Raw genomic sequence first — 288,358 nt, 5'->3', positions numbered from 1 at the left:
CAAAGGTAAGACCTGTGGTACAAAATTAATCTAGAGTTACTTTTGCTAATAATTTACTAATATACTTTTAAAAAAATGATATTAATTTCTTAATAAAACCTTTGTGATTCCAAAGTGAATTGCTATAGTAATCTGAACAACTTAAATTTAACCTTGGTGATAAATGGTCCTGCTGATGCTTTATCACATATGTATGGCTATTGACTCCAATGGCTAATTAGTTGTTTGCAAACTTTTTAAATATACAGTACTCTATAAAAATTTAAAAACTCTATAAAAATAAAAAACACCCTTCATTTCTTCATACTTTGCAAGAAATGGAAAATATTTGCAAGTTTCTTGAAATGTGCAAGCACACCTGGAAATCCAATATATAGGAATATAAAACGAGTTTGTAAAATTTTAGCAAACCTAAAATATAGTGTTTGATATGATCACCTTTGTTCTTCAAACACAGCCCAGACTTGATCAAGCTTTCTTATATATTTTTAATTAATCTTTAGGAATAGTTCCTATGACTTCTGTTCACTATGCTCCTTTTCTGTGCCTAAGTAATCTCCCCCCTAAAGAGTAGTATTTAAGTGGACTGGCAGTTAAATCTAGCCAAGAAAGGTACAATGACTAGCATAACAACATAAAAAAAAAAAAATCACAAACAGGTCCTCCACAGCAGGACTATCCTGTGTCTTTACTCAAGTTGGCTTTTTTTTTCTTTTGTCAAGTTATCTGGTCGAAAGACCAGATAAAATTATGTGCTGTCTGGACAATATTTTTGATCGGCATATGTTTTCGCAATTAAAGAATTGCTAGTGCTCCTAGGCTATTGGTCAAATTTTAATAAGACTAAATATGTTTCCTGGATATGACTCCAAACCTCCTTGACTTCTGAGTGGATTTTAATTCTCATTACTTTTTGCAATACACCCAATATATCCCAGCTGGTTCATTTGTGCCCTCAGGTGCTTTCTAACCAGGGGCGTAATTTCCAGGGGGGTTATGACCCCTACAATAATCAGACCCAACCAATACACACCCCCCAATAAAATTATGAATTATCTTGCATAAATAGGCTGTTGATTTTCTTTACTCATTTCAGGTATTACCAGCAAAATAGTTGCATGTTTAATCATCTGGGGATTTACCCAGATTTATTTATTTATTTAGACAGAGATCTTGACCCACGGTAGTATCCACAGAAACCTCTTGATCTCAGCTAAAATCTCATATAAACTAAAATCTCATATAAACCATTTCTACAACCACTAAACAAAGCAAAGACACCAAACAGTTAAAAGAGCAGTTATGTGATTTTCTGGTTAAATGTGAACTAAAACATCTTTTCAGAGGTGTTAAATGCTATAACATTAGGCGAGGGGAAGGCGTTGAGAACGGCGTGGAAAACAAAGCCTTTTCTCTTCTCAATTCAACAGTGAAATTGTATCACCTCAGCGGTAAGTGTCCTTAACCTCTGACAAAAGGAACCCTTTTGTTTTCAGTAGTGGGCCGATCGTTTCCACGTTAAAAATTACTTCGTTCAGCGGCTTTCCCACCGCGAGCAGAACTCTGGTGCGAAAACTGTTTTTGTACACTTTAGTTTATTTTAAGTACTTAAATCCGAGTTGAGATTGTGCTGGCTTGGAGGAGTGAGATCTCTGTGAGAGAAGAGCAGCCATTTGACTCTGCAGTTTCTGCATCTGTTGCTTCAGCTCATTAATAGCCTTGGTGTCTGAATGGCCACCAGCATTTTGTGTATTACCATTATGCCAGCACAGCAGATAAGGCTCACCACAATGATGATTTCTCTCCATCTCGATTCTTTGTCTTCAAGCTCTTTTGTTTCAGTCTCCACCTGTGGAAAATATAATGACGAAGATGTGCATTCTCATCCCCCTGCTGCTTTTCCTTTCTCCTGCGTATGGGTATCTGCTAAGGTTTACACTTTACACTGGTGCTAAGATGACAACCTGGGAAAATGCACAAGCATTCTGCAGGGAGCACCACACTGACCTGGTCACAATTAGAAATGAGCAAGAGAATGGTATTTTCAGTAGCTATGGCTGGATTGGACTATATCGCGAGAGCGGATCAATTATATGGAAATGGACCAGAGGAGATGAACTGGCTAACTACACCAACTGGGACACTAATGGTAAGTTGCATCTGACTGCAACTTTAGAAGGAAAGTTTTGTTAAACGTGTCATGGTTCACATTATCCTGAAAATAATAATTTCATGTCAGACGTAGATTACATTTAAACACTGTAGCTAATAACAAGGCATCAACATTATGCTCTCAGTTGCAGGACAGTAAGGTTATAATTGCAGACCTTATTTGAAAACTGGTCTAGGTGTCATCTGGGCTCTTTTTCTCTTGCTTCTTGCAGAACCACAGCCAAACAGACACTGTGCATACAAGCATATTGAAAAATGGAGGACTGACAATTGTGACGCTAGGCATTCTTTCATGTGTTATGATGACCTGATTTTGGTGAAGGAGAATAAGACATGGGAGGAGGCATTAGAACACTGTGGGTCTCTAGATGGCGTGAACACAGAAGATCCAGCCTCTTCATACTGGAACTATCGCTATGACCTGGCAACCCTGATCACTCCATATGACTACACGTATGCAAGAAAGAGGGCCCAAGAGGCCACCACTGATGAGGTTGTGCAGTTGTCTACATTGTATTTGTGTTGGTGAAAGAATCATAATTGTGATTATATGTAAATATCTCCTCAATGTTGGCAGGTGTGGACAGGCTTGTGCAACCCAGCTGGTGAGTGGCTGTGGGTGAGTGGAGAACAGATGCAATATAAGAATATTCCAGGCTGCCTGACTAATGGCTTCTGTGGCGTCCTGGAGAAAAGAGGCACAACATCTTTCCAAATAAGAGACTGCCAGCTACGAAGGAACTTCTTCTGTTACAAAAGGTTTTAAACTCATTCAATTACCTCAAGTACAGTACTTTCATTTAAATTTGAGGAAACTGTACTTGTACCTTGATTTAACAGGAATTAAGATGATAATGAATGGACCTTTTTAATTTGTTTAATTATATTAAATACAAACAAGCTATTTTTCCAGAAAATAGACATTTCTAAGTGATCATACAAAAATTATATCATATCTTCCACTGAGCATGAATGGTAAATGGCCTGTATTTGTATAGCGCTTTACTTAGTCCCTAAGGACCCCAAAGCGCTTTACACTACATTCATTCACCCATTCACACACACATTCACACACTGGTGATGGCAAGCTACATGAAAATACTCTTTACTGTAATACATTTATCTCAGTACTATAGATGCTAGTTCTGACATGTAGAACAACAATGGCAATTAATTCATTGATAAATTATGTTAGTCTTTTGTTTAGTCAGTTAAATATAAATAATAGGTTTAAAATGTATTTTTATTAACTATGTTTTATGCAGTCAATTTTTCTTAACTAACACAAATGATAAATGGTTCTTATATAGCACTTCTCTGCCCTACTTGAGCACTCGAAGTGCTTTAAAGTACTCAAACCCAAAATACCAATAAGAAATTTGGACTGTTGTCTGAAGGCATACTTAGTAATACCACTAAAATATAATTTCCCTAATTTATATAACTGTTACAACCTTTTTTTATTTGCACTGTGTGTCTGTACTATATCATGAGTATGGCGATCGTGGCTCAAGAGGTGGGAGTTCGCCTTGTAATTGGAAGGTTGCCGGTTCGAGCCCCGGCTTAGACAGTCTCAGTCGTTGTGTCCTTGGGCAAGACACTTCACCCATTGCCTACTGGTGGTGGTCAGAGGGCCTGGTGGTGCCAGTGTCCGGCAGCCTCGCCTCTGTCAGTGCACCCCAGGGTGGCTGTGGCTACAATGTAGCTTGCCATCACCAGTGTGTGAATGGGTGGATGACTGGATGTGTAAAGCGCTATACAAATACAGGCCATTTACCATTTATGCAGCATGTGAAAAGAACTTTAGCTTTTAAACTAAGCGTGTTGAATTATCATAAGAGTTACTGAATTAATATATGTTTTTCTGGTTTGATGTTTAGCTACTTCACCTGTATTGTTGCCTCAAATTTGTGTTCCTTTTTATTCTTTAGAAAACTGTTAAGTTCGATAATGCAACATTTGATCTAAAAGTCTACTGCAATGTCCTAATTGTTATGTGATTGTATGATGCGATGTAATGCAAATAAATGCTAGACTACACTTCATTTAAAATCAATAAAAGTAAAAAAAACAAAACAAAACATGTTAAGTGGTTTTCCTTATCCGTATGTTCAAATACACAAGTCTTGATGCATGTTCAGCATGCATGGAAAGTTGATTCTGTTCATCTGGACACTTTGTCACGCATCCAAATGACTTGTTCAGTCAACTGACTGCAGATTTCCCCAACCTTATGAATAGTTTCAGTAGGTTGCTGGGACCCGACAAGGGTGTGTAGGGGGTGGAGCAACAACAGTAGCCGTAAAGCTGCCCCCAGCAATCTTCTATAATGGCTTGTTTATTAACAAAAGACCCAGACAGGGTTTTAATTCATTTGAAAGTCTGATGATTATCCTTGTCCACCCTAGCTGGAAAACCAGTTTTATTTGTTATCTATCATCCACCTGGGCCTTACTTAAAGTTTCTGTCTGACTTCCCAGACTTTTTATCTGATTTAGTGCTTAGCTCAGATAAAACCATTGTTGTGGGTGATTTTAACATCCATGTAGATGCTAAAAATGACAGCCTATGAAAAAGAAAGCCTAAAATCAGAAGCACTTGACTCCCTGGTATAGCTCTCAAACATGCACCTTAAAGCAGATAACTCATAAGCTGAAGAGGAAATGGCATCTCTGATCTTTTTGAGTTAACTTCAGTAATTACTTCTTTCAAACCTTCAAAATGTCTTTTAGATTCCATTCGTACAAGACTGCTCAAAGAAACAGCTTTAGTGAACGTTACAAATAATCTTCTTCTGGCCTCTGACAGTGGACTCTCTCTTTGCTTGTCCTGCTAGACCTCAGTGCAGTGTTCGATACTGTTGACCATAATATTTTATTACAGTAATTAGAGCATGCTGTAGGTATTACAGGTACTGCGCTGCAGTGTTTGAATCATATCTACCTAACATACTCCAATTTGTTCATGTAAATGGAGAGTCCTCTTCACAAACTGAGGTTAATTATGGCGTTCCACAGGGTACAGTGCTAGGACCAATTCTGTTTACATTATAGATGCTTCCCTTATGCAGTTTCATCATAAGGAATAGCATACATTTTCACTGCTATGCAGATGACACCCAATTTTATCCATCCATGATGCCAGATAACACACACCAATTACTTAAACTGCAAGAATTTCTTAATGACATAAAAACCTGGATGGCCTCTAATTTTCAGCTTCTAAGAATTTAAGGGCTGAGTACAATAACCTCAGTTTTATCTGAATTTCAGTGCGCCCCAGGGCGCGACCATTTGAATTTAGAAGTATGGTATCTTACAGATTCTTACTCTAGATGGCATTACCTTGGCCTCCAGTAACAGTGTGAGGAACCTTGGAGTCATTTTTGACCAAGACAGGTCAGTCAATGCACATATTAAACAAATATGTAAGACTGCTTTCTTCCATTTGCGCAACATCTCTAAAATTAGAAATATCCTGTCTCAGAGTGATGGTGACAAACTAGTTCATGCATTTGTTACTTCCAGGCTGGACTACTGTAATTCATTATTATCAGGAAGTCCTAAAAACTCCCTGAAAAGCCTTCAGTTAACCCAAAATGCTGCAACAGGAGTACTGACAGGAACTAGAAAGAGAGAGCAGATTTCTCCTGTTTTGGCTTCCCTTCATTGGCTTCCTGTTAAATCCAGAATTGAATTCAAAGTCCTGCTCCTCACATACAAGGTCTTAAATAATCAGGCCCCATCTTATCTTAATGACCTTGTAGTACCATATCACCCCATTAGAGCACTTCGCTCTCACACTGCAGGCTTACTTGTTGTTCCTAGAGTATTTAAAAGTAGAATGGGAGGGAGAGCCTTCAGTTTTCAGGCCCCTCTTCTGTGGAACGAGCTTCCAGTTTGGATTCGGGAGACAGACACTATCTCTACTTTTAAGGTTAGGCTTAAAACTTTCCTTTTTGCTAAAGTATATAGTTAGGGCTGGACCAGGTGACCCTGAATCCTCTCTTAGTTATGCTGTAATAGGCATAGGCTGCCGGGGAATTCCCATGATGCATTGAGTTTTTCCTTTCCAGTCACCTTTCTCACTCACTATGTGTTAACAGACCTCTCTGCATTGAATCATACCTGTTATTAATGTCTGTCTCTCTTCCACAGCATGTCTTTATCCTGTTTTCCTTCTCTCACCCCAACCGGTCACAGCAGATTCCCTCACTGACCACAGCAGGGGAATTTATGTCCTGATTCAGCCATGAATCCAGCTCACCTGATTCATCACTGAGCCCAAACGTCACTGGCATCTGATAGTGTGGCACTGCGTCTTTTCCCTTAATGTCACTGTTTTCAATCTGTCAATTAGAGTCCTTTAACATGAAATAGACCGCATCCACAACAAGTCAATACAGCTGTGAATATGGCCAATTATCAATCAGTTATCAATCAATTATAAAATAATAGCTTTAATTTCTGAATGCTTCAGTCAACCACTCACTCAGTGGATCTTCAATCCCAGAAAATTCCTTCTCCTTATTTAATAATGTCTGTCATCCTTCCATGCCCTGGTAACTGGCCCATGCGGAGCTGTATCATTTTGAAATATGCATACAACAAGCCGAACCACACCTTGGTCACACCAACCCTTTTCCACCCTGAGGATGTCCAACGCCATCCTAGTGACTTTAACGCCAACTGTTCTGACAGTCCTGTTTATTGCATTCCCTGGTCAGATTATCCAGTCTCTGCACATTGGAATAAACATAATCAACATGGTCAACATTATATTGAGTGTTTTTTCAAAATATTATAGATTCTCACCCTCAATCCCTATGAGGTTTGCTAAATTATGTTTATCTAGAACTCCACTCTGTCTCTAAATTTTGGAGAATTTTATGCTTGATGTCACATTTTAGGAATTTGACCATAAGTGACATTTATGGTGTTATCACCCCCATCGGGGCTTACCTTTCCCACTTCTGGTGATATTCCTCCCTCAAACATTTGCAATTACCCTCCTTTGGCAGCGAAAAACTGGTGGTGTGGTCAATTTGATGCTATAAAAAACAAAAGCTCAGGAGAGAACAGTTACCACCCATGTACTTCATGCAAAATTTGCATATATTTTGATTTCATGTTGATCCTCTGAGTGTAATGGTACATTTTAATTTTGAACTTATCAAAGTTAAATCAGTGTTTTTTCATTATTGTGCTTCTGTTCTTTTGCAGTACCACATCCTACCACATGTCCCTGTCCGTTGTATTCTTCTTTTAATTATTGACTATTTTAAGAGGAAAAAACTCAGTCACATGGACCACGGTTTATCATCACACAACTCTATTTTGGACCATACCCTTTGTTATTGTTTTGATTTAGGCAATTTTTCCTATAAAATATTTAATTGGCCTTTTTACAATGGCCTGCCATGCTGAATGATAAGATGTTCCAGTGATTAATCATGTCTTCTTCTTTCAGATATTCGTTGTTACAGTGGAATCTCTTGTCTGATTTTTAATGGTTCTCAGTACTTCATGTCTTGGTATCAGTTCATTCACAGCCATTTTATGACTGGGTTTGCGCCCTTTCTCTGCAGAGTGTTGCTTCTTCCTATTTGGTGAATCTGTTCACCATCACAAGAAGATTTCCATGTTCAGCGTTGTCTTTTGTCAGCTCCTCGTGTCTGTAGAATTCATTTTCATGTCCCCAAAAGGACCCTTCAGTGTAAACTTCCCTTTTTAAACACTGGTACAGCTGCTTTCGGGTTGTGTTTATTACAGGCGTTGCATTCCCTCACACAATTTTCCACCATCTCTTCCATGTGTGGGTGTCACTTACAGGCCTTCCATGTTCTTCTGAGTCTGTTTCTGCTCTCATGTGAAGGACCATGTGGTCATTTTAGTTGACCAAGTTTTGTTGGGGCAACTTGATCTCTCACCATGTACTTTCCAACGTCCACTGTTCTGTGTTGTTTGTTTCTCCATCCGCTCACTGATCTTGTAGGCTCCTGCATCTTTGTTTTAATGTAACCTCTTGTCAAATGATGGTAATGACTCCTCTGTTAGAGCATTCATTTGTTAGGTCTGCTGAGTCTGTATAGATGTTTACTCCTTCTTTCTCCTGAAAGTTGTATTGCCTTTGGTGAGAGCCAAAATTTCTGCCACCTGAGCTAAGGCAGATTGTGTGCTCTAATTCACCATAGCAAGTTTTCTCAAGATCTGGATGTACCAGTGGCTCAGTTTGTAGATCTGATGTCAATCTGATGTCCGTAACTGCTTCTTTTGCAGTCATGTTGTTGATGTTTCCTTAATGTCATTCTTTCAGCCATGTTGGTTACTCAAGTGCCATAGGTTATATGCGGCTGTATAAGCATGCTGATTTTGATTTTCTGCTGATTTTCTTCTCCATTTTCCATGTTGTCCAATCTTCTTCTTTCTCCCTCCTTTTTCTGAAAAAGTACGGCATGTACACTGTCATCTTTTTCAGAAACCTCCACACTGAGAGTGGCAGTCCCCTCCCCCTTAACAGTTTAAACAGTTGTGAGAAAAAGTGATTGAGTTTCTAGTGTTTTGCATATTTGCCACACTTACATGTTTCAGATCATCAAACAAATTTTAATATTAAATAAAAAATAACAGTGCAATGCAGTTTTTAAATAATGATTTTGTTGATTAAGGCTGAAACGTTACCCAAAACTAACTGGTCATGGTCCATCCATCCATTCGCTTCCGCTTATCCTTTTCAGGGTCGTGGGGGGTGCTGGAGCCTATCCCAGCTGGCATAGGGCGAGAGGCGGGGTACAACCTGGACAGGTCGCCAGTCTGTCGCAGGGACAAACAACCATTTGCCTCACATTCACTCGCGCATTCACACTTCAGGTTGAATGCGCGTCTGGTCATGGGCAATGTTTTCATGTGTCTGAGCGAACACACAAACTCCCTGAGCAGTCCCTTGGACCACTGTGAGCAACAGCAGGCGTGTGCACTGTGGTCACACCGGCATCAAATCCATCTAAGTTACATGGTTTATTAAAATAATCAAATTACAGCATTTACATTTATGTTAGACTACTTTTAATTAACTGCTTTAGCCCACTTACAATGGAAATTTAAAAAAATCTTGTTCATGACCTGTGTAGTATGTTAACACTATTGGAAGTAAAAATAACTTGAACTCCAATTTTGAAAACACAACTTTCTTTCTTTCTTTCTTTCTTTTTTAAATAAAGCTCTGACTTGTATTATGAGTATGAGTCTGTGGTCTGGGAGAGAGTCCTGTAACTCTCTGTCTGCAAAATACAGTATATAATGACCAATGTTGGGCAATTAATTATATAGTTACTTCTTCGAAAAAAGTAACTGAGTTATGCAAACAAAGTTTTTTGCAGCTGTTTACCTAAAAATGCAGCCAAGGTGTTTTTTTAAATAAACATTTCAAACTATTTACAGAACAATCAGCTGTTCTGCATCAAATTTGATGCCACACAAATTATTTGTGCCACTCCAAAAAATAATTTCTGTCCACTATGAGATAAAGGAGAACAACAGCCTGATACCTGCAGGCCTGACAACAGGAGATGTATCACTCCTGTAACACCTGTAACATTCAGCAGTCGCCTCATTGTTCTGACACACACAACAAAACTATTGACTACACTACACACTAACTACACAAGATTTGCACTAAACGTCGCAAATCTCTCACATCTCAAAACACCACCGTCACTCCTAAAACTTCCCCCTTCCTAAATAATAAATGCCATGTTGCCATATCACTTTTTGATTGGTCGACATGGTACATTTTTCCACCAATAGGAAAGGGTAGGGTTTTTGTTTTTGTTTTTGCTCACAGGCGGAGAGTGCTTTCAAGCGCTTTCCTTATAAAACGCAGTTTTTACCGTTTCTTCCCTCAGTAAATATAAACCACAATAGTATTCAGGAAGAAAACCAAACATTACATATAATCATAACTCTGGTTTTACGTGGCCTATCAACACAATTTAAAAACTGGTATAAAGTCCACACTTTTTCCATCAGTTGAACACCGTCTGTCCTGCTCACATCTCCAATGGTTGTACACGTTGTCATTAACGTGGCTTCACTCCACATCAGCCACACTGCTTTGCTAGCTAAAACACCGGTGTCGGCACATAAGGACGCTGTCATAGCCTGTCAACAACGTTGATTAGCTGCGTATATACGAATGTGAATCGCATTATTGGCTGGACTTTGGGATAAGGTGGCATCGTTCTAATCCCATACAGGAGCAGCCAGTCACTTACTGACTAACACTGCAAAACAGAATTGTTAAAGTATTAATTTTAATTTCAATTCAGGTTAGATTTTTTTTTTTTGTGCGCAACGCAGATTTTCTGTGCGCAGAGACCGTGCCAGCAGTGTGCAATTGCGCACGCACGCAGCTTAGAGGGAACATTGGTCATGGGTGAAAAATAATTGCCCCTTTTGTTAAATCATATTAACTGTGATTAACCACATTTTCAAGCTGAGTTCAGTGTCACTAAAAACACTCAGGCTTAAATGTTGGTAGGCCTGTTGAATCAAGAAATCACTTAAATAGAACCTGTCTAAGGTTACTCCAAGAGCAAATTGATGACTCATCCACAAGGTCACAAAAGAGCTCAGAGCAAAATTAAGCAACTGCAGGCTTCACGTGTCTCACTTAAGGTCAGTGTTCTTAATTGAACAACCAGAAAGAGACTGGTCTAAAATGGTATCCATGGGAGATTTTAGGGAGAAAACCACTGCTGACCCAAAAGAACACAAAGGGCTCCTCTCACATTTGCCAAGAAACATCTTAATGATCCCCAAGAATTTTGAGAAAATATTCTGTGGACCAGTAGCGGTTTTTGATACGGGCGACACGGGGGGTTGCCCGGGGCGGCATCGTGGGCAAAAAAATAAAAAATAAAAAATTGCTCGTACTCATGCTGCCCCGACATCAGCCAGCGCATATTGGGAATAGGCACCGATCAGTTTTCTATCGCCCATTTGCTGGGAGTAAGGGCGCCCTCCGTTTGCGAGGTGCGCCTGCTGCTTGCTACACAGGGAGGAGAGGGCGGGGCGGCGGGGGATTCTCTGGCTGGCTGGAGCGGCATCTAATAACCAACTCGCAAAATAAAACAAAATAAAAACAAACCAACAAACACGAAAACACCAGACATTGTGATACAGACTTATAATTTGCACCGATGTTTTTTCGAAATTCTATACGCGAAAAGTGAGCGCGAGAGCCCTCGGTGCGCCTGCTCGCAGCTGAAGTCAAAGTAAACTTTTGTAAACTCATCTCCGCTACATACAGTACAGTATATAGAGAGACAAGACGACGAGGCTCCAGTTACAGCAGTGCAAGTAAACAAACAATAAATATAAGAAGAGTAAGAAAATTAATATACACTTTAGGACTAGGGGTAAAGGGATCAATAACAATTTAAAATTTATAATTTACAGTTTGATGATTTAAAGTCTCACACACAACCCGTCGAAAGGGGAGGGGCCGGCTGCTTTCAAATAGAGCACATTTCATTCATCATGTTGTAAATCCAAGCCCATTATGTAGTCATGATTTGAATACTGGGTTGTGTGAAATCCCAGAAATAAACCCTAGACAAAGTGAATCTGTGAACTAAGGTGTAGGTCTATTAGGTTATGTTGTGGTGATCCTCGAGTTGGTGGATTTGTGTTCATACTGGAGTGCAAAATTAAAACCAATGGAAGATGGACAAGAAAAGTTCAAAGCCATCAGGTCCTCAGTTTAGAAAAAAGAGAAAAGTAGAGGAGGAGAAACGAGCAAAAGATACAGGTAAGCAGATGTGTCATTGGATAATGGCAGGTCATCCTGAAACAATCAGAATCAGAATACTTTATTAATCCCTAAGGAAATTATGTGGGTTACAGTTGCTCCAAGAAGAAATGGTAAAAATAGTAACAGTAACAGACTAAACTCCAAACAATACATTATGTTACAGATTTTAATATTAATTAGTCATTGTCAGTTGTTGATTTGTCCTGTTCTCATTGTATGACGAATTATGATGGCTGTTTGGTAGCCGTTTGCATACAATGCATACTCTCTCTCTCTTCATATGTGTGTGTGTGTGTGTGTTTCTCTGGTGAAATTCAGTATGGTTCCTACAACAGTTTTATGTTAATGTACAATCCTTAATATGTTTTATGTGTGTGTGTGTGTGTGGGGGGGGGGGGGGGGGGGGGCAGAGGGAGTGTTCGCCCAGGGCGCCAAACAGGCTAGGACCGCCACTGCTGTGGACTGATGAGACAACAGAATTTCAGAAAAGGAACATCATGCCAACAATAAAATATGGTGGTGACGGTGTGATGATCTGGGGCTGCTTTGCTGCCTCAGGACCAAGAAGACTCTCTGTGGTAAATACTTCTGAGCAGGACAATGATCCAAAACACATCAGCAAGTCTACCTCTGAATGGAGTAAGAAAAACAAAGCGAAAACCTAGTAGTGGCCTAGTCAAAGTCCTGACCTGAATCCCATTGGAATGCTGTAGCATGACCTTAAAAAGGCGATCCATGCTCGAACACCCTCCACTGTCTGACTGACAACAATTCTACAAAGTTGAGTGAGCCAAAATTCATTAATAAAGAAAGATTCAGTTGCTACAACTACAATCGCAAATGCTTGATTGTAGTTGTTGCAGCTAAAGGTGGTCCAGTGAGTTATTAGGTTTAAGGGGCAATCACATGCAAGTTTGGATTTTTCCCCCTTAATAATAAACACCTTCATTTCGAAGCTGCATTTTGTGTTGTTTTATCTTTGTCTAATGTCTAAATTTGTTTGATGATTTTTTTTTCCTTTTTTTCTGGTCAGCTGGTGTATTTTTGTTCTGGCATTTTCAGTCTGGTGACACTGGGTTTGCTGCTGTGTTTTGAATACAGTTTTTTCTTTCATAGAAGCCCGAGTATTTTCCCTCATGGTAGAGATGAGTAAATAGGCGACACACTCTGAGTGCAGTTTTATCTTTATCCACTTGGTAGAGCCCTAGAGCTACTGTGTATACACTTGTAGAAGCAGGAAGTTGTTTTCAGTTCTAAAAACATGACCTGCTCTGAACTAATCATAATAAAGCATTTAATCAGAAATTCTGACCAAATAGTAAAGACCAAAACCACAGCTTAAAGAAAGTGAAGGCATTCACACGGACAGAATCACACCTCCAGTTATAGATACTGGAAAGAACGGCCTACATAATCCAGCAAGAGTTAACCATTATAACAACAGCCTACATGATGAGGTATTACACTTTCTGGAATTAAACAATTGTGCTTGTGTAACTTTATACAGTGTGCATAAGGAACTAATGTTTCACAAAAATGTCCTACATAATTCTCCCGCTTTTCTTTTTGCTAATACCACAAAGATTCAAGTCCTCAACCAGGAGAATCAGCTGCAGTACGGAAACCGAAGGTACAGTCTGCAACTGTGTTGTTAGAAAAATGAGTGTGTGAGTGCATGACACATACTTTTCAAGTTATGGCTCATATAAGTAAGATTGAAAGGGGTTATTGTTTTTTCTTTAAAGTGATGTTAAACCATTTAAAGCATGTAACCCCTTAAGTGAAGCTCTTTTGTATTTTGTAGGGTTTGGAGCAGAATCCATGCACATGTGCAGTCAGGAGGAGAGCCTGGGCAGTCTGGCATGAAAAAATGAATCCCAGTAGAAAATGATAACATATTTGTTGCGGTTCGACAGGGAGGACTCAAGCGCAGGACTCCAGAATCAGCTGTGCACAATAATTTATTTACAGAATCCACCTTGTGTATTTACAGGAAGTGCAGGGCAGTGCTATATACAATTAAGTGAGGGACGGGGCTCTGGGGAAATCCAAGGGGGTAGTCACGCGTTCTCCAACTCTCCACACTCACGGCCACAGGTTCACTCTTCCACACTCGACACAAAGAATCACACGGGGAGGGAATCCAGGAGGTCTGTAGACGGGCAGACGAGGATTAGTTACACAGTTCACTTTTAAACACTTGACTTAGCTTTGCTGTAGATTTGACTTTCACTAACACGTGGCAGACAACGATCCAGCGAAGAACAGCAGTCACCTCCTGGCTTAAATGCTGACCGCCCTGATTAACTCGGGTGTTTCCTCTCACCGAGGGCGTGGGCCGAGGGCGTGAACCCACAATGAGTTCTGCCCCGGCGATAGAGAAGAGGAGAGAGAGAGAGTGGCAGTTGGAGAGAAAGACAGAAAAAACCTCAGATCAGCTGGACACTGATCCTCCTGGCCGTGACAATATTAGTTTTGGGGAGAGAATATGATTGCTGTGGTGTCATACATCACACTAAGAACAGTTACAGTTTAAATGGAAACTTTACTGGTTCTTATTTAACATTTACATTTGAACCATTTTAATGGAGATATGTGCAAATGAGCAACATTTCATCTTTTAACGACGCTTAAAAAAACAAATAAGCATGAATTCAAAGAAAGCCATCATTTTCACATGAATAAAAGTTGACCTGTTCCTGTCTGAAAAGGAGTAGGAGGAAGCAAATGCTCATCATATGTATCTGTTTTCATTGTACAAATATAAACATTTATCTACACACAGTCTGTTGTCATATTAAAATGTACATCCATATAAATGGATCTATATTATTTACCTACAGCTATCCAAAAGTGTTGCTTTTTATCATATGGAAAGTACAACCATATCAATATTCGACATCTGTCAATATGCTGCTTTATGAATTGCTTTATAAACATAATTTAAAAAATTGATTTATATTTGTACATCATTTCAGATTTTCCTCCATATTATTCCACAAGTCACTTTCTTTAAAATTCAGCTCTCCTGACAGCTCATAACCCGCTGTCTATTTGTGAACATTTTCTGGTAACAGATCAGTTTTTGCACTGTACATTATTTGACCAGTTTAAAATGTTATCAGATCCATAGGGAGTGTTTGTAATTTTAAAGCAAAACGTTGCTGACATTTCCAATAACTTTGTTACATTGTTAGATGGAAATTTGCAAAATTACTCTGTCATGTGATGCTTGTATGGCTGGCAGAAAGGACCCAAAAGTAGGACTCAAAAGACTGACTTACCTGAAGCCTTTATTAGCTTTATTAGCTGGCAAAAGCCTGATTACACAAAACATAAGGCAGAGCAAACAGACTTAGCCCATTATGTAGTCATGATTTGAATACTGGGTTGTGTGAAATCCCACAAATAAACCCTAGACAAAGTGAATCTGTGAACTAAGGTGTAGGTCTATTAGGTTATGTTGTGGTGATCCTCGAGTTGGTGGATTTGTGTTCATACTGGAGTGCAAAATTAAAACCAATGGAAGATGGACAAGAAAAGTTCAAAGCCATCAGGTCCTCAGTTTAGAAAAAAGAGAAAAGTAGAGGAGGAGAAACGAGCAAAAGATACAGGTAAGCAGATGTGTCATTGGATAATGGCAGGTCATCCTGAAACAATCAGAATCAGAATACTTTATTAATCCCTAAGGAAATTATGTGGGTTACAGTTGCTCCAAGAAGAAATGGTAAAAATAGTAACAGTAACAGACTAAACTCCAAACAATACATTATGTTACAGATTTTAATATTAATTAGTCATTGTCAGTTGTTGATTTGTCCTGTTCTCATTGTATGACGAATTATGATGGCTGTTTGGTAGCCGTTTGCATACAATGCATACTCTCTCTCTCTTCATATGTGTGTGTGTGTGTGTGTGTTTCTCTGGTGAAATTCAGTATGGTTCCTACAACAGTTTTATGTTAATGTACAATCCTTAATATGTTTTATGTGTGTGTGTGTGTGTGTGGGGGGGGGGGGGGGGGGGGGCAGAGGGAGTGTTCGCCCAGGGCGCCAAACAGGCTAGGACCGCCACTGCTGTGGACTGATGAGACAACAGAATTTCAGAAAAGGAACATCATGCCAACAATAAAATATGGTGGTGACAGTGTGATGATCTGGGGCTGCTTTGCTGCCTCAGGACCAAGAAGACTCTCTGTGGTAAATACTTCTGAGCAGGACAATGATCCAAAACACATCAGCAAGTCTACCTCTGAATGGAGTAAGAAAAACAAAGCGAAAACCTAGTAGTGGCCTAGTCAAAGTCCTGACCTGAATCCCATTGGAATGCTGTAGCATGACCTTAAAAAGGCGATCCATGCTCGAACACCCTCCACTGTCTGACTGACAACAATTCTACAAAGTTGAGTGAGCCAAAATTCATTAATAAAGAAAGATTCAGTTGCTACAACTACAATCGCAAATGCTTGATTGTAGTTGTTGCAGCTAAAGGTGGTCCAGTGAGTTATTAGGTTTAAGGGGCAATCACATGCAAGTTTGGATTTTTCCCCCTTAATAATAAACACCTTCATTTCGAAGCTGCATTTTGTGTTGTTTTATCTTTGTCTAATGTCTAAATTTGTTTGATGATTTTTTTTTCCTTTTTTTCTGGTCAGCTGGTGTATTTTTGTTCTGGCATTTTCAGTCTGGTGACACTGGGTTTGCTGCTGTGTTTTGAATACAGTTTTTTCTTTCATAGAAGCCCGAGTATTTTCCCTCATGGTAGAGATGAGTAAATAGGCGACACACTCTGAGTGCAGTTTTATCTTTATCCACTTGGTAGAGCCCTAGAGCTACTGTGTATACACTTGTAGAAGCAGGAAGTTGTTTTCAGTTCTAAAAACATGACCTGCTCTGAACTAATCATAATAAAGCATTTAATCAGAAATTCTGACCAAATAGTAAAGACCAAAACCACAGCTTAAAGAAAGTGAAGGCATTCACACGGACAGAATCACACCTCCAGTTATAGATACTGGAAAGAACGGCCTACATAATCCAGCAAGAGTTAACCATTATAACAACAGCCTACATGATGAGGTATTACACTTTCTGGAATTAAACAATTGTGCTTGTGTAACTTTATACAGTGTGCATAAGGAACTAATGTTTCACAAAAATGTCCTACATAATTCTCCCGCTTTTCTTTTTGCTAATACCACAAAGATTCAAGTCCTCAACCAGGAGAATCAGCTGCAGTACGGAAACCGAAGGTACAGTCTGCAACTGTGTTGTTAGAAAAATGAGTGTGTGAGTGCATGACACATACTTTTCAAGTTATGGCTCATATAAGTAAGATTGAAAGGGGTTATTGTTTTTTCTTTAAAGTGATGTTAAACCATTTAAAGCATGTAACCCCTTAAGTGAAGCTCTTTTGTATTTTGTAGGGTTTGGAGCAGAATCCATGCACATGTGCAGTCAGGAGGAGAGCCTGGGCAGTCTGGCATGAAAAAATGAATCCCAGTAGAAAATGATAACATATTTGTTGCGGTTCGACAGGGAGGACTCAAGCGCAGGACTCCAGAATCAGCTGTACACAATAATTTATTTACAGAATCCACCTTGTGTATTTACAGGAAGTGCAGGGCAGTGCTATATACAATTAAGTGAGGGACGGGGCTCTGGGGAAATCCAAGGGGGTAGTCACGCGTTCTCCAACTCTCCACACTCACGGCCACAGGTTCACTCTTCCACACTCGACACAAAGAATCACACGGGGAGGGAATCCAGGAGGTCTGTAGACGGGCAGACGAGGATTAGTTACACAGTTCACTTTTAAACACTTGACTTAGCTTTGCTGTAGATTTGACTTTCACTAACACGTGGCAGACAACGATCCAGCGAAGAACAGCAGTCACCTCCTGGCTTAAATGCTGACCGCCCTGATTAACTCGGGTGTTTCCTCTCACCGAGGGCGTGGGCCGAGGGCGTGAACCCACAATGAGTTCTGCCCCGGCGATAGAGAATAGGAGAGAGAGAGAGTGGCAGTTGGAGAGAAAGACAGAAAAAACCTCAGATCAGCTGGACACTGATCCTCCTGGCCGTGACAATATTAGTTTTGGGGAGAGAATATGATTGCTGTGGTGTCATACATCACACTAAGAACAGTTACAGTTTAAATGGAAACTTTACTGGTTCTTATTTAACATTTACATTTGAACCATTTTAATGGAGATATGTGCAAATGAGCAACATTTCATCTTTTAACGACGCTTAAAAAAACAAATAAGCATGAATTCAAAGAAAGCCATCATTTTCACATGAATAAAAGTTGACCTGTTCCTGTCTGAAAAGGAGTAGGAGGAAGCAAATGCTCATCATATGTATCTGTTTTCATTGTACAAATATAAACATTTATCTACACACAGTCTGTTGTCATATTAAAATGTACATCCATATAAATGGATCTATATTATTTACCTACAGCTATCCAAAAGTGTTGCTTTTTATCATATGGAAAGTACAACCATATCAATATTCGACATCTGTCAATATGCTGCTTTATGAATTGCTTTATAAACATAATTTAAAAAATTGATTTATATTTGTACATCATTTCAGATTTTCCTCCATATTATTCCACAAGTCACTTTCTTTAAAATTCAGCTCTCCTGACAGCTCATAACCCGCTGTCTATTTGTGAACATTTTCTGGTAACAGATCAGTTTTTGCACTGTACATTATTTGACCAGTTTAAAATGTTATCAGATCCATAGGGAGTGTTTGTAATTTTAAAGCAAAACGTTGCTGACATTTCCAATAACTTTGTTACATTGTTAGATGGAAATTTGCAAAATTACTCTGTCATGTGATGCTTGTATGGCTGGCAGAAAGGACCCAAAAGTAGGACTCAGAAGACTGACTTACCTGAAGCCTTTATTAGCTTTATTAGCTGGCAAAAGCCTGATTACACAAAACATAAGGCAGAGCAAACAGACTTAAGAAAACTAGCATGCGCACACTACATGGAGTGATGTATAACATGGACACAACAAGGAACTGAAGATCAGTTAAATACACACATGATGTATTTACCGAGATGGAACACAGGTGACTAAAGAGATAGGGGAAGCAAAACTAAACCTAATGCACACAAGGCAACACAATACTAAGGTAAAATAGGAAATAACACTAACACACACACAACGGACTAGGGAGACAAAGGGACAAAACACAGAGAAATATGGGAACAGGAAAGGAAAAAAATACCCAAACCCAGACTACAGATATATTAAATATACAAGATAGAGAATATAGACAGTCACAGGGACAGAACACAGAGACCAGACAGCCACAGGGATTCGACTGGGGAGAGGGGGACGATAAAAGGAATTACCAACACCCAAGGAACTGAGCCAGAAACATGGATTAGAGTGCTGGGAAATAGTACTACTTGAAAGATGAAACAATATAGAAATAGAACATAAATAACATAAAACCACTAAATAAAAAAAAGACTGGGTCATCGATCCAGGAACCATGACACATTCAATAAAGTCTGTTGTTGAAACCCTGTAAAACACCTATTGCTACATTTTGGAGATACCCAGCATGAAAAATTTACTTGAATATATTTTTATATTGTATGTTTTATATGACCTTTACCTTGGAATATGCTTTGTAATGCATATATATTTTGAAACATGTCTCAATTTTATTCTACTTATATAGCATTTTATTCTATTTTATACAGTATGTTCTTTTATTTTATATAGTATGTTATTCTATTTTATCTTATTCTATCCTATTGTTAATCTTAATTTTAGCTGCTTGTAACTTTGTACTGTTCACTTTCTGCTATGGTCCAACAAACTTCCCACATGTGGGATTAATAAAGGTTTATCTTATCTTATCTCTTATCTTAATCTTTGAAGTAGTAGAATAGGGGACTTTTTTTAAAAGATATTCCCACAATGGCTTTCCACACAGTTTCCTGTCAAGCATAATATCTCCAGTATGCTCATGGGAGGAGATGTTGGGGCACTGTCAGAAAGAGTAATCAAGTGTAAAGATTTGCCAAATCAAACATGCAGAGTGACCCCTTCTCACTATAAAGATGTGAAAGAGCTTTCTCATAAAAGCAATTCCCTCAGATGAATGCCAATGTCCAGTATTTTGGTCGTCTTGTAAAATACAGGTAGAGATAGTAGAGGGGACAGTTGGGTAGGTTTGAAATCTTAAAAAAAATCTAGATCATGTGAAGTTAGTTATTCTTTGATGTCATGATTCAGCCATGTGTTAGGCAAGATGAAGACCAACAGGACTCAAGAAACCAGGAATGAACTCAAGTCAAGTCAAGTGGCTTTATTCTACAGTACACAGTGAAGCGAGACAACGTTCCTCCAAGACCAGGGTGCTACATATAACATATGACAGACAATCAACAAAGGACTACATAAAGTGCAAATGAAAAAATTGCACCCCCCCCCCCCCCCCCCAAAAAAAAAAAACCCCAAACAAAACAAAAACAAAACAAAGACAGTGCAACACCAGACAGAACAGAGTGATACAGACACAAGACAGTGCAGACACAAAAAGTGCAATAGAAAAGTGCAACAATGGCAGTGGGTTGTGCAAAAGACTGGGCATTGTGCAAAAAGTAACTTGGGTGAAGAGTGTGTGTGAAGGGTATGTGGGGTCCTCCATAATGCTGGTGGCTTTGCAGATGCACCAGGTGCGGTAGGTGTCTGTGATGGAGGAAAGAGAGGCTCCAATGATCTTCTCAGCTGTTCTCACTATTAAAAAATAAATTCAAATCGATTTTAGCTTGAATGAAGCGATATCAATTATTAAGTCCTGAATCGATTTTTAAATACAAATGTATCTTAACAGAAATGCCAGAATCTCAGGTTAGAGCTCACAAAACTATTTCAACAACCACCAAACAGCTAAAACAGCAAATGAGAGCAGATGAACGGATTTGGCACAAAGATGTAAACACAAAGCTCGGATCGTTCACCTGACAGTGCAAATGCGGACATGCCGTCGGGTGCTGAAAGCCACCATCACACAGATTATGAAGCTGCAGTTTTCATTTCATTACGAAGATCAAAACTACGCTTCACATTTGATAAACATCGTCATCATTTCCCTCTTACTTTTGCCGTTTTTGCTTGCACCACGATAAAATCACTCTTCCTGCACAGCTCTCTCTCTCAGTGTACTTCAAGAACAGTTTCCCATCTCAAATCTCTTCTGTTTTCTTGCATTACAGTGGTCCCTCGTTTAAAGTCCAGTATTATAGAATGAAACCAAAGGCACCCGTGATTGCCTTTGACGGTGCAAAACGTTTCGTGGACATTGTTGTATATGTCGGGGAGAAAACTTACAAACATACAGTACAGCCCTTTAAAGTCACACTGCAAGTCATCAAAGATTTATGTAAATTTGACAAGCTGAACACATTCTGTACTGTACAGGAGACACTGTCATGGTTCTTGGTCATTGTGACCCAGCATTTTGAGTTCTTGTGTTTTGGTAATATTTTATATAATGGTTTTTGTCCTGAGTCCTTGGTTGTGCTCTTTTGATTATTGTGATTTCTAGCTTTTAGGTTTAGTTCTGTCCTTGTGTTTATTGTCTTGTTTCCCAGTCAGTCATGTCTCATGTAACTCTGGTCCCTGTACTCTGTGTTCCCTCCATTCTCTGTCAGTGTTGCGTCTCTGAGTTCTGTCGGTTTGTTTTCTGTTTTACTTTGAAGGTCTTGTCTCATGTTTTACTTCCTTGTCTTGTCTTGCCCAATTACTCCCAGCTGTGCTCTTCCTCTGTGTTTCATTCCCTCATTATCCCTCTGTGTATTTAAGCCTTGTGTTAGGGTTAGTTGGTGGTTTGTCTGTGTCTTCCCCTTTATTTCTGCTGTGTGTCTCTCCATGTTCCAGGTTCCACGTCTCAGGTTTTCATGTTCAGGTTTCTTGTCGCAGGTTTTTTGTTCCTTGTTTTATTATTTTGTAGCTGTTCTCAGTTTAGGTATTTGTTAGTGTAGTTCCTGCGATGCTTTGGTTTGTATTTTGCCTTTCATTATTAATAAACATTCTCACAGCAACGCTGTCGTCCATGCTTGCGTTTGGGATCAAATCCTCCTTCTCCTGATGATCTGCCTCCCAGATCGTGACAGACAATGGCACGAGATTGATTGACAATGATCTAGAGCCAATCAGGGCGCAGAACACAATGCGCTGTAAAAAACAAACAAAAAAACACAAAAAAAAAAGCATACAAAATTGCACAAAAAAAAAAAAATCTGCGAAACAGCAGGGCAGCAAATGGTGAACCTTGTTATAGTGAGGGACCACTGTATTCGCTTATGGACCAGTCTACCGTTGTGTACAGTGGTGTCGGTTGCTGTTTTTTTTTGTTTGTTTGTTTTTAAAATGACATCCGTCAAGACAGCCTAATTTCTGCTGTTCAATACCGAAGGAATGTAAACTTTTACAAATTATGCCAAATTGCAAAATGCTTGTAACTTTGCTCTACTTCACTTCAGCACCATCAGGTCATGTTCATGTGTTAATTCATGTTTTTCTTCTGTTTTTGATCTACTGCAGAATATTTTAAGGGGTTTATCAGCTATAAAAAGCCAGGCCAGGAAAATCTCCTTCATGTTTTTTTGTGTTTTATCCTTAATCCTGTGATGCTTACACCACTGATGAAATCTCACAAGTGTCAGCTTTGTTTTTATACAAAAGCTATAAAAGTATGGATATGTACTGATAAATGGCCAGAATTAAAATATTTCTGACTGTCTAAGTCAAAATTGAATCAAATCAAATCGGGATCTTGTGAATCGGAATCGAACTGATTATAGAAATCAGGTTGAAGATGTCAGTGAGGACATCTGTCAGCTGGTCTGTACATTTTCCAGATCTGGACCATCTGGACGAGCAGCTTTCCGTGGGTTAACTCTGCGAAGAGTTTTTCTCACATCAGCAGAGGTCAGACACAGACACGTGACCTCCACAGTAGCTGGAAACACGTACCCTGCATGGATACAGTGGAAACCTTGCAAGTGGATTGTAAAGGTTGGGACAGAGTCTTTCATATATAAATTTGCCATTAGTAATTTCATAATTCTAGGAATCATCTAGTTTGCTTACACCGCTCATGTTGCCACTCTGTTTGCGTTACAACAACGGGCATTTTTAAATTTTGTTTTTTTATCGTGCTCCATGGCTGAGAAACACACAGATATGTCTGTTTACTGGCCCTGGTTTAAGTAAGAGAGCTGGATTAAGGGCTTCTGTGGGCGACATGACAAAAAATACACATTTTGCATTTGAATATGATTTAATGTTGGCATCAGAGATCTCTGATGCCAACATCAGAGATGTTGTACCCTGCGCGCTGTGGGGTACTGCTTACTTCCATCTGAGTAAAAGGTTGAATGAATACTTCTACTTTTAGTCGAGTATTTTTAAACGGCGGTATCTAAACTTTAGTAAGGAATCTGTGTACTTTTGATGCCTCTGGTTGGCATTTAGTGGTCAGTTTCAAACGTATTTGCTTTTCGCTTGTTATTGAACAAATTCACTTCACTACTTTTCACTATCTGCAACATCAATGCACCTTGTTCCATTTACTGCATATTGCACTTTATTCATGTCTCTCATTCCACCTGCATCAACATTGTAAAGTTTGTCACAAAGAGATGCCCAGATTTTAGTTAGCCTTTGTTAAATTGTCTGTTATATGTCAATAGATACGTATGTCACAAATAAAAGTGTCTGGTAAATTATGTTTTTTTTTAAAAAGAATTTTCTCCTCAAATTTATTACATGCTAACTGTAATGTGTTATTTCTGCTAAAACCTGAACTCAAACGTGTATAGGGTGTTTAACTGTTTTTCTCTCTGTTGTAGATGCACATATCAATTTGGAATTCTGGCTCAAAGCCAGGATTACAGGAATGCACCACGTGTTGCAGAAGACTCTTTCACTGCCCTCTGTGCCCCACTTTCAGCCCTACCGTCAGGGCAAAGATTGAGGAGCATACAAATGGACACATTAAAAATGCTTTGCCTTTCAAAGGTATGTTGGTATTAAATATACTTCATAGTTAAAGTTACAAATATGCACTTCTTTTCAGCACTTCTGCAGTCTCTTTGTTGAACTGAAAGTTGCTGTTCACATTGTACAGTTCAGTGCATTCATCAGCAAGAAAAAAAGTGTGTTTTTATTAAATATATTTTTATTTCCTGTTCACCACATTTCTTGACAGCTCTTGTGATCCACACCATTTTGCTTTCATTATTGAGGATGGCTTGGATGTTTTTGTTAACATGTACAATCTGATGGTTAGATAAACTGATTGCATTCTGTACAACTACATTTAAATTATATGTGGGTTTCTTTTCTCTCTTACAGACAAAATGATATGCCGGTGCAGGCTGCCATGTAGTACGAAAGGACACATTTCACTTAATGGACAGATGAAGGCACTAGGTGTTTGTTTTTGGTTTTTTTATGTGTTGTTGTGTTTTGGGGTTTTTTTGTTGTTTGGTTTTTTTTCAGTGTACAGAATTCCAATTAAACTTAATTCAAAATGTTGTTCACTTGTTTCCATGTCCATATTTATAGTTAAAGATTACAGTGTAAATGTAACAGTATTGTTTATACTTGTAACTTCAAAATAAAAAGCTTACCGTTGATATTAACAGTAATGTATTACCTTGTAATCAATAAATTTTAAACATTTTACGCATTAACCCACTGGGCTCTGTGCTGGCCATTTGTGGCCACTTCACTTCTTTTTTTTTGACAATTTTTGCTGTGTTAATGCAAATGGAAGGAAACTTCCCAAACGTCTAATTTTTTTTTTCAGCTTTTATAATTTTCAACTTCAGCTTCTTAAATTCATCAAAAATATATACACTAAACATCCTATTGTTCCTCTTGGCTCTATTGTGGCCATTTTTGGCCAACTGAAACCAAGGGCGTAGATTTGGCATGGACGGAAGGGACATGTCCCCACCAATATCCAGCGATTATTGAATTGTCCCCACCAATAATTTGATCTCTTCGAGTAAAGAAAAACAAACCTGATAGAAAGAAAGAAACGATCTGTCAACGTCTCATTCACCTAGCGGTGCAGAAAGAGTTAAATTACGTTCTCTACTGGGGTCCTACCTCATGTGACAAATATGGCCAATGTGATTGGCTATGCCTTTCAGGGAGCTCTGTTTAGTTTTAGCAGCGGCAAGCCTGCGCTGCCAGGACCTGCAAGGAGGAGAGGAGGATGGCAGCAAAGAGGAAGAACCTCGATATACGAAAGTATTTTTCAAAGAAACCTGTAAGTCACTTAAAGTCAAGTTCACTCATAAAATGTGTCCGTCATAATAACGTTACAGGCTATGCTAGGCTTTGGCCCACATCACTCTAAAATTGTATGTAACCATGAATAACGTGTTTTGGAAACTAACTGCACAACAGGCAGCACTATTAGTTCTCTCAGTCTCAGAGTAGCATTTCTAATTTTGATTGAAACTGTCAGAGAAAACGGCAGCCTCGAGCAAGCCAGGATATTAGTTTACAGAGGCTGTTAAAGTTATATGTCTAACGTTAAAATGTTGGTGACACAATAATTTCATCCTAATGGCACTGACATATTCATAGGGTTAATTTTTGAGACAAAATATCATGAGGTAGTCATGATTTTGCAAATATTCCACCTTGTAGTGCAGTTTGCAGAAATTGTTTTTTAAATTACAAACATTACTGATGAGTCAAGATCTGCACAAATTGGCAGAAATACTGAAGCAGCTACACATTTTATTCTTATTGTCATGTATGTCCTTTTTGTCAGGTGACAGAAGAACCAACACAAAGCTCAGCGAGTTATGGTGATACAAGATCACAGGTGAAATTGGAATGATGACTTGGTGGTTCATTACTGTATTTGAAGCACATGCGTGACTGCATGTATTTGGAATGTCTCACTGTTATTTATCAGGTGACAGAGGCAGCTTTGCCATGTTGTAGCTCGGACAGAGGTGAAGAGGCGAGGTCACAGGTGACTGACTGATGATTTGGTGCTATAGATTAACTAGTATTTATTGTCATGACAGTTGTTAGGCTGCTGATGTAAATTGATTCATTAGTGTATATTTGACAAAGAATCTGAATTGACAAGTCTCACTTTTTATATGGTATGAATCCATGTGTTATTTTATCAGGTGGTAATATGTCCTAGTGCAGTCAGAGGGGAAGAGCCAGGGCCAAAGGTGAGGCACATCAAGCACATAATAATAATTTTAATCTGAGAATAAAACTCATGTACAGTGGCTATAAAAAAAAAAACTACACACCCGTGTTCAAATGCCAGGTTTTTGTCATGTAAAAAAATGACAGCAAGTCAAATAGTTCCAAAACTTCTTCCACCTTTATGTGACAATGCACCTGAAAAACAAACAGAAACCTTTAAAGGGGGGAAAAATAAAATAAAAAACTTAAAATAACCTGGTTGCACAAATATGCACACCCTTAAACTAATACTTTGTTGCGGCACCTTTGCCTTTTATCACACTAATCAGTCTTTTTGGGTAGCAACCTATCAGCGTGGCACATCTTGATGTGGCAATATTTGCCCACTCTTCTTTGCAAAAAAACCCTCAAAATCAGACAGATTGCGAGGACATCTCCTGTGCACAGCCCTCTTCAGATCACCCGACAGATGTCGGATGGGATTCAGGTCTGGACTCTGTCTGGTCTCTTCCAAAACCTCAGTCTTATTCCGGTGAAGCCATTCTGTTGTTGTTCTGGATGTGTGCTTTGGGTCATTTTTGTGCTGAAAGATCAAGTTCCTCTTTATCATCTGCTTTCTAACAGAAGGCCGAAGGTTTTGTGCCAACACCGATTGGTATTTGGAACTATTCATAATTCCCTCCACCCTGACTAAGGCCCCAGTTCCAGCTGAAAAAACAGCCCCAAAGCAGGATGCTGCCACCACCATGCTTCACTGTTGTCATTGTGTTCTTTAGGTGATGAGTAGTGTTGTTCTACAAAGTTCAACTTTGGTTCCATCAGACCATAACACATTTTCCCACATGCATTTGGGAGACTTAACCTCTTAAGCCCCAACGCTCCCTGATACGGGGGCAAAAGGCAGGAGATCAGTTAGGCTTGGGGCTTAAGAGGTTAAGATGAAGCTTCCGTCTTGCCACCTTACTCCATAGCCCAAACATATAAAGAAGACGGGAGATTGTTGTTACATGTACTACACAGCCAGTACTTGCCAGAACTTCCTGCAGCGCCTTCAGTGTTGCCTCTTGGCAGCCTCCTGACTAGTTTTCTTCTCGTCTTATCCTAAATTTTGGACGGATGCCCTGTTCTTGGTAATGTCACTGTTGTGCCATATCTTTTCCACTGGATGTTCCTCACTGCGTTCCATGGTATATTTAACTCCTTGGAAATTCTTTTATAGCCTTCATCAGACAAATATCTTTAAATAATGAGATCACCTCTGATGCTTTGGAAGCTCTCTGCGGACCATGGCTGTGCTGGAAGATGTGGCTCCATAAATGTCAGGAAAAACCAACTAGAATAGCTTAACTTTATGTGGTGCTGATCAGAAGCACTTTAATTGGTGACAGGTGTGTGCTGACTCCATCTTAACAAGAGTTTGAATGTAACTGGGTAAATCTGAACACAGCCACAACTCCAGTCCTAAAAGGGTGTGATCACTTATGCAACCATTTTATTTCAGTTGTTTGTTTTTTACTTCACCTCCCCGAACGATTTTTTTTTAAATTTGTTTTTCAAGTGTGTTGTACACATAATAGGCCACATTAAAGGTGGAGAAAGTTGTGAAATTATTTGACTTGCTGTCATTTTTTTAAATGACAAAAAACTGGCATTTGAACACGTGTGTGTTGATTTTTTATATCCACTGTAATCTATCTACAGGGTGGGCCATTTATATGGATACACTGTAATAACATGGGAATGGCTGGTGATATTAAAGTCCTGTTTTTGGCACATTAGTATATGTGAGGGGGCAAACTCCTCAAGATGAGTGGTGACCATGGTGGCCATTTAGAAGTCGGCCATCTTGGATACAACTTCTGTTTTTTCAATAGGAAGAGGGCCATGTGACACATCAAACTTATTGGTAATGTCACAAGAAAAACAATGGTGTGCTTGGTTTCAACGTAACTTTATTCTTTCATGAGTTATTTACAAGTAATCTGACCACTTATAAAATGTGTTCAATGTGCTGCCCATTGTGTTGGATTGTCAATGCAACCCTCTTCTCCCACTCTTCACACACTGATAGCAACACCGCAGGAGAAATGCCAGCACAGGCATCCACTATCCGTAGTTTCAGGTGCTGCACATCTCGTATCTTCACACCATAGACAATTGCCTTCAGATGACCCCAAAGATAAAAGTCTAAGGGGGTCAGATCGGGAGACCTTGGGGGCCATTCAACTGGCCCACGACGACCAATCCACTTTCCAGGAAACTGTTCATCTAGGAATGCTCGGACCTGGCACCCATAATGTGGTGGTGCACCATCTTGCTGGAAAAACTCAGGGAACGTGCCAGCTTCAGTGCATAAAGAGGGAAACACATCATCATGTAGCAGTTTCAAATATCCAGTGGCCTTGAGGTTTCCATTGATGAAGAATGGACCCACTATCGTTGTACCCCATATACCACACCAAAGCATCACTTTTGTTGTTCCAACAGTCTTGGAGGGATCCATCCAATGTGGGTTAGTGTCAGACCAATAGCGGTGGTTTTGTTTGTTAACTTCACCATTTACATAAAAGTTTGCCTCCTCACTGAACAAAATCTTCTGCGTGAACTGAGGGTCCTGTTCCAATTTTTGTTTTGCCCATTCTGCAAATTCTGTGCGCCGATCTGGGTCATCCTCGTTGAGATGCTGCAGTAGCTGGAGTTTGTAAGGGTGCCATTTGTGAGTAGCTAATATCCGCCGAAGGGATGTTCGACTAATGCCGCTCTCCAGTGACATGCGGCGAGTGCTACGCTGTGGGCTCTTGCTGAATGAAGCTAGGACAGCCACTGATGTTTCTTCATTAGTGACAGTTTTCTTGCGTCCACATTTTGGCAAATCCAACACTGAACCAGTTTCACGAAACTTAGCAAGCAGTTTGCTAACTGTAGCATGGGAGATGGGTGGTCTCGCAGGGTGTCTTGCATTGAAATCTGCTGCAATAACCCGGTTACTGCATTCACCAGATATCAACACAATTTCGATCCGCTCCTCACGTGTTAACCTCTTCGACATGTCAATGGCTGTGAACAAAGAGAAACTTGTAAATAACTCATGAAATAATAAAGTTACGTTGAAACCAAGCACACCATTGTTTTTCTTGTGACATTACCAATAAGTCTGATGTGTCACATGGCCCTCTTCCTATTGAAAAAACAAAAGTTGTATCGAAGATGGCCGACTTCTAAATGGCCACCATGGTCACGACCCATCTTGAGGAGTTTGCCCCCTCACATATACTAATGTGCCACAAACAGGACTTTGATATCACCAACCATTCCCATTTTATTACGGTGTATCCATATAAATGGCCCACCCTGTACAATAAGTGGTTCTCTGTTCTCATGAAGTTACATAAGCTATGTATTGTCATATGACCAGTGTTACAGTATACCTAATTGTATGATGTGGTCTATTTCTAAGGAAACCAGTACACCTGTAGCAAGCAACAGGGAGAGCAACAGGGAGAGCGACAGGGAGAGTGGTAGTGAAGGTCACAACAATGAAGAACAGAGTACAAGTGAAGATATTTTGGACAATAAGCCAAACCAGCCTAACCCTAAATGCATCCCAGTTCAAACATTGTCCAGTAGAGTCCTCCATTTTCAAGAGAGGTGGTACAAAGAGTATCCATTATAGCCATGCAGTGAAGGGAATTCTTTGCTTTTACTGTGTGAAAACATATACTGTTCAGAAAAGTATTATGTCAAAAAAGTTAATTACACAGGCTGCATGTCAGGCTAGTTCTGTAATACGTGATGCTTTAGAGTGGGTACATGATCTGGGGTCATTATGCAAACAGTCTGGAAGATTCAAAGCTATGTTTTCAGCAGTTGCAGCAGATTCAGAGGGACCATCAGTATCACTCAGACCACTCTGCCCAACCAGGTGGACTGTAAGGGGAACTGCTATCAAAGCAGTGCTGTCTCAGTATGACAGTATTTTGACTAGTTTAGAGGAGATGGCAGCAGCTGGATCTAGTACAAGTGCTAGGGCAAATGGATTGCATGAGAGGTTTGAAAAGGGCAGAACAGTGCTTGGACTTCTTATGGCATTGGAAGTTATTGAGGAGCTAGAATGTCTGAACAAGTCCCTGCAAAAACGGACTGCAACCATTGCAGGAATGAGATGCTCAATAGAGTGTGTCAGATCCACTCTACAGTTGAAAAGAAATGAAAAAAGATTCCATCAGATGTTTGACAAAGCAGTGAAAATGGTGGACTCCCTTGGTATTGAGCCCATTCAGATTCCTCACCAGAGACGGCCACCAAAACGATATGCTGGCGGGGCTAGCCAGCACACTCCCAAGTCACCTGAAGAGGATTACAGAGCAGAGTTGTGCTGGATAGTGTTGATGTTCAGTTTCAGGAGAGGTTCAACCAGCCAGATCTAGGTGTCTTGCAGAAACTGGAAGAAATTCTGCTCACTGGAGAGGTGGATGGCATTATTGATTGTTACCCAGAAATTAACAGGCAGAGTCTAAAGGTTCAGCTAGCCATGTTCAGATCCAAATATACCTTTACATCTAGTACAGAAGTGTCTACTATCATTAGGGGAATGCCGGTGGAGGTGAGGGGTCTGTTTGATCAAGTTGAAAGCCTTGTCAGGCTGCTTTTAGTCATCCCAGTATCCTCGGCTGAGGCTGAAAGAAGCTTCAGTGCCCTCAGAAGACTAAAAACATGGCTAAGGTCAACAATGACTCAAATGAGATTAAACAATGCTGCTGTATGTCATGTCCACCAGGAGAGACTGGACAGTATAGATGTACAACAAATATGCCAGCAGTTTATCTCAGTTAATGAGAGGAGAAGGCATGTGTTTGGCTCCTTCACATAGGGGACAATGAGTTGTTGTGTGGGGCATCAGTAGTCTTTGTCTGGGTTCGGTGGTTGAATTATCCGTCCCCACCAATGCCACAACCAAATCTACGCCCTTGATTGAAACCCATTATAATAACCTTTTTTAATTCCTTGTCATTGACAGTACTAAATCATATAATTTAGGTAAAACTGCTTTTATTCTAAACTCAACACATGTAAATTGTAGTTTTTAATGTTTTTTAAACAAATTACATCATTTACCCATTTTTGGCCAAACAAGCAATTTCATGTAATATTTTGATTGTTAGATGGCTTACCGCACTGCAATGGACCAAAAGAAGGACATAGGTTTAATCTTTAGGATTTAATAGTTTGTGCATGACATTGCAGCACAAATATGTGTTTGCAAAATCGAGTGGAATAAATTATGATGAATTAAATATTGCACAGGCTGCAGTGAATTTCTGTTGATGCACTATTGAGGTTTGAGTTTCCCAGTCAAACTTAGCTTTGAAGCACATGCTAAAAACACTTTTACTCTTGTACATTTCATAACAAGATACCATAGCCAAAATATTAACTCTAAAAAAAAAATAAATTCAAAGCTGCAGCACATACAGCAACAAACACTGTTAGTAAATGTGTCCTGGAGTTTATGCAGGTGCAGAAAGTGCTACTGCTGTAAGTAAGCCTAACGGCTTCCAGATCACTTATTTTTCTGGAAAGATGGCAAGAAGGGCATTACTGCTCATTTCTGCAATCTCCCGGATGTCTTGGAATACAATGCCTTTGTCCCATGAAAACCACTTCACAGTAGTAGGAGTCCTCTAAAACATACAAATGAAGAGTGATCCTGGAAGAAATGGGGCGCATACTAGTGACCTCAAAGATTGCAAGACAGCCTTGTCCCCGATGCTCAGATGAAAAAAAAAAAAAAGAAGGAAGTTTCATCAATTATATTGTGAAAACATTAGAACTTTATCACCTTTTTATGTGAAAGGTTACTGGTAATATATAACCTAGATGGCATTTAAAGAGTAAAAAACAAATTTAGATAATAAAATGTTGGTTTTGATGAAAAGGACTGGTGCTAATTTAAAGAGTCAAGTTGTAAAAGTTGAAACATGTTTTAATAAATAGAAATTTTATAGCATTTTGTGAACATACACAAAAGGTCGCCATCTTTGGCAACGAACAACCTGAGAGAGAGTTTTATATTTTTTGCTCTCCTTGAACAAAAATAACAGTGCTTAATAATCAATGTTGATGTTAATCAAATAGATGTCCCAGACTCTACTATTAATAATACAATAATTTCCAGTAGCACTGCTAATATATGAAATGGTGAGTTTTGAAGTTGTCTTCAAACAAGTGCATTGTACCAGAAAAAGGTGTTTGAAGGGTTAAAAATGTAAAAGGTAATGACTATTTTATATTTATGAAACAACCATTATGCAGAAAAAGTAGCTAAAAAAAACAAAAACAGAAAACATGGACACTTTTGGCCACGAGCAAGCTGAAGGGATAGTAATTTTTTTGAACAACGCCAGAGGATTAAAAAACACTTAGAACCACGTTTATTTCTCAGCAGCATCAATAGTAACAAAAACACAATTAAGTTTTCGCTGTCAAAGTTGATTTAACTAGAGTCACGTGTTTCCGATTACTGTGGCTGTTGTGGAAGTTTTTCCACTTAAATAAAGCCTGCAGACGAGCGGTGAGCGGTAGCTAACATTCTTTAATCCGGACACACAAAGACAACGGACAACCAAGCTTGTGGAGAGCCTGCATGACCACGGGGCAGGGTCAGCAGAGTCTCACTGAGCCTAGCATGGCTCTCAGTTTAAATACCTTCTTCAGGAACAAAAGGCAGTACACAGCTGTTTCACACCTTAAGGTTCACACTCCCTTGCTACCTCCCAGAGTCCTTGAAGAGACAAAAGACTCTTCCTGTGGAGTGGTCTGCTCCCCCCCAACTTCCCTCTTACAGTATGGGTGTCAGACATGGCATTATACAATAAAATAATGTGATTAGTACATAAGTGAAAGAAATTCCATTACAATCCCACCCTTTGATTCTTAAATCAAGAATCACATTAAAACCAGAATTTCTTTCCTGACATTCTGTATATCACATCAACAATATTTTACACTTAAAGGAGTTTCACACTGTGTATCCTCACTTCACCATTCTCCCACCACCCTTTGTTCATCTTTAATCCTCCCCACAATCTAAGCTCTCACATGCAAATGGCTACAACAATGATACAGAGGAAAGGTCTTCTCCAGAGTGTACTGCAGTACTTTGCATGGCAAAGTGAAACAGCATTGGGTGGTCATTCGGCCATGGCTCCTGGTGTCTGTGCCATTTACAGAGTCATAATTCCAACGCTGGTCTCCCTCTGCGCTGTCACTTTTGGAGCTTGGCACGCTCTCTTCATCCCTCGATTGCTGTTCCAACGCGGCTGTAGATTTAAGCCAGAGCACGTCGTACACCTTAGTTGTCTTCCTCAACGGCGAAACTCTTTCATTTTATTTTAAGATTTTGCTGTTCAAAATCTCCTCGCGACAATCCTTTGGAAGCCCAGTGGTGCAGCCCACTGTGGTTTGTCAGCTGTCCTGCAGATGGTCCCTGCTTCTCACTGGTCCTCTTGAAGCCTTCTCTCCCAGTCATGGACTGTATCTGCGTCAATCCTTCCATATCTCTCAAGTCACGGTCTCTGCAATTTAAAAATGAAAGCTTCCACGGAAAACCCTCTTTTGCCCTATGTCAGCTTAGCACAATTAGACATGCACAATGAAGTTGTGCATTGTCTCTTAAAAATTCCCAGGGATTCTCCCCTGGAGTAGTTTCACTCCAGGCCCTGTCTTAAGAAAAGGTAAAACATTAGCCAGCGGTGTGTCCTGCTGTAAATCATGTGATTGGATCATATGATTAGCCCTCTGCTGTGGAAAAATAGATGTTAACGCAGCGCATCTGTATGCACACTTTCTCACAGTGACCTCTGCACTGTAAACAATACAAGGTCATGAATAACACACCGCTGGTAAATTCACAAAGACACAGAAAGTGGCAATTAAAAGGTTAAGTCAGCACGGCCCAAAAGCCCATGCAACCTGTTGCTGGCATCTTTCTGCTCCTGTAAAAAGAAACATACATACATACATCCACCCTTTTGTCAGGTCAAGGTGGAGGTGCAATCTTGCATACTGGTGTCAAGTCAGTCAAAGCTTTTGTCAGTCCAGTCAGTCCCCATTTTTTATTTGCTGACAGTAGAAGCTCTCGTGACGCAATAAGTTTCTACTGCCAGCAATGACGTCATTTCAAAAAAAGAAAAAAGAATTTAGACTGGATTACCTCGCTGAATCCTTTTTGGCAGGGACTTGTTTTCTGATTGTCCCAAATAAGTGGCTTTCTCCTGAGCCCATTTTAATTTTTGGAGAAACTCACTTGCGATTGTTCAACATGTTGTGTAGCGCTTTCGATCCCGATCTTGCAGGCCTGCTTGAAAAAAGAAAATTGCCAAACAAAAATCTCAGTGCACTGTTAAAAATCAAAAAATATGAAGGCCTCTTTTTAGAAGTTGTCTAAGCATACTCTCTTAGAATTATAGATCAAAACAAAACTAATTGGTAGGTTAAAAGTGGTACCAAAAGAAAATGCAAAGAAAATGCATCAGCCAAGTAAATCCCCAAAACTTTCATCCACCAATCGCACACCTCACACAACAATATTCTATTAGATAATGAGTTTTGTTTTCCCCCATGTTACCAGATGTGTGTCATGATAAGACCTCCTCCACACATCAGAAACAAGAAACTCAATAATCTATTAGTCCCCACTCATCTGACCCCCCTGCAGCATTCTGTTCACCCCTGCAATGATTCAATCATCCTTCCCCAAAATAATACTAGTTCACTAGTCTATGTATCACTTCTTAACCCACTAAGTGAACCGGACAAGATGATGGTAACAGAAATGCATGCTTAAAATACTATATGGTCTTCATGAGCTTCATTGTGTGTGTGTTTGTGTTAGTAGGATTAATGCATTTTTCTGTTTGTGTAATTTTTGTGTACCTCTCCTCTTTGCAGTGCTCCAGACACTTTTCAATTCTCCACGCAAGGCAGTCGTTTTTTCTTCCCAGTTTCCTAAACCCAAATTTCATTCCCCACACTAAAACACCCATGTTCTCCCCTGCTCCTTCCACTGTGGTCTCATCTCATCTCTCCCCCTTGCAGCAGTCCAGTGAGAGTCAGTTGTCTTTCAGCTTTGTCCTGTGTTCTCCACTGTCTCATCTTGCCATTTTGCTCCAAAAGTGGCAAATGTCCAACTCAGACAGTCTTTTCAAAAGTCCATTCACACACAGTGAAGTTGCAGCTCGTTGGAAATGCACATCCATCCATCCAGTCATGATGATGCCATTTTTCTCCTTGCTGTCGCTGTCTTGCACAGCTGCTGCTGCTGCTGGACCTTTTCTTCACTGCTCAGGATACTGCTGTGAGCTCTTGAGATCCATCTCGTTGTTCTGGAACTGCATTTCTTGTCTTCAGGGAGAGATTCTTGGAGCTTGTGTTCTCAGGGTGACAAAGACATGGAAGTTAAGCTGTAAAACAATTCAGCCAAAACTTGGCTTGAGTGTTTCTAATGGTGTTGACCTATAATTTTTCCCGACTGCTGAACGTGGAAAATTGATCCAGGTCTGCTCTTCACCTGCAACTGACACACTGAGACATTTTGATCATTCTTCTCATTGCTTAAAACAACACGTCTCCCCCCTCTGGTTCTGAAAACTCCCCTTTCTTAAAAACCCAGAGAGATTGTAGTTGTTCTACACTGAAAATCACCCTCTTCCTATTTTTGCTTATTTTCATCAAGTCTGCGAAAAAAGAAATTTTTGTGTGTCCACCCTAGGGGAGCTGGTGGCCTACAGTACCACCTTCTCCCGCTAGTTAGAAACAACTTTTACACAAATTCCTACACTCCTCTCTTTTTTTTTTTTTTTCCTTGTTTTGTTCCCCATTTTCAACATTTTGAACCCCATTTTTCTGTTTTTTTTTTTTTTTTTTTTTTTACACACACACACAACAACTTTTCCCACACATCCATTCTCTGCAATCTTACACACCACACATTTACTCAGTTCTTAACATACAGTCACACATTGAGTTTTGTCCCTGGCCGCCCGGTGGAACGTCTGCCGCAGTCGCCTCTCGAGCCGCTAATCCGGCTCCGCTGACTGCCCCTGGAATCTAGATTCTCTATTACTGCACGAGGCGTCCCCCGTGAGGTTCCTTGCCTTCTACGGACCAAGGAACGAACACCGCCACCCCCAGTCTCCTTTGAAGAAGTTAGGATCTTTTAGAAGACGCTAGAGATGTTACTCCGTGATTCTACACGAAGACTCTCCGTGATTCTACACGAAGACTCCCTCGGAGCTCTTGCCCTGGAAGGTCGTAACACTTTCACCTTCTTGAGCTCTCCGAAGGCTGCAAAACACTCACCTCCTCGGCCATACACAAAACTCTCGTGACTTGTTACAAGTTAGCTATCACTCACCCATCTGCAGGAGTCCCCTCAAAGTCGGTGGTCTCGGTGGTTGCTGAAACACACGGCTCCGTGACTCCTCCATTTCCTTTGCTTCAACAGCTGGTAGGACAAAGGTACCTTTTCCCTCAGGGGTGATCAGCCCGTCCACGGAAGCGTTGTTCAGCAACCACACGGACCACCCTGCTCGCAGCGCCATTCTGTTGTGGAAGTTTTTCCACTTAAATAAAGCCTGCAGACGAGCGGTGAGCGGTAGCTAACAGTCTTTAATCCGGACACACAAAGACAACGGACAACCAAGCTTGTGGAGAGCCTGCATGACCACGGGGCAGGGTCAGCAGAGTCTCACTGAGCCTAGCATGGCTCTCAGTTTAAATACCTTCTTTAGGAACAAAAGGCAGTACACAGCTGTTTCACACCTTAAGGTTCACACTCCCTTGCTACCTCCCAGAGTCCTTGAAGAGACAAAAGACTCTTCCTGTGGAGTGGTCTGCTCCCCCCCAACTTCCCTCTTACAGTATGGGTGTCAGACATGGCATTATACAATAAAATAATGTGATTAGTACATAAGTGAAAGAAATTCCATTACAAGGCGCTCGCAATATGGCGCTTGTCACCGGTTCGTGATTGAGGTGAGACAAACGACCACAGGTCCAAGTGCGTCAAAACAATGATTTTATTAAACACACGTGTGGAGGAAATACACCGTCACAATCCTCAGCATAAAATCCCCACAAGAAAGCATACTCAGAATGTTTTATACGTCCGGGTATTATTACGCCCCTTCATGCGTCAAAGCAGATACATGACATGCATAAGTTACAGCAACCATAACCTTTGACACATTCAAAAACGCCAGGTGCTTCCTGTTGATCTTCTTACTCTCGCTTATCTCTGGAACATCAGAAACACATCCCACAACAAACTGTCACTTATGCAGGCACAAATGCAGTTACAAGCAAAATACATCTTAACTCTAACCTAGAAATGCATCTACATACTGTGTGTGTGTGTGTGTGTGTATATGTGTGTGTGCCGGCAAACTGTGTGTGTCTCGACCTCAGTACACTCTGTCTCACCTCTCACCTCACCAGATAAAGCTTATAACCTCTTACCAGACAGAAGGCCAACTCTACTATGTGTAATAACATAATTGAAACTATATGTGTAATATACTGAATAAATGTTTTAATCAAATGCCACTACTCAAAGCTTAATAAAAAGGATATAAACGAATAAATGAACGAATAACATGATATTAAAATGATATAATCCCCACACGCTCCACAGTGGCTGCAGCCAGACCCTTCTCGACACAGAACCTGGTTGTTGTGAGGGGGGATTAGTCTTCCTCAAAAACACGTCATTCTGAGCATAAAACCGTGCATAGAATTTGTTCAGCGCATCTGGTAGGGAGGCGTCACCCTCACAAACAGGTATCGTCTTTCTGTAGTTGGTGATGGCCTGGATGCCCTGCCACATGCGCCACATGTCACCACTGTCCTGGAAGTGGGTGTGGTTTCTTCTGCCATGCGTGCTTCGTTGCTCTGATGGCACGAGACAGTTTGGCCCTCGCTGTTCCCAGGGCCACCTTGTCACCTGCTGTGAAGGCGGAGTCTCGAGTCTTTAACAGCTCACGTACTTCTGCAGTCATCCAGTTTCTGCGTATTATGATAGTCTTGGAGACAGTGACATCATCAATACACTTGGTGATGTAGCTGGTCACAGATGATGTGTACTTCTCCAAGTTGGTGTGGTCACCATTTGTTGCAGCCTCCCTGAATATATCCCAGTCAGTGTCCTCAAAACAGCCCTGAAGAGCAGAGAGAGCTCCTGCAGGCCAGGTTCTCACCTGTCTCCTGGTTTGCAGCGTCTCTATGCTGGAATTAGCATAACACACGAGTGTGTTATGCTAATGGAGTGGAGTATCCAAGGTGGCCTGCAGTGGAGTATCCAAGGTGGCCTGCCCCCACCTTGGATACTCCACTGGATCTTGTGGATACTCCACAAGATCCAGTGGATCTTGTTTACACAAGATCCAACATGTGTTGATGGAATTTCAGAAGCAGTGACTTGAGATTTGCGTGGTTGAAATCTCCACCGATAAACAGTCCATATGCAGCTCGCTGATCGCCCTGTATAGCTCACAGAGCGCCTTTTTAGCGTTAGCACTAGTGATGGGATTTCCGGCTCTTTTAAGAGAACCGGCTCTTCAGGTTGTTTTGTTGCTTTAATTAATTTATTATTAACAATAATATAAAATTATGCACAAAAGGAATTACTAATGTAAAAAAAAAAAAGTGGTTTTATTTATATATGTTCAGAGTTTGTACGTGTTTTGGAGTTCGTACGTGTTTTGGAGTTTGTACGTGCTTCGGAGTTCGTACGTGTTTTGGAGTTCGTACGTGTTTTGGAGTTTGTACGTGCTTTGTCTCTAACGGCCACCGTAAATATACTTTTATTTATTCACTCCACATAAAATGTAATAAATAAATCATATAATACAAAAACCAACTATTCACATTTCAACTTTTAACTATTTAAATTTTCAGCTTTTTCCTTTTAAACAAATTTAAAGTGAAACAACACAAAACACTGCAAACCACAACACGGTTAAATATAAATTAAAATCTGAAAACAAAAAGAAGATGCATATTCTCTGTCATATGGGCCTGCATGAATAAATTTTCTGAATCCTTTATCATCCGCAACTGAAAATAGTTGTTGATTATTACTATACCTTTCTAATGTGATGTTGTTGTCCCTGGCTCTCTTTCTCTGTCTCTCCCTCCCGCTCTGTTCCTGTGCTACTGCGAGTGTAACTACCCCCCTCCCCCCTCTTCCTAGCGCAAAGCACAAGGCTTGCATGCGGAGTGAAGCGGAAAAAAGTGCGAGAGAGAGGATGAGAGAAAGAAAGAAAACCCACGGCTCCCAACAAGGAGCCGGCTCGCGTCGTTCACTTCAAAGATCCGGCTCTAAGAGACACATCACTAGTTAGCACTATGTGGGACATACACTGCTGTAATGAGCACAGCAGTGAATTTCTTTTAAAAATCATGAAGTTAAACAGAAGGTGAACTTTACAGAAATGCAAAAAAAGATCTGTCTTAGTCTTATATATATATATATATATATAAAAAAGAAATCCAGAAACTTGTGAACAGAGGAGAAAAAATATAATTTAGGAAGAGCTTAATAATTTTCACTTTTAGTGGCCCGTTTTTCACTGCAAAGCTTTTCTAAACGTGGTTGAAGGCTTGATACGCCACTCTCAAGTCATGTTCAATGTTCAACATAGATCTATTCTTTGTTTTTAGTGAGGCAACAGCAGAAAACCCATCTCACAGAGATAGGACGTGGCAAACAGAAAAAGAATGCCCACAGATCTGTCCTATGAGTGGATGCTGCCTCTCCACACCAGCCAGAATTCACTGTCTGAGCTGCAAACCTCAGCATTAATGGATGCATGGCTCTCTACCCCTGGCATACTGAGCACTGTAGTTTGTGAAGAATTTCTGAAAAAATGTTCTCAGAGAAGAGATGTGCTCTTTAAAACACAAGATCACTGTGCTAGTTCCTAACTCAGTGGATCCAGCAAAGTTTATCAGATTGTCAGAGGATCAACATTTTCTTCATCAAGTCGTCTGCTGTACATCTCAAGTTTTTGAGTGAATGCACTGATTCTGTCTGCTTGGATGTTTGTGTCTGCCTTGAAGCTGCCTTGAAAGCAGAGGTGGGTCGAGTATCCAAAAATTGTACTCAAGTAAGAGTAGCATTACTTTAAAATATTATTACTCAAGTAAAAGTGAAAAGTAGTCATCAAAAAAGTTACTCAAGTAAGAGTAAAAAAGTACTTGGCGAAAAGACTACTCAAGTAGCGAGTAACTGTTTGAAATGTCCGATTTGTTTTTTAAATAAATGTTATCAGACAATTTATATTAATTTTTACAATAGTAAAATTTGTAAAAATATATAAATATACAAATTTTACTATTTTCAAAAGGAATATATGTAAAAAGATCAAGAAAATAAGGCACAACAATTCTAATTTCCAGATTTCAGTTTTTCACAACATAAAGCTTTTTTCACCAATACCTACAGTAAATAATATAAATATATAAACAGTGCAAACAATTTCCAGTGACAAGATATGCTATAAACTTTATATTCATTTTTGCTCCAAATGGCACAGCAGCCTCAGAGAAAACATTAGAACGAGGCATCTTCAACATATGTACATACAAGGCAGCTCAGTTTACCATAAGTTGTATGGATGTGCATTTATTTCTGCATATTTAGCAAAAATGTGCTGTTTCTTCACTCAGTGAGGTGATGGTTAAGCTTCAGCAGCAGTTTGTTCTCAAGGTTCTTTCTGTGAAGCTGTAACTGTTTAGCAGTAAACAGGAGTCCAGAGAACAGATGGGTTTGGCTGTCGGACAGGCACTTTTTTGAACTGCAGGTCCTTGAAGGGTAATACAGTTTGAAGCTGGAGGATCTCTATATAAATATCCGATAGCAGCTAGGTCCGCTAACTTTCAGCAGCTGTTGAAAGGCTAAAGTTGTGGTATGTCACATCGTTCACATCGGACGCAGGATGTGCTGCTAATGCTAACTGCTAACTAAAAACAAAGGATCCAGAATTTGTTGTGCTGGCTGCTGAGCTCTGTGGGTTTTTGCAGCAGCTCTACCTGTACTAGATGCACCTGCTCCTTGTCGTTTCTATCTCTGACTTTATGTCCTCTACAAGAGTTTCGGGGTTTTTTTGCTAGTTCTTCAAATGTTCAATAAAAACATGTATGCTAATTCATAACGAAGAAAGCTTTGTAATGAAGACTGTCATTTCCAAAACACTGCCCGCCCCCCCGAAGTCCGCAGCGCTGTTGAAAAGGTTGTGGAAGTCCCTGTATTAAGCACATAGACCTGTGACACAAAAATCACCAAACTCGGACGACCACAGACTGTTTTCCTTCGTGGTGATGAAGGAAAACGCTGGGTTGGCATGTAAAAGGGCATTTATTCCCTTCAAAGACCTGCAGTTAAAAAAAGTGCCCCTCTGACAGCCAAACCCATCTGTTCTCTGATTGGATTATTACAATTGTGATTGACATGACATTGACCAATCAGATGAAAGGAAGAAAAATAGGGTCAAAATTCGTACTTGTAACTTGCAGGGGTTTTTTTTGGCTAAGTCCACACACAAATCTTTTTTACGCACACACAAATCTTTTTTACGCACACACAAATCTTTTTTACACATACAAATCTTTTTTACACATACAAATCTTTTTTACGCACACACAAATTCTTTTTACACATACAAATATTTTTTACACACACACAAATCTTTTTTTACACACACACACACAAATCTTTTTTACACACACACACACACACAAATCTTTTTTACACACACACACAAATTCTTTTTACACATACAAATCCTGATTTACAAGTACAAAACTGATTTACAAGTACAAAATATTTATGACCACATTTTGAGCCCATACGTGTGTCCGCTACTTTGAAACGCTTGGGCCGCTCTGCCCGCCACAGTTTCAAACTGGTCATGTGACTGCATGGCCACACCTCATTGGTAAAAAAGTTACCGGAAACTCCACTGGCGGCATGTTATCTAATGTGTTAAACTAATTTGTTTTTTTAAAGTAACGAGTCGAATTTTGCAAATGTAGCGGAGTAAAAGTACCGTTTCTTCTTCATAAATGTACTCAAGTAAAAGTAAAAAGTATCGTGCAAAAAAGGTACTTTAAAAGTACATTTTTTTCAAAAACTTACTCAAGTAAATATAACGGAGTAAATGTAACTCGTTACTACCCACCTCTGCTTGAAAGCGAAGATTTAAATCATTAAGCTTTTCAAATATATTGATGAGATAGGCCAGCTTCATCAGAAAGACTTCATCATTAAACTTGCTTGCAATTTCATGCATGCCTTCCTCCTGTAAAAAACATCCGAATTTCCACTTCCTGGGTCTCGAGCTCAAAGCACTTTACTGAAGCCACTTTACTGAAGCCGCCTTGCCTTACTGTGGATCAAAACAGCTACATTATTTCAATGGCTCCCTTTAGGGGTTACCACATTGATTCATTTACCTCAAGAAAGCACACAGGCCTATTACACCCACTTGCTACCACGACTAGTTTCCACCACACCCTATTGGCCACCAAGACCATCAGATACAGTTTTGCTGAATCTGAAAAAACCAAAGCTTGCTGCATTGTGTGCCACAGTGCAAAAATTCGGTTGCAGCCTCATTAAGTTCAGATAACAAAACTACAAAAGTTTAGGAATGAAAATAAAAATGTGCTATTTTCACAACATGAATAAAAGAAAATGCAAACGTTTCCTGTCTGCAGCAAGATTCTCCATGTTTCCAGGTTTGCAGCACTTTAGGTGTTGTGTTATAGCAAGACATTTGGGATCCAAGTTTTCAGAGTTATTGTAACATGGAGTACCAGAGCAAAGGCAGTAATTAAATGTAACTGGTATTGGATTTATTTTCATATTTATTCATTTTTTAATGTAAAAATTAAAGTTATTTTCACCATGAATAGTTGACCCTCATGGCCTTTCTCTCTAAATGTGAATAAAGGGCAACCCAAATAATCCAAAAGACTCCATTCAACTTTAAGCCCTCATTAATACTCTCTCGCACCAAGGGAATAAATGAAATGAACCCTCTACAATGGACACAAAAAAACAAAAAGTAACCACATTATCTTTGGTTCTGAACAGATTGTTACTGCTAATTTCTTAAAAAAACAAATTAGCTTATTTATTTTAAACACATCTCCTTCCACATTGAACGCTTCTTCTAGGCAAACACTCAATGTGTACATTAGCATTAGCATGTTTTCATACTGATGACAGACAGTCCTCTGCTGAAGAAACCTCTCCTGTCAATTTCCACAGTCCACACCCATCAGGTGCTTTCATGACATGATTTTCTACCATGGAAATATTTAAATACCTTTCACAGGTTCCTGATGTTTCCATGAACTATATAGATAACATTTTATATAGGATTAATGTATAATTTAAAAAAATATGTTTGCTTTAGGGGCAGCACGGTGGCATGGTGGTTAGCACTGTTGGCTCACAGCAACAAGGTCCTGAGTTCAATACCATTGCAGGCTAGAGCCTCTGTAAAACGGTGGCAAATAAAAGCTACGTATACACAGGGACATTAACATTCAGTTATCAAGCTTTTGGAAGCAGACCTGTCATAATTTGGAGTGTGAGGAATGCAAGACCTATCACAAATTCAAAAACAAAATAATGTGTTTATTTGCCTGGTAAAAGTTCTAACAAATCTAAAAGAATCAACCTTTCCTCCACTTCTTCTAGGCAAACACTCAATGTGTACATTAGCATTAGCATGTTTTCATACTGATGACAGACAGTCCTCGGCTGTGTCCCAATTCAGGGTCTGCACGCTTGAAGTACGCATTTCAAGTGCGAATACGTCACCGCCACGCGACGATGGCTGTCCCAATCCAAAGTGTACTTAAAATGCATACTCCAAATGCGCCGTCGATTTCCCCAAATATCAAGCGTGGTCCGGTGCACGCTTCGTGGTCCCATATATCCCACAATTCATAGCGCAGCGGTGGGTGTGGATAATTTTGCCGCAAAATACGGCAGAAGGGAGGGGCCGAAGAGTGAACTGTCAAAAGTAAGTACTGAATATCATGTCACTTATTTATGTGCGAATGTTTAATAATGAAGAACATTAAAACATTACTGTTGGCCACATGTCAGCAAAGTTATGTGACATTAGTGATGTTTGTACTTTCAGCGTTAACTTGGTTTTAAAGCCTTTACTTCTAAATATATATATAGTCGACCGTAATCTTACAGAGAATGTGATGATTTTATGGATAATTAAAGTCAGTTATATATCCACAAACACAACAAGCTGAAAGTCAGTGATGCTGCTCGGTTTGCAGTCCTGAATATCTCGGCACAAGCAGGATTCACTGCACTGTTAATGTTAGCTATGTTATATTGCTGCCTCTGTTCGGTGGTGTCGAGCCAAACGGACTTTAACGTGTGTTTGAACGAGCTGACGGTTCACTCGTTAAGCTGAAAGAAAGATGCTTTAATCACAGGAGTCACACATGTGTCCACTGTACCATCTGGGAACTCTTCTTGTTTAGCACTCGTAATAACACAAACACTAAATCCTCCTTTTCTTGTGCTGTTTTGTAGCAGTGTATACACCTGAGACTGTCACCTGTCTGTCTGTCCTGCACTGTCTCTCTTTTTCTTTCTCTCTGATTGTGGAATAAAAGTATGAACATGTATTTATAAGTTACACTTGTGTTTGAATCCTGCAGCTTATCACACATTTGATTTCCATGTGTGACAACTGCAAGTGTCCAGAGTGAGGACAGACTGAGGGACCCACTGCTGCACATCATCTGTGAGGCTTTGCACCCCTGATGATCCACCAGGACAAACTCAGCAGTGTGTGAGGAAGAGGCGGAGGAAGAGCCAGCAGCAGCTGACAGATGGAGAGAATAGACAGACTGTTCCCTGTTTGTGAAGGACTGCTAGGAAAGTTTAAAATAACTAATTATCTGTCCTGAATCAGTCTTATTAGGTAATGTTCAAATAATGTTATCATTCCAGTGTTTTCAGTGTGGGAGAAAGTACTCAGGGCCTTCAAGTTACACACTATGAAAGGCAGCAACAAGTTTAATATTCAGAAACCTAAAGTATGTATCAGCAGCAGAATGGACCTAAAATAAATGTTTGTTTCAGTTCTATGAAGCTTTGAGTATTTTGGATTAGTAGTACTGCTGTGTTTGTTGCATCATATTGCTGTAATTGTTTATATGCTTTATATATTCTGAGGTAAGTTGATCTATAGTGTTACATCATATTCTAAAAGGATGTTATGTGTTTGCTTACTTTCTGCCCAGTTTGACCCATTTAGCAGAAGTCAGCCTGTTTAAGGCTCTGATATCTATTCTGTATGACTTAAAGCAGTTATGACATGGTCTGATTTTCTCACCCAATAAAGGAATATTTCATATATCAGTCTACTCTTCATTTCCAAAAGTTGAATCTGTTCATCTGGACATAGCGTTTTGTGGGAGAAACGTTTCGTCACTCATCCGAGTGACTTCTTCAGTCTCAGCTGACTGCAGGTTTCCCCAAACCTTATAAACAGTACATTTGCATAATGACTGAAACCAGCCCACTGAAGGAAGAATGGGCTGGGAGGTCAGTTCCTTAATCATAATTATGCAAATTCCCTCCCAGCCCATTGTTCCTTCAGTGGGCTGGTTTCAGTCATTATGCAAATGTACTGTTTATAAGGTTTGGGGAAACCTGCAGTCAGCTGAGACTGAAGAAGTCACTCGGATGAGTGACGAAACGTTTCTCCCACAAAACGCTACGTCCAGATGAACAGATTCAACTTTTGGAGATTTACTTTCCTGGATGATTGAGAATGCATCTACTCTTCATTGTATCAGAAACAGTTTTCACAGCTCGTACATTTTCCTTTTTACACATATATGTAAGCATTGAGCCAAATGTAATAATGCCAACATATTAGACGAACAACATTTGTCTCTTATGTATAATACATCTATATATACACTGTCAAAGATACTTGTCTTTGAGTGAAGATTTAAGGTGATAGGAAATATAAATCAAATCAAATCAATAACTGCAACTTTAATCTTTGACCCAGAGTTCAAGCTCACTGCTGTAATATATCCTGTAATATATATATATATATATATATATATATATATATATATATATATATATATATATATATATATATATATATATATATATATATATATACATACATACATACATACACACCATAATAATCTGACAATACATATAATATTGGCCATATTATATTTACATTACCACAGTGAGATGATTTTAGTCTCATGAACAACATTAGCTGATTGTTATTTACTAACTAATCTTGAAATGACTGTTCAGTACAGAAATGAAGCCCAACTATCATGTTTTACAGTCCTGTGGTCTCAGCCTCAGATACTCAACTAATCAAAGTGATGTCATGACAAAAATGAAGGACCAACAGAACATTTTTTCTCCTTCATTTCTGTCACACACTGCTGTATAACACGTTTCTCGCGGTTAGTATCATGGTTGCTAGGCAACCTGAACAGCGCGACGAAGGCTAGACCGTCCCATTTCACAAGCCTCTCACTTCCGCACTTCCCGTACTTATAGTACGCACCGTCCATAGTACGCGTAGTGTGCGTACTTCAAGCGTGCATACCCTGAATTGGGACACAGCCATGATCTCATTAAACCTCTCCTGTCACTTTCCACAGTCCACACCCATCAGATGCTTTCATGATTAGACTTTCCACCATGGAAATATTATACAGGTTATATCTATCTATCTATCTATCTATCTATCTATCTATCTATCTATATATATATATATATATATATATATGTTCCTGATGTTTCCATGAACTATATAAATAACAATTTATATAGCATTAATGTACAATTAAAAAAAAAAAAGTTTACTTTAGGGGCAGCACGGGGGCATGGTAGTTAACACTGCTGGCTCACAGCAACAAGGTCCTGAGTTCAATTCCACCATCAGGTCAGGGTCTTTCTGTGTGAAGGTTGCATGTTCTCCCCGTGTTTGTGTGGGTTGTCCCCGAGTACTCCGGCTTCCTCCCACAGTCCAAAGACATGCAGTTAGTGGTGGTAGGTTAATTGAAAAATCTAAATTCACCATAGGTGTCAATCCGTGAGTGAATGTGAGTGCAAATGGTTGCCGCCAAATATCAGGATAAAACCATGCAATATAAATATCAACATACAAACATGCAATAGAAACAATAAAATCATGCAAATAAAAAATAGACTCATAAATAAACACTAAAAATCAGAATAAAAACAATATACAAGATAAATACAGATTTCCACTGTGTGACATATCATCAAGGGAATAAGAGAAAGGGTGGTTGACAATCTTGTCTATCATCAAGGAAATTAGGCAGAGGTAGGGGACAACATCTAAATATTGTCCGGGTAAGAAGTATATTAAAATAATGCAAATAATGCCGCAAACTTAAGATAGGAAGTTGACAACCTTAAATTTATCATCAGCGGAAGCAGGTACACGACAGCCTGCAAATACCATGAGTGGAAAGAAAAAAAAAAAAAAGGGGGGGGGGGTTGTATGCCAGTGTATAGAGATTGTGCTATATGACGACCGATGCATATAGTTTCATGCATCGGTCAAAACACTCGACTCCAGGTCAACACAGGTCGAGTTGCCCGAGATTCACAGAATTTACAGAAAATGCACTATTTTCTGATATCTCCAAAAAGTTGATTCTGTTCATCTGGATGTAGCGTTTTGTGGGAGAAACGTTTCGTCACTCATCCAAGTGACTTCTTCAGTCTCAGCTGACTGCAGGTTTCCCCAATCTTATAAACAGTACATTTGCATAATGACTGAAACCAGCCCACTGAAGGAAGAATGGGCTGGGAGGTCAGTTCCTTAATCTTAATTATGCAAATTCTCATGACCATTGATCAACAACCACTGACCAAAACCCACTGATCAAAGACCACTGATCAATGGCCATGAGTACCATTCACAGAGAGTTGGGGAATGGCTGCAATCACAGCATTGTAAGATGGTGAAAGATGTACCCTTAGGCCCCCTCCTCGATTCAGAGATGGTCTTTCCCTTTTCACATAAATGGCCTCCTTGACTCCGCGCTCAAACCAGCGTTCCTCCCTGTCCAAGATGTGTACATCCTCATCCTTGAAAGAGTGTCCACTGGCCTGTAGGTGTGAATAGACTGCAGAGTCCTGGCCTGACGAGGTAGCTCTTCTGTGTTGTGCCATCTGCTTCGCCAGAGGTTGTTTGGTTTCCCGGATGTATAAATCCTGGCAATCCTCCTGGCACTTAACAGCGTACACTATGTTACTCTGTTTGTGTCAGGGGACCCGATCCTTGGGGCGGACCAATTTTTGGCGCAGCGTTTTGGGGTTTAAAAGCCACAGAGACCCGGTGTTTAGAAAAAATGCGTCTCAACTGCTCCGATACTCCTGACACATATGGGATCACTACAGGTTTTCACTTGGGCAGCAGTTGTCCTTCTCTCCTGGATCTGCTGGAGCTTTCTTTAGGTGTCTTTCCAGCTTTGACAAAAGTCCAGCTGGGATAACCACATTTACTTAGGGCCTTCTTGATGTGCCGTTCTTCTGCCTCCCTGGCCGCTGTGTCAGTGGGGATGGTGTTCGCTCTGTGTTGTAGCGTCCTAATGACACCCAGTTTGTGCTCCAGTGGATGATGAGAGTCAAACCTTAAATACTGATCCGTATGTGTAGGTTTACGGTACACGTCAGCTTTTAGATGTCCCCCATTACTGATGGAAATCTCAGTCTAAGAAGGCTAACCTGCCCCTTTTCATATCCTCCCTGGTGAATTTGATGTGTCGGTCCACCGAGTTAATGTGATCCGTGAATTGTGGTACGTCCTGAGATTTGATTTTTACCCAGGTGTCATCCACATATCTGAACCAATGGCTTGGTGGTGTTCCAGGGTAGGATAGCAAAGCCCTCTTTTCCACTTCTTCCATGTACAAATTGGCCACAATGGGTGAAACTGGGGAGCCCATGGCACACCCATGTTTCTGCCTGTAGAACTGACCCTTGTATGTGAAGTAGGCGGAATGAAGACACAGTTCCAAAAGCAAACACACTTGGTCGATGCTGAGAGTGGTCCTGTTGCTGAGGTTGGTGTCATCCTGTAATCTCTTACGGACTACCTCCAACGCTTCCGTGACTGGGATGCAAGTGAAGAGAGATGTAACGTCGTACGAGACCATGGTTTCATCTGCCTCCATAATGACATCTCTCACCTTCTCAACAAAATCCAGGGTGTTCTGGATGTGGTGTTCAGAGCTGCCTACCAGGGGGTTGAGGATCGAAGCCAGAAACTTGGAGATGTTATAGGTGACCGAGTTGATCATACAGACAATCGGTCTTAAAGGTGCACCCTGTTTATGTATTTTTGGTAAACCATACAGGCTTGGTGTAGATTCCCCTGGGTACAGCCTGTGGTATGAGATCCGGTCAATAGCCTTGTCTTGTTCTAACTGCTTCAGACAGTCTATCACCCTCTTCCTGTAGCCACTTCCTGGGTCTCGTTTCAGGGGCTCATAAGTATTTTCATCACTGAGTAGTGACAAAATCTTCTCATGATAGTCTTTCTGGTTTAGCAATACTGTGCACCTACCCTTGTCTGCGGGAAGGATGATAATGTTGTTGTCATTACTAAGTGATGTGAGTGCCTTCCTCTCCTCCATGGTGATGTTGGATGCTGGGGGCTTTGCATTGCTGAGACAGGCCGAAACTTTCGTCCGTAGTTGCTCTGCTTCCACTTCTGCAATATTGTTGTTACGAATTGCTGTTTCTGTGGCTGTGATCAGCTCCACTAGCGGGATTTGTCTCAGTGTGACAGCAAAATTCAGCCCTTTAGCAAGGATGTTTTTCTCTGTTTGGGTGAGCTGTCTATCAGACAAATTCTTCACCCACTTGTCCACATCCTCGGTGTCGCATCCTTGTCTCTTCTGGTCACTGAGGACACTCTCCGTATTTTGCGGTGGTTTCCGACGTACAACAAGTAAGTCAAACTTCCTTTGTTGCCTGGTCTTACCGTGCGTTCACACCGAACGCGATAGAGGCGGCCAGAGCGTCAGGTGTACATGTAAAGTCAATGGAAAGAGCGCGATGACACGCGATTGCGCGTCCGGCGAACATGCGGAAGCAGATTTGCGTCGCCAAAACGCCAAAACGCCTGAAACGCGCGTCAGTGTAGCGCGTGGGGCGCGTTTGACTCGAAGAAAACCACGCGTGTCAGATTCTGTGTTGCATTTTGTGCACACGCGCGTATCGCGCCAACCGCTCGAGTTGGAAAATCTGAACTCCGGCGTCAAATCGCGCCGCGACAACCAATCAGGAGCCTGGTGACGTGGCTGTAACTAGGTCAAAGGGGCAGATCCAGCCAAAGCCCTTCATTCGTCATTCAGTATGGAGGAGCAGCTCATCAGTGCCGTGGCTAATCATCCAGAGCTATATGATGCTAGCTGCTACTTCTACCGAGACAGGAATAAAAAAGGACCTAGCTTGGAGGCACATAAGTGAGGAGATTGGGCAACCTGGTAAGTTCATTCATTCTTCTTTTTAATTTTCAGACTGACCCGATGAAGCCACGCAAAAGCTAGCAAGCCCGCCTACTGTCCCGTTATTTTCCCACTGATGTACAAATACCTTTCCGCTAACAAGATAATGTGTTTATTCAGAGGACATCTGCAGCACAACACATCTGGCACAACTTCCTCCCACATTTCCGGTTCACGCGCGTGAAAAGATGCAATTTTGCGGCGCGATGGATTTTTCTTGGACACGCATTGAGGTGCGAATGTGCACGCGTCAAATTAGGGGCGTTTGGGGCGTTTTCGCTCGCGCCTATCTCGTTCGGTGTGAACGCACGGTTAGACTTCTTGTGCTGTGCTAGACGAGCCTTCTCAGTAAAGTCAAACACCTTTTTAAGAGTATTCTCATCTAAAAGCATTGTCAGTCTCTGTCGGATCCGCTCCTCTTGAGATTTTAGCATGTCGATGGTAAAATTTGTTTGCCTCACCCGTTCATTAAGCAACTGATGCTGTGCCTTCTGGAGGATTTTTGTTGCCCGGAAGCCTTTAACTGAAGAGCTCATTTGAGACTTTTAGGAGTATCGGAGCAGTTGAGACGCATTTTTTCTAAACACCGGGTCTCTGTGGCTTTTAACACTAGAAGTCCCAGGCTTTTCTAACCCTCTGTCAGCCAAGTGGAAGCTAACTTGGCTAGTCTGTTAGCATCAATTCATATGTAAATTGGGTCGTTACCTGAGAATTGTGGAGGGGAGTGGGGGTGTGTGAATGATTGCGGATTTCTAACTGCAAACTGCCTCTTTGTTTGTGTGTGGGGAGGGGGAACTGCTAAAAGCTGTGAACTTCATTTTGTGTTCGTCTTGATGCATTCTCAATCATCCAGGAAAATAAATCTCCAAAAGATTTATTGATAAAAACAGTACAAAAAAACCAAAAAATATTTCTACAAAAACAACCATTTGTACACATATTTACAGATAATAATAAAAAGTGAGTGAGTACATTTCAATCACTCACAATCCTGGCACTGCCATGGTAGCTGTAGTCTGCATTTACCACATGTGTATCTGTAGCAGTGAACACATCGCACAGTGGCATGATTGTTCTTGCATTTGTGTTTGACCTGACACATGGCTCTTTTTCCAGGGCTAGGTGTGGAGGGTTGTGTCCGAAGCAACTGTTCTTTTCTTGCCTTCTTCCCAGCCATATGAGAGTTAGCCAACTCTTTTGCAAGCTGCACCAGGAAGTCCACCCGTCTTTCCTGCGTCCCGGTGCATGCTTGATACAGCACATGTGCATTCAGTGCTGCCATGTCAATCATGTTATAGGACCGTGTACTCCCGCACCATCTGGTCCATCACATCCACGCCACACTTTGTGGTGTTGTAAAGGGTGACAGTGTTTGGCTTCCTTTTGGTGGTGTTATCAGTCTGAACCACGCTGTGCATGCTGCTAAGAATATAGACTGTCTTCTTCCGTTTGGCTGCATACGCCGTCAGCGTGGCAGCAGAGGTTGAAAACACCTAAGAAATAAGATAAATTGTTATTTCCATAGCACTTTTACACACAATGAAACACATAAACATAGAACCACAAAAGACCTGCAGCCTACCTGAGTGGTGAATTCATTGCGATTTGTGTATCTAGCGGATTGAGGAATTTCCCGGCGAATCTTGCTGACTGTGCCGAGGATGGTGGTTTTCCGTCTAAGAAGTTTTTGCGCAAGTGAAAGTGATGTGAAGAAATTGTCCGTGGTAACATTTCTGCCCTTGTCTAGGAATGGTTCCATCAGCCTCATCACTACATTTTCAGACAGTCTCTCCCCACTGGGACGATTGGGGTCCTTGCCAAGATATGTGAGGACATTGCAAATGTACTTGGATTTTAGGTTGCAGGCCACCCAAAACTTGATCCCAAACTTTTCAGGTTTACTTGCAATATACTGCAGGAAACAGCACCGAGTCTTTGATCTTGATCAAAGATCTTGATCTTGCGGGGGGTTACTAGGGTTCCATCACTACGTGACTGCTGGTCAGCAAACCTGGGAAACCCACAGATCATTGGAACTATGCCGTGTAACCGCTTCCAAGACATCATGCAACACCTACGCTTTGATGACAGGTCCACCCGCAGTGATCGAGCAAAGACTGATAAGTTCGCTGCAGTTTCCAGTGTGTGGGGATCATTTGTCACCAACTGCATCACGTGCTACAACCCTGGTCTACATATCACCGTTGATGAACAGCTCTTCCCATCAAAGACTCGGTGCTGTTTCCTGCAGTATATTGCAAGTAAACCTGACAGGTCTGGGATCAAGTTTTGGGTGGCCTGCGACCTAAAATCCAAGTACATTTGCAATGTCCTCCTATATCTTGGCAAGGACCCCAATCGTCCCAGTGGGGAGAGACTGTCTGAAAATGTAGTGATGAGGCTGATGGAATCATTCCTAGACAAGGGCAGAAATGTTACCACGGACAATTTCTTCACATCGCTTTCACTTGCGCAAAAACTTCTTAGACGGAAAACCACCATCCTCGACACAGTCAACAAGATTCGCCGGGAAATTCCTCAATCCGCTAGATACACAAATCGCAATGAATTCACCACTCAGGTAGGCTGCAGGTCTTTTGTGGTTCTATGTTTATGTGTTTCATTGTGTGTAAAAGTGCTATGGAAATAACAATTTATCTTATTTCTTAGGTATTTTCAACCTCTGCTGCCACGCTGACGGCGTATGCAGCCAAACGGAAGAAGACAGTCTATATTCTTAGCAGCATGCACAGCGTGGTTCAGACTGATAACACCACCAAAAGGAAGCCAAACACTGTTGCCCTTTACAACACCACAAAGTGTGGCGTGGATGTGATGGACCAGATGGTGCGGGAGTACACGGTCCGCAGAGGAACACGGCGCTGGCCAGTTGCCGTGTTCTATAACATGATTGACATGGCAGCACTGAATGCACATGTGGTGTATCAAGCATGCAACGGGACGCAGGAAAGACGGGTGGACTTCCTGGTGGAGTTTGCAAGAGAGTTGGCTAACTCTCATATGGCTGGGAAGAAGGCAAGAAAAGAACAGTTGCTTCGGACACAACACTCCACACCTAGCCCTGGAAAAAGAGCCACGTGTCAGGTCAAACACAAATGCAAGAACAATCATGCCACTGTGCGATGTGTTCACTGCTACAGATACACATGTGGTAAATGCAGACTACAGCTACCATGGCAGTGCCAGGATTGTGAGTGATTGCTGAAAATGTTGAAATGTACTCACTCACTTTTTAATGTTATTTGTAAATATGTGTACAAATGGTTGTTTTTTTATTTTTGTTTTTTTGTACTGTTTTATCAATAAATCTCAGCAACAATGGAAATACACCCATGTGTGTTGATTTCTCCCTAAGGCAAACTGAAACACAAGTTTCCTTGTGGCTCAGGAAACTAACCACTCCAAGTGGTTCAGCATGGCCCCACCTTATTTACATAACAAAAGCAGCTGTTCACAGGTGATTAAGGATATTAGCTAAAAGCCTACCAGCCATTTGGCTCGACGGTGGGTTTTATAGGTAGAAAAGCCAAATGGCTCTTCTCTGGGACTTCTAGTGTTAAACCCCAAAACACGCTGCGCCAAAAATTGGTCCGCCCCAAGGATCGGGTCCCCTGACACAAACAGAGTAACATAGTGTACGCTGTTAAGTGCCAGGAGGATTACCAGGATTTATACATCCGGGAAACCAAACAACCTCTGGCGAAGCGGATGGCACAACACAGAAGAGCTACCTCGTCAGGCCAGGACTCTGCAGTCTATTCACACCTACAGGCCAGTGGACACTCTTTCAATGATAAGGATGTACACATCCTGGACAGGGAGGAACGCTGGTTTGAGCGCGGAGTCAAGGAGGCCATTTATGTGAAAAGGGAAAGACCATCTCTGAATCGAGGAGGGGGCCTAAGGGTACATCTGTCACCATCTTACAATGCTGTGATTGCAGCCATTCCCCAACTCTCTGTGAATGGTACTCATGGCCATTGATCAGTGGTCTTTGATCAGTGGGTTTTGGTCAGTGGTTGTTGATCAATGGTCATGAGAATTTGCATAATTAAGATTAAGGAACTGACCTCCCAGCCCATTCTTCCTTCAGTGGGCTGGTTTCAGTCATTATGCAAATGTACTGTTTATAAGATTGGGGAAACCTGCAGTCAGCTGAGACTGAAGAAGTCACTTGGATGAGTGACGAAACGTTTCTCCCACAAAACGCTACGTCCAGATGAACAGAATCAACTTTTTGGAGATTTACTTTCCTGGATGATTGAGAATGCATCAAGATGATATTTTGTGATATATTTCGTTATTGGGATGAGAAATGTCTTATATGGGATATGAGATTTTGGATACTTTAAAACAGAGATCATGGGCGTTCTTAGGTTACTTAGACAACAACTCTAGAGAGTTTTTGTGTGTGTAAACATGTGTGATATCAACTGAAGCATGGAATGTGATATTGTGTGGAGATTTAAAGTGGCTGGTAGTTGTTAATGGTGTCTCGGGGGAGGGGAGTGTTACAATGATAGTGAATGACCTGAGTAAAACTATGCAAACTGTGTGAAAGAGTCATTAGAGAGTGACATGAGAAAGGACTAACTGGCCTTAAACGGGGCAGATAGTGAATTGTCTAACTGGAGGGTAGTGATACTGCAGGTAAAGCAAATAAATATATAATAACCTATTTAATGATCATTCTTCCAGAAGCTCATTTGTGAGGTCTGTAAACCAAAAACCAATCTAATCTAGACTAAACATTTGTCTAAAATCTCTCTGGTTTAGCCAACTACAAAATGACAACTATGTTTATTTTGCAAAGCAAGTTTTGCTGTTTAGTATATGCACATTAGGGTTATTATACACTTGGCTTTTTGTTGTTGTTGTTTTTTTTTTTTGTTTTTTTTAAATAAGTGAAGTTCCAGAACTTGACCCTAATTTACTGACTCAATGCTTCAGTCGTTTCAGGTGGTGGATGGTAAAGTTACATACATAATTTGGACAAAGACAGTTTTAGTAGTTTTGCCTCTGTACATCACCACAGCAGATTTTAAATCAAACAATCCAAATTTGATTGAAATGCAGACTTTCAGCTCAATTCAAAAGGGTGAGAAATGTGCAAAAACACAAAAGATGCCATGACATCTGTCATGATCCGGCTGTGTGCAGGCAGGAATTGGACTCAAACAAACTCACTGGAAACAGGACTGAACTCAAAATGGCAGCTTTCATTGTTGAACAGAAAACTCTACAAAACCTAAACTGGGAAGAATCTAACCCCACGCACGCGCGCATATGCACAAGGGAAAGCACGACACTGACACAGAGAAACACAGGGCTTAAACACACTGGGAAATAATGAGGGGAATGAGACACAGAAGGGGAGCACAGCTGAGAGAAATCAGACATAACGAGACCCAAGGGAAGCGAAACTCAATACAGTCATGTAGGACACAGACCTTCAAAGTAAAACAGGAACTGTAACACAGACGCGGACTTGACTAGGGGAGACAGAGCAACTAAGAAACACAGAGACCAACATAAAGGAGGCACAGAGGGCAGCTACTAAATACTCAGATAGATGGGTTGTTGTTTTTTTGGGTTTTTTTTTAAAAATAAGTGAAGTTCCAGAACTGTTCCAGTACGCCAAAACGGCGTGCATTTATCGAGACTTTCAACGCCACGTAGGCCAATTATGAATCTTCGGATCCACATTATGTCAGCAGCTCCACCGTGAACTATGTTAAAAACAAACACCGCTCACACCTCACAGACAACAGCTTACAGTCCTGCGTAAAGATGAAAGTGACTTCGCTGTGCGCAGAGGTTCAGTAGCAGAAGTCCCATTGTAAACATATCACGGCAGACACAATGATGTTTTCATGAGCATGCTTTTCGGCATCTCTTTACTGACCACTTTTCACACACGGTTGCTGTACGCATACAGCCGGCTGTAGCTTTTCAGCTCACAGCATGACAACACAACAGCAAAGAGAGCACAGACTTTAAGGTGGCGAGGCGTGATTGCGGGTGCCGCTCTGCAGCGGCACTGCAGACCATGCCCCGCCACACACATTTACCAGGTAAAATAAATATAAGTAAATAAATAAATATTTATGCAGAATTTTGCAAATATTTATTTTTCATTTTTTTAGTAGCATAGTGCTTTTTTCCAATTATTTTTTTAAATTTAGGTCAAGGCTCCGCTACGCTCCAAAAGCCCAAAGGCGATATAAGGGTGGCGGTACACAACAGTTTTTCTTTGCTACATTTAAGTTCAGCTTTTAAATTCATTTGAGAGACCTTCAACTGGGTGTCTTTCATTTTTGTTATATTTCTTTAAGAGTTCAAAATGTGTTCATTGTATAAATAAAATGTAATTTTCTCTGTAGCACTTCATGGATTTCATAAGCAACACACTTTAGTTGTTCACACAAAGGATAAAGGTAAAAAACAATATATACAGTTGACAGGGGATTTCTTTAAATCACCCCGCAGTTCTTCAGCTAAGACCCCTGAGTTAGAAAACACAAACACTGCAGCTTCTTTCACTCGCGAGGGCAGTCATGGACGCACGACCTGCGTCTCATCACTGTCTGCGTGCTTTATTTATACAAGCTTGTGTCTGTGTGTGTATGTTGTACAAAGATAACTGAGTTATTCTAAGAACTCAGAGCTGAGGTTCCCCTTTTGTAAACCTGCATGTTCTAGAACAGAGGAAGCTGTTAGTTGGTAAATAAGTTTATCATCACAAAAGTTATTAGGTGAAAAGTCACGTAGACATTTGCTTAGTGATCCTAAAAGAGCACATTTCATGAAACTGATAACACTATATAAAAACAATTTTCCTTTGACAACAGTGTTCTCTTCATTTTAGATGTCAAAAAGTATTTGCGGCTCCCAGTGTTTTCTTTTGCGTTGAAACCGGGTCCAAATGGCTCTTTGGGTGTTAAAGGCTGCTGACCCTTGTACTAGACTATAGAATAAACTGGGGTAACAAAGAGAACTTAGAACATACATCATAATACAAAAACCCTGAGACACAAGAAACTCAAAACACTGGGTCAGGAGAACCAGGATCCTGACAATACCTTCCACATTGGGTGGAAGATATCCTTAGGGTTGTTATGTGTATTTTTAGATATTTGTATGCACAGAAAGTGCTGACTTATAATAATAATTCAGAAACCAAAAGCTCAGTCTTTGTGATGCCCTGCTCTGACACTGGGAGGACAGAAGGAAATGACTGGGTTTGCTCACTGAGGGAACATAACAGTTTTCCCCCCTTTCTCATTTCCTCCCTGTGGTCATTCTGAGCTGGAGCTGCTGAGCTGGCTTGATGTTTCTGCTCCAACCTGTGGTGTAGTTCCAGGCAGCTCATTCCTTCCTGCACCTGTCCCTAATGATGCAATTGAGGAACCCATATTTGAGTGGCCAACTAGTGACACAGTCCTATTCCGGATCATCCTCTCTGCTATGACAGCTGGTTTGCTCAAATCTCACCTGTGCACTGTGGACACTGCCGGTGTGTGGCAAGATGTGAGAAAACCATCTGTAAATGCTCAAGTGCCACCTGTTCAGATGGGGAATAGACCATAAGGTTGTCCATGTAACATAATAAGCTTGTAAAGTTCTCATCACCAAACATGGACATCAGCATTCACATAAAAGTGGCAGTACTATTTGTCAGGCCTTGGGGCATCTTGTTAAACTCATGAAGGCGAAATGGGGAAGAGAATGCTGTGTCGTGGAGTCTGACATTGTAAAATACGAATGTGAGGTCCATTGTAGAGAAGAATATATTTCCAGTGCAACAAGAGCATCTGACTGATGAGGTAGTGGATGTGCATCTTTAACTGTTTAAGTGACTTAAGTCCTGTGCATATGTAAAGTCATTGCATATGACTTTTTTGATTATGGTAACAAGAAAACTTGAATTTAAAAAAAAAAATAGTTAAACTTGTTTGTCCGGCACATCCCACAGATACTCGATTGGATTGCAATCTGGGAAAGGCTAAGTGAAGCATAGAGGCACAGAGAGCTGCTGGTAGTTTTCTGCTGAGTTCCACGTTCTACTGTGTCGGCCCCTGGGCAGAGCTGTTATCTCCTTACCTGTCCAACTCACCTAAAGCTAATCCGGTGCAATCTACAGAGGGAATTTATGACCAGTGCCGCCATCTCTTTACACCAGGGGTGGGCAACTCCAGGCCTCGAGGGCCAGTGTCCCTGCAGGTTTTAGATATGTCCTTGAACCAACACAGCTGATTTAAATGGCTAAATTAGCTCCTCAACATGTCCTGTTCTCCAGAGGCCTGGTAACGAACTAATCATGTGATTCAGGTGTGTTGACCCAAAGTGAGATCTAAAACCTGCAGGACACCGGCCCTCGGGGCCTGGAATTGCCCACCCCTGCTTTACACCCAGTTTGTCAACTTACCCACATTGGTAACAGGCTCACACTCTCCATGTTCTATGATCAAGTTTATGTAATTACCTCGTTCTCTTTGTGTTACAGCTCTCTTGTCACTCCACTGCTCTACTCCTCAGCTGCGCTCACCATTTGGAGGGGTTCAATACTCACTGGAGGTTTGCTACTCAGCTCCATGACACCAAGACCTTCACCTACCCCCTGTAACTATCATAGACTCCACCAGCAAAGTAACCCAAACTCCTCTCTTAACCTTTGTTCACTCCTGAATACGTTTCATATCCCCGCTTATGCCCTGTTTGCCCTCGCTATGTTAGATCGCTAAGCCATGAGTCCCTTGTTGAGTTTACTCCTTTGTTCATGCTTTAAGAATAACGTTTATGTGAAAATGACTCTGCTGTCTCCGCATTTGGTTTTGCACTTGAGTCTGTAGTCACATACAGGCCTCTGGGCCCCATTGACCATGACATATCCTCCTGCAAGAAAACTTCGCTTGTGTCAGGGTTCTAGTTTAAACAAGTTCTCCTGTTAATTTAAAGCAGATGAATTCCCTTTTCTATGTGCATGTGCTGTGTTTTTAACCATGAAGTCACAGGAACAAATTTGTTGAGGTATCTAGGTATCCCACCTTTTTTCTTTTTGTTTCTGTCAGTGAAGCAACAAAGTATTTGAACTTCTAGATGTTATGAAATAGGCACTCAAGCTTTTCACTATTTTCATTGGTTCTGAATGGTTCCGCCATTTTTTTTCTTTATTATGATTATTTTTGTTCTCATCGTGTCATTCTGTTACCTATAGCAATAGTAAATCCCAATATCTGTTGCATAAATAAAATATAGTAATTAAAAATACTCCAATACTCTCTGACTCTGCCATTGTAGGCAGAGTCAGAGAGCCATCATTTATCTGTCAGTGTATGTAAAGTTTATTTTTGAATTCAGAAGTTCATTACAAAATGAGAGCAAATATTATACTTAATTTGGTATACCTGTTTAACTGTTTTTACGGCAACTATGGTAAATGAATAGGGTCTTATACGATGCTATTTACTCTGCCTGAGCACTCAAAGTTGTAAAACAGCTAAAATTTCAGCTGAGCATCAGAATGGGGAAGATAGGTGATTTTAAAAGTGGTCCCAGTGGGCTACTCAGAGTATTTCAGAAACTGCTGATCTACTGGTATTTTTCCACTTAACGGTTTTGCACATACGCGTTGTTCTGTTGGCTCCCCTATGGTTTCACCTTCAAACAAGTCTTTCTGGCTCTATAGGATGTGAATCTTCTTGTTTGTATGTAGGTACCTTTGCTCTGTCTTTAAACATGCAGCCACAATAATGAAAGACTTTGTTGTTTGCCTCGAATATTCGGGATCAATCAACACATTTTCTTGTGAGTGCTAATATTGTCAACAGGCAAGAGACAAGCAAAAAGTCACATTTCTTGAGAAAAAGTACAACTTTTTCATGTGAAAAGGTGAAGAAGAAGCTGTGAGCCAGGAGGGAGGGGGTGAGTCCTGAGCAATGACTGTAGAAAACATGGACGATGCGACAGCTCCCCAAAAATGAAGCCAAAACGTCTCTTTCGCCCCCTGGTGTGGTGTCTGGCTGCAGTATAGGCCATAAACCCCGCCTCCTCCATGTTAGCGGATGGGACTGGGGTCAAACTAAAATTAATTAATTGTCCTCAGATAAATTTTTTCCAAAGATTCTTTCTTTTGTTATCAATAGTTCTCATCATGCTGATTGATGTCCAAGGGGTCTCCTTTCCCATAAGTTTGATTCTAATTCCTACCGCGGTGATGTGAAATTGGGGTGTAACGTCATCATAGCAGCTTTGACTGACAGCTGCAGTCACGGAGAAACTTGCGTATCTCTGTTCGGGAATAACAGATCGAGCGTAGGCTCTGAGAGGAGGGCCAGCGTTTACGCTACGAAAACACAACCGACTGTTTTAACCTGACAGCCTGAGGTGTTCTCCAGTAAACTGGACTACCCGACAGAAGGACCCGAGGGCCCGCTGCACTTTTTCGGTAAGTTAAACGTGTTTGTAAGCTAATCCGTAACTACCGTCCTTTGCTAGGTCCTGAGACCTAGCTAGCTAAAATGAGCACTCGGCTGTCAGGGTTTGTTTAGCTAATCTGTGCAGGTGAATGAATTTACCCTGACTAAAGAAATCAAGAGAAACGCCCCGGGCTGCTCGGTCACTAATTACTGTTACTGTACTTTTATTACAAGTGTTATACTGTAAAAGCAACAGGCTGCACCCTGCTTCAGCTCCTGTGCAGAGCTGATTATTAAATATGTGCAAACAACAGCATGTTTTCAGTCTCTTGCCACATCTGTGAAGACAGTAACATTTTTTTTAAAAGCTTGTACTTCAGTAACTCATCATTAATCAGTAACTGGATTAAAGTACTGTACTGTACTGTAATACTGAAAAAAAATGTAAGAGAACTTCAGATCCTGGGTGTGTGAGGACAGAGAAGGATCAGCTTTATTTCAATTTTGAGGGATAAAATTTACATTTGAGTTTGTGATGATTCTGTTCTCTTTGTGATTACAGGAGCTGCCCTCAGATTCAGACCTCAGCACCACCCAGTGACAGCAGACAGATCATCCAACATGTTAACTACAAAATGAACTGATGAAAACAGTACAAAGGTTAAAGTACCACACGTGCTGTAGTGAAAGCTGCAGCTGTTTTATTGATAAAGTTAAAGACAAAAAATCAAAAGGATTAATCACCCATGTAACTGTGTCACTATATATCAGCATTAATAGGACCTCAGTTTGGTGTTTCACAAAGCTGCTGATCTCAGACCTGCACAGCTTCCGTTTTAAACACTTGATGTACTCAGCTGCATGAAGAGCATATGAGATTTTCTCTAACACAATTAAATAAAACCTGATGAACACTTGTATGTTGAACTGCAAACTTGTGACCTGGAATTCTTTCAGTTTTTTGCAGATAGTGTGTTATTTACCATGAAGTAATTTAGAGTTATTCATACCAGAGTAACCAGAGAGGATCATATATTTTTAAATATATAACTTTCTACAGGACTGAATATAATACCTTTATGTAAAACTCCGGAGCCTCTGGGGAGTATCCGAGTATTTATAACATTACACAAACCAAAGGTCTCCATCACAGTGTTCATGAAATGCTGGGTTTATCCATCTTCTGAGCTGGGCCTACGGAGGAGTGCTGAAGATTTCCCAGTGAGGGAGCTTCTCTCAGTGGGTCAACAGAACTTCTGGCACAGGACAGCTGTGATGAAAGAAAAATTTCTCCAAACCTCTGGACCCAGGAAACCCAGCTTGGTCCTGAGGGTCTCCCTCACTAGTTTCTCTCCAGGGTGAATGTAGCTGTTGATATAATAGGGACTCTATTTTTAAATGAAAAGAACAAATTAGACTACACTACTGAAACGTTCTGCTGATGTTTTTAAAGTCTCCATGTTACCAGGCTGTAGAGGGCTCTGAAGATTTAAATAGTTTTAGATCCATTACACTCACAGTCTTATGTTAAAATCTCAAAGGACAGCATTATATTTTTGATATTAACAGTAACTCTGGGCCTCTGTGGCGTGTGCAGCTGATCTCATCACTGTCTAAAAATGGATAAAAAAAAACTAAGAAGTGCTGAATCCTTCAATAATACAGACTATTAGAGTAACAGGTGTGTAGCATCGCTAACTAGCTAGCAACAAATCTCCAACACAGTGCGTATGCTAGCGGCTAATCTAGCAAACGAATTAACAACAGAGTGATTTTACAACTATAAGATGATAAGCTGTGTGTCTTTTTTTATAACAGTCACATGGTTGTATTTACCTTAATTAAACGAGTCGTCAGTCGTGGTAAACCAGCAAAAAACGCGAGCAGCCGGGCTACGTAAAAAGTGTAGGGGGGCGTGTTTGCGGTCACGTCCAGCGGGTGTGTGGGTGGGAGCGTTACACAGTCGCTCCACTTCAAGTCACTACTGCGCAGACTCTGGCTCCAAAAATGCAAGATGGCAGCCTCCACAAGCGGGATATTTTGGCTTCATTTTTGCACAATGGGAGGAGGCGGAGTCGCGTCGTCCATGTTTTCTACAGTCATTGGTCCTGAGTGATTCGCTTACGCTACAATTCAGCACAGGACGGGAGGACGTGAGTAACTCAAATGTGCTGTTAGCATGTTAGCAGAGCGATGCTACTGTGAACTGAGGAGCTATTGTCTTGATGGGAGTGTTCTACTCAGGGATTTTTCTTCCAGTTCAGAGCAGAAATGTTTTTGTTAAGAAACTGGCTGTTGTTTTTTTCCACACAATTTTAATTATAAGCTATATATATTTCTACTAATGAAATTAGTTTGCTAACAGCAACAGGGATGAGTCAGTGAGTCAGTTGGGCTTGTGAAGCATGATTCACGAGTCAGTAAAGAGATTCTCGCGTATTGAACAATTCGTTCATGATTCGCGCATCACTACTATCTACTGCCACTAATACTAATACCTATGCTAGAATGTACTTTAAGTAAAAAAAAAAAAAAAAATCTGAAGCCTGGGCCCCAAAGGGGTTTCTGAGCTTCCTGCTCGAAAATGAAATTCCCAAAATGAATTGAATATTTCTCTGCGTATACAATTTTGGTATCAAAATAAAACTAACACTTGTCAAATTTCGTCAGAGGTGTAAATATTGCAGCAGATATTACTGTGTCAAAGTTACTGAGACTGGAACACAGAAAAAGTAAGTAGATTTTACCCTCACCCTAATTTTTTAAATTTGTTTTTTTAGCATAAAACCCTTTTAAAAATATGCTTCAGTTCACATTTCATTCCAGAAATTCAGTAACCAACATATAAACATCATGTGTGCAAAGATTTATGTTTCTAAAGTGAAACAGTGAGAAATTACAGCACTGTCAGTACATGAATATGCAGACGTTGTACAAAAATGTCCAATTTTGGCACACACTGGACACCATGTCAGTTGAACTTTGTAGGTATTAAAGAGCAGAAATGATTTAATTTTATTAACAGGCCTAAAAATGCTTGTTTTTTTAATTATATATATTTTTGAAGAATTAACCACACATTTACATGGCAATGGGCCTTTTCTGCCATGGGCATGGAGCGTTTAATTGGCCTCTGACTCTTTAAATTTACTGCATGTGGCATCTGTCTAGTCACGTGTCTGTAGGTGGGTCTAAAATGGAGGTTGTTGATGGAAAATGGCTCTGATGCGGCTAATTAGGTGTGGTACCTGCTGATAATCATGAGGATACTGGCTACAGAGGAAATCGTGACGGTAAGCCAATTTCTGTCTTAGTGCATCTGCGCCGCTATGCGTTTTTGTGGTCTTCTTTTGCGGCTCATTCAGTGAATTTTGGTCAGAGCATGGTGAAACTTGGTGTTTGGAATCGGTGATAGCTCTAGAAGATAACCAGCCTTTCTTTAGTCAGTTACATGTAGTCTGAAGAATTTCTGGTTCGGTTTTGTCTGTTTAGCGGACTTTTGCGCATTTACGTAACTGCTCTTTTAATCATGGCTTGTTTTAGTTGTGTTTGGTGGTTGTAGAATTGGTTTATATGAGATTTTAGCTGAGATTCAGAGGTTTCTGTGGATACCACACATGTCAGGACTTATATTTCTGACCCCGTGTTATAACTGATTAAATGTGATCTCCTCCCTTTTGACCCCAGTACCAGGGGCGTGGGGCTCATCAGGTTAATAATGAATTTCCTTAAGAAATGTGGAGAAAAGACTGACTAAAATTTAAATTGTCCACAGTATATATGGAAGTCTGGAGAGTAATGAATGGTTTACAAAACATAAAACTTTGTATTAGTGTAAATGGTCAGTCTTAATGGTCAGATATAGCAGTCTTATCCCTGTTTCCAGAGTGTATCTATAACAACTGATATAACCATGTTACAGCTAGTCTCAGTTTATGAATATCACATTTTCCCTAGTCCTGTGGTTATATGGCACAGAAGTAAATTGTTTCATATTCGTCATATTTAAGTACCCAAACAAATCTAATTACGGTGCTCTTTAAATTTCAGCCTCCTAGGCCACTCAGTCTAGCACTTATTACGTTACTAAATTACAGTTCTTCATCTTATAAATGTTTTATTCTTGATGACTTTGTTACGTCTCAGAAATTGGGCTCACTTAGACTTGGCTCAAATCAGGGGGACTCCTTCTTCTTACTTGTGGAATCAAATTACAAATTCTGGAATTCTCCACACGTTAACCCTTTTCTTTCTTTCTTTCTTTCTTTCTTTTTTTTTGGGGGGGGGGGTTGACTTTAACTTGGCCCAGAGGTATTTCAAACAGTTGCCAGGTTGAGAGACTATCTCGGAAATGACTCTGATTCATATTAGGGAGTGTACAGATACAATTGTAAATACAAAACAAAAATGAATGCAAATTAACAAAAATCCCCAAGCAAAATAAAATTGCAAAAATGAATGTATTTATTGCGCCAACAGTTCTTCACACAGCAGTATTAAAACAACAAAAATAATTTCACGAGCCCAACAAGAGTCTATAAACACTAAGAAATCTTTAAGGTTTTTGTATACCTATTTATAGATACCTACGGATACTCAAAAGAGCTGGTGGAGAGATGATAAAGAGGACGGGGTCAGAAAAGACACTGTAAACAACATTTATCATAGTTAAGGTAAATGAAGCCCTTATCATATGTTAGTCTGTGATTGGTTGAGAATGGTTAATGGAGGATGCTGACAGTCACTATTGCTGCATTGTAACCCTCCTTACCATTGCTTTGGTCCCTAGCAGGATACCAAAGTCCCACATATTTTGTATGTAAGATGCTGATTTTGTATGAAAATGAGCACAAACACTTGCCATTTACTCTTTAAACAGTACTGAAATTATGAAGAGTTCTTTGAAAGTGAACATTGTCCATTTCTGATTTTGGGTTTCATTTTTTATGTTCAGAGAGTAAATGGATTATGACTATGTGCTAGCAACGAAAGCATTGAGAAGAATTTTTTTTTTTTTTTTGCACTACCCTCTCTGCAACTGATTTCACCTGGCAACAGCCAGCAACTAACCAAACAGTCAGAGAATACACATTTTTCGATAGTGACCGAAGGTTGCCTTATGGGCTCTATGACCTCTCTGACCGACCACTGCATCATATGGCCATCACTTTTGCTGTTTTTTTTTATTTTGTTTTACAACTATTTTGCTTACTCTGTAAAATTTAAGTAAAAATCTTGATTTGAATATAAGTATGGACTTATTTTGGAAGAGAAAATCCTAATGTCTTATCATACAGCAAGTAAAGTACTGGAAAACAAAGTATCTTTGGATATCAGTACCAATTTAGAGGTAATGACAAAGGTACCAGTGATTATTCAAATGTCACAGGCACCGGCCCCACAAGGCTGCCCGCTGGAATTGAAATGATGGGACAAGGCGTGAGTTCTCAAAATGGGCTCATTGAGTGCAGCACGGATAAGATCTTGGAGAAGCTTACGGCTGCCGTGAATACTCAGAATAAGACCTCTGAGCGCAAACTGGATTACATCTTGGAGAGGCTCACTCAGAATAACACCTCTGAGCGCAAATTGGATCACATCTTGGAGAAGCTCACTGCGGTCGTGAGTTCTCAGAATCTGTTCTTTGAGCACAAGAATGACAACATCACGGAGCGTAAGGTTGATAACATCATGGAGAAGCTCATGGCTCTCCAACGGGAGATTGAGAGACCAGTGTCGGACTGTTAGAACAGCTTTGAAATTCTCATGAGTTGTTCGCACTAAAGTTAAAATCACCATCACTTCATGCGGCTACCACTTCGGCGCCAGCTGTGGTCTCAAGGCTGGAGCTGAACAACAACACCCTGATAATGGACTGTGTTTAGACTGTTCTTCCCATTCTATGCAAGGCCACCTGGGTTGGCTGGAAGACTGTTTACTTAGCCTGGCAGGGCGAAGGACACTGTTTCAGCTGAACTCTGGACACATACACACACACGCACACAGACATATATATACACATGCAGATATACACTCATCCCCCCTCCCCCTCCAAACGCCTTCGACGATTATTCCCCTCCGATGCTGACGGTGCATCAAGGAGACCAGCGCTTATGCTGCAGGCCCAGATGTACTGTCTACACTGGCTGTCTCTCACTCTTTACCCATCCCTGTTGCTTGTCATGTGTTTCTTTGGTGTATTAAGAGTTTTTTTCATGTGCTATGTGCAGAGGTGTTTTTTTTTCTGTTCTCAAACTGATCTCCCTGTTGGAGCTCAGTCTGGGGGGAGTTATTTTTTTTCTCCTTATCTTTCCTCATGTTGTGCATTTTCCATGTTATACCCCTCTGACCTGTCTTCCCCATGTGATGTTTGTGTAATGTATGTATGGTCAAAGGGTAAGGTGGCGCTGGCACGGCTGGCAGCCTTAACCCAATTTCCCTCGGGATGAATAAATTATGATCAATCAATCAATCAATCAATCAATCAAAAAACTAAAACAAGAGAGATACATTAAAGATAAAAGAAAAGAAAACAGAACAACAAAACACAATAAAAGTTCAATATACTAGATTAACTAACCCGATCAACAATAGCATAAGAAATCAAACTTTCTATAGAATAATAAAGCAAGAGAAAGCAAAAAAATAGCTATATTCACTGAGAATCCTAAACTCTGTCATTCCTGGGGCAATGACAAAACAATAAAAATGAAAGAAGAAAATGCTCAGATTAAGTGCAATATGTAATGACAACAAGTGGCCCTTATGTTTGTTTATGGTCTTCTATCCATATCTAATACACTTAAGGTGGTTTTTGAAAAAGTGAAGCTGCAGTTTGAATTCTCCATCATTTCTTCCAGGGCTTCTGAATTTGTTGTAGGTAGGATTACTGTTTTCGGCTGTTTTAGGTTGATGGTCAATTATCACATCACCACATGAGGCAACCATCAAAGAGCCCAGGCCATCCATGAAGAACTCTAGAGTCAGAAACAGACATTTGCCTTTAAAAAAAACCCAAAAAAAACATTGCTACCATTTTCAATCTAAACTCTTTCGAGATGTGGACTTACCTGAATGCGCTACTCGCTGGAGCTTAGGGTCAAATCTCACCCTCTGCATGGCATCTGTACGAGCCAGGAAGAAGTTGACCACTCCACTGGCCAAATGGCATTGTGGGTAACTAGGAAGGGGGTGGAATTTGCCACCGGACTTCCTGTATAGGCAGCCACCTTCGTTTTCATCTCCTTCCTCATATAGGATAGAAAAGTGAAACTTGTTCCCTTGTACTGACCCACCAACCTAATTAGAGAAAAACCAAACAACTCATTATAAAATCAACCCTAAACAGATGTAATCAAGGTTCAAAACTAGTGATTAAGAAAAATAATCTTGAATTACTTTTGAAAACAAAAGACCAGCTTAGTTTGTTACATACTCAGCTCTCTGTCCTACGCGTATTTTCTACTCAGATTAAGTGCACAGCATTCCTCTTTTCCTCTTCCTTTTTAACTCACTGCAGTGTAAGGTATCACCTGTGACTGCTCTCCGGTCTGTTGTGGTGAAGAGAGAGCTAAGTGTAAAGTTAAAGCGAAGCTCTCAATTTACCGGTCGATCTACGCCCCTACCCTCACCTATGGTCACGAGCTGTGGGTAATGACTGAAAGAACAAGACTGCGGATACAAGCGGCGGAAATGGGCTTCCTCTAAAGGGTGGCTGGCCTCTCCCTTAGAGATAGGGTGCGAAGTTCGGCCATTCGGGAGGAGCTCAGAGTAGAGCTGCTGCTCGGGCATCCTTGTCAGATGGTTCGGGCATCTGACAAGGATGCCTCCTGGGCGCCTCCTGGGAGAGGTGTTCTGGGCACGTTCCACTGGGAGGAAGCCCTGGGGCAGACCCAGGACACGCTGGAGAGATTATATCTCTCGGCTGGCCTGGGAACGCCTGGGGGTTCCCCTGGATAAGCTGGAGGAGGTGGCTGGGGAGAGGAAGGTCTGGGCTTCTCTGCTTGGGCTGCTGCCCCTGCAATCCGGCCCCGGATAAGTGGAAGAAAATGGATGGATGGATGGATGGATGGATGGACAGTTAGAATTGTTAGTTTTTGCCACCTGAATACAAAAACCTGGGAGAACAACAAAGGCTACATATTCTAAAAGTACTGTGTTAGTGTCATCACCCTACTACTGCAGCTGTTACAGTTTTATTTAAAGCAGTTAAAAAAACTGAACAATCCAACACAAGCTTTTTTATTCTTACCACATCTAGTTCAGGGACTGCCTCCATCACCTCCACAAGTTTCTCTATCTTCGTCTTCTCTGAAAACAAAAAGTCGTCATCCACCCACAAGAAGTACTTGGTTGTTACCTGGGACACAGCCAGATTTCTGCCTGCAAACCAGCCCTGAGAAAAGAAACATCTCAAATTCATTTCGGAATGGTACTTGGTTTGAGTGAAATTGTACTTGATAAATCGTCCAAGAAATGAAACGACAGTTGCATGTCTTATATTCTATAAATGCCATTTTAGTCCAAAATATTGCTAAATACTCATAAATCTGAAAATGATTGCATGTGCATACCTGTGCTGGAGGCATGATGTAATGCTGGATGTTTTCTCCAGTAACACTCTCTGGTTCTAAGCTGTCATCTGCAATAATGACTTTTATGTTACTATAGAATTTCCGGATGCTGTCCAACAACACCCTCAGTTGTTTGTAGCGCAGGAAGGTCTTTGTGACAATGGTGACTTGAGAACTGATATCTAACAGACAGAAGCATGCAGATAATATTTTTTTAAAAAGATGGATTGTTAATAATGGCACAGAGTAGCATTAGATTTCCGCATCATTCAAACAAAGTAAAATGTGCATTCCTTCTAATTGCCAGCGGTGGGTGCATTCTCTGGTTTACAAAAAAAAAATCCTAATGTATTGAAGTCTCAGAACATCACCCTTATGCTCACTTGATTTATGTAGTGAAGTAGATTTTGGGGTAGGATTTTACGTGATGTCCGCAAATGCAGCACTAACATCCACGCCTTCCCAGCTGATAATTAGGGACCTTATAAGAAACAGCTGTGCTTCCCTACCACGTGGAGGCATTTGGCAGTCTTTTCCCATCCAAGGTGGCTGAGAGCGTTAGGCAGCTAAGCACTGCAGATCTCCTCAGGAAAGCTACTCATTTTAGTATTGCCCTTTAGAGAGTGGTAAGTGCGTTTGCTATAATGTGGCATATAGTAGGGTGGACCTTGACGACTGTTTCCCTCTTTTGTTACTGGATTGTGCCATACTGCTGCTGTCTTGTTCTGTCTTGCTGTGGCCTGTTATCTTACAAACGTTTATGGACTGGCCTCGACTGACTCCCGGTTTTATGGTCTTTTACTCAAAATTGTTTGATATAGTTTAATCTTGCTTTTATAAAGTACTGTAACTTAGGGTGTATTTATCTTTTACTAATTTGTTTAACGTTTTATGCTTTGTTTTATTGCTTTAGTGGAGGTGCGGCTGCTTGTTGAGGGGCTAGGCATGTGAGGTGGAATCCCCTCCCCGATGCATGAGAGTGTATACACCGGGCATAGGTAGATTGCACCATTTAGATTTCAGTGTGCGTGGCAGTTAGGTTTGCAGTGGAACTACACGGGTGAGTAATTGGTGGCACTCCTCTGTACGGTTGCCTCCTCAAGTGGCCGGTCTCCACCATTTTGTTTAGTTATTTTAGCGAGCTGTTATTGTTCTAGGGTAGCAACGTGGCAGCGAGCCTGGTCATTTTAATCATTGTTTGTTAATAAAGTGTTTTAATTAACAGTCTTGCAGGCTCAGCCCTGCTACCTTAAGAACTTTCCTGATTTTACAGTTCTATGCTTTTAGGAGTTTTCTTAGTACATTTTGATTTGTAAAACTGATCTGCCTCACCTCTGCTGTTAATAACGAACTTGTGGGTCTTGGTAGCTAGTGTAACATCTACATTGGCTATAAAAATCTTTCCTAGAGGGGTACCTCTCCCCCCAGGTGGCGTTGTCAACATCCCTTAGTCACCTTCCCTGGTTAGCCCTCATTCGCGCCACCACATTTATACCCTCTGTAAACATTTCCCTTAAAGTTGATCATTTTGTTTTAGTCTTCTACAATAAACATCAGATTCTTTTCATTAATTATGATACATTCCTATGTCATAGCAACATTGTAACTGAAAGACTTTCTCAAACTCGATGTTGAAATTTTTTTTTATATTTTTGATTCCTTATGTTATGTTGGAAACATGTTAAGCTCTTCTGTTTTTATTATTAGTTACGAGTTTTATTCTAGCTTTTGTGCCATCTGTGTCTCCTTAGTTATGTATCATGTTTCCCTGTCCAGTCTGTCATGTGTCTCATGTCTGTGTTGTGTCCATGTCAAGCTTGTGTCATGTCTACGTCTCTCAATCCTGTATCCCGTTTTATTTTGAAGAGTTTAGTGCTTCCATTTAAATGTTTTTTATTTCCCCTGTGCCATCATGTTTATTTGTATCAGCTGTGTCTCCCCAGGTGTTTCCTCTTCCCTCATTACCCTTCTGTGTATTTATGTCCTGTCTTCCCTTGTTCTTTGTTGGGTTGTCTGTTTGTCTCCACACCAAGTCAGCTCTAGTCACAGAGTTTTCTTTCTCCTGTTCAGCTTAATGTTCATGTTCTAGTTCTCTAATGCCATAGTTTCTCATGTTCCTGTTCAGGCCATGTTCAAGTCACAGTTCTCATGTTTTAGCTTTACCCAGTTTTGGTTTCAGGTTAGCTTTTCTGTAGTTTGCCTTGCTTTATTTTTGTTTTGACATCAGCCCAAATAAACGTCTCGCCTTTAGTTATACCTAGGTTTTCTTCCATGTTTGCATTTTTTGGTCCATTTAATAAAACACTGGCGTACCCCGACCAGCATGGATTAAGCAGTTGAGTGAGGAGATGGGGAGTTTGTGCAGAATTGACGGTGTGCATCGAGCTTGCGGCCACGGACACTATAATTCAAAGGGAGCCGTGTCTCCTGCAGATTCCTCAACTGGCAGAAGCGTTGGACTGCCTGGTTCCATTGAAAGGGGGGCTCCGTGCCCTTGCGCTGGCCCAGGCTGTCATGGGCCAGCTCCGGGTCCGCTCACTGAGCCTCTTCCCCTGCCCAGAGTCCTCTGCATCCACCTCTCCGCCACGGACAAGTCACTCACCCTCACTGCCTCAGATGGATCTCCCATCGCCAGCTTCATGAGGTCAGATGATGAGTCTGCTGCCACTTCACCTTCACTTCCTGTGGCGTCAGCTTCCCTTGCGCCCGCTGACGCACCGCAAGCGCTCCTTGCTGCGGTGGGAATCCCAGACTTCCCCGGAGTGGCCAAGCAGTTAACCTCTGCTCGGAGGATGTAAAGACTGATACACCTGGGAGCTCTGCCGGGCCGTCTCAGCATCCTGTCTAGGCTGAGAGCTCAGGTGAACTCATCCAGCCTGCCATGGATGCTGCATTACAGTCTCTGCCTGAACTGACTGCACTGTGCCCCAGCCGCAGAATCCTGACTCAGCTGTGTGCCCGGCGCAGCTTCAACCTGCTTCGCCTCAGCCAGTGGTCTCCGCACCTGCTGGTCCTCCGTCTGTTCCCGGCCACTTCACTCAGGTTCATGCCGCCATCGACGACCGACCCCCCCCCCCCCCCCCCCACCACCACCAAGCCGCCCCGGAGTTGTTGCTCAGGCCAACACCTGTGCCGCCACCGCTTTCCACGCGGTCAGCCTCCAGACCAGATCTGTTACTTGCTGCCTTTCTTTAATACCTCGTTTTTCTCCCATGTCTGCATTTTTGGTCTGTTTAATAAATACACCAGCATACCCTGCCATAACAGTAATCTGTGATGTAACTTGTCATGCACCTCCCTCAAAATTTAAGTACATATCGCAGTTCTTCATTGATGTCAAAGCATGGTTTATGATTATTTGATTGGTCAAATAGCTATATTCTTGTGAATTTCCTACATCTTTTGGGTGATACTTCTTAACTAATCAGTTACTAGTTGATAAAGCACAGTGTTTCAGGTGAAAACGACTAGGAATGAAGACTTAAGAGGGTGTGTTTTGTTGTGGGTGTGTGGTGTTTGTGGTTTTTTTTTTTTTTTTTTTTTTTTAAAATCACCCAGAAGGTGAAGATAATGAGAAAATGACAGTGATTGAAGAAAACAATAATTCTGCCTCAACATAACTAATGTTCTTAACTGTATGCAATGAATATAATAAAGCATTTTGCAGCAATATTTAAATGAATATGAACTTGGCTTTTAACCCCTGATGAAGAGTTCACTTCTACCTGTTCCCATGTCATACAGGACTGGTACATGAGGCTGCTGGATGGTAATGGGAAACACAGCTTCATAGTCTTCAAACTGGAAGGTGACTAAACAAAAAAAAAAAAAAAAAAAAAAAAAAAAAAAAAAAAAAAAATTGCTTAGGTTCAGAAGAAGGGGGACTCACTTATTCTTTCAGTTATTTTAAACATACAGGACTCATACATTAATGATCATGTGTAAAATGCACATATTTTGCAAATTCAATTGTCATTTAAAAATGAGTGTTTATAGCTCTTCACATTTCTGACACATACCAAGGTCTCCAGTGTTTATGTGGTAGATGGTGCTGGTATAGGACACTTTGGCCAGCAGGTCATTGAGGACCAACGGGCTGCTAGACTCAATAATCAGTTTCGTCCCTCCAGAACCTGTAAATTAAAACCAGACAACTTTACATCAGCCTTAAAATGACCTTTAATGGGTTATGGCTAAGTGCCAATAGATGTGACAAATTTACTTTATGTATATTCACAGTAATATAATACTGCTGGTCATTTCTCAGAAAGGGCTTTTAATATAACAGGAGTAGTCTTTAATTCAGAGTAATTTATTCTGGCTAATTAGGAAAGTGGCTTTCCTAATTAAATTATTCGCCCATCCATTCTCTTGCGCTTATCCTTATTGGGAGGTCGGGGTGGGTCACCAGTCCGTCGCAGGCCTGACACATACAGACAACCATTGGCACTCACATTCACAGGCAGTTAAGAATCACCAATTAACCTAACCTCATTAACTGCATGTGTTTGGATTCTGGGAGGAAGCCAGAGTACACAAGAGAACCAGTGCAAACACAGAGAGAACATGCAAACTCCACACAGAAATACAGTGGATGGTGGAGATGAATTCAGGACCTTCTTGCTGTGAGGCAACAGTGTTAACTACCACGCTAGCCCAGCCAAAATACATTAGTTACTGATAATTGACAATGAGAATATGAAGTCCTGAACTTTACCAAATAAGATTCATGTAAAACCACCAATACTACGTTGATTGAGGAGACACGATGTCTAAAATTGTATGGAGCTATGGAGGCAAGTCCAAGGGAAAACCATCATAGTATAAAAAGATGTAATAAAAAAGGGTAGGGTTGCAGGGTAGTGCTTTTAAAAAAGTGTCAAGATACCTTGTAAGAAAAAGAACACGTGTATGTCTTTGTCTTCTAAATTTTATCAAATTACTCTTTTATGAATTCAGTCTTTTGAGATTACAATTTTTATTTTACACATGTTACGGAAATTTTTTTTATAAAAATCTAAAAAAAAAAAGTAATACTGGCTAGTTTAATGTGTTACTGACAGGAATAATGGAGAGCCAGCAACCTTCAGTCCACGAGGGCTGGTGTCCCTGCAGGTTTTAGATGTGTCCTCGAACCAACACAGCTGATTTAAATGGCTAAATTAGCTCCTCAACATGTCCTGAAGTTCTCCAGAGGCCTGGTAACGAACTAATCATGTGATTCAGGTGTGTTGACCCAAGGTGAGATCTAAAACCTGCAGGGACACCGGCCCTGTGTCTTCTACAGTGGGAATTGAAGCTGGCCCCTGCCCGCAGCATACCCTCACCAGGTCTGTCCAGAATTTTCTGCCACAACTGATCACCAGGTGGTGATCAACTAGTGCAGGGGTGGGCAATCTCAGTCCACGAGGGCCGGTGTCCCTGCAGGTTTTAGTTCTCACTTTGGGTCAACACACCTGAATCACATGATTAGTTCATTACCAGGCCTCTGGAGAACTTCAGGACATGTTGAGGAGCTAATTTAGCCATTTAAATCAGCTGTGTTGGTTCGAGGACACATCTAAAACCTGCAGGGACACCGGCCCTCGTGGACTGAGATTGCCCACCCCTGAACTAGTGGCACATCTTATCTCTACACATGAGTGTCCAAGACTTACGGCTGCAGATCTGATAATACGATTACAAAACTGATCATCAACCTTCTACATAGTGTTCTGGTGCCACATACACTTATGAATACCCTCAATCGTGGTGTTATGATGTAGTTAACACTGAAGTCCAGTAACAGAACACCATTCAGATATAACAGCCTATTCGTCCCTATGACACCTCTCCAGGTCACGCTATCATTGCCCATGTGGAGTCATGGAGTAGAACAATGGAATCCCCAGATGGCGCACTTCCCAGCACTCCACCCAATGACCCCAAGAAGGCTGAGCACTCTGAAGTGTCATTTGGCACACAGACAAATGATAGTCAGGACCTTTTCCCCAACCCAAAGGCATAGAGAAGCAACTTCTCATTCATTGGAGAAAATCTCAATGTCTGGAAAGAAAACTTGGTGGAGGGTGGGGGATTCAAGTATACTCCCACCGTGGTGGTGGATGGACCCATGTAGCTTCTTTGGTCTGAGGCCTGCTAGCCTCCATGGGAAAAGCCCTGGGCATTGGGTGTGGCTAGAGAAATTGAACTCAGAACCTTGAGTCTTACAGTCCAGGCCACTAAACTAAAAACACTGAACAAGAGGGGCGCTGCCGCAACAGCTGTGACCTGTACATACTGGGCCTGCAAGGCTACTCAGTCCTCTCATTTTTAATCAGAGTAGCTGGGGTACTGGGGTATTTAGAAATTAGAGGCAATTAGAACTGGGGGAGTCCCCTCACCTACTAGCTCCATCCAAGCTCTGCACTGCGGTAATACTCATATGATCAAACTTCCTGTATTCGGGTGCTGGTCCCACAGATCAACAAGTGCAATCCCCTCAGTTCTGACGACCTTCCCTCTCTTTGTTACCATTTAAATAAAGTTCTCCAGTTTGAATGATATTCCAATGTAATTGCTGTAGATGCTGTACTGGTATGGATCATTGTATCAATGTCTTGATCAGTGTATCAATGTCTTGTTCACTCCTGGCATATAGTTTACCTTACACCAAGCTTTTACTAGTCTTCCACTGTTCAAATTTTCATCCAAAATAATTATATAAATATTAACATTTTCTGTACAGTGTTGATGCTTCTATTGGGGACACAGGAACAAAAAACAACGAAACAAAGAGAAAAAAGCAAGGTAATAATATTCAATAATTAAAAATAACAACAGAAAAAAACCCAAACCAATGTTAATTTGGTACCACTGTATATATAAATTTACCTTTGACTTGGAAACTCACCTTGAACAGTGGCCTCTGCAGTTGGAGTTTCTGTGGTTAGGACACCATTTGACACAGTTAAGAGAACCTAGAATAGAAACACATGAATAAACTAAAAAGCACTCTGAGTAATTTTAGCAATACCAATATTGCTACCACCTCCACAAAACTGCACCACCACTCAAACTGTCTTTTTAAACCAGAAGAAAGCTTTAAAGTGAGACGGCATTAGACATTAGTCCCGACTTTTAGAGAACCTGATGCAAATACATATTTTTCAGTGTTCCTATAGTTTTATAGCATTCAGTGCATATCAGGTGCACTACACAGCCCAAAGGGTGTGTGGTCTGTCTTGTTAGATTGCAAAATAGTGGGAGATGCAAGTACACACAGCTTCTTCAACTGAGGACAGTTTGAATTATATTGTGAAAGCCACTGTCCTGCAAGCATAGGAATTAGTGCTTGAATCTTAAAGGTAAAAATTTAGGAATATGAAATAAACCTGCCACCCCAACTCATGTAGAGATTGCAAGAGGGTGCTTTTTGACAAATGTCAAAGGCTAGTAAAGTTAAAACCTATCATGATCATGTGAGCTTGTGCTGTTTGAGAAATTTCAAAAACAACTACCAAAAAGGGCTGTAATTGATAATTTGCAGCTGGATATTGTAGTGGCAAGACTACACACCTTTGGAGTGGGAGTCGCAAGTTTGATTCCCACCCAGTATTCAGTAAGGGTCCTGGCTAGACCCCCCATGCTAAAAACCAAGCCCTGGAATTGCGTGGCTACGTCTGCAGCCTGTCCGCAGCTTGGACACAAAACATTTCACTGCATGCTGTACTCTGTATGATTGTGTATGTGGTGAATAAAGCTTGTTTGTTTGAAACACAATTAACAGCTGTGTGCAGGCTTGGAGACTTAGTGGACCTTAGTGACTCTTATGAATGATGCAGATCCAACAAGATCACACCCAGACTTTACCTTTCTCAAAAAGAGCTTGAGCCTTCAGCCACAACACTCTGTACATAGAGAACCTCATGGAAGAAAAATTATAAAAGCTTGTCGTCCTTTTGGTCCCATGTGAAAAATCTTGGTCATTGCTGTTAAAATGTACTGCTAGACTCCTAGTTCTGATTTTATACATAAAAAACTGTACTAAATGATAGCTCCATGCCCATTCCTTTTCCAGGTTCCAAATTTAGCATATGACCATATCATCTCTGGTCACTTGGGAATCAGAAAAATGTACAATAACGTCCTTCATTATTTCTTCTGGTCTAGTCTCAAGGCCAATGAACTAACAACTATAACAACTATCTGTTGCTCATGTCATACATATCGTATCACAAATCAGGTGATTCCTGCTGTTTTTTTGAAAACTATGCCAGGGTTAGGGGGTTAGGTCAGCTGAAAAAAGGGTGGAATGCCCACTCTGGGTCAGGGAAGAGTTCCTGCCCCAAGTGGAGGAATTTAAATATCTTGGGGTCTTGTTCACGAATTAGGGGAGCAGGAGATCGACAGACTGATTGGTGCTGCGGATGCAGTGATGTAGACACTGTACTGGTCTGTCGTGGTGAAGAGAGAGCTAATTATGCCTGCCATTGGAGGGCCGGCGCCATTGCTAGAAGGTTCACCTTTAGCCCTGGTCGGGTTCCTACCAGACCTTTTGTAGTTTCTCACCCTTCTCTGTACTTATGCTTGCTATGCATTTTCCAAAAAATGCCTCTCTGTGCAAAATGGGTTGAAAAAAAACCCAGCAACTGTGGGATGCTGTTTGTCTGTGATTTGGACAGGTGGAACAAATTGTGGCAGGATCAGCCTGATATTATTTGTATTCCACTGTAACTTTACTTTATAAAGAGCTAAAACCTCCAAAGTTTCAGGAGTAGTTAGTCATTATAAGAAGTTTTTGTGAACTAAAAATCAAGAAGGTCGGGTACAATTTGGCTTGGAAGGAAGTTGGTTTGGAAACATATTTGGCGATGCTTCATCTTCTGCTTTGCGTTTGTGTGGGAGCCCCATCAAAAACCTGTCCATTATGTTAGCAGTGTCCAAGCGTTCTTTTTTTTTTTTTAACATTCATACCGTGCCTCCCCTGCAATGGCTCTGCCCCCACACACACTTTGGGAACCTCTGCACTAGCCAATACCAGTGTTACCTGGTGAAATATAGCGTCTACTAAAATAAACTGACTAAAACTGAATAGCGATGTGTTATGAAGGCCCATACTGACTATGTAGATTGTATACCAAGCCTTGTTTGCCACACATGAATGAAATAATACATTTTTTGACAGTTAGTATATAGTATATAATTCACAGACAAGTATATAATTCTCTTGGCATAAGAATGAGAAAATGTGAACTTAAATTCAGAATAAGATACTGGCTCTCAAAATCAAAGCATTTTCAATAGCAAGCTCTATAAAATCCCAAGGTTACCCAAGATGGCTGCTGTACATTGATTAAAAAATCATGTCAAAGAAGAAAGAAGTATAATTGCTTGTAATATTTACAAAAGTCCCCAGATTTTTACATCAAAATTAGTGACAGTCTCAGAGGTGATCAGACACAATTAATTATGTTTAACTTTTCAGTACAATTTAATTGTTTTGAACATCATTGCCTTTTATAAAATAAAATAAACATACATATCTTTGAACTTTACAAACATTCAGCAGCCATCTTTTATAAACCAGCCAACCTCCACCATTCAGTCAGGGAGATCTGGGTGAGATCTGCCTGTTTCTAATCTGTGATATCAGACCAACCTTATAGCTCTTTCCTTCTTCAGCATGCAGAGCTAAACCTGAAATAAAAACTACCTTCAGTGTCACTTAGTCCTTCTACTCAAATACACATATTCACGTCATCTTTTCACTTTACACAAGTGTTGCAAGGTGAGTTCTTGAGGAAACCTCAGCTATCTTTCACTCAGTTTTTTATATGTTTTAAAATATTAAGCTTTTTGTGCAATTTTTTGTCCCATTGACATGATTGGGACCACACTACAAGTGTGGTCGCCGGTTTAGCTCGCTGGGGTGAGCCGTGTTTTAGCTCACTGAGATAAGCAGGCGTTCTGAGAGCGGGAGGCGTGAATTCGAATCTTTCTCATGGCAACATTTTTTTCAGCAGACAGTTCAGCTTCTTCTGCACACCGGTTTGGCTTGCTGGCATGAGCGCTGGTGTAGCTCACTGAGATGAGCAGGCACCCTGACAGCGGGGGTTTGACTATCTGTGGCCTTTCAGCTTTTTCACCTATTTTCAGCGGATAGTTCTGCTTCTTCAGCAGTTTTTCAAAGACAGTTTCCACTACATGGCATTCACCGGGCATTTTTGCAGGAAATGCAGCTTTTTTTAGTTGTGTTTTAAATGACTTAAGTTTACCTAATCCTATTGACTCTGAATCACCAAATAACTACTTCTTTGCAGATGTATTTGTTCAGTGCTGTTTTTGATCTGACTACTGACAGCATACTTTTATAAAAACTACTATGATCACTTTCATGTTAACCCTATGTTCATAAACAACTGTGAACCATGGCCTTGTTGCCTTCCTATTCTATTTGTATTTATATTTTTATAGGAACATAAAAACTAAAACATTGGTGACTGAAGCATATATTGAGCTTAACATACCTGGTATTGCAGTTGCAGTCAAGGGTCGTACTATAACGCCCTGGATAGGATACTGCAGAGGAGAGTTAGGCAAAGCAAAAAGTAGCTTGGATAGTATTGAATTAGTCCTGTTGAGGAGATGGATTTGGAAAAAATTACACAAAAGAATTTTGACTGCTCAGTATGACACCCACACACACACACACACACACACACACACACATATTTTTTATTATTTTATTACTGAACTGTAAGTGTAACAGTTCACGGAAGGTTCCCACCCATACATCCATCTTCTACCTGGCTTTGTATTGCTGGAACTCTTTAGCTCGTCGCAGCATTAATTCCTCATACTGGTCTTTTGGGATGTGGTCTTTGAGAACTGTAGAGCCATCAGGACAGGTGCATGGATCAGGTAAGCGACGTTGTGTGGGCAAAGATGACTTATAATTTAGAGATCCTGAAGAGTGCCTGTAATATGGAAGTCCTGAAGAGTCACAATTCAACATCAACATTTAAATGAACTACTACAGTCAAGTATAAAAGATGTGATCCTTATGGCAGCCTCAGCATGGCCATCCTATTCATCATTGGATTCCTCCTCATCAGTCATTTCTTGGTCTAGATTGCATGGATTATATTCCGTGCCACCTTCAGATGCAGACAATTTCTCCTCTAATGCATCCCCGCCATCAGTTTCCTGGCCTCTCTCCTCCTCACCAGTGTAGTGATCAAATAAGTAGTAAAGAGCCTCACTTAGGTTATATATCACCTTGTCATGGTGCTGACACCCACTGACCTCTGAGCAAGGCCTCAAAAAAGCATTGTACACCAAATCTACGAGAAAAGTTCAATGATACAATGATACTGCCAACAGAGGAGTTGTTCTCATGGAAGTGAGGCTCTATTGTGCAAACGTTTCCAGTGTAGTTGCTAGGGAACCCAGTGTGTGTGTGTGTGTGTGTGTGTGTGTGTGTGTGTGTGTGTGTGTTTATGGCCATCTGACAAAAGAGGATGTACCTGAACTCAGTTATTTACACTAATTGTTGTCTCCACCATTAATTTCTAGTGATTGTTCATTATTGACCGGAAACGGTAAATGTACAGTGTTTAATAAAATGAATTAGTGATCATTCATAAATCTCCCAGAATATTTCTGAACATATATACAGTGCCCTCTATAATAATTGTGACAAAGACACTATCAAATAATCAATACATAATTGACGTGCAGACTTTCAGCTTCTTTTCAAAGGGTCTTACAAATATTGTGCACGGGTCACTTTCAGCACAACACTGTTTTAGCTACATCACTTTATCCTTCTCACTCAGTTGGTTCAGTCTATCTGCCATGAAAAGAAAAATGTATAACATACAAATTTGAAGAGGAGGGTTTGTCCACACACACACACACCACGATACAGGAATAATTTATATGGGCTCAAAATGTGGTCATAAATATTTTGTACTTGTAAATCAGTTTTGTATGTGTAAAAAGAATTTGTGTGTGCGTAAAAAAGATTTGTATGTGTAAAAAAGATTTGTGTGTGTGTAAAAAAGATTTGTGTGTGCGTAAAAAAGATTTGTATGTGTAAAAAAGATTTGTGTGTGCGTAAAAAAGATTTGTGTGTGTGTAAAAAAGATTTGTATGTGTAAAAAAGATTTGTGTGTGCGTAAAAAAGATTTGTATGTGTGTAAAAAAGATTTGTGTGTGGACTTAGCCAAAAAACCCCTGCAAGTTACAAGTACGGATTTTGACCCTGTTTTTCTTCCTTTCATCTGATTGGTCAATGTCATGTCAATCACAAATGTAACAATCCAATCAGAGGACAGATGGGTTTGCCTGTCGGAGGGGCACTTTTTTGAACTGCAGGTCCTTGAAGGGTAATACAGTTTGAAGCTAGAGGATCTCTATATAAATATCTGATAGCAGCTAGGTCCGCTAACTTTCAGTAGCTGTTGAAAGGATAAAGTTGTGGTATGTCAGTGGTTAGAAATACCATTATTACTTTAGGATTAGATTAACACAAAGTCAGGGCTGACCCGGGACCATTGCTGTGAGTCACAGTGCGCAGCATAAAAGTCCTTTCACATCGGACACAGGATGTGCTGCTAATGCTAACTAAAAGCAAAGGATCCAGAATTTGTTGCGCTGGCTGCTGGGCTCTGTGGGTTTTTGCAGCAGCTCTACCTGTACTAGATGCACCTGCTCCTTGTCGTTTCTATCTCTGACTTTATGTCCTCTACAAGAGTTTCGGGTTTTTTTGCTAGTTCTTCAAATGTTCAATAAAAACATGTATGCTAATTCATAAGGAAGAAAGCTTTGTAATGGAGACTGTCATTTCCAAAACACTGCCCCCCCCCCCCCCCCCCGGTCCGCAGCGCTATTGAAAAGGCTGTGGAAGTCCCTGTATTAAGCACGTAGACCTGTGACACAAACATCACCAAACTCAGACGACCACAGACTGTTTTCCTTCGTGGTGATGAAGGAAAACGCTGGGTTGGCATGTAAAAGGGCATTTATTCCCTTCAAAGACCTGCAGTTCAAAAAAAGTGCCCCTCCGACAGCCAAACCCATCTGTTCTCTGATTGGATTGTTACATTTGTGATTGACATGACATTGACCAATCAAATGAAAGGAAGAAAAATAGGGTCAAAATCCGTACTTGTAACTTGCAGGGTTTTTTTGGCTAAGTCCACACACAAATCTTTTTTTACACACACACAAATCTTTTTTACACATACAAATCTTTTTTACGCACATACAAATCTTTTTTACGCACACACAAATCTTTTTTACACATACAAATCTTTTTTACACACACACAAATCTTTTTTACACATACAAATCTTTTTTACACACACACAAATCTTTTTTACACATACAAATCTTTTTTACGCACACACAAATCTTTTTTACACATACACAAATCTTTTTTTACACATACAAATCTTTTTTACACATACAAATCTTTTTTACGCACACACAAATTCTTTTTACACATACAAAACTGATTTACAAGTACAAAATATTTATGACCACATTTTGAGCCCATAAATTTACCTTTGTTTTGATGTTGGAAGATTGTTGTTGGCTAGCTCACTTGCCCATTTACACGAATTCCCAAAATAGAATGCAAACATGATGAACAGCACACCAACAACAGCAATTGCAAAAAGCTTTGAGTTTGTATAGCTGTACATCTGTTGATACATCTGTTGATACACAGAAACACACATTACAGTAGGTTAATTAGCAAAGGCAAAATCTTTAACATCTAAATAGTTAAACTTCACAAATGGACATATCAGTCATATAAAATATGTTATGTCTTGACTCACATCGTAGATATGACTGAACATGTATAAAATGAACGTGAAAAATTACTTTCTTTTTAAAAAATGTTTCCTTTGCCTCTGTAAAAAAATTCATCCTCCATCTCTCAGTTGAAGCTCTCGGTGTAATTGCCAAAAAGTAATTTCCAGTATTTGCCAAAAATATTTAAGCTGTTGTAAATGACTTGACATTTAGATGTCCTTTATTTATTTGGCTGAACAGTCTCATTTACATTAGAAATTTCTGAATTTTTTGAAGAGTGACCTAGCCAAGAGGGCAGCAGAAATTGAAATAAGAATAATATAGCAGTAGCATAACGATTAGGGGTGGGTTTTGATTATCGATTTATCGATTAAAATCGATTCTAGCTTGGATAACGTGATATCGATTCATTAAAATCCTGAATCGATTTTTTAATATAAATTTATTTTGCCTGAAAAGCCAGAATCTCAGGTTAAACCTCACAAAATTTCAACAACCACCAAACAGCTAAAACAGTAAATGAGAGCAGGTACACGGATTCTGCACAAAGACGTAAACACAAAGCGCGGACCCGCCGACGGATCAGAATCAGTGAGATGTCGCCTTTCTCACCCGACGGCACGGACACGGTCGGGGCTGAAAGCCGACAGCTCACTGATTCTGATCCGCGCTTTGTGTTTACGTAATTTTTGCGCTAGATTCTGAGCTGCAGGTTTTATCTCTCTCCAACCAAAATTCACTGAAACAGCAGCAAATGAAGCAGCAAACTTTGCTTCACATATTTGATAAACATCGTCATGAATTCCCTCTTATTTTTCCTGTTTTGCTTCCACCACGATAAAGTCACACTTCATGCACAGCTCTCTCTCTCTCTCTTTCTCTCTCTCTGCGTACTTCAAGAACAGTTTCCCGTCTAAAAATCTGTTTTCTTCATTATTCGCTTGCTTGTTACGCACAAGTCTACCGAGTTTACAGCGCTGTCGGCCGCTGTTTTTTTCCTTTTACTTACTTCCGAAAAGAAAGCCTCATTTCTGCTGTTCAATAGGCTACTGAACAAATTTAAACTTTTTAAAATTATGCAAAATTGCAAAACGCTTAGCTGTGTCTCTAATAAAACCTCTGTAACTTTGCTTTGCTTCACTTCAGCAGCATCAGGTAATGTTCATATGTTGATTAATGGTTTTCTTTCGTTTTTGATCTACTGCAGAATATTTTTATAAAATCCCAGGCCAGGAAAATTACCTTCATGTTTTTCTGTGTTTTATCCTCAGCTTCTTTGACACAAAGGCATCTGCTGTGATGCTCACACCTTTGATAAAGTCTCGCAAGTGTCAGCTTTCTTTTTATAGAAATAAAAATATGGAAATGTACTGATGCATGATCTGAATTATAATATTTCTGACTGAGGCAAAATTTCCCCGAATCGAATCGTGGATCGAATCGATTCTAGAAATCAGTGACGATACCCAGCCCTAATAACGATAGTGGCCAGAAAAGACTGAATTGAATAAAATTTAGATACAATATCATGGAATCATAAGGATACTTGCAACAGAAGTTATTTCTTTATTTTATATATAAGCCCTTTGTAAAGCCTATTGACTACAATCTGTTTACCAATATAAGCAGAGATATTACACATGAAAAAAAAAACCAAAACAGAAACACTGGAAATCACATTTTGACAGTTTATCGCCTGTATCTTCAATACTTTAAGTCCTTTTGGCTGCAAAGGGGCTCATTGGATTGGAAAAGATTAGTCCATTAGTCCAGGCAGTATATCAGAATTAGCGCCATCTGCCTGTGTTCAGACAACCTGCAATTTTAAGGCACATGCACTGGATTCATCTTTGCTTTGCCTGCTTGAAAATAAATTAATTTGAACTAAAATAATTTTGTTTTTATCATTGCAAACTAGGTCTGCACAAGTAGGATCAAAATGATAATCACAATTATTTTGGAAAAATATTGAGATCAGAATACTTTGACATGATTTTCCATTGATTTTAGTGACATGAAGTTTTTTTATTATTATTATTTAACTATGATGTAAACATAATACTGCTTTCACATCTTTATATTGGTACAAACATTGCTTAAAACAGATTAATTGTTAAACAATATACCAAAATTTAACACAAAATTCAATCAACAGGCCACTGCTTGCACTCTGCAGTCCTTATTATCAAAACCAAGTTTATCACAAAACCATAGTGATAAACCTGATCAGCTTGGAGGGGGAGCAAATTTACAAAGACAATACATTCCTAACATCATTCCTAAATTAATCCTAATAAATTACAAGTCTTTGCAGATTAATAAAGAAGTTTATTCACTTGGTGTACTTAAGTCTAAGTGACTTAGACTTTACTCTGCAGCAATGCCATTCTCCCTTTTAAGCCCGAGCACAAGTGCAGCCATAAAAGCAAATTCATAAGATCTTAAAGACAAGGCTATCATCTATCATCGCTTCCTGAGAACTACTTACAATAGTTTGCTTCCCTACAAACAGCAAACAGTAGTGCTTAAAAACTTTTTTTTAAAGCATTTGTTAGCATGAGTATTCACGTCAGTGTATAACACATGTCATCAATCTATCATTTATTTTGCATGAGTCACCTTGACACAGGTGTCTCACTGTAGTTTAGGTATGTGGATGGATGAACTGGTTCTTATATAGCCCTTTTCTACTCTTCTGAGCACTCAGAGCGCTTTACACATTCACCCATTCACACAAGTACATTTTTAGTGCTTTCTAACTAGCATTCACACACACATTCACACTCCGATGGATGCATCGGAAAGCAATCTTGCCCAAGGATTAGAAGTCAGCTAGACACACACGCCTATAAACCAGTTTTGAGTAGGAGATTACAGTGTAACCACATACCTCCATGCTTCAGTGACTGAAAAAACATTGTATTTGCTAAAGAGGTGTGTCTTTTCTTGTTTATAATTTCTGTATGCACTCATAAGAAAACATGGAGACCCACAGGCTTTAACCCTCTAACATCTTTTTAAAAATACTCTCCCAAGTCTCCACAGATGAGGGAAACAATAATGATCAACATAATTTACATCAACAAAACAAAAACTATTTGCAGTTTTACTTTTGTTTTTTGTTTTTTAAACTTTTTTAGAACTTTTTTCTGTGCTCTGAAGAAAATGCGTGCCTTGACCCAAAACATTTAAGGCACACCATGATATTAAGGTAAAAAAAAAAGACTTTCATTATTGTGGCTGCATATTTAAAAGCAGAGTACAGCTACCAGGAGAAAGACAATTCATATGAAATAAAGATCCAGAAATTTAGTTTTAAGGTGAAACCTCAGGGGAGAGCCACTCTCTCTTGCTTGCCTGAGTGATACAACTTTTTATGTGTAGAGTTGGTCAATCACCATCTTCTGAAGCTTGTTTTGACCATGTTTACGTCCCTAAATGCCTGAACAGATAGGTTAAATAGCTGTAAACAGGTGTACCTAATAAAGTATATAAATATAAATGTATGGGCTCCTTTCCCTTTTTGTGGTAAAGGACAATTTACATAATGAAACGAACTAATGAATACCACAGCGCCAGAATCAGAGAGTATCGGAAAAATTAAAATTAACATAACTTATTTATTTAATTACAAAGATATTGGGTTTTTATTCTTATGGTATGACAAAAGTATAGAAATTGCTGATTTCCTACCTCTTCTTCCTGCTGTTTATGGAGCCACAATAACTAAAAAAAATGATTAGCGAGTGAGGAAAAACTGTTCTTTGAAATCTTGAACAACTTGTAATGTAATCGTTATAAAAGTTGAAATCTATGAAAGGTGCAGTGTTTTTCTTTTGAGTTAACTGGTGTCACAGAGGACAATAAAGCATTAAGATAAAGACAGGAGGCGGAACCACTGAGCAAGGTTGAAAACAGCAGAAAAAAAGCTCAACCAACTGGTACATGCACAGATCTCCACCCTTCACTGACAGAAATAAAAACCAAACAACAAAACCAAACAGAAAAAAGAGAAGTAAAAATATGTGCGAGTAACACGCTTGCATTTATTCATAGGTTTCTCAAAGAGAGAGTGCAAGAAGGAAACTTGTCCATAGACAATTTACTGTCCATAGATTTTACACTACTTTTATTTTGTTTTTTACAAAACTGTAAAAGTAATGGGTCAAATCTGGTCTGGAAATCAAACATTGAAAAAGCTGCTGTGGCTGCTTGCGGGTGACATTTCTCTATATAGAACGAGTGCCAGTAAACTTTACTGTGCTCTACTCATTGTATAAAATTAGAAAAGTTAAATTATAATAAAAAATAAAAGATTTAGAAAACTTTTTTGCCACCAATCTATCATAAAAGTATTGTCAATTATATTATTATTATTGTTGTTGTTGTTGTTGTTGTTGTTGTTGTTCTTATATGCAACAAATCATAACCCAAATATTGAATCTTTAATTCTTTGTAAATCTTATTTCCTGAAGATAAATTTGTGCACTTAATCAAAAGCCTAAAAATAAAGAAAAAGACCTGGACCCAAACTTTTTCTGGCCAACTTTATCTCCATTACATTTATAAGAATATTTGCTGAATTTAAAACCATCTACAGTTATTGAATTGTCATGGTGCCACTGTGCTCGCTGTGCCGACCTATTGTTTTCTGTCTCCGCCTCTTAACGTCTCTACCTCTCTTTTTCTGTATCCTGGTGTGTGTGTGTGTGTGTGACAGACTGTGTGTGTGTTGGTTTTATGCAGTGGTGAGATTCAGCTCAGGTTTCTGCACACCTGCTGGTAATTACACACCTCCTTTGTTTGATGGGCATTTTGGAGCCGCAAGTGGAGTGGAGTGAAACCTGCTGCCTCACCTCTGTGATTGTGCAATTTGCCTTTGAATGAAAAAAATGTACCTGTGTGGCTCTCCTGAAAAAACCTGCAGTGTGATTCAAATGTACCGAACTATGAGTCCTGTGTTTGAGTTCAGTCTGACCTGGCTTCCGTGACACAAATATGAATACAGCTTTGATTACCTACAAGGAAACCTACGACCAGGAGCAGTCCTGGGCTGTTTGGTGCCCTGGGCGAACACTCCCTCTGGCACTCCCTCTCCCCCTTGTAAAAACTGTTGATGGAATCATACTGAATTTAACCAGATAAACATACACACACACACACACGCGCGCGTGCGCGCGCCTGTGGCCATCTCCCTTTACAACTCCTCCATCTAACACACTGTAACCACTGCAATAGGTAGACCCTTTTTACACACGCTCTTTCCCACTCTGTAATATTCTTGTCAATTTTCTTGATATGTATTTATAATCACCTCTGTTAATCCTCTGTTAAAAAGGTGCTTGTCTGAATGGCTGAATAGGTAAGTAAAGGCGCTTTGAGAGCTCAGTTGGAGTAGAAAAGTGCTATATAAGAACTATTTACCTTTCCCTAAGTGTGAATATCTCTGTGTCTATCTCTCTTTGTTAGACTGTGATAGTCTGGGATAGGCTCCAGTCCCACCTGCAACTGGATAAGTGGGAAAAAATGGATGGCTACATAGAGTGACAAAGAAAAAAACATTTTGACAACAAATAGGTTTTCATAAGCTGTTGTCAATAAACATTTCTGAATACCAACTATAAGACTGCAAAGCACCAATTGCAAGACAATCAACAGTATGTATGTGGAATGATGGTGGTAGCAAAAAGGTGTAAAAACTAAAGTGTTACACTATATAATGTTACACTCATTGCTAATTGTTAACAAAGGACAAAATACAGAGAAATGATACTTAACCCAACCTAGAAAACTGTAAAACTTCTAATTACCACAAGTGTGGGTTTCTAGATGAGTCAGGTTGCACTGTGTGTCCACAGATGTCTTTATGCTAAAAAAAAAACCCAAAACAAAACAAATAGAAAAAACATACTAACACATGGTTTTCATCTGTGAAAGGGTCTATTTTAGCCCAAAACTTTACAAAACTAACCTAAATCTTATTGAATAGCTGAATAGTGCCAGAAAACTTGAGATCACAACAGCTGGTCAGCAGCCTCCCACAGGGTAGATTTTCAATTTTATCAGTGAAAGAATGACAATAATTGTGTCAATAATAATAATCATAGAATCTAGTAATCATAAGTGTAGCAGCAATCTTTGGCCCTTCTTTGCGGCCTCTGCAGGACCTAACAAGGCAAATGTGAAAAAAAGTGAAAAATTATTTTTATTTACTCCGCAAAAAAACGGAAACTCGAAAAAAATGTCTCCAGTTGGAGCTCTCTATAAATTTTCATGACACTATATCTAAAACTATAAACAGCAACAGCCAGAAAACCTGTTTTCTTGGCTAACTTTTCATCACCACATGGCAGGCCAATACATGCCTACTAATGACACCTACCAACACTTTACAATAACATAATAGATTAACAAAGCAGGCCAAATTACTGGAGCACTGTATAATGCATTACAACATAAAATAATCAAGATTTTAACTAGAAACAAACCACAAATACCACAAATACATGACTATCATGTTTGTTGGGCGACCTTTTGTGTCTTCTCTGGGACATCTGAAGTCATGAAAAAACCAGCAGAGCAGGTTTTTCAAGGTGCTATGTGGCACTAGCTACCCAACACTCGACAGAACATGATATTCATACTGCATTAAACTGATAAGACTGGAACTTTATTAATGGGAGAGTGGGGCTTTAAGAAGGAGAAATGGTAAGAATTCAACCATTTCTCTACTTTCATCATTATTGATTTATTTATTTTTCACATGGGGCTATTCTATTATCTGTAGGTCCAGTATAAAACCTCAGTAACTGATTAATTCACACCTACCTACCTGATAACAATGAAAAAGATAATAGTACAAAAGAACTATAATTTCCTGGTACTTAAATTATGAATTGCAGTACAGACTATTACAAAACTAATTTTGTATGTATGTACGTATGTATGTCTTTTCAGACACATATGATAGAAAAATATCAAAGTTGTTGCTATTTTTTTATATCCTTGTAAGAGACAATAATGTTGTCAATAATGCTTAAGTCAGCTGGAAAGCTGACTTAAGCATTATTGACAACATAAGGTACCTAAAGTTAATGAGTTGGTGGAAAGAGGCGTCATCATTCACGACACCTTCACGCCCATTCTCCTGTTGGTTAGCCCTGCTGAAAAGGTTACCATCTCGAATGCGCCTCCTTTTATTAAAAATGAAACTTTAGCCAAGGAGCTGTCACGGTATGGCCAACTAGTTTCGCCCATAAAGATGGTCTCTTTGGGGTGCAAATCTGTGCTCCTCAAACATGTTGTGTGTCACAGAAGGCAGGTTTTTATGATCGTCAAAGACACCGCTGGCGAGCTCAACCTGTCTTTCAGTTTCAAAATAGAGGGTTTCAACTACATGGTGTTTGCTTCGTCTGAGAGTGTGTGTGTGTGTGTGTGTGTGTATGTATATATATATATATATATATATATATATATATATATATATATATATATATATATATACACACACGTATGTGTATGTATATATATATACGGATACCGACTACGGAATGGAGCAGTTGTCAGCCACCTCCTGTACATGGATGACATCAAGCTGTATGCCAAGAGTGAACGAGACATCAATTCACTGATTCACACCACCAGGATATACAGCAATGACATCGGAATGTCGTTCGGACTGGAGAAGTGTAGGCGGATGGTAACAAAGAGAGGGAAGGTAGTCAGAACTGAGGGGATCGAACTACCAGAAGGCAACATTGCAGACATAGAGGACAGTTACAAGTACCTGGGGATCCTGCAGGCGAATGGGAACCATGAAGAGGCAGCTAGGAAAGCTGCAACCACCAAGTACCTGCAGAGGGTCAGGCAAGTCCTGAGGAGTCAGCTGAACGGTAAGAACAAGATCCGGGCCATCAACACCTACGCCCTGCCCGTGATCAGGTACCCTGCTGGGGTAATAGGCTGGCCAAAGGAGGAGATAGAAGCCACTGACATAAAGACAAGAAAGCTCCTGACCATGCATGGAGGGTTTCACCCCAAGTCCAGCATCCTGAGGCTGTACGCTAAGCGGAAGGAAGGAGGCCGGGGACTGGTGAGTGTCGGCACCACAGTCCAGGATGAGACAAGGAACATCCACGAATACATCACGAAGATGGCCCCAACTGACAGCGTGCCCAGTGAATACCTCAGGCAGCAGAAACCCAAGAAAGAGGAGGAAGGTGAGGAACCATCATGGAAGGACAGGCCCCTGCACGGTATGTACCACCGGCAGATAGAGGAGGTGGCTGATATCCAGAAATCCTACCAGTGGCTGGACAAAGCTGGACTGAAAGACAGCACAGAGGCACTAATCATGGCAGCACAGGAACAAGCACTGAGCACAAGATCCATAGAGACTGGGGTCTATCACACCAGGCAAGACCCCAGGTGCAGGCTGTGTAAAGATGCCCCAGAGACAATCCAGCACATAACAGCAGGGTGCAAGACGCTAGCAGGCAAGGCATACATGGAACGCCATAACCAAGTGGCCGGCATAGTGTACAGGAACATCTGTGCCGAGTATAACCTGGAAGTCCCGAGGTCAAAATGGGAGATGCCCCCAAGGGTGATGGAGAATGACCGAGCTAAGATCCTGTGGGACTTCCAGATACAGACGGACAAAATGGTGGTGGCTAACCAACCGGACATAGTGGTGGTAGACAAACAGAAGAAGACGGCCGTAGTGATCGATGTAGCGGTTCCGAATGACAGCAACATCAGAAAGAAGGAACACGAGAAGCTGGAGAAATACCAAGGGCTCAGAGAAGACTTTGAGAAGATGTGGAGGGTGAAGGTGACGGTGGTCCCAGTGGTAATCGGAGCACTAGGTGCAGTGACTCCCAAGCTAGGCGAGTGGCTCCAGCAGATCCCGGGAACAACATCGGAGATCTCTGTCCAGAAGAGCGCAGTCCTGGGAACAGCTAAGATACTGCGCAGGACCCTCAAGCTCCCAGGCCTCTGGTAGAGGACCCGAGCTTGAAGGATTAACCGCCCACAGGGGCGAGTGGGGAATTTATTTATTTATTTTTTTTACACACACTTACACCTCACATTTTCAACAGGACGACTTCTGTACTATTCAGTCTGCTGTTTGCTTTGCCTAACTCTCCTCTGCAGTATCCTATTCAGGGTTATGTAGTATACTCTCATACCAGGTATGCCAAACTTAGTATCAAGCAATTTGTCATTGCAACATGAAACCTTTATTTTCATTTAGAAGAGATGCCATAGTGATAGAGAGGAAGCTGAACAACATTTTTCTGATTTGCTGTTTTCTTTGCAAAATGTATCTGGTAAAAAGTAGTAAGTTGTGGTAAATGTGTGATATAAAAATGTATGTATGTTTATTTCATTTTCAGGTTTAGGGCTGCATGCAGGAGTAAGAGGACCCTACAAGGTTGGTGTGATGTTGCAGATCAGAACTTTTGAAAAGCTACAGTGATCCTGACTGGCTCTGATTGTTAGACTTCAGGTACACATCTAACTGTCCATGCAAATACATGCCTTAATGTGTGCTTGAAATGATTTATAGTTGTTAATAACTTTGATCTGTGGCACCGCTAAGACGAGATGTTTCATGATGCTGCATGCTGGAGAGATTACGTCTCTCAGCTGGCTTTTGGATGTGTCTCTCTTCCCTTGGTAGAACTCGTGAGATTAGCTTATTTTGTGTTTTTGTGTGTGCATTGAAACAACACATTCATTATGTTAGCCTGACATAACCTCAAAGATTTTCCTTTGTTGAACAACCAATTTCATGTATTTAGGATCTATATCATACATATTTTATACTACTGTATACTAATATTAATGCAGATAATTGTCGGTGAGGATACTCAAATGTTTTTTCTCAATTATTTCTAATTTAGGTGTTATTAAGTGGGTCTAAAGGCATCCTGACAATAGATATTTCACATCAAGAGGCAGTGGTCAAAGATGAGATTATATATATATATATATATATATATATATATATATATATATATATATATATATATATACATATATATATATATATGTATATATATATATAAAAAACAAAAAAAAAAAACACCCATCTCGCCCCTGCGGGCGGTTTATCCTTCAAGCTCGGGTCCTCTACCAGAGGCCGGGGAGCGTGAGGGTCCTGCGCAGTATCTTAGCTGTTCCCAGGACTGCGCTCTTCTGGACAGAGATCTCCGATGTTGTTCCCGGGATCTGCTGGAGCCACTCGCCTAGCTTGGGAGTCACCGCACCTAGTGCTCCGATTACCACTGGGACCTTCACCCTCCACATCCTCTCGAGCTCTTCTCTGAGCCCTTGGTATTTCTCCAGCTTCTCGTGTTCCTTCTTTCTGATGTTGCTGTCATTCGGAACCGCTACATCAATCACTACGGCTGTCTTCTTCTGTTTGTCCACCACCACTAGTGCTGGGCGATATGGAAAAAATATTTATCACGATATGAATTATTTTATATCACGATAACGATATATATCACGATATACCACCTGACCTGTGGTCATCTGGAAAGTATGCAGTCTGTAAACAGCGAGTGGAGAGGGTGCAGTCTTTGTTTTGAGTTACTGTAAAGTATGTCGCAAATCCGGGTGCATGTAAAGCAGCACCATGTTGCAAAACCACAAGACAGTTTCTTTGCGAAAAATATCATTTTTTTATACTTTATTTTCTCTTGCATAAAGTTCAGAGTATGTATAGTGAGAAGACAACACTAATATATTTGCACAGGCTATTTAACCCTTTAAGACCTACCATAGAACCAAGTCCGCCAGAGCTTATCTTTACATTTATTTATTTTGAGTGTCTTCATAGTTTTATTTTTGAGATACACAAATTTTTATATATAAATGAAAATAAATAAATGCAAATTTGCAAAAAAACAGCATGTGCATCAAAATAAACTATTTCCAACAGTGTAATTTGACTTCTAAGCATCCCAGAAACGATACAGAAGAGCATAAAGTCAAACATGACTTTTAAAAACACCAACAGACTTTGAAGCTTAAAAAACTACATTTTCCGCGAAAGTGACGTCACTTCCGGTTTCGGACAGGTAATGGTGGACATGCGATAGTTGCGCTGACTTATATTCCAACTAGGAAGTGTTATGAACAGCTGATCGGATCGGCAAAGCGTGTTTCTGGAATATTATGTTTTTGTTGCTGCAAGTCTGGAATATTATGTTTTTGTTGCTGGAAGTGCTTTTTATGCAATTTTTGCAAAGCTATATGTGGAAGAAAACCGTGACTTAGGACAAGCTAATGGAATAAGATGTAAGTACAACCCCTACGGTTTCATATGCAAAAAAAAAAAAACATTATTGCGCTACCTTACGTGGTTACAGTTCTACAGGGATTTAAAAATAGTTAGGGAAAACGGAGTGTGCCTGCTCTGACCGGTTGTAAAGGGTTAATGATATATTTTATGTAATAATTTGTAAAATTCGGGTTAGAAACGATAGAAACGATAGAAGACAAATGGCACGATAGACACTTTTCTATCGTCCACACGATATATATCGTCATATCGCCCAGCACTAACCACCACTATGTCCGGTTGGTTAGCCACCACCATTTTGTCCGTCTGTATCTGGAAGTCCCACAGGATCTTAGCCTGTGGGACTCCACCACCCTTGGGGGCGTCTCCCATTTTGACCTCGGGACTTCCAGGTTATACTCGGCACAGATGTTTCTGTATACTAAGCCGGCCACTTGGTTATGGTGCTCCATGTATGCCCTGCCTGCTAGCATCTTGCACCCTGCTGTTATGTGCTGGATTGTCTCTGGGGCATCTTTACACAGCCTGCACCTGGGGTCTTGCCTGGTGTGATAGACCCCAGTCTCTATGGATCTTGTGCTCAGTGCTTGTACCTGTGCTGCCATGATTAGTGCCTCCGTGCTGTCTTTCAGTCCAGCTTTGTCCAGCCACTGGTAGGATTTCTGGATATCAGCCACCTCCTCTATCTGCCGGTGGTACATACCGTGCAGGGGCCTGTCCTTCCATGATGGTTCCTCGCCTTCCTCCTCTTTCTTGGGTTTCTGCTGCCTGAGGTATTCACTGAGCACGCTGTCAGTTGGGGCCATCTTCGTGATGTATTCGTGGATGTTTCTTGTCTCATCCTGGATTGTGGTGCTGACACCAGTCCCCGGCCTCCTTCCTTCCGCTTAGCGTACAGCCTCAGGGTGCTGGACTTGGGGTGAAACCCTCCATGCATGGTCAGGAGCTTTCTTGTCTTTATGTCAATGGCTTCTATCTCCCCCTTTGGCCAGCCTATTACCCCAGCAGGGTACCTGATCACGGGCAGGGCATAGGTGTTGATGGCCCGGATCTTGTTCTTACCGTTCAGCTGACTCCTCAGGACTTGCCTGACCCTCTGCAGGTACTTGGTGGTTGCAGCTTTCCTAGCGGCCTCTTCATGGTTCCCATTCGCCTGCGGGATCCCCAGGTACTTGTAACTGTCCTCTATGTCTGCAATGTTGCCTTCTGGTAGTTCAATCCCCTCAGTTCTGACTACCTTCCCTCTCTTTGTTACCATCCGACTACACTTCTCCAGTCCGAACGACATTCCGATGTCATTGCTGTATAGCCTGGTAGTGTGGATCGTTCACTCTTGGCATACAGCTTGATGTCATCCATGTACAGGAGGTGGCTGACAACCGCTCCGTTTCGTAGTCGGTATCCGTAGCCAGTCTTCTTAATGATCTCACTGAGGGGGTTCAGGCCTATGCAGAACAGCAGTGGGGACAGTGCATCTCCTTGGTAGATCCCGCACTTGATGGTGACTTGTGCTATGGGCTTGGAGTTGGCCTCTAGTGTTGTACGCCACATCCCCATTGAGTTCCTGATGAAGGCTCTTAGGGTCCTGTTGATCTTGTACAATTCTAGGCATTCCAGTATCCAGCTGTGGGGCATTGAGTCATAGGCCTTCTTGTAATCAATCCAGGCAGTGCACAGGTTGGTCAGTCTGGTCTTGCAGTCTCGGCTGACTGTTCTGTCTACCAGTAGCTGGTGTTTTGCGCCTCTGGTATTCTTGCCAATCCCTTTCTGTGCCCCGCTCATGTATTGACCCATGTGCCTGTTCATCTTAGCCGATATGATGCCTGACAGGAGCTTCCATGTAGTACTGAGGCAGGTTATTGGTCGGTAGTTGGATGGGACCGGTCCCTTCTTGGGGTCCTTGGGGATCAGGACCGTCCGACCTTCGGTTAACCATTCCGGGTGTCTCTCGTTAACTAGCAGCTGGTTCATTTGTGCTGCCAGACGCTCGTGGAGTGCAGTCAGCTTCTTCAGCCAGTAGGCGTGAACCATGTCGGGCCCTGGTGCTGTCCAACTCTTCATACTGGAGACCCTTTCTTGGATGTATGCCACTGTGATGGTTACTGGACCCTGTTCAGGGAGGTCGCTATGGTCTGCCCACTAGCCACTGAGCATTGCCGTTATGGGTTGCGTCCTTCTCCCATATGCTCTTCCAGTATTGCTCCGTCTCCAGCCTTGGTGGTGCTGTTCTCTTATTGTTCCCTTGCCACTGAGAGTACACCTTTGCTGGTTCTGTGGAGAACAGCTGGTTTATTCTCCTGCCTTCTATCTCTCTGGTGTACCTCCTCAAGCGGCTGGCCAAGGCTGTGAGTCTTTGCTTGGCAGTTTCCAAGGCCTCAGGTATGGACAGCTTGCTGTATTTCTTATGCACCTTCTTTGTCGCGCCTTTCTGCAACTCCATTAGTTGGCTAACCTCCCTCCGTGCTACTTTGATCTTGCCCTCTAGCCTCCTTCTCCATGGATGGTACTGCCCCTTGTGGCTGTTCAACTTGTAGCCAAGCATCTCACTGATCACTGCTGCCATATTGTAGATCAGTTTGTTAGTGTCGGTAATCGTGGTTGTAGGTATCATCCGTAGTGCTGCATTAACATCATCTAGCAGACCTTCTGAGCGTACTTCACGTAATCTTGGTAACCGGCTACGGGGGATCCAGGTTTCAAGCTTGGCCATGATCCTATCTTTCAGGTCAGTTCCTCTCGCACTCAACGATCCTTCTCCTATCGCACTTGGGGTTATGTACCCAATCTCGGGTGGGGGTGATGATATCTCCCCCCTGACCTGGCGTCCTGACTCCTCCTTGCCGTAGCATTTATGTTGTACCTCGTCAATCTCTAGCTGTGAGAGCAGTCCCTTCTTTCGAATGGTGGAACACTGAGCTACTAGTTGTTTTGCTGTCATTGTGGATGTTGGGTATCGAAGAATCACTTTAGGACATGTTTTGGACTCAGTCTTCACTTTTGACATTTGCATAGAAAAAAGGTTTGCATTTAGTGAACAGAAATTTTTTTTTTAATGTTTTTCTTTATGTTTTTTCTTTTTACTCAGTCATTCAAGTCTGTTTTAGGTCGCAAAATATCTTATTATGACTCTGCTATAACAGAATTTTCTTGTCTCTGATTTTGTGTTGTAATGTTGAGCTCTGCGGTATTATTAAAGTATTCTTATTTAACTCATGGCCTTCAATTCCCATCTTGAAAAGAAGTAACTGTGGAAGACCACAGGTTTGGTTGGCCGCATGAGAATATTCTGTACTCTTAAAGAGATACAGTCGAAGATGATGGATCTTTTTATTTCGTTTTCTTTCCAAACTCCTTAGACCTTTTCATCCTTGTAAGATTTATTTAAATTTTCTGTGCTCTTTGTGACTCACTTACTCTCTTTTATTAACACCACACCGAGGCAAGATTGTGTTCTTAACTTTAAACCTGCTGAGGTAATTCCTTTAGTTAAAAAAAGTAAATCTTGATACCAATATTTCATATTTGGAAATTGCCACTTATAAGCAAATTGTTAGAAAATTTGGCAATAAATGGCATGTTAGGTCAGATCCTTATGATGCAAAATTTCTGATCTTTTTCTAGTCCGTCCGTTTTTCAAAAGCAGCGCTTCACTGAGACTGCACTTGTGACATTCTAAATTTATCTGATCTTTTCATGGCCAGTCACAAGTCTCAGTTGCAAGACTCAAGAAGTCATTTGGATGAGTGACAAAAGATTTCTCCCATTTCACCGCATTTGAAAGGTGCTCTGTTAGTTAAAATGTGAATATAGAGGCCATTTTAGTACAGTGGCACAAACTGATCGAAAACAAACATGATCTGGAGCTGGTATGTTATCTGGTCTATGTTGTTAAATGTTAAATGTTGTTTGAATGTTCTGAAATTCTATGATTGTAATAAAAAGGTTTTGGGAAGAACAGACTGATAATTGAGTCTAACAGCCTGATTGTCCTGAACCAATTGTTGTCTAAAGTGTCCTATACAAACACTCTCCACCATATAAACACTGGAGACCTTGGTGTGTTTGAAGTTTTTTATCGCTCTCATTTACTGGAAATGAATTGACAATTTTCTTTTTTTGAATATAACATAAAGTATGCTTTATGTCTTTGTATTACATTTTTGTACTTAGCCACCTTCCAGTTTGAAAATCATGAAGCTGGGTTTCCCATTGCCATCAAACACCCGCTTATACCAGTCCTGTATGACATGGGAACAGGTAGGAGTGCTCTTTCCATTAGTGTTTAAAAGTTCATTCAAAATCAGATATTTATGGTCACAAAATGATGTGGTGATGTGATTTGAATGTGAATTTGTGATTTTAAAAGTCTTTCATTTTAACTATACAATTCAATAAAAGAAGGTTTTGGTTCTTTTTGGTTGCTTGATATGGCTCAAAGCATAAGACTTCTTTTTCATTAAAATTTTGCATGGCATACTGAAGCCAATAACACAAAAAGTCTGTCTCAGAGTTCTGTAAGGCTTTAAGTTTTGGGGAATTGTTAAACATTAGTACAGTCAGTTCTGTCACTCGTAAGGTTTTACAACCCAAAAATATATGAAGTTATTACAAGGACTGAAAATTATGTAGGTATAAACTGATATATCAATCTATCTGATATATAGTAGATATAACCTTAGATGAACCATAACAGATGAAATGTCCCACAGTATAATGCCCCATTATACTGTATCATATATGTTATATGTGTAATTTTTAGCAAAAGCCAAAATGCAAAATGCTCTCTTGGTCTCTCAGATCCAGAACATACTAAGTTTTCATAATTCCTGGGGCTCATACTTCCCACAGTTTTCCCTAAGTAGGCCCAGCACACCACATAGATTCCTGCCAAGAAGCACCTTAAAGGGAGAAAATCCCATGCAGGTCTGGGCCCCTCAAACAAACATGACTACTCATTACTGCGAATTGCACTCATTGTCCTGAACAAACTTAGGAATTTTGGAATTTAAGGTACTATTCAGATGTTGTGGATGATACATGTTTCAATGAATAAACTTGATCCCCAGTCATTTGTCTCAGCTTTGTTCATGTCTTGCACACTGAGAATGTCCCTTGGTCAGTCAGGATCTCTATCTGCATTCCAACTTGGGAAATGACCTGAAATAGTGCCAGTGCTACATGTTTGACAGAAATACTGTGAAGGGGCATAGTCCATCTGAACCAAACTAAAACAGTATCCCTATATATACTGATGTGTTAAAATGGATCCTTGATCCATGGCATAGGGCTCATAGGCACTTTTAGAATGTAGCACTGGCCAGTCAGCTCGTATTCAGGACAAGATGTGCATCATCACCTACTGACCAATGAAATCTCCAGAAAATCAAATCAGATCTGGAAGGTTCATCAAATCTATTTTCTGATAGCAGGAGAGTCTTAATATTTTCAATAGCATCTTTGTATTTCCATCAATAAGATAACAGTTTATAAGGAAGAAACAGAGTCTGTGCAATTAATGCACTTAAAAGTATTTATTTGGTATGAATACCTTTATTAAATAGCTAGTCAGCAGGCTCATCTTAAATGATTTAAATAACTCATGCTACCCTAAAGCATATGTTCCATTGAGTTTTCATGAGATTATTCTGTGTTTACTTTGGTGTTATAGTCATCAGCTGTCAAGTCACCATCACAACAAAGACCTTTCTATGCTATGAACAACTGAAGGTGCTTTTGGACAGCATCCGGAAATTCTATAGCAGTATAAAAGTAATAATTGCAGATGACAGCCTCAAACCAGAGCCTATTAGGGGAGAAAATATTCAACACTACATTATGCCTCCTGCACAGGTATACACAGACAGACAAACACGCACAAGTTCTGTTTTGTTTTCAAAACAGAACTTGTGCGTGTTGATGGCGTGTCAACCAAGTTGATGGCAATCTGAGCCTTTATTGGACGTGATCTTAATGTAATGGTGGATAATTTGTAACCAGATATTTTTTTTCTTATTAGGTTGGTGGGACAGTAAAAAAGAAAAGAAACTGAAGGTGGCTGCCTACACAGGAAATCTGATGGGAAATTCCATTCACTTCCGGGTTACCCACAATGCTCTTTGGCCAGTGGAGTAGGTAATTTCTTTCTGGGTCCTACAGATGCAGTACAGAGGGTTGGATTTTACCCTAAACTCCTGCGATTAGCTCACTCAGGTAGGTCCAGACTTCAATAGTTTGAAGTACAATTAAAATTCTTTCAATTAAAATTAAACTCTTTCAGTGCTGTTTAGAAAGTGTTACAGCATGTTTTAACAAGTAAATGTCTTTTTCTGGGACATTTTCTGGGGGATTTGTTCGTTGCCACATGTGATCATGTGTCTGTTGGCCATCAACCCAGAGCCAGAAATGATCACTACACACAGTTCAGATACCCTGGAAAAGATGACAGTGAATTCAAACTGCAACTTCATTTCTTCAAAAACCATCTTAAGTGCATCAAATATAGATAGAACACTACAAGAGAACATCATATTCCATTAAATCTTTTACAAAATTGCCTTTGTCCTTTAACACCTTCCTCTTCTTGTTTTGGGCAGTTCCATCTTCAGCATTCTTTGTCCAATATATCCGCTATCCTTACATCAAAATCTATACTCTAACTATATACTCTATACTCTATAGCCCAAGGTCTGACATTAAATTGTAAAACAAGTCAAAATTTTTCCAAGACAATTTTTATTATATTAAATTCCTTCAGCGCTTTATTATGAGGTGGTTAATCTCAAATGTTCTTCATGATTGTGAAAAATCTAGTGCTGTCAGCGTTAATCTCATTAAAATGACGTTAACGCCAGACTGCATTAACGCGTCAAATCTCCGTTAGTGAGCCCAATGCACAGGGTGATCTGCGTTAACTCGCTAACAGAGATTTGCCGTGTTAATGCGATTATGCCGTTAACATCATTTTAACAAGATTAACGCTGACAGAACTAGTGAAATCATGATTAAGTAATAAATGCTACCATGTGATGCAGCATCAACAAGATCTGAGAGAGTAGCTGACAAGTAAAGAAATACAGCAATTTGGAAAGAGAGTTTCATTTGCACTCACCAAAATGGCTATAGTGTCATGAGTTTAAGAGCTGTTTAAGACAGAAAATGTTTTAATTAATTTTCAAACAAATGAGCTGCTTCTCTTTGCATAAAATATCTATAGTATACTTATTCGAACTCAACTTTTACTTTAAATCAAAATCAAAAACTGAGTTGTTGCAACAATTATTTGCCATGTCTGTTGATTTGAAGACAATAAACCAAAACAGATGTTATATCATATAGGTTGAATGTAGTGTTTAATGAGGCAGAAAAGCAACAGTTACATGTATAGAAAACTATTCAACTGTATTGTTAAATGTACTCAAAGATGATAAAAATTTAAGTATACCCTTTGTTTCAGTGTCCTTCAATATTGTTTTTCTTATATCAGTAGGATTGTATTGTCATAAACAAATAATTGGTCCTATTATATTATCATAATATAAATAACAGGAATAATAGATATCAAATTGAATTACACAATAGCTGAATCAACATTACAAATATGTCTATCAAATATGTCAACCAAGGGCCATCACAGTCACTGGAATGACATTTAATTAAACACTTGCAGGATGTTCTGGACAGATGGCTTAAAAAGCAGTTTGTCTCTAACCTGAGAAATAGTGCCACATCCCTATCCAAATGTCAAAACAGAATCTCTACAAAAATGCAATGAAGATGCTGTTAATGTTTGCAATTGACCAGCAAGGACTCACTTTAAGTTACTGGGGGGTGGAAGTGGCTGATATTGAGCAATCCCACCAATGGCCAGACAAAACTGGACTGAAAGACAGGAGAGAGGCACTAATCATGGCAGCACAGGCTCAAGCTCTGAGCACAAGATCCATAGAGGCTACGGTTTGTCACACCAGGCAAGATCCCAGGTGGAGGCTGTGTAAAGATCCCCCTGAGACAATCCAGAACATAACAGTGGGATGAAAGATAGTATTAGTGTCTGGCATGATATACAGAAACATCTCTGCTTAGTATGGCCTGGAAGTCCTAAGGTCAAATTGGGATATTCCCGTGAATGGTTGAGATTGACCAAGTTAAGATCTTGAGGGACTTCCAGATACAGATGGACAAGCTGGTGATGTCAACCAGACATAGTAGTGGTATACAAGCAGAGGAAGATGGCCATAGTGATATAATTTGATGTACCAAGTGACAGAAAAATCAGGAAGAAGGAGAAGCTTCAGAAATACCAAGGCCTAAAAGAGGAGCTAGAGAAGATGCTGCAGGTCAAGGCAACAGTGGACCCCATGGCTCAATTGTTTTTACACTGATTACATCAAAAATTCTAATTGATATCAACCTATATCTATATGTTAATGTTGTTAAGAAAGTTTTGCTTAAGTTGATGAAACATTCTTAAGCAAGTCAATTAGACTATATATTTTCTGTTCAACTAAAAATTTTAATCAAGTAATGGTAACTTAGACATTTATATTAACTCTAACAAACATCAACTGTAAAAAGTGTTTGGCAATTTGAATTTAAGAACGTTTCAATGTCAACCAACTGTATGACAGAGTTCACATAGCCTGAGAGAAGTTTTTTATATATATATATATATATATACAGTTTACTATTATTATCCGCCCAGAATGACCAGTTGGATACCTCCATACTTCTGAAAAAAGGTTCAAGTGTAAGCTGAACTTGCATGCTATGCACTCTGCACTGCCAAGAGGTCAACTGCTGCCCTCTCTGATTAGCACTTGAATGTGCAGTCTGCTAAATTTCTATTTGCTGAGAGGAGCCGAAGTGGAATGTCAGTGATATCTGGATCATCAGACTGTGCAACCTGAAGAAAAGAACAGAGAGCAGTTAACCATTACTCCTGTTTGGAACAATAGCATGTGGCAATATTGACTTCATATGGTGTTGGTGTTGGCCAGAGGGGCCGATGGCGCGATATGGCAGTCTAGCTTCTGTCAGTCTGCCCCAGGGCAGCTGTGGCTACAACTGTGGTTTGTCTGCACCAGTGTGTGAATGTGAGAGTGAATGAATACTGGAATTGTAAAGCGCTTTGGGTGCCTAGAAAAGCGCTAAATAAATGCAATCCATCATCATCATCATCATCATCATATGTTCCACAGTTTCCATTTCCAAACAAATTTTAATCCTCCAAAACAGTGATCAAAACATATTTCTTTTAGTGTTAGCATCAAATGTCCATTAATACTGTAAGCCGTGAGACTTACTTTGTCATTTAGTTCTGACAATGGATGCACAGAAAGGCGTGCTGATGAAATGAAATGCTCACTGTAGCAGTGCTCAAAGTTCCAAAGTTCACAAGCAGTATATATTTTTTTTTATTTGTTCATTTCAGGTACAACAAAAATACATATATTGAACATAAAGTGCACAAAACAAAAAACAAAATTTGCCTGAAAAGGAGTGGGACGAAGAAAACTTATTAAATCCCACCCCTATACTCACTCATCAACAAAAAAACAATAAACTTCCCGCAGCTACGCCCATCGTTGCAGACCAAACAAACCCATTAACAGCCCCAGGCACATGCAAGCATCTCAACGGCAGCTCGCAAACAGCAAATAGAACCTTCATAACTGAATACAGAATATATTAATTATAAATTGCGTTACCACAGGTAACAGGCAATTACATAGTAACAACCACACATACATATACATACATACATATATATCTACACACACATGTACATATATGTACATACATACGCACACACTTTTTTTTCTTTTTTTTTGGAATCCATACCAGCAATGGTAAGAGAACAGACATTACAGAACACACTAAAACCATCATTGAGTATACTGTGACCAAACCAGTTGTTTGTAGAGGAATTTAAATCTATGAATATTTTTGCATTGTTTCAGTTGTAAACTCAGACTGTTCCAGATTTTCACACCACATACAGACACACAAAAAACCTTTACGGGTTGTTCGAGTTCTGGGTAATTTGAATTCTCCGAAGCCTCTCACATTATAAACCCCTTCTCGAATTTCAAATATAGTTTGTAAATTTGCAGGTAGAAGTTTATTAAAAGCTTTGTATAAGATTATGGATGTATTGTAATTAACCAGATCCTGGAATTTGAGTAACTTTGCCTGAAGAAAGAGTTTGTGAGTATGATCTAGATAACCAGCCCTGTGAATAATACGCAGTGCTCGTTTCTGTACTGTGACTAATGGATTAGTTGTATTTTTATATGTGTTTCCCCACACTTCCACACAATATGTAAAATATGGAAGAACCAGGGTACAGTACAGAGTACGAAGTGCATCTTTATCAAGGTATGGTTTCACTTTGTTCAAAACTGCGAGGCTTCTTGAAATTTTGGTTTTTATGTGTCTGACGTGGGGTTTCCATGAAATTTTGTTATCAATTACGACTCCCAAAAATTTGTTTTCACTCACATTATCAATTGGTACACCTTCAATGATAATTGGTAATTCTATATTATATTTTAAATTACCAAAAAACATTGCTTTAGTTTTATTTATATTTAATGATAATTTATTTATATCCATCCATTTTTTTTATTAATTTTAGCTCCCTGTTTACGGTCATTACAAGATCAGTATAGTCATTGCTACTGAAAAATATGTTGGTGTCATCTGCGAACAGTATGAGTTTAAGTACTTGAGAAACATCAAAAATATCATTTATGTATACATTGAAAAGTTTTGGTCCCAACACTGACCCTTGGGGAACACCACATGTAATACCAAGTTTCTCTGAATAGTAATGCCCTATGCTAACATATTGTTCCCGACCCGTTAGGTAACTTTTTAACCAGTTACCAGCTTTCCCTCGAATACCATATCTTTCCAATTTATCTAATAAAACTGAGTGATTGTGTCGAAGGCCTTTTTAAGATCAACAAAAATACCAACTGCATATTTATTTTTATCCAGTGCATTAGTAATTTCTTCTACTGCCTCAATTATCGCCATTGAAGTGGTTCTTTGCGTTCTGAAACCATACTGACCAACATTTATTATTTGATTTTTTTCAAGGAATTGTTCTAATCTTGAATTAAAAAGTTTTTCTAAAATTTTTGAGAATTGAGGCAGTAGAGAAATAGGCCTATAATTAGTAAAACTGTGTTTATCATTACTTTTGTATAGTGGTATTACTTTCGCAATTTTCATTTTTTTTGGAAAACAACCGGACTGAAATGATAAATTACAGACTTATGTTAAGGGACTAGCAATATTCAGAATAACCTGTTTAACTACAGACATATTTATGTCATGATAATCCATTGAAGAATTACTTTTACATTTTAATGTGATATTTATTACTTCTTGCTCATTAGTAGCTGAGAGGAACAGTGAAAAGGGATTTGATTTTATATTACTGATATTTTCATTTTTTTGACACGGGATGTCCGCTGCTAGTTCAGGGCCAACATTTATAAAAAATTTATTGAACCCTTCAACAATGTTACTCATGTTGTGATTTTCACCATTTGCATCAATGAAATATTCAGGATATGACGTTCCAGAAGATCCTTGTTTAATTAAGTTATTTAACACATCCCAAGTTCCTTTTATATCGTTTTTATTTTCATATAATCTTCTTCTATAATAAAGTTGTTTACTCGTTCTTATAATATCAGTCAATTTATTTCTATATGCTTTATATCTTTGTTCCACTTCTTTTGTTTTTACTTTGATGAACTGTTTATACAAATTGTTTTTCTTTTTGCAAGCACTGATAATTCCTTTTGTGAGCCAAGGACTTTTTATCTTTTTTTTCTTTGTCTTGTGTTCGTTTACAGGACAATGTTTATTGTACAACATAGTGAAAATATCTAGGAAATTGTCATAAGCCTTGTCCACATCTGACTCTTCATACACCGAGCTCCAATCTTGTTGTGCTAAATCGAAATTGAAGGCATGAATTGCTTCTTCATTTATTGTTCGCTTTGCTATCGTAATCTTGGTATCTATTTTTTTTAAATCACAGTCACACAAAGTAAAAACTGGTAAGTGGTCAGTTATGTCACAGACAAGCAGGCCACTATTAATTTGGAAATCCATGACATTAGTAAAAATGTTGTCAATAATAGTGGCGCTATGTGATGTTATTCTGCTTGGCTTTATTATTGTTGGATATAGTGATAAGCTGTACATCGTGTCAGTAAAGTCGTCAATGGCTTTTAACCTTGTTGGGTTTAGCAAATCAATATTAAAATCACCACAGATGAAAAGTAATTTTTGGTTCACCGAAGCAAACATTTTTTCTATCCATTCATTAAAAGTGTCAATACTTGAACTGGGTGTCCGATATATGCAACTTATTATAACATTTCTCTTTTTTTCATTCATGATCTCAATAGTCAAACATTCCAAAATTCCATCAATAGCCATAGACATAGTTGTTACAACATTATATTTTATAGAATTATGAACATATATAGCAACCCCACCGCCCGCCTTATTTAATCTATTCATGTATTTTAAATCATATCCATTCAAACAGAAATCTATTCCTTTATCGACATTAAACCAAGTTTCAGTGATGGCTACCCAGATAGCAAGGAAACACTGAAACAATGTTGAGTCAATATCAGGCGATGTCATTGAACCAACGTTGAGATCTGACGTTGACCCAACGTCACTCTTGCACCCATTTTTAATGTTGAAACAACGTCAGGTTTTGATGTTGAATCAATGTTGAAACCTGACATTGATTCGATGTTATATTTTCTAACACTGTTGACATTGAAACAATGTCAGATTCTGATATTGAAACACTGTTGAGCTATGGTGTTGATTTTCCACCTCTTTCGCACAGTTGCTTTTTATTGAAAAAAAAAACAAAAAAACAAAAAAGGTCAATAGACATGTATCATTTGCAAAATACTTTATTAAAAGACAAAGTTTCCTATTTACATTTCTATGTTTCACGTCACTTTTTATTATTTACTCCGGGATGGGGATGGATGATGGGCGTCCTGCGTGCCACCCGTACGATCTGGAGCATATCTGAGCCATTTCTGGACTGCTTGAGCAAAGACCAACTCAGACATAGAGTTCGCCCCTACCTGCTGCACCAGGCCATCTAGGACAAAAATAGACACACACACAAAAAAACAAAGACAAAAAAAGGGAATTAGAGCACATGAATAAGCTCTTGTTAATTGTCTTCAGCAGGGAGAAAGTATGTAAACTCCTAGGCTAATAAACATGAAAGTCACCAGGCGGAAATCAGCAAACTGCCACATTTGATTCCCAAAGAGCTATAAGCTGAAAATGTGATATGTCTTAGCATGGTGTGCCGTGTATCCTTTAAAAAAAGAAAAAGAAAACATGGGGTCCTCGGGCTGTACAAAGTGTACAACCCGAGGACAAAACAAGCCGAAGACCAAAGACTCCATCTCCAGATTAACCGGACATGAAAGTCTTGTTATTAAGAAAGACAAAGTAATATAGCAAAAAACAGACATAGGAAATGTGAAACGCACCCAGCACATCAATTGATCCCTTTATTGTTCACTTTAGGCTCATAAAACTACAATAAATGTTAAAACTTACCAAATATGCATCTGCACAGTGCTGTCTCTTTAAATGCCCTTTTTTGCTTTGTCTGGTCCTTGGTATTTTTTCCCCTGCCCAGTTGAGTACAGAGGCCAGCTCCTTTGTAATGGCATAAACCATTACACGGCGGACTCGCACCTCCAGTGTGGTCCAGCAGCACCAATCAACGCAAAGCGTCTCACCTATAGACACATTTTAAGAGATGGAATTAGTGTGTCTCATGTCTTAAATGTGTATGCAAGTCCTTGTGTGTTTACTTCATGTAATTGATGATAGAAACATGTCATTTGGTTTTCCCTAAAGCCTGGTTTTCAAGTCATACAAAGAATAAACCAAAGTATTGGCAGTACAATGTATTTCTATTCCCTTTTGTTGGATATTCATTTGTTAGTTCTTGTAACTGCTAAAAGTGTTTACTAGTTTTTGCCTGTCACATATATTTGTTATACCATGTAAACTGTGAAATTCCAAGATTTTCAAACTTGCCTTGCAATAGTGGCCTCACAGAGTCTCTGGAATCTACAGAAAAAAAAATCACAACAAGATGACATTCAGGAGTATAAACTGGTGTTTTGAAGATAAGAGTACAATGACATTGTGATGCAGCTTTAAAGCTTTTTTAAAAGCATACCATCTATAGGGAAGACATCAGACTCTGCATGCTGGCGAGATCGCAAAGCTGTGTCGGTTTGTGCCGGAGTGGCGAAAGGTGCCGGAAGCTGGGTGGGGCATTATGATGGTTGCTATCAGTGGGCTGGGGGGCAGACTGCGGAGTGATGAGGGCTGTTTAGAAAAAGATAATTTTTTAAGTATTTAAGAATACAGACAACTTGTCAAAAAGTCTCCTTGTGTCAGACACAGATATGTACACAGACACTAGACAGTATTTTATTACCTGGTATTTTCACTCGAGGGGCCTGGGGAAACCGTTTTTTTGTGGGCTGCTCATCCTCTGAGTCCGTATATGTGTACAGGGGATTTGGTCTAAAGAAAATAAATTAAAAACGGTCTTAAGTAATTGTAAATATGCTTTTGGCATATTGTTTCCTAAAGTTAGTTTGATTTCTAACAACACACACAGGAAACAGAGACGTGCAAGAAGGTACAGTATACAATGAATTTTTGAAGTGCACAAGTGTACACGGCTTTGCATTTTTAAAAAGTTTACAAACTTCCACTTTTTGGACTATATTATGTGGCGATATTGCAGTATGCAAGCACCACATGTATAAAAGACAAGATCATAAATTCTTAACAATCAAAGATATGTTTGTGAATAAAAAGGTTTTACTTGTGCTTTCTTTTAAGACTGGTCTGGGTTTCTTCTTCGGACTGAAGGTCAGACGTATCACAGCGTTCACGTGGATATCTCTGAAGACTGCGTTCTGCGTCGTGAAATGTGCCTGGAAATACAAACACAATGTACGGCCAGACATACATTACGTGTGGACAAAAGGTGCAAACGCATAGAAAAATCAGCGGTTTCAAAAATACCCTGGTACGTGTGGACGTAGCCTTATTCATTATTCAAGGCACAAACGGAAAGTCATGTACGCGTGCAACTTAAAGTTAGGTGAGCGTGCAACGTACAGTCACGTGGGCATGCTGCGTGAGCTTTCAAACTGAGTCTAAAGTTTTCGTGTGCGAATTGAAGCGAGTGCTCTCCAATCATCAAAAGTAACAAAGTCATTGAACACGTTTATAGAGTTAACTTTACGTTTATCAATCATATATCACAGATTTAGAATTTTTTGTAGTACTAAGCAACTACAGAGCGAAAGTCTGGGTGACCCAGACTTTCGCTCTGTAGTTCTTGCCGTCGCATCAAGCGCCGAGGCGACGGCAAGAACAAAGGAAACCTCGAAGCGTTAAAGCTAGCTTTGTAAGGGAATATAACGAAGAAATTATGAAACGAAAATGTTTTCTTTGTTGATATACTTTGTTCGCAGTGCAATTTATTTGTTGCCGGATTGTAAGAAGTATAGACACAATTTCGGGCTCCCACATTTTGTGGGAGCAACTTAAATAACTGTAAAAAACTTGTTAATGTACAACATTAACGAGTTTTTTACTGTTATTCAAATGCAAACATGGAAATAACGAGTAGGAAAAAAAAATCATTCATTCTTACCTTATACTAATCGTGGTGCGGGCCAGTGCAGTGCATGAACTGATGCCTTCTGCGGTCAATTCCGCTGAGAGTAAATCAAATGTCCCGCTCTACTGTACAAGACAATGAATACCTGGAGGGATGTACCAATGTGAGAGGGGTGCTGTGGAATAGTCCAAGTGATCGCTGCTTTAATTTCCCGGTCAACTATACATAAATTGCACGTAGACACGATTTTTTAAAGCTGGTGAACTAGACCAAGTCATTGATAACAAATGAACATTAAATCTACTTTCTCTGGTACTTTATACCCGATCAGTTGCAATGCAATTTAATGCTCAACTACAAATCGATGGTTTTTGATGGTGACCAGAGCCGATCGATCGTCAACTATAAATAGACGTTTTCTCGACATTGTTGTTGTCACCTGGTGGACTATAAATAGATCAAATATCAATGACAAAAAAACAACGGTGAATCAACATCGTTACAACGTCTCTATAGTAAGACCGTCGGTTTACCACAGTATTTCAATGTTGTTACAACATTGGCATTTCAACCCCGACCATATACGACGGTTCGGATGAAAAATCAACATAGATTCAATGTCGTCTTGCTATCTGGGTATAACACTAAAGGGGCGAGAAAATTGTTGGAAGTAGTCCTTAATGAAATCAAAATTAGAGTACATACTTCTACTGTTAAAGTGAATTAATGAGAGCTTCCCGTCTAGGTTGATTTTTTTTTCATATTGTTCCTGTGTGAAATAATTACAATTTTTAACAAAAGAAGAGAGAAAATTACTTTCAGAATCTATTTCTGGGTCTATTATATTGTGCTCCTTATATTCACAATCTAGATCAATTACTTTCTGTTGGAGAATTGATATCATCGTGTCCATGTCATTTCCTGGTGTAATTAGAGATGTTGGTGTATTTATCATTTTGATTGTCATTAGAGTTATATATTACCTCGATACATTGGTGTCAGTTGTACTTGTCCAGGTCCTCCATGTTCCTCACTATCAGTACTTTTGCCTCTTCTGGTGTCCCGTTTAGCTTAATGAAAATCTTGCAGTTTGTTACCCATGTATGTTGTATTTTACCGTTCTTCTTCAGTTGCCTTGCCTTCCTCGCAATGTCTGCGTTTTTTCGTGTCAGATGCTCATTAATGAAAACGTCCGTGCCTTTCAGTTTGCGTCCTTGTTTCAGCAGTGCGACCTTATTCTTCCGATTGACGAATCTCATAATGACGGCCGGCAGTCTGTCGCTCCTCCTGGGCAGTGGGTGACATGCTTCTATGTGCTCCAGGTCCATCTCTATCCCCTTGCTTTGGAGGAAGGACGCCACCTGTTGCTCCACCGAGCGGGTCTCCTCGTCGCTGGGCTCCCCGACGTTCCCGGCCACCGCGCGCGCGTATGAGCGCGGCTTGATTTTAATACCGCTGATGACCACGTCGTTCTTACGGGTGTACTGCTCCAGCTCATCCACCCGCTCGAGATCCATGATCCGTCTGTCCTTCTCGGCATTTTGGAGGCGTAGCTGTTTTACCTCCTCCAGAAGCCCCAGAAGCAGCTCCTGCTGCGCCCTGACTGCGGCCACGTCTCCGCACAGCGCTCCGAGGGAGGTTTTAATGTCCTCAACCTCCTCTGGTGTTGGGCCTTTCTTGGGTGGCATACTTCACCTTGCGTCACTGCGATCATATGCTCAATCTTGCTGAATTTTGGTAGTCCTCCTGCCTGTCCTCCAGAAACAAACATTGCATTCATATAGTCTGTACCATTTATCAAAAACTTAGAGGTACTGTGTATGTTTTGGCTTCTTGTTTTGGACTCTATGAAGTCTTTTGTCACTTGAGGCAGATGAACAACTTTGACAGAGGTAACAGTTGAGGCTTCTTTGTTGGGTCTGGAAAAATACAGTGGCTTGCAAAAGTATTCGGCCCCCTTCAACTTTCCCACATTTTGTCACATTACAGCCACAAACATGAATCAATTTTACTGGAATTCCACGTGAAAGACCAATACAAAGTGGTGTACACGTGAGAGGTGGAACGAAAATCATTCATGATTCCAAACATTTTTTACAAATAAATAACTGCAAAAGTGGGGTGTGCGTAATTATTCAGCCCCCTTTGGTCTGAGTGCAGTCAGTTGCCCATAGACATTGCCTGATGAGTGCTAATGACTAAATATGCTGTGTCCGAATTCAGGGGAAGGATGCTCATAAGGACACTACCTACCTACGTCACAAGGTAGTGTCCTTAGACGGACGGGTAGTCAGGAAGTGAGCGGCTGTGGACAGCCCCTTTTTTTCTCCATAGAAACTTTATTGAACAAACAACATAACAGATGGGCTGTGGACAGCCTCCTAGCCTTCAACTCCGCCCTTACTTGCGTGTTTTTCCGGTCGCTTGCGCCACAGCGCGAAAACTTTAAAATGGACCCAGAAATGTTGCTCCATTGTTTGGACAATTTTAATTCTTGAGGAGCTAGAAAAATCTTATCGTCGTCGCCCGCACGTTTTGTACCTTAGGCTCATCAGAGACAATCATATCCAGGTAAAATAATTTCCTTTAATCTACATGCATTTAGGAATTACTTAGCTAATTACATGGATAATTGAATTATTGCCAGCGTTGTGCCAAAAAGTGTTCGCCTGCCAAAACTGATTTCCAAAGTTTCCGTGTGTAATATGTGTAATATCTTTATGTATGTTGGTAAATAGACTTTGGTGAACATGGTTTTCTAAGGGGTTTTATATATACAATTATTACCTGTTGTTCAAGTATCTTTATAACTCTGGTTATAATGTAGGTACAATTGATATATTTGTTGCACTGTCTGCTGTCCTCTTGGCCAGATTACACTTAAAAAATAAATTTCTAATGTCAACAAGATTGTTTTTGAACTGGATAAATAAAGGATATATAAAAGTCACTGCCAAAAACTGATTGCAGCTTCTACCTTGTTACAGGAATGTTGCTGGTGGCTCAAAGTGACTTGATATCATTAATGAGGGATACATTTGACATATGTTTCACGTATTATAGACCAACAAGTTATTTATAGCAGGTTAAATACGAGCAATCAGTTTAGGGCAAAAATCAGAAATCAGTTTTGGCAGACGATCATTTTTTGGCACAACATCGGTCATTCTTACACATGTACTGTATCATATAAAATATATCAACTAAATATCTTTGAAACGTATAGAATCTAATCTTTTGTTTGTTTTTTTACATAGCACTTTATCAAACCGTTGTCTGCTACAGAGATACAAGTATTATACTAATAATATAGCATCCACCATCTCCTGCTTGCATATTTCTGAAAACATCTTAGTGGTGTGGCAGCCACGAGTGAGCCAGCCCTGCAAACCCTGTGGATGGACAATGCAGTGGACAGTGGGAGGAAGCATCCTAAAGCTCTCTTTGCAGACCACCCTGTGTGATTCTCCACTCGCACACCAGAAAAGACAAACCGCATGTCTCAGTTGCAGCACCCCATCCATGTCTGATCTTGCTCGGGCAGATTCAGCAACACTGCCAGAGACTTCCTGTAATCTATTACAGTTGTTCAAGAAACGGTCCAGGAACAGGTCACTCAGGTTAATCCTGTGTGAACAACTGAAAATATTGTTTTTCCATCTTTACATACTGTGTATTTGAAATATTCTTGTTTAATTGTTATTGTTATTTACTTTATTGCTATCAAATAAATATCCATGTAATACTGTTCAAAGTCAGCGTTATGTTCATACATGTTACAAATGCCTGTAAATCAAATTGAGTTCAGTGACAATTAGTGTTTGTTTGAATCAATTTATTAATAACATAAAACCTTTAAACTAATGCAACACATATAACAATGTAACAAATATATTCAAATAAATACATTTCTCAATACATAACTCATTTGGGAACTAATCTTTCTAGAAGTGAAAACAGTCTCTCCATCCTCTCCCTGCTCTCCTGTCCTCAGCCTCTCTTTGCTGCCTCATGTCCTCTCTGATGAGGTCTAGCAGCTCATCATCCCTGTCTCTTTTCCTCTTTTTCCCTGTCGTAGGTGGCTGAGCCGCTTCGTCATCGCTGTCGTTTTGGTCACCCACTGCTGTGCTTGGCCCTGGAGTGTCCTCAGGGAGAGAGGACATTAGGACAGGAGGCTTAATGGAAGGCATCTGTCCTATCACCTCATCCATGAGGGCAAACCAGGGCCAAGTAGCAGCAGTGGGATTCCCACTGACTCCCTCTCCTGAGCCTGGATACTTGGAAATACAGGAAATCAAAAATGACAGCAGGCAAATAAAAACACAACAACTCTTAGTAATTGCACATTTATTAACTTGTGTCCTTAAGAATTATATTCTTGATAACACACATACGTACTTTGTATTTTTTAAAGTTATCCCATGTCTTCTGGCCTGCAAGCGGGTGACTTTCCCCTGCAGGCCCATCTTCTCCAGAACTGTCCTGATCACACACAACAAATAAGAGAAGAAAGGACACCATGGCAACTATGTTAATCCCTAAACCCAAAGGTTTTCACAGCAGAACACCAGAGGAGTACCGTCTGGACATCACAGGTTCTGTACAGCAGCGGTCTGTGAGTCGTTTGGTACCGGGCCACGAGAGTTGAGGCTCTGGTGTGAAATTTATGGTTTTCAGGGTTTTTATCGTTAACTCGGTTTCCCTAGGTCTTTCCGTTGTTGTAGTTGTGCGTCTTATTTTGAAAGAAAAATATTTACACGTTACCATAGCGACCAGAGAGCATTAAGCAGCAGAGAGGAGGATGTTACTCTCAATGTTGGCACATTTTCAGGAGGACGCTGCTAATAAAGTTACACAATTACACAGTACATTCACGTTTATTATTATATTTACAAAATACCACAGTTTTTGTCTTGGTCGGATCATTTTATGTGGTTGTATTTATCCGCGATACCTTAAAGGCCGGTCCGTGTCTGACATAAACCGATCTGTGGCGCAAAAATGGTTGGGGACCACTGCTGTACAGCATGAGGGTTAATAGGACTGTACTCATATGAATATGATGTGTAAATTGATTTATTCTTGTACATCCACGCCGTAGCGGCCCAATTCTTCACCCCAGTGAAGAGGTGATCGTTTTCTCCTTGTTTTAATAAATTAAGCCGTTTGGTCTTTGTTCCCCACAACATATCACCAATTCGAAAAAATCAAAATTAGCTGTATGTAAGCGGCAATACATGAAAAACCACGGGACAAGCTGGTTTACGGTTATTTAAATAAAAAAAAACAACATGTCTATGCAGATGCCCAAAGCTTAAACAACACAACCGCTATAACAATTTAACTTTTGTACAACCAGATATTCATATACTTACATTTGAAAGTGTTTTCCTCTCCCGCTTCGACTACCATTGTTATCAGAAACAAATCTCCTCTATGACCCGCAATGAATCCTGGGATATAGTAGGACATGAAGGATACATCGGACCCATCCTTAAAATTCGGGGCAAAGTAGGACGCATTTGTTGCCACATTTTGAGTGCTCTTTGAATTTGGACAGCCTTCGTCGCGTCGCTGTGACGTCATTGCATCCAAATATGGCATTTTAAGCATCCTTCCCCTGAATTAGGACACAGCTATAGAGTGCACCTGTGTGTAATCTAATGTCAGTACAAATACAGCTGCTCTGTGACGGCCTCAGAGGTTGTCTAAGAGAATATTGGGAGCAACAACACCATGAAGTCCAAAGAACACACCAGACAGGTCAGGGATAAAGTTATTGAGAAATTTAAAGCAGGCTTAGGCTACAAAAAGATTTCCCAAGCCTTGAACATCCCACGGAGCACTGTTCAAGCGATCATTCAGAAATGGAAGGAGTATGGCACAACTGTAAACCTACCAAGACAAGGCCGTCCACCTAAACTCACAGGCCGAACAAGGAGAGCGCTGATCAGAAATGCAGCCAAGAGGCCCATGGTGACTCTGGACGAGCTGCAGAGATCTACAGCTCAGGTGGGGGAATCTGTCCATAGGACAACTATTAGTCGTGCACTGCACAAAGTTGGCCTTTATGGAAGAGTGGCAAGAAGAAAGCCATTGTTAACAGAAAACCATAAGAAGTCCCGTTTGCAGTTTGCCACAAGCCATGTGGGGGACACAGCAAACATGTGGAAGAAGGTGCCCTGGTCAGATGAGACCAAAATGGAACTTTTTGGCCAAAATGCAAAACGCTATGTGTGGCGGAAAACTAACACTGCACATCACTCTGAACACAGCATCCCCACTGTCAAATATGGTGGTGGCAGCATCATGCTCTGGGGGTGCTTCTCTTCAGCAGGGACAGGGAAGCTGGTCAGAGTTGATGGGAAGATGGATGGAGCCAAATACAGGGCAATCTTGGAAGAAAACCTCTTGGAGTCTGCAAAAGACTTGAGACTGGGGTGGAGGTTCACCTTCCAGCAGGACAACCACCCTAAACATAAAGCCAGGGCAACAATGGAATGGTTTAAAACAAAACATATCCATGTGTTAGAATGGCCCAGTCAAAGTCCAGATCTAAATCCAATCGAGAATCTGTGGCAAGATCTGAAAACTGCTTTTCACAAACGCTGTCCATCTAATCTGACTGAGCTGGAGCTGTTTTGCAAAGAAGAATGGGCAAGGATTTCAGTCTCTAGATGTGCAAAGCTGGTAGAGACATACCCTAAAAGACTGGCAGCTGTAATTGCAGCAAAAGGTGGTTCTACAAAGTATTGACTCAGGGGGCTGAATAATTACGCACACCCCACTTTTCAGTTATTTATTTGTAAAAAATGTTTGGAATCATGTATGATTTTCGTTCCACTTCTCACGTGTACACCACTTTGTATTGGTCTTTCACGTGGAATTCCAATAAAATTGATTCATGTTTGTGGTTGTAATGTGACAAAATGTGGAAAAGTTCAAGGGGGCCGAATACTTTTGCAAGCCACTGTAATGGTGCACTGAGATGATATGCAGTCATGTACTCTTGCTTAGTAGCAAGGATTTTTAAGACATTCTTCAAATTCTGCAATTCTTTTGAGAAAACGATGTCTCCTCTTGAACCTCACAGTCCACAGATGAGGCTCAAAACACCTGGTCAGTTCTGGTAGTGTTCAAGGTGATGATGCTATGGTCACAGCTTAGAGTGTGGAAACACTGGTTTAAGACGTTGCCTGTGATTACTTACTTAAATCTGCATTTCACTAGCTAGGACCATATCCTCAGTTACAATGAGCGATGAAGGATAGGGAACTAAGAACTGGTGTTCCAGTTTAGGGAAGGCCTCAGGCCGGGCAGATCCCCATGTACTAACGAGAAGTAAACAAAAAGAAAAGGAGAAGAGACGGGGGGGGGGGGGGGCAGCAGGTATTGCACCTGAGGCCAGAAGGGGCATGAATGAGGTGTGATCCCACTCCTGAAATTCAGATGATATTTCCACTTACAAAATAGATTCCTTTGTGAAAGAGGGAGACAACACTATTTCTTTGAGTTCCATCAATAATGCAGATACTTCATCTCCCTCAGGGACTTTATTTTCTGCCATAAATGGTAATAACCACACTACCAACTACTACAGGTGATCAAAATGTTATTAAACCCTGGCCAATTCATTCCCAAAATTAGGGGATGCGACAGGCGCAAGCTAACTGCATCCTTTATTCTATGCTGTGGCAGGGCGTTCGCCTACCCTTCAGCGGCACCACCAACCACACCCCACCACAAACCCACATTGCCCGACTAATGTCGGGGAGCCATCCGGCCGACAACTATTCCCCCACCGGGAGAGGGAATCAGCCCGGACCGTCAGCGCCCCCGGTCCAGTGCTGGCTGGAGCAGCCCCTCGCGTGGCTCCTCACCCCCGGCAGCTGTGGATTGTGCACCTCCTCCACCCCCAGCAGGCTTGGACCCTCATGCACCTCTTCCACCTCCATCAGCCATGGACACTTGTGCACCTCCTCCACCTCTGGCTGGAGCAGCTCGCTGCATGGCTGCTCCACCACTCCCTGTTGAGCAGGTCTTGGACCTGGTAGTTGCTCCACGGAGGGACCTGCCAGGCACTAGCCACTCCCACTGGAGGAGTCGGGACGGATGTGATGGCAGGCTGTGTCACACCCATGGGGGCCAGCCCGGGTGCCTGAGCAGTCTGGACGCTGCCACTCTTACGCTGCCGGGGAAAGCTGGTGGGGGTGGCGGTGGTGTCGGCGAGAACCTGATTTGAATGGCCAGGCCCTCAATCACCTACAAGTAGCGCTCGGTCCAGTCCTGCAGCTCTTCCCGCCAGAGCGTCTTCTCGGGCTGACCCATGCCGCCTCATCAACAATATGACAGGACCCAGTTCAGTCTTAACTCAGCGAGGTGTGATTGTGGATGCCCTGCAGGTGCTTTCGCCTACCCTGCAATGGCACCACCAACCACTCCCCACCACATATGCATTTTGCCCTTAAATTTGATAACCAGCAGCACTATGGGATATTTGTGGATGTCCCCATGCACACATTTAACTCCAACTACTCTGCATCCAACAATACCGTGGGGCAAAAAGGGTTTGTGGACCAGAGGCGTGTCCACCAAAGCCTGGCGTATACCCCCTTGACATCTTAATAGAATGCTGTATGTGTCTCCTGGACCAGGGAAGGGGGCCGGAGCCCTGGTGTAGCAGAACACCTGTCTCACCTCCATCAGTGGCCGCCCACACTTCCACAGGAGTGCTGGAAGCTTGGGCGGCTGGGACACCTGACTGTGCCGTATTCCAAGACTCAGGTACAGTGCTAGTTGCTTCTTGGCCCCGAGGAGGCAGAGAGGAGATAAACGGGATAGTTGGCCGCCAGGGTAGCATCTGTTCCTGTCGGGGTGGCCCCAGGAGGCCTCCTCCTCGACGCTGGCACGGGCGGTGGTCTGCTGGCCGGCTGGCTCCGGCTCCCTGCTCCGTCTACCTGGGCTGCCAAGTGATCGTCTACAAGAATAACCACGTCTTCAAGGCTCGCTCATCTATGGCAGCGGAGCCAGCTCGCCATTTCCCTGGCAGGCACTCAAAAAATTGTTCCAGGCTACTTCCTAGCTACCTCATATTGCAGCTGCCGGACCCATGTGAGCAGCTGATCCTCCCCTGCCATCCATCTAGCCTGAAAACGCCGGGGTGAACCTTCCGGGGAAAAGCCCAGAAGATCCAGCACTGCGCACCAGATGTCCTCAAAGCTGTCCCGTGAAGCAAGTGGCAGGCTCAGAGCTGCTGTCCACTCTACCAGGAGCAGTGACAGCAACTGTGGTTCCTATTTCGCAACAGGCCACTGGTATTCCTCTGCTATGGCCTGCTGCGGAAGGGCGGAAAGTTTCCAAAAATATCTGTGGGTCGTCGCCCTTCCCCATCCAGTGCATCGACACCGCCAGTGGAGGAGGGGGCAGCAACGCTCCAATCAGTCTCTCCAACACATGCGTCTGCTGCTCAGCTTGGCCCTGCTGCCTGTCCATCCGTTCTTTGTGCAGCACCGCCTGTTCATTGCGCATGGCTGCTATCTCTGCCAGCATTTGGGCCAACAGCTGGAGCAGCTGTGCCAGCTGTGCAGTCCTGGCAGAGGACAGGCAGGGCCAGCAGGTGCTGAAACCTCTAGCCGAGGAGCGGCCGGGCCAGCAGGTGCGGAAACCTCAGGCTGAGGAGCGGCCGGGCCAGGAGGTGCGGAAACCTCTGGCTGAGGACCGGCCGGGCCAGCGGGTGCAGAGCTGCTGTTTTCTCTGGAGCTTCTCCGCCCAAAGGGAAAGCACTGCCTCCTGCCGCTCGAAAAGGTCAAAACCTGTTCGAAAAGGAGTCCGCTGGGTCACAAACGTGTCTTCGTGGCACGGGTCGTGTCATTCTGTCGTGTGTGGATGTGAGGAAGAGATGACCCAAACGCAGGACTCGTTGATGAGTGACAAACTGAAGGCCGTGTTTATTATTGAGAGCGGATGAACAGAACATGAAACGGAGGACTGACTGAACTGAAATGGCTGGCTGAACTGAAATGACTGAACTGGCTGGCTGGACTGGACACACGTACGGAGTAGACAACATCAGTGACACGACTGAAGGAAACTGAGGGCTTAAATATGTGACGGAGGGAAGGTGATTTTTTTGCACAGTGCTATTAAAGGAGGGAAACCTTCCTACAAAACGGACAGAGCAGTGGAGCAGCCAAGGGAATGCACACGAATTAAAAAACTGTATGACTAAAATATAATTTATTATATTTAACAGTTAAAAATGTAGAATGAATTAAAACAACCCTGGCCAGGGGAGAACACACCATAAAAATCAATAAAACACAAGATTAAAAGTCCAGTGGCGATTGCCACGGTATAAAAGTCTCTAAAAATTAAAAATCCAGGGAAGCAGTGCAGAAAGGAAACCCGGCGGCGTCCTCGCCTTCCTCTCCGTGTTCTCCGCTCCGGTGCGCTAAAGAAAGAAAGGCAGCGACAGTCACTACTCTTTTAGCGGCTATCGTTCATTAAGGGGGGATAAGTCAGAAGACTTACCCCGGGTGGGCAGAGCTCTTAACTCTGCCCGCCGCTTCTTTGTAACCCGCCAATCGGCACCGGCCCGCCTCGCCGCGGGAGGTAGAGCACTGTCTCGCCGCCTCTAGTTCCCCGCAGACGCGTGATCTGGCCTCCTGTTACTGCAGCAGCCGGACCGCTCGCTCCGCGTCCCTGCTCGCTCCGCGTCCCTGCTCGCTCCCGCTGTGTCTTCTTGCCTCTCTCGACGCCAACCTCCACCAGCTTTTTTTGTGTCACTGAGCACTCTCTGTAAATTACCACTCGCTCCTTTCCTCTCAGGTGTGTCCAATTAGTAAAACGGGAAAAGGGCGGAGTCTCTCCAGGACAGATTGACAGGTGTAACCAAAAACATGCAGTATAAATAAAACATCCACAAAATATAACCAAAACATGCAATATCAAAAATAAATAAACACACTTCACATCAGAACACAGCAAAGCAAAACAACATCCGTCCTTCCCTGGATGACAAATACACGGGCAGATGAAGATGATAATGAGAGACCGGTGAGTCTTTACTGAGCTTAATCTGAGTAAAGACACACGGAGGTAACTGAAACACAATACACAGGCAATGAGAATGAGTGAGAAATAAACAGTGGACATGAACTGAAAACGCTGGGTCAACGACCCAGGAACTCTGACAACAACGAGGCATGAAAGGATTTGAATCATGGGAATTTAACATTCAAACTGGCTCATAGTAGGGCTGTTCGATATAATGATATATATATCGGATGACGATATAAAAGCATCTATCGTTTCTTTTTACGCTATCGTTTGTTTCGTGGTGTCGCAAAATAAACTGTTTACGGCAATATTTTTTCATCGTTTTGACGGTCACTGTAGTGGCTATATTAATTTCTTAAAGTTCTCTCTTTCTCTTATATTTTATATAACCACACTACGGACGGACAAGCGCCTGTTTTTATGCGTTGTGGTTAGCAACAACGACGGTAACAGCATCGCGTGTCCGCTTGTTTATGTTCCACATAAACCTTTCACAATAAAGCTCAAGATCCTGTTGAGACTTTTCAGAATAAACTGAATCACGTGAAAGAGCAGATTATTTACGGATGAGACGTAAAAAAGAGCCGCCAGGTGTTAAAAAATAATCCTTAGACTAAAACGTTAGAACAGGCTTTTCCCCGCAGCACGCTGTGTAATAAATACTCACAAAGAAAACGGCGGCCGTTACAAGTTATGTCTAAAAATGTATCGTTTCATGCATCGGTTAAAACACTCGACTCCAGCTACATGACGCGCAGCTGGAAACACCTCCCGCAAGACGAGCTGCCCGAGATTCACAGAATTTACAGAAAATGTTACATTTTTGTGATTTATATCGTTATCGGGATATGAGATTTTGGTCATATCGCACAGCCCTAGCTCATAGGCACTGTTTGAAAATGCACTGCTCAAAAAAACATTTTAAAACACATCAGATCTCAATGGTGAAACAAGCCATGCTGGATTTCTATACAGATATTGACTATGTAATATGTTAGAAGTAAAGGGATTATTTCATGGAAATGTCAAGAGCTGAATTTGAAGATACCCCAAAATGTCAGGGCATGGAAAGTTGGAGTGTCTCCTTGAGTCTCCTCCATGGCCTTGAGACTTTTCTGGGAGAAGGCAAACATCTGGCAATGCCACATATTGATATCCCATTCAGGAGGAGTTGTTCAACCTCTGTAGGGTCCAGGTATCACCTCATGCTACCAGCGGCCAAACGCAAAACTAGTGAAAAAACAGTCAGAAAGATGAGGAGGGAAACCGCAAAAGGTTGATTCTGTTCATCTGATGAGGAGGGAAAATGTCAGTGGCCTCCACCTGTAAAATTCCTGTTTTGGGAATTGTCTCATTATTGCCCCTCTAGTGCACCTGTTGTTAATTTCACTAGCACCAAAGCAGCTGAAACTGTTTAACAACACGCTCTTCTGCTTCAGTGACCACATCAATAACTTTAAATCACTTGATGCTATACTTACTGCTTATGTTAATGAGGGCGAGGCAGTAAATCAGGTGTTGAATGGAGAAAGAACTACAAGTCCTGCTTATTGTGGTTTGCTAACTTTGTAAACCCATATTTTAAGACTATTACACACTATTATTATTATTTTTATTTCCAAAATAAAGATGAATCGCAGAAATGAATCACAACCAAAAAGTATAGAAAGAGTTTCACTTTAAATTTTGCATGTCTGTTCTGCAGCTGTTGTTGAAATTGTTTTTAGATTTTTAAAGCAGACATAGATAATAACATGTATGCATCAATAGAGCAAAATATTGTTAACATGAGGTGGTGGAAACTAAAAAATAAAAAGTTGAACATATTCTTTGAACATCACTCAAACATAAAAATACCTACTTTTTTTTTCTTTTTTCTTTTTTTGCCTGTCCCGTTTGGCTCTTTTGCCATCAGAATTATTGTCTAAAGGCAAAGAAAGATGCCCAACGGATTTACTTTACCAAATGGACCATCCCAGCCTTGCCGTAATGGTCTATTTGATTCACCTTTTATTGTTTATTTTATTTTATTTTCACTTGCTAAATACGGGACAGACTTGACTGGGGAAAAGAAAGGGGAGAAAGAAAGAGGGAAAGAAAAACAGCGGGGAAGAGGGACGGGGATAAAGGGCAAAAAACAAAAACCAACAAAATAAGCAGACAAAAAAAAATACATATATCAATCACCTGGATCACCTGTTGAGAAAGAAAAAAGAGAAAACAAGCAGAAGAAAAAAAAAGAGCAACATAATAAACAACATCACAATGATATATGGGAATATAACAGTAAATACTAAATATTAAACATTATTGTGCAGCAGGTAAGATCGACAGCGCACAGTGTGCTTTGAGGTAGGAGCCAAAAAGGGTGTAGTTTGTGTGTGTGAGCACCCGTGTGTACACCTGTGAGCATGAGCGCGCTTGTTTTTAAAAGGTTCCTTCATGTAATGATCTGCTAGAGGGTGTGGGGGGCCACTGCCCCGTCCTCCAGGGCATGAAGCAGGTATGGAGGAGATCAAGACTCCAGACATCCAGAGGCCCTCAGAACACAAGAGACCAAGGAAGACCAACAGAGGGGCAGCCGCACCACTATCCCAGAAAGAGCTGAGGAGAGCCCCAGATGAGGGGTCACTCAGCAGCCGCGGAGCAGAAGCCAGGGGGAGTTGCAGTGACGTGCCCGTGAGCAGGGGCGGATCTAGAGAAATTATCTTAGGGTGGCATAAGGGTGGCAAAGAAATCAGATGGGGTGGCAAAATCAAAGCCTGTTTTTCCCCCAAATATGCAGGTGGTTACATATGGTTAAAGTGATTCAAATGCAGTAAGTATACACGTTTTTCATATAAATATAGTCTATAACTTAATTATTGTGTTTAGCCCACATAATTACAGACTTTAGTTACATAAAACATAATGAGTTTCGATGTTATGTACTGTATAGCCTTTATAATAAATAAATATGTAGCCCAATAAGTATAAAATCCAGAAAGCTACACAACATGGGGCGGTTCATTTACAAACACAAGTCTAACTTAAGTTTCACTATTTTTTGTTAGAAAACAATCACATTGTTACATGCTTAAATTACACAAAATGTCAGAAATCTGCACTGTCATGAACAAAAATTTAAACCTAAGTTTTCATGATTTGTTGGATTAACCCACTGAGGTCTGAAACACAACTGCCCATTTTTGACTCCTTTTGAGTTTACGTTTGTATTTCACCCTCAAATTGTTTCATTTTATTTTTCGCCCCTTGCTTTGTTTGGTGTCATTCTTTTCAGCTCAACTGAATTTAGTTGTTTTTTTCACTGACATACTGCATTAGTATTACTGATCTGAAATCACACAAAGAACTTAAAATCCTAGCAGTATTTTTCACTGTAAAAAAAAACCACAGATATGTTGAGTACATTTTTATAACTTGAAATGCAAATATAAATTGTACATTTTGTAAACATATACAATTATTTATCTAAAAATGCAGCCAATATACCTGCCGTTTTTTTCATTTTGTACAACCATTTAAAAATATTACTAAAACTAAAATGACAGAACAATCAGGTGTCGCAATAAGATGCCCCACAAATGATGTGTGCCAGTTAAAAAAAAAAAGTTTGTCCACCAAAAGACAGATGAGAGCAGCACAGGGATAAACCTGCAGGCCTGACAACAGGAGGTGTATCACTCCGCTGGTTTTCTACTTAGTGACAGTGTTTACACTGCAATGTGCCTTTGTGACCCTCACTGACACACAAAACAAAACGACTACACAACAGAATAACTACACAAGACAACACACTAACTATACACTCCACACTAAACGTCACAATCTAAAAACTCTCTCTCTCTCTCTCTCACTCACTCGCTCTGTCTCGCTGCCGTTACCGTCACTCCCAAAACTTTTCCCTCTTCCTAAACAACCAAATCCCACGTGTTGACTTTTTTTTAAATTGGTCGACATGGTACATTTTTCCACCGATAGGAAAGAGGTGGCTTTTTTCCCTTCTTTACTGTTTTTGCGCTGTCCTTAGAAAACGCTTAAAACACACACACACAAAAACGTGATGACAGTATTTAGAAAAAAGCGGGGCTTATATATTTTATCATAACTCTGGATTTACTGGCCTGTAATTAAAATTTAAAAACTTTGAAGTCCGAACTTTCAATGTTGGCTGAAATAGAGACTCAACGTGGCTGCAGCTTGTTGCTATGCCAGCTTAAATCAGTCATGTGATTTGGACCCTCCGTGGACCACAGAGGGTTAATAACACTCACCTTCCTTCCATTTCCAGAGTGTAACATCCAACCACCTGTGTAAAATCCGAAATTCCCATGGTGTTGTTCAAAATGTGCTCTGGCACAATCATAAGCATCGCTTGCTACTGAAAACAAGAAAAAAGCCGGCCCTGCTATGGGCTGAACCATTTGTTAATGGTGGAGGGGGGGGAACACTATGCAATATATTCAGTTTTAGCATTTATATTCACTGTTGACTGTAACTATGCTCAAACTGTTAATGCTATCTTATTTTAATAAACAACACTGCCATATGCAAAACTGGGGTGGCACTTGGGGTGGCAAGGGATCATTTTAGGGTGGCACTTGCCACCCCATGCCACCCTTCTAGATCCGCCCCTGCCCGTGAGCTCCGCCGGCAGCCAGCTGTGCCAGAGTGACCGAGCCCCAGGCCGAGAGGCCGAGGGCACCCCACCCCCGAAGTGGCCCGAGCGAGCCCCAGGCTCCAGGCCCCGACAAGCAGCCACCAAGGAGTGAGTCGGTGTGTACCTGGACGCCCACCCCCGGACACAAAGAACCACCAACGCACCGATGTCTGAGGGTGTCTGCCACTGGCAGGGGAAGTGGTGGGGGGAGATAGATCTCCATACCTTGGAGGGCCTGAGATGTCCCTAGAGAGGTGGCGTCTGATATCCAACCTGACATATAGACACAGACATACAGGCACACACAGATACAAACACCCATTCCCACCCTCATGCTCTCATATGCAATTACCTTGTTATAATTCTAGACAAAGGGGAGTAGCAATTTTAATGCATAAAAATATTAATTTCACAGTACTCGATATAGTTATAGATCCAGAGGGCAGATTCTTAATCGTTAAACTATCTATACTTCATAAAAAGCTATGTATTGTAAGTGTATATGGTCCAAATGTTGATGATCCCTCATTCTTTCACGGTTTTTTCAGTGCACTCTCTGAACACTTAGATGGCACACTTGTTCTTGGAGGCGACCTCAACCTTGGACGAAGAAGAAATGGATAGGCTCAATACAGCAGGAACTCAGCGTAATTGGCAGTCCACAAATATAATCAAACAGTATATGAGCGACTTTGGCCTTTGCAATGCATGGCGCTCCCTTCACCCCAACAGTAAGGAATATACTTTTTTCTCACATGTTCATCACTCCTACTCTCGTCTGGATTATTTTTTGGTCAGCAGCTCACTGCTGAGTGACATTTCAGACACTGAGATTCACCCTAAAAATACCCACTTTTCATAATTTTTTGTCTGTAAGGAGTGACGGTTTGCAGTACATGATCCGTAAAGGTTGTAGGAAGTAAATTTCCAGAACATTTAGTTCAGTGAACTCCCATTACAAAGGATCCAGTCATTCAAAATGAGACTGCATTTGAATGCTGCTGCTTTGTATACTGAAGGAATTGTAGAACAATTTAAATGACTTGTAGGATAGCATGCCAATGCTATCAATCTATTTCACTAAGGACATTGGTGGCAGGTTTTGAATCAACTTCTGAATCACCACTGGTGTCTTTTTAGACTTGATGTAGACGGATCATAACCAGAGTGAATTTCAAAGCTTCCCTGCCAACGTCTGCCAAGGTGAGTGGTGTTGTTTGCTTTATAAACAGATCTAATGAGTCAAATAGAGCAAGGCACTTGTTAGAGTGAATTGTTAAATGTTTGTCATTTCTATGCTTGCCAACTCTGATGAAAGGGATTCCACTGTCCTTCCCCCCAGATTCTCGAGGTTCTGGTTGGGGGGGGCTGTAATGTTTTATTGCAGATACATCCTATCTGGAAGATCTGCTTCTTTTGATGTAAGCTTCCTGCGTTTACGACCCTTTGGTCAGCAGGAGGTCTCTCTCTCTCTCACACACACACACACACACACACACACACACACACACACACACACACACACACACACATTCTTACTGACATACAGAAGTTCACACATATACGTAAAATGCCTTAGAAACTGTGTGGGATTTGGGGGTCATTTTCGTGCTGGACACAGATGAGGCCTCCCTTGCGCAAGTAATCGATCGAACGCTGTTGCCTTGTTTTTCTTTCATGATGAATAAGTCTCTAGAACTAGCGGGGTTTGTGGGAACAGACCCAACATTTATTTGGTCCTTCGGAGCCGGAACCTAATACATACCATTCACCGAGGAGAGGGAGAGGACGCCACCGCAGTCTGCTAGCAGCCATCGTCTGGGACAATTGATGAAAGCCCTGGTACTTTGCTTTGTTCCAGGCCGGACAGTTTGCGCCTGAACTCCCCACGGGATGAATGGCGATTGACGGGAACCAGAGACTCTTCCCATGAACGAAAACAACACGAACAGTGAGTAGAAAAGGCCTTATGCGTCACTGAGACTGCGTGGGCAGACGCGGGTTGCGCGGGTTACACGCGAACCTAAAACAATAGAGAGCGGCTACGTGCCCGTGCGTTAAAGCAGGTACGTGAGTGCGCAAGCTGTGCGTGTAGACGCAAGCTGCCTGGTTTCTCCGCCAGTGTTTTTGTTTTGTTTTTAATCTTTTTGATTTATTTAAGGAGGTTTAAAGAGGTTTCTCCACCGAATAGAAGGAGGGTAAGGACGGTTTCTCCACCGAAAGGAGGATAGAGCTCTATAAAGATAAAAAAGGTTCTCCGCAGTTAAGGGCGTTGAGTGTATGGTTTCTCCACCAATGGTAAGGAGGAAAGAGCTCGCCGCGGTAAGGGGGATTATAGGCCTAAAAAGAGTGTGAATGAGCGTATATGTGTGTGAGTGCCAGTAAGTGAACGCAGCAGCACAGAAGGAAAGCGGTGTTAACGGATTTTGGTGACCTGTTGTGTACACGTAGCCTGGGTTTTGGTGTAAGTCGCGTTGCCTGCTGCAAACTTAAAAGAAGTCTGCCTTGAAAGAGGATGAAATACACTGCAAAGTTTTTATTGGGCAGCACGTGGTGTGTGGTTTGTTGAAGAATGAAGTGAAATTGTGCTCTAAAGCAGAAGCGAGTGTGAGCGTGTCTGACGTCACAGTGTGTGTGAAAAGGTATCCAGCTGGGGCAGACATGATTCTGCAGGTCACCTGCCCAGTGGACAAAAAGAGATAAAATAGTTGTGTTGGTGAATGATAGCATGAAGAGCGTTTGGTGTTTCTCAGCCTGAAACAGCTGTAATGCTACTTGCCGTTTTGGAGAAAAAGACAGTTTAAAAAAAAAATTAAAAAAAAAGAGAGAGAGAGATGTGTGTGTTGTTTTAAGCAGTGATGAGAATAATGAAAATGTGATGAGAGGAACACAAAAACATACAGAAAATGCATTAACCATACTAACCCTACATGCATATACACAATAAATGATACTCATGAAGACCAGACAGCATCTTAAGCATGAGATTCTGTTTGTCATCTTGTCCAAGTCACTAGTAAGATGAAAGTGATACATAGACTAGTGGACTGAATATTATAGGAGGACAGATGATTGCATTATAGAGGAAAACAGAATGCTGATGAGGGGTCTTGAATGAGTGAGCTGAGTGAGCTGATTGTGAGTTTCTGGTGTGTGAAGAAGTTTTAACATGGCACACATTTGGTTACGTGAGAAGAAACTTATTATGTGATGAGACAACAGGGTTATGCTGTATGTTGTGTGTGGCTGATTGGATGAATGTTTGAGATTGATCTAGCTGTTGATTTGTCTTTTGTTACTAAGTTGAGCCTGCCAAATGGGTTGTTACGATTTATCCCCCTGGCATGAAAAACACGTGTCATGACTTAACAAGGCCTTTCTTTCCTTTGCTTTCCTTTATTTTCTTTCTTTTCTTTTTATTTTGTTACTTTCATGGTGCACTGAAAGTTTCGTTTGATGATCTCTGTTTGAGCAGATATGCACGATTAGAACAGAAGCGCTATACGACTCGTCGTCGAGAAAACTGTTGCAAAAGTGAGTTTCTCCAAAAATTAAAAATGGGCTTGGGAGAAAGCCACTTATTTGGGACAATCAGAAACAAGTCCCTGCCAAAAAGGATTCAGAGAGGTAATCCGATTTAAAGTTTTTTCTTTTTCCTTTTGAAATGACGCTATTTTGCTGTGGTTGGAAATGAAAATGCGACGATAGTTTCCACTATCAGCAAAGAAAGAATGGATGACTGTGTGAATGATTGAGAATTTTAAAATAAGTGGGGAACTAACTGACTGACAAAAGCTGACAAGACTGACTGACTTAACACCATTGTGTGAAGTTAACCCCCACCTGACAAATGTGTGGATGTATCTCTGTGTGTCTCTATTGCAGGAGCAGAAGGAGACCACAGGAGGAAACTTGGGTCACATGACTATGTGAACTCTGCAAATTTAACCTTTTAGTTTAAAATTTTCTGTGTCTGTGAAATCACCATGGGTGTGTTATTAACTACTTTGTGTTGCTCACAGAGATTACTGTGAGAAAGAGTGTATACGAATGCGCAGCGCTAACATTTACCTTTCTTTTTACAGCAGATGGTTAATCATGTCATTCGATCATGTGATTTATAGCAGGACACATCTTAATGATGTTTTTCTATCACAGGATTACTGAGATTTTGTGTGAAGAAAACTGTGGTTACAGGCTGTGTGTTGATGATGAAATTACACTGTGTTGTGGAGAAAATATGAATGTTACAAGGGAGGAGTGAATACAGTGTGACACTGTTTGAAACCAGTGTTGCTTCTTTTTACAGCAGAGTGTAAACTTTATGGCCTTTTCACAGCACCTCTGGAATCTGAATGGCCAACACCTGACCACCAGGATGAACCGTGTGCTAATGTTTGTTTTTCTTTAAGAGTGCTTGTAAAGGATTCAGCACAGACAGACAAGTGACGATTGAACAGATGTGCAGTGGTTACAGAATAGTTGAATATGGGGCTCATTAGCTGGCCACTATTGAGCTCACAGTGATAAAATGAGTGGAGTGACATTGCTTAAGGAAAGTCACCGATTAAATTGTGGAATAAATTGGGATGATTCATGATTTGGGACAAATTATGATAATAATAGTGATTTAATGATTGGAGAAAACCTACCTACCTCAAAGCACACTCCTACCTCAAAGCACACTGTGCGCTGTCGATCTCACGTGCTGCACAATAATGTTTAATATTTAGTATTTACTGTCATATTCTCATATATCATTGTGATCTTGTTTATTACTCTCGTTTTCTTCTGCTTGCTTTCTTTTTTCTTTCTCAACAGGTGATCCAGGTGATCGATATATGTATTTTTTGTCTGCTTATTCTGTTGGTTTTTGTTTTTTGCCCTTTTTCCCCGTCCCTCTTCTCAGGTTTTTTTCTTTCCCTCTTTCTTTCTCCACATTCTCTCCTCCAGTCAAGTCTGTCCCGTATTCAGCAAGTGAAAATAAAATAAACAATAAAAAGTTGAATCAAATGGACCATTACGGCAAGGCTGGGATGGTCCATTTGGCAAAGTAAATCCGTTGGGCATCTTTCTTCGCCTTTAGACAATAATTCTGATGGCAAAAGAACCAAACGGGACAGGTTAAAAAAAAAAAAAAAAAAAAAAAAAAAAAAAATGATTGGAGAAAACCTGCGCATGATATTTGTCTTTTATGCTGAATACTTTATTACTCTTATGATCTATAGTTGGTTGAAAATGTGAAGTTTGATTTAAAGACTTTGTCTTCCAGGATACAGGCTCCAGGTGGAGCTGAGAGTTAGACAAGCTAAACATTTATTTGCTGACTGATGTTTTTACACAGGGTCACAGGTTGGAGTATGGCGGCTCCAAGGGACAAACCCTGGAGATTGTTTTAGGGAGACTGCGCAACATTTTTGTACATGTCTCATTGGGGAGTTGACACATGGCGGAAGCCATGTGGCGAGAAGAGTGTCATTTTAATTTGCAGATGTCGTGAGATGCCATGACGAGAAGGAGTGACTGAGGAGATCGTCCATAAGATGGAAGCTGAGGCCAGGAGAGAGTCTTCAGGAGGATCGGAGATCACCTTCAGCACAGAGAGCTGTGCTACTGGGCTTCCAGGAGATCGTCATGAGGAGACTCTGCACAGCAAAATCTTAAATGAGATAAAAGAGTTTTGACGTTGAGGAAGACAACTAAGGTGTATGACGTGCTCTGCCTTTAAAATCTTCAGCAACGTTGAACCATGAGAACTTACGTCCCTCTGCAGCCCCTAATCATCTCAATGTGTTCAGCTGGTGCTAATTGGCCACACCTAGTCAGGTGTGGATAAAACCATACGTAGAAAAGGAGTGTAAGCCAAGGGATGACTTAATAGATGTGCCACTTGGTGAGGGAAAGGTTTGGTTTGTTGATGGTTTGAGTTTTACAACGGCAGAGGGACAGACTAAACCAGGTTTTACTGTAGTAGATAGTGAGAAAGTTATCTGTGCAGGACAACTATGCATGTTTCATATTTGCTTGAGCATCAGGGATGCTAGCTTTAACGGAAGCGTGTAAAGCTGCAGAGAAACAAGATGTGACAATATACACTGATAGCCAATATGCATTTGCTACATTACATTTCTTTGTAGTGCAGTGGGTGAGACGAGGTGTAACAACCGTAAATATTACGCTAAACAAAATTATAAAGTAAAAACTGAAATTACCCATTATCTTACACTTATCCTTATCCAAAATAATTCAAATTATTAACAAATATACACTCTGTGCAATTTGAGTAAAGTAATCTGAGTAAAGTAAGAGATGATTAAACCTTTATCTTATACAGTAACTATATACAGAGTATTGTACAGTTATTAAATTAAATAAAAATAACTACAAATAAGAGGCAAACCAATGTTTGCCTCTGGGCAGTGTTATTACCCAGTAGAATTGCCGTTTGTAAATGTGTAGCACACGTGAGGGAAAGATCCGGTTGCATTAGAGGATGCTTTTGCAGATAAGATCGCGAAAGAGGCAACTTTAGGAGAACATGGTGCTAACATTTTAGCAATGCAACACCAACAGACGTTGGCTATTATGCGGGATGCACTGGTAGACATGCAGGCCAATCATCTACTGCAGGGAAACAGTTGTGATTTACAGAAGGAGCGAGCTTGCAGGATGGTGTTTGTTATCTGTGTGATAAACCAATACTGCCTTAGACTTTATATAGGACTGCTGCTATTTTGCGCCATGGGCTTTGCCATGTCGCAACAGGAGGGAGATAATGAGTAATTTATACTTTAAGATTAAATACCCTTAAAAAAAAAACTTTTGCAGGTCATGTATGATATGTTGCAAGCACAATTCTCGGGGTAATTTGAGACCTAAAAGAGGGAAATTCCCCAGACCCAGTCACCCATTTCAAGTTATTCACAAGGACTTTATAGAACTGTCCAACTGTAATAACTATAAGTACTGTTTAGTGATAGTGTGTTCTTTTTCAAAGTGGGTAGAAATCGTCCCAACTAGGAAAGCAGATGCCATTTCGGTTGCCAAAGCAATATGTAAGAATATCATTTGGAACATGGGATTCCCGAGACCATTTATAGTGATAATGGTCCACACTTTGTAAATGAAGTGATTAGGTTAATGGCACAACATCTAGGGATAACACTAAAACATCATGGTTTATATTACCCACAAAGTGCAGGGTTGGTAGAGAGAACTAATGGAACAGTAAAGTTAAGACTTAGGAAGACAATGGAAGAGACACGCAGGATATGGTTAGACTGTATAGAATTAGTTAAGATGTATATGAATGTACATGAGGATTACTCCAACAGAGAATGGTCTGACTCTTTGAGATTATATATGTTAGAGCATTTAGAGTTCTAGTCTTCTGTAGTGATGATAGAAGAGCAGAAGAGAGAGCATATTAGCAGATTAGATGCTTAAAATGTTTAAAAGTAAAGAAGTCTTGAGAACAAATGATCTGCCAGATGATTCTGTTCTCCGCAGGAGCAGAGTCTGAAGTCTGGAGATTGGATGTTGATAAGGCCATGGAGAGGAAGTGCTGGTCCAGTCCACGGTGGGAAGGTCCATATCGGATGCTGCTGACGACGACCACAGCAGTGAAGATTGCTGGAAGGAACACTTGGATACATCAAGCGCACTGCAAGAAGGTGACACACATCCAGGCCAGCTCGGGGTAAGTGGCAGGAAGACCGGGTACAAAGGGGGGGGAAAGCCTCCAGGGCCCCTCGTCTCAATCCGGTGAAGAAACCAACTGAGCCACAGGTACTCATCAGAATGGCTGGGAATGTGCTGTGCGCCTTCTTGTGCCTGTGGACCCAGAGTGGGATGACAGGAGCGCACTGGGACAGAGCAAATCACACCCAGTACCTGCATGGGTTTTCAACAACTACTGGTGGCAGTTTAAGAACACAGCCGCTCACATAAAGAACGAGACCAATTGTTATGCTTGTGATGCCACTGTCTACACATTCTTCTGGACTGTGGCCATATAGCATCACTGAGAGCGAGACAGTTTGTTTGGTTGCCTTGGCAACACATCCAGGAGTAAACGTACTTGGAACACTGCCAACTTTTCAACTTCTGAACCTGAATGGACGGTTGATTCACCAGTAGCTGGGAAGGTGAACTGCTCTGGTACAACAGACCTGCTAGTCTGACTCAAAGTGTCTGACTTGCTGCAGGACATTGAACAGCTAAATGAACTGGAAACAGGCCAGTTGCCTACGTGTATGAAGGGCAATGGATTAGTCCAAGTTGGAGATTTACCATGAAATCTGTGCAACGTCACCTATTCTTTGTGTCCTCTGCAAGAAGGATGCAAACAGAGAAGCCTTTTGTCTACATTTACATCATGAACACTTCTCTAAGCTGGTTGAGGCTTTGAGCCAAGAAGATCAAAACACCTTGATCCAATTTCCTTTACAAAGCTTTTCCTGTGGTGACAACAGGACAGGAGAAGTTGTAAAAGCGGATAATTCACCAGTTGACTCTAACCCCCACAGGATGCCTACAGTGAGAAGATTTGGGGGGTTGATAGGAGTCATAAAGAAGGGTGTTGACCAGGCTACAGCTTTGAAGTTAGCTGAGAGCCACATGGACAAACAATAAAGTCAACTGATGTGTTTGAATGTCTATGTCTGTATACAGTTGTATTGTAGTGACATATGATTTTTGAGTATGTTGATTCTTCTTGTTTGACTGTTACATTCAGTTGTTTACTTGCAGAAATACATAATGAATCGTACGACAGGAGTAGATGCACCACAATGTCTGGTCCTTGGTGGCATCTTCTTTTGAAAATATTAATTCCTGTTTTTGGACTGTTGACATTTGATTTGCTTATGTATAGGGTGCATTTTACCGTGTATAAGATCAATGCTAACTATAATGATTTCCTAATACATTTGTTAATTATCTACTTTTAGAACAATATGAATTGACTGAAATGAATGACATGACAGAAGTCTGTGTATAAATGACGCCTGCACTGAAATTGTCAAGCAAGAGGTGCATGGCTAAGAATATACTACATAGGAATAGTTTGGAGCATAAAAATCACAAAACAGGAGGGAATGTTAGAGTGAATTGTTAAATGTTTGTCATTTCTATGCTTGCCAACTCTGATGAAAGGGATTCCACTGTCCTTCCCCCCAGATTCTCGAGGTTCTGGTTGGGGGGGGGCTGTAATGTTTTATTGCAGATACATCCTATCTGGAAGATCTGCTTCTTTTGATGTAAGCTTTCTGCGTTTACGACCCTTTGGTCAGCATGAGGTCCCTCTCACACACACACACACATACACACACATACCCACCCACACACACACACACACACACACACACACACACACACATTCTTACTTACATACAGAAGTTCACACATATACGTACAATGCCTTAGAAACTGTGTGGGCGTTACTCTTTGTGTGAACTGTCTCTCAATAAAAGGCAGCGAGAGGAGGCCGGATTTGGGGGTCATTTTCGTGCTGGGCACAGATGAGGCCTCCCTTGCACAAGTAATCGATCGAACGCTGTTGCCTTGTTTTTCTTTCATGATGAATAAGTCTCTAGAACTAGCGGGGTTTGTGGGAACAGACCCAACAGCACTGCATGAATGGCAGAGGTGAAATAGCCATCTTCACCATGTGGGATCACAATGGTAACATATAGTGAAAGTCTGACACTATATTTTTGACTCCTTAGATGTTACAAGATCAGACTTACTAGTAATTATGCAAATGTTTTTTGCACTTTGACCTGAAATCCGTTTGAGACATTAGTGCTGACAGAGGGTCAGATTTACAGTATGCAGCAGTATTTTCCACCACAGTGTTGACTATACTAGAGTTTCATGATGGCCCAAACCAGCTGCAACTTCAGCAAAGAGGTTTTTTGTTAGACACATAATAGTTTTATTTACCTTTAAAATATTTCTGAAATCTATCCCAGTCTTTGTTTCTCTATTGTGCTTCTCTTATTTCTTCCAGAACCAGATCAATATGGAAACTGTGTGTACACAAACAGAGGAAAATGGGGTAACAAGGACAATCATTCTTGTCTATGTTATGACAAAAAATTTTTTGCACATATATTTGTTTTGGTGAGAGACTTATATCTGTATTTATGTTATTTGTATCTGTATTTTGTATCTCTTTGCTTACTGTTGACAGGTGTAGACAGGCCTGTGTAACCTGGCTGGTGAGTGGCTGTGGGTGGGTGGAGAACAGATGGAGTATGAGGATCTCCCAAACTGCCCAACTAATGACTTCTGTGGCATCCTCGAGAAGAACTGTACTGCACCCTTCGGCATAAGAGACTGCCAGCAGAAAAGGAACTTTCTCTGTTACAAATGGCCTTAAACACATTTAATTAAGTGATGTACTCAAGTAAAAAATTGATATATCTGTACTTGACTTCCCATCTTAAGACACTTGCATACAGTAATCCAAAGCAGACTCCACAGACAAGCAGGATTAAACAAAAATGAACCTTTTTTGGGGTTTTGAGTGAGTCCAAAATGACAAATTCCAAAAAAAATGGGAACATGGCACACACTGCACACTACAAAAGTTTGTTTAAATAATCTTACTTTCATTCATGACGTATGTTGCAAAGACAACATTTAATATAGTCAGTACGCTGAAAAAGTAAGAAAGAGTAATGGAAATGTGTTCATTCTGTTAGAATATACACTTTAATAAATGAATGTAATCCTGAAGAATCTCACTTAAACAATAAGTCATATATGATGTTTTGTTATATGTGTAACTTTTGTAAGCACAGATCTTTTAGAACACTTAGCACCAGGTTGTGGAATGCTTTGCCTCATTACATTGCCTTGATTGCATTTATTCTTTTAAATAGCAGCTTAAGACTCATTTATTTAGACTGCCTTTTAACTAGATTTGTGCTGTATGTTAGATTCTGTTTTATGTATAGAGATTGAAAATGTGACGTCACTCCGGGGTAAAACCGCAAAGGATTCTGGGAACTCGTGGCAAGCGGTACTAGCGCACGCAGGCTTTCACATGAAAACAGTCACACAACGATAAAAAGAAACACAAAAAATGGCAAGAAGCTGTTGTATTATTAACTGCACAAGCCAGGCGAGCGACAGCCACGTGAAGCCGACGGGTAAAGCGATTGGTTTTTTATCGGATTCCGGCATGGAAGAGAAATTGTCCAAGCCATGTCTCCGAAGTCAAGAAGAGGCGACAGATGGCCTGGATTGCCGCTATCCGAAGACCTAATATAACGTTCGAAAACACTCCAGCTCACATGTTAGTCTGCTCCAAGCATTTCCACAAAGGTCAGTGTTTTGTAGTAGTTAATACGTCATTTTTCATAACATAATAGTTGATATAGGTTACAAGCAAGTCTTATATGGCGCTGAACAGAAATCATCGCGCTATGCTCCTTTGTTTATTGTGGCTGTGTGTAATGTTTGCTGTGTTTTATAGGCAAACCAGCCTATAAAAAAAAAGCCTATTTATGAAGACGATTTGTGAGACTGGTAAACTTACCTTTGTTCGTACGATGGTCTTTCGTTCTACACGGTGCATTTCAAGGTCCTGTACCCATCCGTCGGTAAACTGTACCTGGGCTTGTTGCAGTGACCTGAAGTTACTAAAAACTTCATGAGTGTATGCACTCACTCCAAGAACCGTATAATTATAAATATGAGCGTGGTGAAAGTTGGGCAGCACGCTAACGTCTTTTGTCCACTCTGTGTGCTCGTAAGGGTCTAACCCTTTCACTCCTTTGATTTTTTCCTCGTATCTTTTCTTTGACTTTTCATCAAGTCTGTCTTTGTACGGACCGGCATTGTTCTCCTTCGTTTTGTACATTCCTTTTTGGGGGGGCAAAGAAAAAGCAAGAAGGTATTGGAACCGGAGAATGAAAGTTTTGCGGTGCTGCAAATGCTTGCGTTTGATGCATTGCTTGGATTGTTTTGCCACGAGTACCCGGCATGCAATGCGCGAAAGTCACGTGGTCTGTCAATCTCTATATCTGTTTTATATTATTTTTGAAGCACTTTGTGATTCCTCTCCTGTGTAGAGTGCTATATACAGTCAGGTCCATAAATATTGGGACATCGACACAATTCTAACATTTTTGGCTCTATACACAACCACAATGGATTCCAAATGAAACGAACAAGATGTGCTTTAACTGCAGACTGTCAGCTTTTATTTGAGGGTATTTACATCCAAATCAGGTGAACAGTATAGGAATTATGACAGTTTGTATATGTGCCTCCCACTTCTTAAGGGACCAAAAGTAATGGGACAATTGGCTTCTCAGCTGTTCCATGGCCAGGTGTGTGTTATTCCCTCATTACCCCAATTACAATGAACAAATAAAAGGTCCAGAGTTCATTTCAAGTGTGCTGTTTGCTTTTTGAACCTGTTGCTGTCAACTGCCAGGATGAGATCCAAAGAGCTGTCACTACCAGTGAAGCAAGCCATCATTAGGCTGAAAAAAACAAAACAAACCCATCAGAGAGAGAGCAAAAACATCAGGCGTGGCCAAAACAACTGTTTAGAACATTCCCAAAAAGAAGGAATGCACTGGTGAGCTCAGCAACACCAAAAAACTAGGAAGACCACGGGACACAACTGTGGTGGATGACCAAAGAATCCTTTCCCTGGTGAAGAAAACACCCTTCACAACAGTTGGCCAGATCAAGAACACTCTCTAGGAGGCAGGTGTATGTGCGTCAGAGTCAACAATCAAGTGAAGACTCCACCAGTGTGAATACAGAGGGTTCACCACAAGATGTAAACCTTTGGTGAGCCCCAAAAACAGGCAGGCCAGATTAGAGTTTGCCAAACGACATCTGAAAAAGCCGTCGCAGTTCTGGAACAACATCCTATGGACAGATGAGACCAACATCAACTTGTACCAGAGTGATGGGAAGAGAAGAGTATGGAGAAGGAAAGGAACTGCTCATGATCCTAAGTATACCACCTCATCAGTGAAGCATTGTGGTGGAAGTGTCATGGCGTGGGCATGTATGGCTGCCAGTGGAACTGGTTCTCTTGTATTTATTGATGATGTGACTGCTGACAAAAGCAGCACAATGAATTCTGAAGTGTTTCGTGCAATATTATCTGCTCATATTCAGACAAATGCTTCAAAACTCATTGGACGGCGCTTCACAGTGCGGGTGGACAACGACCCAAAGCATACTGCAAAAGCAACCAAAGAGTTTTTGAAGGGAAAGAAGTGGACTGTTTTGCAATGGCCAAGTCAATCACCTGACCTGAATCCGATTGAGCATGTATTTCACTTGCTGAAGACAAAACTGAAGGGAAAATGCCCCAAGAACAAGCAGGAACTGAAGACTGTTGCAGTAGAGGCCTGGCAGAGCATCACCAGGGATGAAACCCGGCGTCTGGTGATGTCTGTGTTCCAGACTTCAGGCTGTGATTGACTGTAAAGGATTTGCAACCAAGTATTAAAAAATAAATGTTTGATTTATGGTTCTTATTCTGTCCCATTACTTTTGGTCCCTCAAGAAGTGGGAGGCACATTTGCAAACTGTTGTAATTCCTACACCGTTCACCTGATTTGGATGTAAATACCCTCAAATAAAAGCTGACACTCTGCAGTTAAAGCATGTCTTGTTCGTTTCATTTGGAATCCATTGTGGTGGTGTATAGAGCCAAAAATGTTAGAATTGTGTCGATGTCCCAATATTTATGGACCTGACTGTAAATCAATAAAGTAAAGTAGTTTTGTGATATGTCAAGTAAATGCTGGACTATAAATAATTTAAAATTGCTTAAAGTCAGTGAAGATGTTAAATAAAGCTGAATGTGCAGCTAAGCAATTATTTATATCTTTATATGCAGTGGTAAGGGAACTTTCACTGCTTTAAGGCTTTGCAATGCATAGGTCATCTTGTATGCCTTCTGAAAAATCATTTTTCACAGAACTAAACAACAGGAGAATGATCCTGTTGTTTAGTCAGAAAATCAACAGAATGACTGAAAAAAAAACATCTCCTTAAAAAATAATCAACTTTCATCATGCACATCATTTGGGTTGTCAATGACCTGACTGGTGCAGACCCATACCAATCGTGGCCAAATTCGAACACTTTAAACAGAAAGAGCTGAAGAGCTGCGGCAGGGAGCTGAGAGGAAGGGACTTCAGTGGCAATGATCAGTTTCTCATAGAGATCCTGGAGCTGCGCAAGGCAGCGACCAGAACACTAGGCCATGGCTCTACTGAATCAGGTCATCTATCCATATTAATGCCTTTTTCTGATGTTCTCCTTTCACTCTCTTTTTCTCCTGATTTAACAGAATTGTCTGCATAGGACAAAAAATACCAGTTTAATCAGCACTGCATGTTTTTTTTGTTCTTGTCACTCTGGAATGCTTCTCTGCTGGCTGCACTTTTCTATTTCACGTTTCACTTTTCTACATAATTTACTACATAAACATACAGTACAGATGCATACACAGCCATACAAGACAGACACACACACACGCACAGCTTTAGTGAACACTCAACACTCCACCAGTTAGTTTAAACACGAGCACACTGAGGTTTGTCACATGGAATGAAAGTGGAGTTGGTTCCAGGGACAAGAGGCTTAAAATTACTAATAAGTTAAATGTCTTACAGGCAGACATTATCTTTCTAATCTGTGCACACACTGATTTCTCCAGAGTTCACTCAAAAATTCTCAGCCTGCCACAACTCAAAACAAACAGGGGTAATGTAGCCATGTTAACTGACAGAAAAACGAACTGCACTGTTAGCAACACTATTATAGGTCCAGAAGGCAGATTTATAATACTTTATCTATGTATTCAAAATATGGATCTGTGTATCACTAGTATATATGGACCAAATGTTGATGACCCCTCCTTTTTCATGCATTCAGATCACTCTGACACCACACTCATAATAGGAACAGACTTTAATGTTGTATTTAATCCAGGAATTGACAGGCTCAGTACAGCAGTGAGACAAAGGAACTGACAACCTACAGACATTCTTAAACAATACATGAGTGATTTTGGTATTTGTAATGTTTGTCATTCACATCACCACACTCTCAGGGATTAAGCTTTCTTTTCACCAGTACACAACTCACACTGTCACTCAGACTACTACTAGTTAGTTAGCAGCTCCATTATGACACAGAAATTATTATTTCTTGTTTCAAAATAGATCAAATCAAGCTCGCAAGATAGACCATGGTAGGACAAGCACTCTGTGGAAAAATAAAAAACTCTAATCTGCCTTTCATAAGCTCCAGTATGAAACATCATAACTGCTTTAAAGCTTTAACGTAAATACCTCTCTCACTGCTGGGTGGGTCAGAAAAAAATGTCTGTCAGAAAAAGAAAATACAAAATTTCTCATTATAGCACAAAAGCGTATAAAAACAAAAATCTAGAAAATGGTATTCAGTTTTTTTAGGATGCCCTCTGGACCCAGTGGAGGTGGTGAGTGACAGGAGAATGGAACGGTGGCTAAACTGTCATCCCTGTTGGACAACATCTCCCACGCCATGCATGAGACTTTGCAGTGGCTGGCTGCGGCACACACGAAGTGGGACACAGAGATGTCGCAGGTCTTTCCTTCCAACTGCTGTCAGACTCTACAACATGATCTCTGCAGATGACCACACATGCACACAGACACAAACACACACACATCGCATACACTAGTGTAACTTTTGCCCTGTCTCTCTGCAATTTTTCCTACTATAACAAAGCATTTTATTCTATTTTGTATAGTACTTTATTCTACTGTATATAGTATGTTATTCTATTTTGTATAGTATGTTATTCTATTTTATCTTATCCTATTCAATTGTGTTTTTCTTAATTTTTACTGCTCTTATATATACTGCTCACTCACATCTCAGAAAGTGCTGTCAAGAAGCTCCATCCTTTTCCTCTACCGCCATCTTGTGGCCATAGTTGGCTACTGTCACTGAAAGCTGCGCGTATTTGCTCATGTGCGTTGTGGTCGTTCACAGTCAAGTGACTGTATGAGGCAACCTTCCGATTGCTCAGTTTTCACTGATCTGCACTTCATATGGATATTGACATTTAACCATGCCATATAGTGCTCAAGCCTTTAAAATTAGCAGATTGTTTTTCTTATTAATATTTTATAATTAAATGAATAAAAAAAACATAGATAATATACTTCTGATCTGTTTTTTCATAGATATGTGGTCCTCAAACGAGAGCCACTGCAAACATATGATTTATTGAATATGATGCTAAAGATTAAACAATATGTAAAATATTTCAAATGAGCTGAATTTTTAACATCGGCAGTAGTAATATTAGTCTATTTAAGACTGATGATTATTCTGCAGAGGCATCATTTTTAATATTGACATTTCATAGAAAATTTTACAGGTTTTTATAATGGTTTATGGTGAAAAACTCCTCCACCACATGTCATTCCCAAGGTGAAACCCATTGTTTTCTATAACACTTAGGCTTCTGTTCCTCTATATTATGCATAACTGCACATGCGGAGTGAGAGAGAGAAAAAGTGATCACAAATCTGATTCCTCTTTAGCCATTGTTTGAGATTAATTCTAAACGTGTTGAAGGTATTACAGCTGGAATACTATGCCAGATTTTACTATCTTTAACTGATAACACATGTTTACTGAATGTTGTATGTCTAAAAGGTATTGCACATCTCCTCTAGTACAGGGTATATTTATAGATATTATTACATATTCATATCTCTGCTAGTACCTTAAAGTTAGTGTGCAATGGTTAGCATTTATTATAGTAAAGTCGTTACTATTTAAATGATGTTGGGACAGAAATATGACCTGTGAAATACTGTAAATAATCAGTTACTTAGTCTAACAATAAACATTTGCTAAGCAGAAATTCTAAACAGGGATCAGATGCTGAATGTTACAGGAACTGGCTTCTCTGTTGTGGTCACTGAATACTGCTGTATTTTCTTTTATTGGAGTTGGCAACAGTTGGACATCCTGATGGTGAACAGTCAGAAAACACACATTAAGTAATTGGCTTGTATTACGGTCAAAGAAAGACCGAAATTTTCATCCTTTAAAAATTAAAGGTCTTATAATTTATATAACAGATAGTCTCTCTAAGAGTATCTCATTTGAAAGTGGAGCCAAGATTATCCACTGATCCAATTCACATTATCTGAATATTTTCTTTGAAGTTGGATTCAAATCAGTTTCTTTCATCTTTTCTCTCCATGTTAACAAAATCATAGAACATAAAATCAGTCTTTATGCTGATGATATTTTACTTTTTCTGAGACATTCACAAACCACTCTGAGTGAAATTAAAGGGTGAGGGTGAAGGAGGCGATGTTATGACTCAATGATGATTATGACAACATGTCAGTCTACTGGAAGTGCAAAATGCTGCAGACCCCTGGTCCCACCAAAACATTCAGCTTAAGAGGAAACTCTATACAGTACATTTTCCCAGAAATAAATGTGGTTCAAAATATACATAATATGCTTGAATAACATGTATTTTGTCATGAATATATTTTGTAACGGTGTAATACATACCGTTTCTTCAAGACCAGTTTACAATGTACAGTTTAAACTCAATAAACTTAAAATCCAAGTACATACAGTTGCCATACTGACAGTACTGAAAAGAAGTTCAAAACCCTTTGGTAAACGTTATTATGATAACTATCTAAATCAGCGGTCCCCAACCCCCGGGCCTCGGACCGGTACTGGTCCGTGAGTCGTTTGGTACCGGGCCGCGAGAGTTGAGGCTCAGGTGTGAAATGTATGGTTTTCAGGGTTTTTATCGGTTTTCAGCGTTATTTTGTTATCGTTTTTATCGTTAACTCGGTTTTCCTGGGTCTTTTCACGTGTGTTATGAATAAATCTTCTTTTTTTCGGTACTGGTACTAGTTTTATTTTGTTGTATTTATCAGCGACACCTTAAAGGCCGGTCCGTGAAAATATTGTTGGGCATAAACAGGTCCGTGGCGCAAAAAAGGTTGGGGACCGCTGATCTAAATTACATGTGACTTCACTGTGTTGGAAGAGATATAGTATAAATGCCAGTTCATCTCACAAGAGCTATTGAATGTATTAATTTAAGTAATATTTTTTTATAAAGAATCTTTTAATTTGGCAGGAGCTGCAGGAAGGTGTTTTTTATGAGAGAGAAGACAATTGTATGCTCCAATTGCACTTTTTACAAATTTATTATCAAAATGGTTAGCGTAGAAATACGTTTTTCATGGCGCCATGCAGTGGCGGTCCTAGCCTGTTTGGCGTCCTGGGCGAACACTCCCTCTGGCAGGTTGAGGGTCACAGATGCCAACAGACTAAATTAACTGATCCACAAGGCCAGTAATGTTGTCGGGATGGAGCTGGACTCTGTTAGGGTTGTGCCTGAGAGGCAGATTTTGTCCAAGATAAAGACAATGTTGGATAATACCTCCCACTCACTCCATGACATGACATGCTGGCTAGTCACTAGTGATGGGATTTCCGGCTCTTTTTAGAGAACCGGCTCTTTCGGCTCGGCTCACTAAAAAGAGCCGGTTCTTTCGGCTCCCAACCGGCTCTTCAGGTTGTTTTGTTGCTTTAATTAATTTATTATTAACAATAATATAAAATTATGCACAAAAGGAATAACTAATGTAAAAAAAAAGTGGTTTTATTTATATATTTTTATATATAAATATATGCGGTGGCCCCTAGAGACAAAGCACGTACAAACTCCAAAACACATTTCTAGCGTTAACTGAACTCCCAAAACAGAGCTACCTAGATCACTTAAATTACACAATTGAAAGCATATGTGTATGGTTTGTGTATTTATACACAAGCACTCATATATATTCAAATAATTAAAAAAAAAAGTTCATTTACCTGTTACTACCACACACCAAATCTGGTCGTTGGTACTTGCTGGCTTGTGTAGCCACTAGGTAACAAAAGCGCAACACTGCGCCTAGCATTCTGGAGCACTTCTGTTGTGTTTTGTACGTGTTTTGGAGTTTTTATGTGCTTCTGAGTTTTTACGTGCTTTGTCTCTAGGGGCCACCGTAAATATACTTTTATTTATTCACTCCACATAAAATGTAATAAATAAATCATAATACAAAAACCAACTATTCACAGTTCAACTTTTAACTATTTAAATTTTCAGCTTTTTCCTTTTAAACATATTTAAAGTGTAACAACACAAAACACTGCAAACCACAACACAATTAAATATAAATTAAAATATGAAAACAAAAAGAACATGCACATTCTCTGTCATATGGGCCTGCATGAATAAACTTTCTGAATCCTTTATCATCCGCAACTGAAAATAGTTGTGGATGATTACTATGCCTTTCTAATGTGACGTTGTTGTCCCTGGGTCTCTTTCTCTGTCTCTCCCTCCTGCTCTGTTCCTGTGCTACTGCGTGTGTAACTACCGCCCCTCCCCCCTCTGCCCTGCGCAAAGCACAAGGCTCGCGTGCGGAGTGAAGCGGAAAAAAGTGCGAGAGAGAGGGTGAGAGAAAGAAAAAAACAACCCACGGCTCGTGATAAGGAGCCGGCTCGCGTCGTTCACGTCAAAGATCCGGCTCTAAGAGCCATTTCGTTCGCGACCGACACATCACTAATTCAAAAGGGCTGTTGGGGGGGATAAATACATTTTACAGTGTTTATTTATCGGATAAAATACGTTAAATGTCACCGTTATTATTGGCCGGCCCGGAAACAGCGGGGGTGTCCAAATTCAGAGGCTGCTTCCACCTGAGGACCCGGCCTTCGCGGTCTAAAGAAAGCCATGTAGGGTTGGCAAGATGGCGTCGTAGCGTGAACACTCGTCTTGCTGAGTTCCGGTGAGGTTCCCTGATTATCCGTCTAAAATACGTGTTCACCTGGTGAAACGTTACAAATGTGCGTGGAAGTAACTCTATAATGAGTCTGGACGACTATTTTTCTAAAATGCCTAACGCCAGGTCTAAGAAAAAGACAGCTCCGACTGTGCAAGCTAGCGACATTGTGGATCCTACTGCGGCTGAGCCTGAAGAATCTAACGCCAGCGACACAGAAGTCACCGCTGACGCCGAGGAAACTGGGAGTGACATCAACCCGAACATCCTCGCGGCTTTGAGTAAGATAACCGACAGCATTACAACTTTGTTGGATGTTAAAGTTGATACCGTACTGGCCGCGATCCGCGAACAGACATCTCGGATCCAGGCCCTGGCAACGCGGGTCGGTGATGCCGAGACACGGATCTCAGGCGTGGAAGACACGGCAGATGTACTGCAGGCAAAAGTGGCACAACTCGAAAAACAAGTAACTGACATGGCAGACCATATGGATGATTTAGAGAACCGCAGCCGCAGATGTAACCTTCGCTTGGTCGGGCTACCCGAGGGCACGGAGGGAAATGATGTTGTCGCTTTCATGGAGACATGGCTCCCCTCCTATCTCAATCTTACAACTAAAAATGGGAAGATCAAGCTAGACCGCGCTCACCGCTCTCTAGCACCGAAGCCGGGCACCAGCCAGCGCGCCAGACCCATCATCATGAAGCTTCACAACTTTGCTGATAAACAACGAGTGATGGCCGCAGCTCGGCGCCTGGCTACACAGCCGAACCAGCCAACAGACCGGATCAAAGTTTCCTTCTTTAATGATTATTCGGCGGCGGTAGCCAAGAAACGCAAGGCTTTTGACGAGGTGAAGAGCTGCCTGAGGAAGAAGAATGTGGATTATGCGCTTCTATACCCCGCCATACTGAGGCTGTCTGCCAACGGCAAGGAGAAGAGATTTCATACACCGGAGGCAGCTGCGTCTTACGCGGAATTGCTGCCCTGAACCCCCGTAACCACCGGAGTGTTCCTTTTATTCACATTGTGCCTTATGAACCAGTGTGAGTATCTGCCGAATCTAGGCGTATGTGACTCTCTTTTCGTTCCCGCTGCTTATTAGCAACCAGGTGAAATGTCCCACCTCATCGGGCACCGGACAGACTGTGTTTTCGTCTATGAGTAGGCGTGAGTTAACCGCGTGCAATGCCTTTCGGCTTCTCCGACAGGCAGGAGGAGATTGGTTTTTTCCTACACGTTTATTAGGGCTGTTGCCAAATTATTGTTCTTTGAATGTTCCATCACGCAGCTCTTTCTTGCTCTTTTTTCATTTTATTGTTTTATTTTTCATTTTACTGTTTCATTTTCAACCAGGGTGTGGTGAATCTTTTGGCTCAATATGCTTTGTATGATACATGAATAAGATTAACAATGAATAGGTTGCGAATATGTACCTGGAATGTACGAGGGGTTCACAGCCCTATTAAGAGGAGAAAAATATTTATTTGTCTAAAAAAGGACGGTATAGATGTTGCTATGTTACAAGAGACACATCTTGATAACAATGAGCACTTAAAGTTACAACAAGGATCATATGGACAAGTATTTTTCTCATCCTTCACTACAAGAAGCAGGGGAGTGGCAGTGTTGATTAGGAAAAATGTACCTTTTATAGTAACTGACTGTGTTAAAGATCTGAAGGGCCGCTACGTGATAGTCAAGGGAATTTTGCAAGGTCAAAATATTTTAATATTGAATGTTTATTTTCCACCTGCCCACCCAACTACCTTTCTTACCAAAATGTTTCTGGATTTAACCCCATTTCTTCCTAACTCTACCATTATTGTTGGTGGTGATTTTAATTTAATATTAAATCCGCTTTTGGACAAATTTCCACATAGCATTGCATCCCCCTCTCCTCAGGCCAAAATGCTTCAGGCTTTATGCGACGAGTTTGGGCTTGTCGATGCTTGGAGATGTACTCACCCCTCCGATAAGCAATACACATTTTTCTCGGCTCCGCATAAGTCCCAAACTAGAATTGATTACTTTTTTCTGCCGAAAACTGACCTGTGTTCAGTCGTATCATGCAACGTAACCAGTATAATCATCTCAGATCACGCTAGAGTAATTATGGATCTTAATCTTAGAGCTGCGCCTCATAGGTCCCGTCACTGGAGGCTTAATACCATTATTCTTAAGGATGAAGAATTTACCTCTACCTTTTCTACCGAACTTAAAGCATTCTTGAATATCAATACTCCGTCAGCTAGTAATGCCTCTGTTTTATGGGAAACATGCAAAGCTTATGCGAGAGGGCTAATTATTTCGTATTCTGCAACAAAGAAGCGACAACGGATGGAGAAACAAAAATCTTTAGAGAGTGAATTGATGGATAAAGAAAAAACATACATTGCCTCACCGTCACCACCATTGTGGCAAGAAATAACTGCGCTCAGATCAGCGCTGAATTGCCTTCTTACCAGAGATGCAGAGAAGAAAATTAAATACACTAGGCAGAGGTTTTACGAGCATGGAGATAAGGCAGGTAAATGTCTGGCGTACTATGTTAAGAAGCGTGCAGAATCTAATACCATCGCAGCGGTATCTGATGAAGGAGGCCACAAGGTATATGAAAACAAACTGATAAATAACTGTGTTAAGAAGTTTTACAAAACCCTGTACTCTTCCCAACAAGTTCCAGAGGGGGAGCAGCTAATGCACAATTTCTTTACCCAATTCGACTTACCAAATCTGTCAGAAGAACAGAAGACTGCCCTTAACAGCCCCATAACTAAGACTGAAGTGATCAAGGCTATTAAAACATTACAAAATGGAAAGTCACCAGGGCCTGACGGCTTCTGTTGTGAATTTTATAAACAGTTTCAAAATATTCTTGTAGAACCTCTTCTTGATATGTTCAACCACTCCTTCATTACAGGTGAATTCCCGCAGACACTGAAGGAGGCCAATATTTCCTTAATTCTAAAGAAAGGGAAGTGTCCTGATTTGTGTGGGTCCTACAGACCTATAGCCCTCTTAAATGTGGATAGGAAACTACTTTCTAAAATCTTGGCCTCTCGCCTAGAAAACTTCTTACCTGTACTGATAAGGGAGGACCAGACAGGCTTTATAAAGGGTCGAAATTCAGCCACCAATGTTAGACGCTTACTGAACGCTATTGTAGCTTTTAAGCAAAAATCTATTAACGGCCTGGTGCTTTCTCTCGATGCAGAGAAAGCATTCGACCGAATTGAGTGGTCTTATTTATTATATACACTGGGCAAATTCGGCTTAGGGGAGAATTTTATAAAATGGGTCAAAGTTATCTACAATGGTCCACAGGCAGCAGTCCTGACTAATGGACTTAGGTCTGATTACTTCAACACTCATAGGGGAGTGATGCAGGGCTGCCCCTTGTCGCCCCTTCTATTCGCTCTGGCCATAGAGCCACTTGCCGAGGCCATAAGGGTGACACCCACAATACGTAGTTTAGAGATTGGACAGCTGTGTCATAAAATAACCTTATACGCGGATGACGTTTTAATTCTTTTGACTAACCCTGAAACATCCGTACCTAGTCTCATTGAGGTGATTGACAGATTTAGCTGTTTCTCTGGCTATAAAATCAATCTGGCTAAATCAGAGGCCATGCCTCTTGGTACTCTTTCTACAATGCCAACTACTGTTCCTTCCTTTCCTTTTAAATGGTCTCCCAATGGATTTGTGTACTTGGGAATCTTTATTACCCCATCTTTCGATCAACTGTACAAAGCCAACTTCACACCCTTATTTGGCAAACTCAAACAAGACCTAGAGCGATGGGCGTCACTCCCTGTCTCCTGGCTAGGACGCATTGCCCTGATCAAAATGAATGTGCTGCCTAGGCTATTGTATCCTATCCAAATGATCCCCGTCTTGTTCTCTAAAAGGGTATTGAAGGACATAAACGGTTGGCTCACCTCTTTCATCTGGAATAAGCGTAGACCTAGGCTCAAGATGGCAGTATTACACCTGCCAAGCTCCATGGGCGGCTTGGACTTACCTAATATTAAAATGTATCAGCTTTCTGCCCATTTAAGATTTGTGAACGACTGGGTTAAGGGTAAAACTTCAATCTGGTCGGATATTGAGATGGCTCTGTCACAATGCAAACTAAGTGATTTATTATTTTGTAATGATTTTAAAGAAATTAAAGTCCTCTGCACAAATCCTGTAACAATCAACACCCTAAAAGCATGGCGACTTGTCCGCCGTCTTGAGGGAAGATCAAAAATAACATCAACCTTTACCCCAATAATAAATAACCCTGCTTTCCCTCCGGGTTCCTCGGACCCCGGCTTTCAACAATGGTCTGATAAGAATATTAAGTCTCTTGGTGATCTTTTCTCAGGTGATAAACTCATGTCATTTGAACAACTTACCAACAGTTACAAATTGCCAAAACAAGATTTCTTTTACTTTTTGCAAATAAGACATTATATCACTCACAGTACAACCCTTATTGAGCACCCTGAAATATCTGATGTTGAGAAAATTTTGTTTAAGCAACAGCTGAAAGTGTCTCTGAGTTCATTTTACCATGTACTTAATGGTTTGACTACCACTGATGCGCAGGGGGTCAGAGGTGTGTGGGAGAAGGAGCTGTCGACAACCATAGACGAAGAAAAGTGGGATACCATTTGGTCTCTTGCAAAAAGGATTTCAATTTGTACTCGGACAAGAGCAATACAATTTAAGATCTTACACAGATTACATATATCCCCTCACCGCAGACACCTCTTCAACCGCTCTCTTTCCCCTATGTGTCTCAAGTGTAAAATTGATGTGGGGACTTTAACTCACTGCTTTTGGTTTTGTCACAAGCTTCAAAGATACTGGGTTGAAATTACAGGTGAAATGGGGAGAATCTTCCACGCTGATATAGAGATGGACCCTATATCCCTGATTCTAGGTTTTCCAAGTGGCCACCTAAAAGCAGCAGCCAACAAAAGATTGTATAACATTCTAACATTTGCGGCCAGGAAAAATATCCTCTTGCAATGGGTCAGTGATAAGACTCCCACTGTCTGTGGCTGGCGCAAAATAATTTTCGAACTGATTCCTCTGGAATACCTCACCAACGTTATACACCACAGTGTTGGTCAGTTCTACAGAGTGTGGCACCCTTTTTTGGACTATATCGGACCAGACCTTTCCGCCATCTTATTAAAAGGACTGTTGCGCACGTGATCACCACCCGGGCGCTGTAAGAATAACCTACCACCTCTTGTATTATGTTGTATTATGCCATATTTAAGAGCTGTTGTGTACGTTCTGTGTTTGTACTGTTTTGTTGTTTTGTGTCTGGTGTCGCAGACACTGCCTTGTTAAAGGAAAAAAAGGAAAAACTGCAATAAAAACAATGACGAAAAAAAAAAAAAAAGAAAGCCAGGTAGTACGTCACGAGCTCCCTCGGTGGAGTGAAACTCTGCCGTCTGCTCCTTGCTATCTAAAATATAACCGGGCGCTGGCGTAAACTCTCGACCGTCTCACACTTTGTTTAATTAGTTTTCTGTTTGACGTTTATTCAGCTGTGTGAAAACCCCGGAGGAACCCTCCCGAGGGATTAATAAAGTTAAATTTAATTTAATCTAATCTTTTTTTTTTTTCTTTTTTTTTTTTTCCTTGTCTGTCCCATTTGGTTCTTTAGCCGTCAGAATTGTTGTCTGAAGACCAACAAGGATGCCAAATGGATTTATTTTGCCAAATGGATCATCGTGGCATTGCCGTATTGCACCATTTGATCAACTTTTGTTGTTATTATTTATTTTATTTTCAGTAGTTACAGATGAGACAGACATGATTGGGGGATAGGAAAGGGAGAAAGAAAGAGAGGAAGGAAAAGAAAAACAGAAGGGAAGAGGGACAGTGAGAAAGGGCACTTACAAAGACAAAGAGAAAAAAAAATCTGGATCACCTGTTGAGAGAAAAAGAATAGAAAACAAGCAAAAAAAAAAACAAAGCAACATACTAAACACAACACCATCATGTTAATCTAGCTAAGTGTAAACAGCAATAAATACTAAATATTGAATGTTGTTGTGCAGCACAGACAGCGCACAATGTGCTTTGAAGTAGCAGCTAAGAAAGGTGTAGTTTATGTCTACGAACAGTGAACACCCATGTGCACACCCGTGTGGATCAGCGCGCTTGTATACAGAAGGTTTCCCCATGTAACGGTCTGCTAGAGGGTGTGGAGGGCCATAGCCCCGTCCCCCAGGGCATGAAGCAGGCATGGAGGAGATCCAGGCTCCAGACATCCAGGGACCCCAGAGTGCGAGAGCCCAAGGAGTACCACCGGAGGGGCATTCGTGCCACCCTCCTGGGAAGGGCTGAGGAGATCCCCAGACGAGGGGTCACCCAGTAGCCACGGAGCAGAAGCCAGAGGGGGCTGCACTGGCGCGCCCGCCGGCTCTGCCGGCAGCCAGCTGTGCCAGAGTGAACCGAGCTGCAGGCCCCGAGGCCGGAGGTTCGAGGGCCCCCTTTGCCCCGGAAGAGGCCTGACCGAGCGACAGGCACCAGGCCCCGCCAAGTAGCCACCGGGAGTGAGCTGGTGTATACCTGAGCACCCAGCCCCGGACACCAAGAACCACCAATGCACCGACTCCTGAGTGCATCAGTTACCGGCAGGGAGTGTGGTGAGGGGAGATAGGCCTCCACACTTTGGAGGGCCTGGGTGTTCCCAGGGAGGTGGAGTCTAAGACCTGACCTGACATATAAACACAGACAAACAGGCACACACAGACACAAACATGCATTCCCACCCTCATGCACACATATACAAACACTCAGCACTCATCCAACGTAGGAATAGACATATATGCACATGTATACACAATCGCACTCCCCAAACATACTCTATACCCCGGGTCCAGGTACCCTCGCCCCCAGAGGGGGAAACGGCACCCAGACCCAAGAGATGTGACCCTTTCCCCCCGGGGTGGAGGCAAGCAGACCGCCCCAGGCCTCGCAGAAGCAGGGAGGCCAATCTGTCAGCCAACACCTCCTCCCAGCCCCCCGCCCCGATGGCTGGCAGAGAACGGGGGTGTGTGAAGACCCCATACCTCCCTCCTCCCGCTCATGTGTAGTGTTGCTGCGTGTTGTTCTAAAGTGCATTTAAAACAGGGGAGGGCATGGTGTTGCTGCCGGAGAGCAGCAGGTGTTAGCACGGCCCCTCCCGAGAACCCTCAATGTCTACATGGATTTAAAATTGAGAGGTGGGCACCGGCGCCAGAGGTAGGGTTGAATACTCAGACCATTCACTGGACGCCGTTGGCGTGGTCACCCTCAAGGCCCTATATATATGTGTGTGTTATGACAGTGTGAATAATGTGGATGTCTAAGTTGTGGAATAAAATTGAGGCACAGGTGGCCAGAAGGGGACAGAGGGGGGGGATGTCTCCCCTGCACCCTGGTGACACACCCACACCCCAAGGCCCTACCTGTGTGGGTGGGTGTGGTGGAGCGGGAAGAGGGAGGCAGCCGGGGATGGGGAGGAAAAGAAAGGAGGGGCAAGATGCTCCTCCCTAGGGCCAGCTCCCCCGCTGACCCCAGTAGGCACCCCCGTCCTCTGGCACCCACCAAGGCAAGGGAGTCCAGGCCCATCCAGACCAGGGCCTACGGCAGCAGCACCGCCAAGCCCCACAGGACCCAGGGAAGCCCACCCTACCCCACCGCAGAGGAAACTGTACCCACCCTAACATTCAATCATCTCCCAGACTACACAAGACAACAGACACCCAGGTTAGGTTTGTTCTCCACCTCTCCTATGTCTCTCCCCCACCTGCAGAGTGGACTTCTGCAAGGATGGAACAACCTCCCCGCCAGTTAAAGAGCCCCCCAGTTAGGCCGATGCACCAGAGGCCCCCTGCGCCAGGGCTGAGCCCCCGTGCACCCACCCGCCCACAACCTCGGCGACACACCGACTAGGACCGAAGCCCCAAGGCCCAGCCAGAGCCCCATCACGGAGACGAAGCACCCCCGAACCCCAAGCCCCCCCGCCTGCCCCGGATCCACTCAGGGGCAGCCAGGCCACCAGGCCAGTAACCTACGTCCGCCAGCACAGACCATCCCCCAACCCCCGCTGCACGCAGCCACGAGGAGAACACCCTCTAAGAGCGACCAGAGCCACTGACGAGGTTATGACCACAGCCCCCCGGGTTGAGCCCTCCCGGGATAACGTCTCTAGGGGTCCTCCAGGCGCCCTAAGCCCGTCCCAACCTCCACATCAACCACAATAGCTAAGACGGGACCAAACCACGACCCCCCACCCCCTCTAGGTGACGGAGCCGATCAAAGGAGCCCAGAGGGATTGATCTAATGTGGTGGCAGAGGCTGTATCAAGACTAATGTGATCTATTAGATGGTTTCTATATTGGCTAGAATTAAGATTATTTTTATTTTTCCAGTTCATGAGGATCGTTTTCTTGGCGATGCATAGGGCAGTAAAAACCATGTGGACTGTATTAGTTTCTGTAGTGACATCATCCAATTTTCCCAACAAGCACACTAAAGGGGAAACTGGAATTTTACATTTCAGACACTTTGATAAGTCTTCACATATCTCATGCCAAAACTTCTGAACTGGTGAACAGAACCAAAGAGCGTGGATGTAATTGTCTGGTGTATTGCCTTGACAGTGTGAGCAGTTGTTGGAAGATGTAAAGCCCATCTTGAACATCCGATGACCAGTATAGTGCACTCTATGTAGTATTTTGTATTGTATTAATTGCAGACTGGGATTTTTAATCAATTTAAAGGTTTTTAAGCACACCTGAGACCAGAAGTTTTGGTCTAAGCTTACTGATAAATCTGCTTCCCACTTTGCAATAGGAAGGGATACTGATTCATCTATTTTAGAAAGTGTTCTGTATATTTTAGATAATAATTTGGGGGATTTAAGAGTAAGAAAATGTACCACACTTGGTGGTGTTTGTAATTCAGCTTGACTGGGGTAAAATTTCTTTTTTACTATGGATTTAATTTGTTGATATTCTAAAAACCTTTTCTTGTTGATCCCATATTGTGCAACTAGTCTGTCAAATGAAATAAATTCTGTTCCCTCTAATATATGTTCTAAGTATTTAATTCCTTTACAACTCCATTCTGGAAAATTAATCATATTATTGTTTTGTAATATGTCAGGGTTATTCCAGATAGGTGTACGTTTGCATGGGATTAATGAAGACTCTGTTATTTTTAGAAACTCCCACCATGCTGTCAGAGAAGAGCTGATGTTAACACTTTTGAAGCATTCATATCTTTTGATGTTTGAGCTGATAAATGGTAGGTCTGAAATCTCTAGATCATTGCATAGTGCCTGTTCAACATCTAGCCAGGGCTCATCTAAGAGGGTATGTTTTAACCATTCTGAAATGAACTGAAGCCTGTTGGCTAAAAAGTATTGTTGAAAATTAGGCAGATCTAATCCTCCTTTATCCTTAGTTCTTTGTAGCGTTTTTAAGCTGATACGCGGGGGTTTATCTTTCCAAAGGAATTTAGAAATATATGAATCCAGAGATCTGAACCAATCTTGTGATGGTTTGTTAGCGATCATTAAAAATAAGTAATTTATTTTTGGCAAGATCATCATTTTTATAGTGGCGACCCTTCCCATGAGTGATATGGGTAAAGATTTCCATCTAGTCAGATCACCTTCTACTTTCTTAAGAAGTGGGATGTGGTTTAATTTAGTTAAGTCTGAAAGCTTAGGAGAAACATTAATACCCAAATATTTAATGTTTCCAGATTGTAGTGGGGCAGAAGAAGAGTTATGGAAGGAGCAGTTAATGGGAAGAACTGTAGATTTTGACCAGTTAATTGAATAATCTGAAACTCTTGAAAACCAGTTTATTAGAGTAATTACCTCAGAAAGGTTGGTTTGTGAGTTTTGCAGAAAAAGCAACACATCATCTGCATAGAGACTGATTTTATGTTCTACGTTCTTACATTTTATGCCCTTAATTGTTGTGGCCTGTCTAAATGCTGCCGCTAGTGGTTCGATAAAAATTGCAAAAAGTGAAGGGGAGAGTGGGCATCCCTGCCTGGTGCCCCTCAGGAGACAGAAGCTGGAGGATGTCTGGTCATTTGTCCTGATACAAGCTGTTGGAGAATTGTATAATATTCTTATCCAGTTTATGAAAGAGGTTCCAAAACCAAATTTGTGTAAAGTTGCAAATAGAAATTTCCAGTTTACTCTGTCAAATGCTTTTTCTGCATCTAGAGATAATATTATGGTTTCAATGTTTTTACTGCATGAGTAGTCTATTAAATTAAGTAATCTACGAGTGTTTGTTGATGAGTGTCTACCTTTTATGAAACCAGTTTGGTCAGGATGAATTAAAAGGGGGGTTATTTTCTCTAGTCTCTTTGAGAGAGCTTTGCAGATTATTTTGAGGTCTACATTTATAAGAGATATTGGACGATAGCTTGAGGGAAATAAAGGGTCCTTGCCTGGTTTTAGTAGGAGACTAATGTTGGCAGAATTCATATTTGATGGAAGCCTGCCATTTTCCTTGATTTCCTGCAACATTCCGCGGAATACTGGTGCCAAAATTGTCCAGAATTCTTTGTAGAATTCTGCAGGAAAGCCGTCGGGACCTGGAGCCTTATTATTGGGCATACTTGTCAGGGCTTCCTGGAGTTCACCTGGCGTCAGTGGCGAATCCAGTGCTATTGCTTGACTGTCTAGTAATTTCGGAAGATTTACGTTGTCAAGAAACTGATCAATTTCACTATTAGATGGGTTTACTCCAAACCTCCCTCCACCCGCTCATATGTAGTGTTGATGCATGTGTGTTCTAAGGTGCATTTAAAACCCAGGAGGGCATGGAGCTACCTGCCAGAGAGCAGCAGGTAAGCGCATAGCCCCTCCTGATAGCCCTCAATGTCTACATGTATTTAGAATTGAGAGGTGGGCAACGACGCCAGGGGTGAGGTTGTACACCCTGATGGTCTTTTGGATTCCGTGTAGCGTGCCCACTCCCAAGATCCTATATGTATGTGTTATGAGAGTGTGAGTAATGTGAATGTCTAAGTTGTGAGATAAAATTGAGGCACAGGCAGCCAGAAGGGGACAGAGAGGGGGATGCCTCCTCTGCACCCTGGTGACACACCTTTACCCCAAGGCCCTGCATGTGTGGGTGATTGTGGTGGAGCGGGAGGTTGATGTTCCGATTATTAAATCCAGAGATCTACAACACTCCTCTGTGTTTGATGGTGTACTTTTGCATTGTATCCATAGCTCGCAGCACTTTTTTCAGATGTTTATTATTTTGCTTAATCTCTTAAAATCCAGTGTCACTGTTGAGCCATCGTGTCAGTCCTCTCAGTCCAAAATGAAATCTTAAGTTTTGGAGAAATTGACTGTGTAGCGTGAGGCTAAAACAAAACTCAAGCGCTCAAGCAAAGGGAGTGATCCCTGTAAGCTGTTCTACCAAAGTAGATGTGTGAGATGTGTGAGTGTTTCTTCAATTTTCAGATAAGATTTAGCACCTCTGCCAAAGATAGCTGCAGACAGCTGTGGGCACACTGGGGTTGTTATTAGTAATTTCCTCCAGTTAGTCAGGTAGTACAGTCAAAGGCGTAGATTTGGTTTTGATTCAACCACCGAACCCTGCCCGGTTGTTCCTTTTTTTCCTTTTTGTCTTTGCTTCTTGATAAAAAAAAAAAAAGAGAGAGAAATATATTTGCCTACATATGCTATTCTACATGCTTTTAAACCATTTAAAATTACAATTCATAGTTTTATATGTGAATTATATAACATTAAATTACTATTAAACAAATGACTGACTAAGTATTTTAGACTTTAGTTGACTTCAGCCATATTCCATATAAATCAGGTATCTTACAAATATTAAAAAAAAGCTTCAAATACAGTCATGACAATAAAAGAATATGACTTTAAGGACTTAACAACATTACTTCAGTTACAGTACACCAACATCTCTTATACATCAGCACTAAGGGAACACTGAATGACCTGGTGGTTTTTGTCCATAAAACTACTCACCTAAGATTACCACAAAGTAAAAGATCTCTCAGCAAAATTATGCAACAGTTTAGGCACACTATTGCCCCGATCAGATCAGTGAGCTGGGATTTTTTTATTCTAAACATGAACTACTGTTACAGCAACAGACATGGACTACTGGTGCCCCACACAACAACTCAATGTCCACTATGTGAAGCAGCCAAACACATGCCTCCTCTCGTTAACTGAGATAAATTGCTGGCATATTTGTTTTACATCTATACCGTCCAGTCTCTCCTGGTGGACATGGCATACAGCAGCATTGTCTAATCTCATTTGAGTCATTGTTAACCTTAGCCATCTTTTTAGTCTTCTGAGAGCACTGAAGCTTCTTTCAGCCTCAGCCGGAGATACTGGGATGACTAAAAGGAGCCTGACAATTGTCATGATAATAAATACTAGTTAATCTATAGCACCAAATCATCAGTCAGTCACCTGTGACCTTGCCTCTTCACCTCTGTCCAAGCTACAACATGGCAGAGGCAGCTCTGTCACCTGATAAATAACAGTGAGACATTCCACATACATGCAGTCACACATGTGCTTCAAATACAGTAATGAACCACCAAGTCATCAACCAATTCCACCTGTGATCTTGTATCACCATTGCTCTCTGTGCTTTGTGTTGGTTCTTCTGTCACCTGACAAATAGGACATACATGATAATAAGAATAAAACGGGGAGCTGCTTCAGTGTTTCTGTCAATTTGTGCAGATCTTGACTCATCATGATGAGTCAGTAATGTTTGTAGGGTGAGTGCATTTTTAAAACAATTTGTGCAAACTGCACTACAAGGTGGAATATTTGCAAAATCATGACTACCTCATGATATATTGTCTCAAAAATTAACCCTATGAATATGTCAGTACCACTGGGATGAAATTATTGTGTCACCAACATTTTAACGTTAGACATATAATTTTAACGGCCTCTGTAAACTAATATCCTGGCTTGCTCGAGGCTGCCGTTTTCTCTGACAGTTTCAATCAAAATTAGAAATGCTACTCTGGGAGACTGAGATAACTAATAGTGCTGCCTGTTGTGCAGATAGTTTCCAAAACACGTTATTCATGGTTACATACAATTTTAGACTGATGTGTGCCAAAGCCTAGCATAGCCTGTAACGTTATTATGACGGACACATTTTATGAGTGAACTTGACTTTAACTGACTTACAGGTTTCTTTGAAAAATACTTTTTTGCTGCCATCCTCCTCTCCTCCTCGCAGTGCAGGGTTGCCACTGCTAAAACTAAACAGAGCTCCCTGAAAGGCACAGCCAATCACATTGGCCATATTTGTCACATGAGGTAGGACTCCAGTAGAGAACGTAATTTAACTCTTTGTGCACCGCTGGGTGAAAGAGACGTTGACAGATCGTTTTTTCTTTCTGTCAGTTTTGTTTTTCTTTACTCGAAGAGATCAAATTATTGGTGGGGACAATTCAATAATCGCTGGATATCGGTGGGGACATGTCCCTTCCGTCCATGCCAAATCTACACCCTTGAGTACAGTTAAAGTCAAAGGTTTTAACAGTGGCACCACTTGCAACACTAAACTTTTATTTATTTGCAAACAAACGTTTTGAAACTTGTGACATTCTGTGAAAAACAAAGTAACGTAGTGCATGAAGAACAAATTTTGTGACACATAAGTGCTGATGTCTAAACACAATTCATTACATCTCCACTCATTTTTATAAAAGAAGTGACTGTCTTTCATATTCCCTGACACTGACCTAATTATATTATATTTCATGCTCAGCTACAAATTTTACTTCACTGGCACACACACATCACACATCCTACCATTTGTCTGTGATTTTTGTTGCTCAAATAGCTGTTTAGTGAAATAATATATATATTTTTTTAATGTAATTGAGCAGTTGTCCTGTCTGTTCCCTGGTTGTTTGAGAAATGCTCAATGCATTTTTTTCACTCTAAACCAGACAGACCATTTTAGGAATTGCCAGTCATGCTGCTATCCAGAGGAACAATGAAATAAAATATCCCTCTACACTGACGATATAATATTATATATAACAAAACCCAATTCTACAACATCATACCTAAAAAGAGTGTGTGAATTCAAATGGTCTAAAGAGGGTATTAAATACTTTGGAACTTTCATTTCCATACCCTCGGACCACTTGTTTGACAAAAATTATAATAAAATTATTCAGCGTATCAGCAGTGATTTAGAGCAGTGGTCTATTGTCCCCCTGTCTCTGTTAGGTCGAGTTGAATATATCCGTATGACTGTTCTGCCCAGGCTACTCTATTTATTTCAGATGATACCAGTTGAAATCCCAAAGACAATGTTTGATAAGCTGAATGAAAGAATTTCTAACTTCATGTGGGCTAAACAGCAGCCTAGAATTAGACTCAAAACCCTGCAGCTGCCCAAAATAAAGGGGGGCATTAATGTACCTCATTTTAAATATTACTACTGGGCTGCACAAATAAAACCTTTGCTGACATGGTTGCAAAATGATAGACATACTCTGGCTCAAAATAGAAAAAAGTAAATGTCCCAAAACACTGGAAACACTACCTTTCGTTGAAAAACCCGTAAAAGAAATGGCAACCTGGACAAAAACACATTAAAAAGTTTGAATAAAATTCAGTCAGCACTGGGACTACCAAAGTATCTTTCTTTACTATCAAGCACAGGATCTATGAAAACCTTTTCCTCTAATAACTCAGATACTGGGTTTAAAACGTGGGCACATAATGTACTGAAATATGTACAACAACTATTGGAACAATGGAACTTTAAGACATTTGAACATCTGAAGAATGAATTTAATCTCCTCAGGACAGATTTTTATAGATCTCTACAACTAAGGTCCTTCTTGACGGCACTCAAAAGCTGGGGAAACATTGCCAACCCCACACCTAATGAAGAATTTCTAAAAAGTAAACAAATCAGAAACAGAGACAAGAAGACTATTAGTAAAATCTATAACGCAGGCTCATCAATGATTAAGCATAATTCCCTGAGGATGAGGGAAAGATGGGAGGCAGAAATAAATGAAAGAAATACCTGATGACACCTGGTGGGAAATATGTACTGAAGCACAGCAAACCACTAGTTCAAACACATGGAGAGTTTAAATGGAACAATATCACCAGATTCTACAGAACACCAGAAATAACTGCTAAGATGGGTCCAACACATCTGAGTTCATGCTGGAGGAACTGTGGGACACACTCTGCCAACCATACTCATATATTGTGGCTCTGCCCTAAACTCTGTGTATTCTGGAGGCAGATATTTGATGCTCTCAAAGACGTTTTCCAAGGTAAATATTCCCTTAAGTCCTACAGTAGCAGTGTTGGGAAGGATTGCAGAACATATTGACTGCAAAGCCACAACTTACCTTCTAAAATATATTACTCACTGTAGCCCTAAAATGCATAACTACCAGATGGTTAAAACCACATATAATATATGGATCCAGAGAGTGTATGATATCTGCCTGATGGAACAAATTACATACTCAGACTACAGAAACCTGTCTTTGAGAAACGGTGGGGACCCATGTTACCTTTACTATCACAATGAAGAACACCACCTAATTTTAAGAGCTCTCTCTCTACACACACATACACACACACTTATCTATGGACAGCACAGGAATAAGGAGACCAAAAGACTGCCTCACATAAGGCCAAAGAGTGCTCATGTATACTTTTCCTTTATATGTATATATGGTTGCTTTCTGTAACATGCTGCTGCTGGACATTCATGGCTGCTTTGTGTAGTTTTAATGTGAGTATATGTTTGTACATACAGGTACAGTTGAATAGAGGAAGTGTAGGATGTGTCACTGCTGATTAAAAATAAATAAAAATTGAGTTAAAAAAAATTCATACCTGTTTGGACAGCAGGAGGTGTAGTTTCCCTGAATTTGTTTTCCTGAATTTCTCTGTATTTTTTTCTCACTAAGAATTCAGGAGGCAGCATCAAATATGAAGTAAATTCACAGCTTGTTTTTTTTAATTGTATAAATTATCCTTTTATATATTACATATTCAGAGTAACAGTTATTATAGTTTAGGAAATTAGTTATTATACACTGTATGACATGATTATGATTAATAAAACATCATCTATATCCTAAAACAGAGGGTACACTGCAAGGTGCAAACCACTTATAAGCCTCAAGAATAGAAAGGCTAGATTGGACTTTGCTAAAAAAAAAAAAAAAAAGAAAATAATTCAAAAGAAAACATCTAAAAAATCAGCACGGTTCTGGAAAAACAGTCTTTGAACACATGAAACCAATATCAACCTCTACCAGAATGATGGCAAGAAAAAAGTATGGAGAGGGTTTGGAACAGCTCATGATGCAAAGCGTACCACATCATCTGGAAACACGGTGGACACAGTGTGATGGCTCGGGTGTGCGTGGCTGCCAGTGGCACTGGGACTGGAGTTTATTGATGATGTGATACAGGACAGAAGCAGCCACATGAATTCTGATGGAATATTTATGGACCTAACTGTATATTTCTTAAGCTCTATCAAGTTTGCAGTTTTAAAATTAAGCATTAAAGAAGATGCTTATTGATTGCTACTAATGGTTTGTGGTGAAGGGTATTTAAGTGGACTGTGAATTTTAGTTTTAGTCTCTGTCTGAAGGGCAGAATTATGATCCTATTTTTGCCTACTTTTGGGTGTAAAGTACATCTTTACACTTAAATATTCCTCTTTGACTCATTGACTGATCTCATTTTGTTTCTAGTCTGTGGATCAGAAAAGGCATATGTGAACACACTTATTAAACTTCATGGTCAAATATGGTTATGCTTATAATTTATTTCTTCAAACACTTTAAAACTTCAATCAGAAAAAGAATTTGTTGACATCACTGAGATCATTTTGAGATTCTGTGTCATGACACTTAACACTCTACAGGCATCGATAATAAAAAATATACAGGTCGTTTCCGGTCACCAAGTTTATCATTTAATGACTTAACAAAGAAAAAAATGTAATTAAGTGGAATTATGTGAGAGCAGATATGTCAAGAAAAGCAAATTTTAAACACTGAGAAAAAAACTCACATAGATGAATTAAAAAGGCATTTATGCTGAGATAAATCTTTAAAAAAAATGGAAATATAAATATTTAACATCAGATTTCTCACAGAAACACAGAATTTATACCAATAACCTTAAAACATAAAAGGCAACTTGTCCACCCAAGTTGTGAATGCAATAACATGAGAACGAAGGGACGTAGGAGTTTCAAACTGATACCACAGGTGTATCTATGATTGGTTTAAAATCAGTAACCTTGACCTTGAGGTCAAATTTTCTGAAAATCTTGTAAATCAATAACTTGAGAACATGGCGACAAAGGATATAGAAATTCATTACATAGGTACATCTGCTGGGGGGCTGAGGGTTACTACTTTTTTCATTTTAAATTTTCTGTTTAATTACAACAATGCAGACTGAGTCATCTACGACTGTTAATGATTATCTGACAAAAAGGAATCTCATACACATGTCTATTCAGTAAAAGAAATTAATTGTGTTAAAAGCAAACAGATCAAAGGGATCAGTAATGGCAATTATTTGTCATTGTCTTACTTGTCTTAGCCCAGTTAGGTAAACATTAACAATATATTTAACTTTGTTAGAAAATGGAAAATGATTCTTTGAGGCTGTTTTCTGCCTGCTCTGTGTGATGCCATTCCAAGCTGCAGGAATATCAGCAGGTTTTGCATTATATACGTTTTGGCAAAGACCCTGTTCTACCTTGCCATCACATATTTCCAGTAGTCTGATGCCTCAAGATCACATCTGGAGGGATTCTCCAGTCCGGAGAATCCCTCCTTAACTTTTATAAGGGTGAGATTCATGGTTTGTATCACTGCAGTGAAAACTGATGTTACTGATCACGAGAGAGGAGCATATGTTAGTGACAGGTTTTTGTGTTGTGTCCCACCTGTATCTACCCAGACCCTGTGGTCTATATCATGAGCACCTACACATTAAACAACTTTAGCATTATAATGGCTTCAAGCTCACACTGAGGCCTGTGGGGCACTATCAGCCACTGAGACAACAGACACATTTAAGTGTTTTAACATATTAAATACTTTAAAGCTACCTGTTCATTTAATGGAGGTGAACGATACATCATAATTTTACATAATTACATCACAGATGAGAGACTAAATAAATAGATTTTAGGTAGATGCTTGTGCATTCTTAAAGTCTGATATGTTGAACTGAACTGAGTGTGTCATCTGTTCAAAGCCTCCCAGTCAGTGCTGTTCTCCATGCCTGTCTTACTGTACATGGTGTTATTAGCACAAACACTTTAAAGGTGAACATTTAGGACTTACTGCAAATGTTACTATGTCAAAGTTACTGTGACTCAAACAGAGAACATTTTGATTTTTTTATATCCCTCAACTAATTTATTTAAAAGTATTTTATAGCATATAACACCTTTGAAAATATGCTTCGGTTCACATTTAACTCCAGAAAATCAAAATATGGATATTACCTGACCAAAGATTTGTGGTGACGTCACTGCTCTTTTAACTGTTTGGTGTCTTTGCTTTGTTTGCTGGTTGTAGAAATGGTTTATATGAGCTTTGAGCTGAGATTCAGAGGTTTCTGTGGACACCGCTCATGTCGGCACTTATATTTCTGACCTTTTCTTATAACCGATTAAACATGATCTCCTCCCCTTTGCCCCCATGTTTGGTGGTGTAGGTGCAAATGATCAGTCATGACATTCTCATATTAAATAAGATACTGCAAATAATTATTTCTGCATTTGTGAGATTGAAGTGAATTGAAAATGTGTATGCAATGACCCTGTTTTAAATATTTGACCTAAAAATTGTTGGAGTGAATGAGCCTCAACATGATGACCTAACTAGTGATACCCTGACACACACACACACACACACACACACACACACACACACACACACACACACACACACACACAAAAGCATGTTATGCCGGTTTCAGCTGAAACAATGTTTCAAACCAATTTCCGGGTTTTTAGTTCACCATTTATGAGGTTTCAAGAAGAAAATAAAAGACAGATCTGAATGTTTGAAAATGTTTTGGAAAAATTCTGTAAAGATGAGATGAAAAATACTCAAAGGATAAATTTAATTGGTTTATTATTTAGATAAGTTGAAAGAAAAGTTAAACAAGCAAGTAAATAATGAAACAAGGTAAAATGAAGTAATAATGAAAAAAGTTAAACAAGTAAATGAAGAAAAAAGGTAAAATGAAGTAATAATGAGGAAAAAAGTTAAACAAGTAAATGAAGAAAAAAGGCGGAGGAGAGAAAACCCCAACAATCCCCTCTGAGCAAGCCCTTGGCGACAGTGGAGAGGAAAAACTGCCTTTAAACGGGCAGAAACCTCCGGCAGAACCAGGCTCAGGAGGGGACAGTCAACTGCCGGGACTGGTTGGGGGGCTGAACAGAGGTGGAGCAAGACGAGGCTACATCAGGTGAGGAAGCAGTAGCGTCTCTCCTCCGGAACAAGTGGAACCATTTTGTCTTTTTTTTCATGCACTTTTCCACAAGCGCTTTTTTTTCCAGGATGAGATTTCTCAGCTCATCGATTGTTTCTGTGTTTTGCTTTTCAAGTTTCTGGCATCTTTGTTCCACCTCTTCTAATGTTGCTTGTTGTTCTTCAAGCTTGTCTTTGAGTTGTTTGGATGTTGCCTCTTGTATCAGCTTGTCCTTGTGCATGTCTGCATTTCTCTGTTCGACTTCTTTGTGCTTTTCTTCTAACTGCTCGTTTCTTTTGTGGATTTCTTGGAGTGTGAGCTGCAGGTCTTCGTGTATTTTGTCTTGTTGTTGTTTTTGTGCCTGCATTTGAGTGTTTTCACGCTTCAAGTTATTGAATTCCACCAAAATCCCCTTAACGAGCTCGGAGTTGTTTCTCGCATTTTGCTCGATCCTTTTCCGCATCTGTGAGCAGCGTTTCTCCAGTTTCTCCTTTTCTTCTTCCACTTTAGCTGCTTTGTCCTCCAGCTGATTACAAAACTCTTGAAGTTTTAGATTTTTAGACTCAAAGTCCTGGACAATACGTTTTCCTTCTTTCAGTCTTTCTTGTTGTTGCTCTTTCTGTTGAAGAAGGTCTTTATTTTGGCGCAGCGTTTCATCCAGGCTTTCTTTCAGCATTCGGTATTTTACCTGCATGCTCTTCAGTTCGTGCTGCATGTCTCTTTGTTTTTTGTCATGCTCTTCCTTCTGTTGGAGGATTTCTTTCTTTTCTTCCACAGCTTCATGGAGCTGTCTTTGGAGCAGCTGATTCATTTGGTCCATGTATTGGAGGTCCCATTCTATCTTATCAGTCATCGTTTTCTTGTCTTGGAGCTGGTTGGTCATTTCTTTTAGTTCCGCGCTCTTTTGCTTATTTTCTTTAATGAGGTGCACAATCTGCTCTCGGGCCTGAGCAAACTTTATTCCCCAGCCCTCATTAATAATTTTTATGTCCGGCTGGCGCTGTTGTCTGTCTTCCAGCTCTTTATTTTGGGCTTCCATTCGTCTACACTTGTCCTCCAGTTGAAGTTTCTCTTCTTCAATTTGTTGCATTTTTTTCTGGAGAAGGTAGTTTTCCTTCCTACTCTCCTCTAATGCCCTTTGGAAGGATGAGACGCCATTTGGGGAAATCGGCCGGCCACGCCAGGAAGGAGAGGCGGCGTAATCTTTTTGAATTGCTTGTTTGTTTCTTGGAAACATGTTGGAGTTTCTATACGATGACCTTTAAGAGCTTTCCAAATGTTTCTGTGGTGAACGTTTTGTAGGCTGCAAACACAGATGCTGCTGAAACGAACTAAAACTTGCTGTGTCTCACCCCTATTTAAGGAAAAATATCAAAGGACTTAAGATTCTTAAGATCTCCCTATGACATCATCACTCCCTAAGCCAATCAGATTGTCACAAGACATTTTGGAATGGGGTATTTTTTTTTAAACTGTTTTCAAACTTAACTTAAAATTTCAGTGTTTCCTAGTTGTGGACTATCGGTTAGTCCAGCCGATTAAGAAATTAATTGTCACAAACATCCCTAATATTATATAACAGACAACAGAAAACAAGACAAGTTTTTTTTTCTACACAATAGAGCTATAATAAAAGTTTTTTTTTAATTATCCTACTTTTTATAAAAGGGAATATTTATTAATGAATATGTATTTAATTAAAAAACTCTCATCATCTAAAGGGTTTAACAAAAAGGGGGAGCTTCCTGCTCGAAAATGAAATGCCCCCATTTTTCTGGGCGTGGGTGTTTAACTAATTAAAAAGAACAAACAAACAAACAAACATCTGTCTCCTATTTTTTTTGTGTCACACAGTAAAGAAGCATCAATATCTGATGAGAAGACATTAATTTGTTGGTGTTTGTGGTGTTTGGTGCAGTTTTCCTGTTTTCTGGGTTGTTGTTTATTTCAAGTGGAGATGAATATCTCTAACAAGTTGATTTGTTCACATTTGCACGTCTTAATTTTTAAGAGGAATGTGTTTTTTGAGTTTGTACACTATATGCATGTAAGGCAACCGTTTCCTTTTTCACTATTTTTGTGTGGTGCATTTTTCTATTTTAACAAAAGGGGAACAAAAGACATTTAAGTCGACCTGAGATGATTTGTTTAAATGTTTACATGGTCTTACTGAGGTGATGCAAAGTGAAACATGCTTTCTTTTTTTGGTAATGTGCTGGAAAAGCTTGAAAATGGACCTTGAATGTGCTTAAAAAGTGCTTGAATTTGACCCTGAAAAAGGTGTATGAACCCTGCATATATTGCAGTATTTACAGCTTATAGTAGAAATTTCATGCCAACAGCTAATCTTTTTTTTTTCTTTTTTCTTTTTTTTTACTGGGAAATGAAATGCTGCCAATTCACAAAGCTGGTTTTCAGCTGCACTTCCTGTTGTAGACTTGTGATGTACACAGGCTCTGTTCCAGCACTCAGCATGTTCTTCCTTATTTTCTCCACCAGGGGGAGTTCCTAAACTATGACATCCTGATAGGAGTGAACCAGGGAGAGGGGCTGAAGTTTGTGGACGACAGTGAGGACAACGACGGCATCTCAGCTGCGGCCTTCGACTACACCATCTCCAACTTTGTTGACAACCTCTACGGATACCCAGAGGGTGAGGACGCCACCTCTGTACACTGCCACTTTTCAGTTATTCCATTTTACAGCCTCCTCTCACTTAACTGCGTTTTGCAGCATCATCAGGTTTTGTCTTTTTAGGAGCCGCGTTTGTTGATTTGTTAGTTTTTTCTTTTTGCTGTATTCATTAAAACAAACGGATAATCCTCAAAATGACAAATGTGGGCAATTATCAAAGCATACATTACAGTTCTGATAGCTTGAGTTCACGTGAATCTAACCTGAATTGAAATTAAAATTAATACTTTAACAATTCTGTTTTGCAGTGTTAGTCAGTAAGTGACTGGCTGCTCCCGTATAGGATTAGAACGATGCCACCGTATCCCATATTCCAGCCAATAATGCGATTCACATTCGTATATACGCAGCCAATCAACGTCGTTGACAGGCTATGACAGCGTCCTTATGTGCCGACACCGTAGTTTTAGCAAGCAAAGCGGCGTGGCTGATGTGGAGTGAAGTCACGTTAATGACAACGTGTACAACCATTGGAGATGTGAGCAGGACAGACGGAACAAATGACGGAAAAAGTGTGGACTTTATACCAGTTTTTAAATTGTGTTGATAGGCCACATAAAACCAGAGTTGTGATAAAAATATGCAATGTTTGGTTTTCTTCCTGAATACTACCGTTGTTTATATTTACTGCGGGAAGAAACGGTAAAAACGGCGTTTTATTTAAAAAAAAAAGGCTCGAAAGCACTCTCCGCCTGTGAGCAAAAACAAACCCCCACCCCCCTCTCTCTTTCCTATTGGTCGAAAAATGTACCATGTCGACCAATCAAAAAATGATATGGCAACGCGGCATCTAATTGTTAAGAAACGGGGGGAACTTTTAGGAGTGACGGTGGTGTTTTGAGATGTGAGAGATTTGAGACGTTTAGCGCAAATCTTGTGTAGTTAGTGTGTAGTGTAGCCAATAGTTTTGTTGTGTGTGTCAGAACAATGAGGCAACTGCTGAATGTTACAGGTGTTACAGGAGTGATACATCTCCTGCAGGCCTGCAGGTATCAGGCTGTTGTTCTCCTTTATCTCATAGTGGACAGAAATTATTTTTTGGAGTGGCACAAATAATTTGTGTGGCATCAAATTTGATGCAGAACAGCTGATTGTTCTGTAAATAGTTTGAAATGTTTATTGAAAAAAAACGCATTGACTGCATTTAAAAAAAATAGCTACAAAAAACTTTGTTGTTTGCCAAACTGAGTTACTTTTTTGAGGAGTAACTATATAATTAAATTGCCCAGCATTGGTAATTATATACTATATTTTGCAGACAGAGAGTTACAGGACTCTCTCCCAGACCACAGACTCATAATACAAGTCAGAGCTTTATAAAAAAAAAAAAGAAAGTTGTGTTTTCGAAATTGGAGTTCAAGTTATTTTTACTTCCAATAGTGTTAACATACTACACAGGCCAATGGCTAGATTTTTTTTTTTACATTTTCATTGTAAGTGGGCTAAAGCAGTTTAAAAGTAGTCTAACATAAATGTAAATGCTGTAATTTGATTATTTTAATAAACTATGTAACTTGGATGGATTAGATGCTGGCGTGACCACAGTGCACACGTCTGATGTCGCTCACAGTGGTCCAAGGGACCGCTTAGGGAGTTTGTGTGTTTGCTCAGACACATGAAAAATTAGAGGGAACGTTGATCCTGAGGGAGACCATTAAGTTCATGTACACAGACTGGGCTCACAGGGACAACGGCGACATGCGGCGGAAGACTCTGTTGGCCCTGTTTACGGACCACCAGTGGGTGGCACCAGCTGTGGCCACTGCCAAACTCCATGCCGAGTTTCAGTCCCCAGTTTACTTTTACACGTTCTACCACCACTGCCAGACCGAGACGCGGCCCGAGTGGGCCGACGCCGCGCACGGGGACGAGATACCTTACGTGTTCGACGTACCGATGATCGGTGCCACGGACCTGTTCCCGTGCAACTTCTCCAAGAACGATGTGATGCTGAGCGCTGTGGTCATGACTTACTGGACTAACTTCGCAAAGACTGGGTAGGCCTCATGTCATAGTAGTGTAAACTGTACCTGTTACTGTATGTTCTCTGACAGAACTACAGGCTTATTGTCACAAAACACGGAGTGTTCAGGTAGCAGGACCCCAAAGCAGACTCAGAACACCGCAGCTCAGAACTATGTACAAGTTTTATTTAACTGAGGAATCTTTTCACAAAGCTAGGAAACGAAAAACTAAGGCTCATGCCACGGGGGGGAACGAGGAGCGTGGAGCCCAGGAGCACTGTAATCGGGACTGTGGGGAGACTGCAACAGAAAGGGGAGACACAGTTAACAGCACGCAGGTTGCCAAAAAAAAATGGAAAGCTAGACTCCATAAGTTGCCGAGGCTTACAGGTAGAGCAGGACCGTGGAGCTTGGAGGGGAGAGATGCCCGGGAGGGGAATCCTTAGGGAGGGAGGCGGTCAGGCAGGAGGACAGGCAGGCCACAGGCTTCCACGCCGAATGCTGGTAACACTGGAAGGAGACTTACGGACTGGCGAGGAGAAGCCGTCAGAGCTGGCTAAAGTAGTCCTCCGGTGATTGCCGTAGATGAGACGCAGGTGGTTTGGAGGCGGCCCAGCCCGAGGGTGTGGCCACCACAGCCTCCCACGGCTCCCAGGATGCCAAACCACGGGCCGTGACACTTATCAAGCAAAGGTGTTGATTTAGCTGTAGACTTTAATGTGTTTCCAAAGTGTTTCCGTTTTGTTACAGTTCAGGTAAATTTATCTAAGTCTGTTAACACGTAACAGGACTTAAATGGCTCAGGGCTCAGTCTCTGTAACACTTTAACCAAATTAAACATAATCTCAGATTTTACATTTTTTGAAGAAGTTGAAAGAAACTAAACATCATTCAATCTGTAATCTGAGCTAAAGAGAGAGCGAGAACAATCAAATTACAGGAGAAAGAAACAAAAGTTAATGAAATGTAGCAGCGACATATAAACACAGTTGGATGATGAAGTCAGTGCATCATGGGAAGTTTCCCACTGCACACTGAGCCTATATCAGCAGGACTGTGGGTTGATTTAGGGTCGTGCGCTCCAGCTATGTCAAAAATGATCAACACAGATGTAACATGAAGAGCCTTTCAAGAACAGAGAAATTGTGGTGTGGTGATCGTGATCCCTTCAGGTCCCCTGACTGATCACTGCTAGAGAGGTACAAAGAAAAAACTGAAATATTAGCGCCTATATTAAGAATGAAATGTTTCTTGCGATGAGCTGTAAACAATTACAAAATGAATTACATTAAATTAAATTAATTAAAAAATTAAATTCTTTGATTTATTGAATTGTTTATTGTGGTAGAAATCCTACACTAAAGTGTTTCTACTGTTGTCATGTGCTTTGCTTTAACACTCTAACAGGCGATGCTACCATAGAACTGTTGCAGTAAAGTATGATAGTGGTGCAATAATAGCAGCTGCTTATTATGGGCTGAATTTGCCGGCTGATTTAGCTTAATGTCATCTTTTTTGTTTTAGTGTGAATCTGTAATTAAAATGCTTATAGCCTTCTAGTCCTCTTGAATACTTGAATCTGGGTTGCTAGTTTAATTCCCATGTGGCTTTGAAGAACTGAACATACTGGTTCACCAAAAGCATCCAGATCCCAGAGCAGCCGGTTGGTCTTAGATAGTTTAAAGGTTGCACAGAGAATGGGCCCCCTGTCTGTATTCAGTGTATTGATGCCACATGTTACTTATAATGGAGACTGAATATAACTTTGAACTGAAACGTTTAACCTTTATGCTCCACCAGGGACCCCAACCTGCCCGTCCCTCAGGACACCAAGTTCATTCATACCAAGCCCAGCCGCTTCGAGGAGGTCATATGGACCAAGTTCAACTCGAAGGACAAGCAGTACCTTCACATCGGTTTGAAACCTCGTGTCAGAGACAACTACAGAGCTAACAAAGTGGCCTTTTGGCTGGAATTAGTCCCTCATCTTCACAGCCTGCACGACGTGCTCTTTCCCACCACTACGCGCTCCCCTGCAGGCCGTGACCCCGGCACCATGAGGCCCAGAAACAACGTTCCTCGAACCACTCGTCATCCTTACCCTACCTTCCCGTCGCTCCTCTTCCTCAACGTCCTGGCCTTCGCCGCCCTTTACTACAAGCGTGACAAGCGGCACGAGATGCGCCGGCACCGGCTGTCCCCTCAGCGGGGCGGCCCCGCCAACGACCTGGCTCACAGCCAGGAGGAGGAGATCATGTCCCTGCAGATGAAGCACTCGGAGCACGACGCTCACCACGACATGGAGCCCCTGCGGCCCCACGACATCCTGCGGCCCGCCTGCCCTCCCGACTACACCTGGCGCTGCGCCGCGCCCCGCCCCCGACGACGTGCCGCTGATGACGTCAAACACCATCACCATGATCCCCAGCACCATCACCAGCATGCAGCCTCTTCACGCCTTCAACACATTCCCCTCCACCGGCCACAACAACACCCTGCCCCACCCCCACTCCACCACCAGGGTATAGTAGGGACAGGCCCGACACAGCGCCACCTAGGGACCAGGAACACTGGCTCTGCTACCGCTCTGGAAGGGAGGCCTCTAGACGTGGGCCTTCGTTCTGTCCTCTTATTCTCTTCTTTCTCCAAAAGCAACTACACCTGCTGCGTCATGTGCTGTAAAACTTGGCAGCTCCCTCCACTGGTGGCATGTGGAGGTGCAACTGAAGTGTACAGCAGCAGATGAGCAGTTTGGGGTGGGGGTGGGGTGGGTGACTCAGATCTTTCAAAGATACTGTTTTCAAAGACGGTCTGCTGTTTCCAGGCTCAAGACCTCCAACATTTGTCAAAGGGACGAATGCTCTCTCGCTCCTCGCTGTTTTCTCTTTTTTACGTTGGCGTCATCTCTTTTTCCATCTCCTGTGTGTTATGTGCACATTATGCTTCTCTCTTCTACATCCGTGTTTTATTACTGCTCTCTTCCTCTCATGTGACACGCCTCCCTCCTGCTCTTCTCTAAAAATTCCCGATCTGCTGAGCAGTTTGGAGGGGGGAGGCGTACACTAAACATATAACTATGAAAACACTGATATCTTTCATTCTACCAGCATTTTTAGGTGCCAGGTAAGTACTGCTGTGTTTCAATTCTCATCGAGGGAGAAGAAAATCGAAAGAAAAATAGAGTATCGCTATTTACCGTCAACTAACAGAGTTCTGTCATGTTCTCATGACAAAGTGCCAAACTGGCCCTCAGTCGTGATTTTCTTTCTTTCATCTTCTCTTTTTTTGTTGTTTTGTTTGAAGCATTTGTTTCATTGTTGTTTTTTATTGTGTGGAAAGAATTTTTCTGAAAATATAGATATAGAGAAATGATATTATATATAGTTCTATATAAAATGTGTACAAAGGAGAAAGTATATAAAAGGGTTTTCTCAGTGGGGGATCTATGCATGAATTATTTTTAAAGACGCGGGGAAAAGGACACTGTACCTGTCGATGCACGTTTCCCAAAATCTAAACGAGTCATATCGCTCCATGTTTGCTACTTTTGGTTTTTGGTTTTCTCCCACAGAGTAAGAGCATCGCAGGAGCTCCTGAAGTCAAACGACGCCTCCCAGCACTCATTTATTAAAACGGAGTCGATGCCAAAAGACTTAAATGTTAGAATCAAAGCAACAGCTGTGAACTCAGTCATGGTGTCATGTGCAGCCCTTCATCTCACTGTCACTACTTTTTCTTTTTAGGGTACGTGAGGTAAAGCGTCCGTCGATCTAGCTTGATTGTACAAAATTATTTTTCTACGTTCTTAACAAAACAGAGCAGAGACTGATGCTGCTCCTGTCTGACCCCTTATTTCTAGCACATGTGTATTCTGACTGACGTGTGTGTGTGTGTGTGTGTGTGTGTGTGTGTGTGTGTGTGTGTGTGTGTGTGTGTGTGTGTGTGTAAGAGTGGCTGTCACTGTGTGAGTGTGATATCACATCTGCATCACTCAAGCGTAGGCGGGCCTGCGTCAGACAACAATAAACAAAAAAGCAGAAAAAGGCCAACAGTAAAAACTCAGACTCCAGCATGAGCTCCTTCCTGCTGCTTAACCAAACACCTTCCTCCATATCATCACCGCTCCCTCCCTCCTCCTCTCTCCATCCTCCACCACCTTTGTTATTTAACACCAACACCCCCTCCACCCCCAAACTGATAATCAGGAAATCTCCCAAACACCTGACTTCACTGTGTCGACACCGTTCCTCACTATTTCTGACCTCAGTTCAGCTCTGCTACTATCCTCACATTAAGGGTTCATTCACCTGCCTGCAGATGATCTGTGAGCTCGTCGGTTGTAAATTAAACTCTAAGCACACTGAAGGTAACCGGGAGGCGTTCAGGGCCTGCAGTGCAGAGCTGCAACATCAAAAAAAGGGATGGGGGCTCAGATCTCCTGAACAGGGTAGAAACAACACGGTGGGTTTGTGCTGTTTGTGATTCCTGCTCCGTCACTCTGGTGGAGACGACTGCAGCTCAGCAGCGCTCCCTGCTGATCCTCTGATGAAGATGTCAACAGTATGTAAACTGAGCTGATGTGCTGCTGTTTGAGCCCACATGGTAGCGTACGTCCAGTATGGGAGAACTTAGTCACCGGTGCTGTCTTTGCTTGTGCTCTAGCTTTGGCCTGTTTGATTGTTTGTTTTTTTATTTTATTACTGCCTAAAAGGGGAGGTGGGGGAAACACATGCCTGACGTCTCCTGTCAGAGGTTTTGTAAGCTCACTGGAAGGGAAACGTGCACAATGTAAATCATAAAACAACTGACTGGGGCTGTGCTGCAGGTGGATCAGTGCTGTGGACAGTAGCTGTGGAAAAGAGACTGGACAAAGACTCTCAGCCTTAAATACAGGACAGAGGATGATCCCATCATCTTTCAGCTAACAGTGTCGAGCAGAAGGACGGCCAACTGACGCGTCCATACGAACCCTTTTGTACTCACTCCTGTGTATAAGGAGGCGGCGACGGGTTGTGTAGTTAACCTCAGCACCACACAGCTACAGCAGAGGAGAGAACACAAACGAGTCCTTTCATTCGGCTCTGTTCTTTCTCCTTGTCTGTTTTATAAGCTAACACTAGAGGGCGCCATTGTGGCACATTCAGCGCTCACTCTGAGGTCACTGGACAGAGAAGAAAATACCAACCTGGGAGTCGGGATGGAGACGAAACATCTGGAAGAAGATCAGAACTGTACATTTTTAAGTGTAAGAAAAAAATATTTGTAAATATTAAGTTTCTTGTTTATTTTATGTTTTGTTTTTTGTTTTTTTGGAGTGAATGAATGATATGCTTATTTTGTGATGACAAAGGACAACAGGTGCAGTTTGTAATGAGAAGAAAAAAATGGCCGTTAGCTTGAGGTTTCAAATGAGTTCATCCTTACCACCGATCAGTTTTGTCTTTGTTTTTTCTACATTTATTGTATTTTTGTCATAACGTTGATCGTTATCATGTGACCATCCTGTAGCAGGAAGGTCGCTGTAGCAGAAGTCATCTCCACTGAAGCCCCCTCACAGCAGAGGGCCAGTCATGCTGTTTATTAGGATTTGCTAGTGAGAAAAACATTTTCATCAAGTTTTAAATCGTTTCGTTGCTCTTTTCTCTGCTATTATTATAAAATCGTCGTCCTCTTTTCAAGCCTTAGCTCGCTTTTATTTTGAAATATGAGTCTTGTGATCAGAGATGAATCTGTGCTGCATGATGTGCGTAACATCAGAGCGATAAAAGCCAGCTTTGCCTTTCAGTGATTCGCAGTAAGGACATAAATGACCTAAACTGAGACTGAAAAAAAGTGCAGTCAGTTAAATGTTAGCTCACCTAACATGTAGCAGTGTTTACATGTAGCCATGTTTGACAGACTCCAGGCTTTGATACCATAAGATGCCTCATATCCTCACAGACTCATGAGATCACACAGGTGGTCTGACCTGCTCGTGTCACACTGTGCTGTCTGTCTGTCCGTTGTTTTTCTCGTGCAGTGATGTTATGTAGCAGAAAAACAGTTGGATGCTCGAAAAGTGCAGAGCGATGTGTGACGTGTGGAGAACATCAAAGTCTGTGTGTGTTCAACAGCTGTTAGAGCCACACTTTGTCCTTTCTGTGGTTTAACTGCTGGATTTATTTTACTTCAACACTCAAAAACTGTCAGCAAGGCAAAACTTCATGATTGGATGATCCCGTGTCACGTCCACAGTGTCAAACGTGCACAGAGACAGTGACACCCACAGAGAAACCCTCAGCTTGGTGTCCATTGCAAATCTGCACCTGTTGTCTTGTTTCTACTTTCTTTGTTGAACTCAGAAACTCGAGACTTGAGATGAAGAAAAATGTTAAATAATGGAATAAAAAAAAGATGATTATTAAAAAAAAGTAAAGTAAAATTATATAAATAAATGAGGTGATGATATTTCTGTTTACTTTAGAAGTTATTATACACTGTATGCTGTGATTCTGATCTGGGAAACATTAAAGACATTCATAGCCAGACTGCTGACTTTGTCTCTTCATTCAGTCGCCTAACAGAAGTGCAGTGAGAAAGGATTTACCCCATCCTGATGTCTTAGCTATTTGCATATTTGCCACACTTATGTTTCAGATCATCAAACAAATTTTTATGATAGATAAAGTTGACCAGAGTTAGTATAAAATAAAGCTTTTACATGTATTGCTGGGAGGTCGGCAGCTCCCTCCACTGCTTGGCCCTCTGTGTGAAAAACAACTGGGATCCAGCTTCCCCGTGACCCTGAATTATAGAAGCGGAAGAAAATAAATAGATGGAAGGATGGATGATTGTATTTTGGGCACAAACCTTGAAGTGTGAAAAGGGTTGGCCCTCCATGGGGCCCTAAGGAAATTTTGATTTTTGGGGCCCTCTATTAGTGCCAAGAACACTGATTAATGATCACCTACTATAAATGTATTTCATTTTCTAATCTTGATGTTGTTGTAATCCACAGTGAAAAATGTCATAAAAGCAGATAACAGATTTGCAAATTTCATGAAAACTGTTTTCATTAATATTTAAAATAATAATAATATTAAGCAGAATACCTCCCCCTGCTGGCCGCACAGAGAAACAATAGATAAAACCTGAGAGCTGCACAGTTACAGCAGTGTGTTTTACATCATTCTGTTGTCAGCCTGTTTTACACATCGGTGGTTTCTTATTGAAAGTAAAAAGATCTGAAATGGTAGTAAATTCAGCTACTATTGTGGGCTGGGGATGATTTACACTTAACATTTTAAGTGGTATAATAATAACTGGGTACTGAATGTCATAGGCCCACTAAAAGTAACAAAATAAGCTAACATCAAATACATTTACTGTAAACACATCAGAAGTTTATTTATGTGGCAAAGAATTAGATCTACACAAAATGTTGCAGGGAAACAGAGAAGGAGCTCATATAGGTTTGAGTTTCATTCACATCTATTGTGCAGGTACAAATAACAGAGTGGAAAACTTTATATTTTTTGTTTGTAAACATTAATTTATGAAGATTATTTAACATGAGTGTAGCACAATGTAAAGGTGAAAGCAGTATTCTGACACGACAGTGCAATCAAAACACATTTTGCCACTACAATCTGTGAATAATTGTGACAACTGTCATTTTAATATTGGACAAAATAGTTGTGCAGCCCTAACCTGAAATATGCTGTTTGTTCTGAATGAAAAAAGTTAGTCATGGGTAAACATTTTAATCACATTTATAGATGCAATATGTTATGTCAGTTAAGACTAAATGTTACCACAAGTTCCCATCATCAGAGCACATTTAAAGTGTGGAGAAGTGTCCTCACAAGTGCACTCGAGGTAAAAGAGCACTGACCCTGTGAAATAAACAAGCTCTCCTCCTTTTGGGAGGTGACTCAACGCTATGGAACAGCTGGGTCTGTACATTTTTGGACACTGATACTTTTTAAAAAAAATAATCTTCCCTTTGTGCAGAGCACATGAAATTTACTGCAAATCCATTAAACCAATCATTATTATAAAATATGAAAGAAGGAAGAAATGAGATGCTTTTTATTTTTATCTAATTTGCTACTAAACCATACAGTAAAACTATACCTGGGGACAAACGCAATCTTTTGCGGTTAGTGTGATAGCTTTAATTCCTATTGCCCTGCTTGATTTTGCAAAATAGAAACACTTTCATAGATTATTTTCTAAGAAGCTATTGAGTGGCACATTGCCCCATCTGCAAAATGCCTCCATGTGTAATGTAGTATAACAACCATGAGGTTTTTTTTTGTTTGTTTGTATTTTGTTTTTTTTGGCCTGTCCCGTTTGGCTCTTTTGCCATCAGAATTATTGTCTAAAGGCGAAGAAAGAGGCCCAACGGATTTACTTTACCAAATGGACCATCCCAGCCTTGCCGTAATGGTCTATTTGATTCACCTTTTATTGTTTATTTTATTTTATTTTCACTTGTTAAATACGGGACAGACTTCACTGGGGAAAAGAAAAGGGAGAAAGAAAGAGGGGAAAAAAACAGCGGGGAAGAGGGATGGGGATAAAGTGCAAAAAACTAAAACCAACAAAATAAGCAGACAAAAAATACATATATCAATCACCTGGATCACCTGTTGAGAGACAAAAAAGAGAAAACAAGCAGAAGAAAAAAAAAAGCAACATAATAAACAACATCACAATGATATATGGGAATATAACAGTAAATACTAAATATTAAACATTATTGTGCAGCACGCAAGATCGACAGCGCACAGTGTGCTTTGAGGTAGGAGCCAAAAAGGGTGTAGTTTGTGTGTGTGATCACCCGTGTGTACACCTGTGAGCATGAGCACGCTTGTATTTAAAAGGTTCCTTCATGTAATGATCTGCTAGAGGGTGTGGGGAGCCACAGCCCCGTCCTCCAGGGCATGAAGCAGGTATGGAGGAGATCAAGACTCCAGACATCCAGAGGTCCTCAGAACACAAGAGACCAAGGAAGACCAACAGAGGGGCAGCCGCGCCACTATCCCAGAAAGAGCTGAGGGCACCCCACCCTCGAAGTGGCCTGAGCGAGCCCCAGGCTCCAGGCCCCGACAAGCAGCCACCAAGGAGTGAGCCGGTGTGTACCTGGACGCCCATCCCCGGACACAAAGAACCACCAACGCACCCATGTCTGAGGGCGTCTGCCACTGGCAGGGGAAGTGGTGGGGGGAGATAGGCCTCCATACCTTGGAGGGCCTGAGATGTCCCTAGAGAGGTTGCGTCTGATACCCAACCTGACATATAGACACAGACATACAGGCACACACAGATACAAACATCCATTCCCACTAAAAGATGGCTACGACTGTCCTAGAGCACTGGCACCACGGCAAGTAATCGCGGGAGGTGACGAAGAGCCATATGCAATCAAGACAGACCTGGGCTGGAGCATTGTTGACAGTTCACAAAAAATGGCAACATCAGCAGAAGTGACAGGCCTGTGCCATCGCTTATCTGTTAAGGAACTTCCACCCTTGACACCAGCCACCATCATCAGAGTACTTGAGTCAGACTTCAAAGACACAGCTCCTGGAGAAAAGAGCATATCACAAGATGACATACAGTTCATGCAACTGCTAAATGAGAAAATACACCAGAATGCTGATGGGCACCTAGAGATGCCACTTCGCTTTAAGGCACGCCCTCAGCTGCCAGAAAATAAGCGTCTGGCTCTGGTACGACTTAAGCACCTGAAAGGGAAGTTTGAAAAAAATCCCAAATTTAAGGACGATTATGTAAGGTTCATGGACAATGTCTTCAAGGAAGGTGATGCTGAAAGAGCTGAAGATGATCCCAGAGAAGGAAATATGTGGTATATTCCACATCAAGGCGTCTATCACCCGAGAAAACTGGAAAAAATCAGGGTTGTGTTTGACTGCTCTGCAAAGTACAGTGGCACAGCTCTGAATGATCACCTCTTGACTGGACCCGATCTCATTAACAGTTTGACTGGAGTACTCTGCCGATTTCGCCAACACCCAATTGCAATCATCTGTGATGTGGAGAAGATGTTTCACAGATTTCATGTAAACAGAGAAGACAGAAATTACTTGCGATTCCTGTGGTGGGAAAATGGTGAAACAAACACAGAGCCAAAAGAATATCGCATGAAAGTCCATCTTTTCAGGGCCGCATCCTCACCAGGCTGTGCAAGTTATGCAATGAAGTATCTTGCGAGCCAAAATGAAAGGGAACATCCCACAGCAGCCAACTTCATCAGATGTAGTTTCTATGTTGATGATGGGCTAATCAGTGTAAAAACTGTGAATGCAGCCATTGAACTAGTGAGAGATGTGCGGAAGGTGTGTGCAAAGGCAAGACTACGGCTCCAAAAGTTCATATCCAACAACAGAGAAGTCCTGGAGTCAATTCCAGATAGTGAACGAGCTAGTGGAGCCTAGGATGTGGACATCAGTCATCATGAACTCCCAGTTCAGACTGTGTTGGGAGTAAGGTGGAGTGTAAGCAGTGACACCTTCTCCTTTAAAGTTGCCCTGGAGGAGAAACCAGTAACACGACGGGGAATTCTGTCCATTATAGCCTCTGTATTTGACCCATTAGGCTTCTTGGCTCCTTTCCTTCTAATAGGAAAGAAAATTCTACAGGAAATGTGTCTAAAGAGCATTGGATGGGATGAGCCACTGCCTGGTGAATTGAAGCCACAATGGGAGAGTTGGGTCACTGATCTGAAGAACCTGCAGAGACTCCAAATCCCAAGATGCTTTGTACCTGAAAGCCTTGGGAAAGTCCAGAGAATAGAACTCCACCACTTTTCAGATGCGAGCAATCGCGGGTATGGTCAGTGCTCATATGTTCGGGTGATGAGTGAAGACAGAGTGCATTGCTCCTTAGTCATGGGCAAAGCAAGAGTTGCACCCACGAGAGTTGTAACCATACCAAGGCTGGAATTAACAGCAGCAGTGGTGTCCGCAGCAGTCAGCAGAATGCTAAAAGAGGAACTGGAGCTCAAAATTGACCAAGAGTATTTCTGGACTGATTCACAGGTGGTTTTGGGCTACATTAATAACGAAGCCCGCAGATTTCACGTTTTTGCTGCTAATAGAGTGCAAAGAATCAGAGAAGCAACTGATCCAGCACAGTGGCACTATGTTGACACCAATCAAAATCCAGCGGATCACGCTTCCAGAGGCCTCACAGTAGCGGAACTGATCAGTTCAAATTGGCTCATTGGACCTCATTTCCTGTGGGAAAGAGAGTTTGTCACATCAGACTCAACTCCAGACCTTCTGGTAGGTGATCCAGAGGTCAAAACGACACAAATACTACAAACAAAGGTAGTAGAGGACAGGAACTTCTTGGAGAGACTCAAAAGGTTCTCAAAATGGCATACAGCAGTAATGTAGTTGCTAGGATCCAGCAACTAGCCAAAAGAGCCAATGCAACAAAGGGTATAAATGTGGAAGACAGGAGAAAAGCAAGTCATGTGCTTATAAAATTAGCACAAGAAGATGCTTTCAAGGAGGAAATACAAACACTCAGCCATGGTAAATTACCACAGAGCCATCCTTTGTTCCAACTTGACCCAATATTGCAAGACTGTGTTCTCAGGGTAGGAGGGCGGTTAAGGAAGGCTTCCTTACCGCTTGACTTGAGGCATCCAATAATCCTACCCAAACATGGCATAATTACACACCTGATTTTAGATCAGTGCCATGAGAAAACCCAGCATCAAGGCAGAGGACAGACACTTAATGAGCTGAGAGCAAATGGCTTCTGGGTTGTTGGTGGGAGCAAAGTGGTGGCTAATCACATTAAGCAATGTGTTACATGCAGGAGAGCTCGCAGGCCAACAGAAACACAAAGGATGGCTGATTTACTGGCCGCTCGTGTTGACCCCTCACCACCATTTTCCTATTGCGGGATGGATTGCTTTGGACCTTTCCATACTAAGCAAAACCGCAAGGACTATAAGAGGTACGGTCTTATATTCTCTTGTTTGTCCTCTAGATCAATCCACATAGAAATGTTGGAAGATCTCACGACAGATGCCTTCATAAATGCTTTACGGTGTTTTATAGCTATTCGTGGAGCCATCAGACAAATCAGATCTGATCAAGGAACAAACTTTGTTGGGGCAAAAAATGAACTGACAGAGGCCTTAAAGGAAGTAGATAAGGACAGACTGTCTGCTTACCTGGCCAGGAAACAGTGTGACTTTGTTATGAATGTGCCTGACGCCAGTCACATGGGAGGTGTTTGGGAACGGCAGATAAGGACAGTCAGGGGTGTCTTAACCCTCATGCTCCCCTTCGGGGCAACCCCAGACCCCGGGGGTCCCAGAGTACCCCACCCTCAGTAGAGACCGGTGAATGAAAATGTTAACCCTCGTGCTCCCCTTCGGGGCAGCCCCAGACCCCGGGGGTCCCAGAGTACCCCACCCTCAGTAGAGACCGGTGTATGAAAATGTAAAAAAAAAAACAGAACGATCATTTGGGGTCGAACAGTGCCCCAGAGCGATTCTAATGGGTTCGTCAGGGGATTGGGAAAGAAAACGTAGCACTTGGGGACCACGCACAGAAGATGCTGCGGCACCATGGGGGTCATTGATACCCCAGTACATGAAAATGAAGCATAATCACAATAATAATAATAATAATAATAATGAGAAGAAGAAGAAGAAGAAGAATACAACACACAGACGCTTCTGAGTTTTATTTTATTTTATTTGAAATTACACTCACGATACAACTGAGGCAATCTGGAAGGCAAAATAAAAGTCAACAACGGGGTTGAATCAGCCTTTCAAGACAAACGAATCTCAGTAGATATGTCAAGAACAGGTTTACATGAAAAAAAAAGAAGGTTTACATTAAAAAAATATCAACAAACTGTCCGTGTTTCAGGCGCTCGGTGCTGTACAGCGCCTCCTGTGGACGAACGTCATAGAGCCTGCCCGAAACTAGGAGAAAAATTGAAATGGGAGTGGCAGCCACAGAGGGAAATGACGACCTATCCAGGCATACCATTTTAGGGACATGCGCAATGGGGGGGGTGCGTTTTTAAAACGCCCCCCCCCTCCCCCCCGCAGCTTTATTTTTTATTACAATATCAACAAACTGTCCGTGTTTCAGGCGCTCGGTGCTGTACAGCGCCTCCGGTGGCTGTGAATACATGATAAAAATATCACCGTAGGATGCGTGCATTGAAAGAATCAGCCTTTCGTTACAAACGAATCTCAGTAATCTCCTTTGTAACACTCTGTGACCAGTCGCAGCTGGCCGATTTTCACCACATCCTCTCCCACCAGTTTGTCGTAGGCCTCGGTGATGGCGTCGAAGATTTTCCTCGCCGATTTCAGCTCATGCAACAGCGTCTCCGCCACGGTGCCGACCTTGACGTCGTCCGCTTCAATGTTGCGGGCGATCAGGAGACGTTGAATGGAAGGAATGAAACGAGGCGTGAGGAGTCTTTTCCTGATGCTGTAATAATGTTCGGCGTAAAAGTCATCCTCCAAGACTCGCAGACACTCGTGTTGTCTCTGGCTGGGGTGATTGATCTTGCACCCGTTGCACGCGTCGGTGCGGTACTCGTTGATCACTATGTCGAGTAGGTGATACACCGCAGTTTTCACGGTATCGACGAGTAAAGAAGACGCCCAACCGTCAAGCTCGGCGTCTTGCCGCTCGCCCGCCGCTGCATCACACTCCGCGTCGGACAGTATCTCCCCCTCTTCCGAGGAACTGTCAGCTGAGCTGTCCGAGGAACGGTCCTCCTCGTCGCGACGCAGGGGTGCAGAGTCCATCTCTTTCTTTTTATCTCCCTCGGTATTGAGCGAGGAAGACGGTTTTGACAAAAAAAAAGTTTCCGAACGAACGAGACAATCGCCTTCTTTTGAAAATATTAGAAAGGGGGGCTTATTTTTTTGTCGTTGTTTATAGCCACTTCATAGAACAGCTACAGCATAGGCAAACATTCAGCGAGTAAGTAAGTAAGTAAGTAAGTAAGTAAGTACATAGACTGCATTAGAACTAGAAATCCGAGAAAACAAGTGAAATGAAACTCAGCCTTCGTAGTGTAACAAGGAGAAACGGGGTGGGTTTAGCCAAGCGAACATTGCCAGTGTACAATTTTACTGAGAATATCCAAGGGCTCCACCGAGCCCCATGAGAACATAAGATGTAAAGTACGCTCCTGCGCCAAATAATCCCAGGGAAGCGAGGCCGAAGAATTTACACCGCTCCTTCAATTCGATCCTCTCCTCTTCTTCCCTTTTTCTTTGCTCTTCCTCCTTTCTCCTCTTCAGCCTTTCTCTTTCGAGTTTCTTCTGGGCCGCCTTATACATCTCGTTGGTGTAGTGGTTTCCTCCATTGAAATCCACCATCATTTCATCTATTTCATCCAGAAGACAGCCCCGGAGTGTCGATCGCAGCGATTGTTCTTATGTCTTCGCCCTCTGCCTCTTTTCTGAGACAGCCGTCGGTGACAGACTCGGGCGAAACGTCCTCTTTGAAAGCGTACGCATCCCCCAGGATGGTGTTTCCGGACGCACTCTTTCTCGAGCCTGTTTTACCGACCAGAAGGAGTCTCAGTTCTTCACGGGTCGCAGAGCCTGCGGGGTTGGGGAAACGATGGTTACATTTGAATCATTCTAGAAAAAAACAAAACAAAACATGAAACACTACGTTACACTAGGCTATTCTTTTGTTATCTTTGTATCGATGTTGACAGCAAGCAGTTTGTCTACATAAAGCGAGTACCACAAGCAGCACACAACCCTGGGATTGCACTTTACCTTTGTATCGATGATGACAGCGAGCAGTTTGCCCACGTAACGCGAGTAGCACAAGCAGCACACGTCCCTGAATCCGGCCTTTGGTCGCCAACATTTTCAGTAAGCTAAGAAAAGGAGAAAGGAAAAAGAGGTGAAATTAAGGCACATTCAGGGAAAGTCTTTCAGATCAGAAAGACTTTCCCTTAGACTTTCCCGTAGCAACAACCTCCTTCTCCTCCTCACTGCCTCGTGTGTGTGTGTGTGTGTGTGTGTGTGTGTGTGTGTGTGTGTGTGTGTGTGTGTGTGTGTGTGTGTGTAGGAGGTTCTGGGTTCCTCAAAGACGGTGGTGTTCGCGAAACCCACCCTCCCCAAAGCTAAGGGCTCGCCAGCTAGGCCCGTGAGAGCGAGGGTCCGAGGTCCAAACGGAAGGCTGTGTTCGCGTAACCCGCCCTCCGTAGACCTAAGCGTACGCTACCGAGGCACTTGAGAACGATGTAGAGGGAGCAAGGATGAGGAGGAGGCAAGGAGTGTCTGAAGTCCAAACGGAGGGCGGTGTTCGCGTAGTAGGCAGGCCACAGAGCTGCTCTTTCACTAGCGAGGCGCTTGAGAAAGATGTAGAGGGAGCAAGGATGAGGAGGAGGCAAGGAGTGTCTGAAGTCCAAACGGAGGGCGGTGTTCGCGTAGTAGGCAGGCCACAGAGCTGTTCTTTCACTAGCGAGGCGCTTGAGAAAGATGTGGAGGGAGTAAGGAGTACGAGGAGCAACGGAGAGCCCGAGGTCCAACTGGAGGGCAGTGTTCGCGTAATAGGAAGGCCAAACAGCTTCTCTTTCACTAGCGAGGCGCTTGAGAACGATGTAGAGGGAGCAAGGAGGACGAGGAGCAACGGAGAGCCCGAGGTCCAACTGGAGGGCGGTGTTCGCGTAATAGGAAGGCCAAACAGCTTCTCTTTCACTAGCGAGGCGCTTGAGAACGAAGGAGAAGGAGCAAGGAGGACGAGGAGCAACGTAGAGCCCGAGGTCCTCACTCAGGCCCATTTACGCGTAACCCAAGGCCCATCCGGCAAAGCGCTCACCTGCGAGGAGCAGGAGAATGGAGCAGAAGGAGGTCGCAGGACTAGGAGGCAAAGAGAGTCCGAGGTCCTCACTTAGGCCGGTTTACGCGAACACTGCCGAGAAGGAGACGACGATGATGATGATGATGATGATGATGATGATGATGATGATGATGATGATGATGATGATGATGACGATCTAAAGTTGAGAGTTGTTTCCTCCGGCGGTTCGGGGTCCCTCCGGACCCCAGTGTTTGCCATCGTAACTTACGAATGGTGGTTCGGGGTCCCTCCAGACCCCAGTGTTTGCCATTGTAACTCACGAATGTGTATTGGGGTTGTGAAATACCCCATCGTGGGTACGCTTTGACCCCATAGTAATCGTGGAGTAGAGAACATCCCTGCTCCTCTCGAAGGCCGGTTTACGCGTAACCCGAGGCCCATCACGGTAAGCGCTCGCCTGTGAGGAGCAGGAGAACGGAACAGAAGGAGGTCGCAGGACTAGGAGGCAAAGAGAGTCCGAGGTCCTCACTTAGGCCGGTTTACGCGAACACTGCTGAGAAGGAGACCATGATGATGATGATGATGATGATGATGATGTGAAGTTGAGAGTTGTTTCCTCCGGCGGTTCGGGGTCCCTCCGGACCCCAGTGTTTGCCATCGTAACTTACGAATGGCGGTTCGGGGTCTCTCCAGACCCCAGTGTTTGCCATTGTAACTCACGAATGTGTATTGGGGTTGCGAAATACCCCATCGTGGGTACGCTTTGACCCCATAGTAATCGTGGAGTAGAGAATATCCCTGCTCCTCTCGAAGGCCGGTTTACGCGTAACCCGAGGCCCATCCGGCTAAACGCTCCCCTGTGAGGAGCAGGAGAACGGAACAGAAGGAGGAAGGAGGACTTGGAGGCAGGGAGAGTCCGAGGTCCTCACTTAGGCCCGTTTACGCGAAGACTGCCGAGAAGGAGACGACGATGATGATGATGATGATGATGATGATGTGAAGTTGAGAGTTGTTTCCTCCGGCGGTTCGGGGTCCCTCCGGACCCCAGTGTTTGCCATCGTAACTTACGAATGGCGGTTCGGGGTCCCTCCAGACCCCAGTGTTTGCCATCGTAACTTACGAATGTGTATTGGGGTTGCGAAATACCCCATCGTGGGTACGCTTTGACCCCATAGTAATCGTGGAGTAGAGAACATCCCTGCTCCTCTCGAAGGCCGGTTTACGCGTAACCCGAGGCCCATCCGGCTAAACGCTCCCCTGTGAGGAGCAGGAGAACGGAGCAGCAGGAGGCAGGAGGATAAGGCGGTTTACGCGAACACTGCCCTCTGCAGAGCTAAGCGTCCGACAGCGAGGCGCAGGAGAACCGAGGAGAAGGAGAAAGGAGGATGCTGAGGCACGGAGAGTCCGAGGTCCTCGCTTAGGTCGGTTTACGCGAACACAACCGAGAAGGAGAAGAAGATGATGATGATGATGATGATGATGATGATGTGAAGTTGAGAGTTGTTTCCTCCGGCGGTTCGGGGTCCCTCCAGACCCCAGTGTTTGCCATCGTAACTTACGAATGTACATTGGGGTTGCGAAATACCCCATCGTGATTACTAAGGGGTCACACAGTACCCACGGAACACAGAGCGCCCGAGGTCCCCACTTAGGCCGGTTTACACGTAACTCGGGCCCCATCCGGCAAAGCGCTCACCTGCGAGGCGCAAGACAACGGACCAGAAGGAGGAAAGAGGACAGGGAGTCAGAGAGAGTCCGAGGTCCCCACTTAGGCAGGTTTACGCGTAACCCGGGGCCCATCCGGCTAAGTGCTCGCCTTCGAGGAGCAGGAGAACAGAGCAGCAGGAGGTAGGAGGATAAGGATGCAGGGGGGAGTCCGAGGTCCTCATGGAAGCCGGTTTACGCGAACACTGCCCTCTGCAAAGCTAAGCGTCCGACAGCGAGGCGCAGGAGAACCGAGGAGAAGGAGAAAGGAGGATGCTGAGGCAGGCAGAGTCCGAGGTCCTCGCTTAGGTCGGTTTACGCGAACACAACCGAGAAGGAGAAGAAGAAGATGATGATGATGATGATGATGATGATGATGATGATGATGATGATGATGACGATGATGTGAAGTTGAGAGTTGTTGGTCCCTCCAGACCCCAGTGTTTGCCATCGTAACTTACGAATGTGCGTTGGGGTGGCGAAACACCCCCCATTGTGGCTACTAAGGGGTCGGCAAATACCCCCGAGGTGATGAGACAGGGGTAACGAAATACCCCGTTGCGAGTAACGCGGGGTAGCGAAATACCCCACCACAACATCGGTAAAGGTAGCGAAATACGAGTTACTAAGCGTGTCGGGGTTGCGGACAAATTGCCAGCCAGAAAGACAGAAAGAGTGCACACCACTGACAAGGACATGTCCCGCACCAGGCCGTGGGTGGCGAGGAGGGATCGAGGCGTAGCAGAATCAACGGCATCAACATCTGCGTCAGCGTCGCAAACCTCTTGGGGAAACCGCGGCTCCTTCAGCGGAAGAAACTTAGGCACATCGTGCACTGCTGCTGCTGCTGCTGCTCCTGCTACTCTATTACGACCTGCTACATTTCATTATCAAGGCCTAGCCAGCAAAGACGCAGAAGACAACACGGTCGGCGGTGGTCACATAATAGACAGGTCCGAACACGAAACCTTCTCCAGAAAGACAGAAGAAGAAGAAGAAGAAGAAGAAGAAGAAGAAGAAGAAGAAGAAGAAGTCAGTGTCCATCTAACTGACGAGTTTGAACATGACAAGAAAATTGCCTTTGTTTGGGCCGAGGCGCAAGCATCCGGCTTTGAAATCTCATCGCAACATTACCAGGGTGACGACTCGGAAGATAACTCGGAAGATGACTCGGAAAAAGAGTCGCAAGATGACAACGAGCACTCTGAGGCCGAGCTTCGCGACAAGGATGCTATGGGGGGCACTGAGGATGGCGGTGATGATGGTCGCGATGATAATTACAGTGAAGACGACGACGTAGATTACGACGAAGCTGTAGGCGATTGCCACAAAGGTGGCGGCGATGACGATTATCACGAAGATGGTAGCGACGAAGACGACACCGACGACTACGATGGAGAAGAAGAAGAAGAAGAAGAAGAAGAAGAAGAAGAAGGAGAAGAAGAAGAAGAAGAAGAGGACGAGCAATCGTCGCAGTCGATTTATCCCAAACCCCGCGACCTAGAGCAGCGAGGAGGCCCCACCGAAGAGGCTCTAGCCGCGGTCCGAGATGAGGCGTCCTCGTTCATGGCGTACTCTCCGCCCGAGATAGAGGACGCCGTGGTCGCGATGACCAACCTGGAAGCGTCCAGGCGCCGCACCGCCATCGACGGTTGGAAGCCCATGGGCCGCGCCGAGTTCCGAGCCTACGTGGGGCTGCTGATACTCGCCGGCGTGTACAGGTCGCGAGGCGAGGCCTGCGAGAGCCTGTGGGACGCAGAGAGCGGCAGGTCTGTGTTCAGAGCCACGATGCCGCTCAAGACCTTCCGGGCTTACTCGAGCGCCCTGCGGTTCGACGACCGAGAGACCAGAGAGGCCAGGCGTCGCAACGACCGCGGTCAATACGACAAGCTGGCCCCGGTCAGAGCGGTGTGGGATGAGTGGTGCGGGCGCTTGCCTCTCATGTACCGACCGGGACCCGAGGTCACCGTGGATGAGAGACTGGTGCCGTTTAGAGGTTTGTGTGATGATGATGATGATGATGATGATGATGATGATGATGATGGGACGTATGGGATGGATAGTCGGTTTTCCTCACTGTATTTTTTTTTGTACTTTTTGTATTTTTTTTGGGGGGGGGGGCTTTTATTTGGTTTTTCTCCCTGTGTGCTTGTGAAACTGAGATACGTTCTGAACTCTTTCACTCGCTTGGTGCATGTGTGTCCGACTGTCTCTCTGTGGTGATTGTGATGATATTGGCATGTATGGGACGGATATTAGGCTTTCCTCAATTCCTCAATGTATATTTTTTGTGTACTTTTGTTTGGATTTCTGCCTGCGTGTTTGTGAAACTGGGACAGCTTCTGAACTCTCTCTTGGTTTCTTGTCGTATCACCCACAGGAAGGTGTCCGTTCAGGCAGTACATGCCCAGCAAACCGGCCAGGTACGGGATCAAGATATGGGTCGCGTGCGACGCCCAGTCCAGCTACGCATGGAAAATGCAGGTGTACGCCGGCAAGCCCGACAAGCTCGGTCCTCCCGAAAAGAACCTGGCCGCCCGAGTGGTCATGGACCTCACCGAGGGACTGGCGCCTGGACGCAACGTCACCTGCGACAACTTCTTCACGTCGCGCGAGCTCGCGACGAGGCTTTTTCGCGAAAGAGGCCACACATTGCTGGGCACCCTCCGAGCCAACAGGCCTGAGATCCCCAGAGAGCTGCGCTGCGTCAAGGGCAGGGCCGTCGGCTCCACCCAGGCCGCGGTGCTCCGCGGCGGCCCGGACGGCTGGTCACCCAACGCGGTCGTCCTGTCCTATGTGGCGAAAAAGAACAAGAACGTGCTACTCCTCACCACCTCTCCGCGCTACGTCGGGCCCTCCGGGTCGCCGCTGGAGCCGAGCAGCAACCCCGACGGCTTGGGCGGCTCTGCGAAACCCTCAATGGTGCTGCATTACAATCGCACCAAGGGAGGCGTCGACAACCTAGACAAGGTTGTGGGGACCTACAGCTGCAGGAGAAAGACTTCTAGGTGGCCCGTGGCCCTTTTCCACAACATGGTGGACGTGGCGGCCTACAACGCGTTCGTCCTCTGGAGGGAGATCCACCCGGACTGGATGTCGGGCAAACTCAACAAACGAAGGCTGTTCCTTGAGCGTCTGGGCAAAGCGCTCGTTCTCCCGACGCTCGAGGCCAGGGGACGACGAGGAACGCGAGGAGGAAGGCGAGAAGGAGAAGGAGAAGGAGAAGGAGAAGCCGTCTCCACTCCTGATTCCCGCCGCGACGAACCGCGGGAAACCCCGGTCAAGAGGCAGAGGTGCCGCGTCTGTCCCAGGAGCAAGGACGTCAAGACCAAGATCGTTTGCTTCGCCTGCCACGTGCATGTGTGCTCGAGGTGCGCGCTCACGTACTGCCCCAACTGCGCCGCGGCCCGCTGTCCGGTTTCGCGACGAGACCCCTCCGACGACGACGAGCGCCGGGGCCCACCTGTGTCTGCTTGACCCCTCTTCCTTTCTCTCTCTCCCTCTCCACCTCCGAAGATGGTCGAGAAAAGCTACCTATTGACACACCAACTACTCGTAGGCCGAGCGCGTCTGCGTCGACGACTCGGGACATTCACAAGCTCCTTCTCCAAAGCTCACGTCACTGGGAATGGACACGTACGGTCGTGACAGCAGCAACGACGGCGAGAACGGCGACGAGGGGATCCCGGTCTCTGAATCGGACCGAATCGGACCGATTGGAGAGCGCGAACCGGGGGAGGAGCGATCGTCGCAGAAACCGAACGAGCGTCCCCGTGTGCTTCAGGGATCACCCGCCAGTCGCTACTGGGACAACACAAAAGAAACGCACCGGTTCAAGCCGTGGCTCCGTTCGACGGGACGTGCGCGTGTTCCGTTTGCAGAGTCGAGAAAACCCGGCGCGCTTCAAACGCCACCCCAGAAACAGCGAGAGACGTCTTCCGACACTATGCGTGGATTTTCGATCCGCCGCAACCGCGCGGCCGCCGTCGCAATCGATGGAGGGTTACAGCCGTTTAGGTGTCTTTGTCTGATGCTGCGACGGGACCCGCTTTAACCGGGGGTCCGCCTGACCCCCACCTCCCCCACCCCAAGCTGCCTCCGCAGCCCTTTGTTCCGTTTCGTGACGAGACCTGGGTCCGCGCTGCCGGGGTCCGCGTGACCCCCTCACACGCACACACCTCTCTCCCTCAACCCCCCCCTCACCGAGCCTCCGCGCAAGGTCCAGCTGCACCACGAGCTGGGGGTCCGCGTGACCCCACTCCCCGAGCGTTTTCTTTTTTTTTTCTTTTGGTCCAGGCCCAGGGCTGCACAAGGGTTAACCCTTGTGCGCCCTGGACCAAAAAAAAAAAAAAAAAGGGAGGGGGGGGGGGTCACACAGACCCCGGCAGCGCAGAACCAGGTCTCGTCGCGAAACAGGGCCCCGGCTCGGGGTGGGGGCGGATGGGGGTCAGGTGGACCCCCTGCTATAGCGGGTCTCGTCACAGCGTCGGACAAAGGCACCTAATCGGCTGTAAACCTCCATCGATCGGGTAAGTTACGATGGCAAACCTTGGGGTCTGGAGGGACCCCCAAGCGCCAAGGCAACAACTCTCAACTTCACATCATCATCTTCATCATCATCATCATCGTCTCCTTCTCGAGAGTGTTCACGGAAACCGGCCTCAGTGAGGACCTCGGACTCTCCCTGCCTGCTAGTCCTCCTACCTCCTTCCTCTTGGTTCTCCTGCTCCTCGCAGGGTAGGGCTTAGCCTTACGGGCCCCGGGTTACGCGTAAACCGGCCTAAGTGAGGACCTCGGGCGCCTCCTGCATCCCAGTCCTCCTCCCTCCTGCTCCTCGGTTCTCCTGCTCCTCGCAGGGTAGGGCTTAGCCTTACGGGCCCCGGGTTACGCGTAAACCGGCCTAAGTGAGGACCTCGGACCTTCCATGCCTGCTGGTCCTCCTTCCTCCTTCTGCTCCATTCTCCTGCTCCTCGAAGGCGAGCACCTTGCCGGATGGGCCCCGGTTTACGCATAAACCGGCCTAAGTGAGGACTGGGGTAGCTCTCTACTCCGTGGGTACTCTGTGACCACTTAGTAATGGCGATGGGGTATTTCGCAACCCCAATGCACGTTCGTAAGTTACGATGGGAAACACTGGGGTCTGGAAGGACCCCCAAGCGCCACGGCAACAACTCTCAACTTCATATCATCATCTTCATCATCATCATCATCATCATCGTCTCCTTCTCGGCAGTGTTCGCGTAAACCAGCCTAAGTGGGGACCTCGGACTCTCCCTGCCTGCTAGTCCTCCTACCTCCTTCTGCTCCGTTCTGCTGCTCCTCGAAGGCAAGCACCTTGTCGGATGGGCCCCGGGTTATGCGTAAACCGGCCTAAGTGAGGACCTCGGACTCTCCCTGCCTCCAAGTCCTCCTTCCTCCTTCTGTTCCGTTCTCCTGCTCCTCACAGGGGAGCGTTTAGCCGGATTGGCCTCGGGTTACGCGTAAACCGGCCTTCGAGAGGAGCAGGGATGTTCTCTACTCCACGATTACTATGGGGTCAAAGCGTACCCACGATGGGGTATTTCGCCACCCCAATACACATTTGTGAGTTACGATGGCAAACACTGGGGTCTGGAGAGACCCCGAACCGCCATTCGTGAGTTACGATGGCAAACACTGGGGTCCGGAGGGACCCCGAACCGCCGGAGGAAACAACTCTCAACTTTAGATCATCATCATCATCATCATCATCATCGTCGTCGTCTCCTTCTCGGCAGTGTTCGCGTAAATGGCCCTAAGTGAGGACCTCGGACTCTCCCTGCCTCCAAGTCCTCCTTCCTCCTTCTGCTCCGTTCTCCTGCTCCTCACAGGGGAGCGTTTAGCCGGATGGGCCTCGGGTTACGCGTAAAACGGCCTTCGACAGGAGCAGGGATGTTCTCTACTTCACGATTACTATGGGGTCAAAGCGTACCCACGATGGGGTATTTCGCAACCCCAATACACATTCGTAAGTTACGATGGCAAACACTGGGGTCTGGAGGGACCCCGAACCGCCATTCGAAAGTTACGATGGCAAACACTGGGGTCCGGAGGGACCCCGAACCGCCGGAGCAAACAACTCTCAACTTCAGATCATCATCATCATCATCATCATCATCATCATCAATGTCTCCTTCTCGGCAGTGTTCGCGTAAACCGGCCTAAGTGAGGACCTCAGACTCTCCCTGCCTCTCCATCCTGCGACCTCCTTCTGCTCCGATCTCCTGCTCCTCGCAGGTGAGCGCTTTGCCGGATGGGCCTTGGGTTACGCGTAAATGGGCCTAAGTGAGGACCTCGGGCTCTCCGTTGCTCCTCGTCTTCCTTGCTCCTTCTCCATCATTCTCCTGCGCCTCGCTAGTGAAAGAGCAGCTGTTTGGCCTGCCTATTACGCGAACACCGCCCTCCAGTTGGACCTCGGGCTCTCCGTGCATCCTCGTCCTCCTTGCTCCCTCTACATCCTTGTCACGCTCCTCGTTAGAGTACGCTTAGCTTTGCAGAGGGCAGTGTTCGCGTAAACCAGCCTAAGCGAGGACCTCGGACGCCTCCTGCATCCCAGTCCTCCTACCTCCTGCTCCTCGGTTCTCCCTCTCCTCGCGGGCCCCGGGTTACGCGTAAACCGGTCTAAGTGAGGACCTCGGACTCTCCCTGCCTGCTGGTCCTCCTTCCTCCTTCTGCTCCGTTCTCCTGCTCCTCGAAGGCAAGCACCTTGCCGGATGGGCCTCGGGTTACGCGTAAACCGGCCTAAGTAAGGACCGGTAGTGCTCTCTACTCCGTGGGTACACTGTGACCCCTTAGTAATGGCGATGGGGTATTTCGCAACCCCAATGCACATTCGTAAGTTACGATGACAAACACTGGGGTCTGGAAGGACCCCGAACCGCCGGAGAAAAACAACTCTCAACTTTAGATCATCATCATCATCATCATCATCATCATCGTCGTCTCCTTCTCGGCAGTGTTCGAGTAAACCGGCCTAAGTGAGGACCTCGGACTCTCTTTGCCTCCTAGTCCTGCGACCTCCTTCTGCTCCGTTCTCCTGCTCCTCGCAGGTGAGCGCTTTGCCGGATGGGCCTTGGGTTACGTGTAAATGGGCCTGAGTGAGGACCTCGGGCTCTCCGTTGCTCCTCGTCTGCCTTGCTCCTTCTCCATCGTTCTCCTGCGCCTCGCTAGTGAAAGAGCAGCTGTTTGGTCTGCCTATTACGCGAACACCGCCCTCCGTTTGGACCTCGGGCTCTCCGTGCCTCCTCGTCCTCCTTGCTCCCTCTACATCCTTGTCCCGCTCCTCGCTAGAGTACGCTTAGGTTTGCAGAGGGTGGGTTTCGTGAACACCCTCTTCGGTGAAGACCTTGGGATCTCCGTTGCTCCCCGTCTTCCTTGCCCCTTCTACATTACTCTCAAGTGCCTCGCTAGTGAAAGAGCAGCTGTTTGGCCTGCCTATTACGCGAACACCATCCTCCGTTTGGACTTCAGACACTCCTTGCCTCCTCCTCATCCTTGCTCCCTCTACATCATTCAGATGCTCCTCGCTAGCGTACGCTTAGGTCTCCGGAGGGCCGGTTTCGCGAACACCCCCCTTCGGTGAGGACCTCCGGCTTTCCATGCCTCCGTGTCCTCCTTGCTTTCTCTCCATCATTCTCAAGTGCCTCGCTAGTGAAAGCGCAGCTGTTTGGCCTGCCCATTACGCGAACACCGCCCTCTGTTTATGCTCCTCGCTAGCATACGCTTATGTCTGCGGAGGGCCGGTTTCGCGAACACCCCCTTCGGTGAGGACCTCTGGATCTCCGTTGCTCCTCGTCCTCCTCGCTCCCTCTACATCGTTCTCAAGCGCCTCGCTAGTAAAAGAGAAGCTGTTTGGCCTGCCCATTACGCGAACACCGCCCTCCGTTTATGCTCCTCGCAAGCGTACGCTTATGTCTGCGGAGGGCCGGTTTCTTGAACACCGCCATCGGTGAGGACCTCTGGATCTCCTTTGCTCCTCGTCCTCCCTGCTCCCTCTCCTTTGTTCTCATGCGCCTCGCTAGTGAAAGAGAAGCTGTTTGGCCTGCCTATTACGCGAACACTGCCCTCCAGTTGGACCTCGGGCTCTCCATGCCTCCTCGTCCTCCTCGCTCCCTCTACATCGTTCCCCTGCGCCTCGCTAGTGAAAGAGCAGCTGTTTGGCCTGCCTATTACGCAAACACCGCCCTCCATTTGGACCTCGGGCTCTCCGTGCCTCCGTGTCCTCCTTGCTTTCTTTCCATCATTCTCAAGTGCCTCGCTAGTAAAAGTGCAGCTGTTTGGCCTGCCCATTACGCGAACACCGCCCTCCGTTTATGCTCCTCGCTAGCGTACGCTTATGTCTGCGGAGGGCCGGTTTCGCGAACACCCCCTTCGGTGAGGACCTCGGGATCTCCGTTGCTCCTCGTCCTCCTTGCTCCTTCTCCTTCGTTCTCATGCGCCTCGCTAGTGAAAGAGAAGCTGTTTGGCCTTCCTATTACGCGAACACTGCCCTCCAGTTGGACCTCGGGCTCTCCGTTGCTCCTCGTCCTCCTTGCTCCCTCTACATCGTTCTCAAGTGCCTCGCTAGTGAAAGCGAAGCTGTTTTGCCTGCCTATTACGTGAACACCGCCCTCCAGTTGGACCTCGGGCTCTCCGTGTCTCCTCCTCCTCCTTGCTCCCTCTCATTGTTCTCAAGTGCCTCGCTAGTGAAAGAGCAGCCGTTTGGCCTACCCATTACGTGAACATGGCCCTCCATTTATGCTCCTCGCGAGCGTACGCTTAGGCCTGCGGATGGCCGGTTTCGCGAACACCGCCCTCTAGTTGGACCTCAGGCTCTCCGTTTCTCCTCGTACTCCTTACTCCCTCTACATCTTTCTCAAGCCCCTCGCTAGTGAAAGAGCAGCTCTGTGGCCTGCCTACTACGCGAACACCGCCCTCCGTTTGGACTTCAGACACTCCTTGCCTCCTCCTCATCCTTGCTCCCTCTACATCGTTCTCAAGTGCCTCGGTAGCGTACGCTTAGGTCTGCGGAGGGCGGGTTACGCAAACACCACCATTTTTGAGGAACCCAGTACCTCCTACACACACACACACACACACACAGACACACACACACACACACGAGGCAGTGAGGAGGAGAAGGAGGTTGTTGCTACGCCTGCGTCGCGAAACCAGGGCTCATTGTGTGCGCGCCCGGAGTAGCTACGGGGAAACACGTGGGACAACCGACCAGTTTGGGGTCATGGTTTCGCGAAAGACTTTCCCTGAATGTGCCTTAATTTCACCTCTTTTTCCTTTCTCCTTTTCTTAGCTTACTGAAAATGTTGGCGACCAAAGGCCGGATTCAGGGACGTGTGCTGCTTGTGCTACTCGCGTTACGTGGGCAAACTGCTCGCTGTCATCATCGATACAAAGGTAAAGTGCAATCCCAGGGTTGTGTGCTGCTTGTGGTACTCGCTTTATGTAGACAAACTGCTTGCTGTCAACATCGATACAAAGATAACAAAAGAATAGCCTAGTGTAACGTAGTGTTTCATGTTTTGTTTTGTTTTTTTCTAGAATGATTCAAATGTAACCATCGTTTCCCCAACCCCGCAGGCTCTGCGACCCGTGAAGAACTGAGACTCCTTCTGGTCGGTAAAACAGGCTCGAGAAAGAGTGCGTCCGGAAACACCATCCTGGGGGATGCGTACGCTTTCAAAGAGGACGTTTCGCCCGAGTCTCTCACCGACAGCTGTCTCAGAAAAGAGGCAGAGGGCGACAAACTGGTGGGAGAGGATGTGGTGAAAATCAGCCAGCTGCGGCTGGTCACAGAGTGTTACAGGAAGGAGATTACTGAGATTCGTTTGTAACAAAAGGCTGATTCTTTCAATGCACGCATCCTACGGTGAGATTTATATCATGTATTCACAGCCACCAGAGGCGCTGTACAGCACCGAGTGCCTGAAACACAGACAGTTTGTTGATATTTTTTTAATGTAAACCTTCTTTTTTTTTCATGTAAACCTGTTCTTGACATATCTACTGAGATTCGTTTGTCTTGAAAGGCTGATTCAACCCCGTTGTTGACTTTTATTTTGCCTTCCAGATTGCCTCAGTTGTATCGTGAATGTAATTTCAAATAAAATAAAATAAAACTCAGAAGCATCTGTGTGTTGTATTCTTCTTCTTCTTCTTCTTCTTCTCATTATTATTATTATTATTATTATCATTATTATTATTATTATTGTGATTATGCTTCATTTTCATGTACTGGGGTATCAATGACCCCCATGGTGCCACAGCAGCTTCTGTGCGTGGTCCCCAAGTGCTACGTTTTCTTTCCCGATCCCCTGACGAACCCATTAGAATCGCTCTGGGGCACTCTTCGACCCCAAATGATCATTCTGGTTTTTTTTAACATTTTCATTCGCCGGTCTCCACTGAGGTTGGGGTACTCTGGGACCCCCGGGGTCTGGGGCTGCCCCGAAGGGAAGCATGAGGGTTAACATTTTCATTCACCGGTCTCTACTGAGGGTGGGGTACTCTGAGACCCCCGGGGTCTGGGGCTGCCCCGAAGGGGAGCATGAGGGTTAAGTCATGACTCAGAAGGTTAGGGTTTGTTTTTGGTTTTTCCCCCCCTTTTTTCTCCCTGTTGTCATGCAGCTTCTGCTTCAACCTGTGGTGGAGTTCCAGGCAGCTCATTCCTTCCTGCACCTGTTCTTAATGAAGGAACCCATATTTTAGGGGCTCACTGGTGCCACAGTCCTCTGCCAGATAATCATCTCTGCTATGTCAACAGTTATTCCTATCTTGTTTTTGTTTGACCTTAGTATATTAGTGATGGCTTTCTATGTCATACATTTCTCTAACTTTAATGGAATGCAATAAATGGAATCTGCAATAAATTACAGGTAGTAATAAAATAAACTACTAACTCTTTTACGCTGCGTCCACACCTACACGGGTTTTTTTAAAAACGCAGCTGTTTCTATGCGTTTGGACCTTTCGTCCACATGTCAACGGCGTTTCGAATCACCGAAAACGGAGATTTTTTAAAACTCCTTTTTTGCGTTTACGTGTGGACGAGGAATACAGAGTTTGTCACGCAACGTAAAAGGTATGTGCCTTTTTTCACGTCACGCTGTGCGCCACGTTATTGTTTACATGAGATGAATTGCAGAATGGCAGATATTCAGATTAACAGTGACAGTATTTTGTCTCTATCTTCAGGTTTTACACGCTTACATACACACACGCAGTTACTGTCCCTCTATTTAGAAAGGCAGAGGCGTCACGGTGTAATTATTTTACGTGTAGTTGTTTTTTTTCCTGTGTAGTAATATTCAAAATTGCTATCAATACATTTTTCAAAAAAATGCCTCTCTGTGGAAATTGGTTTAAAAACATAAAAAACTGTGGGATACAGTTTGTCCGGGATTTGAACCGGGGGAACAAATTGTGGCAGGATCAGCCTGATATTATTTGTATCCCACTGTAACTTTACTGTATAAAGAGCTAACATCTCCAAAATGTCAGGAGTAGTTAGTCATTACAAGAAGTGTTTGTGAACTAAAAATCAAGAATGTGGGATACTGTTTGTCCGTGATTTGGAGAGCCCAGCGCGTGCTCCCAACGAAGGGAAAACCAATTATGCAGGGGAGACCTACCTCGGCACTTGTGCAGGTGAAGCCAAAGGGAAGATATGCTTCACCATATTTTCTAGTCTTTGGCTTAGAATGAAGTTGGTTTGGAAACATATTCAGCTATGCTTCATCTCATGCTTTGCGTTTGTGTGGGAGCCCCGTCAAAAACCTGTCCATTATGCTAGCAGTGTCCAAGCGTTGTTTTTGGGTTTTTTTCCTTTTCATACCGCGCCCCCCCTGCAATGGCTCTGCGCCCCCCCCCCCCCCCTCCTAGGGGGCGGTCCCCACACTTTGGGAAGGTCTGCATTATATGGAAATGCCACTTCACCCTTCTGCCAGCAAAACTACCGTTACCATGACAACCACCTCTGGTCCTCCGTCAGACCTGCATAGAGGGCTTCTCCAAGCCCAGAAATTTACAACCATGTTTACCTTCTGGTGATTTCACTAGTGAGGCAACCCTCCCCCTCAAATTCCTTGGAAACAGGGCCTCTCTCTGTAATGTCTAATAATATCAGAGTAGCAGTCCACCTCCAAAACTTCTCAACATTACACTGTGTGCAGTAAAAGACAAAACAGAAATATGTAATGCTGGATGAGAAATTAGCCTTAGAGATAAAAATAAATCCCTACAATTCCCTCCTTTTACACCTTTTAAGGTGTAAATTCATAATCCAACTGAAAGCCTCATGCCCCTCCTTGGGATCCTTCACAGGAGTGATACTCGATCAGGATGGTCTTTCTCTCTTAAACATGTTTTAGGGGTCCCAATAAACTGTGAATACTCTGTCACTTTTCTAATAAAAATTACTGGACCTATACAGGCCATCAGCCTAGCTCGTCAGAAGAGTGCAACATGAGGTCAACTGAAATGTTTGATGACACAATTGCTACATAGTGAAAGACAACAATTTTTTTTAATTTTTTTTGTGTATTTGTGACATTCATTAGTACCCTCACTAAGGCAGATCACAGTGTAAACACTGTCTCCAGGTGGAGAACAGGAGTGATACACCTCCTGATAAATATTTGTATATGACTCTATTGTTTACAACATTTTTGCTTAAGTTTTCAAAATTGACAATTTATATTTGAATTTCAAGTTATGAAAATAATTTACTAAACACGTCTGTAGTTTTTACAGTTAAAACCAAAATATAACTACTACAAGGATTTTGGTTTTTTGTGTTATTTCAGATCAGTTGTCTTAATAGAGTATGTCAATGAAAAAAATAACTGTAAATTCAGACACGTGAGGTTGAGCTGAAAAGAATGATACCAAGCAAGGCAAGGAAAAAAATAAAACAATTTGAAGGTGAAATACACATGTAAAATATTTTGGACCTCAGAGGGTTATTATGTTTATGGGGTAATCACTTTTTTTTCCACACAGGGCCATGCTGGTTTGGATTTTTTCCCCCTTAATGATAAACGCCTTCATTTAGAAACTACAAGAATTAGGTGACACAGCCTGAGTGCAGTTTTATCTTTATCCACTTGGTAGAGCCCCAGAGCACCCGTGTACACTAGTAAAAGCAGGAAGTTGTTTTCAGGTCTAAAAACACAGCCTTCTCTGAGCTCATCACAATAAAGCATTTAACCAGAAATTGTCCTCCAGAATGGGTAAAGACTAATATCACAGCTTAAAGTGAGGGCATTCACATGGATAGAATCACACCCCCAATTATAGATACTGAAAAGGACTGCCCACATAGGAGCCCAGGAGTTCAACATTATAACAATAGCCTACATAAAGTTTTAAACTTTTTGGAATTAAACTATTGTGCTTGTTGTGCACATTGTTTTACTGTGTTGTTAGAGTAAAGGTGTACTTTTCCAGATATGGCTCGGATGAGTCAAACCTATAACAGGAAGCTAGTACAAACCCACCACAAGATAGATGGCTCATCACAGTTTTTTTTCTTAAAATTAGGTTAAAGTACTTCAAGCATCAGCACCCATTTGCTTTTCCTAAGACAATTGTGCCTTGTGTAGGGTTTCGTGCAGAATCCATGCACATACACAGTCAGGGTGCTCTGAAAAAGTACTGGAGGTTGTAAACTAGTGATGTGCGGATCGATCCTGAAATATCGATTCCTCCGATACCAGTCATTTATGTTCTAGAATCGATTCTCACATTAAAATATTGATATTTTAGTAATTTAGAGTAAATTTGTAGTTTATCATTAACAGGAACACAGTGGGAAAGAAACTATAACATTCGGATTGTCTACATTCAAAGGAACTACTTCCTCTTCCGCCTTTCATAGTCATGTGCGAAATACGGCTGTATAAATGTCTCGCAGCCCCTTGGCGTGCGCACTCACAGCAATGGCTGAGCGTAATTGTGCGGACGTATTTTACCTCCACAAACAGCTGAGACGTGGTTTGCGATACATGTGGCAAAAAAGTGAGGTGTTGTGGCCATACTTGCCAACCTTGAGACCTCAGAATTAGGGAGACATTCAAAATAGTGATGGGATTTTCGGCTCTTTTTAGAGAACCGGCTCTTTCGGCTCGGCTCACTAAAAAGAGCCGGCTCTTTCGGCTCCCAACCGGCTCTTCAGGTTGTTTTGTTGCTTTAATTAATTTATTATTAACAATAATATAAAATTATGCACAAAAGGAATAACTAATGTAAAAAAAAGTGGTTTTATTTATATATTTTTATATATAAATATATGCGGTGGCCCCTAGAGACAAAGCACATACAAACTCCAAAACACATTTCTAGCGTTAACTGAACTCCCAAAACAGAGCTACCTAGATCACTTAAATTACACAATTGAAAGCATATGTGTATTGTTTGTGTATTTATACACAAGCACTCATATATATTCAAATAATTAAAAGAAAATGTTCATTTACCTGTTACTACCACACACCAAATCCGGTCGTTGGTACTTGCTGGCTTGTGTAGCCACTAGGTAACAAAAGCTCAACACTGGGCCTAGCATCCTGGAGCACTTCTGTTGTGTTTTGTACGTGTTTTGGAGTTTTTATGTGCTTCTGAGTTTTTACGTGCTTCTGACTTTTTACGTGTTTTGGAGTTTGTACGTGCTTCGGAGTTTGTACGTGCTTCGGGGTTTGTACGTGCTTTGTCTCCAGGGGCCACCGTAAATATACTTTTATTTATTCACTCCACATAAAATGTAATAAATAAATCATATAATACAAAAACCAACTATTCACAGTTCAACTTTTAACTATTTAAATTTTCAGCTTTTTCCTTTTAAACATATTTAAAGTGTAACAACACAAAACACTGCAAACCACAACACAATTAAATATAAATTAAAATATGAAAACAAAAAGAAGATGCACATTCTCTGTCATATGGGCCTGCATGAATAAACTTTCTGAATCCTTTATCATCCGCAACTGAAAATAGTTGTGGATGATTACTATACTTTTCTAATGTGACGTTGTTGTCCCTGGCTCTCTTTCTCTGTCTCTCCCTCCCACTCTGTTCCTGTGCTACTGCGTGTGTAACTACCGCCCCTCCCCCCTCTGCCCTGCGCAAAGCACAAGGCTCGCGTGCGGAGTGAAGCGGGGAAAAAATGTGCGAGAGAGAGGGTGAGAGAAAGAAAAAAACAACCCACGGAGCCGGCTCGCGTCGTTCACGTCACAGATCCGGCTCTAAGAGCCATTTCGTTCGCGACCGACACATCACTAATTCAAAAGGGCTGTTGGGGGGGGATAAATACATTTTACAGTGTTTATTTATCGGATAAATGTCACCGTTATTATTGGCCGGCCCGGAAACAGCGGGGGTGTCCAAATTCAGAGGCTGCTTCCACCTGAGGACCCGGCCTTCGCGGTCTAAAGAAAGCCAGGTAGTACGTCACGAGCTCCCTCGGTGGAGTGAAACTCTGCCGTCTGCTCCTTGCTATCTAAAATATAACCGGGCGCTGGCGTAAACTCTCGACCGTCTCACACTTTGTTTAATTAGTTTTCTGTTTGACGTTTGTTCAGCTGTGTGAAAACCCCGGAGGAACCCTCCCGAGGGACTAATAAAGTTAAATTTAATTTAATCTAATCTAATAACTTTAATCTCAGCCAAACCGATTTACCCACGAACAAATAAAACACTGAAAAAGCCAAACAATAACATTTTTAAGTTATCAAAGTGACTTATATATCATGTTTAACCCGAGTAGTGAAAGACGGCGGGGGTTTGAAAACGATGTGTCGATCGGCTCAGATATTTGAAGTTTACACAGCTACATTCTCACCTGAAAATATGTTAAAAGTTTTTTGCGACCCAGAAAGAGAAATAAGAGTAATATTAAAACTAAGTCGCTGCCGCCATTGTTGGAAACTGGAATTGGCTGGGCCGCGCTATGAATTCTGTGATATGGTTTTTCAATTTTGTTGTCCGGGTGGAAAATCGGGAGAAATTCGGGAGAATGGTGGCTCCGGGAGATTTTCGGGAGGGGCACTGAAATTCGGGATTCTCCCGGAAAAATCGGGAGGGTTGGCATGTATGGTTGTGGCAACATCACTAACCTTGTCAAACACCTCAGAGTAAATCATATCACAGAATATGACGAGCGTATGTTGAGACGAACTGAAGAGGAGGAGAGGAGAGGGACAGGTGCTGCTAGGGCGAGACAGACATCTCTCACGGAGTCCTTTAGTGCTGCAGGCAGGCAAGGTGTTCAAATAGCGCACAACTTCAGTTTTTTTATTTCTATGTGATGAACTCTGCATTATTAAGTGATAAGAACAAGTAATCTGATGTCCTGTAATCATTATGACGCTATAATTTGAGATACAACAAATAAAATAAGTTTTTGTACAAAGTATCGGTATCGGATCAGTATCGTCGATACCACCCTGAATATTACTTGGTATCGGATTGGAAAGGAAATCAGTGGTATCGCACATCACTATTGTAAACTCTAATGTGCTCTCACTGTTTTCAGTGACATCCCCAACCGAAAGAGATTAACCTATAATTTAACCTATAACAGTTACAATTTGACTTTATGAAGTTAACGTTAGAATAGAATTCCAGCCTACAATCACCTACAACAGAGTGATGCTAAAGGATCTAACAGCCTTATTAAAAAACAAACAAACAAAAAAACCCCAGTTGATCCTGTTCAAGTCACCATAGACAACGTTGACACCTTTAAAAAAAACTGATAGCATTATAGAATATGGAACTGTATAATACCATACAATAAAATGTTATTTATATAGCACATTTAAAAACCAGAGGTGTGCCAAAGTGCTTCACAGAATCAATTAAGTGTAATTACAGATACAAATACAAATATACTGACAGGTGGGAGATATAACTATCCAATATACACCAGGCACAGTAGGCGGACGATAGGCACACAGTAGGCACAAGCCAAAGGCTGAAGGTTAAATCATTATAAGTTATAATCAGAGCATAACGATAAAATACAGTACCATTACACATGCGGGCTCTAGGAAGCCGGAAAGGCTAGGCTAAATAAACAGCATAAAGAACACTTCACAGAAAAACACTTCACTGTGGAGGCACCACATGTGCTGTAAAAGTGGGCAGTATATCCTCTTTTAAATGCAATTGATCTCAGGCTTGGTTTGCTCAGCTGTGGTTAATAACTGTGCCAAAGAGAAGCATATACATATAGAGGCCTGATTTTCAACCGAAATGCAAACTGCACAGTTTCAGTGGGGTATGTAAATTACAGGGGAGTCTGGGCAGCCTGGTATTACATGACGATAACATGACAGCTTTGGGGAGAGAACACGATTGCTGTGTTGTCATATATAACACTAAGGTGTAACATTTACATTTAACCTTTATCTTCATGCCGATATTTCATGCAAATGAGCAACATTTCATCTTTTAAATACAATGCTACAAGCCTGGTAATCTCAGGGTATGAGTCAAATCTTTATTTTGCACGCACACACGCGCGTACACACACACACACACACACACACACACACACAAACAACTGGGTAACTGCCAGTACAGGAACCTTGTGGTGTGGGTTTAAGGTGAAGGCTAGACTGGGGAAAAGAGCCAGGGTGCTCAGAATTACTGTAACAGAAGAACCAGGAGTCAAGGGGTGTTCCAGACACTGATCCAGGGTGAAACAGACAAATTGTGAACAGTCCGGGTGAGCAGTGAGTCCAGAATGGAGATCTGAGCTGTTCCAGTGAGTTGGGCAGGGAGGCAGGCAGGAGCATGAGCAGTGAAGCTGCCGAGCAGACCATCAACTGAACAGAGATCTGGTTATTGGAAGTTACAAGATGGCATCCAATGAACTGGAAGAAAACAGCACTCACCCGGACCATTACAATTTGTATGCACAGAAAAATTTTTGAAGGACAAAAAGCTACAACCGAATAAATTGTGTATAAATGTATTGGATGTACACATTTGTAAAATAGCTGTACATGTAGTCATATTGCTTCAAATTTGTTTGTGGATTGGAGCATGCATTTGTGAGTACTCAAAAGTTACACACAAATGTACTGTACACATTTGTAAAGATTATTTTACGCTTATGGATCATATGGTATGCATTCATAGCCATTTTGGGGGTAAATATCTCTCCATAATAATGTAGCATGGGGGACATGCAGGCTCAGCAAACACATGAATGTGGGTACATGTAGCCACTGCACAGTGGAGTCTGGGTGGGGAGCCAACTGTTGATTCCAGTGTTGGCGTGAAATGTGGGATACATCTGAGCACCGCAGTGTGTGGCCCAGGCAAGTACGCTGTGGGCAGATCAGTTTTGGTAGTAGACATCTCCAGAAGAGAAAATCACATCCTGTGTAAGGAGCCAGCTCAGACTTATAATAATAATTCACAAACCAAAAGCTCAGTCTTGATGACCTGCTCTGACATTGGAAGGAAAGAAGGTGATGCGTGGGTTTGCTAACTTTCTGGGACAGACTTAAGTCATGACTCAGAAGGTTAGGGTTTGTTTTTGGTTTTTCCCCCCCTTTTTCCTCCCTGTTGTCATTCTGAGCTGCAGCTTCTGCTTCAACCTGTGGTGGAGTTCCAGGCAGCTCATTCCTTCCTGCACCTGATCTTAATGAAGGAACCCATATTTTAGGGGCTCACTGGTGCCACAGTCCTCTGCCAGATAATCATCTCTGCTATGTCAACAGTTATTCCTATCTTGTTTTTGTTTAACCTTAGTATATTATTGCCATTTACCCGGATTTTCTGCTTTCCACACAGGAACTTGTCTGAATTCACTGTTGGAAATTGGTTTGCGTAAACGTCATGTCACCTGTGCACTGTGGATGCTGCTGGCACCATTCCCTTTAGCCTGCCAGAATCTGTGGACCGACCACGGCTGGACCTGTAAACCTTGCAAATTCTCTCTCATTTTTTGACAAATAAACCAGGTTTATGGTCAAGTAGAGGTGGCGCGTTTGCGGTCTGCTCCAGTCCGGGGATTGCCTGTCTGTCTGCAGCGAGCTCTGTTTTCAGAGTGAGGCAGTTTGTAGAGAATGTAGTACAACAGTTTGTGGAAAAACTCTTGCTTGTGCCTTTAGTGAAATTCATTTAGACAAAAGTCTTTCAGACAAAGGTGATGCAGTTTCTAGACGTGGTTTTCACATTTTTATTGATGTACCAGACGGATATTCTTTTTACGAAACATTTAGTGGTACATGTGGTAGACATGCAGTGAGTCATTCTGAAAAACAGGATACGTTGTGGTTGCAGTGTCGCAAGCACTGCAAATGGTTTAAATGTGTTACATGCAGATGAAACAGAAAATGTCAGTAAAATGTGTTTTACACTTTGAATTCATTTTTTCCTCATGGGTGAAAACATTAAAGAAATCATATGTTACATTCATATGTGAATCAAGGAACTTGCTATTTATGTAATACTGTGAGGATTATTAATGTTGGATAACAAAAAAAGTGTTTTATGAAGTTAATTTTATTTTCATGCAATACAGTGTGATTTTTTTATGAGATATCCAGAATCTTTAACGCATTTGTTAATATATATTATAAGCACATAAGTTTATTAGCTGATAAAATCAAATATAGCAGTGTTAAGCTGCTCAAGGTTTCCACCCCCACCAGACTGTTTTTCGTTAACTACTTTAAAGAAGGACACTCCCTCACTCACTGTACACAAGCACCCAGCCCCTGAACTCTTAAGAGGTTTTTTCAAATCTCAGGCTGTTTGATTTTGTGGCTCCAGTAAAACTTTAGAAGGAAGAAATGGTAAGACATGGATCATTTCTATACTGTAGCCAGTGGTTAAATATCATTAGTTTTGTTCATTCTGTTACCATTAACACAAGAATAAAATTTCAATGACATATGACATAAATTTACATAAATAAATGTAAATGTTAATTCAGTTAATTATGATATTAATTATAATGTTCATTTATTTTCATCTCTTAGATGACTACTCCTGATTTCTGTCCAAAGAAAAGTATATAAACAAGAGTTTTGATGTAGATATTATCCACGTGAAACTTAACACTAAAAGAAAAAGGAAAGAATTTGTGCAGACAAGGGCAGACGATTATATATTATATTTGATTTAATTAATATTTTCTTCAGTGCATCTTTAGACTTTGCATCTTTAGTACTAAAATAAATAGAAATAATCCTGCCACCTGACAACTGTTGGGGGCAGGAGCATTAGAACTGCCATCTTTGCCCTTGGGTCCTTTGCTAGCAAACTGTCTACAACGTGAGTTTGTGTGTGTGTATGTCTGCAGATGTCATTGAGTAGCACAAGGCTCCGGCTGGTGGCTGTTACTCTGATCATCCTGATGGCTTTCTATGTCATACATTTCTCTAACTTTAATGGAAATCTGTTCAAGTTTTCCAGCGCAACAAAACTAAGGTAATAACAATTGTGTGTATGTGTGTGTAGAAACCCCTCCTCTTGTATATTTGGCAGTGTTTGAAAGTGTTTTCATTAAATTGTTTTTATCTTTCTGTTTCAAGTTTCAAGTCCTTAACACACACCACACGAACATGTGGAGTGTTTTGAATGACCACTTTGTGTTTTTTTGTTGCTGACCAAAAAAACTGCATTTTATTTGAGGAAAGTTGGTATACTGCTATCCAGATGAAGCAACAGTCTTGTTACCCTTAATGCATCATGAAAATACTTTTTAGACTAGTCTCCCAAATTCCCATAAGAATTGAACACTACTCGATTTAAATGTGATATAGAAGAGAATTTTGACCCTTTAGGAGTTCTGTATTTCCTTTGTTCTTCAGGTCAGTTTCTCCTAGGAACTTTTCACTGGCTCATCAATGTACCTGCCCTAAAGGCTCAGAACTTCTTAAAGATTATATACCCGAGGATCAATACGAAGAGTTTGTTAAACGGCGAGCTAAGGAGCTCCAACAGTACAAAACCAGGTAGGGGGTGGATGAATGAATGCTGTGTGATTTAACAGTAATGCAATGGCATTTGTAACTGAACATAATCAATTGGTATCTTTGTAAACTATAATTAATGTAGACGCATTTGGCATTATTTGATATTATAATCATGAGCTCCAATAAGATAAGGTAAGATGCTTTCTTATTCAAAAAGTAAGAAAGGGTTGGGTAACCTCTTTTTACTGGTCAGCCTTGGCTATATCAAGTCCAACAGCAAGCACTGTGCTGTCCTCTACTTACCGTCATGTTGTACATACATTAACTGTCCGGACAAATGAATGTGGAAACCATAAATTAATATACTGTTTATCGCCCCCGACCCACTTTGGGTTTTTATAACCAAATCTTACCAAAATGGCTTGATTAATTTATTAGGCAATTTACTATGTTCCTATTGAGATGCTCTGTTCTATAACTCTCTTTATATTTTGGTTTTGCAAATCCCCTAATTGTTTCAGATCTATTCAAATGCTCTGTTGCTGCTCTGTCCTTGTTGTACTGAATAAATGTGAAAAGAAGTGCTGTCAGGGTTAATGTGCATTTAGAGACATGTTAGGTGCTCGTGTAACTGGTTTCTGCTTCACCCCGCTGCAACAGGTTGGTCCAAACAGACTCCTTGAGTCTGCATTGTGTTTTTAAGAACACAAGGAGTCTCTGATTGATTGTCTCCACTTTATTTCCTGAATGGAAACAACAGTGTTGTATCAGTGGGCGACCGTGGCTCAGGGGGTTGGGAAGCTCATCTTACCGGTTCGATCCCCTGCTCTGTCTGTCTTGGTCGTTGTGTCCTTGGGCAAGACACTTCATCTACCGCCTACTGGTGTTGGCCAGAGGGGCCGATGGCGCAATATGGCAGCCTCGCTTCTGTCAGTCTGTCCCAGGGCAGCTGTGGCTACAACTGTAGCTTGCCTCCACCAGTGAGTGAATGAATAGTGGAATTGTAAAGCGCTTTGAGGGTCTTGAAAAGCGCTATATAAATGCAATCAATTATTATTTTTATTATTATTATTATTAGTGCAAAGGGCTCGCCACACACCACTCCGCACAGCACAACACGGCAGAACATCCCATTAGCATACAGTTTTACACAATAATAAACAAATGAAAAGTACATAAAACTATTTCCCCATTACACTGACATTTGTGGCAAGTGGAATAATACCACATAAACAATGTTACACCCAGAAGGGTAATATGTTGATGATTTGTCACCTAGCATAAAATATTACGCTTTGGGAGTGAGAACGTGTTGCACTTCAACACCAGAGTTGCTTCGCTTGGTGCAGTCAGCAGAATATCATCCAGTGCGTGGGGCTGCACGTGTTAGCGGGGTTAGCTCGTTAACGCGTTGACAGTAAATGCGGTTATGGCCTTAACGTCATTTTAACGAGATTAACGCTGACAGCACTAGTAAAAAGGTGATACCTGTTTGTATATCTACCCACATTTCATCTCTTCATCAGGATGGCGTCTGAACTATCCAGATTGCTGTTTGCTTCGCCTAACTCTCCTCTGCAGTATCCTATTCAAGGTTATATCGTACAGCCTTTGACCTCTACTCTCATACCAGGTATGCCAAGCCTAATATATGCAACAGACAACAGTTTACCAGTGGTCAGTATTGTTGTATATGTGCTGTATATTCCTTTCTACTTTATTAGAAAAATGGTAAATGAATGTTGATCTGAGACTAAATTTGGTGGTATTTCTCAGATTATTAAGTAAACTTTAATACCTCTGAATTAGAGTCATTAGTGAGTCAAATTAACATGCAATTTCAGGAATTTTCCATGTATAATTACATTTAAAACATAATTAAAAGATAATTAACCAAGAATGATAATGACCAGCAAACTTATACTTCAGCAAATGAGATGGCAAAATTAAATCTGTATTACAGCCAACATATTCACAGACAAGAAGTTGCATGGGGGTTTTAAGGAATTCATGTTGATCATTTATGCTTCAAAAACGTGTCATGGAGTCTTCCCATAAAAGGACAATGTAAAAGTAATGTAATTTTAATTTCAGGTTTAGGGCTGCATGCAGAAAACAGAAGCAGCTACAAGGTTGGTGTGATATCCCAGATCAGATCGGCGGACAATTCTCCCTCACATCTAATATGAATTGTACAGGTTGGCTGGTTCATACAAGATGCTTCCTGAACATATACATTTCAAACATTAAACATTAAGGGCCCTGATTCCCTGATTTTGTGATCAATGTGTGGGGCTGACTTTAATTCAGCTTTAGGATAAACGAAAGAAAAAAACAAACATTACTTATGGTCTGATGTACAGTATAATATAGCATCTTTCTTTCCATCTTCAATAGGTATTCCGATGTTACACTGACATAGCATAATCATTTCATACACAGTTTATTTTTTTTGTAGACGACTGTATAGCATATTCTGGGGTAGGCATGGATATTCTGAGTGCTTTTTAAATTTATTCAGGCCTTTCTTTTGTAGGTATCTTTAAGTGTGTCTAAAGGCATCCTGACCACAAATATTACACCTGAACAGACGATCATCAAAGGTGAGATTCCAATTTATATACAAACTGATAGCAAATAAACAGAAAGAAAATGTTAATAGATCCTATATAACCACTGGATCCTATAAATAGTAGATAAGTGACTATATTGTAGGGGGCATTTTTGTTGGATTGGTTTTTGGCCCACACGCCAGATTAGCAGCAAGGGTCAGAACTTTCCAGCCATGTGGAGAAGGAAAACAATCTCTTACAAATATGAAATATAAAACATTTACAGCAGTCTTGTCATGGGCTGGGTCTGGGACCCAGCATTTTCTGTTCATTTTGCATTATTGACATGTACTGTAGAAGACATGCTAAGTTCTTGTTGTTTCTATCAGTAGTTAGGATTGAGTTGCTTTGTATTTTGAAATTCTTTTGTTAAGTCATCTAGTTATCTTAAAGTTTCTTAGTTGCTCAGTCTTTAGTCCTTGTTTATCTAGATCCTGTTGTGTCATCACCCCTTATGTACCAGTCTCCCTTGTTATCAAGTCAGTATTGTCTGCCTCCTGTCTTATTTTGAAAGAACCTGGTTTTCTTTGTTCATTGTATTTAGTTTCACTTCCCCTGTCCCATTATTAGGTTCATGTGTGTCAGGTGTTTCCCTATGTTATTCCACTTCCCCTGATCCTCCCCTTGTGTGTTTTTAGTCTGTGTTTTCCATTGTCTTGTCTTTGTCAGAACGTCTGTGTCACCACGTCTAGTCATAGCACTCATAGTAGTCACAGTCATCATAGAAATCATAGTTATCATAGTCATCGTGATTAGTCACAGTTATCTTGTTTCGTTTTCCCAGTTCAGTTTAGTAGCAGTTTAGTTTGTCGCCCAGTTTGCCTCGCATTAATTTGTATTCATGTTTATCAGCTAAAATAAAACGGCTCACTTTTGGTTTAACTCTCCGCTCCATCTCCTTCTGTGTCTGAACCTGGGTCCTCGTTCTCACTCTTGCACAATCAGCAGGGGTGGATCTAGAGAAATTTTCTTAGGGTGGTATGAGGGTGGCAGAGAAATCAAAGCCTTATATGCAGATGGTTACATATGGTTATAATGATTCAAATGCATTAAGTATAAACACTTTTCATATAAATGTAATCTATAACTTAATTATTTTCTGTAGCCCACATAATTAAACACGTTAGTTTCACATAAAATTCACATAAAACGTGAATTTTGTTGTTATGTACTGTATAGCCTGTATAATAAATAAATACGTAGCCCAATACGTATAAAATCCAGAAAGCTGCACAACATGGGGCGGTTCATTTACAAACACATATCTATCTTAAGTTTCACAGTTTTTTTGTTAGAAAAAAATCAAATTTTTGCATGCTTAATTTACACAAAATGTCAGAAATCTGCACTGTCATGAACAAAAATTTAAACCAAAGTTTTCATGATTTGCTGATTTAACCCTCTGAGGTCCAAAATATGACTGGTTATTTTTGACTCCTTTTGATTTTACAGTTGTATTTCACCTTTAAATTGTTTCATATTTTTTTCCCTGTCTTGCTTGGTATCATTCTTTTCAGCTCAACCTCACGTGTATTAATTTAGTTGTTTTTTTCATTGACATACTGTATTATCACAACTGACCTGAAATCACACAAAAAACATAAAATCCTTTTCACACATTTTGTAAACATCTACAACTATTTATCTAAAAATACACCTGGCATTTTTTACAATTTTGAACAACCATTTAAAAATATTACTATAACTAAAAAGAGAGAACAATCAGGTGTCAAAATAAGATGCCCCACAAATTATTTTTGCCAGTAAAAAGAAATGTGTTTGTCGGCCACAAGACAGAGGAGAACACCACAGGGATAAACCCTGCAGGCCTGACAACAGGAGGTGTATCACTCCTCTGGTTTTCTACCTGGTCACAGTGTTTACATTGCAATCTGCCTTTATGACAGTCATTAGTACCCTCACTGACACACAAAACAAAACAATGACTACACAACACACTAACTACACACTCCACGCTAAACGTCACAAATCTCCCACATCTAAAAACTCGATATCAATATCTCTCTCTCTCTGTCACTCGCTCTGTCTTGCTGCTGTCATTCCCAAAACTTTCCCCTCTTCCTATCTGTCCTTAGAAAATGCTTTAAAAGAAAAGAAAACAAAAAACAAAACAAAACATGACAATAGTATTTAGAAAAAAGCATGGCTTATATTATTTTTTTTTATCATAACTCTGAATTTACTGGCCTGTAATTAAAATGTAAAAACCAGTGTATACTTTGAAGTCCGAACTTTCAACACAGGCTGAAAGACTCAGCGTTGCTGCAGATTGTTGCTATGTCAGCTTAAATCAGTCATGTGATTTGGAGGTGCAGTGTGTCTGTGGACCACAGAGGGTTAATAACACTCACCTTCATTCCATTTCCAGAGTGTAACAACCAACCACCTGTGTGAAATCTGAAATTCCCATGGTGTTCTTCGAAATGTGCTCTGGCACAATCATAAGCATCACTTGCTACTGAAAACAAGAAAAAAGCCGGTCCTGCTATAGACCGAACCTTTTGTTAATTGGTGGAGGGGGGTAACACTATGCAGTATATTCATTTGTAGAATTTATATTCACTGTTAACTGTAACTGTGCTCAAAGTGTTAATGGTATCTTATTTTAAAAAACAACACTGTCATATGCAAAAGTAGGGTGGTACTTGGGGTGGCAAGAGATCATATTAGGGTGGCACATGCCACCCTTCTAGATCCGCCCCTGACAGTCAGCTCCTGCTGACCGTGACTTGAGAGATGACCGAAGTCTTGAGAACTTAATGATTTTAACAATCATCAGATGTTTCTTGTGTTATGAAACAAGCAATAACCTTGGTAATGCGACACCTTTTTATAGGCCATCAGCTGGTACTGAGGATTGGCAGGGTTGCTTTCTAATTACTGATAGATTTCAGCTGGTGTCATGACTTTCCATGCCTTCTTGCACCTCCCTTTCTTCTTGTGTTTAGTACTTTTTCCCTGTGTCATTTCTCATTATTACACATCTTGATTTACCTTCCTGTTGTGTTTTGGTCAAATCTGACCCATTTACAAATTAAAACACTCATTTGATTGCCTCAAGGCCTTATAACATCCTCCACACTATGCATTTGAACATATAAAAGTGATGAGTACCTCTTTCATTTCAGTGTTATGTTAATTTAAGAGCTGTTAAAACAGACCAGTCAATTGTTACCGGGAACACTAAAGTAAGGGGGGGTGGGGATGCACACAACAGGAGGGTTTATGGACAGTTCTAGTTTCTTTGCATATATCGATTGGATATGTTACATCTGGTACATTTGCGTTATTTTTCATAATTATGTTATATGAGAAAGCAACACACAACACTAGCAATTTGTGTATTTTTCTCAGAGTTGTTGTGAACTCACTGACTGCTTTTCAACTTTTTTTTTTCTTGAAAATGTGTCCCGTCTTTAGTTGTTATTTAAAAAATATAAGAAAGTGTGATTTCAGCTAGGCAAAAAGGCAGAATAAATAGACCTTGTTTGAATTCATTTTTATATAATCTATATAGCTTGTAGAGTGTACGCTTTGTCATATTTATTGACTTTAAAACTTAAACTATTAATCAAGTCATTTTAATGCTGTTGTGAAATTTTGTGGTTTGAATTAACAGGATCTGGTAAGAACAAACTATTTATCGAGTCTCGCAGCCTGGTGACCCTCAACAACTTGCTAGCCAAAGTGTCCTATACCAGCACTGACTACCACATAAACACTGGAGACCTCGGTATGTGTTTAAGCAATGTTAAATGAGCTAGAAATTTGAAATTCTATATGAAAATAAAGTTTTGCATGAAATTTGATTCTTTCTGAATTCCGTATGTCATGTCCAAGCAAAATAAGTGAAAGCAAAAGTGAAACTAGACAAAGTGTTTTACAGTTATGCAGTTTGTGTGCTGTTCTAAGGTTTATTGGAAAATCAGTGACTATGTTTTGTTTTGTTTTTGTTTTTTCTCTTTATACAAGAGTGTCCTTTGCACCGTATTTAATCTAAGCTTTTGTTTTCTGATTTTAGCCACTTTCCAGTTTGAAATGCATGAAGCTGTGTTTCCAATTGCCATCAAACAGCCTCATGTACCAGTCCTGTATGACATGGGAACAGGTAGTTTGTTCTTCCTAGAAATTAAAAATCATTGAGTAATTCAAAATCCTAAATCAAAAGCTTTGTCTCTGTGATGGTACCATGTATTGATTCCTGAAATTATGGCCAACTTAGACTGCCTTCCTTCAATGAATGAAATGTTTCATTGACATAGGTTTTAACTTAATTCTGTTTTCAAGGTTCTTCACTAGAGGTATACAGTTCTTTCAAAAAGTAGTTGCACTCTTCCTGATTTCTTATTGAATATTGTTTTGCATATTTCTCACACTTAAATGTTGCGGATCATCAAATAAATGTTAACATTATTCACAAATAATCTGGGTAAATACAAAAGGCAATTTTTAAATGTTGAATTCTTTCATTATTGAAAAAAGTGATCCAATCCCTTTTGGTGTTATTTGAAAAAGTAACTGCTCCTCATTGTTAAATTATGAATTGACTGTGATTGACCACATTTTTAATTTTGGAAACAACTCCTAGGCCTGATTACTACCACACCTGCTGAATATAGGAATAACTTAAGTAGAACATGGCTGTGTCCCAATTCAGGGGCTGCATCCTCCTGAGGCCGCATTTAAAGGCTGATTACATCACAGCGACGGCTGCTCCATATGCAGCCAACAAATGCATCCTTCATTTCCCCAAATTGGAAGGATGGGTCGGGTGTATCCTTTGTGGCCCAACCTATCCCAGAATTCATAGCGCGGCCCAGCCAATTCCAGTTTCCAACAATGGTGGCAGCCACTTAGTTGAGGAGCGTGGCTGAAGAGTTTAAAATATTACTCTTTTTGGTTCACAAAATAAACTTAACAAATCTTCAGGCGAGAATGTAGCTGTGTCAAGTTCAAATATCTGCTCGATTTATCAAGACATCACATACTTGCAAAAAGCGCTCCGATGTTTTCGGAGACGTCTGTTACCGACCAGCTCGACAGCTGACCGGGTGGTCAAGGCTAACTAGAGCCGGCGAGTACAGCGAACTCCTGACACATCATTTTCAGACCCTCGCGCAGTCTTTCACTACTCAGGTTAAACATGATATATAAGTCACTTGTTGCTTAAAAATGTTATTGTTTGGCTTTTTCTGTGTTTTATTTGTTCCTCAGTAAATCAGTTTAGCTGAGATTAAAGTTATGTTTTCACACAGCTGAATAAACGTCAAACAGAAAACTGATTAAACAGAAGTGTGAGATGGTTGAGAATTTACTCCAATATCCTGTTATATTTTAGATAGCAAGGAGCAGATGGCTGAGTTTATTAAACTCCACCGAGACAGTGACGCAAATCTGAAGGCTAGACCGTCCCATTTCACAGAATCGCACTTCTGGCCTTCTCGGACCTGGCCCACATAGACCGCAAAGGCGGGGTCCTCCAAAGGATGCAGCCCCTGCATTGGGACATAGCCCATGTCTGACAAAATGAAACTAAAAGATCTTAAAAAGCAACCCATCCTAGCAGGACCTAAAGAAACTTGAGAAGATTAAAAACAATGTCAATAACATCAATCAGTCTGGAAAGGTTACACAGCTTTTTCAAAAACTGATGAGTCCAGTTAACCAGGATGAGAGCCATTATCTACAAATGAAAAAAGCTTGAATTAGTGGTGACCCTTTCCAGGAGTGACTGGCACACCAAAATTAATCCAAAAAATGCAACATCAGCCAGAAGGTCACTAAAATACCCACATCAGCTTCTAAAGAACTGCAGTCCTTGCTTACCTTTAAGTTAGGGTCTGTGTTCATGATTCAACAATAAGAAAGAGACTGGGCAACAATGGCATAATCTGAGAATTCCTAGGTGAAAACCACTGCTGACTAAAAAGAACACAATCTCACATTTGCCAAAAAAATGTCCTGATGATCTCAAAGACATTTGAAAAAATATTCTGTGGATTGAGGAGACAAACACTGAGATTTTTAAGGAGATTTGCATTCTGTTAGATCAAGCATAAAACTAACATATGATATGATATCATAAAGGAATATCATATCAAGAGTCAAACATGGTTTACCAGAAAATCCTGAAGGAGAGTGTCTAGTCCAGTTCATGCCTTGAAGCTCAATTACAGCAATTCTGCAAAGACAAATAGGACAAAATTCCTCCACAGTGAAGAGAAAAAACCATTGCCAGTAATCACTCGCATGAGTGCAGGTAGGTAGGTCTATCCCCCCCTTAAGAAGTGAAATCAGCATTTAAAAACTCCATTTTGTATCTGAAACATTTCATTGTAATGAATGGGGACAAATACTTTTCCATGGCACTATAGGTGAGAGAAGGATGCACATAGAGAAAAGTGTCAGAAGATAACTCATTCTATGCTGCAGCAGATCACCCTACTTTTTCTTGAAATAAGTCTTTGTTTGCTTCTGTCTCTCAGATATCAGCTCTCAAGTCACCATCACAACAAAAACTTTCCAGCGCTATAGACACTTAAGGGTGTTGCTCGACAGCATCCGGCAATTCTATAGCAACATAAAAATTATTATTGCTGATGACAGCTTAGAAACGGAGCACATTACTGGAGAAAACATTCAACATTACATTATGCCTCCAGCACAGGTATATACCTACATTCTTATGGACTAAACTGACTATACAAAATTTAGAACATATGTCACTTTACTTTAATTCTTGAAATTTTATGTAGTAAAAGTTCTATTAAATCTGATAGGAAAATAATTCAGATTTCAGATGCATTTAAAATGTTATTAGCTAAACTTGTGTTACTTAGTTGTATCAAGCATGTTAAATTGCTGCTAATCTAACTAACTAAATAAAGAATAAATGGACTGCAGTCACATGTGGTCACCACCACAATTTAAGGATAAATCTGAAATCAGAATTAGAACTCTTATTATTTGCAATCACCTTCAATGACTATTAGGACCATTAAGATGTGAAAGATGTTTCCTTTCTCAGGGCTGGTTTGCAGGCAGAAATCTGGCTGTTTCCCAGGTAACCACCAAGTACTTCCTGTGGGTGGATGATGACTTTATGTTTACAGAGAAGACGAAGATAGAGAACCTTGTAGAGGTGATGGAAGCAATGCCAGAACTTGACGTGGTGAGAATGAAATGGCTCCTGTTCGGGTTCATTTACTTCTATTTGCTTTATGGGATACAGATTGCACCCAAACATCAAATATACATAGCTATTTCTGTAATTAGGTAAAAAAAAACCTTTTAACTTTGACCTAGTTTCTTTTTACCCTTTTAATGCACTGACTGGCGTTCTTATGGACTTTACGCTTTCCTTGACGATGATTTATCTGATCCAGTTACAACATTACCAAATTAATTTTGGTTTTTCCAAAATTTTGATGCATTTTTTTCATTTAATTAAATCAGTTTTAATAATAGTTAACAGCTCTAAGCCTGTCATGTTACGGCTGTGTGCAGGCAGGGATTGGACCTAAACACAAACTCATTGACACATAGAATAAACTCAAAGCCAACTAAACTGGGAAACTAATAGAACTAATGCACACGAGGAGACACTGAGGAGCAGACAGCATGAGGGACAACGCGACATGGAACAGAGGGAGACGCGGACATAAATACCCAGAAGGTAACGAGGAAAGTGGAAGCACATGGGGAACACAGCTGAGGATAATTACACGTGACAGGACGGGAAAGACATGAAAACTGAAAATGCTGACATCAGACACGAACCTTCAACACAACACAGGACATACACAGAGGCAACCTGGAGGGAGAGAGAGAACAAGAAGCAGCACATGACAGGGTGAGGAAAACACAAGGCACAAGAACTAACATCACAATATAACCACAGTTACACAAAGGGAGACACAGAGGGCAACTACATGAGGGAACCCTACTAAATACACAGGGAACCAAACACAATACAAGAAACTCAAACTAGGACACTAGGCTCTGAATAAACTAGGGCAACAAAGAAAACGTAGAACATAAATTTATAATACAAAAACACTGAGGCACAAGAAACTCAAAACACTGGGTCTAGAGACCCAAGACCCTGACAAAGCCTAAACCTTCTAATGCTATGCAAACATTTCCATTGACAGAGATGGGGAATTGAGAAAGTAGTTTGTTATATATGCTTGTTTTTCATTTCACGAAAAACATACAAACTGTATACACACAGATACTGAATGAATGCCTGAATGCATTTAATGAAAATGTCACAGGGGCTATGGGGTCGCCGCGCTACACTAACCGATCCGTCCCCACATGAGCCGTTGTACCTCACGATCAGGAAGCAGGTCCTTTTCAACCTGGCGTTCCTTCCTTTCGGTATCTGGGCCTGTCCTCTTCTATAACAAGTTTGTTTGACAGCTAATAGGCCGCCATATGGCACACTCACACCTCAATAGGTGCCTGCTATTGTCCGCCCAGTCCATAGTGGAACACTATGGACTTAAAAATCAGACAATGTGATTTTCTGGATTTTTTTTTTCTTATTTTGTCTCTCATAGTTGAGGTATACCTATAATGAAAATTATAGGTATACCTGTATGCACCACTTCCCACTGCACTCCCATCCTTAAGTCTTAAATCTCTTATTCCTTCCTGTTTTTCACTTCTGCTGCTTACACATGAACCCAGAATTAGAAAACTGAAAATCAACTCATTTGTTTTTCTTGAACAACGCCATGAATGTTACTTAAACATTTTTGCAAGCGCATTTGAGTACTTGAGGGCTCCAGCAGCAATTTATTCTTTATTAGTATTAGTATTAGTAAGAGGGCATTTTGCTCTCTTACATAGCTAAATTCAAACGTGTGTACCCATATGGAAAAGAAATAGTAAAAACTTATATGATTTACTCATGAAAGTGGCCACTTTCTCATTACTTTCATATATTGTTTTTGTAAGTATCCAAAACATACAAGTTTCATTTATAATTTTTCAAGGGATCTTATATCTGTTTTCACTCTTGTATGCGTTTCACACAAGACAGATACAAATTTTATAAGATTTATATATATCTTTTCCATATGGGTAAGGAGATTACTCTGTTGGTAAATTAGTACCTTTAGGAACAAAAATGAAAGTCTGTGAGGAGAAACTAAAAGTCATTTAATATAGACTGCAATTATTCTAACCACGGTTAGAGTATGAGCTTAAATGCTGAAATGTATATTTGGTGCAGAAACTAACAAATGATGATGCAGGAAACTCTGATGATTCTAAAAAATTAAGGTAATAACAGTACAATAATCAAGAACCAGGGTGAGTAAAAGATAATTCGATGAAATTTACATATATTTGCATCACTTCTGTGGAATTACAGAAGTTAAAAGCTGAACATGTGCAATAGCACGTGCGCAGTTGAAGTTGAAAGCAGGTTAAAGCAAGTTTCAGAGGATGTTGGGTCAAGCTGAGACAACCACAGGCTTCAGTGTGAGCTGCCGCAGTGCTGTAGCATTCTGAAACCAGCCACTTCCTCAACCTTCTCACGCTATGAGGCTCACTGAGCTGTCAGCATGGCTATATATGCACATGTCTGTGTTTTCATGAAACCTTTAAACCACTAGCATTGTCTAACTGTAATTGTTTCACAGCAGACTGATCAGTGAGTGTGATTCTCTGTTTTAGAAGGCATTTGCATTTTCTTTCTTTTATTGGTGAGTTTTCTTCTCCTCTGGGTGTATTTACAGTTTAGTACAAAGAAGAAGTTAATAAAAAGAGACAGGATACTTGTACAAAAAAATAGAAAAGAACATACTGTATAACATTCCAAACTGTATGAAACACCTGAACTGTGACCACGCTCCCCCTTGTGGTGGCTAGTGGGTAATACACCACACTACAATTACTACTACAGTTTTTCATCCATCATTGTATGTATTAACAACCAACAAAGCCTTTCATACACATAAAAACTTTTTTAATTGTAATATGGAGGTAAAAAGGTTTTACCATACACATTTAGGGACAAATGTGTGGCTGCTCGTCTATAAGTTTGTTTCTGTTTATATCATTTCTGACTTGCATCATTTACAAAAGTCGCACAAACCAGGTTTTCTGCGCTGTCACCTAACGCTCCCTGAAATACAATAACTTCATAAACGACTTCTCTGATTTTTTAGCTGGGAATATGCCCAATTGTGCTATTAAGAGGGAATGTCATCGAGCAGAACACAGATGTGATGGATGGTCCCAGCACGGAGCCTTGAGGAACTCCACATAGCAGCTCTGTGGATTCAGACTTAATCTGGTTTGCAGACACATTAAAACTCCTATCAGATATGTAGGAAGAAAACCACTCTAAAACAGAGTCTGCCGTGGTTTTTGTTACAGTCTCCAAGAGACTTTCCCAGCATGTGGTAATCTACAGTTCTCCTTAAATCTTCATTCAAATTCATTGGACTTTCCAACTGCTCTCAGAACTGTTCGGTCCAGTGACTGCTGTCAAACAAATCCTTTTTATGCTGACAAAGACATAACACAAACACATCAGGTTTTTATTCTTGGTTAAAATTAGTGCTGTCAATAGATTAAAAAAAAACGTAACTAATTAATTTCACAATTTTCTGTAATTAATCGCGATTAATTGCAATTACTTGATCAATAGCCTGGCTGCAATTACATTTTTTCAACTTTATATTTAAGCTTGTAACAGACATTTATGCAATATAATGAAGTAAATGGAGAATAAACGCAAAGAATGTGTGCTTAAATTCAGAGAGCATTTGAACAGTTTTCTTTTAGCACAGGTTCTCTCCTGTGAAATACAACTTTTTTTAAAACCTACATACTAATAGCTAAGTATACACTAATATATAATATATATATATTAGTGCTCTCAAACAATTACAATTTTTAATCGGATTCATCACAGGGTTACTGTGGATTAATTTTATTTAATCACGATTAAATATAATTCATTTTTAATCTATATTAATCGCATTTCATTTTGCATGAGCAAACAGACTCGAGAAAAAAGCGGAAAATATAAGCACTTAACATGTTCATTGACATCTTGAACATTCATGTTAACAAAAAACTCTGTAAACATTTATCCTCTCTCGCTGTCACTCTTGGGGAGGCACTTCAAGTCCTTGAGACGAGGAACCAAAGCTATGTAAAGCACGTGTTCTCAACGACATTAACAGGTGTGCAGTTTGTTGCAATCCACTTGGCAATTGTGTCAGTCAATATGTCTGAGGTAGACTTACTGAGCCCCTGATGCTTCGTGAGTGGTTTGTCGCAAGTTGGGTGACGCGTTAGCCAAAGTCCTAGCAGCATCCCCGGCTAACGTATGCTTCGCATCAATGTGATATTTTAAGCCGCAAGTGCTTCGGTGAAAAGAAAATTCCTTCTTGCACAATGTGATTGATTCAGCGGCCCGTCACTACCAGATCTACTGCCCATTTGTGCATGTGTGAAAGTAACTACTTGGACAGACTGCCCAAAATACGTTGACAGAAACATTTCAGGGATTTTGAGTCATTCTGCACTCCAGATGCGTTAATAGCGTTACTATTTTAAAAATCGCGTTAATCGTGATGATGGCTTAATCTACGTTAACGCGTTAATTTTGACAGCACTAGTTAAAATGTGTCAGTGCTAGCACTAGCAAGAAGCACTAGCGATCGTGGCTCAAGAGCAGTGTTGCCAACTCCTCAGTAAGGAAAATCGCTATTGGCTGTCCTAAAAGTCGCTAGAAGTCGCTAAATGACGTCATTGCCTAATTTGCATAATCGGTCATGCTAATGTAATTGTAACCTACGTTGCTGGAGAGAGAAATAACATCGTGGAAGAGACATAAAGTGAGATAAAAATGCATTTAGAATTTATTTAGAACTACAAATTAAATTTATTTTAGCAATTATTGTTTTTTATTGTCACAATTCCAACCCTACTCTTTTATCTGGGCTTGGACCGGCAAAAGTGACCCGAAATTGGCACTCTGGTGTAGTTACTTTGTGTGTGTGTGTGTGTGTTTATAAGTAGTTTTAAACCTTGTGATCCACAAAACAACATAACAGTAAAAGAAGAACTGACTGCTTTACAGTCAGTGCTGGAGCAGCGGCTTCGCTTATACGCGATTCATTTGGCGTTTGGACGCATAGATGGGAACATCTCATGCCCTGATAGCAGCTGGGGGAGGGCTATCCTCCGCCCGTGAGCGCTTTGGCACAGGTAAGGTGCCCATGGCAGCACCGCTGCTTGTTGAGAGTAATATGCGCTTTCACGTCAAAAAATCGACATAAATAAGTCTCCAATAATACCAGAAAAAGTCGCCAGATTTGTCGCTAGTCGCTTTTTAGAAAAAAAGTCGCCAAGGGGGTCTGAAAACTCGCTAAATATAGCGACAAAGTCGCTAAGTTGGCAACACTGCTCAAGAGTTGGCAGTTCATCTTGTAATCGGAAGGTTGCCGGTTCGAGCCCCGGCTCCGACAGTCTCGGTCGTTGTGTCCTCGGGCAAGACACGTCACCCGTTGCCTACTGGTGGTGGTCAGAGGGCCCAGTGGCGCCAGTGTCCGACAGCCTCGCCTCTGTCAGTGCGCCCCAAGGCAGCTGTGGCTACAGTGTAGCTTGCCATCACCAGTGTGTGAATGGGTGGCTGACTGAATGTAGTGTAAAGTGCTTTGGGGTCCATAGGGACTAAGTAAAGCGCTATACTAATACAGGCCATTTACAATTTAATTGGCCTTGATTATGGCAGGTTAAGACTCTACAGAACGTTGTAGAACCACATATAAAAGGATTTAAGTGAATCTTTGTATATATTTGAATATATGTGAATAATTCTGCCTAGGGCTGTTCGATATAAAGATATATATCGGATGACGATATAAAAATGTCTGTCGTTTCCTATTACGCTATCGTTTGTTTCATGGTGTCATAAAATAAACTGTTTACAGCAATATTTTTTCATCTTTTTGATAGTCACTGTAGTGGCTATATTAATTTCTTAAAGTTCTCTCTTTCTCTTATATTTAATATAACCACACTATGGACGACAAGCGCCTGTTTTTACGTGTTGTCGTTTGCAACAATGACAGTAAAACCATCGCGTGGCTCCGCTGTCCGCTTGTTTGTTTTCCATGTAAACCTTTCACAATAAAGCTCAAGATCCTGTTGAGACTTTTCAAAATAAACTGAATCAAGTGAAAGAATATGCAGAGAGTTTACGGATGAGAAGAAAAAAAAGAGCCGTCAGGTGCTACAAAATAAACCTTAGACTCAAACTCTGAAAGAAAATGGTGGCCGTTACAACTTATGTCTAAAAATGTATAGTTTAATGCATCGGTTAAAACACTCGACTCCAGGTAAAGGACGCCCAGCTGGAAAAACTTCACGCAAGTCGAGTTGCCCGAGATTCACAGAATTTACAGAAAATATTACATTTTTGTGATTTATATTGTTGTTAGGACGATAAATGTCTTATATCGGGATATGAGATTTTTGTCATATCGCACAGCCCTAATTCTGACCATCTGTCGATTAGAGAAAAATTAATTAAAGTCAAACCAATTCTTTTGTTAAGTAATTATAGTTTTAAGCTGTACAGTCATTCCACCCAGTTAAAACATCAGTCTACAGAAATAATTAAAGGCTCAAAATTATTTTGGCATTTATGCCCAGGGTGGTTGTAGGTAAACATATGAAAACAAGTATAGGTACTGACATTTGTTACATAAACTGTGTGTTTGATCAACTTTCAAATACATTTAATATCTACAAAAATGTGTGCGGTGAAGTTCATCCTCTGCTAATACTTCTGTTATTGCTGTTATTGTTAATAATCTAGTTCCTTTATACTGCTGTCTTCTGTCAGGGCTGGCTCATTATGTCTGTACCGTTCACTATTATTTCTATTGTGCTGTAAGCCTTTGGATCTCCACCTTCCTTCTATTCTCCTAAGTAGTTTCCTTCTAATGATATTATAGCACTAAGCTACCAGGTACTTTCCGGCCAGTGTGGATGTTGGTCTGCTTATCTATAGTTCCCACATGTGTTGCATGTTTGGTCTATTTTTTAAGATAAAATTCTGGGTATTTTCTGTACTATCAAAGTAAAGCCAAGCAGAGATGTGATATTCTGGTGATGGCACTGACCTTTGTGTATTCTGCAAAGTACTGTGCTCATATGTTTCCCGGAGGTTTGGCTCTTAGGCCGAGTTTAAAGTGCATGTTTTTGTGCATTAATGTCTCTTCAAACCACCAAATGGCAGAAGTGAGTAAACATGAACAGATGGGGATGGATTACTGCTGTTCAAGCTGAAGGAAGTCTCGTCACTAAGCAGGCCAGAAGCAAAACCTCAATTTATATTTATAAAATTTATATTTATATAATTCATATGTACCATGGTCTTATTTGAAGAACATTGTGTGACACCGTCATGCACAAAGACATAATGTCATTTAATTTTACACATTAAGTCAAAGTTTCACATGTAAATTTGTTCATTAAGAAAGCTGGTGTACTGCACTGATGTTGTGAATAATCTTAAAAGGAATTAGTTAACAATTTACACCAGAAGGAGACATTAGCTTTGTAGCAAGATGCCTTTGTGAGGCACCTGGCTGTTTTCAGTATTTTATTTGTTTCATCATTCTTTATAATATGGTGAATGAAAGGCATCTATCAAGACCCATTGAGACTTAAATCTGAGCCAAACATTAAGGCTGTTGTTACGTTGTTAAACACACATACACACACACACACACACACACACACACACACACACACACACACACACACACACACACACAACCATTAGGTTTTTATTCTTGGTTAAAATTTGTCATTAACTTGACTTAGCTGAGGTTTGTTTTTGTACCCCAGATGTCTTGACTGACCCTTACTTCCTTGTGTTTATTTAAAGTCTCTCTTCAGTCTTTATCATTCCACTTATGGTCTCTATATTTCTTGGTCTGTTTATTAACCCCTTTTAATGGTGCATTTTGAGTTGCTTTGCCTGCTTTTGAGCCTTTGCATTTAGGCCCCTCTGTCCTGCACACCATGGTAGTTATGATAGCATAACGTCTCATATAGCTCATAGCTCTTGCCAAACAACGTCGAACAGGTTGGATTTGGTTTGGCTTAAAATTCAGAGAAACCACACGATTTTGCATATATTTATTGAGATAATATATATCTAATAATAATTATTATATTTTCATTCACTTGGTGGTAACTGTAAACATGAAAAACTATATTTATTAATGGTCTGAGAAAGAGAACAGGCTGTGTATTATGAAAATACCATGTTCTTTTTTCAAGATTGTATTGTACACTACGGACGGACAAGCGCCTGTTTTTATGCGTTGTCGTTAGCAACAATGACGGTAAAACCATCGCGTGTCCACTTGTTTATTTTCTACATAAACCTTTCACAATAAAGCTCAAGATCCTGTTGAGACTTTTCAAAATAAACTGAACCACGTTAAAGAGTATGCAGAGAGTTTACGGATGAGAAGCAAAAAAAGAGCCGTTAGGTGCTAAAAAAATAAACCTTAGACTCAAACGTTAGAACAGGCTTTTCCCCGCAGCACGCCGTGTAATAAATACTCACAAAGAAACGGCGGCCGTTACAACGTATGTCTAAAAATGTATAGCTTCATGCATCGGTTAAAACACTCGACTCCAGGTACATGACGCCCAGCTGGAAACACTTCACACAAGTCGAGCTGCCCGAGATTCACAGAATTTAGAGAAAATGTTAAATTTTTGTGATTTATGTCATTATCGGGATGATAGATGTCTTATATTGGGATATGAGATTTTGGTCATATCGCACAGCCCTAGTTAAAATATGAATATAATACATGTAAATAAAAGTTGCATTTAGATTTTTTTCATTGTGTTTGAAACTTTTACAATTCAAACACCTTTGTGACTACTACATAAAAAGTGTGTTGTTCTGTTTTGTCACTTAAACATGTCCGATATGTAGATAGTGCTTAATGTTCCTAAGCCACTGCATATAACTACGACTCATAACAATAACATATAACAGCAAATTACAAATATCAAATGTGATTTTCATTCATATATTCAGATTTTCATCCAATACATAAACATTTTAGATAATAATTAATGATGACAGCAACCTAGTGGCTGTCATGAACAATAATATCTACATCAGAGTATTTATTAGGCAAGATTTGTTTTGTAATGTTCTCTGTTCTTGTTAGGTTGGTGGGTCGGTGAAAGGGAATCAGTTTTACTTTGCTCTCATCTATGAGGAAGGAGAAGAAATTGAAGGTGGCTGCCTATACAGGAAATCTGGAGGGAAATTTCAAACACTTCCTGGTTACCCACAATGTTCTATGACCAATGGAGTTGTCAACTTCTTCCTGGCACGCACAGATGCCGTGCAGAGGGTGGGCTTTGATCCTAAGCTCCAGCGGACAGCACATTCAGGTAAGTCCAGACCTCACCAAAGTTTGAGTTCTAAGTGGCAGTTAAAGTTTTTTACCTTATGGGGAAAATGTCTCTTTCTTTCTCCAGAGTTCTTTATGGATGGTCTGGGCACTTTGCTAGTTGCCACATGTAGTGATGTGTCCATTGACCATCAACTCACAACATCAGAAAACAAGAGTCCTTTGTACAACAAATTTAGATACCCTGGACAAGGTGATGTTGAGTTCAAACTGAAGCTTCACTTTTACAAAAATCATCTAAAATGCATTAAATATGGATAGAGTACCCAAAAAATGTGAGTCACAGGTTTTAGAACATTTTATGTTTCCTTTGTTTTGGATGTTACTGCCACAATTAAAGAAAATAAAAACAATGATACTCTGGTCCTACAGCTTTCTTTCACCATGTATGACAATTTGTTATTTCTGTCATTTCGTTCAAGTGTTTAATTTGAATAACTATGTGAAAGTTGTAATGTCACTGCCATTGTGTTAACAATTTTTTCTAAATTTTTGACACTGGTATTTTATTTATTGCTTCTATTTAAAATGTTGTTTTATTGTCTGTGAAATTTTGTTTCTTTAATCCCACTATGTAACGAACTGTATATATATTTGTTTTTTTTTTTGTTTTTTGTTTTTTGTTTTTTTAAATTATACACGCCCTGCCCGTGATCAGGTACCCTGCTGGGGTAATAGGCTGGCCAAAGGAGGAGATAGAAGCCACTGACATAAAGACAAGAAAGCTCCTTACCATGCATGGAGGGTTTCACCCCAAGTCCAGCTTCCTGAGGCTGTACGCTAAGTGAAAGGAAGGAGGCCGGGGACTGGTGAGTGTCAGCACCACAGTCCAGGATGAGGCAAGGAACATCCACGAATACATCACGAAGATGACCCCAACTGACAGCGTGCTCAGTGAATACCTCAGGCAGCAGAAACCCAAGAAAGAGGAGGAAGGCGAGGAACCATCAAGGAAGGACAGGCCCCTGCACGGTATGTACCACCGGCAGATAGCGGAGGTGGCTGATACCCAGAAATCCTACCAGTGGCTGGACAAAGCTGGACTGAAAGACAGCACGGAGGCACTAATCATGGCAGCACAGGAACAAGCACTGAGCACAAGATCCATAGAGGCTGGGGTCTATCACACCAGGCAAGACCCCAGGTGCAGGCTGTGTAAAGATGCCCCAGAAACAATCCAGCACATAACAGCAGGGTGCAAGATGCTAGCAGGCAAGGCATACATGGAACGCCATAACCAAGTGGCCGGCATAGTGTACAGGAAGATCTGTGCCGAGTATAACCTGGAAGTCCCGAGGTCAAAATGGGAGACGCCCCCAAGGGTGGTGGAGAATGACCGAGCTAAGATCCTGTGGGACTTCCAGATACAGACGGACAAAATGGTGGTGGCTAACCAACCGGACATAGTGGTGGTAGACAAACAGAAGAAGACGGCCGTAGTGATCGATGTAGCGGTTCCGAATGACAGCAACATCAGAAAGAAGGAACACGAGAAGCTGGAGAAATACCAAGGGCTCAGAGAAGAGCTCGAGAAGATGTGGAGGGTGAAGGTAACGGTGGTCCCCATGGTAATCGGAGCACTAGGTGCAGTGACTCCCAAGCTAGGCGAGTGGCTCCAGCAGATCCCGGGAACAACATCGGAGATCTCTGTCCAGAAGAGCGCAGTCCTGGGAACAGCTAAGATACTGCGCAGGACCCTCAAGCTCCCAGGCCTCTGGTAGAGGACCCGAGCTTGAAGGATAAACCGCCCACAGGGGCGAGCGGGGAATTGTTTTTTATATATATACATATACATACATACACACACAAACATATATATATATATATATATATATATATATATATATATATATATATATATATATATATATATATATATATATAGATAGATAGATAGATAGATAGATAGATAGATAGATAGATATGGCATTATAATGAATATCAAACTCTAGACCATATTGAGAACGGGCCTTCAGGCCAGCACTATATGGGGAGAAGCTCTCTAACTCATCTGCATATATCAAATGGTTAAACATGGTCTTATCAACTACACAATCTGTCACACAGTAATCTAACAGCTTTGAGAAATTATCCATATAAACATTAAAAAAAATAAAGACAGAATACTCCCCTGTCTAACCCCATTCCCTACATAAAAGGGGGCAGACACGCAGTTACCCCATTTCATGTGCATAGACTGATGAGCATACCAGAAGGACAGAACTCTTACCAAAGATTTAGGAACCCCTCTGCTGTATAACTTATAAACTAGCTTTTCATGATTTACACAATCAAACACTTTAGAGGCATCAACCAAGCACATATTATTATGTTCCCTCTAAGCTATGCGCGTGAGCAATCGCGCACTGCTGACATGGTCTCCCCACAAAGAAAATCTGCGCTGCGCACAAAAAAAAAATCCAGCCTGAATTGGAATTAAAGTAAATACATGTATTTATTTTATTTCGCTGATTTTCTGTGCGTGGAGACTGTGTCAGCGTGTGCGCGATTGCTCACACGCTCAGCTTAGAAGGAACAGATCCAGGATTTCCTTCAGGGCAAAAATACACATATCTGTACTATGCTTAGATTTAAACCCAAACTGTTATCGGACAAGACCAAACTTTTACTTGTGTTTAAAATGATATTTTCAAGGACTTTGGATAACATGCTAGATAACGCTGTAGGTCGATAAATATTCTTGCTGTTTATTTTTCCCACTTTGTCCCTAATAATGGTTTCTAACATGACAGCAATAATTGAATCTGGGAGAATCACATGAACTATGAACCCTGTGAAACAAATAGCAAGCAAATGTTTCAAATGTTCAGCAGATATCTTGTCCATCCCACGTGCTTTACTGTCTTTTAATGTTCTAATTGCATCATAAATTTCTCTTGATGACACTACAACATCTTCCTTATTATCGATTTCATCCTCGGCAGAAACTGAACTTTTGGCAGAGTTAAATAGATCACCGTAATGTTTCTGCCACATTCAAGTAATTTCCTCAGACCAATAACACCATCAATATTAGCTGGTAAAGTCGTCTTAACACTATTCATTGTTTTGATTTCTTTCCAGAATTCCTTTACAAACTTATCTCCAATTTCTTAGCAAGGAAGTCTGCCCTCATTGTATCTTCATTCCTTTTAATAAAACATAGCACATACTTAAATTTAGCATTTTCGCATTTCTTATGGTTAAATTTGAGGAACAGAACGTTGCCACCCTGACTCCATCCAAACTTTAAAGGACCTGGCTTCAGCATGAAGCTCCTCACATCATAACTTGTAATATAATAATTTTTAGTGATTTTATCACTGAACTGTTTTCAGATGGTCATTTATGACATATTTGTTGTTGTTATTGAAATATAAAGAAAACATATAGTGATGACAGCTTAAACAAAAGGTTTATCAGGTTAGGAAAGCAGAATCAGTAGGAGCTTTTACCTTTTAAAAGCTGGCTTATAAAATTTACTTTGCTTTTAAAACCATCATGGCATATCCATGTCTAACAGCCAGTTTTGCATGTTGATGTACCCATATAGTCAAATACATTCCATGCCTCAGTGACAGGCAAAACATGTGCTGCATCCTGTCTTTCAGGATCAGTGACCTTGGCTTGCTCTTGAAAAATATTTGTTTGTGAGAGAATGCAAATTTTCCACATAACAAAATCTGTTTATTTTGCTTTAATTATGATTATCCATATCCAAAATCGAGGATGGAGGTCAATTATTAGGTTAGGTTTGAGCAATGGGTTTCTTTCAATTTTAGGGTTTATAGGTGTTGTTGCTAGTTTGCCAACTAATGTAAAAGAAAAGTTTACAGTTCTCCTTGTTTTATCTCAGCCAGAAAAACATTTTAGTGACTAGTGGGTTTGAATCTTGACCAGTACTGGCCCTCAGGCGAGGCCCAACTACCCAAAGCCTACCTTGATATGATCAAGAGGTATAGAACTGAACCCATACTGGCTCAGATGTCACTCGGATTAGCAAGGTATGCATCAGATGTTGAGGAACCAGGACACACTGATGAGAAGAGGACTACTGGAACAACTATTGGACAAAGGATGGACAAAGGATGAGAAAAATAATAATAATAATAATAATAATAATAATAATAATAATAATAGAATTGCTTGAAGGCTACGATGCATGTAATCCCAGGGTGAAGAGTTACATGTGGATTCTTCAATACCCAACATCTAGACTAACATTGAAACAACTAGTAGTTCAGTGTTCCAACATCCTGAAGGAGAAACTACCATCACAACTAGACATTGATGAGGTACAAACAAATGTTACAGCAAGGGTGATCCTGGAGATGTCATCATCTCTGAGATTGGGTAAGAACAGCTGGTATATTGATGGCAATAAATATGAGCGTAACTAACCGGAAGTTCTACCTAAGGTCTGAGTTAGTAACAGGGTTTTTTGTGGCTCAAGAGTTGGCAGTTCGTCTTGTAACCGGAAGGTTGCCGGTTCGAGCCCCGGCTCAGACAGTCTCGGTCATTGTATCCTTGTGCAAGACACTTCGCCTACTGGTGATGGCCAGAGGGGCCGATGGCGCGATATGGCAGCCTCGCTTCTGTCAGTCTGCCCCAGGGCAGCTGTAGCTACAACTGTAGCTTGCCTCCACCAGTGTGTGAATGTGAGAGTGAATGAATTGTAAAGCGCTTTGGGTGCCTAGAAAAGCGCTATATAAATGCAATCCATTATTATTATTAAGGTAGCAGAAGCACAAAACCTCCCCTTTATATACATAGATTTGTTCATGGGGAATGACATGGTTAGGATTAAGGCTGTGCCAAAGCTACTAGGTTTCTGAAGTCTTCTCTTTATCTGTTGTTGCTCAATCCCAGGGATTTATTACCTGTCCCTAGTCCCTAGTCGAAGTTGTCCCCTTTTGGAGGTTGTTTTGGGGATCGTTAATCCATTATTGATGGAAGTCATCACATAAACCAAGGTGTGAAAAAACTGTAGGCCATTCATTGACACAGTATCCCTACACAATCATGTGAACTATTGAGGTCACCTGAGGCAAGATGAGAAGAGGGTTGAAAGGCCTGGGAAAATATCTTAAAACAGCATTTTAGATGCAAAAAGAGAAGTAGAAAGGATGAAGATCCCCAACACAAAACCACATTTGAATGCTGCTTTGCATCTTTTTGGAAATTCAGAAAGATTTAAATGAAACTGAGGATAGAAAACCAGAGCTATTCAAATGCTTCGAAGAAAGGTGGAGTCTATGCTAAAGAAAATGTCTGACAAGTATCACAGTCCATGAGTATCTCACAGACTTGATAAAAAAGCATCATCAGGAGACCCTGAGCTTCGAAGGTTCCCCATTATCTGCTGCCAAGGTGAGTACTGCTGTAGAAACTGATACACAGTGTAATGAATGGTTTAACCTGCTGATAGAATATCACCTGTATGCCCCACTTCACTAGAAAAGATGGATGTTCAAGTTGTTAACCAAATTTTTTTTTTAAAGTTAATTTACTGTTTTAGTTATTTGTACCATACATGATTAAGGCATGTGAAAGTCTCGTAGGATGACATCAAACAAGTACATTACATAAAATATTGAGTTGATTAAGTAATATTACTGTGACTAAATGTCAGTTACATTTATACAGTTCTTGTTTAATCCAAGACTCATCCACATTTCCTAACATCATCATCTGTCCTACATTGCCATTGCTCAGAGAGACACTTGACTACTTCATCAGTGAAACATGGCTGCGCAAAACACTCCAATCTTCTTCTCTGTGACCCTTTTCCTTTCTGTTACAGTGTCAAGGCATCCTAAGGAAGATGTGCCTTCTCATCCCTCTGCTGCTTTTTCTTTCTCCTGTCTGTGGGGATCTGTTAAACTTTAAACTTTACTCTGGGTCTTACATGACAACTTGGACAAATGCCCAGACCTTCTGCAGGAAGTACCACACTGACCTGGTCACAATCAGAAATGAACAAGAGAACACATTTTTCAGTTCTGGAGGCTGGATCGGATTATATCGAGCTAATACAAGTACATGGAAATGGTCCCGAGGAGACGAGATAGCTAGCTTCATCAAGTGGGGTAGTTATCGTAAGTAACATGTTTTAAAGCTCAAATATTAATCTTAGAATAACACCTGTTTAGGTGTGAGAGCAAATTATTGATTCTTATTAGATTGTGCAAGATCACATTTGTTGATATTAACATTAGTGTGTTATTTACTGTTGGGAACAGTAAATAACAGTATCTCTTTGCTTCTTCTTTCAGAGGCAAGTCAAAATGGAGACTGTGTATATAAGAATAATGGCGTATGGTGGAGTCACGGTTGCCATTTCAATCATTCTTTCATGTGTTTTGATGAGAAACTGGTTTTGGTGAAGGAGAATAAGACGTGGGAGGAGGCATTGGACCACTGCAGGTCTCTGGGTGCAGTGGACACAAATGATCCCAACTCTCCCTACAGGAACCATCGCTATGACCTGGCCACACTGATCACTACTGATGACCACACCTATGCACGGGAGAGAGCACAACAGGCTACTACTGATGAGGTCGGACAGTTTTCTACAGCTTATTTGTGTTGTTAAGAAACTCATACACCATGTTTACAATTGTCTCTCTGTTCAATGTTGGCAGGTGTGGACAGGCCTGTATAACCTGGCTGGTGAGTGGCTGTGGGTGGGTGGAGAACAGATGCAATATGAAAATATTCCAAGCTGCCCGACTAATGGCTTCTGTGGCGTCCTTGAGAAGAGTGGTACTGCATCCTATGGCATAAGAAACTGTCAGCAGAGAAGGAACTTCTTCTGTTACATAAAGCCATAAAGCCACTTACTCAAGTTCTGTATGTTTGTATATAATGATTTTCTTTGCAATGGCTCTTACTTAATTTTGACTACTTGTTTAAAGATATTTCTAAATTACTTCAAACTTTTGATCACTATTATATGCACTATTTTACTGGGAATGTTATACTAGTTACTGCAATACATTTACCTTTATACTCTAGCTATGATCTTTAGTGCCAATTAAACAATTGGATACAAAATAATAGGAAAAAAAAAAGTCTTGTCACAGAACAGCTGTTTCAGACAATGAGAGTATTAAATTATACAATTATAATATTCATGAGTGTGACTGGATATTTGATGGTACAAAGTTTGAGATTTAATGTTAAAACCTGCTCTGTCATTGTTGTCCTCTTAGATGTATGTGTTTATTATGTCATTACAATTGATTAGAAAGTTTAGCCAAGCAGCATTTCATCTGTAAACCTAATACATGTTGTGTAAATGATAAATTGTGTAAAAGTCTTGTGATTGTAATTAATTGTATTGAGCTTATGACAGGTGATGGATAAATGGTGGACTACAGAAAAAATATATTAGTTGTTTAGCGTGTCTGTACTTAGGAAGGTAAAGCTAGTGATCTTTTAATTGGAAGGTTGGTAGTACAGTGGACTGGTTCTAGACAGGCATATATGAGGTGGCAGACAGAAATGTAATGGGGGCACATGGTGGCAACGAAGACAGGAAAGGGGTGGGGCGCTCTGGATAACTGTTTTTGTAATTGGATTGCGCTTTTCTGGGTGTTGCCCATGCATGTATTATGCACTAGTGAAAGGTAGTTTAGAAAGTGTTGTGTCCTGTAATGACTATACCATATTGCACCACGAGAGGGTGGTGTCGTGAAATAAGCGTAAAGTGCAGTCGGGAAAATGTAGAGTTAGAATATAGTTAAGATGGCTAACTGATAACTCGATGTGTCTCCCTGTTACCTCTACGATGTAAAGTCATGTATTGCATTCATTAAAGAGCACTGTTCCTTGATGACGACTGGTTTATTACCGGCCGCTGCTACATTTTGACAACGAGTAACCCTGCGTGTTTTTTCTGCTTAGTGTTTTTTTTGCTGAGTCATCATGGCTGCAAACATCCATCCACCGCCAATGTTTTTGCCTTGCCCTGGAGATCCTGCTTTGCCCTTCAACATGTGGATGCATATGTTAAACAATTATTTGCTTGTGATCAATGCAACAGGGAATGCTTGGCCTGAAGCACGAAGAAGAGCTACTTTACTTCACTGCTTAGTAACAGAGGCCAAAGGATTTTCTACTCACTGCGAAATACAGGTGATACTTTCGCCTCTGCTGTTATTGCCCTAGAACAACACTTTTCACCCAAGGTAAATGTTGTTGTGGAAAGACATGCTTTCAGAAAGCAAACACAAGCTTCATATGAGACTGTTATCCGGTATGTGGCCAGCTTGTGTGACCTTGCTTCTAAATGTGAGTTTGATGACAAGGTGTTACAAGATCAATATATATTCTTAGTGCTTATTTTCTGATTATATTGTTTTATGTATTTTAATAATAAAGGCTTGTAAAGCAAGGCCACTTTTGACTCATAAACCAAGTGCTTAGCCAGACTGAAAAACAGGAAGTTTAGGGTAGAGCTGCATAAGCATATTGATAGAATACAGGAAACCAGACAGAAAAGCGGAACTAGTAACATACAAGGACTTGTTTATATCGAAACTATGTGTGACGTGTGAAGGACCAAAATAACACCTATATGAGACACATTTTTAGCTTCTAATGCTAGAGATTCTGCAACTGGCTTTGGGCTGTGCAGGGCTCTCTCTTCCGGAAGATGATTGAATAAAGAATTATAAATGTTTTGACCACTCCTGAGTCGGGTTTTCTCTGTTCTATCATGGGGATCAAAGAATCGGGTTTAATACAGGACAGAAGAAATGATCCGTGATCAGCTAGTTGAACATGTGTCTAGCCCCAGCATAAGAGAAAGACTCTTGCTTGAACCTGATTTGACTCTAGATAAAGCTGTTACCTGGCAACACAAATGGAATCTGCAGTTCAACAAGCTAAATCCATAGCTGCAGACAGCAGTACTCCAGTCCAAGGTGTGCAGTCTCACTCACACTCCATGCAGAGGAAACACAAATTCAATGCTCACCCTGCAAAGCCATCTCATGCAACGAAACCATCTAAGAACTGTTTTCGATGTGGTTCAAACAGTCATTTAGCCAACTTTTGTCAGTGTCCTGCTGCCATTGGTACTTGTAAACTGTGACATAAAATTGGACATTTTGCTCGTGTCTGCTGCTCATCCAAGACAAGACATGTACGGGAAGTCCATTTACCAAAACTCACAGTCCTCTATTTAACAGATCCTTCGCATGCATCAAAAGGATTGTAATGCAGCATAAATGTGAGCACACCTACCTCCTCAGCTAAGGACATCGAACTGATTGTGGACACAGGTTCTGCAGTTTCTATCTTGCCTAACCACATCTACGAAGATCACTTCAGTGATACACCACTACAACCACCTGACCTTTAACTGGTTACATACACAAAGAAAACAATTCCTGTGTTAGGCTGCCTGCAAGTCACAGTGAGCAGAGGAAATGCATCCACCTCAGCTGTGTTCTTTGCTGTAAAAAAAGGAACTTCTCTTCTTGGAAGAGATCTAATGGAAGCGCTGAATGTCAGCATTGCAGGCAATACTGTTCTACCTCCATGGACTGATCCTACTGCTTCTGTGATGTCTACAAACCCATCACCTGCTTCTTGCATCCCTGCTGCCCCAGATATTGGCTGTGTGTGTGCCTTTGTGCATAAAGTGAAAGTTGACCCAACAGTCAAACCTGTCTGTCAGAAGCTGTGCCGTTTGCTGTGAGGGCTTCAGTTTCAGCAGAACTGAATTGTTTACTCAAAGCTGGTGTCATTGAACAGATTGATGCATCACCATGGGTATCCCCAATTGTTGTGACAGGATGGAAAATTGGTGGAATAAGGCTGTGTGTAGACCTCCGTGAACCAAACAAAGCTGTGATCACTGATTGCTACCCCTTACCACATGTAGATGAATTGTTTGCCAGCTTACAGGGTGCAAAGATGTTTTCTACAATTGATCTTGCAAATGCATACTACCAGCTGCCCCTGCATGAAGATAGCAGAGATTTGACAGCATTCATTACTCATGATGGACTCTTCAGATTCTGCAGAGTACCTTATGGACTGGCCTCTGCCCCCTCAGCTTTTCAGAAAATGATGGCTGAAATCCTTAAAAACCTCCCAGGTGTCCAAAACTACCTGGATGACCTTACTGTCTACAGTAAAAGTGCAGCTGAGTATGACCAAAACCTTAGCACTGTCCTGCAGGAGCTCAAAGATGCTGGACTTGTGCATAACGAAAACAAATGCCATTTTAGGAAGACATCGCTACGCTTCCTAGGTCATGTGGAGCATATTGATGCTGTTTTGAGAGCCCCTCCCCCATCTGATGCTGTTGCTTTGAGATCCTTCCTGGGCTTGGTGTCATGGTACTCCAAGTTCTTGCCAAACTTTGCAATTGTTGTAGCCCCTATGCGTGCCTGTGCTAACAACAAGAACACCTTTACATGGACTTCAGACGCACAAGCGAGCTTTGAAGAAGTAAAAAAACTCCTGGTGAATAGTCCTGCACTGGCACTGTTTGACCCTGCCTTGCGTGTTGTGATCTCTACTGATGCAAATGACTATGGGCTTGGTGCTGTATTTGCTCAAGTGCAACCTGATGGCACAGAAAAACCTGTGGCGTTTGCTTCCCGCACACTGTCTGCAACAGAATAAAAGTACTCAACTGTTGTGTTATGCTTGTGTGTGGGCTGCAGAGAAATGGAGAACGTATTTGTGGGGCCGACGTTTTACTCTGCTGACAGACCACCAAGCTCTGACAACACTGCTGAGCACCAAAGGGATTAATAGGGCTGGCATGCGTATCGCGCGCTGGTCTGCCCGCCTGTGTTTTGACTATGATGTTACTTACCGCCCAGGTTCTCAGAACTATACAGCTGACTGTCTCTCTCACCTGCCCCTGCCTGTTTCTTGCCATCCCATCTCAGATGCAGATCATGAAATGGTAGCCCAAGTTTCTGCTGCCATGTCCTCACTTCCAGTTGCGGACTTTGACTCTGCCTGTTCCACTTGCCCTGGACTGGTTGCTTTGCGTTCACAAATACAAAGTGGCTGGCCTTCCTCAATTAAAGCACTTGATATCACACTTGCACCTTACTACAAAATCCGTAATGAACTCTCAAACCTAAGTGATTATATTCTCAGAGGCTCAAGGCTCATTGCACCACTTTCAGTGAGACCTAAACTGATTGCACTGGCACATGAACGTCACCAAGGAATTGTGCGCACAAAACAAAGTTTAAGAGATCTCTACTGGTGGCCAAAAATTGACTCACAAGTTCAGTCTGCCATAACCTCATGCCTCCTTTGTCCAATGACGAAACTGCATATACTACTCCTGCTCCTCTCCAACCCATCCCACTGCCTGATGGACCATGGAAAAAACTTGGTCTCGACATTGTTGGGCCTTTTGATACTGCAATACCTGCTTGTAGATTTGTCATAACATTGACTGACTACTACTCCAAATGGCCTGAGCTTGCCTTTTCACCTTCTGCTACTACTGATGATGTTATTCAGTTCCTCTCATCTGTCTTTAGTCGTCATGGCAACCCAGAGAACATTGTAATTGACAATGGTACACAGTTTACCTCTGTAATGTTCACCTCATTCCTCCAGAATAGAGGCATCTCCCACAGTAGAACATCTGTCTACTACCCAGCTGCAAACGGAGCAATCGAATGGTTTCATCGTGCCCTCCGCACCTGTATCCAGACAGCAATCCAGCAGTCAAAACCATGGAAGGCGACTGTGCTGGATTGGCTTCAAGTTTACCGTGCAACACTGCATGCAACTACTTACCTCTCTCCCTATGAACTCCTGTATGGCAGAAAGATGTGTACTGAACTGGATGTACTCCCTTTGTACTCCCTTTGTGTCTCCACTGGATGACGTTGCACGTCACTCAGTTTGGAAGTATCAGTTGAAAATGCAACGTTACACTGATGATAGGCGTCACGCACAGAAACCTTCTTTTCTACCAGGAGAGAGTGTGAGGATAAGGAAACCACACCATGTTCCCAAAGGACATCCCAGATTTACTCCTCCTGTAACAGTAACAAAAGCCAAAGGCTCAAATGCCTTCTTGCTGAGTGATGGAAAGATTTGGAATGCCACTCATCTAGCACACTGCTAGGTTGCACCACACTAAAACTGGCTCACCTACTGCCAGAAGACTGCCACGCGTCAAGTACAAGCCTCGCTGGCACAAAGACTATATTGTACCATAATAGGTTGCTTGATAAAAGGACATTAGAGAAATGTTATTACTTGTTCTATTTTGGGTTTAAAAAGAACTGATTTACTGCCACCAATGCACTAAGAAGAAAAAAATTGTAATGGAAATAACTGGAGTAATAATTTCTTTTCATTTTACATAGGAGTGCAATATAATTTCAGGCTTATTTAGCTTTGCTAGTTGTAGTATTCTGATGTTATAACTATTACAACATTTAATTTCACAAGTGTATGTTTGATTTGCTAAACAGTAAATTATTTCATTTCGGTACTACGCTATTTGGTGATAATTTGCTATGGTGAACTCTTTTCATAAAGAGAGAGGAGATGTTGTGTCCTGTAATGACTATACCATATTGCACCACAAGAGGGTGGTGTCGTGAAATAAGAGGAAAGTGCAGTCGGGAAAATGTAGAGTTAGAATATAGTTAAGATGGCTAACTGATAACTCGATGTGTCTCCCTGTTACCTCTACGATGTAAAGTCATGTACTGCATTCATTAAAGAGCACTGTTCCTTAGAGAGGACTGGTTTATTACCGGCCGCTGCTACAGAAAGTAGCTTCAACAAGTTCTGATCTTAAACCTGAACTCTGAGTTGGTGACCAAATTACAGGAACGTGTGCCTAATCAGATCCAGAATAGGCATTTGAATTTGTTCACAATGAAACTGAAATACATGACAATGACATAATTTCATAACACACGAAAGTACACCTTATTAAGAACTATATATACTGTATAATTAAAAGTAATGCAAAGCATACAAAATATTAAAAGTGATATTTATGTATACACTTATTTCAAACATATAATATATTCAGAAATGGGATGTTGAAAATAATTGACATGGGACAATAAAATACTCAAATAATTAAATATATTTTCCCTTTAAACACGTTTATAGGTTCAAAATAAATTTCAGATAACTTTTCAAAAACATCTTACAGCAGGAGTCTCAAACTCACGGCCCCCGGGCCACTTCCATCCCGCACCTCCCCTTCTTCCAGCCTGTGAATTGATGTAAAATATATAATGCAATTTTGCCCTTGAAATTACTTTTTGGTTTTTTTTTCTGCAATGAAAAAAATAATTAAGTAATTTATCATTTAAATTTGCAAAGTAAGTGCAGTTTCTGACTAGAGCAGGGCAAAGAAACCGCAGCAGCTGAAGAAGAAATGGTAATATTAGCAGAAGAAGAAGAAGCAGAAAATGTTGCTTTCCAAACCTAAAGGAAAGTGAATGATGTAGACCGATAATTTCAAGAAAGATGGACACTGCAGTATTTTTTGTTGAGTTTAAAGCGATCTGCATTATATGTAAGGAGAAACTTGCTGTACTCAAGGAATATAATCAACTGTTTTCCACTAGAGGGAATCAAAGTATATTCTTTGTTGAAATGCATCACATATAGTCAATGAAACTCCTTGAGCAAATCCTATATATAAATAGACCTATCTATCTATCTACCTATCTTAAAGACACAAATTTGTCATCTATCACACAATATCTAATTATCAGCAACACAAGCATACATCACACAATAACTTCAATCTCCACTTAATCTAAATATTGACAAATACAATAACTGCAGAACACGGTACTTTAAATGACTTATGACTTGACAATTGTCTTTTTCATGCAACAGACAGAAGTATGAATAACCTATTCAAGTGTGAATAGATTTAGGGTTACATTAATAGATTCACGATTAAGTTAAAGTCTTATTTCAGTCTGACAACCTGGGGGTAGAAACTCCACCTCTGTCTTTGTTGATTTTCAGCATATGATAACGTCTCCTTGATGGCAGCAGGAAAAAACGTCTCTTCCTGTTTGTGAGGCAGTTAGGTCCCCAACGGTCTACGTATTTATTGCATGTATTTGCAAGAAATGTGTCCTCTGTTTAGTGACTGAAAACTAGTTTGGGAGAAAAGTGAGTTTTTACTATGTAGATTTGCTTTTACACTCTGAAAAAAACAAAACAACTTTTTTTATAATCCAAAAACTGCTATTCTATGGGCAAATATTTAGATGCTGTGTGTAGCAGGATTACAGTTGGGCTTCTTTACCTTTCCCTATAGCTAAACAAAAAGATTTTTTAAAAAATCTACTTCACTTGCAAAGATAAGTATTATAGATACTTATCTTTTATACTTTCTTTTATGAATCTTTTATTTATAATATGTTTCATGCCATGCTTTGTATGGTAGGAAGCAGATTCATGAGTTTGTTACATTTGGATTTCTGTTTGCCTTTTGCCCAATGATAGCTTAGGGTGGAGTCACTGTTTTGTCCAAGGTTTGCCGTGGTTTGGGATTACTGGAAGAAAAAAGACAGCCCCCTTTCCTGTATGCAGTGTCGATGGTGGATGACCTCTTAAACAGTTTTCACAGGATTTCAGAGGTTCCAGTGATTCCTGCTGATCAGCGAAACTTAAAAAGTGGAAACGGTAAGAAGACATTTCTATACTATTATTTTTGTTCTCACTGCATTCTCTAACCTCAGTTTCTGTGTATTTACAAGAAGCAGAGCAGCCGAGAATACTACGTTTTCTAGTAAAAATACTTCTTATAATTTTGTATAATATTAAAATTATTCCACATTCCTTGTCAAGATGTTTTAATAAAAGAAAGCACCTTAAAAAGTCATATTTTTACAGCCTAGGTTCGGATTCTAATTATTCCTTGATGGCTACATTTCGTTGTATCCTTCAAGAATCCAAGACATCTTGGTGCTATTTGTAGTTCAGGTTTTTTTTAATTTTCCATTCTTGTTCAAAGGAAAGTCGTATTCTATTGTTTTGGAAATTTTTATTGTAAATGAACTTACTGATTCTTAAAAAGCTATTTGATTTATTCACCCTACTAATATTGCTATATCGATTGGTTTTTCTCATTCAAATACAAGAATTACAGTTGAAAATTATGCAAATCTCATGTTTTTTTACTAACTGTGAGCAACACAGTGAAATTAAATGAAATTAGATAATTATATAATGGCATTTAGACTAAATTCTGAATTCACCATTACTTCCGTGGTAACAAAAAAACAACAACTTTGTCTTCCAAGATGACTAGTTCCTGGTAAGTAATATGAAAGGTTAGCATTCCCTTTAGTGAATGTTTAACAAGGTGTGTACTTTCATAAAATCAGATTGCCTAATGTGAATCTTTGTCCTTATATGCATTCTTTTAATACTGATCAAGAACTGCTCTTAGGCAAACTAATAAACAAAACAAGAATTAAAATCAAGCAAGACTTATTGTCATTATGAAAAAACTACACTTGGTTCTTCAGTTTTGCTTAATTTCAAAATAGTCTTTTCAATCGCTGGTTTATCTGAGCTCAGAGTTCAAGAGGTCTTCATTGCGTAGCTGTTTGAGGCAGTTACCCCTCTATAACATCTCTGCAGAACACATGGCAGGTTGCTCAGAGTAAGTTCTGACTTGTTCAGGGTGAACGTAACTGAATGTTGGTCCACAGAAGCATTCGGGTATTTAAGTTCTTTAAAAAGCAAAAAAATTACTTAATATGAAGCCAAGATGAGCAGAGAGTGCAAACATGCGGATGGATTGGCTGTTTTAGTTCAGTGAGAGAGTTATTTGTAAAGAAAAGAAGTGCTGCCACGTATCTGGTCAGAAAGAGAGTACCAATTAGTTTATTTAGTACTTCAGTTAAAGGCATCATACACACTACATTTTTGGAAATATTTGTGGGTGTTTTCTTGTTTGTTTGTAGGTTGCTGGTTTTTTTAAACTACTTGAACACTAAATTGGCCCTCACGTGAGATGACAGTGCCAGCAGTGGCCCACAAATTTGAAACCCCTAGACTACATACTTCTGTTATTTCACTTCACTGTATTAGCTTCAATGTTGCAGAAATTAACAAAACACATTCATTTTGACAGGGTAATGTTGGCTAAGATTAAACACATCACATTATTACAGATTGTAGCATTTGATTGCTGTGGTTGCTGGTGCAACTCCTCAAGCCGCTAAAACACATGTACCTTTTACATGAACATGACTGTTTAAAACACGTAAAGAGAAAAGAACACACAAGACCAAAAACTCAATTAGCGCTTGTGATCGTGCGATCGTGGCTCAAGAGTTGGCAGTTCGTCTTGTAATCGGAAGGTTGCCAGTTCGAGCCCCGGCTCAGACAGTCTCAGTCGTTGTGTCCTTGGGCACGACACTTCACCCGTTGCCTACTGGTGGTGGTCAGAGGGCCCGGTGGCGCCAGTGTCCGGCAGCCTCGGCTCTGTCAGTGCACTCCAGGGTGGCTGTGGCTACAATGTAGCTTGCCATCACCAGTGTGTGAATGTGTGTGTGAATGGGTGGATGACTGCATGTGTAAAGCGCTTTGGGGTCCTTAGGGACTAGTAAAGCGCTATACAAATACAGGCCATTTACCATTTACCATATTTCAGAACTGCTGTAGAAATAGCTTGAAATGGTATCTATAGTACTTTTCTCCATTATTTTTTTATTGTTTGTTTTTTAAGAGCTGCCTCTTATTTTATTATTTTTATAGTTAGGTTTTTAAATGCTACATAAAAATGAACAAAAGAAAAAAATGATAATAAATGGGAGTGCATGCTGATTCCTGAGTTAAAGTGCAATGAAGCATCCACCCAAACATGGATGCAAAGCTTGCTGTTGTATTTTTACACTCAATCAAGAAGTGGTCGCATATGTAATCCCTCATTTATCTGTTTTACATTTATTAATTTTTTTACTGTTTTACAACTATGAGAAATAGAACTCTCCTCACAACAATAAGGTCCTGGGTTGGATTCTACTGAAACCTTTCAGTTTAGAGTTTGTGTGTTCTCTTTATGTGTTGGTTTCCTCCAGGTATCTCTGTGTTCTGTTTCCCAGTCTCAAGACATGCATGTTACATTAAATGGTCATTCTATATATGCTAATGGGTTTGAATGGGAACATAAGCATGGTTGACTGTCTCTTCATATCAGCACCGCAATGGACTCATGGCGTGTCTAGGGTGTACACAGCGTCTAGCTGAGCTACAGCTCCCACAAAATTAAACTTCCAAAAATATTTCGAACACTCTTCAACTTTGTTTCACTCTGTAGGTCATTAGTTGTATTTTAAAAGGTTTGCATCATCTGTACAGTCCATTTATCTTTAGCTATGAGTCCCCCCCCACACACACACACACACTTTTTTGCTAAACAATACTGTTGTTTTTATAAAGCTTTAGTAATATTCTTTTTTTTTTTATAATTGATTTCCCCCCCCATTTAAAAATGGAGTATATTCACATTTATGTCTTTAATAAAGTTTTCAACTTTCTGTACCACCAAACATAGAGTTCCTTTTGTCTGTGCATTTAATATATACCAAGGGCGTAGATTTGGTTTTCGCACTGGTGGGGACGGATGATTCAACCACCGACCCCTGCCCTGCTTCTTTTTTATTCGTTTTTGTCTTTGCTTCTTGATAAAAAAAAAAAAGGAGAAATATACTTGCCTACATATGCTATTCTACATGCTTTAAAAATTACATTTAAAATTACAATTCATAGTTTTATATGTGAATTAAATAAAAGGCAAAGGTGCTGCAACAAAGTATTAGTTTAAGGGTGTGCATATTTGTGCAACCAGGTTATTTTAAGTTTTTTATTTTATTTTTCCCCCCCTTTAAAGGTTTCTGTTTGTTTTTCAGGTGCATTGTACATTATAGGTCACAAAAAAGTGGAAGAAGTTTTGGAACTATTTGACTTGCTGTCATTTTTTTACATGACAAAAACCTGGCATTTGAAAAAAGGGTGTGTAGTTTTTTTTTTATAGCCACTGTACATGAGTTTTATTCTCAGATTAAAATTATTATTATGTGCTTGATGTGCCTCACCTTTGGCCCTGGCTCTTCCCCTCTGACTGCACTAGGACATATTGCCACCTGATAAAATAACATGGATTCATGCCATATAAAAAGTGAGACTTGTCAATTCAGATTCTTTGTCAAATATACACTAATGAATCAATTTACATCAGCAGCCTAACAATTGTCATGATAATAAATACTAGTTAATCTATAGCCCCAAAACATCAGTCAGTCACCTGTGACCTCGCCTCTTCACCTCTGTCTGAGCTACAACATGGCAGAGCTGCCTCTGTCACCTGATAAATAACAGTGAGACATTCCAAATACATGCAGTCACATGTGCTTCAAATACAGTGATGAAACAACAAGTCATCATCCAATTTCACCTGTGATCTTGTATCACCATTACTCTCTGAGCTTTGTGTTGGTTCTTCTGTCACCTGACAAATAGGACATACATGACAATAAGAATAAAATGTGTAGCTGCTTCAGTGTTTCTGTCAATTTGTGCAGATCTTGACTCATCAGTAATGTTTGTAGGGTGAGTACATTTTTTAAAACAGTGTGTGCAAACTGCACTACAAGGTGGAATATTTGCAAAATCATGACTACCTCATGATATTTTGTCTCAAAAATTAAGCCTATGAATATGTCAGTACCATTAGGATGAAATTTTTGTGTCACCAACATTTTAACTTTAGACATATAATTTTAACAGCCTCTGTAAACTAATATCCTGGCTTGCTCGAGGCTGCTGTTTTCTCTGACAGTTTCAATCAAAATTAGAAATGCTGCTCTGAGACTGAGATAACTAATAGTGCTGCATGTTGTGCAGTTAGTTTCCAAAACACGTTATTCATGGTTACATACAATTTTAGACTGATGTGGGCCAAAGCCTAGCATAGCCTGTAACGTTATTATGACGGACACATTTTATGAGTTAACTTGGCTTTAAGTGACTTACAGGTTTCTTTGAAAAATACTTTCTTATATCCAGGTTCTTCCTTTTTGCTGCCATCCTCCTCTCCTCCTTGCAGGTCCTCGCAGCGCAGGCTTGCTGCTGCTAAAACTAAACAGAGCTCCTTGAAAGACACAGCCAATCACATTGGCTATATTTGTCACATGAGGTAGGACTCCAGTAGAGAGCATAATTTAACTCTTTCTGCACCGCTAGGCGAATGAGACGTTGACATAGAGCTGGGCGATATAAGATTTTTTCATATCACGATATGTTTTTTTCATTTCAGGCGATAACGATATATGTCACGATATAAGCCAAATTATAACCGCGCTGGCACGGCTGGCAGCCTTAACCCAATTTCCCTCGGGATGAATAAAGTATAATCAATCAAATAACTATATTTGTAAGATTTAAATGTGCCGTTGCTCACGAGTAAAATGTGAAATAATCTGCAGCTTGTTTTGATTTAAATATTTATTTCCCATAATAAGTTCAACAGGGTAGATGTACTTAAGGAACATGAGACTTCAGTTTCAGATAAATAAAGGCAAATATTGCAAACTACACAAAAGGCAGCCGCTAAAGCGTTTAAGTTTCAAAATAGAACAAACAAAACAGACTACTAAATTGTCAATTCCACTTAGAAACAAAATTTTAATTCTAAAAATAAATCTTAGTTCGTTTTACAGAAGAACAGACAAAATTGACTAACTTTTGTCAATATCAAATAAACTGAGAACTAAAAGGAAATTCTCAATCTCTCCTTGTTGTATAGCTTAGCTTTTCAAACAGTTTTAACAGTGACTTTAGTCTGACAAAAGCCGAATGACGAATTAGCGCTTTCAGTCAGAGATTGAGCATGCACCGGTTTATTGTATTTCCAGACTTGCTTTCGGCACAATTTACAGTGCGCTACTCTGTTTTTTGTCAGACTTGAAATAGCCGAAACACCTTCACACTACGGAACTTCTATGGCCCTTCCGTTCGACAATCTCTCCGGCATTGGAACCATCATCGTTTTTTTCTTCGGTAACCTTCGCTCACGCTCTTGGTTGATTTTTCTCTAGTCGGCAAACTCATTTCCTTCATTATCTGGGCAGCCCGGCTGCAAAAACAAATACACATGTGCGCCTTGGCACTTGTGCTGTACGTAACAAGTCACGTGACGTGACGCTGCGGCTGTGATTGGTTCGGCTCTGCGCTACTTAATTTGGATTGGCTGTTCTTTTTTTTTTTTTTTAAGAGGACAAGAGGGATGAGGCCTATCGCAATAGTTTAATTTTTCTATCGAGAAAAAGTTATTTCGCAATACATATAGAATAGAATAGAATAATCCTTTAATTGTCCCACAAGGGGAAATTTGGTTGTAACAGCAGCAAAAAGACACATATACAAACAAACAGTACACAGGACACAGAACAGAAACATACACAATTTTTCTTAAATATTTACATTAAGGACAATGGTTACTATATACAGAGTATTGTACAGTTATTAAATTAAATAAAAATAACTACAGATAAGAGGCAAACCAGGTTGTAGTGCAACTCGATTAATTAACTTATTGCAGTTACAGTGCTGATGTAAACATCTATGTTTGTTGGGAGCAGTTCTGATTGTACAGTCTGACAGCTGCAGGGAGGAAGGACCTGCGGAAACGCTCCTTCATGCATCTAGGATGCAGCAGTCTGTCACTGAAGGAGCTCTGCAGTTCAGCAACATTTACATGCATGGGGTGGGAGACTCTGTCCATCAGAGATGTTATTTTGGCCAGAGTCCTTCTGTCTCCCACCACCTGCACTGGGTCCAGGGTGCATCCCAGAACAGAGCTGGCCTTCCTGATGAGTTTATCCAACCTCTTCCTTTCAGCTGCCGATAAACCGCTGCTCCAACATACCACACTGTAAAAAATGACAGATGCCACCCCCATATCATTATCGTTTTATCGCCCAGCTCTACGTTGACAGATCGTTTTTTTCCCCTTTCTATCGGTTTTGTTTTTCTTTACTTGGAGAGATCAAATTATTGGTGGGGACATGTCCCTTCCGTCCATGCCAAATCTACGCCCTTGATATATACAATATGCCCGATAGACCTTGTGCTGCACAAAATAATTTCATGTTTTCAGTACAAATGACTGTTCTGTGTTCTGAAATACATTGTGAAAGTCCGCTCTTCGTTTCTTCAGTATAAGCTGGGACACAGAGGACATTAAAGCATTTCCTAGAAATCATGTTGTTCCAGTTTATGAACATTTAAGCCATATTTAACCTACACATCATTTAAATTTTAAGAAACAACTACTTGAATTTCTTTATGTTTAAAACATTTTAAATTTTTCCAGTGTGCCACAACCAAGGATGCATATGCTAGAGTAGCTGCAGTCCATGTATTTGCAAAAATTAATGGTCTTCAGATCTGAAAAAATTACTTGTTAAAATTAATTTGAATGTACAGTTGTGTGAAAAAATGTTTGCCCCCTTCTTGATTTCCTAGTGTTTGCATATTTGTCACAAAGATCGCAAAAGGCAACACATCATACCACAATCTAAAGAAACACCCAAAAAAACAAAGTCACTGCCATCCTTCAGTCTGGAAAGGGTTACAATCCATTTCTAAAGCTTTGGGAGTTTCCCAGGAGTGACCGGCCAACCAAAATTACTCCAAGAGTACATCAACGACTCATCCAGGAGGTCACAAAAGAGCCCAGAACAATATTAAAGAACTGCCGACTTCACATGTCTCAGTTAAGGTCAGAGTTCATGATTCAACAATAAGAAAGAGACTGGGCAAAAATGGCATCCATGGGAGAGTTTGGAGAGAAAAACGACTGCTATCCAAAAACAACACAAAGGCTCATTTCACATTTGCCAAAAAACATCCCAAGATTTTTGAGAAAATTGTCTCTGGACTGACAAGAAGTGTAACTTTTTAAAAGGTTTGAGCCCGATTACATCTGGCATAAACGTAAAACAGCATTTTGGGAACATCATGTCAGCAGTAAAATATAGTGGTGGTAGTGTGATGGTCTGGGGCTGTTTTACTGCCTCAGGATCTGGAAGACTTCCTGTGGTAAGTGGAACCATGAATTCTGCTGTCTACCAAAACACCCTGAAGGAGAACGTCCGGCAATCTGTTCGTGGTCTTGAAGCTGAAGCACACTTGGGTTCTGCAGCAGGTCAATGATCCAAAAAACACCAGCATATAATCTGAAATCAGGAAGAGGGGAAACACTTTTTCACACCACTGTATCTACCTTTAATTTATATGCATTGTCTGGATTCATTAGAGAAAAAGAGAAGCCTTCTTTTAAAAATATTTATTTGGTGAACTAATGAAATTTATAACTGGTATCCTCTTGATCAAGATAATTTCTTGAGTGAGTGTTCTCTAGATTCCATAAGACTACAGCATATGGTAGACACTACTCTGGGAACTGTCTCTTGGTGAGATAATCCAAGTGTCTTTATAATGGGATATATTTTATCCTTATGTATCGTTATAAAATTTAGGTTGTAGTCTTACATCTGTAAGAACCTAAAGAAGTCCTGATCTGTAACATTGTGTATTTTTCAGATCTTGAAAACTCAGCATTTGTCCCTTTTAAATAATTGCACACATAGCTGTAACTCCTTTCCCTACTTATTGTATAAAGTTCAGGTCAAATTTACCTGGTTTGAAGTCGTATTTACAAGTAATCCATCTCAGAACTCCAAGTTATTTTCCCAGCTTTAATTGCCTCACAACTGCATACCATTTATCTAGGGTAAACATTGCTTTTATTTTTATAGCCTCTACCCTCTGTCTCTCCAATAATTGCTTGGACCAGGCATTTAAATATAGAGTTTTCAGTATCTTTCCACTGAGAAACATCCTGAGTTTTGATTATTTATTTTTTTTTGCCAGTCATACACTGTTCCTTCCTTATATTCATGATTATCTATTTCTGATTTCTTTCTTTTCCAATGACCTCATTCTTAAATTCTGTAATTGAACATAATCATTAGTTCTGGAGGCACTCTCAGTTTTCTGTTATATTTCTTTAATAGAGTGCTGTTTATTCTATTTTTCTTGTTTTGTCTTTTCAGTTATTAATTCTTCTAAATCAAGTGAACAGTTATGTGCAATATTCTTCCAATTTTACATGAACTCTGGATCGTCCATGCCAAATGAGTCCCCTTCATTTGGATTGCACTGTTGTCTTTTATAATTTATTGGTTTTGCTGGATGGCATAATAAGTAGATTTCCTGCTTTTTTAAATGGTCTTTTATTTCAGTGAATACCAATTTAAGATATGTGTTCTGGTTTCCATGATTAAAATGAGTTACATGATTTTGGTTTAGCACAGCAGATGAACTGGGAAGGCACATCCTCTTGTTTAATCTTGCCATTTTTCAGCCTGTTGTCATAAAAGTGAAAATGTTGAACTGAATTAGTTAATCTAATATTTTAACTTATTAAATGAGACAGCAAGTAAGTTGAGTCAATTATTTCCCTACTGTGTTTATTATTGGCCCAATTTGTTGAATCAACAAGTTAAATTGCACTCTTACAGTCCTGTCATATACATAGTGAGTGAACACATTATTTCAAGCTGCCTTTTATAAGTAGATACTACAACCCATTTTCTTTAATAATACAAGCATCAGTTATTTTTTTTAAATAGTTAGTTTTAGTTGGGTTTATAGACATTATCAGATTAACAGACAGCCTGAAAATTCTTTTAAAACAATTTCAAATTAATTTAACACAGGATCATGGGCATTGAAAGCTAGAGGGTGGGATGAATTACAATAATTTGTCTTTCTTTCTTTTCTTTTTTTTTTTTTTTTTGAACAATACCTTCTGTCATTTTCATTAAATATTTTTCTTCCCTTTGACCTTTGCACTTTGCCTGGCAACAACACCGCAAACCCTCCCCTCTCTAAGTTGGTCCAATCAAACGTCACTGTAACAATTGGCAGAAAATGGGAGGCACTTTTAAGGTAAGGGATGTATATTTTCTGGAAAAAAACCAAAACAGTCGGTGTAATGTGCCTTTATTTCTTGAATTCAATTAAGTTAAAGTATATATGTGATGTTGCTGTGGTCTTTACTATATGAAAACTATGACAGCGAGTTAGGCTTAGCTAGTTCAAATTTTACATTCAGACCAGGCTTTGATTTACCTGCTAGCCAGTAACAGTGCTGAGCCCCCCATTAAAAAAACATTAAAAAAAACAACCCAAAAACCATTAAGTTACAGGTCTAATTTTACTGTCGCCTAATATAAGTTGTATCGTTTATAAGGAGAAGCAAGTAGAAAGCGGGCCACTTCAAAGGTGGTACACGTAGGAGCTAACGAGCAAGTTAAGTATGGCGTTATTTTTGTGCCACTATTCCGAGCACACGTAAAAAAAAAATTGAGCGCACCTATAAAAATTTGCAGGTGCAAGTTTGAGGAGAAATTTATTTTAAACGAAGAAAAGCTAAATGTAAGTGAACAAAATTAATTGCTGCGTGCAAAAAATGTATTTTAGTGTTTGCTAGTATCCATATACACATACAATAGCAGCCCCTCTCGCTCAGTTTTTGCATTTGCGCTTGCTCAGGTCTCTGCGGACCTGCTCGCAATGTGTTGCTTGCGCTCTCAACACCGTTATATTTGTGCCACAAAACCAACCAATCACAGACTTGGATGCAGATAATTCTACAAATAATACATTTTTTGCAGGCAGCAATTTATTTTGCTCACTCAAAATAAATCATCAAACACATGCACTTGCAATTTTTTACGCTTTAGTTAAGCTAATTAATCCAGGGAATAACACAGACATGCTTGGATGTCCACTTATATTTTAGGGGGAACACACCGTAAAATTTTCTGATCTTCACATTCACCATCACTGTATTTTAATGTGACTTTTTAATAAACTTTTTCATACTGGACCACCGCGTTAAATATAGTTTCTACAGCCGAAAGGCAGTAACTGCTATGGCTTGGTACACCCAGCCCGAAAAAAGCTGTCAGACTACACTTTGAGGAGGAGACCCAGTTTGAGTCACAAGACATACAAAGTCCTCATCTATAAAGTGCTTTACAAACTCGAACATTGCAACATTGCATTTTGTGGGTGATGTTTGTTTGGTGTCATTAGTAATATTAAGTTATGAGAACTTGGAGTAGGAAGAATATTGAGTGGAACCAAGAATTGAAAAAACCCCAAAAACGCCTACTTGGAGAAAAGTAAATAAGTCGAACTAACTTAAAAGTGAAAAGTTGTGCCAACTTAATATTTTTAACGCTACATGCTGTGTCAGTTAACTGGCAACATTTTGTGTTTGCCCAGGATTTTTCTTTAGGATGCTGAGTAAACTATAGAACTGTGCAACTTGTTCCTATGTTTGTTCCTTCCACAAACATAGCACTTTGTTACTACACAAACGTAGTAACAAAGTGCCTAAAGATACACTTTAAAGTGGTTTCTTTGCTAAGTTGTTTGTTCTGTGTAGACACGGCACAGGTTCATCCTTTGAGCTTTTTTAAATTCTTGGATGATTCACAAGTCAGTGTTATTTTTAACAAACAAACAAAAATCCTCTCAAAATGGTCAGGTACAAGATCTAGACTGAAAATGAGCGGAAAAGCAGCCGTTGTCCAAAATGGCAAGACCTTCGAAAAGTCTGGCAAACTATTGCTTAAGACCACTTTAAAAATGACAAGAAAATCTGGCATCACTTACTGGATGTTTAACAGCAAAATATTAAAGAATGAGGGATGGATGAAGACTTTTGCACAGTACCATATAGATATCCTGATCTAACTTCAAATCCTTATGAAATGTTACTTTGTTCTTTCTCCACGGCTCTTTTTTATTTATTTATAGTTATAGATTTTAAAATGTTTTTCCAGATTATAATGGATGTCCCTGCGTGTCTGTGCACCTCTACAGATGTCTGTATTTGACAGATGGAAGCTCCAGGTGGTTTCTGCTGTGTGTGTGATCATTGTGACCACATCCTATTTTATTCTGCCGAAAGATGTTACCACCACACCAAAACTGAGGTAAAACCCAACCTCCGAGAAAGATACAGTATGCTTCTTACGCATTTTAGCAATTTTTTAAGTCCAAATACTTGCAGTTAGTGGAGTTTGGGTAATTTGTGCATCTACATTGCCCATAGGTGTTGTCTGTTTTTATAGTCGTACAAATGTCTTTGTACATGTACACGATTCTTCAAAGATAAAAACATACAGCATGAAAAGCACATACAGTGGCTTCATTGGACAAGGTTCGTTGTTTTTAACACTCTGTTTCACATCAGCTCTTTGATGTATACGTATGTTACAATTTTGCTCTTTTCTTGCTGATGGACCTGCAGTGTAATCCTGCTTTAATGGGAAATTGTGTCTTGTTAGGAAGCTCTATGAAGATTCTTTTTAGCAATATTTCTTCCTTAACTTTTTATTCCAGCAAAAATTGTGGAAGATTTTCTGCCTGTGACTAATTACTGTGATTAATTAATGTGTGGAGTCTTTTGTACCATGCATCTCCAAGTTTAATTTCAAATTCAAAATTTCTGAATCACATTTAGATTGTGTATGATTTGGCCATCATGGACCACTTGCTTCAAACAGCACGGGGATATGTTTCTCTACAGAGCAATCCTAGGCAAACGTTCAGTTTACCTCTGTCCTCTTTACTATCCAGTGCCAATAGTTACCAGGTACTCTCCTCCAAAATTCTGCTTTTATATGTGCCTAGAATTCTGATAGATCTAATGAACAATGTATTCTTATCATTAGATCTAAACTTAAACGTGTCTATATCTGTTCTGTGAACTTAGAACCGATGAAGAGAGAAGTAGATGTTTTCCTTGAGCACTAGTACTAGCGAGCACTAGTGTTTCAGGTTATGGGTTTGTCTATTACATCATCTGTAGATTTATGCTGTATTTATTGTATTTTTTGCATTGCTGTTACCGGTGGCCAGGTCTCCCTTGTAAAGAACCCAGTTGTACCCTTTAAATAAAAATAATTTAAAGAAACAAAGTGATTTTGCCACAAGACTGTGGAATATGGCATGTGTTTTTTCTGAAAACACAAATATTAAAAACAATGATACCCTGTTTCTATCATTACTTCAGATGTAATTTAGTTTCATAAACCAGGTTTTTTTTTGTTAAACTTTAATATCAGTCCATGAAAGTACATCTCCAAACCAAATGAGGTATAATAATAATCTTTGTACTAATTATAGTTATACTCATAGAAATGAGTGTTAGGCTTTAAAGACATCTGATATACCTTCACCCTTCTACCCTTCCAGTTCATCTCTCCCAACGCATCTTCCCTCATCTGGTCCATGCACCTGTCCTGCTGGCTCAAGCCTTCTTAAAGAACACCTCCCCAAGGATCAATATGAGGAGTTGGTGCAACGGCGAACTAAGGAATTCCAGCAGTACAAAGCCAGGTAGATGGATGGAGCTCACTAAACTGTTAATCGTTTTTGTCAGTGCTATTTTAGCAGGACAACAAAGAATGACGCAGTACTTTTTTTTGTTTAATATAAAGGAGTATCTTGATAAACTATGAATTTTAGGCATTCAGACACCAAAACTATTTCCAGCAAACAGTTCTTCATTTAGCCATTCAAATCTAATCTAATAAGTAGGTACAATTTACAGAAGTAGAATGTTCTTGCACACAAGCTTCCTCATGGATCCCAATTCAGATGTGGAGGTTATTTCTGAGTCTGGTCGAATTTAATTTTTAATTTAGCCTATTGTTTGCTTCCGACCTCTGTTTGAATTATGCATGTCCTTCATTTCTTTTTGTTAGGTTGCAACTTTATATTTTGACTTATTCATCAGATTTCTTTATACTATTATATTGTGCAAACATCTTGAGCCAACCATAATTTCTCAATATTTTGCATAAGAGAGGCCAGACTTTGTTTCTTCTTTCTTTAAGTGCTCACTGGGCTTTATAAAGGCTATTCAGCGTTGTTCTTTGGAAATCGAATGCTTTTTAAATCATTTTCAGTCCAGTTCTTCTACCTTGAAAGAGAATGTTTTTTTAACCTTTCACCCATAGAAAATGTGTTAGAACAGTGCTAACTTAAGAGATCTGGTGATCTGGTCTATAGCTTGCAACCATGTTAACATCCAGTCCAGGTGTTTTCAAGATCGGTATTACCACACCTGATTTAGAACAGGCAGGGAGAACTCCGGTCGTCAATGAAGTATTTAAAAGAAACAGAATGTAAGGTCCTAAAACTGACCACATTTACTTTATAGCCCAAGCTGGTAGAGGATCCAAAGAACAGGTTGTACATCGAGCTGCATTTACAACCTTAGTTAATCCAGACAGGGGAAAAAAACCTTGAAGTCAGAGAACAATTGATAACCAAAGGCAAAGCAGCTAAGATCTGGTGGGTGTGTAACTCTTATCAGCTGTTTAAGCCGCATTTTATGGATGCTGGGCTGGGTCTTTGGGAATGTGAGCAAACAAACAAGTAATTTCATGGTGCATTCTGCCTCTGCAGATAATTCCATCAAGGAGAAATTACTTCTGCATATTTTTAAGTTACACTTGGTTATAAATCCAACATGATGTCACAAACTTTGCAGAAATATAAACAACAGTTTTAGTAACATACTCACGACTGCATACATTTAAAAATGGATTTAAGAGTAATGTAAAAATTAGGGGTGGGAATTTAGCGTGTTAATTGCGATTAATTAATTTGAATAATAATAATAACTTTTTTTATATAGAGCTTTCAAACAAAGTACTGAACAGTTATTACAAGATAAAAAGATGAATAAAATAAAAAATAAAACCAGTACAGAAAAAACAGGCATGCTCCACAAAAATGGAGCATGAAAAGAAAAAGCATGCTCCCAAATAGTCTTTTTTTTCTGGCTTTAGGAACTTTTAGAAGGCCAGTATCCTGAGATCGAAGAACATGGGAAAGAACATAGAGGTGCAAAAGGTCAGAAAGATATGAAGGCGCTAAACCATTTAAAGCCTTGTAGGTGAGCAACAGGACTTTAAAATCTGGGCGAAACTGACAAGGCAACCAGTGAAGAGATTTCAGTACTGGGGTAATGTGCTCAAATTTCCCAGTTTTGGTTAAAATGCGAGCAGCTGCATTTTGTACCATTTACAAACCTTTAAAACTTTCCTTCAGTAACCCAGAAAGAAGAGCTTTACAATAATCAAATGCAAAGGCACAAATGCATGGACAAGTACGTCTGCAGTGTCCAGTGATACAACTTGCCTGATTTTAGCTATGTTCTTTAGGTGATAAAAGGCAGTCATTGTTGGCTCTTCAACATTGGACTCGAAGGAGAGCACCGTGTCAAACCATACACCCAAGTTTTTTACCTTGTCTCTGCAATTTATGACATAGTCATCAATTTTGGACAAGTACTTAAATTTTTGTGATCCAATGACCATGAAATCTGTCTTATTAGTATTAAGAAGCAGGAAATGATCAGATAACCAGCTCCTAATGGCAGATAGACAAGCTTCTAATTTAGACAAGTCAACACAGTTTCCAATGGTTAAAGGGAACATAAAGCTGCAGGTCAGTAGCATAACAGGTTACATTAAAAGAATGTAAAAGAACAACAAAAGGCAGCAGATACAAAGAAAACAGCAATGGGCCAATTACAGAGCCCTGAGGGACCCCGTGCCTCACTGCACAGTTCTCAGAGATATCATTTTTAAAACTAACAGTCTGAGATCTCCCAGACAGGTAGGATCTCAGCCATTATAAAACATTTCCCGCAACTCCTATAAAATGTTCTAGCCTATCCAATAAAATACAGTGCTCCACAGTGTCAAAGGCGGCAGCATTTAGATCTGGCAGTAATAAAAATGAGGTGCGATCATTGTCTTCATTTACCAACAGATCGTTTACCACTTTGATTAAAGCAGTTTCTCTGGAGTGGTTTGGTCTAAAAACAGACTGAAATGGCTCAAACAGGTTGTTGGTTGACAGTGCGCTGCTCTTTCCAAGCCTGTAGAAATACTTCTAATCTGGAACATCACCAGCAACGCTCGGCTTTTCTACAAATTCTTCTCAACTTCATCAGTTCCTCATTTAGCCAGGGCACAAGGTTCCTTTGACGACAATTTAACTTCTTTACAGGAGCAACAGGTCAAGAATTGCATTATTAAAGTTCACAGTCAAAGTGTCCACACATACTTCATGGATAAAAATGGGATCCAACACGTCAGGTAAATTAATTCTAAGCAATGCTTCAGGGCTAATGTGACGAGATGAACTGAGGGGCAATTTTCCCTCTCAGAGAGTGGAGATGTAGGAATTAAAATATCAAATAAAATTGCTAAATGTTCTAAAATAGGTAAAAGACAGGTTTCAGTCACAGATACATTAAGTACGTACCCCAGGACAAGGTCTAGGGTGTGGCCCTTGCATGTTGGCCCAGACACAAATTGTGTGAAATTTAGGGACTCAATTATATTCAAGAAGTCTTTGACCAGGGATTTATCCTCACAACATAGATGAAAATTAAAGTCTATGTTTTTTCATATCACTCACTATGAAAGAATCCTTTCATACAGCGATAAAACATTTTAACAAGTCTGAGAATTCTGAAATCAACAAGTCAGTATGTTTAAGTGGATAAAAGGTAACTATAGTTAGAACCACGGGACAGCTTAAAGTCAGGAGCTGGGACTCAAATGAGGTAAAAAAAATCTGTTTGCATTTAAAACAGTCTTTGATGATAGAGGCTACCCCGCCTCCCCTCCCAGACAACCTGGGCAACGTTCCAGCAAAGTTGCCACTTCACCAGCGCAAAGCTATGTCTCAGTTAGGAACATAACGTCCAGCTTATTACTTCCCCTCGTATACTGTTGGCATGGCGACGAATAAAACTGCAACAGGTGAGCATGCTCCGATAACATCGGGTAAACAGGAAGAAGGCAGCGCTGTTTGACGGCAAAAAAAGTTCTAAACAGCCATGATCGCTAGTGGCAAGGACATCAGCAGTGCGTCACGGATATTAAGAAGCGTCTGTTGCTTATACACCAACAAGGAGTGCGTTTTTAAAGCTAGCAGGGACGGCACTATGAACACAATACATAAACATTTCAGAACTAAGAGACGGCATGCCGGCGCCATCTTGACCAGGCTTAAGGCAGCAGGCTAACACGTATAAAAAACAAAAACAAACAAACAAATTAACCGATGCACACTGCTACAGAAATGGAAGAATCAGAAGAAAGCATGTTGCTAGGACTGATTGGAGGCAAATTTCATTTCAAAAGACTACCCGACGGAAGCCTTGAAAAAAAGCGTGGTTTTGTGCAAACTGCAAAAAGGAGTTTGCATACCACCGAAGCACTTCAACCTTATGCTAACATCTAAATGCAAGACATGCAAGGCAGTGAGCACAGAAACTGTGGGAACTGTTGGTGCTAGCAGTTCGAGTACCAACAAAAGGTGTCAACAGCCCAAACATGATGAAATTACTTTTTTAAGGACCAAAATTAGTAAGTCAACACAGGACAAACTTATAAATTCTCTAGCAAAATGGATTGCTCGGGACTGTAGAATACTATCAGTGGTAAAAGATAGGGGGTTAGAAAATGTGCTACAGATTTAGATGAGGAAGCCCTGTGTAAAAGGGCCCTGAGTTTGTGCAGAGCAGAAGCCACTATCAGTGAGACAGACTTCCCGCTACAGTGGTGGTCCAGTCGATCAGTGAACCACCCACAGCTGTCTGTCCTGTCCTACAAGTATTCGATTAGTCCTGCCACTTCTGTCCCATGTGAGAGACTGTTCTCACCTGCAGGTCACACAGTAACAAAAAAGAGAGCTGCCTTGAGCTCTGAAAATGTGAACAGGCTAGTTTGTCTAAGTAACTGGCTGCAAGAGACGGACAGTAAATAAGAATGGAGGTATTGTGCGTCCATTGGGTTTTTTTTTTTTTTTTTTACTAAAATGTTTAATAATCACACTGTTTTAGCCAAATGTACAAAATAATGTTGGCTAAGGTTACTCAGAGTTTAAAGGTGAAGCTGTTCAAATAACCTTTTATGTTTCTGCCTTATTTTTTTAAGACGAAAAACTGCACTTTATGTTGAAATATTTATTATTATTATTTAAAGACGAATATTTTGAAAATTTACTTAAAGTACATTAATCCTAACAATAGAAAGATACCCTGGGTATGTTGATCTCACTTTGTAGCATAGGGCCCAGAAATGTATGACGTTGACACACAGAATAGAGGTCTAGTCACACCAGCTCTTAAAAAGTGAGAAATGTTGATCAGATATTGATGACGGGGCAGGGCAAAGGACCAGCAGTTGGGGCGGAACCACATCTAATATTACTAAATTTCAAAAGCTAAAAAAAACAAAACTCAAGAGGTGTTTAACTATTTACATTTTTTTTCTTGGCCACACTGAAATGATTCCATGTTTGTTGAAAACATGATTACATGCTTTATTTCCCATATGGATAAGTATTGCTTATCCAATAATGCCACTAGTTAGATTGACCTTTGGCCTCATAGTACTTATTTGTTGCTTTGTAGTCATTATACTTGATTAGTCAAAATGATCTGTGTTTGCATACACCTCATTTCTTCCACAGGACAACTTCTGTACTGTCCAAGTTGCTGTTTGCTTTGCCCAACTCTCCTCTGCAGTATCCAATCCAAGGTTACACAGTACAGCCCTTGTCCTCCTCTGTCATACCAGGTGAGACATGAAGAAATACAGAGGTAATGAGTAATAAAAGAGATCACGCCAAATAAGGCACTGCAGCATGTCATATATTATCAAACACAATTTCAGGGTAGAGCTACCATGGTTACAGACAGGAAGGTGGATCTCGATTTTCACATGTTCAGTCACTTCCTTGATCATTTGCCTTTTTTAAGTTTCTTTGTTATAAGGTCAATATAACCACTGACGTATCTATTTCTTTCCATCATGGGATGCTGTCACAGTGTGGTCATTTTAATTTTAGGTTTACAGCTGCATGCAGGAAAAAGAAGCAGCTACAAGGTTAGTGTCATAAAACAGTTCAGCTTGATAGGCAAATCTCACCAAACTCTGTTAGAATAGTAGAGGTGCAACATGGGTATCAAATATTTCTAAACTCCAAAGGTAGGTCTGTATGTTTCATTTAAAAAACAGTGAACTTCAAGGCTGCCACTGTAGTATTTCTACTTGGTGAAACTTTAAATTTCCTCATAGTAATTGTGATGACCTTAGAAGCTCTTGGTAACTTTAATTTTAATACTATTATCATAGAGATTTAAAGAAACAAGGATGCTGAATTTGCATTCTTTATGTTGTAGGAATAATTCTTTGTCATTTGCAAATGAAGCCATTTTGGTGATGAGTTTGAGTTGAAGACAGAAACCACACCGTAAGCAAAATTGTCAGGCCCTAGATACTTTGCTGAAGATGAGTTTGATATTTAAAGCCAGAGTGTTAGTAATATGAATTTTATAATTTGCTAAATGATTATTAAACCAAAGCTATTTCTCAAATAATATAATTACTATAATGTATAAAGTCTTACTCAGGACCTATCCAGTTGCCCCACCAGTGCTTTTCTTCATTCATTCTCACTTGAAGTCACTTATTTACATTATTAACTTTTTTGGTCTCTGGTTGTCATGTGCTTGCCATGTGGATGGCCCCTAAGCTCTCTTTAGCATTTTGCTAGCTGCATACATAAAGCCCTGTAGTAACATCAGGCCATGACACTGAGTCTGGTTTTGTGGTTGTGGTCTGGGGCCAGCTTTCAAATATAAGATAATACATCTAAATCAAATACCACAAGAAATTAGGGAAATTAAAAATGAAAACAATTTCCTGTGATTGTATGTAAATTTATATCCAGAGTTTACTGTCACTGTGATTAAAATGAATGATCTCACAGATGTCTGTGTAAGTATGAATACTCTGAGTACTTTTTTAGTTTATTCAGATTTTTCTATTCTAGGTGGTCTTAAAAGTCTCTAAAGGTATCCTGACCACAGATATTCCACCAGCAGAGGTCACAGTCGAAGGTGAGATTCCACTTCTCATCAGTTTATTTATAAATTGGTGACAAATAAAAGCTATAACTCCTATACTAAACAAATCTGTTATGTTGTGGAGGTTAATTTGTTGGCTTGATTTGTGTCTGATATATCCCTTCAAAGGATGGGTCACCGCAAATCAGGAACAAATATGTTCTGAGTCATTAACTTTATTCTATGGCAGAACAGTTATGTCCTGAAAGTATGAATAGAGCATGGAGGGGTCACTGCATGATATGATGGGTTTGATATGTTATGACATTCACAATCAAACTTCAATCTAAAGAAGACACTGGAATGAAATGTTGTGAAATTGTAATTCACAGGTTCTGGTGAGAAAGAATTGATAATCAAGTCCAGGAGCCTGGAGCTGCTCAATGACATGCTGGTCAAAGTGTCCTATACTAGCACAGTCTACCATATCAACACTGGAGACCTTGGTCTGCATTGTCTGGGAACTCAGAGTCTTGTCTTTTAAGCCCAAATCTTCTTTTTAGTGTGCAATAAGTATTTTTTATTTTTCTGTTTTTAGTAACTTTCCAGTTTGAAAACCATGAAGCTGTGTTCGCTATTGCCATCAAGCAGCCTCATGTACCAGTCCTGTATGACATGGGAACAGGTAGGAGTCTACTTTTCAAGCAAGGGTATTAAAAAAAAGAGAGCGGGGGGGGGAGAGAGAGAGAGAGAGAGAGAGAGCGAGAAATGCAGGAAAACCATGAATTTTATGAAGGTTCTTTCACAGTATATGCCAACCCAATTATTTCTTTGGTTTTATTTTGTATCTTACTACTAGTTAGTGGGAATAGTGTGTTGTTAAAATATTAAGTATTCTAAGTTAAATTCCCCTTCACAATTTGTTTTTGTTCCTTGTGGATTATTAAATCAATAACTCCTTTGGCTGAGTGCTTTGAAACCAGATGCGAAAAATAATGTGATGTACAATCTCACCAGGTCTAACCTGGGGTCTGCTCTCAGTTTCGGGTCTCCATCCGTCCATCCGTCCATCCATCCATCCATCCATCCCATCCCAAAGCGACGCCGGGTCACCAGGGCAGCAGCCTAAGCAATGAACCCCAGACCTCCCTCTCCCTGGCCACATGCTCTAGCTTGCTAAGGGAGCGGCCAGCCACCCTTTAAAGGAAGCTCATTTGTGTCGCTTGTATCTGCTATCTAAAGCGTCTGCATCACTGCAGCCACAGCACCAATCCATCTGTCGAAGATCCGAGATACTTAAACTCCTCTACTTGGGGCAGGAACTCGTCCCTGACCCGGAGTGGGCACTCCACTCTTTTCCAGCTGAGGATCATGGCCTCAGATTTGGAGGTGCTGATTCCCATTTCCACTGCTTCATACTCGACCACAAACCACTCCAACGCGAGCCGGAGACCATCAGCCGATGAAGCCAACAGAACCACATCATCTGCGAAAAGCAGAGATGAGATTCTGAGACCACCCAAGCGAAAGCCTTCCAACTCTTGGCTATGCCTAGAAATTCTGTCCATAAAAATTATGCACAGAATCTGTGACAAAGGGTAGCCCTGGCGGAGCCCATCATCCACCAGGAACGAGTCCGACTATGTGGGCCAGGTTCTTGAAACGGCTGTATAGGGATCGAATGGCCCGTAGCAATGGGCGGGACAACCCTCACTCTTGAAGCACCTTCCACAGGGCACTCCGAGGGACACGGTTGAATACTTTCTCCACGTCCACAAAACACGTGTAGACTGGTTTGGCAAACTCCCATGCATCCTCAAGTATCCTTGAGAGGGTAAAGAGCTCGTCCAGTGTTCCACAACTAGGGCGAGAACACCATTGTTACTCCTGTATCTGAGGTTCGACTAACAGACAGACTTTCCTTTCCAGCACCCTGGCATAGACTTTCCCAGGAAGGCTGAGGAGTGTGATCCCCCTTATATTTGGAACACACCCTACTTAAAGATGGGAACCACCACCCCAGTCTGCCAATCCAGAGGTACTGCCCCTGAACTCCACGCACCATTGTAGAGGCGTGTCAACCAAGACAGCCCAACAACATTCTGAGCCTTCAGGAACTCAGGGCGAACCTCATCCACCCCAGGGACCCTGCCACCAAGGACCTGTTTAACTGCTTCAGTGACCTCGCCCCAGAGATAGGTGAGTCGTCTGCCTCGTCCCTAGACTCTGCTTCCTTCACAGAAGGCGTGCCAGTGAGATTAAGGTGGTCCTCGAAGTATACTTCCGAAGTATTCTTTCCACTGCCCGACAATGTTCTCAAACGAAGTCAGCAGCACTCCACCCGCACTATACACAGTGCAGGTAGAGTACCGCCTTCCCCTACTGAGTCGCCAGAAGGTTTGCCAGAATCTCTTCAAGGCAGTCCGAAAATCTTTTTCCAAGGCCTCTCCGAACTGCTCTCACACTCCAGTTTTTTGCTTCACCCACTGCTCAAGCCGCGTTCCACTTGGCCTGCCGGTACCTATCAGGTGCCTCCGGAGTCCCACAGGCTAACCAAGCCCGATACTACTCATTTTTCAGCCTGGTGGCTCCCCTCACCTCTGGTGTCCACCATTTGGTTCGGGGGTTACCACAACAAGAGGCAAAAACCACCTTGCTGCATCAGCTCAGTGCAGCGGCTTCAGCAATGGAACAGTTTGCTGTTCAATTTGCACAGTTTGCACAAAACTCATTCTACTCTGTAGCAGATGATCTGTCTTATTTTCTTGAAACATTTCTTTGCTTCTGTCTGTTAGATATCAGCTCTCAAGTTACCATCGCCACAAAGACCTTCCTGCGGTATGAACAGCTGAAAGTCTTGTTGGACAGCATCCGAAAATTCTATAGCAACATAAAAGTTATTGTTGCAGATGACAGCTTTGAACCAGAACACATTACCGGAGAAAACATCCAACATTACATCATGCCTCCAGCACAGGTATGCATAGACATTTAGAACTTAAGATTGTGGTTGGGTTTTTTTTTATTCATACTGAGTTTTATCAGATGTCTTGGACATAGCAGTATAGTTATTGAAGGATTTATTAAAATAGTAAAATATAGAATTGTGTGCTTTTTTCTTTTCTAGAATTAGAGTTTAAATCACTCATCCCCTAAATATAAATCTGTTTGCAAGTTATCTATTATTCTAACTTGGAAGTCAGATTAATGAGATTAATGCAGAACAATTAGGAATAAATAAATATAAAGAAAGAAAGAAAATGTATTGAAGAAATCCCAACAGTCAGCATTGTGCAATGATGAAAATTAAAAACTAAACGTGAAGGCACCTCGAACAGAACCAGGCTTGGTGAGGGCCGTCCATCTGCCATAACCAGCTGCAGAAAGAGAAAATAAAGAGAAGTGAAATGAAAAAGAGATCACTGACAGACAGGACAAAACACAGAATAAGGGACAGAGAGAGAAAAAACGTAATCACATGCTGCAGTGGTATACAAATGTGAGGAATTAAAAGTGAAGAAGAAGAAGAGTGGAGAGGAAATGCTCAGTGCATCGCATGAAATCCTCCAGTAGTCAAGTGTGACTTGATCCAGCCCTACCTGTAAGCTTTTAGAAAAAAAAAAGTTTGCAGCTTTTAAGATTAGACTCCAGTGTTTTGGATTAGTGTTTTTAGGAACTTTCAGAACAATCTGATAATATTGAATTACAATAGTCCAGTCTAGAAGTAATGAATGTCACAAGTGACTACTTACACCTCAGAGGGTCAAAGGACCATTAAAACAGACTGTAAAAGATGTTTTCATCCTCAGGGCTGGTTTGCAGGCAGAAATCTGGCTGTTTCCCAGGTAACCACCAAGTACTTCCTGTGGGTGGATGATGACTTTTTGTTTACAGAGAAGACAAAGATAGAGAAGCTTGTGGAGGTGATGGAGGCGGTCCCTGAACTGGATGTGGTGAGAATGAAATAGGTCATGTTACCCGATTGTGTTTTCTTCTTTAACTAGAACACTAACTGATCTATGTACATAAAATATATATTCATTTCTAGTAACAGTTTTAAGCCACACCACACCAATCTGCTGATCATTTTCATCACTAATGTGATCTAGGTTCCTGCTACACTAAATTAACTGCAGAATTCTGTGTTTTTGTCAGATTTTTTTTTCTTCTTCAGCTAAATCAGACGTTTGCATTCTAAGTGTGACCTAATACGCCCATTCCACCATCACCACCAAGGCTCGTTCCCTTTTGATAAGACTGATCATAAGTTGATTCTGTTCATCTGGAGAGACGTTTTAACCCACTTTGGCAAGGACTGCCTAAAGCTTGTTCGTCAGTATGAGCAAAGATAGCGGATTACAGGAACCACCTGAGATTCAGCCTCAGATGCCGACAAAACAGGATTACTCCTAAAAGTCTGCAAATGAGCTCTTCAGTTAAAGGCTTCCGGGCAACAAAAATCCTCCAGAAGGCACAGCATCAGTTGCTTAATGAACGGGTGAGGCAAACAAATTTTACCATCGACATGCTAAAATCTCAAGAGGAGCGGATCCGACAGAGACTGACAATGCTTTTAGATGAGAATACTCTTAAAAAGGTGTTTGACTTTACTGAGAAGGCTCGTCTAGCACAGCACAAGAAGTCTAAGACCAGGCAACAAAGGAAGTTTGACTTACTTGTTTTACGTCGGAAACCACCGCAAAATACGGAGAGTGTCCTCAGTGGCCAGAAGAGAGACACCGAGGATGTGGACAAGTGGGTGAAGAATTTGTCTGACAGACAGCTCACCCAAGCAGAAAAAAACATCCTTGCTAAAGGGTTGAATTTTGCTGTCACACCGAGACAAATCCCGCTAGTGGAGCTGATCACAGCCACAGAAACAGCAATTCGAAACAACAATATTGCAGAAATGGAAGCAGAGCAACTAGGGACAAATGTTTCGGCCTGTCTCAGCAATGCAAAGCCCCCAGCATCCAACATCACCATGGAGGAGAGGAAGGCACTCACATCACTTAGTAATGACAACAACATTATCATCCTTCCGGCAGACAAGGGTAGGTGCACAGTATTGCTAAACCAGAAAGACGATCATGAGAAAATTTTGTCACTACTCAGTGATGAAAATACTTATGAGCCCCTGAAACGAGACCCAGGAAGTGGCTACAGGAAGAGGGTGATAGACTGTCTGAAGCAGTTAGATCAAGACAAAGCTATTGACCGGACCTCATACCACAGGCTGTACCCAGGGGAATCTACACCAAGTCTGTATGGTTTACCGAAGATACATAAACAGGGTGCACCTTTAAGACCGATTGTCTGTATGATCAACTTGGTCACCTATAACAGCGGTCCCCAACCTTTTTTGCGCCACGGACCGGTTTATGCCCAACAATATTTTCACGGACCGGCCTTTAAAGGTGTCGCGGATAAATACAACAAAATAAAACTAGTACCGGTACCGAAAAAAAAGAAGATTTATTCATAACACACGTGAAAAGACCAAGGAAAACCGAGTTAACGATAAAAACGATAACAAAATAACGCTGAAAACCGATAAAAACCCTGAAAACCATACATTTTACACCTGAGCCTCAACTCTCGCGGCCTGGTACCAAACGACTCACGGACCGGTACCGGTCCGAGGCCCGGGGATTGGGGACCGCTGACCTATAACATCTCCAAGTTTCTGGCTTCGATCCTGAACCCGCTGGTGGGCAGCTCTGAACACCACATCCAGAACACTCTGGATTTTGTTGAGAAGGTGAGCGATGTCACTATGGAGGCAGATGAAACCATGGTCTCGTACGACGTTACATCTCTCTTCACTTGCATCCCAGTCACGGAAGCATTGGAGGTAGTCCGTAAGAGATTACAGGATGACACCAACCTCAGCAACAGGACCACTCTCAGCATCGACCAAGTGTGTTTGCTTTTGGAACTGTGTCTTCATTCCGCCTACTTCACATACAAGGGTCAGTTCTACAGGCAGAAACATGGGTGTGCCATGGGCTCCCCAGTTTCACCCATCGTGGCCAATTTGTACATGGAAGAAGTGGAAAAGAGGGCTTTACTATCCTACCCTGGAACACCACCACATCATTGGTTCAGATATGTGGATGACACCTGGGTGAAAATCAAATCTCAGGACGTACCACATTTCACGGATCACATTAACTCGGTGGACCGACACATCAAATTCACCAGGGAGGATATGAAAAGGGGCAGGTTAGCCTTCTTAGACTGTGAGATTTCCATCAGTAATGGGGGACATCTAAAAGCTGACGTGTACCGTAAACCTACACATACGGATCAGTATTTAAGGTTTGACTCTCATCATCCACTGGAGCACAAACTGGGTGTCATTAGGACGCTACAACACAGAGCGAACACCATCCCCACTGACACAGCGGCCAGGGAGGCAGAAGAACGGCACATCAAGAAGGCCCTGAGTAAATGTGGTTATCCCAGCTGGACTTTTGTCAAAGCTGGAAAGGCACCTAAAGAAAGCTCCAGCCGATCCAGGAGAGAAGGACAACCGCTGCCCAAGCGAAAACCTGTAGTGATCCCATATGTGTCAGGAGTATCGGAGCAGTTGAGACGCATTTTTTCTAAACACCGGGTCTCTGTGGCTTTTAAACCCCAAAACACGCTGCGCCAAAAATTGGTCCACCCCAAGGATTGGGTCCCCCGACACAGAGTAACATAGTGTACGCTGTTAAGTGCCAGGAGGATTGCCAGGATTTATACATCGGGGAAACCAAACAACCTTTGGCGAAGCGGATGGCACAACACAGAAGAGCTACCTCGTCAGGCCAGGACTCTGCAGTCTATTTACACCTACAGGCCAGTGGACACTCTTTCAAGGATGAGGATGCACACATCTTGGACAGGGAGGAACGCTGGTTTGAGCGCGGAGTCAAGGAGGCCATTTATGTGAAAAGGGAAAGACCATCTCTGAATCGAGGAGGGGGCCTAAGGGTACATCTCTTGCCATCTTACAATGCTGTGATTGCAGCCATTCCCCAACTCTCTGTGAATGGTACTCATGGCCATTGATCAGTGGGCTTTGATCAGTGGGTTTTGGTCAGTGGTTGTTGATCAGTGGTCATGAGAATTTGCATAATTAAGATTAAGGAACTGACCTCCCAGCCCATTCTTCCTTCAGTGGGCTGGTTTCAGTCATTATGCAAATGTACTGTTTATAAGATTTGGGGAAACCTGCAGTCAGCTGAGACTGAAGAAGTCACTTGGATGAGTGACGAAACGTTTCTCCCACAAAACGCTACGTCCAGATGAACAGAATCAACTTTTGGAGATTTACTTACCTGGATGATTGAGCATATATCAAGAAGACTGATCATAAATCTTGCACTTTTACGGGAACAGGAATAAGCTTCCAAGCTTTTGTAAAGCATGTAACATACAAGCCACAGTCACATATATTATATTCAGGGGTGCACATAAGTGGTCCGCAGGTGCGCATACGCTGTTAAAATAAAAGATGCGCACCAGATAAGAAGTTGCAACGCGCGTTTACGTACATAAGATTTTCTGGAGGAGGACGGACATTTGTTTAGAATTCTTAAAGATGTCGAAGAAGCAAGCTCCTTTAAGCAATTACTTTGGTGTTCCTCCACCTCCAAAGAAATGTCAGAAGGAGTCCGAACCGCAAAAGAAGCGCGTATTCTTGGAAAAATGGTTGCAGGAGGTGAGCTGGCTTCAAACAAATGGAAAACGGCATATTCTGCACCACATCTCTGTGCGTTCGTCATTCACAAGTGACACTTTTCCGAGAATACGCGCTTCTTTTGGGGTTCGGACTCCTTCTGACATTTCTTTGAAGGTGGAGGAACACCAAAGTAATTGCTTAAAGGAGCTTGCTTCTTCGACATTTTTAAGAGTTCTAAACAAATGTCTGTCCTCCTCCAGAAAATCTTATGTACGCAAACGCGCGTTGCAACTTCTTATCTGATGCGCGTCTTTTATTTTGACAGCGTATGTGCACCTGCGGACCACTTATGTGCACCCCTGATTATATGGAGTGAAAAATGAGCAGGAGGAAGTTGTTGAGAGGTTTAGATTGTGTTTCAAATATCACTTGTAAACTGAAGCTGCCATTAAACTTAGAGTTTGTGTTGGACTACAACCCAACTGATCAGCATTATTTGACTATTCCAAAGAGAAAAACAAGTTAGAATGAAGGACTGTTTTTTAAGCTGCATCAAAGTGCAATTTAGCAAGCCAATAAAGTGGCCAATCAGATTTTTTTTCTTGTGATTCAGAGTTACAACCAGTGACAAGCAAAAGTTAGACAGAGTAAGGCCCAAGCTTAGTTAAAGACCATTTTATTAAATCAACTACAGAAAGGTTAGCCACCTCATAAAATAGTTTGCGATAAAGACTTGGTTTTGATTAAAAAAACAGAAAAAGAAGTCACGATTATCTGTTTGGTGTTCATGACCAGTGTTGGCCAAGTTACTTGAAAATAATAATTAGTTACTACTAATTATTTCTCCAAGAAAGTAATCCCATTACTTTACTGATTACTATTTTCAAAAGTAATTAGTTACTTAGTTTTTAAAAGCGTGATACACAACCCGAATGAGTAATAAAGCAATACACCTTTCAGCCCAATTCTATTTTTTCTGCATAATCCATCATATAAAATGTCATGAAATGAAAAAGTATCTTTTTAAAAATTGTTTTATTAGTTTTAATCTTTCATCTCTAATCTCTTTAATATACGAGTAAAACACAGCAAAAAATAAATAAGATCAAAGACTCAGCGGCACTGAGTCCTGTCGCTCTTAAATCTATTTTAACCTGTTTAGCAGGCGTGGGGCTGGTGGAGGTTTGAACATTGTCCCAGCAGTCATGTCAGTGGGGTGGTCCGGGGATTTCTCTGTGAATTTCACATTCCTGTGGCAGCATGCTCAGTGCTTGCTCAGATTTGAAGTTAAATTTTTCTCTGTAGAAAGAACTTTTCTTCCCACGCAGAGGAAACAGCGGACGCTGTTTTTGTCACTTTTTACAGAATCAAACTCCAAGTAATGTCAGTACTTCCACACTTTAAACGCTGCATGGTCGTACTCTCTCCCAGAGTAACATGTTACTGCCCATCTCTGTTCATGATAATATTTATAGCTTCGGTTTCTCTTCTTTTTAGGTTGGTGGGTCAGTAAAAAAGAATCAGTTTTATTTCTCTCTTATCTATGAAGAAGGAGAAGAAACTGAAGGTGGCTGCCTATACAGGAAGTCTAATAAGAAATTACATTCAGTTCCTGGTTACCCACAATGCTTTTTGGCCAGTGGAGTTGTCAACTTCTTCCTGGCCCGTACAGATGCTGTACAGAGGGTGGGATTTGACCCTAAGCTACAGCGGCTAGCACATTCAGGTAGGTCCAGATCTCAGTTTGGTTTAAAAGTGACAAGAACAGCAAGTTTTCAGTTTTGCTTAGCTATGATAACAAAATGTTTTATTTTAAAATACTTTTTTTTTTAAATCTAGAGTTCTTTATGGATGGCCTGGGCTATTTACTTGTTGCCACTTGTGGTGATGTATCCATTGACCATCAACATGTAGCCAGAAGTGCTCGCTATCGCAAGTTCAGAAGTCCTAGAAAGGATGACTCGGAATTCAAACTGCAGCTTCATTTCTTCAAAAACCACCTTAAGTGCATCAAATATGGATAGAACACATTAAGAGAACATCCGTGAACTGGTTGTAGTTATATATTGCACTCTATTTTACTCAGAGCAATGTTTTCATAATTATTGCTTTGCCTGTAATTGTTAATGTTTCTCATAATCCATTCTACTATACTGTAGGCTATAATAAGAAGAATTCAAATCAGATGTTTCCAAATATTCAGAATCAAACCAAATCCAATAAATGTTATGTTGTTGATGAAATAAGGACTTTGAAGTTTGGAAGTCACAATAGCATTTATGCTAGAATAAGTTATTGGTTACTCATTAAGTTAATGTTATAGTGAGTTATAGTTGTTGAGAAGTTATTGTTATAAAGTTACTGGTCACTTTCAGCAACAGGTAAAAACATTAGAGAAGAAAATTTAGGGGCTATAATTAATTTTCATAAGTTTTTAGTGAAAAATCTGTGCATCTCAACAGTTTTTTGTACAGTAACCTTTACATAAAACTAAGAAAATTAAATAATATTAAAGCCATGCAAAATGTATTTTCACATTATGAATGTGTTCCAGCCTTTAGGCCCTCATAGTGTGTCTTTGGAGAATCTTACAGTGGAGATTAATAAAATGAAGCCCTTTTCATGTGCAATAAATATTCTGCCAGTGAGATTTCTAAATGAAGTTTATGTATCTGTATAATTCTTCAATTTTGACTGTTTTTTTTTTTTTTTTTTGGTCAAATAATTGTAAACTCTTCTGAGAAAAACCTCTCTAAGTCCTTGGAAAATTTCACAGTTTTAGAGATTCCAAACTTCTCTTACGCTTTAAGAACATTCATATCCTGTTAGAAGAAAGTGTAAATAAATCTAATAAATAAAACTAATAACATCTAACTATTTCACACTGTGTACACAGTGTACTGTAGTAGCTGTGTAGTAAAACTGTAGCAACTGACCGCTGACACACTGAAATAAGTTATGATTGGTACACAAGCTGTACCATCCATTGTTTTAATGATCCACAACAGGCTGACAGGTTCAGGATCTGTCGACTAAAGAAAGAAGGCTTTTGGATTTGTGATGGTGTTCTCTTTCCTCTTTTTCAGTTTTTACATGTGAGACATCACTTGTTGTTAGCAACAGCCAAAGTGCACTTTAGAATTTAAAAAAACAATTTAAATTGTTTTTTTTAAATAATAAGGAGTAAATAATAAGTTAGTCCTCCACACAGAGGCTTAGCCTGGTTTGTATCTTAATTAACTGATAGATTGATAGGCTCATAGAGAACTTATGGACTTATGTTGTCAGCGGTGTCACAGAGGTGACAAAACTCTGTGAAATAACAACTTGGATCAGGGCTCTGAAAACGTAACATAAGAATCAATAATTCCCCAAAGAGTGAACAAGACCAAACAATCCAAAAAACATAATACAAATAAACTTAAAACACTGGGTCAAAGCCCAGGACCATGAAAGATTCAGGACTAGATGTTACAACCCCTGATATTGTAACATCTAGTCCTTTAACTGAAACTTAATAATTAACACGATCAGTTTCACTTCATCTTATTAATGATGGTCCAATAGTCCGTTGACTTGTGGGGTGACATTATCTTCTTTCCTTTCATAAAGGACGGTTTAGTGTATTCTTCGATAAAGGAGGTAATAACCAAGTGTTGAATAACCTCTTTATCTCTAGCATGTAATAAATACAAGTCACTTTTATTATGGCTGCAGTCCAGATACTTCCTGGTCTTTTCACTCAAATAGGAGCCCTGTTGTTTAAATGTTCAACCACATGTTTAGTTCCATCATCTGATCCCTCTGCTGAACCACTCATCTTCTTTGCTCTCTTTTTATGCTCAATAAAAGAAGCAATTAGGAAATATGAGGATCTTCTGATTTAATCAAAAACAAAAACTTGTTATTTATGTATCCATTTTGAAACAGAGGCAGCTACTTCCATAAACACACCACTACATCATCCAATAAATGCTAAAATCTTCTCTGGAAATTCCCCAGGTGTACATTGGAATTTTTTATGGTTTTATTTTCTTATTGGTGGTGTACACAGCTGTAGAACTTTATAAGTTATGCCTTGTTTGTGTCAGAAAAGCAAAGAACAATTTCACTGAAGAGCTCTGCCCATTGTCAACCTGAATTTGTAAATGAGGTTGTGGGTACTCTGTGTGATTCAGCAACAACAGAAGGAAACTCTTTCAATTACATTGATCCGTCACATCATAGAGCCAATTGAATGCAATGTCTTCCACTTAGCAGAGAATCTTATTTTCTTTCAAGATACAGTTGTAACAAACTAAAATAAAAACCTTTTATTTAGTAGAATTTGCTAAATTCACAATCTGAATGAGTCAGGAGAAGTTTAAACGAGCAGCTCAGAACTTTCAATAAGTGCTTCAGGATCGACATCTTTTCTTTTTACATTTTTAAAAAATAATCTGTACTTGCCCAACCAGATTTTTTGAAATAGAAAGTCAGTTTTCTGTATTGAAGTGTATTTGTGATTAGTCACAAAAACACATAGCCCAAGAAAAAAAAAATTTTCCCCCAAAGGTTCTTTAAACTCTGAAACAACTTGAAACTAAGATCAAGAATAAAAACAGTGAGGGAGAAAATACAGAAAACAATAAATAACAATTGTTAAAACAATAAATAAATAAACAACCCCAAAATCAAATAGAATATTTAAATAACAAAATAAAATCTTATAAAAGCTGGGCCATGACACAGGACATGTCTGTGTGTGTGTGTGTGTGTGTGTGTGTGTGTGTGTGTGTGTGTGTGTGTGTGTGTGTGTGTGTTTTTTCCTAATCCTAACTCCTGTATATTTTTAAGATAAATAAACTGTAGGAAGTAAAATGCACAAAATGTTGAATGCATGAAAAATTATACAAATCAAAACATATATATTCAAACTGATATTTAAGGAGTGAAGGGTTGTCTTAGCTAGCCACACCATTGCTTTCTCTGCCTTTCTTTTATTGTCTCTTTCCTTGCACAAAGCTTTCAAGTAGTGTGAGGTCGTGTTAACAGAGAGCACCCAAAATGGTACAATGCATGTTGATGGCAAAAATTCAGTCACAAAACTTTATTGTATGCTTTTACATTTTTATGTGACTTTACAGAAATCCTCAAGCAAGCTAGCCAGTCTTTTTTTCTCTGAAATTTTTTTGTCTTGTTGTATTGTGGATGCTGTTTTCAACTAATTTTTTGAAAAGAAAGGTGAAATAAAAATAGAAATCAAGTTGTGTTGTGCTGTGTTGTTATTTTTTATTCCAGTTTCATTCTAATACTTTTATTCAAATCTGTTTAGTCTACTTTGAATGATTGAAACCATTGCAACGATTTCTATTTATTAAAAAAAACACTGCAAATTAGTATTAGTGTTGTTTTATGCAGTAGCGGCACTACTGGATAAAACAGAAGACGGCGATGATATACACACATCACCATCCTTGCTGCTAGTGACATCTAGTGGTTTCTTTGGGGTATTGCAAGTAACAAACCCTTCTCCGATGAAATGCTGTCTGGTTTTTAAGAAGAGTAAGGTACAGGGGGCAATCGCAGAAGTAGAACAGTGATCATATAAATGGGGGTTTAAACTCTCAGTTGATAAGACTAAAATAATGTTTTTTTTACAAGGAAAAGAGTTGGGGATGAAATCAAGGTCAGATTAAATGAACAAGAATAAGAAAGATGTCTGTGAAGGTTCTCAGTACTCCAGGTCATCGTAGTCTAAGGAGCTTGGAAAGAAAAGTGTCTGGACTTCTTTAAGTTGCTTGAAAGACGTTTCACCTCTCATCCGAGAAGCTTCTTCAGTTCTAGGGTCAAATGGTGAATAATAAAAATAAGAAAGATATGTCTGTGAAGGTTCCCAAGCCATTTAAAGAAGTCCAGATGATTTTCTTTTGAAGCTCTTTAGGCTAAGAATAAGACAGGGTAAAACAATTTACATTTCTGGGGTTATGGTTTGATGAAAGGGTAACATGTACAGTACATATTCAGAAAATAATAGACAAATACAAGAAAGTGTTAAATATAATGAGGTACTTAGTGGGAACTGAATGGGGGGCTGACATGAAATCTTTAAAAGCTGGGTTAATTACATCAGTATTAGACTATGGGTGTATATTATATAATTCTGCAGCCAGAACAAGTCTTCATAAGTTAGATAGTATCCAATATCAGGCGCTAAGAGTCTGCACAGGTGCATTCAAAACAACCTCGACAGCAGCAATACAGGTAGAAATGGGAGAAATGCCATTAAAAATAAGGAGAGAGCAACTACTGGGCAAGTCTACAATGACATCCAACAAAAACGATTTTCCACCCCTGCTGGGAAAAAATGAAAAGAGAATTGATGAGCTTTGTGTGGACGGTAGGACAGAAAGCCACTGAACTTACTCTGGACAAGATCAACATGAGTCAAACAGTTATGTTGCCTACAAAACCACCTTGGATACTCCCTGATGCAGTAGTAGATTTCACACTATTGAACAAAAAGAGGGGTTTTGTTTAAACTCATATACAGTGCAGGAATATATTAATCAGTATTACAATTATGTCAAAATATACACAGATGCAAGAATACAGCCAACCAAAGTGGGATAGCATTTGTTGTTCCTGAATTTCATATCAAAGTAAGGAAAAGGATCAGTGATGATTTATCAGTGTACACTGAGAAATGGTTTCAATACTGTTAGCTGTCCAGTGGATTGAAGATGCAGACTGCTAAGATCTGTGATATGTTCAGACTCAAGTTTATCACTGGCTAGTTTGCAAGACAGTCATTCAGACTGCAGAGCTGACATTCTGATAGAGATTCAGCAAACATTATACAAAATTACTATGATGGGATTTATGGCAGACAGAACAGCAAAGGAAGCTGCAAAGAGACCGATGGTGGATATGGATATCAGTGTTAGTAGGAAAGAGATTAAAAGTAGACTACGGCACAAAATGAAAGAAAGGTGCCAAAAGCAATGGGAGGAAGAGAGGAAAGGGTGGTGGTTTTACAAAATCCAACGGAAAGCACAGGAAGGAACAGGAGAGAGGAGACAATTATATCTTGACTTAGATTTGGACACACTGGTTTGAGTAACACGTTGCTTTTGATAGGGAAACACCATACAGGGTATGGAGGACCAGAAGAGCCACGCGCATCGAAATAAAAATTTCTGTGCTTTAATAATGAATTGTAGAATAAATTCTGCAATTGTAAATTCATTTTTGAATTCCAATTTAATAAACTGCATTTCAAAATCCTTTTTCCAATTGCATTTCAAAATCCTTTTTCCAATTGCACTTTAATAAACTGCATTTTAAAATCCTTTTTTCAGTTGCAATTTAATAAACTGCAGTTCAAAATCCTTTTTCCACTTGCAATTTAATAAACTGCAGTTCAAAATCCTTTTTCCACTTGCAATTTAATAAACTGCAGTTCAAAATCCTTTTTCCACCTGCAATTTAATAAACTGCAGTTCAAAATCCCTTTTCCACTTGCAATTTAATAAACTGCAGTTCAAAATCCTTTTTCCACTTGCAATTTAATAAACTGCAGTTCAAAATCCTTTTTTCCACTTGCAATTTAATAAACTGCAGTTCAAAATCCTTTTTCCACCTGCAATTTAATAAAATGCAGTTCAAAATCCATTTCCCTTTCCTGTTCGCTCCTGGATTAGCTGCTGGATTAGCTCCTGGATTAGCTGCTGGATTAGCTCTTCGATTAACAACTTGCTGGAGGCTATTCAAATTAGCCACACCGTGGGATGTAAGGAGCTCTCTGATTGGTTGGCCAGACACAGGCTGTCTGCCAGCCTGGATTTTTCTAGCTCATAGCTTCTCCCTGCTACGAAGCGTGTGTGCTTTTACAAAGGCCGTTCAGCGTCGGGATTTACACTCGGCTCGACACGGATATGTGAAGAATGAAGGGACCCTGCAGCGAAACGGAGAGCCAACCTCTGACTGAGTGCCTGTCTACACAGTCTGACCACCTGTTGAAGGTAAGGTGCTAACGTGGCTAACGCTAGCATCACCGCACGTAGCCCCGTTATTTTAAGATCATCTTAGCTAATGAAAGTTTTACGTCGCAGCTGTACGAGCTCGCTACGTGTTTTGTAAGCTGCTGTGCTCTTCACAAATAAAGCTGGAAGCAGCTCAGACTGTTAGAACCAGCACTGAGCCCTGTTACATTTATACAGTGTTAGAGCAATGGCTGCAACCTACAGCCTTAAACTAGCGATTACAATGCTGACAGTAAACTCGTCAGTCCAGATGTTACCACATTACTCTATGGTACTTAGAGTTAAAACAACTGAGACAGGCTGATTAAAATAACAGCTGTCAGTTCTCTCATTCCTTATATCAAGACTGGAGATCACACTACTGATTTCAGTTCATTTAATATGTGAGAGCACAGATTCATTCTCAACTGGACATAAACGATGATCAAAGGTTGTATATATGATGAAGTCATCAAATCCCAGCCTCTAACACAGTGCGCTGAATCTTTGAATGTCCAGTATATTCTAATCAGTGCAATGTAAGCATTCACTGAACCTACAGTATCTACACCTGTGTGGCAAATGTGTGGTAAAGATACAGATAATGAAATTTAATTATTAATACAATATACATCATGAAAAATGAAAGCTGAAATTGATTCAGTTTAGTACTTTTCTCTGTATGTTCTGTGATTATAAAGGCCTTATATTCTGTGATATATACTGTAAATGATTTTTACAGAAGTCTTAAAGTACTTAAATCACTGCTGATAGTCTGGTTGTTTATATTTTCACATGTTTTTTGTGTCTGTAGGGCTGTTTGATGACGATATGAACTCCTCTGGGAGATGAGGACACACCCACATCTGTTCCATACTGCAGCCATGGATGGTGTTACAGCTCTGAGTCAGCTTTGGGCCATCAGATGCACACACTGGAAAACCAGCGCCCGTACTTCATGCAGGAGAGACGGCCTCAGTGATGGACTCTGCATCCTCTACTTTACCTCCTAATCTCTTTCTCTTTAACACACAATTACAATCACTCCAAAAGAGTGTAAACTTACTGAGGAAGTCTCTAACTTGTACACATTTGTACTTTTACTTGTTTTATGAGTTATTTTTAAGAAGAGTAAAGTTATTCACATAAAGTTGTTATTCTTCTGTATTTATTCTTTTGTATCATGTACTACAGTCATACTGAACTTTACAGACCTGGTGAATTGGAGAAAACAAAGCTCGCTCTCGCTCTCTCTCTCTCTCACACACACACACACACACACACACATATATATCATTCAGCTTCAGCAGTATTTCTATTCATCTTATGAATTCCAGTCTAATGTCATTTCACTGAGTTCAGTTTTGGTCTTAAACTCCAGAGAATACCACCTGGTTCAACAATCTTTTTATCTGATTATTGGCAAAATGTTTTCTTCTGAGAGATGCTCCTAGAGCTGAAATTGAGCCCAGAGAAACAACAAAGTTTAGTTCCTCTGGATTTTCCATGGGAAATTGTTTTATCACTCATCCAGGTGACTTCTCCAGTGTCACGGATGAGTGATGAATGTATCTCCCACTGGAAACCATTGTGTCCAGTTAAAGTCATTCGTTTTCTTTTAAGGAGAGTTGTTAGATGCTGTGCTCATGAGGACAATGAGTTTTAACTTGCAGCACAACACAAAGCTGCTATACTGGATCAACGATCAAAACACTTAATTGAGCAGAATTAAGTCAAAATGTAATATCCTCATATGATGACACATCACACATGACCCAGCATTGTTCTAAGAATGCAAACTTTCTTATTGGAAGTTTCCACAGCTGCCAGAAAGGGACAGATTTCTGGCTGGTCTTAATGAGTGGTCGTTGCTCTCTCGTTTTCTCTGGAATCGCGGCACAGAGGATGTAACACCCATGATAAGCGCTGAGGTGTGTGTCCCTGTCAGAAATCAGCCATCCTCAGCTTCCAGGTTAGGAAAAGTGGAACCAGAAGATATTCAAATGCATCTCTCCACAGCTGCTGATTAATTCTACAAAAAACAAAGTTTGTTAAAAACATTTGCAGGTGAATCACCACTGATTTATCAGTGACATCCATTTACTCAAAAATTACTGACAAGTGGACAACTAGAATATATAGTTTATAATTTCAAAAATGTCCTGTACAAAATGAACTATATATGACAAATGTGGTGCTTGTGGAATTTTTAACAAGGACCCTACAAAACTTTACTCATGCTGCCAAACTTTTGACAGCTAGGTGTGCAGTTCCTGCTTTAAATGCATTCACTTTTGAGATTAAAAAACCTAAGTGATAAGAGGCCAGAAATGTTTGAACTTGCTTATGAACCTAAATCACTGAGGCCGTCTCTCCTGCATGAAGTCCAGGTGCTGGTTTTCCAGTGTGTGCGTCTGATGGCCCAAAGCTGCCTCAGAGCTGTAACACCATCAATGGCTGCAGTATGGAACAGATGTGGGTGTGTCCTCATCTCCCAGAGGAGTTCATATCGTCATCAAACAGCCCTATAGACACAAAAACATGTGAAAATACAAACAACCAGACTATCAGCAGTGATTTAACTACTTTAAGACCTCTGTGAAAATCATTTACAGTATATATCACAGAATTTAAGGCCTTTATAATCACAGAGCATACAGAGAAAAGTACTAAACTGAATCAATTTCAGCTTTCATTTTTCATGATGTATATTGTATTAATAATTAAATTTCATTATCTGTATCTTTACCACACATTTGCCACACAGGTGTAGATACTGTAGGTTCAGTGAATGCTTACATTGCACTGATTAGAATATACTGGACATTCAAAGCTAAGATTCAGCGCACTGTGTTAGAGGCTGGGATTGGATGAATTCATCATATATACAACCTTTGATCATCATTTATGTCCAGTTGAGAATGAATCTGTGCACTCACATATTAAATGAACTGAAATCAGTAGTGTGATCTCCAGTCTTGATATAAGGAATGAGAGAACTGACAGCTGTTATTTTAATCAGCCTGTCTCGGTTGTTTTAACTCCAAGTATCACAAAGTAATGTGGTAACATCTGGACTGACGAGTTTACTGTCAGCATTGTAATCGCTAGTTTAAAGGCTGTAGGTTGCAGCCATTGCTCTAACACTGTATAAATGTAACAGGCCTCAGTGCTGGTTCTAACAGTCTGAGCTGCTTCCAGCTTTATTTGTGAAGAGCACAGCAGCTTACAAAACACGTAGCGAGCTCGTACAGCTGCGACGTAAAACTTTCATTAGCTAAGATGTCCTTAAAATAACGGGGCTACATGCGGTGATGCTAGCGTTAGCCACGTTAGCACCTTACCTTCAACAGGTGGTCAGACTGCGTAAACAAGTACTCAGTCAGAGGTTGGGCTCTCCGTTTCGCTGCAGGGTCCCTTCATTCTTCACATATCCGTGTCGAGCCGAGTGTAAATCCCGAGGCTGAACGGCCTTTGTACAAGCACACACGCTTCTTAGCAGGGAGAAGCTATGAGCTAGAAAAATCCAGGCTGGCAGACAGCCTGTGTCTGACCAACCAATCAGAGAGCTCCTTACATCCCACGGTGTGGCTAATTTGAATAGCCTCCAGCAAGTTGTTAATCGAAGAGCTAATCCAGCAGCTAATCCAGGAGCTAATCCAGCAGCTAATCCCGGAGCGAACAGGAAAGGGAAATGGATTTTGAACTGCAGTTTATTAAATTGCAGGTGGAAAAGGGATTTTGAACTGCAGTTTATTAAATTGCAAGTGGAAAAAGGATTTTGAACTGCAGTTTATTAAATTGCAGGTGGAAAAAGGATTTTGAACTGCAGTTTATTAAAGTGCAAGTGGAAAAAGGATTTTGAACTGCAGTTTATTAAATTGCAGGTGGAAAAAGGATTTTGAACTGCAGTTTATTAAATTGCAAGTGGAAAAAGGATTTAGAACTGCAGTTTATTAAATTGCAGGTGGAAAAAGGATTTTGAACTGCAGTTTATTAAATTGCAAGTGGAAAAAGGATTTTGAACTGCAGTTTATTAAAGTGCAACTGAAAAAAGGATTTTAAAATGCAGTTTATTAAAGTGCAATTGGAAAAAGGATTTTGAAATGCAATTGGAAAAAGGATTTTGAAATGCAGTTTATTAAATTGGAATTCAAAAATGAATTTACAATTGCAGAATTTATTCTACAATTCATTATTAAAGCACAGAAATTTTTATTTCGATGCGCGTGGCTCTTGTGGTCCTCCATAACAGGGGAGTGTGACTGCAGTAGAAAACAGGAAACAATAGAACATGTTTTATTGCATTGTCAGAAATATGATGCTGAAAGACGATAACTGATCAAAAAGCTTGTCGATATGAAAGTGAAATTGGACTTGGTTGATTTATTTCATAAGAACTCGAGAAGTGAACGTTTTCAGACCATATTTTGGTTTTTAGGGCAGACTCATTTGTTTGGGAGGAGTTGAATGTTTTTTGGTGGGTTTTTTTCTGTCATTCCACACTCCACACCAGTGGGTGGCGGTAATGCACCATTTTGCTGTTTGCCAATCGCCAATAAACAATATAAGGAAGAAGAAGAGCCGTTCCGGTTCACCGGACACTTTGCTTTCGAACAGCGGACGATCCAAAGAAGTCATGTCTAAGGAAGGAGCAGAAGGAGCTGCTAAACCCAGACTAACAGAGGCGGAGGAACAACTCCTCCGCCACCGAAAGAATCTCGATTTCTGGAAGAAAAATGCAGCCCAGATCCGAACCCGCAACCTGCTGACAGGCTTGTCTATAGGAGCTTTTGTGGTCGGCATATGTATCCTTCACAGGTCGCTTAAAGAATGAATGACAGGAGTGTTTGGGTGCTTAGACTAAAAACAGTCCATGTGTTCAGCACTCCTTAGAGAAAGGGGAGAGGTGAGGTTTAACAAGCAGACTTACAGACCCCGTGATGGGGACAGAGCAGTTCATCGGGATGTGTTCACAGTAAGTCATAAATGTGCGGGTCTCCAAATTCAGCTTAAAAATGTAAATATTACACTTTATTAAAGATACAGTCTGTTTAGCAGAGTTGATCATCAGACTTGTTAAAAAAAACTGAGTGCACTTAAATGTATTTATAACACAATAAAACAGAATTATAAATAATGCACAGGCAGCATAACAAATGTTGTTTGTTGTTGAAACTGTAGCTCTGTGAATACATTTAATTTTAAGGACAAGTCACCGCATTCAGTTTTTATTTCTTTTTAACCCGTTAAAAAACAATGTTGTACTTTGATTTATGCACAAGAAAGGAACACACTATGAATATTATGTCTCTAACTGGAGACGATGACTTTTGCTACTGATGAGAAATCACCGATCGTTGTTTTATAGCTTCAGATTTATGATATATGTGAAATGTCGTAGTTAAGGGGATCGGATGGATAGCCTTACAGCTGTCCACTATGTCTTAATGGCAGAACAAAATCATCCTGCCCTAAACATGTGACATGATGCGAGTCTTGCCCTCTTCGTTTAGTGTTAAAGGCCAGGTGAGGCAGTGTTGTGTTTTTTGTGTTATGACAACACAAAAAAAATGTAGTTGTGTTAGTCCTGCTGCAAGCCCTTTGCAGTACATGTTAATAAATAAGTACAACATTTTTAGTTACATTTTAATAAAAGGTTCAGTAATCTCTAAACCTTTAATGTTCTAATGTAGGGGTATCAAACATAAGGTGCAGGGGCCACAACTGGCCTGGTAAAGACTTTGATCTGACTTCACTGGAGAGTTTTGGAAAAGGAGGGCATACCTTTTGAACTTTTGACTGTAGTTTTACAACTTTATGTTTACTGATAAACATTTAGCTGTTTTAGGTACATAAATGTAATATATTTTACAAAGGAGTGATGGGAACGTTTATGTTTTTTCCATTATCTGCTATAGTAATATAAATATAAAAAATAATATAATATAAAAAATATAGAAAGGAGAAAAAAACTTTTCTCTGAATAAATAAAAAAAACCTATGATACTTTTTATTTTATATTTACAGGATAGTGTGGAACTGTTCATATTTACTTCTTATAATTTAAGTCCAGAAAGTCATGCTGACCAACTTCTTTTATTTACTGCAGCAGTATTTCTTTATTAAGATATCTCGAGGATTAAAAGTGTATTTAAGCTTCTTTACACTGACAGAAAGAGGAGTTTCACTGGTCCAGCCCGCTTAAAATCAAAGTGGGCTGTTTCTGGCCCATCATGTAAAATGGCTTGGACGTACCTGTTCTAATTACTTCCTCCAGTCCAGTAGGTGCATTTAATGGAAAATATATATATATAATTATAATATAAACTTTACAGGAAAATAAACCAAGAAATCATGATTGATTTGGAATAATGAGAACATGTCTCACTCACTGCATGCCTGTCAATTGTCCCCTTTGATGCAATAAATTTTAACCTGAAAGTCTGCATTTCAAGTTTGTCTTTATCAGATAGATAGATAGATAGATAGATAGATAGATAGAATATTTAAAATTGACTGTGGTGGTGTAGAGCCCCCAAACCTATTTGGGGCTCTACAACAAAATAGGTTTGAGCCCCTAAACCTAACTGTAATGCACCTAATGGTTGCTAACTGTTCAGCCAGCTTTGGGCTTGAGGGTTTCCAGTTAAAACATGTGTTAAACTACACACATGTCTCTTTTAATGTTTCCTTTAACCTGCAGTTTTCCAGTTAGCTACACCATCCTGTCTGTGAAACAGGAGAGAATTGTGGAGGAACTGGATGAGGAAGCTAGGATCCACATCATCAGAGGGCCACGGACTGGTGCCAACTCCTGACTCAGTTGGACTGGGCTTTCTGGCCCCTTAATACAGGTGGAGAAGTTTACACGTGGATGCTGGAGGGATCACGGCTCATATACGGACATTACAATGTTTCTGGTTCCTTTTCTGCTTGGAAAGAAATAAAAGCAGATATAATCATATATATATATTTCTGATCAGTTTTCTGCATTACTGTAAGCCTTAATGTGCTATGAATAAAACACTGATGCCCATCTATGCATATAAATTCTAAATAAATTTATAAGAAATCTCTAAATGAAACAGTTAACATAGAAACAGGTTTAAGTTTATTCATATTTCAGTTTATCCAGTGTATTTCCAATAATAAGTCCAGACTAGAGCATTTTAGTCATTGTATATCAGTGGCATATTCCAGAACAGTAGAAAGTGTCTCAGTAAATCCAAAGAATTCAGTTCTTAAGAAAAAAATGAGCAATGTTTACTTAATATTATACAGATATGGTAAATACATAGCTCTTTTCTGCTCATTCAGTGCATCATTCACACAAGCACTTTTTCCTATGCTTAGGGCTCTGATGGATGCATCTTAGTGGCATCTTGGGGTTTATATCTTACCCTAATATTTGGCGTGCAGACTGGAGCAGCCAGGGATTAAACTACCAACCTTCTGATTAGCAGGTGACTTGTGCTACCTCAGCCACAGCCACCCAATATATTTATGTAAGATCCCAATTTTGTGTATAAAAAGTAAAGCCCATAGCTCAATCAACAAGCATCTTAACTCCCAAAACATTTTTGTACACATAGCTACATGCAGGCTAAATGTATTCAGTAGGGATGGGTACCGGTGTCCGGTGCCATGATGGCACCGGTTCTGACATAAACGGTAGTAACCAGACCGAAAAGCAGCGCACATTTCGGTGCTTTATTTCGGTGCTTTTTTTTTTTTCCTGAGCCAATTCTAGCCAATCATTTTACGTTTCCGAGGATAGTAGGCGGGTCCAGGTACGTACGTTCTTTTAGAGCAGAGCTACAGATTAAAAATGCCCAAGGCGAAGCGGTCAAAAGTCTGGCTGTACTTCGCAGCAAAAGATGCAAACTCAGCAGCCTGCAACAAGTGCTTTAAGGTGATACTGTGATACTGTCAAAGGAGGTAACGCCTCAAATCCAATGAAACACCTGGCGACGCATAGTGGTTTTTTTTAAGCCGAGAAATGCGCCGTGTTTGATAGCTTGCTGCGAGACCTCACACCGAGCACATCTACTGCGGGTGTGGTACCTGTTATCGGACCCGGAGTTAGCAACATCCCCCAATAACTCGAAGAGTAGAGTCCTGGCCCCTAGCCCTGCCAGTGTAGCAGAAATGATGAGGATGATGATGGCAGCAGCAGCCGTTCTTCTCTGCGTGAGTAGCTTAATGTTGTTGGTGTGTAATTTATGTTGAGTAGGCTAACCACGTTATTAAATTAATGCATGTAAGGTGAACTAGCAAACACTGTCTTCTTGTTTGATGGCAGATACTCCCTTCACCCTGGCCAAAAAGGCTAAAATGACCAAAAGAAAAAGTGGAAAACAGTTAAACATGAGAGGTTTTTGGACCAATTTTGTGTTTTTTCCATTGTTTAAGCACTGCTTCGAGCCAAGAGTGATACCATATATGCCCTATAGCTGCAGAAAAGGCTAACATTGTTATCTTTTTACAAAAAACAGCTGACCATGAGAGGTTTTTGGACCAATTTTGTGTTCTCCATTCTTTAAGCACCGGTTTGAGCACCGTTTAAGCACCGGCACCGTTTCAAAAGTACCGGTTTGGCACCGGTATCGGATAAAACCTAAACGATACCCATCCCTAGTATTCAGTTTGCAAGCAACCTTGCTGATGTCAGCAAAATATCTAAATGTTCATGACTGCACAGTAAGAAATATGAGCTCTATGCCATTTATGTATGCATAGCCTAATGTGAACTGGATTTCTGTAGCCATGTGCTGTAAGCTCATTCATTCAGGTTTCCTGAATGTTTCCACAAAGTGCTCTGGATTTAGCTCAGCTGATTTGTTCATCACATGTCTCATAAATATGAGGCATACTTGAATTATACAGTCATGTGACTCAGTGCAGTCCTTTGAAAAACTTAAGCACATCCCATTATTCAGTGTGCAGGACTACCTTTAGAATAGAATAAAATAGCTCCTTTTTGGTCATTATACATATACAATAAAATTGTGCAGGAAACACAATTGGTAAGAGAACAGGAATAAATAACAAACAAGAGCAAGGCACACATTAAAAGGACAGGTTGCAAAGGACGTGGACTGTATAGTGTCTGTGTGTGAGTGGACTGAGGGATGAGGGTTTGCATTCCATCACACACACACAAATGGAAATAAACTCACTGGTGAATAACAAACCAAGGTTAATGGAATAATAATATATCTGTTTATCAAATACAGTGACAATGAGGCATGGAAGGATTTGAATCATGAAAACTTAACATTCAAACTGGCTTATAGGCTTCATGATGTTTAAAAATACACTGCTCAAAAAACCCACAAACATGTCAGATCTCACTAGTGAGTCATGCTGGATCTCTATACTGATATTGACTGGGTATAATGTGTTAGGAACAAAAAATATATCATTTGATGGAAATGATCAACCAAAAGACGATTGAATTCAAAGACACCCCAAAAATCAAAGTGAAGAAAAATTATGCAGCAGGTTAATCTATTTTGCTGAAAAATGTTACTCAGTAGTTTGTTAGTTTACTCAGGGTGCTTTTCCACAGTGGTGGACCTGCTGAGTTTGGTATGCTATGATAAATACCAGTCAGATTCCACAGGTTTTGAGTACAGGCCCCACAAGAGTATGTCAGGCCACCATCACGAAGTCTGTTTCTGATTGTTTGGTCAGAGAAATTCTCTCCAGTGGCTTACTGGAGGTCATTTTGTAACTCTGGCAGATGTGCTCCTCATGTTCACATCTGTGCAGCTCTCCTGGAGTAACTGCCCATTTCCTGAAATCTACTCCATGCCTTTGAGACTCTTCTGGGAGATGGCAAGCTCTCTGGCAATGGCATGTATATTGATGTGTGATCCTGGAGGAGTTGTACATTCATTCACACAACAAGTTCTTAGTGCTATCTAACTAACACACTATACACTCCGATGGATGCGTCAGAGAACAACCTGGGGTTAGTATCTTGCATGCTAGAATCGAACCACCAACCATTTCAGTTAGTAGGTGACCTGTTCTACCAGCTGAGCTAAAGCGACCCCTCTAGTGCACATGTTGTTAACTTCATTAACACCAAAGCAGCTGAAACTGATTAACAACCTTCTCCAGTACTGTTCAGCACTGTAGAAATCAGAATTACTGTCTGAAGGCCAAGAAAAATGCCCAACAGATTTATTTTCCCAATGGATCATTATGGCTTTTTCCATACTGATCCACTTGATAATCATAGTTTGTTCAATCTACTTTTAAGTGATTACAGTCAGAACACACAGGACTCGAGACGGGAGAGAGAAAGATGAAGAAAAGAGAAGTTGGGAAGAGACTCAACAGAAGGAGAGGGAAGAGAGACAGAGAGAAAAGACACTAAATCTGTTTGATCACCTGCTCAAAAAAAAAAATCAAGCAAAAAGAAAGCAACACAGTAGGGAAACCATGGCAACAACCAACACAAGTTACAGTAAATATTAAATATTGAATGTTACTGAGCAGCACACA

The 288,358-nt window shown here is 41.0% G+C and overlaps 4 protein-coding genes, 1 long non-coding RNA gene and 1 pseudogene across 5 annotated transcripts; 4 read left to right on the top strand and 2 right to left on the bottom strand.

The window, feature by feature from the left end:
• Window positions 1–68,082: 68,082 nt before the first annotated feature.
• Window positions 68,083–81,139, bottom strand: LOC134625704 (beta-1,4 N-acetylgalactosaminyltransferase 2-like). The gene is made up of 11 exons (XM_063470957.1): window positions 81,132–81,139; window positions 80,660–80,830; window positions 80,381–80,487; window positions 79,513–79,550; window positions 76,765–76,831; window positions 73,892–74,005; window positions 73,598–73,684; window positions 69,873–70,054; window positions 69,551–69,694; window positions 68,370–68,598; window positions 68,083–68,276 (listed from the first exon to the last, which is right to left on the bottom strand). Exons 1-11 carry the CDS (start codon window positions 81,137–81,139, stop codon window positions 68,083–68,085), a joined length of 1,341 nt encoding a protein of 446 aa, XP_063327027.1.
• A 27,433-nt stretch (window positions 81,140–108,572) lies between these two features.
• Window positions 108,573–109,348, bottom strand: LOC135932779 (uncharacterized). The gene is made up of 3 exons (XR_010573638.1): window positions 109,256–109,348; window positions 109,111–109,143; window positions 108,573–108,806 (listed from the first exon to the last, which is right to left on the bottom strand). It is a non-coding gene; the product is annotated as an uncharacterized LOC135932779 (long non-coding RNA).
• A 57,778-nt stretch (window positions 109,349–167,126) lies between these two features.
• On the top strand, window positions 167,127–173,672 carry LOC134625702 (neuroligin-2-like; annotated as a pseudogene).
• Window positions 173,673–191,689: 18,017 nt separating this feature from the next.
• On the top strand, window positions 191,690–228,399 carry LOC134625700 (beta-1,4 N-acetylgalactosaminyltransferase 2-like). The gene is made up of 11 exons (XM_063470955.1): window positions 191,690–192,063; window positions 208,911–209,054; window positions 210,542–210,648; window positions 211,110–211,147; window positions 211,552–211,618; window positions 215,268–215,381; window positions 215,670–215,756; window positions 218,134–218,315; window positions 218,676–218,819; window positions 227,890–228,118; window positions 228,206–228,399. Exons 1-11 carry the CDS (start codon window positions 191,690–191,692, stop codon window positions 228,397–228,399), a joined length of 1,680 nt encoding a protein of 559 aa, XP_063327025.1.
• Window positions 228,400–234,493: 6,094 nt separating this feature from the next.
• On the top strand, window positions 234,494–271,861 carry LOC134625699 (beta-1,4 N-acetylgalactosaminyltransferase 2-like). The gene is made up of 9 exons (XM_063470954.1): window positions 234,494–234,697; window positions 234,783–234,903; window positions 255,481–255,624; window positions 262,561–262,674; window positions 262,767–262,853; window positions 264,964–265,145; window positions 265,978–266,121; window positions 271,335–271,563; window positions 271,677–271,861. The coding sequence occupies exons 1-9, from the start codon at window positions 234,494–234,496 to the stop codon at window positions 271,859–271,861; spliced, it is 1,410 nt and encodes a 469-aa protein (XP_063327024.1).
• A 10,546-nt stretch (window positions 271,862–282,407) lies between these two features.
• On the top strand, window positions 282,408–284,856 carry LOC134625241 (cytochrome c oxidase assembly factor 3 homolog, mitochondrial). The gene is made up of 2 exons (XM_063470443.1): window positions 282,408–282,648; window positions 284,555–284,856. Exons 1-2 carry the CDS (start codon window positions 282,480–282,482, stop codon window positions 284,659–284,661), a joined length of 276 nt encoding a protein of 91 aa, XP_063326513.1. The 5' UTR covers window positions 282,408–282,479; the 3' UTR covers window positions 284,662–284,856.
• The last annotated feature ends 3,502 nt before the right edge of the window (window positions 284,857–288,358 follow it).

This window comes from Pelmatolapia mariae, linkage group LG4 (genome assembly GCF_036321145.2).
Source record: "Pelmatolapia mariae isolate MD_Pm_ZW linkage group LG4, Pm_UMD_F_2, whole genome shotgun sequence".
Lineage (NCBI taxonomy): Eukaryota > Metazoa > Chordata > Actinopteri > Cichliformes > Cichlidae > Pelmatolapia > Pelmatolapia mariae.
Note: the sequence above shows the minus strand (reverse complement) of the source record. Positions and strands in the feature narration are given on the sequence as shown.

Excerpts from the sequence above, each read along its gene's own strand:
- LOC134625704 (XM_063470957.1), bottom strand. Across the intron at positions 80,488-80,659 it reads TTCCAGCAATACAAAGCCAG|GACTAATTCAATACTATCCA; the intron begins GTAGAAGATGGA and ends TCTCCTCAACAG. Across the intron at positions 73,685-73,891 it reads CATAAACACTGGAGACCTTG|TCACCTTCCAGTTTGAAGAC; the intron begins GTATGTGTCAGA and ends TTTTTTGTTTAG.
- LOC134625699 (XM_063470954.1), top strand. The coding sequence starts at position 234,494 with ATGTGTTTTGATGAGAAACTGGTTTTGGTGAAGGAGAATAAGACGTGG. Across the intron at positions 234,904-255,480 it reads TGGCGTCCTTGAGAAGAGTG|TTCATCTCTCCCAACGCATC; the intron begins GTACTGCATCCT and ends CTACCCTTCCAG. Across the intron at positions 262,675-262,766 it reads TATCAACACTGGAGACCTTG|TAACTTTCCAGTTTGAAAAC; the intron begins GTCTGCATTGTC and ends TTCTGTTTTTAG.
- LOC134625700 (XM_063470955.1), top strand. The coding sequence starts at position 191,690 with ATGGACACGTACGGTCGTGACAGCAGCAACGACGGCGAGAACGGCGAC. Across the intron at positions 211,148-211,551 it reads AAAACAGAAGCAGCTACAAG|GTATCTTTAAGTGTGTCTAA; the intron begins GTTGGTGTGATA and ends TTTCTTTTGTAG. Across the intron at positions 218,316-218,675 it reads ACATTATGCCTCCAGCACAG|GGCTGGTTTGCAGGCAGAAA; the intron begins GTATATACCTAC and ends TTCCTTTCTCAG.
- LOC134625241 (XM_063470443.1), top strand. The coding sequence starts at position 282,480 with ATGTCTAAGGAAGGAGCAGAAGGAGCTGCTAAACCCAGACTAACAGAG. Across the intron at positions 282,649-284,554 it reads AGCTTTTGTGGTCGGCATAT|TTAGCTACACCATCCTGTCT; the intron begins GTATCCTTCACA and ends GCAGTTTTCCAG.